This window comes from Arachis stenosperma, chromosome 4 (assembly GCF_014773155.1).
Source record: "Arachis stenosperma cultivar V10309 chromosome 4, arast.V10309.gnm1.PFL2, whole genome shotgun sequence".
Taxonomy (NCBI): domain Eukaryota; kingdom Viridiplantae; phylum Streptophyta; class Magnoliopsida; order Fabales; family Fabaceae; genus Arachis; species Arachis stenosperma.
Genome location: NC_080380.1, coordinates 149281089 through 149542095, shown reverse-complemented (window position 1 = coordinate 149542095; position 261007 = coordinate 149281089). Strand labels below are relative to the sequence as shown.

The 261007-nt window shown below is 31.6% G+C and overlaps 25 protein-coding genes, 2 non-coding genes and 1 pseudogene across 46 annotated transcripts; 16 read left to right on the top strand and 12 right to left on the bottom strand.

The window, feature by feature from the left end:
• The first annotated feature begins 25160 nt into the window (after window positions 1–25160).
• Window positions 25161–27998, top strand: LOC130973828 (heat shock cognate 70 kDa protein 2-like). The gene is made up of 2 exons (XM_057898502.1): window positions 25161–25472; window positions 26064–27998. Exons 1-2 carry the CDS (start codon window positions 25259–25261, stop codon window positions 27785–27787), a joined length of 1938 nt encoding a protein of 645 aa, XP_057754485.1. The 5' UTR covers window positions 25161–25258; the 3' UTR covers window positions 27788–27998.
• An 882-nt stretch (window positions 27999–28880) lies between these two features.
• Window positions 28881–31169, bottom strand: LOC130976256 (uncharacterized). Its single transcript, XM_057901071.1, has 9 exons — window positions 31030–31169; window positions 30883–30944; window positions 30703–30793; window positions 30482–30568; window positions 30291–30344; window positions 30000–30187; window positions 29623–29705; window positions 29437–29537; window positions 28881–29230 (listed from the first exon to the last, which is right to left on the bottom strand). The coding sequence occupies exons 1-9, from the start codon at window positions 31078–31080 to the stop codon at window positions 29015–29017; spliced, it is 933 nt and encodes a 310-aa protein (XP_057757054.1). The 5' UTR covers window positions 31081–31169; the 3' UTR covers window positions 28881–29014.
• Window positions 31170–31758: 589 nt separating this feature from the next.
• Window positions 31759–34396, top strand: LOC130973248 (geranylgeranyl transferase type-1 subunit beta). Of its 2 annotated transcripts, none has more exons than XM_057897693.1 (11): window positions 31759–31983; window positions 32156–32231; window positions 32315–32373; window positions 32462–32601; window positions 32688–32743; window positions 32839–32915; window positions 33023–33068; window positions 33238–33359; window positions 33438–33505; window positions 33576–33663; window positions 34031–34396. In XM_057897693.1, the coding sequence occupies exons 1-11, from the start codon at window positions 31792–31794 to the stop codon at window positions 34178–34180; spliced, it is 1074 nt and encodes a 357-aa protein (XP_057753676.1). In that variant the 5' UTR covers window positions 31759–31791; the 3' UTR covers window positions 34181–34396. The 2 variants fall into 2 exon arrangements, with proteins under 2 accessions (XP_057753676.1, XP_057753675.1); XM_057897692.1 differs by having other exon boundaries at window positions 31768–31983; window positions 32114–32231.
• A 2376-nt stretch (window positions 34397–36772) lies between these two features.
• On the bottom strand, window positions 36773–38653 carry LOC130973561 (uncharacterized). 2 transcript variants are annotated; one of them, XM_057898152.1, is made up of 2 exons: window positions 38291–38643; window positions 36773–37995 (listed from the first exon to the last, which is right to left on the bottom strand). In XM_057898152.1, exon 2 carries the CDS (start codon window positions 37883–37885, stop codon window positions 37175–37177), a length of 711 nt encoding a protein of 236 aa, XP_057754135.1. In that variant the 5' UTR covers window positions 37886–37995; window positions 38291–38643; the 3' UTR covers window positions 36773–37174. The 2 variants fall into 2 exon arrangements, with proteins under 2 accessions (XP_057754135.1, XP_057754134.1); XM_057898151.1 differs by having other exon boundaries at window positions 36773–38653.
• Window positions 38654–42181: 3528 nt separating this feature from the next.
• Window positions 42182–45107, bottom strand: LOC130973253 (heat shock 70 kDa protein 4). The gene is made up of 2 exons (XM_057897701.1): window positions 44735–45107; window positions 42182–44164 (listed from the first exon to the last, which is right to left on the bottom strand). Exons 1-2 carry the CDS (start codon window positions 44946–44948, stop codon window positions 42426–42428), a joined length of 1953 nt encoding a protein of 650 aa, XP_057753684.1. The 5' UTR covers window positions 44949–45107; the 3' UTR covers window positions 42182–42425.
• A 3249-nt stretch (window positions 45108–48356) lies between these two features.
• TRNAR-CCG (transfer RNA arginine (anticodon CCG)) lies at window positions 48357–48429 on the bottom strand. Its single transcript has one exon. It is a non-coding gene; the product is annotated as a tRNA-Arg (tRNA).
• A 15142-nt stretch (window positions 48430–63571) lies between these two features.
• LOC130973254 (ACT domain-containing protein ACR9) lies at window positions 63572–66895 on the top strand. The gene is made up of 6 exons (XM_057897702.1): window positions 63572–63921; window positions 64410–64631; window positions 64728–64833; window positions 65342–65690; window positions 65881–66165; window positions 66376–66895. Exons 1-6 carry the CDS (start codon window positions 63768–63770, stop codon window positions 66520–66522), a joined length of 1263 nt encoding a protein of 420 aa, XP_057753685.1. The 5' UTR covers window positions 63572–63767; the 3' UTR covers window positions 66523–66895.
• Window positions 66896–67554: 659 nt separating this feature from the next.
• Window positions 67555–68575, top strand: LOC130973257 (enoyl-CoA delta isomerase 1, peroxisomal). Its single transcript, XM_057897704.1, has one exon. The coding sequence runs from the start codon at window positions 67605–67607 to the stop codon at window positions 68349–68351; it is 747 nt and encodes a 248-aa protein (XP_057753687.1). The 5' UTR covers window positions 67555–67604; the 3' UTR covers window positions 68352–68575.
• A 1859-nt stretch (window positions 68576–70434) lies between these two features.
• On the top strand, window positions 70435–83096 carry LOC130973250 (uncharacterized). Of its 3 annotated transcripts, none has more exons than XM_057897698.1 (19): window positions 70435–70904; window positions 72121–72200; window positions 73034–73084; window positions 73820–74320; window positions 74457–74714; window positions 75392–75457; window positions 75798–75977; window positions 76919–76970; window positions 77070–77351; window positions 77818–77928; window positions 78578–78769; window positions 78885–79160; window positions 79326–79943; window positions 80350–80855; window positions 80956–81016; window positions 81100–81168; window positions 81498–81768; window positions 81848–82068; window positions 82294–83096. In XM_057897698.1, exons 1-17 carry the CDS (start codon window positions 70734–70736, stop codon window positions 81582–81584), a joined length of 3561 nt encoding a protein of 1186 aa, XP_057753681.1. In that variant the 5' UTR covers window positions 70435–70733; the 3' UTR covers window positions 81585–81768; window positions 81848–82068; window positions 82294–83096. The 3 variants fall into 3 exon arrangements, with proteins under 3 accessions (XP_057753681.1, XP_057753680.1, XP_057753678.1); XM_057897697.1 differs by having other exon boundaries at window positions 81498–81847; window positions 81949–82068; XM_057897695.1 differs by having other exon boundaries at window positions 81498–82068; window positions 82294–83095.
• Window positions 83097–83279: 183 nt separating this feature from the next.
• Window positions 83280–85839, bottom strand: LOC130973255 (THO complex subunit 4A-like). Its single transcript, XM_057897703.1, has 4 exons — window positions 85579–85839; window positions 85088–85234; window positions 84252–84508; window positions 83280–83954 (listed from the first exon to the last, which is right to left on the bottom strand). Exons 1-4 carry the CDS (start codon window positions 85738–85740, stop codon window positions 83615–83617), a joined length of 906 nt encoding a protein of 301 aa, XP_057753686.1. The 5' UTR covers window positions 85741–85839; the 3' UTR covers window positions 83280–83614.
• A 3105-nt stretch (window positions 85840–88944) lies between these two features.
• On the top strand, window positions 88945–98712 carry LOC130973249 (uncharacterized). The gene is made up of 10 exons (XM_057897694.1): window positions 88945–89195; window positions 89727–89991; window positions 90376–91272; window positions 91733–91854; window positions 92015–92936; window positions 93306–93833; window positions 94269–94585; window positions 95293–95391; window positions 95478–95603; window positions 96307–98712. Exons 1-10 carry the CDS (start codon window positions 89034–89036, stop codon window positions 98092–98094), a joined length of 5226 nt encoding a protein of 1741 aa, XP_057753677.1. The 5' UTR covers window positions 88945–89033; the 3' UTR covers window positions 98095–98712.
• Window positions 98713–99071: 359 nt separating this feature from the next.
• Window positions 99072–99143, bottom strand: TRNAC-GCA (transfer RNA cysteine (anticodon GCA)). The gene has a single exon. It is a non-coding gene; the product is annotated as a tRNA-Cys (tRNA).
• Window positions 99144–99483: 340 nt separating this feature from the next.
• On the bottom strand, window positions 99484–102489 carry LOC130973251 (pentatricopeptide repeat-containing protein At2g39620). The gene has a single exon (XM_057897699.1). It carries the CDS (start codon window positions 102224–102226, stop codon window positions 99581–99583), a length of 2646 nt encoding a protein of 881 aa, XP_057753682.1. The 5' UTR covers window positions 102227–102489; the 3' UTR covers window positions 99484–99580.
• Window positions 102490–107121: 4632 nt separating this feature from the next.
• Window positions 107122–111582, bottom strand: LOC130973252 (heat shock cognate 70 kDa protein-like). Its single transcript, XM_057897700.1, has 2 exons — window positions 111274–111582; window positions 107122–109120 (listed from the first exon to the last, which is right to left on the bottom strand). Exons 1-2 carry the CDS (start codon window positions 111491–111493, stop codon window positions 107340–107342), a joined length of 2001 nt encoding a protein of 666 aa, XP_057753683.1. The 5' UTR covers window positions 111494–111582; the 3' UTR covers window positions 107122–107339.
• Window positions 111583–115763: 4181 nt separating this feature from the next.
• LOC130973120 (heat shock 70 kDa protein 18-like) lies at window positions 115764–119303 on the bottom strand. The gene is made up of 2 exons (XM_057897531.1): window positions 119072–119303; window positions 115764–117698 (listed from the first exon to the last, which is right to left on the bottom strand). The coding sequence occupies exons 1-2, from the start codon at window positions 119286–119288 to the stop codon at window positions 115921–115923; spliced, it is 1995 nt and encodes a 664-aa protein (XP_057753514.1). The 5' UTR covers window positions 119289–119303; the 3' UTR covers window positions 115764–115920.
• A 10560-nt stretch (window positions 119304–129863) lies between these two features.
• Window positions 129864–133130, bottom strand: LOC130973119 (heat shock cognate 70 kDa protein-like). Its single transcript, XM_057897530.1, has 2 exons — window positions 132880–133130; window positions 129864–131840 (listed from the first exon to the last, which is right to left on the bottom strand). Exons 1-2 carry the CDS (start codon window positions 133097–133099, stop codon window positions 130051–130053), a joined length of 2010 nt encoding a protein of 669 aa, XP_057753513.1. The 5' UTR covers window positions 133100–133130; the 3' UTR covers window positions 129864–130050.
• A 13640-nt stretch (window positions 133131–146770) lies between these two features.
• On the top strand, window positions 146771–151851 carry LOC130973456 (pentatricopeptide repeat-containing protein At3g12770). 11 transcript variants are annotated; one of them, XM_057897992.1, is made up of 5 exons: window positions 146771–149398; window positions 150666–150750; window positions 151063–151162; window positions 151593–151675; window positions 151779–151851. In XM_057897992.1, exon 1 carries the CDS (start codon window positions 146983–146985, stop codon window positions 149173–149175), a length of 2193 nt encoding a protein of 730 aa, XP_057753975.1. In that variant the 5' UTR covers window positions 146771–146982; the 3' UTR covers window positions 149176–149398; window positions 150666–150750; window positions 151063–151162; window positions 151593–151675; window positions 151779–151851. The 11 variants fall into 11 exon arrangements, with proteins under 11 accessions (XP_057753975.1, XP_057753973.1, XP_057753974.1 ...); XM_057897990.1 differs by having other exon boundaries at window positions 146771–150750; window positions 151078–151162; XM_057897991.1 differs by having other exon boundaries at window positions 146771–150750.
• On the top strand, window positions 151090–153361 carry LOC130975949 (ras-related protein RABE1c-like; annotated as a pseudogene).
• Window positions 153362–154961: 1600 nt separating this feature from the next.
• LOC130973457 (uncharacterized) lies at window positions 154962–168047 on the top strand. 4 transcript variants are annotated; one of them, XM_057897993.1, is made up of 8 exons: window positions 154962–155019; window positions 156012–156051; window positions 156127–156321; window positions 156423–156507; window positions 156585–156801; window positions 156881–157049; window positions 157441–157542; window positions 162738–163042. In XM_057897993.1, the coding sequence occupies exons 2-8, from the start codon at window positions 156035–156037 to the stop codon at window positions 162973–162975; spliced, it is 1023 nt and encodes a 340-aa protein (XP_057753976.1). In that variant the 5' UTR covers window positions 154962–155019; window positions 156012–156034; the 3' UTR covers window positions 162976–163042. The 4 variants fall into 4 exon arrangements, with proteins under 4 accessions (XP_057753976.1, XP_057753979.1, XP_057753978.1 ...); XM_057897996.1 differs by lacking the exons at window positions 157441–157542; window positions 162738–163042 and adding an exon at window positions 166727–168047; XM_057897995.1 differs by lacking the exon at window positions 157441–157542.
• Window positions 166848–169921, top strand: LOC130975948 (ras-related protein RAB1BV-like; the record flags this gene model as incomplete). The annotated part of the gene is made up of 7 exons (XM_057900661.1): window positions 166848–166986; window positions 168054–168126; window positions 168354–168454; window positions 168624–168689; window positions 168934–169031; window positions 169128–169370; window positions 169610–169921. Coding segments are annotated over 6 exons (552 nt in total), but the record flags the coding sequence as incomplete, so codon positions are not given.
• Window positions 169922–171615: 1694 nt separating this feature from the next.
• Window positions 171616–177201, top strand: LOC130973455 (uncharacterized). The gene is made up of 9 exons (XM_057897980.1): window positions 171616–171869; window positions 172183–173869; window positions 173969–174195; window positions 174281–174613; window positions 175222–175468; window positions 175664–175792; window positions 175878–176093; window positions 176256–176379; window positions 176569–177201. The coding sequence occupies exons 2-9, from the start codon at window positions 172292–172294 to the stop codon at window positions 176805–176807; spliced, it is 3093 nt and encodes a 1030-aa protein (XP_057753963.1). The 5' UTR covers window positions 171616–171869; window positions 172183–172291; the 3' UTR covers window positions 176808–177201.
• Window positions 177202–179742: 2541 nt separating this feature from the next.
• On the top strand, window positions 179743–185393 carry LOC130976528 (uncharacterized). The gene is made up of 9 exons (XM_057901409.1): window positions 179743–179819; window positions 180056–181661; window positions 181756–181982; window positions 182149–182481; window positions 182683–182929; window positions 183046–183174; window positions 183819–184031; window positions 184234–184357; window positions 185046–185393. Exons 2-9 carry the CDS (start codon window positions 180111–180113, stop codon window positions 185282–185284), a joined length of 3063 nt encoding a protein of 1020 aa, XP_057757392.1. The 5' UTR covers window positions 179743–179819; window positions 180056–180110; the 3' UTR covers window positions 185285–185393.
• A 1076-nt stretch (window positions 185394–186469) lies between these two features.
• On the bottom strand, window positions 186470–189812 carry LOC130976239 (uncharacterized). Of its 2 annotated transcripts, none has more exons than XM_057901042.1 (6): window positions 189647–189812; window positions 189409–189501; window positions 187299–188597; window positions 187134–187202; window positions 186863–187061; window positions 186470–186723 (listed from the first exon to the last, which is right to left on the bottom strand). In XM_057901042.1, the coding sequence occupies exons 2-6, from the start codon at window positions 189409–189411 to the stop codon at window positions 186650–186652; spliced, it is 1644 nt and encodes a 547-aa protein (XP_057757025.1). In that variant the 5' UTR covers window positions 189412–189501; window positions 189647–189812; the 3' UTR covers window positions 186470–186649. The 2 variants fall into 2 exon arrangements, with proteins under 2 accessions (XP_057757025.1, XP_057757026.1); XM_057901043.1 differs by having other exon boundaries at window positions 189691–189812.
• Window positions 189813–198593: 8781 nt separating this feature from the next.
• Window positions 198594–199535, top strand: LOC130976154 (zinc finger protein ZAT12-like). The gene has a single exon (XM_057900926.1). It carries the CDS (start codon window positions 198765–198767, stop codon window positions 199383–199385), a length of 621 nt encoding a protein of 206 aa, XP_057756909.1. The 5' UTR covers window positions 198594–198764; the 3' UTR covers window positions 199386–199535.
• Window positions 199536–225485: 25950 nt separating this feature from the next.
• LOC130975947 (disease resistance protein RPP13-like) lies at window positions 225486–228014 on the top strand. Its single transcript, XM_057900660.1, has one exon. The coding sequence runs from the start codon at window positions 225486–225488 to the stop codon at window positions 228012–228014; it is 2529 nt and encodes an 842-aa protein (XP_057756643.1).
• Window positions 228015–228862: 848 nt separating this feature from the next.
• On the top strand, window positions 228863–231462 carry LOC130976397 (probable disease resistance RPP8-like protein 2). 2 transcript variants are annotated; one of them, XM_057901252.1, is made up of 2 exons: window positions 228863–229267; window positions 229843–231462. In XM_057901252.1, the coding sequence occupies exon 2, from the start codon at window positions 230133–230135 to the stop codon at window positions 231264–231266; it is 1134 nt and encodes a 377-aa protein (XP_057757235.1). In that variant the 5' UTR covers window positions 228863–229267; window positions 229843–230132; the 3' UTR covers window positions 231267–231462. The 2 variants fall into 2 exon arrangements, with proteins under 2 accessions (XP_057757235.1, XP_057757234.1); XM_057901251.1 differs by having other exon boundaries at window positions 229792–231462.
• Window positions 231463–238961: 7499 nt separating this feature from the next.
• LOC130976889 (disease resistance protein RPP13-like) lies at window positions 238962–244002 on the top strand. The gene is made up of 3 exons (XM_057901847.1): window positions 238962–239060; window positions 239140–239232; window positions 241299–244002. The coding sequence occupies exon 3, from the start codon at window positions 241315–241317 to the stop codon at window positions 243820–243822; it is 2508 nt and encodes an 835-aa protein (XP_057757830.1). The 5' UTR covers window positions 238962–239060; window positions 239140–239232; window positions 241299–241314; the 3' UTR covers window positions 243823–244002.
• Window positions 244003–249689: 5687 nt separating this feature from the next.
• On the bottom strand, window positions 249690–254840 carry LOC130975946 (F-box/LRR-repeat protein 4-like). The gene is made up of 4 exons (XM_057900659.1): window positions 254269–254840; window positions 252209–252289; window positions 250158–250329; window positions 249690–249923 (listed from the first exon to the last, which is right to left on the bottom strand). The coding sequence occupies exons 2-4, from the start codon at window positions 252211–252213 to the stop codon at window positions 249690–249692; spliced, it is 411 nt and encodes a 136-aa protein (XP_057756642.1). The 5' UTR covers window positions 252214–252289; window positions 254269–254840.
• Window positions 254841–261007: the final 6167 nt, after the last annotated feature.

Genomic DNA, 261007 nt, shown 5'->3' with positions numbered 1-261007 from the left:
AAAATCACAAAATCCTCAATCCATTCCAAATGTTTCGTTCCTCTGTTGTTCTTCAATCCATTCGATAATGACGCGCGTTTCTTTATTGAGCTTCGATCTCAATCTCTGCTCGCTAATGAGCTTCGATTTTTTCTTCTCGTGAATGTGATTCGATCCTCTGCTCCTCTCCTCGTTGAGTTTCGATTCTCTACTCGTTGAGATTTGATCATCTGCTTGTTGAGCTTCTGTCCTCTACTTCTCTTTTCGTCGAGCTTCGATCCTCTCTGCTCGCGTTCATCACCGCCAGTCACTGTTCGATTATCACTGCTCGTGTTTTGGTGAGATTCTCATTTTTGTCATTCTTCTGCAAGTATTGATGATTCTACCGTTTTTTTCTGCTCTATTTTAGCACCTGTTTACATATCCTTCCCATTGACAAGTTTAGGTCACGCAAATAGCATTCCTGTTGTTACTTTGAATTTGAATTGTTAGAGAATTATTTCACTTTATATTTGTTCCTTATGCCTTATGTTTGTTATATTTATCACTAAGCTTGTTATTCAGCTTTGCGCTCTTTCTGTTTGTTATATTGTCTCAGTCATTGGTTACTCTTTCTTCTATCTTTTATTTTTCTCTAAATACAAATAAGTAGTTTCTTATATTAAATAGTGAGAAATGTGACCTTGTTTTTCTTTTCCTTAATGTTTCAGGAATTTTATGTAACTTAATTAGATTACAGAAAGGCTATCTGCAGATAAATGTGAGGTATGTTCCTTTTGTCTTTAAATATGTCATTTAATTTTAATTTTAAGAAATTTGAAGAATAAACTCTCAGTTGCTGCTATTTTATAGGCAGAGTTGTTAAGCAAGAAATATGAAAAGAAGTACAAACATTGTAGCAGAAATAACATCCAAATTGATTGTTGAAGAAGCTAAATTTCGTGATATACAAGTAATTAGAAATTTGCATTATTATTTAGCAAATAGTAAAAGGATTTTAGGGAAGAATGAATTGTTATTAGCCTTGCTTAATGGATATAAAGGTAATTATAAATGTAAGAAGAATGAGATTTTGCAGCGAGAAGGGAGAGAAGAAAAGGTTTTTTCTGTGGTCTGAGGTTCTTCTTGTGAGGATTTTGTTCCTACTTAATTGGTCTACTTAAAGAGCTTTTATTTTTAGTAATTGACTGTGTGGGATTGGCTTAGTTTTTTCTAGTTTTGAAATTTTGCTGAAAATGAAGCTTTCTTCAGCTGATTTTTGTCCTCCACCTCTGGAAGGTATGTTATGTATACACTCTTGTTTGCATATTCTTCTTCATTGTTCATCTCCATTTCTATTATCTACTATTTTGGAGCTAGTTATTGTTGCATACCAGTGTTAAGGGGGGTGAGAATGCTATTCTCTTTTAGATCTTGATGGACTTTGGTTGCTGAGAATTTTATTTCTCTAATGTGATTTGGTTTGATTTGCTCAGCGCCAAGCCTTTTGTTGTTTATTAAGATCATGGTTTTGCTAATGAATATACCAAAATCAGTTAGTGCTCTTGACGAATTTAGGTGGCAGTTATGAACATTCTATTGGATATTCATGGCATTGTGATGGTTGTTATTAAGATCACTGGTTAATGTACTAACTGAAAATATATCACTTGAAGATTTAAAAACAGAAAATTAGATTCTGCTGAATATGAAAGTATGCTGGAAATCCAAGAATTTAAAATAGAAAATAATTGTGGAAAGATTAATGACAGAGAAAGAAGAATCTAGAAAGGAGAAGTTAAGGAGTGAAGGAAAAGAGAAAAATGTTAGAATAGGATAGAGCTATAATATACCTTCTGATTTACCCAAATAAAATAAAGTAAATAGCTCGTTATGAAATAATGCAAATGTCCTAAATTGGATTCCGTTACAAATATTAGGACATTTAAATATATGACATATGAGTAATTTTATATGAATAGGGTATATTATATTGATACATGAAGAAATAAAAAAAATGGGGATTATAGCCAGATTTTAACACCTTTTGGAATTGAAATTCTCTTTTTGTTGGGCAATGGAATGGATTATATACTGAGTTTACTGGCAATATTGTGTATGAATGGTCATAGCATGAATATGACAGTAAACTTCTTCTCCACAAAGTATATGAAACATTGTGCTGGTTGCCCAAGCTTGCCAGAGCACATGACGATTGAGATGGGCGAAATGGATGAACTCCCATGCTATACTGGGAGAATTGATGGTTTGGTATCAGATAATGATGACATTGATGAAGGTGAGTTTGGTAAAAACAATAGTAATGAATATACCAAAATAGTTAGTGCTTGTTTGGATTTGTTTGCATGTCCCTAATGGATATTTGGTATATGAGTTATATAGAAAATGAAATTGGTTAGAATAATCATGCTTCTCACTATATTGTGGAACTAATAATTAATTCAGACATAAAAGGTTTTTGAGATTTTTGAGCATATTTATCTGATGATCATCATTCATTTCTGTTTAATTTTCAACACAGTTCATCTCATCTTGTTGCTTTCTTCTTAATGGAAGGACCTTAAACTTCTCTCTCTCTGTGTTCTTCGCATTGTGTTGGTTACTTCTCTCTGCATTTTGGGTTCGTCGCTGCTCGCCTCACCTCGCCGTTGGGTTCGTCCCTACTTGCATTGCCATCTGTTCATCGTTGCTTGCATTTGAAGCTTCTGATTTTTGGTCTTCTCGCTTCCAATTTTCTCGTCGCCTTCTGCTCTCAGCAGCTTCTTGGCTTCTTGCTGGGTGCTGATCTGCTCTGCACTGCCGAGGTGCATCACAGGTAGGCTCCTTGCTCTGTTCTATTTTCTTATGGCTGAAGTTGATGAGAAATTTTGGTTCTGCAATTTTATGATTAGCTTTTATAATTTCTTAATATCATACTTGTTATTAGCTTTGTGATTAGTTATTATTGTACGTGATGCAGGCACATGTTATAAGAACAAAGACTGTTCAATTTATGCCATTCAATTTGTCATTTTTTCTCACATTAAGTGCGGTTATGTGGTTTGCATATGGTTTATTTCTCAGTGATATATGTATTGCCGTAAGTACACCAACTTTATCAGTTTGAATATAAAGTTAAAGAAGGGAAGGACAATCAAGAAAAGGTCGCCAAGGTGTGTGTCTACTATTTTATTTTATTTTTACATTCAATCAAGGTTTTTATGACTTTTCTCTTGTGATTTTCACGAATGCAATGCAACTTTTCTCTTCCTTCAGTGTATTTGGGTCGAGTCTTTCTTTGATTCCTTCTTGTTATTATGTGTTTAGGGAGACTCTAGTTTATTTAATTTGTATGCATATATATATATATATATATATATGTAGGTGGATATGATAAAGAAGATAAAGCAGCTAGGGCTTATGATTTGGATGCATTAAAGTATTGGGGACATCCACTGCTACCAATTTTCCTGTAATTTACTCTATGTATCTTGATGCTTCACTTCAATCAATTAATTCTATATATAATTCTGTATCTATCACTATTTTTACAGATCATCATGTATTTGAAATACTAATTGAACTTTTTAATATATATTTTAATTAGAATTTTATTATTAGTTATTTTGTCTCTTTTCTAATTTTTTTTATTGTGTATAAATTTATTTATTAATTAAAATAATTACACATGAATGAACAAAAAAATTTATTGTATATTTTATTTTTTTGTATTTTTATTACAAAAGTAATTTTTATTTTTATCAAAAAGGCAACCCTTCTATTAGTTGCATAGTTTATATATTAGACAACACTTGTATGGTTGCATATCCAAAAGAAAAGGCAACAATTGTATAGGTTGCATATTCAAAAGAAAAGGCAATACTTTAAAAGGTTGTATATTTAAAACTAATAGGCAATACTTTAAAGTATTGCAAATTCAAATTTATAAGCAACACATAAAAATGTTGCATTTTATTGCAAATAGGCAACATTTTTTAGTAGTGGTCAAAATATGAGAAAAGACAACATTGCAAAAGTGTTGTCTCAAACACACTTTTGAAGTGTTGTTATTTTTCAACTAAAGGCAACACTTACCAAGTGTTGCTCTGTTGCTCTCAAAAGCAACGCTTTTGAAACCAAAAAAGTGTTGCCTTGATCTAAGGCAACGGCTGCATATGCAACGCCACCTAAAAACGTTGCCTTAGGTCCAAAAGTGTTGCCATAGATCAAAAGCAACCTTTTGTCAGCCTTTAGGCAACACTTTTTAAATGTTGCCTCAGCCTGAAAATGTTGTAGTGAGAATAGCAAGAATTAATTTTGAGCATTCTTTAATCTTGATTAATTCTTGATTTATATGAGTCTATATTTTCTAATAACCTCCCTCAAACTTAAAGTCACTCTTAAAATGTTCCTTTAAGTTTATCTCGAAATTTTTCAAAAACTTTGATGGACAATGTTTTAGTGAATATATCAGCAACCATATCAATAGACCTTACATGAACTACACTCAATTTCTTTTGATTTACTCTCTCTCGAACAAAGTGAAGGTTCAATTCAAAATATTTGATGCAAGCTAAGAGTGAAAGATAGAATTGGTTGTATAACACTCTACCACATAGAACTTTACACTTAAGATGTAAATTAGAGGTGGTGAGGTGCTACGATCTCTAAAAATAAAAATACTAATATAATATAATTGAAGAAAGTTGTAACTAGGAGCCTTGAAAGAGAAGTTAATAAAAAACAAAACAGAAAACGCATCACTCACAAAATATTAAGCAGAAAGGTAGATAAGATATATAAAGGAAAGGATAATATATATATAAGATCAGAGCTCCAAAAATATAAATAACAAGCTTTAGATTCGGCCTGTAAAACAAAGGACGACCAGAGTATATATATATAATCCAAAAGTGACTCCAAGTCAACCTCTAAGAAGCATTCCTAGAACTCCGACACTCAGAATCAAAACTTAATGAAAGTAAACTAAACAAAAAATAGGTAACTATAAGGTTCTCAAGTCCGGAATCAATTTCTAACATAACCCTTCACTTTTTGCTTCCTCCAGCCCTCCGAAAATATAAGTGAAATAGCCATCATCACTCCTCCGCCAGACAAGGGACCTCACAGATGCAAGCACAAGCAAAATAGACAAGGAAAGTACAAGCATGGATAATAAGTACAGCAGATAAGACATGTAGCAATTAATTACAGTCAAACAAGCCAAACTAAAGCATTCTCAAATAAATCACACAAATGCATATGATGCATGCCTGCCCTACGACTGACGAGTCTCATCTATCAGTTATAAAGCCAACCCGACATGTCCGGTAGCTAACCCAGACATCGTTCTCTTGAAAACTAGTGAGTGGTACAGTACCACGATCCTCACCTGGAGAGCAGTAAACCACCTCGATCCCACCATCTGCGGGTGGTAAACCACCTCGATCCCCACAGACGTTTTCAATTGAAAAACAGCACACCCGTGTGTGGTAAATCACCAGGATCCCCACAAACATATCGACACTGGACAAGCGATAAACCGCCACGATCATTGCCAGGTCAAGCCCAAAAACAGTTTCATTTTTGAATTCATTATAAACCATTCATACATTCATTAACTCGTATATGCATCTCCAGCATATTTGCAACATTCCGCACTTTCTCAATTAATCGATCATAGCCACAATATATCATTACCACCCTCATACCCTCTCTCATACATTCATATTTCATCAATTCAAACTCAGTTTTTATCATTCTTCTTCCTCATTTCTTTTCTAGAGCAAGCAGACAATGCCAATGACTCTTACCCGGAATCACATATCTCATTCATTTACATATTCCCCGAGTTAACTTCAAAAGCATTTTTGAATTTAAACTCTTTTCAAAAGAAAAAAGGAAAACTATTTATTAGTTAAACCCCTCGACAAGGCCTCTAGATTTTAGGGGAGCGACAACCAATCTCATTTCAAAACTAAATCATTTAAACTCAAACATAGTTCATTCTTTTCTTAAATAAATCAAAATAAAATAATATAATTCTTTCAATCCAAATTAACCAAAATAAAACTTTTTAGAATTCTTTTAAAAATTTTGACAGCACTACACCTCCCCTAAAACTCAAACTTCTGCCACCCTTCAAGGGTCCCAACCATCAAACTGAATACTTCTCAGTCATTCAGATCATTCCTAGTATCAAATCATTTTAAAATCAAACCTATTCCAATATTAATTTTTTTTCAAGAACCAACCAATTCCAATAACAAACTGTTTATACTCATCATCAATTCTCAACCAATCCATTCAATTCAATGTCACAAACTCATCATCAATTCTCAACACATCAACAATCATGTTTATTTTATACTCATCAAAATCACAATCCAACATATACAAATTCATTTATCCTTTATACACACATCATATACTGTATACATAATCCATCAATAATTTATTCAGTTCATTCCTATCTTATGGTATTCTAACCTAAGTTTTCACGTTACATTATATTTTATCTACGAAAAACCAAAATCATATCTTGACCGATTCCTCCCTAAGCCTAGAACAACTCAAAAACCTCTTTTTTCACAAGATCCAAGCTTCCAAACGTCAATTCCTCAAGTTTAATCACCCAAATTTCGTTCTAAACTGCCCAATTAAACTCCAAATCAATAAGAACACAATCTAATTCACATAATATCAATATAATCAACATTGAGCTCACTAAATCACCAATTCACAAGGGTTCAACAATTCCTTACCTTATCCACGGATGAAATAGACAAAGCCCAACAATATCCATAAGCTAATTTGACCCTAGAACATCAAAATCACATAATCTTTCAAAATCAAAATCTTATCGAAATTAGGGAAGAATGGTTAAGTAAGAAATTCCTAAATTCTTACCAAATTGAGTTTTGAGTTTTTTAGAAAATTTCGAGGCAAATGCGTGGCCGCTGCTCATCAACCAGAGCTCCAGATTGAAAGTTACGAGCGATTGAATTTCGGTGGATTTTCGGCGTCGATTTTCTCCCTTTTCTGCGTGAATTCCCTTTTGCTTGAGGGAAAAGTGGCTGAAGCCACTTAGAAGAAAGTTAATGGGCTGGGCCTTCGGCCCGGTTCGATCCGTTGGTCTGTTTTTGGGCCAAAATTTTTAAAATTAGTGTTAAAATTTATATTTTAATTATTTCTACTTCATGAAGCTATAAATTTTGATTTTTTAATTTTTTCAAATAATTAATTTATTGGTTAATTATTTACTAATTACTCGAGATTTACAAGTTGCTAGCAATATTGCACTACTGTTATCACAATAGAAAATAGGTGGTGTAGTTTGTTGAATTCAAAGTTCTTGAAGAAGATTTTGAACCTAAATAATATCTGAATTAGCAACACCTGATCCTCTATATTCTGCTTTTGTAGAAGATCAACTCACTAAAGGCTACTTTCTACTGGACCATGATAGTAGATTAATCTAAAATAGATACAAAATCTATAAGCTGACTTCCTATCATCTACATTTGACCCACAATCAGAATTTGAAAAACCAAACAACCTTAGATCAACACTAGAATGAAATACGAGACATTTAATTATTGTGCCAGCCAAATAGCTCAATCCTTTTAATAGATTTCCAATGAGATGTTAAAGATTTAGCATATATTGATAATCTTTATTTACAAAATATATAGTTTCAGGTCTTATTAGTGTTGCATATTGTAAAGAACCACCCGTAGATTTATAGAGAGTTGGGTTTTTGAATATATCAACTCCTTCTTTTGACAGCTTAGTTGTAGTAACCTTAGGAGTAGAGACTCGCTTAGCTTCTGCTAGGGGTGTAATCGGCTCGGTTCGGTTCGGTTTTAGACCGAAAACCAACCGAACCGACCTGATCGGTTGTTCAAAGAGGCCAACCGTTCGGTTGGCTGCTGCTTGAGCAACCGAACCAACAGCGGTTTGATTCGGTCGGTTTTTTCGGTTTTTTTACACCTGGTTATCTGAATTTAAAATGCCATAAAATTAAATTTAAAATCTTTAATAAACTAGAATAACAAGAGTTTATCACATCCAAATCCAATACAAATTCAACTTAATTAAACATAAAATAAAGACAATTAAAAATGTCTAGCAAAACAACAACAATAAACACAGTTTAAACCGAAACATTCACTTTAAAACAAATAAAAGCCAAACAGCCACCATGTTTAATCAGAATCCACACCAGACTCATCCTCATCTTCTCCGGTTGGTGCAATTTCTACAAAAATAAAACAAGAAAATCAATATAGATTATAAACATAATATAGATTATAAATTATAAACATAAACCATAAAGGAAACTACAAATTTCTTTTTTGCATACCTAATTCAAGTTTCTCAAACTTTTCAATAAGCTCCTCAATTAGTTATATATTAACAAAGAAAATAAATTTGGTTGATATCAATACCTTCCACCAATAAAATAAATAACCTCTATATAAAATAAACCAATACCTTCCACCAATGAATCCACTTGACAAAAGTGCAGAGTTAAAGAAAATATGCATACAACATCAGCAACTAGTACTGCTAGATGAAGCAGAAAAGTGAACAAAAAGTAGACCTTTGGTAAGACAGAACAGAGATGCAAAGATATCCATCACAAATAAAAAGTGATAAATAAATGTCATAAGATTTTTAAAATAAATTCATTCTCTTTTAAGTGATATCTAAACTGCCAACATTTTATGTGTGATAACTGATATCTGATAACCATTCCAACAAGAAACTACCTTCTTTTTTTAATCTTTTTCTCTGTTTACGTTAACCACACTTCTCATATAATAAGTTGCTTGAGTTTTAGAATTTAATAAGCATAACTATGTAATACCAAGAAATGGTTAAAAAAGTATTATTAGATAATAGAAAGGCTTATGCACATCATATGCCTACAAGTACAAACCTAAAACAAGTTTTAAGCACTGCTGTTAACACAATCGAACTATTTTAGTTATTCATCATACATCACTGTCATATCACTTAATAGTACTGGCAAAGTCATAAATAGTTGACCAATATTTGCATTAGATATCATGGTCTCTTTTCAGCATCTTTAAGTAACATTTAACTAATATACTAAAACTCAATATTTACTTTATCATGTAAAAGGCAACATGAAAAGGCAATTCACCACATGGTTAGCAGCTTAATCAAACAAATGATAAATGAAGGAATCACCTGCAACTTATGGTTATCACCAAGAATAAGAGGTTGCTGATTCACCCCCCAAAAAGAAGACACATTCAACACAGCAACATTTTCTCAGATCTAACAACTCCATAACTTCATTTTTTATGTTCATTAACTCTGTATATTTTTAGATAAGTCTTCCAAATCACTAAACATACAATCAGAAACTCACATAACAATACAAATAAGCCAATGATCAGTAATTCAGTATCACAAGAACAAGAAAGAGCAATCAAAGAGACTCACTAGTAGTTAACAAAAACAACACAACAACATTAACTAAAAAACAAATCACTAAACATTTGTATATATTCAACACGGCAACATTTTCTCAGATCTAACAACTCCAGAATTTCATTTTTCTGTTCATTAACTATGTATATTTTTAAATAAGTCTTCCAAATCACTAAACATACAATCAGAAACTCACATAACAAATTAACAATACAAATAACCAAACACAAAATCTAACCTCTGACGAAGACATAGTTCTGTTTCGTTTTGGATTTTTGCAGGAGAGGGACTGGTTGTTCGGCGGCTCGGCCACTGGAGTCTTGCTCGGCAGCTGGACTGGTTGGACGTTGGAGTGCTGCTCGAGTGCTCGGCTTTGGCTATGTTGCTCGGCGACCCTGTGACGGCGACCCTTCGACGGCGATGATGAACAACCTCGAGGCTTCGAGCGACGATTGGCGAGTTCTCTGTCTCCCCCAGCCTCTCCTTCTCTCAAATATGGAGCTCGGAGGTGGAACCATGGAACCTTCGAAGAATGGGGGGGAGAGGTGTGGGTGACTGGCAGACTGGGTATGTGGGTATAGGGTAGGCAGGGTTAGCGGCTGAAGAAGTAAGGGGAAGAAGAAAGCTAGGTTTTTTTTCTGATTTTCCTTTTTATACCTAGGTTAAGGGACAACTTGGTAAAATCACACTCCACTGAACCCTCCTTCTTCGGTTCGGTCCGGTTCGGTTCGGTTTTAGCAAAGGCAACCGAAAACCGAACCGAACCGATCGGTTTAGTTCGAAAAAAAAAAAACCGGTTTTTTCGATTTTTCAATCGGTTGTTGTAAAATTCAGTTCGGTTCTGCGATAATTTTCGGTCCGGTTCGGTAATTTACACCCCTAGCTTCTGCCATTCCTACTTTGATTAAAAGATCCTAATATATTTTGTTTGAGATAAGTAACAAGGTTCTGAAGGTGATTTTTGTGCTTCAATCCCTAAAACATAGGTGAAATCACCTAAATCTTCAATACTATGCAGTTGATTAATTGTTTCCTGAATTACATGATGACACTACAAGAAAAAAGGTCTGTGGCCACGCTTTTTTCTTGCTACGCTTTAAAAGCGTGGCCAAAAGTGGTCAATGGCCACATTTTTATGAGGGTGGGGATTGATAAGAGATTTAGCCACGTTTTTTCTTGCTACGCTTCAAAAGCATGGTAAAAGAGGTCAATAGCCACGCTTTTATGAGAGTGGCAATTGATTAGAGATTTGGCCACACTTTTGTTACCACACTTAAAAAGCGTAGCTATAAATAGAAACAAGCATGCTTTTGAAGCGTGACAACATAGTTTTGTTATAGTGACGTTTTAAAAACATGGTCGTTTCCTATAACTCTTTTGGAACGCTTCAAAAGCATGGTCAAACGGTTCCTAAAAAAATTCAAAGAACTCCTATATATATAGGTTTTTGATGGATGTGTCCAAGGATTGGATGGATACACCACGTCATGAGAAAGAATATCAACTCGGTATAAAAAGATTTTTACACTTTGCTTTTTCATCAACAGGAGTTTCTCAGGAGAAAGAAATTCAATGTCCCTGTGCAAAGTGTTGTAATAGACTTTGGTTAAAGAGAGATGACGTGCATGACCATCTAATATGCCACAGATTTATAGAAGGTTATAGGCGGTAGTTTAATCATGGGGAATCACTTGTTGCTATGGATGTTGATAATGACACAGACGATAAATATAACTACAATGATAACATTAATGAGTTGTTTTGTGATAGATTCAAAGATACTACACAAGTTGATGGACAAAATATGGGGCCTAACGAATGTGCAAAAGAATTTTATAAATTGTTAGACGAGGCAAGCCAAGAAGTATACCCCAGGTGTAAAGGATTCACAAGATTATCTTTTACCATCCGTCTTTACTTGTTAAAAGGCTTGCATGGTTGCAGTAATGCGTCGCTCACTTCTCTCTTGGAATTATTGAAAGAAGAAATTCCATATTTAAATATTCCTACTTCTTTTGATAAAACCAATAATATAGTGAAGAATTTGGGTCTTGATTACCAAAAGATTGATGCATGTTGTAATGACTGCATGTTGTATTGAAATGGGTATGAGAATGACTCATCTTGCCATGTCTGTTGAACATCCCATTATATTGAGTATCATGTAGAAGAGGATGATTCTACCTCATCTAGAAAGTCTCGCAAAGTTGCTGCAAAAACTCTAAGGCATTTTTCTTTGATTCCCAGACTTCAAAAGCTTTTTATATGCACAAAAGCAGTTGAAGCTATGTCTTGGCAACATAATGAATGTGTCAAAGGAGCCTCGTAATGTGAGACTCGACTTAGCAAGCAATGGATTCAATCCATTTCAAAGTTTGAGTAGTACACACAGTACATGGCCTATTGTTCTGATGGTGTATAATCTACCCTCTTGGATGAGCATGAAGCCTGATTATTTTATGCTCTCTTTAGTCATTCCTAGACCACAATCACCAAAAAATGACACTGATGTCTTTTTCCAACAGTTGATTGAAGAATTAAAAAAATTATGGGAGTCAGGTGTTAAAACATATGATTCCAAAGAAAATAAAACATTCAACATGAGAGCATGTCTTTTATGGAAAATTAATGACTTTCCTGCATATGCTATGTTATTTAGGTGGAGGACATAGAAAAAAATTGGCTTTTCCATTGTAATGGTGTGACTTCTTCCATTTATCTGAAACATAGTCACAAGACTGTTTATAGATTATCGAAAGTTTCTACCCGTGAATCATCCATGGAGGCATAACAAAAGATCTTTCAATAACACTGAACTTAGGTCTCCATCATAATTGTTAGAGGGAACGATTTTATTTGATATATTACAAGAGGTAGATAATTCTTTTGGGAAGAAGCAAAAGAGATCAAAGAATGGCATATTGATTTGGAAAAAGTGGTCAATATTTTTTTATTTACCATATTGGAAGTACAACATGTTTAGACACAACCATGATGTCATGCACATAGAGAAGAATATAGTTGGTAGCATAATTAGAACTCTTTTGGATATTTTCAAAAAGACAAAAGATCATGCAACTGCTCGTTTTGACCTTAAAGACATGAGTATCAGGAAAAACCTTCAACCAAAAGATACGAAGGATGGTAAAAAAAAATAAGTTAGTAAAGGCATGCTTCTCAATGACTCCAGCAGAGAAAACAATCCTTTATGGTGTGTTGAAAGAGACAAAATTACCAGACAACAGTGTTTCTATTATCGTTCGATGTGTGCATCAAACAGAAAAGAAGATTTCTAGTTACAAGACCCATGATTCTCATTTCATGTTACATTACTTGTTGCAAGTACCAATCAAGAGCATACTTCCTGACCATATTGTCATCGCTCTAGTTCAATTATGTTCATTTTTTCCGGATATGTCAGAAGATAATTAGGCTAAATGTGGTGGTTAACTTAGAAGGGGAGATTGTTGAGACATTATGCCAATTGGAGAGAATTTTTTCTCCAAACTTTTTTGACATAATGGTGCACTTGCTTATTCATTTGGCAAATAAAGTGAGGTTAGGTGGTCCAGTTCAATATCGTTGGATGTACCCTGTTGAATGGTATATGTGCACACAAAAATCGTATGTTCATAATAGAAGTCATCCAGAAGGATTCATTGCCAAAGGATATTTTGCGAATGAGTGTTTAAACTTTTGCTCAAGATATTTTCATAAAGATGTTCAGACAAAATTCAATAGAATCCCTCGAAACAATGATGAGTGTGTTGCCGATGAGTTGTGAACTCCCAATTTGTTACCAAGCAAAGGATGTCCTTTGGGTGAAAAAATGGGATATTTGTTTATTTTAGATGAAAAATTAGAAATACAAAGTCATGCATACATCCTAAACGATTGTGATAATATCAAAGTCTACATGAGGTATTTTATTTGATTCATTATCATTTGTTAGATCTCAATCATAGTATTTTACCTTGCTAACAAATAAGAATATGAATATTTGATCTCTTCAGAGAGTATAAGGAGGTAGTTAATGATAATAATCCACGAAGAATAAGGTGGGAGAAAGCCAAAGACCATAGTCAACAGTTCTCATAATGGTTTAAAAGACGTACCATGAAAAAGGATGTGCCTGGTTGGACAAAATAGTTGGCTAGGGATCCAAATAGAGTTGCAAAAAAATTTTCAGGTTATATTATAATGGGTATAGGTTCCATATAAGGCACCGTGTTGCGAGACGTAAAACCCAAGATAGTGATGTCACATTAGAGGCATTGACTCCTAGTTTTGCTAGTGTGAAAGATAAGAACCCAATTGAAGCAAAAGTAACCTACTATGATAGAATAGTTGATATGTTTGAGTTAGATTATTATGGCCAATTTAAGGTAGTCTTGTTTAGTGTGAGTGGTATACAGTTGTAAAAGATAGCTTTGGTCTCTCATATGTGTATTTCAGTAGAAAATGCTATCATTGATCTTTTATATAATTAAACTTGGTGTTTCAAAAAAAGGTGATGTGATTTTAAAAGAGTGAGAAGACATGTTTGCTAAGAATAATATGTCTTCATGTTTCTATTTAGGCTATGTCTGCTAAGAATATTGAAAATATATCAAACCAAATATGTCTTCACCGAATGGGATCAAAAATTTTGGAAAGTGCACCAAGCAACTGGTAATATGATTTATTTGTTTGTGATTTCTCTTTTATATTCATGTTTTAGTTCTCTAGTTAGTACGTTTCATGTAAATTTTTCTCCATGTACTCTAGCGCGACTCTAAAAAGAACAGTGAAAAACTATCAAGGGCTAAAATTTGCATAGCAACTTGCACAAGTAAAGAAGAAAAAGAAATTGATGCTAAAACGCAAACTACAGTTGTGAGTTATTTGTATTTGTTTTTGGATTTGTACAATATAAATTTTAAAGTGATTTCTATTTGTATTGAGTTAATGTGACTTTATATTTTATTGGTTGTCACTTTTGATATACTGAACTTCAGAACCACATAGAGGCAGAGAAAATGATGAGGATGCATTTATAGGAGTCCTAGAAAAAGGACGAACTAGGTCGACTTCATTGTTATGAGGCTTCAATTATAAGAAACTCCCTAAAAACGATGAGGAGATTCGCCAAGTCAAAGTTGAATACAACGAGAAGATTTCATCATTAGAGAAGAAGATGGATGGTGTATGTAGTTTATTAAAGGTATTGGTGCACCAAATCAACCCTGGAATGAGTGACACCAAGAAATACTCCTCACTCTTCCGAATCAACTCATATTCCACCCAAAGATGCTATAAGTACCTATCTTTCCATATTATTGTTATAGAGAGATACTGATAAAAAGAAAAAAAAGAAGTGGTTACTTCCTTGTTACTCCAAACTATAGAAATTTATTTTCCATGTTGAATTTTTTGTTTGTAGTTCATGCTACTATTGCTGACTGAATATGCACTGTTTGTTGTTGAATTTTTTAGTTTTGTACTGTTGATTGTTCTTTATTTTGGAAAGATATTTCTGCTTTTGAAAAGAAGGTTAAGAGTGAATAAGACATGCATAAATTTCACTCTATTTGAAAACACATAAGAATACTACTTTAGAATAATATTTGATTGCCAGTTTAACAAAGTATAGTATTGACTATTGTTCTTTGTCATAGAGAGATATTAAAGAGAGATAGTTAGTATTTATTTATGGCAAAATGATGAATATTGTGAATACAGCATGGTTTTCAATATATGTCCTCTTATTTTTTGGTAAAATATAAGATGCACTAACATAACAATATTTAAAATTATGCAGGACAGCGGTGAAAACAATTTCGCTAACAATGGATTGTCAGTAATCATGAAGTTTCATATTTTGTAAGGAAGTATGTAAATGAAGTAGATAATGTAATGGTTGTTGGAATTGTATGACTTTAATTTTTTGTATTTTGTTAGAACATGTCATATGATCAAACATTATATTTGGTGATAAGTTTATGAAAGTTAGATTAGTTGATTTAAAATTACTATGCGTTGTCTAAATTTTACAATTATCTATAAATTTTGTAAGGTTTTATTACGAAGATTAAAAAAAAGAACAATAGAACCTAAACGAACTTATAGTTACGTTTTAAAAGCGTAGCCATATTGTACAACAGTCATCAACAACCACGCTTTAAAAGCGTAGTCATATCTCTCGATACTGGCATGCTTTAAAAGCGTAGCCATATCTCTCGATACTGGCATACTTTAAAAGCATAGCCATATCTCTTGCTACTGTCACACTTTAAAAGCGTAGTGATATCTCTCTCTGTTGGCACGCTTTAAAAGCATAGACGTATCTCTAGCTATTGACATGCTTTAAAAACATAGCCATATCTCTCGCTATTGGCACACTTTAAAAATGTAGTCATATCTCTCACATACAGTCACGCTTCAAAGCGTGGCAATAGATAAAAGCGTGGAGACAAAAAAAGTGTGGCGATAGAGCAACCGGCATGCTTATGTGACCCTTTCAAAAGCATACTGGTAGCTCAAAAAGCATGGTGAAAAGCTATCGCTACGCTTTTTTCAACTTTTCTCCATGGTTTGAGAGCGTCGAGAAATCCTAATTTTCTTGTAGTGTGAAGATCACTATCTGTGATTAATATATCATCTATATACACTAAAACATATAATTTCAAGTGGTTAGTATGCTTCATGAATAAATAGTGATCATATTTTTATTTTAAAAAACGAAATGTTTCAAGAATAGCTGCTAATTTTAAAAACCAGTTTCTAGAAACTTGTTTTAATCCATACAATGATTTATGTAATTTGTGAACCTGTGAATCTTGATCTGAATGGAAGGCTGGTGCTTGTCTCGTTAAAATAAGTTTACTTAAATAATCTCCATTGAAAAAGGCATTGTTAAAATCAAATTGGCGAATATGCCAATTAAAGAACATGGTTAAGGTGATAATGACTTTAATGGTTATAGATTTCCAGGCTTAATGATAGTAGGAAAGACTTGATCAAAGTCTACATCCTCTAGAACTGCATATGGATCGGATAATATCCGTGGTATTTATCTGTATTTGATTCGTATTTTGTGGATATTATCTGATCCGCACTCTGATAGGATCGGATAGCTAATATTGCATTGTTTTTCGCATATCCGATCCGAGATACGCAGATCCACACCAATAATATAAATATCACAGTTAAGAAAACGTAAACCCTAACCCAGAAATCCCCTCTATATGACGCTGTTCTCCCTCTTGGCCTCTCCTCTCTCACCCAAACCCAGTCCCAGTCATTATCCTAGACTCGCCTCACTTATGACCTCATCTATTACCGCCATTTACTTCAGTCACCGGCGTCTCGTTCATCGTCGCGTCTCCTCAGACCGCGTATCCTAAGGTCGTCTCCATTGTCGTGTTGTCGTCTCACCGCATCTCTTTCGTCCGTCCTTGCTGCTGCTTTGCCTTGCTGTCCTTTTGTTTGTTTGTTGCTTTGTTCGTTGGCTCAGATGGATCTGTTAATCATCATTGCAATTCTGCTTCAGTTGTCCATCGACTTTTGCAGTTCTATTATGCTTTTGGAATTTTTTTTTTCTGCTTCACTTCTGCAATTTTGCATATGCTTCCTTTGAGATATGATTAGGGTTTGGTTCTAGTTGATTTTTTAAAAATTTAGATAATATAAGTCTCTTCTAGTTGATGTTAAAATCTGTAATTCAGTGAATGTTTGAATCAGAGTTTGGTTTTGGTGAAAAGAATTTTAATTTTTATTTGAATTATGCTTCAATGATCGTTTGGTTTAGGGTTTGGTTTTGGTAAACTTTTTATTTTTTTCTGAATTTTAAGAATAATTTTTTTATCAGGTATATTTGATATCTGATCCGATTCTATCTGCAAATGTGCATATTGGATTGGATTGGATCGAATCGGATCAAATCCGAACTTAAAAAAATACAAATATTAAATCCGATCCGATAATTTTAATGCAGATTGGATCGAATTTTTGACCATATCAATTTATTGTTTTTAAGAACCTGAAGAGAAAACTATACAAGAACAACAATAATTATTCTTGAGCATTCTTTAATCTTGATTAGTTCTTGATCTATATGAGTCTATATATTCTAATATTATAAATAATAATTCATCAATTAATACAAAACACATAAATTTTTATCTTTCTTTTATTTAATAAAAATATTAAGATGCCATCATAATTTATTGTTTTACTCGTTACTTAGTCATTAACTCAATTCTTATATAATAGTCTAATAATCTAATAATATATTTTATTCTATACTTTTAAATATTAATAATTAATTAATAACTAAAAATAATAAATTCTATACTGGCTCTCTATAACATTTTTCTTTATTTAAAGTATATATCCATCAACATGAGAACAAAATATTATTTACTTTGTTACGAAAATTAATGAATGGAATATTCCCCACATACAAGCGTTTTTCCATACAAGTCATACAAGTAATTTATATTCACGCGCTTTTACATTTTTCTCCGTGCCTCTTCTTCTTCTTCTTCTTCTTCTTCTTCTTTCTCTGTGCCTCCTCTTCTTCTTCGTAATTTTTCTTTCTCGTTATCGTCGTCATCAACACCACCTCTTCCTCCTTTTTTTATTGAAATTTCTTCTCATCTTTTTTTTTTCTCTTTCTCCTTCATCATCAGTTATCTCGTTGTTAAAGATAATAAATAATTTAGGTTTAGATTGTCAATTGAACCATAACGAAATTGATTATTGTTTTGAATCCAATCAAGTGGCTAAGATGTGATTCAATTTAAAAGAAAAAATATAACATTAGAGAAAATATTTTTCTGCAGCAAATTTGGGTGTAGCATGAATATATTTGGGTGTAACGCGAAGATATTTGGGTGTATTTTAAGAATTTTTTGGTGTATTTTTATTTTGATAAGTTCTGCATAATTCAAAACTCTTCCTCTTCCTCCTTCTCATCTTCTACTATTTCTTCTTTTTTTTTTTTATAATCATCACCATCTTCTTCTTTTTTTCTTATTCATCTTTTTCTTTTTATTTTACCTTCTCAAGTTTTTTCTTGTTTTACTCTCTTAACAAGAATAAAAAAAATCAAATAAAGAAAAAAAAGAAACACATAATACTGCAGAATTACTTGGAAGAGGATGAACTTACATTCATTTAACTAAAAGAAATAAAGAAATAAGGAAAAAAAGAAGAAGAAAAAATGCAGCATTAGAGAAAATATTTTCCTGTATTTGCAGCAAATTTGGGTGTAACACGAAGATATTTGGATGTATTTTAAGAATTTTTGGGTGTATTTTTATTCTGATAAGTTCTGCATAATTCAAAACTTTTCATCTTCCTCCTCTTCATTTTCTACTGCTTCTTCTTCCTCGTCTTCTTATTTTGTTTTCTTATAATTCTTCTTAGGAGAAAAAATCAAAAAGAGAAGAAAAAAATACATAATGTTACAAAATCAATAAAAAAAAAAGAGGAGGAAAAAAATGCAGCAACAATAATAGTAATAAAAAAACAATGATGAATATGAAATACACAAAGAAAAAGAAGGAGAAACGCAAAAAGAAAAGAGAAAAAGAAGAAAGAGGAGGAGGAGAAAGAGGAATGTGAAGAAGAAGAAGTATCTTTCATAATGGTGAGTGAGAGCGCGCTTTGGAAATGGTCGAATGACGCGCGTGTTATCACGCTCCAGTGGGTGAATGTAGTTTTTGTTAGACTTGGCCCAATTTGTAAGACTTGTAAGCTAAAAAAAACTTGTATGTGTAGCATAATTCTTAATGAATAATTACGTGCTAACCACCAATTATTTACATTAGTCATGGTCTGCCACATTGTGTTGAAGTTGAAATGACAGTCTTAGAGAGGAAAGTGATGGAGGGTTTCGCTGATGTGCTAATGGATATAGACAAAAAATAAACGTGGAAATTAACACCTTGTCACAATCTTTGGGATTAAATTTCTTTTTCCCCTACTCGAATAATATATAAAAATTTTCTTAACCCAATATGTGTGACATATAATGTGATGAAGTAAACTCTTGACTTCTTATTCATTCAACTTATCTTCAAGACTAAACAACAGTAGTGGGATTCTTTTATCATATATTTTGATTTCATGCATACATATTTTTTTATTACTTTAATATGTATAAATATATATATCCTAAAATTTGCAAGGCTCCTTCTATTTAACAACAATATTACATAACTAACAAAATTCATTATTTTTAATAAATTTTAAATATTAAAAAGATTTAATTACTTTGTAAGTTTATATAATTTCGCAAAATTTTTAATTAGGTTCCTACATTTTTTTTCTTTTATTTGAATCCCTGCACTAATTTTTTTTAGTTGGATCCCAAAACAATTAAGCCAATTACTACAAAGAGAAACCTAATTGAAAAAAAAAATTTGATGCAGGCAGAGACCTAATTAAAAGGGAAAAAAATATAAAAATCTAATTGAAAATTTTGCGAAACTATAAGGACTAACAGAATAATTAAACCTATTAAAATTAAATTTTAAATCTTAATAATATAAAAAATAAATTATTGACCAAATACATTAACTAATATTAATAAAAATTGTTAATCTCCTAACTTTTTTCTTTTTTTAAATTTTTATGCGCATATATATATATATTATTGATATATAGATGGACAAGTAAATTATTTCTAATAATGAGAGAGATTGAGAGAGAGACTTCACTCTAAAATAATTAAAACTACTTAAACGTCACTCAATTATAGTAGTTAAGTCCCTTCACCAAGTTCCTCATCATATTTATTTAATTTGGACATTGTATCTATATAGTTGCCAGCAAACCCTAATCCAAGAGTGCTCCATGCACCACTGTAACCTTAACCATCAAGAATATAATGTGAACCTTAATGCAAGAGTCCCAATTAATGCCAGCTATGCTTGTCATCGCCTTCATGAATTTAATGCTCGGCAATGGAAGACAACATTATGCTGTTTGTGTATTGCTATGCTTAATATTTATCTATCTATATCTATATGTCATGTAATATTATTATAATAGTAATAAGTATAAAGAACTAAATTTTAATTAGTCAATAATATTAGTCAATTTTTTATTATAAAATTATTTTTTCATTTATTATTTTTTTAAGAGTTTAGCATCTAGAATTTAGTATTTAAGATTTTAAATTTAGTGTTAGAATTTAAAATTTATAAGTTTAGATATTAGAATAATTAAGGATGGTCGATGCTAGTGAAGAGTGATTGGTGTCGGCAACGAATAACCAGAAATAAGAAATGAAATTGTAGAATTAGGAAAAAGAAAAAAAAAACGAAATAAGAAAGAATAAAAAAATAATTATAAAAATATTAGCTAGTATTAGTTAAGAAATAGTTAATTCTTAACTAATAAAAATTATTGGATAGATGCATTATTGACAGATCACACGTTTTATTAGTGGCTGGCTGGGGGCCATATAATCCAAAAGAATTTATAATTTTATTAATTATAAATACGTAATTATATGTATAATATAATTAATTATGTTAAATATATATTAAAATTAATTATTAATATAAAATATATATTAAAAATAAATTAAATTACACATGTATTTATATATAAATATATAATAAATTAATTTTAGTTATTATTTTTAATATATAAATAATATTTTTGTTTTATATATATATTCTCATTGTTCACTAAATTTGATCTCATATATTAATGATAATCAAGTAAAAATATAGTTTAATCATCACTGAAATAATTTCCAATATCTTTTACAAAAAAAAAAAACTCTAATCACCTAATTTTTTAATTCGTCATAGCTTTCTTTATGAAATCTGTATCTGAAGCGTTCTGTTAAAGTTAGGTATCAATTATCACCATGATATTGATCTCCCTTTATGAATGTCCTGATGTCCATCACAATTTTTTTTTTCATTTTTCAAGATTTTCTTTTTATATGTTCCTGGGCCGGATATATAGTACGGATCCATTTCAGAATTGACTTCAATAATTTAACTTTTACGACAAATCCAAAGATTCATGGCAAATTATACTTTCTAACTAATTAATAAAATTCACCAAAAAAAAAAAAAACTAATTAATAAAAAAAAAACAATATTTAAAGAGTATTATTAGCAAATCTTTGCGTGACTATTTAATAAGTAATTCATTTCCTTCCGTAATATATTTAAAGTTCGATGATAATATATTTTTGTCGAACATTATTTTGTCATAAATATATTATCGCCAAATTTAAAAATAAAATTGATTATAATAAATTCAATAGCAAGGAGCAAATATATGCCGTGGAGAGTTCTCGACCATCGGAGAGAAATCAAGCGAGAAAACATAAGATGAGAAGACACTATTTCCAATTCAAAACTTTAAGGTGTCAAGTTAATGGGTCTCTTATCTTATAAATTCTTCACTCTTCTTTATTTTCTTTGATATGAGACTAATTTCATGTATTCCTCACACTTGCAACATTAACAGTAATTTTTTCAGCCTAATTGTTTGAGATATGATTCTAAATTTTGATGAGACCATATAAATTCACATTGAGATAAGAGACCCTCCATGTTCAAAGCAATGTGAAACTTTAACCAAACACACATGCATGAAGGAAAGTCTAAATGTTTTTTTATTTTTTTAAATATCTAATAATAATACTATATATCACCTAATTGGCCGACCCAACTCTAGAATAGTGATTGTTTGAGTAAAAGAAATGGTAAAATGTTTCATCATTGGAATATAATGCATCAAGAAAGGCTCCACCTGCTTTTGCCAAATTTCGCATTTTACTACTTATTAAAAAATTAATAATAAAAGGGAAAAAAAAGCAAAGGGACAAAGAATGGTGGTGGTGGGAGCATATAATATAAAGAGTCATCAGTTAATGTGGGGAGATAGATAGAAGAAATAATGGTGATCCCTCCATGCAGCTTGATCCACTCTCATCATGAAAACATGGAACCTACCATTTTCTTTTTACTTCAAATAAAATAATCAATATCTAACTCTTATTATTAAAATTTTGATTAGTTTAAGTATGGAGTTGTTTAGCAAAAATGTTACTCTATATATATAATTTTAAAATTTAATTTTGATATAATATTAGTATAGAACAATTTTATATATGCATTTTATTACGTAATATCACTTCAATAAAAATAATTATTTTTTATTAAAAAATATAATTAAACTATTATGCAAAATATCTAAACTCAAATATTTTAATAAATTAAAAAATATTTGTAAAGACAATAACTTAAAATAATTTTATTTAATTTAAAACTTATAATTATAAATTTATTATAATTAATATTACTCAATTATTTTGGTAATAATTAAAAAATATAAAATAAAATAATTTTAGATGGCTTTAGATTGATTTTTTAATTTTTATTGTCTTTGAAAAACAGTTTTTTTTTTCCGGTTTACTAATGGTGTACGTGTGGAAAGATTTGATAATGGATATGGATTTGTGAATTGGGATGAAGATTCCATCCATGCATGGATGGTGACATGAGAGTAAATGGGAAACATGCATTGTGCATCAAATCTATTTTTAAGATTAGATCGTGACCCTTGATTCCGTAGCTCTACCCCATCAATGTTTGCCATTTTCAGAGATAAAAGCATATATACATGCGTGTAGTTCATACCGCAACATTTTTCTTCGACTAGCTAATTAATGCACAATCGAATACTCTTTTTTATTCGATTGTAATCATATTTTGTATGGTAAAAGTTTCAATTACCATGTTAAATCCTGTCTTTATACCTTAACTTATACAAGTAGTAATATGTTATATATTATTTAGTATATCTAAGTAGTTATTTCTCATAGCGGACATGTAAAAATTATACGGTGGAAACTCAGGTGAAGTCGACTTTACGTGAAGTTGATATTTGAGAGCTGTTAGATAATTTAACTGATTAGACTAAATTTTCATCTAACGGCTCTCAAATATTAACTTCACGTGAAGTCGACTTCATCTGAATTTTCACTTAATTAATATATAAACGCACCTTTTAGCTAACTTTAATATATATATCTCTCTAATTTCAGTATTTCACTTTTCGCTAATTATTATTTAGTAGCTTTAGAATTAGAGAGAATTTCTGAAGTGCTCTAAAAATAAATGAGAATTTGTGTTTCGTTAATTCAAATTAAATTTTAAAATTAAAAAATAATTCTTTAAACTAGTCCCTTCTTTTTTTAGCTTATTGATGTGTCCCGGTATAAACGAAATTGAGCAAAAACTAAAAATTCTCGAATTTAGAATGTGTAAGATCCATAATAAAACGGGTCTCACAAGAATTTTATTCACCCAATCACCCTTGCTAGAATTAGTAGACATATATATCATTTAATGGCTCTCATATATCAAATTCACATAAAATCGACTTTACTTGAATTTTTACCTATTAATTAATCAAGGAAGAGCACTATCTTCCTGTTGAATTAATCTTTCTTGCTTCCTAATGGTCATGACTTTTTGTTTGGTCATTTTTTTTTCCGTCAATGATGTTTTTTTTTCATGTATAAAAAAATGATATTTTTCTTTTGAATACATGAGAGTAATACATTATCCCAAAACTAACGAATGGACAATTTTTTTATTCGTAATATTTTTTAATCCAGTCGGTTAAATATTAATTTATCGTAAATCTGAATTTTATTTAAAGATTTATCACAAGCCAATAAGTTGCTGCATATATAAGACGAGACTTAAACCTAACAACTCAATGAATAAAGTTGGGTAACAAATTTTTTTTTTATTGTGTACTTTGACAATTTTTTTTGATAGGGTATCAACACATCTGTTGTTTTCGGGAGGGAGAGATCTGGGGAATGGCCCACAGCCCACTAACTATTTGGGTCTGGGCCTGTAGCAGATGCGGATTTATAACAAAAAATAATGAAGGGCCATGCAAAATGAGTTATTTGTTTGGTTTCAACCAATTCTCTTATCGTCCAAAAATATCACCATTTCTTTAGGGCCTGAATTGTCTGACACTTGAAAACTTGCTGATGATGAAGCTGGACTAGGCTAGTAGTTGACCCACTTGAACCAAGTCAACAAACTAATGACCCATTTATTTTACTGAAATAACTATTGGTTTGGGCCCAAAGTTCTGTTGAAACATTAATTTACTATCACTTTTTGCTTTTACGGAAAGCTAAATAGACCATCGTGTTTGTGATTGGTGGAAAGCCTCTCTCTTTCTTCGGCCGTGGGCCCAACCTACTTTGACCCCCGATTTTCGGTAAATACTTTGACCTTAATTATTTAATTTAATTTAATTAATCTAATATCTAAATAAATATAAAATATCTAATAATAAACAGTGTAACAAAGTTGGTTTTCTCCCATAAACTATATTTATATATGTAATAAGTAATTTCTTTTTAAAAAATATCATTATATCATTTACAAACTAACTCTTCTCAAATTGGAAGAAGATGTATCTAGAATTTATTTACACAAGTGCCATTGCTAGTTGCATGAGGCATGAGGTGTCATTATAAGCGCGTAGCCGACGTCAGTCTATAGTCCAATAACTACGCTCAAACCAAACAACACTTTCCGACCTTTCGCATCAAATCTCAACCCTCCATTAACAACCCTAACAAATTAATCAACGGCTGAGGACCCCACTTATAGTCTCACAGAACATTCTAGAAACTCTCCCTCTTATACCTATATATTTACCCTTTCTCCCACCCCATTTCTTGGAACCACTCATTCTTTCGAACACTATTTTCTCTTTTACTCTTTCTTTTTTCACTCTCTCTTCTAAGGGTTCGTGTGTTTGAGATTTACGCCGGAAAATCATGGCCGGAAAAGGAGAGGGACCGGCGATCGGAATCGATCTTGGAACCACCTACTCCTGCGTCGGAGTGTGGCAGCATGATCGCGTTGAGATCATCGCCAACGATCAGGGTAACCGTACGACGCCGTCTTACGTTGCATTCACTGACACCGAGAGGCTCATCGGAGATGCCGCCAAGAACCAGGTCGCCATGAATCCCATCAACACCGTTTTTGGTAAGTCATTTCTCAAATCAACACGGACTGTTTTAGTTGCTCTAGATTTGCGTTAGGGTTAGCTGATTTTAGCTGAAAATTAGTTCATGTTTTATCTTGTTGAGTTTTGATGTTGTTTTCTGAATAATACTATCTGGAGGTACGCGATCTAAGTGTAGATCTTGACATTGATTGGTTCAAATTCTTGTAAATGTTTCTGCTTCTTGTTGTGTTGTGAAAATCTAAGGGTGCATTTGGTTTGTGTTTTCATTTCCAGTGTTTTCTGTTTTAGATTTTGTGAAAGAAAAAGTTAAAACGGTGATTTCATCTCCTTTCACCTCATGTTTTTCACTTTTCCTTTCGCAAAATCCAGAAAATAGAAAAAATGCAAACCAAACGCACCCCAACTTTGTCGAAAAAGTGATCTGTAAATTGATAAGTATGTGGATGGTGTTGTATGTTTTATTTGTTTGTAGTGGTAGAATAAATATATCTGAGAGGAATTGTGTTGTTTATAGATCTCATTTTTGCTTCAAAGTTTTTGTTACTGTCTGTTAGTTTAGGTTATTATCCATGAGCGAGAATTGTTAACTAGGGATTGTTCTGTTGCAGATGCAAAGAGGTTAATTGGAAGGAGAGTTAGCGATGCCTCAGTTCAGAGTGACATGAAATTGTGGCCATTCAAGGTGGTTGCCGGTGCTGGTGACAAGCCCATGATTTGTGTCAACTACAAGGGTGAGGAGAAGCAATTTGCGGCCGAAGAGATCTCATCTATGGTCCTAACCAAGATGAGGGAGATTGCTGAGGCTTACCTTGGATCAACTGTGAAGAATGCCGTTGTTACAGTCCCTGCATACTTCAATGACTCTCAGCGTCAGGCTACCAAGGATGCCGGAGTTATTGCCGGTCTCAATGTGATGCGTATCATCAATGAACCCACTGCTGCCGCAATTGCCTATGGTCTTGACAAGAAGGCTTCCAGCGTGGGGGAGAAGAACATCTTGATCTTTGATCTTGGTGGTGGTACCTTTGATGTCTCTCTTCTCACCATTGAGGAGGGTATCTTCGAAGTGAAGGCCACTGCCGGAGACACTCACCTTGGAGGAGAAGACTTTGATAACAGGATGGTGAACCATTTTGTACAAGAGTTTAAGAGGAAAAACAAGAAGGACATTAGTGGAAACCCCAGAGCACTTAGGAGGTTGAGGACAGCATGTGAGAGGGCGAAGAGAACCCTCTCATCCACTGCTCAGACCACCATTGAGATCGATTCTCTCTTTGAGGGTATTGATTTTTACTCAACAATCACCCGTGCTAGGTTCGAGGAGCTCAACATGGACCTCTTCAGAAAGTGTATGGAGCCAGTGGAGAAGTGTCTCAGGGATGCGAAGATGGACAAGAGCACTGTCCATGATGTTGTACTTGTCGGTGGCTCTACTAGGATTCCCAAGGTTCAGCAGCTATTACAGGACTTTTTCAATGGGAAGGACCTGTGCAAGAGCATAAACCCTGATGAAGCCGTTGCTTACGGTGCCGCTGTCCAGGCAGCCATTTTGAGTGGTGAAGGCAATGAGAAAGTTCAAGATTTGTTGCTTTTGGATGTCACCCCACTGTCTCTAGGTTTGGAAACTGCCGGAGGTGTCATGACTGTGTTGATTCCTAGGAACACTACCATTCCCACCAAGAAGGAGCAAGTGTTCTCTACATATTCGGATAACCAACCTGGTGTCTTGATTCAAGTTTATGAGGGTGAGAGAACAAGGACAAGGGACAACAACTTGCTTGGTAAGTTTGAGCTTTCAGGCATTCCTCCGGCACCTCGTGGTGTTCCCCAGATCACTGTTTGCTTTGATATTGATGCCAATGGTATTTTGAATGTCTCTGCCGAGGACAAAACCACTGGGCAGAAGAACAAGATCACCATCACCAATGACAAAGGAAGGTTGTCTAAAGAAGAAATCGAGAAGATGGTTCAAGAAGCAGAGAAATACAAGTCGGAAGATGAGGAGCACAAGAAGAAGGTTGAGGCAAAGAACACCTTGGAAAATTATGCATACAACATGAGGAACACAATAAAGGATGATAAGATCAGCTCAAAGCTTTCCCCGGCTGACAAGACAAAGATTGATGATGCAATTGAACAGGCCATTCAATGGCTTGATGCTAACCAGCTTGCAGAAGCTGATGAATTTGAAGACAAGATGAAGGAGCTTGAGAGCATATGCAATCCCATCATAGCCAAGATGTACCAAGGTGGTGCCGGTGGTGAGGTGGACGATGATGCTCCTCCTGCTGGTGGAAGCGGTGCTGGTCCCAAGATTGAGGAGGTCGACTAAGTGTTCTATTTGCCTTTGGGTTTTAATTGCTGGGGGTATTTTTAGTGTTAGGTTTATGCATTCGAATTATGTTACTGTCTTTTATTTTGTTGGGAAATTCAGAACTTACCGATTCATCACTCTTTTTGATTGAGTGATATATTTTTTGTAACGAAGAAATCCCCTGCATGATTACATTTTGCAGTATTCTAATATCAACTCTTTCTGGTTATTTCGTGCACTTGATCGCATAAATTCGATAATCGTTATGGGTGTTGAATAATATAATTTATCAAGGAAACGGTTAACATTACAAGTATCGACGTAATTGTTATTTGCCAGGAAAACTTGTTATTTGGCAATGAAATCCACGTAATTTTCACTTATCGATTTAAAAGAACCGTCACCTATAAGAGTACATTTTTGAAAGCAGTTGCTGCAATTTTGAACTACCAAAACTTGCCTATTTTGTTGATAATTATGATTAACCTTACATTTATAATCAACCAAAATGTGGCATAAAGAATAGAAAAGCTGAAGAGGTAGTTGATCCTAGGCACCCTTGGATGACGATGCGACAAAGAGGCCTAAAACTGGGACATGTGATCCACATGCTTGAGGCAGATGATCTGTTATCCATCATGTTATTGATGTACTTTTTCCTTTCTAAAACATAATATTGAGCATCACTCAATAAAATACAAGCCACATTTTTTTGGCTCATGTAGTGTGATGAAATTTCAATCTAGAATTCATGCATATTACCCGAACCTTTTACCACCAGACCAGTCCTGGTGGCTTACTTAAATCTAAAATGTTAATACGTAAAAATCACGAGCAGCATACGACAATTTGGTATTCACATTCATGTGTGTACTACTATGACTCATTATTGCAAGTGAAAAACAATCTTGTTCGTATGAAACAATTTTGGATAACCCTACAAAAACAGGAAGAGCTAAAACAGAATAAAGAATGAGACTACTTCGGGTAATTAAGATGGATAGCTTAACATTGTGCGAGTGTAACACTGTTAATTTGTGGAACCTCAATTAGTTATAGCTGCCCTCATTAAGCATTGAGCATTTAAGCACCATGCCTACCATCCAGCTAGTAGCACTTGTTAAAATTGTATTGAATGGCAAAAAACTTTATAAAGCGAAAACAATAGAATGTGCCAACTGATATTTTCTAGCCAACAAAATTTATACAAATAGGAGCTCCGACAAGTGCGAGTATCGCACGTTTTCATGCCAATCCACTGGAGACTGAAACCTTTTTGACAACCTCATCTTCCATTTCAACCAGTTGACAACAGAATGATTCAACATCTTGTGCCTCTTCCTTGAACATGAACCTGTATTCTTTCCACTGGTACTGACCTATGCCATCCTTCATGATCGGGCTGGAAACTTTTGCCAGTACATCAAAGCCCTTGCGATCAACCCATGTTATATATGCATCCTTCAAGAACATCGGCAGATCAGTTAGGATGTGTTCACAAGTTGCAATCTTTGAACAGAAATGAGGGAAGGAAATGATTTGAAAAGATAATCATACATCATGGAGTTTGGTAACTACAATGTTAATCAAAATTATAATCGACCAACAATAGAGTTCATGTTGAAAACTTGAAATGGGTAATAGAGTATTTCGGATCAGTAAGTTACCTTCGCATTGACATTCATGTGAACAAAACAAAAAAGTACGAGGGCTCTACGTCTAGCATTACTTTGATTAATCCCATCAATCAATTTTGCTGAGAATGGTGCTACACAAGAAAACATACAAGATCCATGAATATGTTTTTCTATATAAATAAGAGATACTCGTGCATCTAAAAACCAGGTCTTTACCTAATACATCAGCTTTAGATTTTTCCATATCTTCAACATCCACTTCAAAATCGCCTCCATTGCCATCGATAAATGTGCAAGATCTGAACATTAAATTATACTCTTAAGTTAGATGGAACACACACTCATGTTTTATTATATACACACCTTGAAAGCTTCTGCAAAAATTGCCACAAAACTTGTCAGCATTGAAAATTTGTAGAAGCATAAATTTCATAGAAGAAACAAAACATTAACTATGGTCACTTTGAAACATTGAAGACTAATTTAGTGTTTGGGATCACAGGATAAGCTATTTCTCTATTTATCTTTGCATCAATCTAATGAAATGGCACAATTCAAGCTACACTTTGGAACACCTATGAATATGATCCTACCTCATTTTAAATCTATATATGGAGTATCTTCCATCGTCTCCCTCTTCCAATAGTTCCTTAAGATTAACACTTCGAGATGTTCTATCAGTGCTAGAACTTAGTACACCCGAAACAGTGTAAGAGAACTCATTGATTGATTTCTGCTCAGATAGTATCACTTCCTGAAGTTTTTCTGCAAGAGACTTGGCCTACACAAAGCTTTTCGGTCAGAAAGGAGCAGCATTTTCGCGAATTATACTAGCAACCTTGAACAATATAGAGTAAGCATAAGGACAGTTTCTCAAAAATTACCTTATCTTCTTTAAGAGGAAGAACGTCCCCAGCTAAAGCAACTCGCGCCGGTAACTTCAGCATGCGAATAAATCAACCAATCAGTTCATAATTTCTTACAAGTATAAATTAAGCTAAGGCATTAACAGGTTCTCATATTACATTGTTCTAGTATGATTTTCAAATGAAAAATTATGGACTCCATGAATGACCTTTTTCAATGATTTGAACAAGCCCCCAAGTGGACCTGGAAATGGAGTGCTCACAGCAAAAGAACCACGCTCATCAATGATTGTGTTCTGCATAAACAAAAATAAAATAAAATAAAATAAAATAAAATAAAACAAAACAAAAATTGATAGTCTTCACACCATTCCAGCTAATAATCTCTTCTATAATATGATGAACTTGAATAGAGAGATTAATAACATACCACATTATGCAAATCATTTTGTGGAACCCAAAGGAATGGTTGCCCCTTTTTGATTATGTACTTAACCTTTGAAGTATGGATATCACTCTTGCTGTTAAAACCATGCAAAAGAGGCAGAACAATGATGAAAGGAAGTGATAAAGGTTTGTGATTTGAGTTTCTAACACAGAAAGTTGATACCTTCCTTTGGCGTCTGCTTTGATAGTGTTGAGGGAACCCTGCCAATTCGATGCCAAAATGTTCTGCTAACAGAACGTATCAATGAATCATATGTTATACGAGTTGAAAAGAAGAAGAAGAGGAAGAAGAAGAAGAAGAAAGAAGAACCTTGCATTTCTCAGCGTATGTTAAGAGCGTTGAGGACTTGTTGCGATTCATTGACTTGTTTTCTGCCTCTGCAGTGTGCACACCAACTGCTCGATCAAATTACCAACTATACTACCAGCTGCTGTCTACTTGTAAAATGTAAACTCATAGTTATCATTTATAGGATTTTATATATTTACAATAATTATATTATTAGCTATATAAAAAAGTTATATTATTAGCAAAGTTTGAAATAACACATTTAATTAATATTATACTATTATTTATAGGTAAATTAGTCATTGTTCTGAATTTTTAGATGTAAAAATGATATTTTATTCTTAAATTGAAATTAACAAATCAATGATATTTTTTTAAGAATAAAATGGGTATATAAAATTCAGTTAAATTTAAATTGTCAAAGTAAAGTTAGATAATTTTTCTAAGGTAAAAATTTAGAATTCAAACATAATACAAATATGTAAAGAATAATACAAATAAAACTCATTTAAATTTAAAATTGAATTCAAAAAGTAATGTGCAATTTTACTATTGTCTATTATTTTTGGTAAATAACTAGCATCAAGATAGGTTAGTTTAATTATATGTTCTCTATTATATGATGTAATGCACCTCTTTTTTTCATAATATACTTTTCTTTTAGGATAATTAATTGTACCTTTAATAATAACATGTTTCCACTCTTTTAAAGCATATATTCGTCAACATTAACTTTTGTTTTTCAGTTTTTTTTTTTTTTTGGACATTCCTCGTTGATTTACCATGGATTCAACAGAAGAATCATCACCAACGTCGGAGTTATCAAACACTACCATGGACATGGATCTTCATAACACTTTTGCAGAGTTGATGTTCCACTTGCTCCCATCTCCATATGAGTCTCAAGAGATCAACCATCTCACCCTGGCTTACTTTGTCATCTCTTCCCTCGACATCCTCAACTCTCTCAATAGGGTAACATAATATTTTCCATAATATTAACACATTAACATAGTTTTTGATATCTTGTTTTATGTTGTAACACTGTCACATCATTCATTCTTCCCTTTTTCTGAGCTCAAGTTCTGATTTTTAATTATGGAAGAAAAAAAAATACCTTTTTTTTTTCTCTTTGAGGCTATTTCAGGTCGAGAAAGATGCTATTGTTGATTGGGTTTTATCCTTCCAATTTCATCCTGGAACCAAAACTGACCCCAACAATGGTGGGGATGTAATTTTTAGCTGAATTTGACCTCCAAATTTTGAATTTTTTTTAAAATACCTATTTGAAGGGACTTTTTTGCAGGGCAATTCTATGGCTTTCATGGTTCCAGAACTTCACAATTTCGTCCAGATGAGAATGGGGTAATGAAAATTGTTGGAATTTGAGAAAAAGCTTATTGTTTTCAAACTTTTTTAGCTGTTGATGAAGAATCCTTTTGTTAACTTGAAGGTTTTGCTTCACAACCATAGTTACTTGGCAAGTACTTATTGTGCCCTAGCAATATTGAAGATTGTTGGCTATGATTTGTCCAATGTTGATTCTGAATTAATGTTGGCTTCAATGAGGAACCTTCAGCAACCTGATGGAAGGTATGGATTTGAAGCTCTTTATGCTTATGCAATGGTCATATCAGTAGTATGATTAATTCAGATGAGATTTTTATATCTGTTGACAGTTTTATGGCTATTCATATTGGGGGTGAAACAGATCTTAGGTTTGTATACTGCGCAGGTAAGAGAGAAAAGGCATGAAGTAGTGATTCTAGTTAGTTAATTAGTAAATAATGTGGGTATGTTATGGCGATCTTAATTAATGACTGTGTGCAGCTGCCATATGTTTCATGCTGGACAACTGGAGCGGCATGGATAAGGAGAAAGCCAAAGAATACATATTGAATTGCCAGGTTTGTGGAGATGCATCACCTAACAATGAAAATGAAATTTAGCATATATTTATGTCATGTGCACTATATTGTATGAAAATAAATTTGATGTCTTTCACTCTTTCTAGTCTTATGATGGAGGCTTTGGATTAGTACCTGGTGCGGAATCTCACGGTGAGTTGGATTATTTTCTCATAATTTATATGAGATTCGCTCATCATAAGGTCTACTGCAATATTGTTGTACTCATTAGTCATGACAAGAGTTTGGTATTCATCCATAGTTTATATGTTTATTATTTCTTAAACTATATTTATCAACATTACCTGTTTTAGTGACTCAGGCGGTGCAACTTATTGTGCAATTGCATCTCTCCGGTTAATGGGATTCATCGAAGATAATCTTCTTTCCAGTTGTGCTTCTTCTTTGATAGATGTTCCATTGCTTCTGGATTGGATCGTGCAGGTTTGTAGTCCTCATCTACAATCTTCATATTTGTATTCATTTGTAATCTAGATTCAGTAGTTCTGTGTTCCTTCTCAGCGGCAGGGAATGGACGGTGGATTTCAGGGTAGAACAAATAAAACTACCGATACATGTTATGCATTTTGGTAAGTAGGTCTGATCATTTGTAACTTGTAAATCACCAGAGCCTTGATAATTCAGCATGTGTTTGGTTAGGATTGGAGCTGTTTTAAAGATTCTGGGGGCAGAGGACTTTGTCGACATCAAAGCTCTACACAGATTTTTGCTTACCTGTCAATATAAGGTACTGCAATTACATCTCTCTTTGCTGTGTAGTGTGTTTAAGATATTAGGGAGAAATAGAATCTTCTAAGTATATTATGTATCATAAAAAACATAGGAAATGAAAGCAAAGAGGACTGTAGTGACAGTGATTCAAGTTAACCTTGAATTTTGTTCTTTAGTTTTATATGGAAAAAGAAAGGCCTAGTTCATATCGGATTTGGAATTCACCTTGAAAAGATCAGACATTTCTTTTCTATTACGAAATGAGGTGGAATATGTGATACCGATACATTGGTTTGCTTGGGTGACTCCTAAAGTTTTCTTAGGCTTATTTGGACTAATTCTGAAACTCATATTTTGATGCATATATATTTGTTTTTCAACAGTATGGTGGTTTCAGTAAATTCCCTGGAGAATTTCCAGACTTGTACCACTCCTACTATGGATTCGCTGCATTCAGCTTGTTGAAAGAATCTGGCTTGAAGTCACTTTGTTGTGAACTTGGAATCACTGAAACAGCTGCAAAGGGACTCTAACTTCACAGATGTTTAAATATTTTCTCTTGGGGTTAAGTGTGTTTGCATTGGTTTTGGTCACTGCCTTTTTTCCAATAGAAATTGATGCCTTTTGTATGAAGCTTTCATAGTTAGGTGAAGTTTAATTTTCCCATTTGGTGTGATGTGAAATTGTGCATGACTAATTGACTATATTTAAAATTAATTTATATAAACAACAAGAATTTAATTTTTCAAACAACCAATTATTTATTGTCAAATTAGTAAAAGTAACTAATTTTCAAATTTACTACTTCAAAAATCATCTAAATGCATGAATCTTATTGGATGATTATGTAAAATTCTTTATTCTGATCAATACATCAAAATTAAACTCAAATAACAAATATATTATGAGAGTAGTACAATTACAATTCAGTTCGAAAATAGCATAACTGTTTTGGAGTCTTTTGTGGTTCTCAAACAAGACCAAAATGAAGGGGTGTGTCATGTGAGATATTCTCATATTCTTTCTTCATGTCTTTTATGGTTGAACCGTAATATGAGTTATGACATGATAATATGACTTGGTTTGATGTATATAAGCATCTAATAGAACAAAGGGGGGTGGTAGTAGTTGTTTTTATTGATGTCTTATAGCATACATACATATAAACACAGAGAAGATGGGAACTTCCATCTCATTGCCACTCTGCACCACCATACCCTGGAACCTTTGGTCAGCTGTATACATGACAAAGCATCTCAATCATCTGATAAAGAAATGTATTTTTCGTATTTACTTTATTTGATACTAAGTCGACACACTTTTCTACCATCAGATAATACATATAAGTAACTGACAGATCCTTAAATAGATCTCAGATTTGCAACGAATTAGTCCTTATTGTATCAGCTTAAAGAGATACGTAATAAATAGGCTTAGTGTATGAGAGAAAATAAATAAACAAAATTTTCAAGAAATACAAAGGAGACACTGTTTTATAATGTTGTGAGTGCATTATTATTCTTGTTTCTTTCATTCAAGGTTGTCAAGTATTCTACAAAATTTGTTGCATTATGTTTTTATGACTTTTGTCACATCCTTCTAAATTTCAGCTGTCCATACTGCATAGGGCTACAGTACTTTGGATATTTTGTCCATCATTTTGCAGATATACATATTTTTTCAACTCCAAAGTTTCACCATAATATTAAACATCAACTAAAGCTGCTCTTGACAAGATAAAGAAACCTTTTAATTTGATTACTGAGGAATCTTGAGGGGAGAAAAGGTCAGAATATTCTCATAAGATATAGCCAAGGATTAACCTCTACTTTACTCCCTTTCTACTATTCAACATCCAAAAAATCACCCTTTCAGTCATTCACAAGAACCACAGTAACATACATTTATAAAGTTACAATAGAGGTTAATTAGGCCAATATTTTGTTATTTTAGCCATATACGAGATAGTCAAAGAAAATTTATGCATATATAATCTCATTGAAGACATGATATATAATAGGACTCAATAGTATCGTTTGATTTATGTAACCGATTCTATTTAATAGGATAAGACTTTGTTACTGTGTAAGAGTTTTGCTAAAATAATGTAGCAGTGAATAGTATATTTTACTTTGGAATGTGTGGGTAGTTTACTAGTCTTTTACTCCTTCAACTTGTCACACTTTAACAAATTCTAAGAAATAATAATGACTATCTAGCATTAATCTTTTACCTTTGGCAATTGGCATGCAACACAGAAAAAAGGGTCCATGAAAAGTTATGTCTCTAAAGCCATATTTTATTCTTTATTCTGACCTGTGATGATTCTTCAATGTGATGGTGGGGTTAGAGAGAGGGGTGCACCTTTCGGTTCATGACCCACGCGACATATTCACGGGGCAACTGCATCCCATTGTTGTTTAGCAAAAAGCCACAAAAAGCAGTGTCTCTCGTTTACCAAATTTGTCACTTAGTTCAAGTGGTTCTACCCTAAGTCCTGTGCATTGTGCACATTAACCATGTATGTAATAATGTAACTATTTTTCAATGTCTCAAACTACAATTTCATCCTTGATAATTCCTTGATTTTGATGGCACGATATATAAAACCACTTCTCCAAAAAACCTTAAGTTAATAAGAGGAGACACATTAATTACTATATTTCTAACACGTCTCTTTTGGATTTGTGTAAAACTTGCATAAGTTTTCTTCCTCTTTTCATTTGTCTCGTACCAAAATTTTCTTTTGGGGATTAACAAGAATTGAACTTTAGGCCTTTTGGTTATAGAATTTTTGATACTACGTCATGAAACCAAAAACTTAAGCTACTAAGAGTAGACACATGAATGACTATACCTTGTAACTTTGTTGTTTTAATCTTTTATCACTTGTGTCAAATTTAGTAGCTTAGTAGATATTACTTTTATTTTAGAAGTTTAGTGGCCAAAACTCAGGACAAGGAAGCAGAAAAACATGACAAGCATTGGACAATGTTGGCTTAAGATATGTCTCATTCACAAGCTTGTATTAAAGTGAAGGGGAAAAAATATCAAAGACTCTGCAACAATTCCATCAGTGTCCTTTAGACAGCTACATGAATGGAAGAGTTGGGCCATCTGATCACTAAAAAAATATTAATAATAATAACAATAACAATAATATTAGTAATTACAATGTCAGCTACATTAGAAAAATGGAAATTCAATAAAATAAAGCAACCCCATAATTTCCCAATTGCATTAGTCCCACCTTTAAACCTTTTTCTGGGCAGAAAATACTTTGTAACGTTCAGAGTACATTGAACAACTGGCTTAGCAGATTGAGTTTTAACTGCATCCCAAAACAACTCAACAGTGGAGGAAACAAATTCCAAAATCTAAAAACAAGGTGGAATTCATCACAATGTAATTAGAGAGATTAATGAGAAAAAGAAAATGAAAGAAAAAGAAAAAGAAAAACTCCCTCTAGTTTGATTGACAGAACTTTGGTGTTAGATGGTCTCTTCCTGTGGAAATGTGTCAAAGATTCAAGAAGCTAAGGGAAGTACCTGTGAAGAGCTTGAATGGTGCTGTGGTAGATTATGATGATGATGATGATTATGATGATGAGAATGGTTGTTAACCTCTCTTTCTGTTTTCTTATCAACAATGGTTGTCATCGTGGAACAATCATCAACCTCATCTACATTATTATTTCCCTTATTGTTTTCACCTTCTTGTAACTTTCTTCTAAGCTTCTCTTCTGCTTCTTGCAAGAACTTGAACTTTGGAGGAGGTGATGACTTAATCCTATTAAACTCGGATTCGGTTGTGGACTCAAAAAGAGGATTGAATCCATGCTGGTTGTAAGGACTACTTGGAGTGAAAGGAGGAGTGAAGAATGATGGAGATGCATTAGGAGTCAAATATGGTGTTTCCACAACAAGCAAATCACCTAAGCTTCTACCTCTTGAACCTTTTCCCTTAGATTTTCCATCATCAGATTCTAAATCTTCCTTTGATTCTTCAACTATTGTGAACAAGAATCTTGGAGGGCCTAATATCTCTTGTTGCCTCATGTACTCAACATCTTCACCAAAGGGTTTGAAGTGAAATTCTTTGTTGTTAGTTTGTGATTCAGGGTCATGAACAAGGGTGTCACTGGTACTCATTGAAGAACAAGTGAAACCTGTGTTGTGCCTCAAAGATGATGATGATAATGATAATGTTGATGGTGATGGCTTCTTCCAACAAAACATATATAAAAGCTCTTTGAAAGGGTTGCCATAGTTATGATTCTCAATCTCTCTATTATTGGTTGTTATCCTCTTCTTCCACCATAACAAGTAGTAAACTTCAGCTACCAAAGCTAACAAGAGGCAACAGAAAACAATGCTCAAACCAAGACCTACACTACTCAAAGATTTCATTATTGACCCTCAAAAAATCACATTGAAACACAACAACTCTTGCAACTTACCTCAAACCTCAATCCAGAGAAAACAAAACATCAAACAGAACATGTGCACTATAAATACAACCAAATCAAAACCTCAAATTCAACAGAGAGAATACAAGTACTAGAGTTTCAATGTAATATTATTATTTTATCCACATAACATTCTCCTCCCTACCAATAAAGCTTTGACATAATAACAACAAACCTTAGTTTCAAATTGCTAAAGCCTCCCCCAAAAGAACACCAATATGCTAAAAGGGCCAACCAAAAAGCACATTCTTTCTCTCTTTCTCTTTCTTTATTGAAAGCAACACTTGCAAATCATAAGCATGAGCTCCAATACTAGCCTTTAGCTTTAACTCCACTTAAGAAGATTAAGCACCCTCATATATCATATGGATTAGACCCATCATTACCCTCAAAGATTAATGAATAGATGGTGAGAAGTGAAAGAAAGATCCCCTTCACCCATAAAAAACCACTTTGTGGAGTGTAGAGAGGTTCACAAAAACCAGGAGCTACAAAAAAATATATAACAATCAAACCAAATTAGTCCAAATGATGGATATTTTGGTCTTTTTAAATTTTAACCAAAATTCTCTCATCCGAGTCCTAAAAATAGTAAAAAAGAAAAATCTTGTTAGATCAGGTCAAGTGAGTGCGATTCTTAATTAGACGACTAAATATTTTACATAAAGACTCAGGTGCAGTTAACTTCACATGAAGTTGATAGTTGAGAGTCGTTAAATGATTTGATAACTTTGACTAAATTGTCATCTAACGATTCTCAATTATCAACTTCAGATGAAATTAACTGCACCTGAAGTTTTACTATATTTTATTATTTATATTTCTATGTTGAGACAGTTACCAAATTCGCCTCACACTGTTTCAGGTAAGGGAGGGAGATGAGCATGTATCTGTGCTGGCTCACGGTTGGGGGGTCTCTTCCTTCAAGAGACACTCACATGGGGTCAGAAATAAGAGGAAAGTGACATGTCAATTTATGTCATTACATGTAACATGTTATAATATAAAGTTTTATAAGCTTATAAAATGTATGTAAGATCCTTCAAATAAGGGAGGGTTTTCACAATTTTCACCCCCCATGACTCTTGTTGGTTCACTCTACTGACAATTTTGGAGGGACAATGATTCCATATCTGAAAGTCTACCACATCTCTTTCGGTTTTTGGAAGTTTAATCATGACATTGGTTGAATTTTATTTTTTCTTCTTGCATGATTTTTGTTTTGACTTGGTTATTATTAGATTTCAGGGTGAAGCAATATTTTTTGTCATTGCTCTATTATTATTCTGATGATAATCAACAAATTAAATAGATGAAGATACTGTCATTTGGCAATCAATTAATTAATTCTTGGAGTCTGCATCTTCATTGCCTCATCACATTTGTAAACCCTAAATTAATATGAAGATGGGCCACAAAACCCTATGCTGTCAGAATGAGCCTGTTAAGAGGTTTTATATTATTTGGTTTATTTTATTTATGAATAGTATTTTTTTTTTTTGGTTTGGTTACCCATGGTATCCTTCCATTCGATAGACCAAAGACTAATCTGTTGCGAATCTGAATGACCAATGAGTTGCTACATACATAAGACGGAATTTGAACTCTCGACACTTGTTTAAACAAACGCTTAAGCTGATCACTCGGTCAATCCAAATTAGTTTGAATTTTAATTACTTGATCAAACTTCACAATGTACCACACCAAAATGCAGACTGAACAAAAAATATTTATTAGTAATTGTTTGTAAAAATATTTAACGTACCAAATACATCAAGAGCAACTACCATGTAGTGCAAGATATGATACCAAAAAAAAATTGAACCGGCTATCCATCTCATCCAAAAATCAAATTGGTTGTTTTTTAACTAAATTTCTCATCACTTTTTAAATTGCAATCTAAACTAGGATTTTATAATTGTCACAACCCTAGCTTGAGAGAGCATATTACTGAATAGTGAATGTTAGTTAAACCGGTTATTAGTGGCGGTTAGTGGTTAGTTAGCTGTAATTAGAAACTCAGCCTCACTCATTAGTTAGTTAGCAGTTTAGTTTCTAGTAAGAGCTAGTTAGTTATGACAGTTGGCCTAGCTTGCTGAGGTGTCAAGTTGTTAGTGCTTTAGTTACTTGACTTTACGACGGTTAATTTAAGAAGCATAGATGGTAAGTAGCATAAACCACCTTTTTAATCTAATCATTTGTTAATTATACATCCAAAACCATTTAATCATATAAGTAATTAGGAAAATCTGCCTTGAACTTTTGGAAAATGAAAGCAAATGATTACATCACAAAGCATTATTCAAAACTTAGATCCATGAACAACAATGTTGCATTTAATTAGAAAGATTACGTTTATTATAAACTACATAATCTACCAAAATTTAACTCACACTATCACTTGTGAAGTAACATACTTGTTAGAATATAATTGATCCTAACTGATTCTAATTGATCCTAATTATATTCATATTAGAAAAAGTAAAAGAAAATAATAGAAAAAAAAATTTGTATATTCTTGAGTATAATCAAGTTGTCTATTCAAATTGTCTAAAATGATACAATATAAAAAGATATTTATAAGTACTAAAAAAATCGTAATAATAGAGACGTAATCTCTTATAATAAATATACAGATATACTAAATAATACTAATTAATCCTAATTATACTCTAACAATACTAACATTCAATTTAACTCCTGTACATGACTCAATTAACTGCTTTTGATCACAAGTTCCATATATCAAAATCACATTTAGAAGAAAAAGAAAGATTATTCATATTATTTTTAACACAATGTTCTGTTGGAACTGTATCTAAATAATTTTGATAAAGTTTGATCCAAATACACCCCTCTTCATTCTTCAACAATCAGCTTTTTCAGGAAGCACTAGAAAATGCCACATCCACCATGAACCTTAATTATTTCTTCTTTTGTGGCACCGACAAATATTTAGTTCCAAGGAGAAAGAACACAAGGAGCCTGGAATGGAGTAATGGACGGTCTCACTGTATATGATTGTTTGTCATTGCACAAGTGGCCAAGGACAAAAAGGCAACAGTAACATGCTCTAAAAGGAATCACCAGCATAAAGCATATATCTTATTATTAATTAATGTTCTCTACAAAAACTAATTCCAATTTTGTATGATCAAGCTAGTTATGATTTCTTGCCTATAAAATCGGTGACTTTAGTTGGAAAGAAACAAATAACCTTGTATTATTCCGTGAGAATAATTCTATATCGCTCTACCATCTTCTCAGATATTGTATCCAACTAAATCAAGTAGATATCAACCTTTATAGTCAAAATTTCTTTTCATCTCACATAATTTTGTTTGGAGAATGTCAGGGTATTAATATTTTTATAAAAAAATAAAAAAATTAATATTAAGCTAATATAAAATAAATATAAAAAAATTAATCACCTAATATTTACTTTTTAATAATATATTTACTGTTAACAAAATTGTGATAATTAGCGTTGATGTTAGGGAGACATCTATATTAAGTATAAGAGATTCAGCCATTTATCAGTTGTGAGATGCTTCCTTAGCTTTTGTAATATAATCTGTAACATTATTAGTATTGAAAATATTTTAAATGTTTCAACATTTTAGATATTCCAATAGTTTTAATCAATCAGAAACTTTATATACGTGATTGGAATTAGCAATAATAATAAATACTTTCTATAGTATTATTTCTATAGTAATATCTAATCATCTTGACGGTAGACACCATTTACACAATACGTTGGTGCACAGAGACTCGGAGAGTACGCAAGTTACGCAGGAAATCTTGCATTACATAATTGCCTGAAAAATCAATATTGCTCTCCACAGGCACATGCCCAAATTTAGCAGATCCTACTTTACAAGGTTAAAGTTACTAAGATTTTTCAGGGTATGATGCCAAATAAATAATGAGAAAACGTCAACACTTAGATAATTAACCTGTAAAGTAATGGGCTATAAATAATAAAGATTAGAATGAAGGCTAATCATCTAAAATTTTGAAGGCAACTACCAAATAATAGAAAATATAAATATAAAACATAAGGTGCGGTGAATAATGGTCTAGATAAAAAAGATATATATAGTCACAAAAATACACTTCCTTAGTTCCTTCGCCAAAAAATTTTCAACAGTTCGTATCCACCCAAAACGTGGATAAACATTCAACACCGCGACATCCAGGTGGCAGGACATCAAAATGCTTTACGAGAAATTAAAAAAAAATTAAAAAGGGTTCAAAACATCCTGCAAAGAAAATCATAAAAAAACGTCTAGCAATGATCGGCAAATTTAATCAACTTCCTCAATCTTAGGACCAGCACCGCTTGAGGCGGATGGTGGAACATCATCATCCATAGCACCAGCACCCATGTCAGGACCAGCTCCACCTTGATACATCTTTGCAATGATTGGGTTACAGATGCTCTCCAATTCCTTCATCTTGTCTTCAAACTCATCCGCCTCAGCAAGCTGGTTACTATCCAACCATTGAATGGATCCGTCAATTGCATCTTCAATCTTCTTCTTATCATCTGCAGTGAGCTTAGAAGCAATCTTCTCATCCTTGATGGTGTTCCTCATGTTGTATGCATAATTCTCAAGAGCATTCTTAGCATCAACCTTCTTTTTGTGTTCCTCATCCTCTGCCTTGTACTTCTCTGCCTCCTGAACCATCTTCTCAATCTCTTCCTTAGAGAGTCTTCCCTTGTCGTTGGTGATTGTGATCTTGTTCTTCTGGCCGGTGGTTTTGTCCTCAGCAGAGACATTGAGGATACCATTAGCATCAATATCGAAGCAGACAGTGATCTGAGGAACACCCCTAGGTGCTGGAGGAATGCCAGAAAGTTCGAATTTTCCCAACAAGTTGTTATCCCTGGTTCTAGCTCTCTCACCCTCGTAAACTTGAATCAACACACCGGGTTGGTTGTCTGAGTAGGTTGAGAATACTTGCTCCTTCTTTGTTGGAATGGTCGTGTTCCTTGGAATGAGGACGGTCATAACACCACCGGCAGTTTCCAAACCAAGGGAAAGTGGAGTGACATCCAAAAGCAAGAGATCCTGAACCTTCTCGTTACCCTCACCACTCAAGATCGCAGCCTGAACAGCAGCACCATAAGCAACGGCCTCATCAGGGTTGATGCTCTTGCAGAGCTCCTTCCCATTGAAGAAGTCTTGCAAGAGTTGCTGAACCTTAGGGATCCTAGTAGAACCACCAACAAGGACAACGTCATGGACGCTGCTCTTGTCCATCTTTGCATCCCTCAAACACTTTTCAACAGGTTCCATACACTTCCTGAAGAGATCCATGTTGAGCTCCTCGAATCTAGCACGGGTAATGGTGGTGTAGAAGTCAACACCTTCATAGAGAGAATCAATCTCAATGGTTGTTTGCGCAGTTGATGAAAGGGTCCTCTTCGCCCTCTCACAAGCGGTTCTCAACCTCCTAAGTGCTCTGGGGTTACCAGAGATGTCCTTCTTGTGCTTTCTCTTGAACTCTTGAACAAAGTGGTTAACCATCCTGTTGTCAAAGTCTTCGCCTCCAAGGTGAGTGTCTCCAGCAGTGGCCTTAACTTCGAAGATACCCTCTTCAATGGTGAGAAGAGAGACATCAAAGGTACCACCACCAAGGTCAAAGATCAACACGTTCTTCTCACCGACGCTGGTGGCCTTCTTGTCAAGACCATAGGCAATGGCCGCAGCGGTAGGTTCATTGATAATACGCATAACATTGAGACCAGCAATGACTCCAGCATCCTTTGTGGCCTGACGTTGGGAGTCATTGAAGTATGCAGGGACTGTGACAACAGCGTTCTTCACTGTAGAACCAAGATAAGCCTCGGCAATTTCACGCATCTTCATGAGGACCATGGAGGAAATCTCCTCAGCAGCGAACTGCTTGTCCTCACCCTTGTAGTTGACCTGAATCATGGGCTTGTCAGCAGGTCCGGCAATAACCTTGAATGGCCATAGCTTGATGTCGCTCTGAACAGAGGCATCGGTGAATCTTCTACCAATCAAACGCTTAGCATCTGCAACGCATTGAAATAACAAATAAGCAACAGAGACATAATAAAATGAACAAAACAATTACGAAAATGGATATTATATTATATAACAATTACAGCAAAATTCAGCGAGGTGATATTAAAAATTATACAAACATCTAACAATCTCAGACTCTCAGTTTTATGTTAAATATTAATTCTACTTGAATATAGGTTGAATTTTGACGAATTATGTAGTTCAACTGGAAAGTCTAACACTAGAATAATTTCACGCTTAACATATAATAACTTACCAAAACATATTAATCAGCTCAACAACAAGAATAATCTGAAATATTAATCAAATAAACGTACATTGTACTAGGAAGCATATCTCATTGGAAAACAAGATATAAATAGTTAAGCATCTAACTTTTACAACTACAGATTAACTCATTAAATCACTTATGAACAGTTAATATAAGAGAGCATATAGATCTACGTAAGTTCATACACAAATTCAGATCTAACATTCAAGAAGAGAAAGAAACATAATTAATTAGACAATAAGCTAACAGATCCATATCAGCTGAGAAAACAGAACTTGGATCTTACCAAAAACAGTGTTGATTGGGTTCATGGCGACCTGGTTCTTAGCGGCATCACCAATCAAACGCTCGGAATCAGTGAAAGCAACGTAGGAGGGAGTTGTCCTGTTCCCTTGGTCATTGGCGATGATCTCAACACGGTCATGCTGCCACACTCCGACGCAGGAGTACGTAGTTCCGAGATCGATTCCGATCGCAGGACCGTCTCCCTTACCGGCCATCGTAGATAGACGAAGCTAGGAGAATGCGAGAGATCTGAGGATTAGGGTTTGTTATGTGGGGCGCGGCCACACAGAACAGAAATGAGAAAGAAAAGAGAATGTAGGTTCGTACAGAAATGAGAAGGAAGATTAGGGTTTTTACGTTCGTTATGAGGTTGGAGAGGAGAGTGCTTATATATGGGTTTGGGTTTTTGAATTTTCAATATATTTTTGGAATTCTAGAATGTTCTTTTAGCCGTTCCGTGTAGATGGGATTTTGCATATTTTGGGAGATGGCGTAGGAAGCTCTTTTCTTCTTCTCTGCTCTCTGGTTGGTTCCAGATGTTTCTTTTTCTGCTGACTCGGATTCACATTTCATTATTTTATTTTATTTTATTATACCATCAATTTATCAGTACAAGGCCGATAACTAACTAATTTGAAATAAAATTAGGTTAAGATTCTTTCCTTTCTTAGTAATTTTTATTTTTGTTACTGTATTTGCTTGATGTAATTTTGGCAGTCCTAATTTTATTTGGAAAACAAACTTTGATATTTATGATCCTATGTGTTTTGATTATTAATTAGCATAAATAAATCATAGAGTATAAATTATAGGGATGATAAAAATATACTAAACTAAATATACACCCAAAATTCCTAGAGATTTACATTTTACTTTCATTTGAGTATACCTATTTTAAATATTGAAAAAACAAATCATATCATATAACATATAAAATTTGATATTCTGAAATATGTCGGTAAGCATAATAATACTAGAATAAAGTATTATTTTTGTCTCCAACGTTTGGGGTAAATCTTATTTGCGTCCATAACGTTTAAATCGTCCTATTTGTATCCCTAACGTTTGGGAAAGTGATTCAATGTTATCCTGCAGTCAATTACACATCATGAGCGCTTTAGTTTGAGTTTTGAAAATCTCTTCTTGGAGTTATAATACAAATGTCTGTGATAGAATCGATAATTCACTCCGAAAAATAGCTCATCAAAAGTTGAAACTAATTCTTACAACATTTACATAATTCACTTTGTTAGAGATATAATTTAATCTAAACACAAATAGTGGGTATAATATTAAAATCGAACACATCCAAGTGGAACCTAATTGAGAATGAATACATCAAAGTAAGAATAATTGAAAAATATAATCTGATTTGTTAGTATAATTGATAGTAGGATAACATTGAATCATTTTTATAAACGTTAGGAATACAAATAGGACGATTTAAACGTTAGGGACACAAATAAGACTTACCCAAACGTTGGAGACAAAAATGACACTTTACTCATAATACTAAAATAAATATTATCATATTTTAGCATATATGGTGATGACCATAGGTAGTATTAGAGTTAATATTCAAAATGACTTCTGAAATTTGATTCGAATTTAATTTAATCATTGAATTTAACCTTGAAATTTTAATGTGTGTCTCAAATTGGTCATTCTGTCTATTTTCATCACAAAAAACTGACCTGACACTATTAAACGACATCATTTTGCTATTTGTTCCAACATGACGTCATTTGATTCTTCTTCCTCCTCCTCAAGCAGCCATGGCTTGGGTACTGCTTCAAGCTTCAGAAACCTCAGGTATGATCTCATTCTCAACTTTACACTCATCTCCTCTTCTTTGTTCATTCTTCCTTCGTATAGCCGTTAAATTCATTACTCGCACTCTCTCTTTTTTTCTATATCTTCTTCTTTGTTCATTCTTCCTTCGTATAGCCGTTAAATTCATTACTTGCACTCTCCCTTTTTTTCCATGGCCTCTCTTCAACCCAATTTCAGTGATCAAGTAATTATCATCACTTTCATCTATATATGTATGAGCAACTACTTCATTCACAATAACAACCACAACCACAACCTCTTCTACTTCCTCCATTTCTCTTCAAACCGATTCTTAATTATCAATATTATTACTATTATTATTATTATTGAAAAAATATAGAATGGGAGATAGAGTTCCAGTGCAATCCTACAACCTCAATTTATCCTCTTCCTTCATCGAGAGTCCCCTTATCCTCTTCCTTCATCGAGAGTCCCCTCCACATTCTCAAAGCCGTCGACGCTAAAACCAAAGCCTCCTTCCCCATTAATCCGAAAGCTTTTCATGTGATTGAAGTAGCTGATTCGGAGACTAATTATTCCAGCCAAGACAAAATGGATAAGAGAAAGAATAGGAAGATACAGTATGATGAGGAGGAGGAGAAGGAGGGGGCCACGAACGGTGCACATTGGTGCAATGGTCAAGGTTGCAAGACCAAGAAAAAGGTGGCAATAATTACAAATACGACGGTAGTGGAAGGATGTAGTGGCCAAGGTTGCAAGACTAAGGAAAAGGTGGCAACGATTACAAATACGACGGTGGTGGAAGGATGTAGCCAGAGCTTCTTGTTGGTTTGTTTGGATTTAGCACCATAGAAATAGGAACAGGAAATTAGGGTTTTGAAAAACGACATTTGTTTCTCTTGTGCCACTATCAGGTGTCAACTAAATTTGCGATCATTTTTCTATTCCAATTTCTCTAATTCAAGTAATTTCAATTCAGTATTGTTTAACGAAACAAGACAACAATTAAACTATTACAAAATATGAAGCCACTTATTATAATCAAAATCATAAAGTTTACAAAGATAATACATTTACAACTCAACTACAGTAGTATCAATCTCAATGGTAGAGTTTAGAAGGTTAATCTACTTAGCCCCTTTACAATGCAATCCTCAACCATGGATTGGTATATGCCTTCTGGTGTTGCTATGCTTCATCTTCAACTCCTGAACAAAAAGTCATACCATTCTATTGTCGAAGTCCCCAATTGAGATAATAAGTTCATTGATATAATTGGCAAGAGTTAAGATAAGCTAATTGATGCAGAATGGACAACCTTAATTGCATGAGCACTTTTGATTCTCTCAAGTGTTTCTCTATTTATGTAAGTCAACAATTACAGGCATGTAAAGAAGAATGTTAAATAACAAGCTAAGGTATTGATCAAGATGAATTGGACCCAACACAAATTACATTTCCTTTGTGATATAACCTTAAACTAATGATGAATTACAATGAGATGGTTCCCTATTTATAAATAGTAGATAACAGTGGCAGAGATATAATGTCCTTATCACTGCTTTTCAAAATTTACTTACTAAGACTATGGTTGCAACTACCAAAAATAAAATTTACATCATAATGTACCAAGCTTTGAAGATTGATTAGCTAAACAATGTTACAGGCCAAACAATTACCGCATATCTTAAAATCCACGTGATATTTCTTATTTTTTAAACTGTAGTTGCAAATAATGGCAACAACATGCAACACAGAGAACATGAATCACCATATATGGTTGAAAAAACAAAATTAACAAGCTGAAAACGCCATTGCCAAGAATGGAACGATCGCAGTGGGATTCGAACCCACGACCTTTAGATCCGGAGTCTAACGCGATATCCACTCCGCTATGCGATCAAACATATGAACAATGGTACTACAAGCTTTTAAATTCTGATTCAATCGAAGCTACATCTCTGAGTTTGGCAAAATACAAATCGACACGCATAATTTTATTTTCAAACCTAACATTAATTAAAAACAAAAAGTAAGTGGATTATTACGAGATCATAATTGTTGTTATCGATATAAGAAACATCAACAAATGAGAGTAAACTGGAAACCGAAACCAAAACCAAAAAAATGAAAAAAAAATCATATATATATATATATATATATATATATATATATATATAGAGAGAGAGAGAGAGAGAGAGAGAGAGAGAGAGAAGAGTGAGGAAGTGAGTATTTTTGTGATGGCGAACCTGATAGATTCAGATCAGAAAAATCCAAAGAATGCGATGTATGGTTCCTTGCTGCGGGTAACGGTGACAAACGCGAATTTGAGATCTGAATTTCTGAAAAGAACACACGTTCTCGCTGGAAACGAAAGGCAATTAATGCGGGTTTTTGCACTGATTTGTGAAAGTTGTTTTCATTGTGGGCCCGAAATAAATGTGGCCCAAGTTCGCTTTCTCAACATGCGTTTGGAGTTTGCACTTTGCACCACACCGGCTAATTTGACTAACCAATTTTGGTTGGTCAAGTGGTCAGTTTACTCGTTCGTTTAAGCAAATATCACAGATTTAAATCTCGTCTTGTGTATTCAGTAATCTATTGGCCAGTGGACAGTGACAAACTCTTAAATAGAAGTCAGATCCGTGACAAATTAGTCCTTAAGCTATTAGATTGGGAGATATCATGGACAAAAAAATAATTAATAAATTTGTTTAAACAAATAAAATATAAGAACAATTTATGAATAAATTATTTTATATTTAAAAATTATTATAGAAATATTTGTTTTAAAATTATGTAATAAATAGAAGTGATAAAATAATTTTAAAAAAATTAAATTTTTTTATATTTTTAAATAAATTTTTTAAAAGTTAAAAATATATCTAAAAAATTATATCAAATATAATTAATGTAACTTTTTACAAGTTAAACTTCTAAAACAGACCTTTAATAATGTTTAGTGTTTAATTGCCAAAACATAATGATCATATAGTCGAACTTTACGAGGTCTTCTTTTAAAAATAAAAAATACTAACAAAAGCTTTTTAAGTTTTTTGGATACCAAGGAAAAAAAATATTTATTTTGATTTTCCAATGCTTTATTTTCACATCATAGTGGATGCAAATGTTTATGTTTACAGTCTACCTTTTATGATCAATTGCCATTTCTCAAAACGAATATATAAAACCGCGAGACAAAGTTAATTTTATGAAAAAAAAGATTCAAAAATTAATAACAATAATAATAAATTTTATCTATATAATTTTGTTATACATGGAACTCAACATTTTACCATTAATTTTTATCTTATATACCAAATAATACCCTTAACTGAAAAAATAAAATAAAACAAGATAAAATTATAGAATTAATGTGAACGAAAAATAACTTTTTAGTTATAAAACATCTAGATAGATTATAGTATTATACTTTATCCAAATAAAAAATTAACGAGTTAAATAAAATTGCGTCTTATCTTAATTAATATTAAAATATCACTTTTTCTGTTTTCAATTAATAAATTACAATCTACCTAAGAGTTTTCCAATAAGATCTGCCTCTGGTGATTTGGCTAGCAAACAAATTATTTTTAGCTGGTTATGCTCCTCAAGAAAATCGTAACCAAATTGAGGAGGTTATTTTGTTTGATAGGATTTAAATAATGTTGTGACCATTAAAAAAATTGTTGTTTTCAATGTCTTGATGATTACACTTTGCTAGCAGACACTTGTCTTGATACATTTTATCTGGTCAACTATTTTTTGGGGTCATTTAATTTTAAATTACGGCAAATTGTTCAACTGATAACCAATTAGATCAGCCATTGGCATAATAATCAATTTAAATGGTTCAACTCATTTATTTACTTAAATACAGTTTAAATTTTATTTTGTATATATAATAATATATTAGTTAATAATTAATTTTTAGATAAAATTTAGATTTACAATAAATTAATTTTAACATATTAAATTAAGAGATATTGTGAAAAAATTTGTTAATCTCATCTATCTATCTATTTTTATTAAATAAAAATTAATACTAAATTAATGTGAAATTAGTCTATGTCATATAATTAACTTTTTTTGATATCGTGTTAACTATTTTGAATATGTGACAAATTGAAGCGTGTCAATTATTTTGAATAAGGCGAATTCTATGGTATAGATGCCAAAAGACATCTATACATATAGAAATAACGTGTTTTGGTTTGATGAGTAACACTTGGTGTTTGTTATTTGTGCTGTCTTTCATAATGTACAGTAAAAATACTGTAATTTTCAGAATTTATCTATTAAATGTAATATTAATTATGTTATTAAAATTTTAATGATATTTAGATTTTGGTATACATTGTTGGGCCAAATAAAATCATTCAGTTGGGTCTTTTAAGTTGCCCTTTGATTTCTTTTTTAAACTTTGGAATGTTTTATTCTGTCAATGCTAAAATTCTTAATCCTATTGCTATACAAATATATATTTATTAATTTGGTGAGTAATTAAGATATACGATTTATATACTTAGAACTTTTAAGTTTTACAAAGGTTTAATTACTCTGTTAGTCTTTATAATTTTACGAAATTTTTAATTGAGTTTTGGTAATTTTTTTTTCTTTCAATTGAGTCCTTGCATCAAAATTTTTTTTAATTGGGTTCCTACACTTTTTTTTTCTTTTATTTGGATCCCTACACTAATTTTTTTTTAGTTGGGTCCCTATAAAATTAAGTTAATTACTGCCAAGAGGGACCTAATCGAAAAAAAAAATTAGTGTAGGAACCAATTAAAAGAAAAAAAGTATAAAGACCTAATTGAAAATTTCGTAAAATTATAAGGACCAACAGAACAATTAAACCTTTTACAATATATATATATAATTTGTAAATATCCTTTTATTTTACTTTTACACAGGAAAAATTAATTTTATTTAAGGTTAAAATATATTTAGTAATTTAATCAATATTTATATATTAACTAATATTTATATTATTATTGTACAATTTTATTAGTATTCAATTCTAAAGAATTAAGAGTATATTACTTTAGAATAAGGCTCAAATTTAAAATGCAATAAAATATTTAATCGTTAAACATATATTCTGAAATAGGTCTATCGATAAAGAACAGAACTCAAAATAAACAAAAGACAAGAATAAAAATTGAATAAAAAATATATTAAAATTAAAATAGAAAACAAAGGATAGATTGAAATTGAATACAGAGAGAATCACTTGACTTTTAATTCAATTTCTTAATGCAACAAGAAAGAGACTTACTCAACCTTACTTGTCCATATTATATTTTGAGAATTGAATTGAAGGGACATGCTCAACCTTCTATCCAATTCTCCGATGCAACAACAGAGACTTATTCAACCTCACTTGTCTACACCATGGTTTTATCATGAAATTAAAAGAGACTTTTCACACCTCTAATCACTCAATATGACAATTACAATAGTTTAGAAGGTATTTATAATATTTTTTAGGTTAAAATAAAAAAAAACATAAACCTGTAAATATAAAGCCCAATCTAGTAACTAATTAAACAAAATCAAAATATATCAAATTAAATTGAATATTCTAAAAATATAAACTAATAACTTTTAAATAATATTTGAACTCTTTACATCACGAATATTTGAAACACGTATCACCTAGTTAATATCTTATTTTAATATAATTTTTTGTAAATATAATTAAAAAAAATTATCTTTAAAATTTAGCAACTTTATGACCATTTTATATTTCTTGAAAGGAGTCATGACATTATAAAATCTAATTTTATAATAAAAAAATAATTGTTAGATGAGTAAATTTGATAAAGGAACCAAATAATATGTTGCATGATTTTATTTTGCACTTTATACTATTACTACACATAGTTAGAAAATAGAAAAACAGAAAAAGCTATGCTTGGACAGATTTATAGCCCAACTGAATGCATTATTCAATTTTTTATTCGGCCTATTATGTGACAAAAAAATGGATGTCATTAAAATTTAACAATATAATTAACATTATATTTAAGGTAGATAAAAGCTGAAAGTTACAGTATTCTTACTGCACATCTGAAAAAAATACCAATAACAGAAATCAAATCTCACTAACTCCAAAAAAAGACGCCAAATGTCACTTAACAAACAAAACACGTTACTTCTACATGTGTAGATGTCTTTTGGCATCTATACCATAGACTTCACCTTTGAATAAATGACAATCATTAAAAAAATTTCATGTGTTATGCATTTTTATTTACAATAAAAAAACATATTCTCTTAATTAATTAGATTTACTATATATCATTATGCATTTTAAGTATATTAAAGTAACGGTTAATGTATTTAACATCTATAGTAAAATTGTTATAATAATAATAATTTTCAATTACAAATAATCTAATACAATCATACTAATTACTATAATTATTATCATAGAATTTATTTTGATGTAATTTTTATGTTTCAAGAGTTATATAAATTTTTTATAACTAAGTATAAAATAAAAATTCATATTTTATTTTTTATTATCTAAAAAATATTGTATAATTATAATATTAATCTTTTTTGTATTGTGCGACTCTAAATCTAATTATTATTAATATAAAATACATAAATTCTATTTGATATGGACAAAATCAACATTTTCAAAGATTTGTCGACTTGCAATCTAATTTTCTTTTGCGACTCATCAAGTTGGCCTCTATTATTTCTTAGTAAGGATGCCATCAACACTTAGTAATGACGTTATTCAAAATGCATCATAGAAAAATATACATATATTACATAAATTTTATATTCTCATCAATTATTTGCAATATTTTAATTGCTTAGATATGTATACAACAATGCCATAGAGATGTATGTAATTCACTATTTGCATAACTTATTATTATTATTTTGATGTGGGGAACACAGTTGTAATATTAGCCATGTCTACGTGGTTACACGTCCTTATGGCATTATTATACATATTATCATTTTTTGTGCATTATGGCATTATATTTTGTTTTGGATTGATATGATAATATATAATATTTTGCGATGATACAAATTACGATCTTTCTTTAGTGTTGTATATTATTTTGTAACAGTACAACTACGTACGTAGAGCCTTAATTAATATTAGTTAAAAAATATTAATCATCTAATATTTTTTTAATAATTTTATTTGTATGTGTTATTCGTATAATATTATCGCAATTTAATTGTATTATTAATTTATTATTATTACAAGTTTCACCGTCTCGTTGTCCTTTGCAAAGATATTTTTATCTCGTGGTTGATAATGTTATAAAATAAATAAATAACTAATGAAGATATAATATATAAAGTAAATAAGTATAAATAGAATACTCTAATTTTGATATTTACTAATATAATTATCATAATATAATAATAGAAGAAACTTATATATTTATTGCTATTATATATTAGTAACGCATGAAAGAGGGAGGAGAAATATAAGGAGATAGAAAATATTAGTAATATAAAGAAAGAAAGAGAAGTGATTTGTTTATTGCTGTTATATATATTGCATGAGGAAAAGCCTCTTATTTATAGGCATACAAAAGGTAATATTTTCAACCTTCATTAAATTCAATCTCTCTTGAAAATGGACATCCACCTATTCAATCTTATCACAACACTCCCCCTTGGATGTCCATTTAGGATTATGCCTCGTTAAAACCTTACTAAAGAAAACCCAATGGGAAAAAACTTTAGTGAAGGAAAAAGAGTACAATATCCTTTGTGACGGGGACTGCCTCATTAAAAACCTTGTCAAGAAAAATCCAATGGGAAAAAAACCTGACTAAGGAAAAAAGAGTACAGTCTCCCCCTCTTGCCGACATTACTTTATATCTCGAAATCGGCGCATCCCAATCTGATGTACCAATCTTTCAAAAGAAGATTTTGGGAGTGACTTTGTGAATAAATCTGCCAGATTATCACTTGAACGGATCTGTTGGACATCAATTGTCCCTTGATTTTGAAGGTCATGAGTGAAGAAGAATTTGGGAGAAATATGCTTTGTTCTATCACCTTTGATGTATCCACCCTTAAGTTGAGCAATGCACGCTGTATTATCTTCAAACAGGACAGTTGGAGCTATCTTATGATCAATCAGTCCACATGATGACAGAATATATTGAATCAGACTCCTCAGCCAAAAACACTCGCGACTAGCTTCATGAATTGCCAGTATTTCGGCATGATTAGAGGATGTTGCAGCAATCGTCTGTTTCGTGGACTTCCATGATATAGCTGTTCCACCATATGTAAATAGGTATCCTGTTTGAGATCTCCCTTTATGTGGATCAGATAAGTATCCGGCATCTGCATAGCCAACTAGTTGTGACTTGGATCCATAGGGATAAAACAATCCCATATCAACCGTCCCATGAAGATATCGAAAGATTTGTTTGATTCCACTCCAATGTCTTCTGGTTGGAGAGGAACTATATCTTGCTAGTAAATTCACAGTAAATGATATGTCAGGTCGCGTATTATTAGCAAGATACATTAGCGCTCCAATGGCACTAAGATATGGTACTTCAGGACCAAGGATATCTTCATTCTCTTCTTTAGGACGGAATTGATCCTTTTTCACATCTAAAGATCTTACAATCATTGGGGTACTTAATGGATGTGACTTATCCATATAAAATCTCTTCAAGATCTTTTCTGTGTATGTTGTTTGATGAATAAAGATCCCACTTTTTATATGCTCGATCTGCAGGCCGAGACAAAATTTAGTTCTTCCAAGATCTTTCATCTCAAACTCTTCTTTTAGAGTTTTTATAATTGTTGGAATCTCTTCAGGAGTCCCAATGATATTTAAATCATCAACGTACACAGCAATTATAATGAAGCTGTTTTCTTTATGAAAACACACGGGCATATATCATCATTCTTGAAACCGTTTTTGGCCAGATACTCAGTAAGACGATTATACCACATTCGTCCAGATTGCTTTAGACCATATAAAGATCTTTGCAATTTGACTGAGTATAACCCTTGCGAATATTCATTAGATGGTTTAGATATCTTTAGTCCTTCAGGGACTTTCATATAGATATCCCGATCTAATGAACCGTATAAATAGGCTGTTACCACATCCATTAAATGCATATGCAGTTTATGATATGCAGATAAACTGACCAAATAACGCAATGTTATCGCATCCACTACAGGGGAATACGTTTCTTCATAATCTATACCGGGCCTTTGTGAAAAACCTTGTGCCACAAGTCGGGCTTTATAGCGCACAACTTCATTTTTCTCATTTCGTTTTCTCACAAATACCCATTTGTATCCAACAGGTTTTACATCTGCAGGTGTACGGACTACAGGTCCAAAGACTTCACGTTTTGCGAGTGAGTCTAATTCAGCCTTCATGGCTGCTTCCCATTTTGGCCAATCATTTCTTTGTCGACATTCTTCGACTGATCTTGGCTCAAGATCCTTACTTTCATGCATGATATCTAATGCCACATTATATGCAAATATTTCATTGACAATTGTCTTATTTCGGTCCCATTTCTCTCCTGTAAAGACATAATTTATTGAGATCTCATCATTTTCACAATTTTCAGGTACCTGAACGTCTTCTGGCGTTATATCAGAATTTTGGACAACTGCTGGTGTCTTTACTATGTCTTTTTCAACAGGAATCGAATTTACCTCTTTTCTCTTTCGAGGATTTTTATCTTTGGAACCGACAGGCCTGCCACGCTTCTGGCGTGTATTTGCTTCCGTGGCTATTTGTCCTACTGGGACATCAATTCGAATTGGGGCATTTTCCGCCCTGCCACGCTTCTGGCGTGAATTTGCTTCAGTGGCTACTTGTCCTACTGGGACGTCAATTCGAATTGAGGCATTTTCCGCTGGTATGTAAGATTTGGTTATCCTCTTTGTATCGGAAAATGCATCAGGCAATTCATTTGCTATTCTTTGCAAATGTATAATCTTTTGAACTTCTAGTTCACATTGCCCTGATCGAGGATCTAAATGCATCAACGATGATGCATTCCAATTAAGTTCCTTTTCAGGAAGCTTATTCTCTCCCCCTAATGTTGGAAATTTTGATTCATCAAAATGACAATCCGCAAACCGGGCTTTAAACACATCACCAGTTTGTATCTCAAGATACCTCACTATAGAGGGAGAATCATATCCAACATATATCCCCAATTTTCTTTGGGGTTCCATTTTGGTGCGATTAGGTGGTGCAATGGGAACATATATTGCACACCCAAATATTCTTAAATGGGAAACATTTGGCTTCTGGCCAAAAGCTAATTGCATAGGAGAGAATTGATGATAACTTGTTGGCCTCAAACGAATAAGTGCTGCGGCATGTAAAATAGCATGCCCCCAAACCGAGGTTGGGAGATTTGTTCTCATAAGCAAGGGTCTAGCGATTAATTGGAGGCGCTTAATAAGTGATTCTGCTAACCCGTTTTGTGTGTGAACATAAGCTACTGGATGTTCAACACTTATTCCATTAGCCATACAATAAGCATCAAAAGCTTGGGAAGTAAATTCACCAGCATTATCAAGACGAATTGCTTTAATTGGATTTTCTAGAAATTGTGCTTTTAATCGAATAATTTGAGCCAGTAATCTCGCAAACGCCAGGTTGCGAGAAGATAATAAGCACACATGTGACCATCTCGAAGATGCGTCTATGAGGACCATAAAATATCTAAAAGATCTACATGGTGGATGAATAGGTCCACATATATCACTTTGAATCCTTTCTAGGAATTCAGGGGACTCAAATCCAATCTTTACTGGTGATGGCTTTAAAATTAGCTTTCCCTGAGAACATGCAGCACAACAAAATTCACTAGTTTTAAGAATCTTCTGGTTCTTTAGTGAATGTCCATGAGAATTTTCAATAATTCTCCTCATCATGGTTGTTCCCGGATGACCCAAACGGTCGTGCCAAGTTATGAATTCATTTGGGCTAGTAAACTTCTGGTTTACAGTGGCATGTGATTCAATTGCACTAATCTTGGTATAATACAACCCAGATGAAAGAGAGGGTAATTTTTCTAATATAACTTTCTTATTTGAATCATGAGTTGTGATACATAAATACTCATGATTTCCCTCATTCATCGTCTCAACATGATATCCATTTCGGCGAATATCTTTGAAACTCAACAAGTTCCTCAGAGACTTGGTAGATAATAGTGCATTATTTATTATAAATTTTGTTCCTCCAGGAAACAAAATTACAGCTCTTCCGGAGCCTTCTATCACATTGCCTGAGCCAATAATAGTATTAACATATTCCTCTTTTGGCACAAGATGGGTAAAATATATATCACTTTTGAGAATAGTGTGCGAACTTGCACTATCCGCAAGGCATACATCTTCATTACATATCCTTGCCATTCTTCAAAAACAAATAATAAAATGAGTAATATGCACAGTTAAATTGAATACTTGATCAGAATTATTTTTCTAAAAAACACTGTACATAAGATAATGTCATATACTGAAATTTTATTTTAAAATTTGACACATTTAATAATTTCAAAATTCATATTAATATTTCATTATTTATGTACATCACATAAAACTTAACAATATATACTTCACAATCCCACATATTAAACTATTCCATCATTGATCAAATGACCAATATTTCCTTTAGGGTCCTCAAAGAAATCAAATACATCATAATAAGTGGTGGAGTTCTCAGCATCATTTGAAACAAAATTTGTTTCCTTTCCTTTGTTGTTCTTTTTCAAAGATGCCTGGTAAAGATCGACTAGGTGCCTTGGGGTACGACAGGTACGTGACCAATGGCCCTTTCCACCACAGCGGAAACACTTCTCCTCGGTTGATTTATTCTGCCCGATATTCCTTTCTTTATCCCACTTCTGGTGAGATCTTTTCTTGTGAACATAATTCATTTTCCTTCCATAATTTTTCTTGTCATCAAAATCTTGCCATTTACCTCTTCTGGGGTTATAATTTGCCGCATTTACTTCAGGAAATGGGGCGGCGCCAACTAAACGCGCTTCATGATTTATCAAAAGTAACTCATTGTTGCATTCAGCAACAAGAAAGCAAGAAATTAATTCAGAATACTTTTTAATTTCTTTTTCTCAATACTGCTACTGCAAGAGCACATTTGAGACATGGAAGGTCGAGAAAATTTTCTCTAACATATCGGGCTTGAGGAAGTATCACATGATTGTACCTTTTTTCAAGGTCTTTCCACATATCTGCAAGATCTTTTAATGTGGGATATTCATTTTTTAATCATACTTCAAGATGACGACAAAAGAAAAATATGGCTTTATCTTTATCCTTCTGGGATATATTATTTTCAGCCTCAATGGTATCTTCAAGATCCATTAAATTAAGATGGATTTCAGCATCTAATATCCATGGTAAATAATTATTTCTAAATATATCAAAAGCATTATATTCAAGATGAAAGAGATTCGACATAATAAAAATTTGTTACCTGGAGTCTTCCTAAAATCTCGTTAGAGCTTCGTGCTGATAACGTGTTATAAAATAAATAAATAACTAATGAAGATATAATATATAAAGTAAATAAGTATAAATAGAAGACTCTAATTTTGATATTTACTAATATAATTATCATAATATAATAATAGAAGAAACTTATATATTTATTGCTATTATATATTAGTAACGCATGAAAGAGGGAGGAGAAATATAAGGAGATAGAAAATATTAGTAATATAAAGAAAGAAAGAGAAGTGATTTGTTTATTGCTGTTATATATATTGCATGAGGAAAAGCCTCTTATTTATAGGCATACAAAAGGTAACATTTTCAACCTTCATTAAATTCAATCTCTCTTGAAAATGGACATCCACCTATTCAATCTTATCACAACAAATAACTATTTATGCACTTTTTGATTTTTCTAATATTATCGTTACCGGTCCTTTTAGCACTTTTGGGCAAATATATCTATCTACGGTTAATTAGGTGTCATCTTCAATTAGTGACCTTATGAACTTTATTAATTTTACGATTTTACTAATTTTGTGGACTAATCATAGAAAGTATGTGAGCACTATTCCAATAATGGTGCCACAAGATACTTTTGTTTTTCTCTTTATTTTCTTTTGACAAAAAAGTTGATTACTTTTGAAGGAAAATGATTAATTAATAGCGGCGAGAAAAAAATAAAATTTTCGAAAGAATTCCGCTAAAAAGGCAATAAAAATTTTTGATAATATTGATAATATGTATAATGGATTTTGAATTTGTTTCAATATAAAAAAAATTCAAACAGTTATTTTATAAAATTAATCATTTTAATTTTAATTAATTTATCAAAGAAATTTATCCAAACACCTTATTCTCTCCCTCCTCTCAAATCATTTGTTACCCCACCTTCATCAATCATCCCACCTCTCCGGTGTTAGAAGTTTTATCACCGGTCATCAAACAATCATTCATATAGTTATTAAAATAATCATCCGACTATCTAATGAAATAACCACCCAACATTTGTTAAGTGTTGTTCCGGGGATTTATCTAAAATCGAATGATTGGACTCTGAAGTGAAAGCCCAAATGCGGAAGAATGGTGGTCTCCGACTTGTTCACGTTTGGGAGTCGCTGTCTGAGTTGTACATGTGTGTTTGAATAGATGGGTGGTGGTACCTGCAAGACAATCCGATACCTAAGTTAGCAAGGGGTTAAGCAGGTTTAGAGTATTGGGGTCCCTGTTTACCTGAGTGTGTTAGTGTATTTATAAAGGATGAATCAATAGACATCGTTGAAGTAGTTCCATTTCTGATGGTGGATAATCGTCCCTTTATCTTAGTGTTGTTAAGATATCTCTTCTAGAAGTGGATGAGAGATTTAAGAAGACAGTTACTCAGTTGGATAAGTGTTGGTTGCTTGCCTGCGTCGAGCCTGACCTCTTGGAGGAGGTCGGACGAGCATTAAAGACTAATCTTCTAGATTGGGCCTTTTAACTTGATCGGGCATAGCTTGTGTTTTAGGCCAGAGTATGAACAAGTGTATATATTTAAACTGAATCAAACAAAATAACCATCCAATTAAGAATTAAAATAATCATCTACATACCTAGTGAATTGAACATTCAGCATCTAAATTCATGAAACAAAGCACTCGCATTCTTGATATCTTCAACACTAGGCTGCGCGACAGGGCTTCCTATTCTCGGATTTCCTACCACGATGTGCCAACGGGGACTTCAACCGTGCCTGGTTGCGGCTGCGGCAGGATCCAAGGGGTGCAACATTGAACAATTGCCGGTTGCGCGGTAATCGGATGTGGCCGCGGCGACGAGGAAGAAAGGAAGGCCTGCGGAGGGATCCGATCCTCTTTGGTCAGCCTGAACTTCTCTTTGTTCGCGACGGAGAAGAAAGGAAGGCCTGTAGAGTGATCCGAGGTTGTTTGGTCGACTTGAACCACCTTTGTGTGCAACGGGGATACTCCGACTGCGATGAGCAGGGCGGCGTCAAGTTGTAGTCTGGGCGGCGAGGGCATTTGTTGTTGACCGGTGAGAATGGAAGATAATGACCGTGGAAGACATGAAATCATACGCAAAGAGCGGAGGAGTGGTGATTTCAATGTGACACAGAGACAAATTCTAATTTCTATTTGAATTTAAAAAGAGTAATTATTAAAAATTAGTTAAATTAATTATTATATGATCTAAATATTTTTTTTATTCTTATTATACACATTGTACACTAAAATTATTGTCTTCCTAAACTTTCTTTTTTTAAAATACACTAAAGTGAGTTATTTAGAGTTATAGTGTGTTTAGTTTGTATTTTTATTTTTATTTTTTATTTTTTAAATTTTATAAAAGAATAAAAATAATAAAATTTTGTTTTTATTTTTTATAAAATTAAAAAATATTAAAAAAATAAAAATACAAATCAAACACAGTTTTGTTACTTGTTCAATTAGTTGTGATCTCTCTATTTTCTTAATCTTGATTTGATAATAATTTCCAACAAAATTTAATTATTATTTAATTAAACACTTAATACAGGCATATATAAAGTCAATTATGTTTATTTAAATAAATATGACACAATGAACAAACTGAATTCATCGAACTATTTTAATTTTAATTAGTTGTTACTCACTAATTAAGACAATAACTAGATAGAAATTAAAATGAGTCACGTGGTGATTTCATTTGATTACACTTTCGTCTTTGACTCATATGATGCACCATCCACCGCACATGGTTCGATCAAAAGGTTTATAAAAATAAATTATAAATAAAAAATAAATATCAACATCGTATAGAAATGAAAACGTGGGCCCACATGTAAAGTAGGTCCATGAGATTTGATATATGACATGAAAGGTTTTTGGACCCATTGTATCAAGTATCAACCAGTGTCTGTCGTCCCCACCAAGTGCCAAATCTTCACTCCACCAATAAAATTCGCCAACAAAAGCAGAGGTATGTAAGTGGTTAAATTTATCCAATGAATACCAAAGATCATGATCAAATTACTCTTTTTATTTAACCAACTTTAGTTGATTGAACAGTCGTTTAAGAATAATAATACTATCCAAACTCATAGATACTCGCTCCATCTTTATTTGTTCAGGACGGATTTTTAGCTGTGCGAGATCTTAGACGAGTTAGATCGAAGTCGGGTCGGGTTTAGGTTATACTATATATATATATATATATTATATATATATATATATATATATATATATATATATATATAACATGTATAATTGAATAAAAGTCATGATATTTTTTATTGAAAAAGACAGGTTAATTCTTTTGATGAAATTACATACTTTTTATTTGTTTTTTTTGTATTATTTTTTTTGTCAATCTTTTTATGTTTTTCTTATCTTATTGATTAATTCATTTACTATTTATCTATTTTTATAAAAAAATTATATATTTTTTTGTCACATTTTGATAATTTATTATTTTTTATACTTTATCATTTTTTAATAATTTTTTGATATTTTACCATCTTTTCAGTAAATTTTTGATATTTTATCATCTTTTCAATAATTTTTTAACTGTTGGATACTCTTATGGCTACCAACTATCGAAAAACCACTAAAAAAGGTAAAATACTAAAAAATTGCTGAAAAGTAACAAAATACAAAAAGATAACAAACTATTCGAAAGTGACAAAAAACATATAATTTTTTTATGAGAATAAATAAGTAGTAAATTTATGAGCTAATCGGTGAGGTGAGAAAGTATCAAGCCAAAAAAAAGAAAAAATAGCACGAAAGAAAAATATAAAAAATACGATAATTTCAATAAAAAAAATTATTCTCCTCAAAAAAGATACTATAGTTCTGATATCACATTAGAAAAAATAAGAGAATAGTAAAAAAAAGATTTATGTATATTCAAATTGTTAAAATAATATAATATAAAAAAATATTTATAAATACTAAAAAAATTAAAATAATAAAAACTAATATTTTATAATAAATATTTAGATACGTTAAATAATACTAATTCATCTAATTAATTCTATATATATATATCCTCTCTTGTCAATCTCTCCATCTGATCCACTCCACAATCAAATGTTTTACAATCACTTTTTTTTCTCTTATATATCCATTCTTTATTTAAATATATACCACTAATCCATTTTAGTATTTTATTTATTTCTGCCACACTTAACATAAGATAAACTAAAATTGCATTTTACGTAATTGGTTTCCACACAAAATAAGTTTACAATTTTTTTTCTCATATCTCGTTGGGATGTAACAATCAATCTAAAATATATTATAAACACCCATTTTTTTCCAATATCCAAATTCATTCTCTCTCCCCTCTGGCTTTATTTTTAACAATGAGATAAATAAAAATATTTTTTATCTTATTTATAAACGTAGTATTTATTCATTTAACATTTTTTTTATAACAAACAATAATCTAAATATTTCAAAAAATACATACAAATATGATATTTATTTAAAAAAAAAAAACCTCAGAACAGTGTCGGCTAAAAATATTTAACAGAAGAGAGAGAAAACACCGATAAATTCGTTCATTAATGTGTGTTGCATTTCATAGTTGTCCTGTCCTATATTTTCTCTCTCTCTCTGACCAACCAACCAACACAAACATCATTCGTTGGAGCCACCATTGTCAGCTCCGGCGATGCTCTTGCATACGGTGGTGCAGCGCTGAACCTTCTCGAAACCCTCTCGTAAAGGAGAGGCTTCATATCTTCAGCCGCCATGGGAATACCTTGGGATGACGTCGTTGTAATCCAGCATGGAAAAGACAAAAATGACCCCACCGTCGTCACCGTCAATTGCCCCGACAAGGCTGGCCTCGGTTGTGATCTCTGTAGAATCACCCTTGAGTTTGGTCTCCGTATCAAAAAAGCTGGTAACTAAGAAATTTTTCCTATAAAAAAAATTCAGAATTTTATCCATTTTGGACTCAATTTTGTTTTTTTTTTCATCTTCAGATTTTTGTTCGTGCTTGCTAATGTTTGGTTAATTTAAATGATTTAGTTTTTTTTTTTTTCCGTTTCATCTTTTGAGTAAGGTTTTAGATTTAAGTCTCTTAGGAGGAAAAAAAAAAAAAAACTTAACTATGGATATGTTATATGCTCCAAAATAAACCAGCCATACTCGAACCCTATTGGTTTTTACATTTTTTCATGTTTTAATTGAAAATTTTGATCTTTGATGATGACCCATTTTTCCGAATGGCGGCTTTTGCTGGAACAAGCTTTTCTTTCTGTTTTGTTATGAAAATGGGAGACTCTGCAGCCGCATATTCCTGTGTTTGGAACGTTGGAATTGGTTAATTCTTTTGGGTTATTTGGAGCTTTTTTTCATCATGTGAATTGTATTTGGATGGTGATGTAGATATTTCAACGGATGGAAGGTGGTGCTACATAGTGTTTTGGGTTGTTCCAAATCCATCATCACTCACAGTAGATTGGGGAAGCTTGAAGACAAGGCTCCTTTCGGCTTGCCCTTCGTGCTTGTTGACCTATCACTTGAATCAACAGCTTACTACTAGTCCTTCGCCGCCGCCGATTTACTTGTTGAAGGTTTGGTTAATTGATCAGAAAGGATTACTACATGGTAACTATTAACTAGTGATGTTAGCACTGCTTTTGGTCTGTCTTTTTTGCTCCTCATGCAAAAACATATTTTGACACTGTTGTTTGCTACTTGCAGATATCAATGAAATCCTATGCAACCTTGAACTTCTTATTCAGAGAGTCAAAGTGATGCCAACCCCAGATGGCAGGGCTTTGGACATGTTCTTTATCAATGATGGAATGTGAGTATAAGATTCATGTTCATAAGATTTTATTTTGAATATCTTGCATATGATTGAAGATCTTGATTTAGTACTTTATTTGGAATTGACAAACAACATAAGATGATTCAGTCCTAGGCTAGCTTTAACATATTTTGGTTTTAGTGATTTTTTGCTCTCAAGTTCTTCGGATTAGTTCAAATCTGTTCAATAGCTTCTGCAATTTTTTCTGCCCTTCATGACTATGAAATATGCTTAGAAGTTTTCAACAGCAGCTGTTAATTGAGCTTCGACTTTTGTGATAAGAAAAATTACAATGATACAAATTACATACATGCATGTTGATCGTCACCGATTCATTGCTCTGCCGTCGTAGTTTTTGCATGTTCTATATATAAATTAATGTTTTAATTAAATTCTTGTAATGGTTGTTGTAAATGATAAAAGTTTTCATGCATCCTGTGTCCACTGCTGCATTTTTGTTTGGTAGGTAAAAGTTGTAATTTATGTATCTTATGTGAAAAATCAGGGAGTTGCTTCACACAAAAAAGAGACAAGATTACGTATGCGAGTTTCTGAAGGATGCTCTAGGAGACAGATGTATCTCCACTGAACTTCAGTTGGCCGGGCCTGAATACGGACAGCTTCAAGGGATCTCTTCTCTTCCTCCAGCATTTGCCGAAGAATTATTTAGTTCGGAGCTATTAGACAAGGGCTCTTTGCATCCTCTCAGCCAAGATATGGCACCATTGAAGAAGCCGACTGTTATGGTGGATAATTCACTGAGCCCGGCTCATACCTTGCTTCAGATAGAGTGTGTTGATCAGAAGGGATTGTGTTATGACATTATGAGGATTTCTAAGGACTCTGATATTAAGGTATCTTCTTTTGAATTACCATTAAATGATTCAAAACAAATATTCCATAATGCTAAGGAAATATAAATAACTCGAATGAATTTGGTTCAACACTTGCATTATCCGCATACCATTTACCACCAGATGTCTAGTTACATGAAGTCTTGTTTGAAATTTGATTATTTATACTTGTTCTTCCTTTTTGGATCAGGTTGCTCATGGTCGATTCTCTTCAAGCGCAAAAGGCTTCCGAAGCATTGACTTACTGGTCCAGCAAAAAGATGGCAAAAAGATCATGGATCCTGAAAGCCAGAAAACTCTATGTTCTTGCTTAAAAGAAGAGATGCTTCATCCATTGCGGGTAATCATAGTGAACCGTGGACCAGACACAGAACTACTGGTTGCAAATCCAGTAGAGCTGTCTGGAAAGGGAAGGCCGCGAGTATTCTATGATGTTACGCTCACTTTGAAAGCGTTGGGAGTAATGATTTTCTCGGTGAGATTTTCAATCTAAGGCTTGTCATGAAAATTTAGAAATCCTTTGATAAGTTTTGTTGCAATTCCTAAGTAAAACCATAACAACAAAGTCTTATCCTACCTAATGGGATTGATTACACGGATCACATGTCATAGTATCCTTTTGTAAATTATATCTATATTCAAACATTCTCTTAAGTATTTCTCTTTCGGGAAAATCTTATTGTAGGCTGAAATTGTGAGACATTCGACACAAGAACGCCAGTGGGAAGTCTACCGGTTTTTGTTAGACGAAAGCCGTGACTTTCCATTGACGAGCAGCAAAGCAAGAAGCCAGATTGTGGACAAAGTGAGAAGAACATTGATGGGATGGTAAATTTGGTTTTGGGTTTGTTCCTTTTTCATATGAGAGGAGCACTATGTGTGTGTATTTAAATGGCTTTCTTTAAACTTTATTTCTCCTCTAAATTTGGTTTAGGAAGCTTAACAACTATCATATGATTTTAGCATTTGTATATGTTTCATTTTTTATTTGGTTTTAGTAATATTTTTTTGTACATTGTGTGTGTTGGGGGTTTTTTTTTTCTTTTTTGTTGAGCTTCTAATATAGTAATATTTCATTGAGGCTTGATCATAGAATGTGGTCGAAAATATGGTTGGTCCGAGATTAAATGAGCTGGAAATTCGGCCTCTTCAAAGTAGAAAGACCAATTCTTGGGGTCTTACAAGTATAAGGGCTTTCCTGTGTATCATTATTTCTTACATTTTTAGTCCTTTTTTTTGGGGTTCTTAATAGAGGTGGAATTTTTTATAATTGTTCTTAAAACCCGGATTGCTATTTTATTTTGAGAGTCAATCAAATTACCAAATTACAAATGCTATCTATCTTGTAGTAAATATTCAAATTAATTTCAAAGAATTTTAAATCAGATATGTCGATTTCTAACAAATTTGTATTTTCTAGAAATACTCAGAAATTATTTCCATCTAACAAATTTATCTTTTTATCATTTTGAATGAGCTTAATTTGTTTTAAATTAGTATTTTTTTTATGAATTATCTAATACGTATATTAAAAATTTGATTTAAAATAAAAAATTAATTTATTTAATAAAAATAATTCTTAAAGATTTATAAAAAATAAAAATTTAATAAAATTAAAGTGTTCAGTCTAAATTCTTGGACTACTATACTAATTATCTAACCTAGGCTAAAGGAAGTGGTATCCAAATTCTAAAGTCAGCCGTATGAGTCACTGGCGGCTGATATTCAATTTATTTTAAGAGTATAATTATTATTATAACAAGACTCGTAAAAAAAAATTAAAATAAAATCATTTTGGCAATCAAAATAAAACTCTTCATAAATTTAAAATTAATTTACACAATGAAACATAACAATATATATTGACAGGATCAAAGTTTAAAGGGTAAGGTAGTTAGGTAGCTTCCAAAAACAATGTGCACCTTAGAAAAACGAGGCAACATTTTCATCCTAACACTCACCGGCGACGACCAGCACCGCCTCAACCCCACCCTCCTCTCCGCCATCCAATCCGCCCTCAGCCGAATCCGCCAAGAGGTCACCACTTCAGCCGGCTCCGCCACCTCCTCCGCCCTCATCACCACCGCCCACGGCAAATTCTTTTCCAATGGCTACGATCTAGATTGGGCTCGTATCCCAGCCCAAGCCCAGGCCCAAAGAGACCGAATGATACTCGTTGACACCATGCTCCGATCCGTTGTAAAAGACCTTCTCACACTCCCGATGCCGACGATCGCCGCTGTCACCGGCCACGCCTCCGCCGCGGGATTTACCTTAGCGCTCAGCCACGATTACGTTCTTATGCGAAGCGACAGAGGATTTCTCTACATGAGTGAGCTCGACATAAACCTCGTGATTCCACGGTGGTTCGTGGCGATCGTGAACGCTAAGGTAGGGTCGCCGGCGGCGAGGAGGGAGGTGGTTATGAAGGCGGCAAAACTGACGGCTAAGGATGCGGTGAGGTTGGGAGTTGTGGAATCAGCTCACGGCAGCGCCGCCGAGACGTTGGAGGCGGCGGTGGAGCTGGGGCAGGGGTTAGTGAAGAGAGGATGGGATGGACACGTGTACGCTGCTAATAGGAAGAACTTTCTAAGTGATTTGATACGGTGCGTTGAAGACACAAGTGAAAACAACGACATAAAAACTGGGTCGCGGCTCTAGAAGTTTGTTATTAGGCTTAGTTTTGGGCCAATAAATATTTTTGGGCTTGAATAGCCCATTGGTTGTTATAATTTTTTGGGCTTGAATAGCCCATTGGTTGTGTAATAGTTGGGCTTGTTTGTAAACTATAGCTATTTAGGTTTACTTGGAAGTCCATTATATTCGGTCTGTAAGCGTAAATGTTTGTGTAGAATTGTGAATGCAAGTGTTCACGTTATGTTAAATTTACAACAACAAGTCAACAACTACTACTAAATAAATAAATAAAAAAATTAGTTGTTCGATAATCAACTTGAACTAGTCTAGTGGTTAGTTTACTAATCTTCTTAAACAAGTGTTACGGATTTGAATCCTAAACAAGTGTCACGGATTTGAATCCTGCCTTATGCATGCAACAACCCATTGACCAACGAAAAACCTTTAAACGAAGTTCTGATCCGTGACGAATTAACCGTTAATTTGTCGAATAGAGAGATACCGTGAGCAACAAAAAAAAATTAATTGTTGGATTGTGAACTTTAAAGTGTTATTTTCACCTTGCACTCAATCATGAGAATCTGAATAAATTGAATAAATATTGATTTTCACATTATCACACTCAGAATTGTAATTTGTAAGTATTGGCTATGAAATTTCATGCCTTTTGAAATGAGTTTAATTTGTATTGAATGTGTTTATACAAACATCTGATTATATATATATATATATATATATATATATAATATTTTATTAAACATTAAATAGTTTATTGTTACATTACTAAAAATAATTAGTTTAACCGTTTGTTATTTTAAAATTATATGAAAATAAACATCTAATCAAACTAATATAATATGACTAGTGAAAGATATAATGGGCCTAAACGTGTTGTATTTGTAGTTTGCTAATATATTATTGGACATAAATTTGTGTTTCCTGCGCTGTAAAATGTTTTTGTGGTACAAACAACTTGTAAGATTTTGTGTCCAAGGATGTAAATGTTTTTGTTTTTCTGGGCTTCTAGCCCTTTTATATCCCTAAAAAAAAAAAATGTAAGATTTTGTTAATGTCTGGTCTCTACATCAATTAGTCAATGGTTAAGCACTTACACGTTTTCGTAGCAGAATTTGTTTGTCCTGTCCATAACCCATGTCTTCTTATTCTTCCTATTCCTTTCTTATTTTCTTATAGTATTGTCCCTACTATTACTAAACTCATTTCCATCAATGTGAACATGTTAATGAAAAGTCAACGAAAATTCATTTACCTTGAAATTCCTTCAATTGACTGACCTAAAAAGCAAAAGTCTTCAATCATGGAAAATAAAGAGAACTCTGTTCAGTCCTTGACTCCTTGGTATCTTCCTTGTTCCTTTAGTAATTGGAATCAAAGAAGAGATTAAAATAACAAGAAAACTAACTAACCTCTTTTTCTTTTGAACATCAAAACATGATTGTATGGCTAAATGTTTGGTAGCAGCATTAGTCATACATAGTTAATAACTTAATATTTGTTGACCTATTAATATGTATTAAACACTAACCATTTCTGTGTATAAAGAGGAGAAAAAAAAGAAACCATATATCCAAATAATTCGGACTCCCATTGACAAATTCCATTCAAGGAAACACCATTTTCCGAAGATTTATTCCTCATAAGTAAATAAATAAAATTTAATTCGATCATATATTTAATAAAATTAACACTAAAGGATAAACATATGCGGCAACTAGAAAAAAAATTAACAATTAATTATCTTACTTAATTTGTTTCATTATATTTTCTAGTTGGAAATGTTTATGATTTACTAGTATTCACCGATGATCCAATACTAAAAAAAGAACGAGAAATTAAGCATGCATGCATAAAAGCGAAACTGCGAAAGACACACCCATAAGGTAAGTTAACCCTAATTAATTAGCTTTGTTTTTATTATTATTAATGTTACTATTATTACGATTTATTATTTATTAATTAATAATAAGTTTTAGCGCATGCCAGCTCATAAGTGTTCATAAAACTACGGCTCTACGTACAGCTAATACAACACTCGCGAAAATTAAGAAAATTCATCATTTTTTTTTAAATTTTTTTTCTCTTATTTTTTCCCCTTTCTTTCTCACAAATCTCACACACCAAAATACACTCACTCTTCTCTTTAATCTCTCTCTCTCTCTCTCTCTCTCTCTGAAGCAAAATCACAAACACAAGGAAGACACACTCTTCTTCTCTCGTATCTCGGATTCTTCGATTGTTTCAAATGTGTACCGCTTCTTCAACTTCCTTCGTCCAATTCGAGATTCGCTGACACTGTTCTTCTTCCTTTTTATTTGAAAGTTTATTTATTTTTCTATTTATTTTGGGTGATTTGAAGGAAAAAAAATCGAAATTTCCCAAACGAAAATGGCTTCGAGCTTCAGCCCGCAGCTGAGTGGGGTTGGCTCCATTTCTCGGCTGAGATCTTCGTCCATCAGGAAGCTGCCGGAGCCTCTCCGCCGCGCCGTCGCCGACTGCCTATCCTCGTCGACAGCCACGACCTCCTCCGCCGCCAACGAACCATCTAGAACACTCCGTGTGAGTCCCTCAATATTGGATCTTTGTATCTGTTCACAATTGTTTATGTTTAATTGGTATTGGGTCCCTCGAGACTTTTGAATTTGGAAATTGTGGTGCTTTGATTTATGTTTTGTTTAGTGGGAATGATTGAAATTCTCATGGTTGAAGATAAATGAGGTCTTATCTTGTTTGTTTCTGAAAGCTGGGTGCGCAAGCTTTTTATTATGAGCTGAATTTTAATCCAAACATACACCTACTAGTTACTGTTACTTTTTGTTTTTAAAGTTTTATCCTTTGGCCTTCTTTTCTTAATGTAGATGTGACTATGCTTCTTGTTAAAATTAGAAAGTTATTGCACTCTTAGCAGTCCCTTCGACTTGGAATGAAAGTAGGATCAAGTGGCCTTTAGAGCTTATTGTGTGTGCTCACGGAAGTTAGAATTTTGAGGACAGAAATTTGGAAGGGGCAGTTTTGACATTGTACTTGTATGGCCGATTTGACAAGCTCTGATGGTTTAGTAGCTGCTACTTTGATTCTTTAGTTTTTACTTTTTATTTTTTTCTGGAGTTGAATCTGTGGGAGATTCTTGATATGGTATATGTTTGGTTGTAATAATTACTTCTTTGGTATACATTTGGTGCTGATATCAGAACAAGTTTAAATGGCTAGTGATTAATGATATGGATACAAGATTTAAAGGTACCTCTGAGTAAATGAGTGTTGTTGTCTTTGTTTTTAGCGCATGATGCGGGGATTGTATGAAGTCATTGTTGGAAAAGTTTATATTTATCTTGTAACTTTTAATGCGATTGTCTTCTTCCGTGTTTTGTCTCGTTTCAAACCCGAGGATAGTGTACCATATAACTGATATACCGTTTACTGTATCACGGCTATAAATACTCTTTGTATTAGAAGTAAATCTCTTTTAAGTATTTGCATACATGAGCTGAAAGCATCAGACTAGCTGCTTCTACTTGGATTCCTTTTGTCATCGTTGGAAAGCTAAATTCATTATTCTTTCTTTACTTGTGTCGCGTTGGCAGTTCTAACTATCTGCAACATAATTTCACATCTTATAATAAAGACAGCTTCTTGTGTCATGCATGCCTGTCTTTCTCCATGGTATACCATGAACGGAAACCCATTTGGCTTCAAATCACTATGTTGTTACATTTTATGCATGGTGGCCAAGGTCGTAAATTCACAAAATTTATGGCTTAAAATATGATTGCAGGACTATCTAAAATCCCTTGCAACCACAGACTTGGCCTACAGTGCAATTTTGGAGCACACTATTGCAGAGAGGGAACGCAGGTAATTGGCTCAACTATTTTGTAAAACCAATTGCTTTGAAGCTATTATGCAGCATACTTTAGACAATGTGCTGCAGTAAGTGAGCTAATTTAGTTGGATGAAGCATGTTGTCCAAGTCCTTATCATTTCCAATACATAGTATACTGGAAGCAGAGAGTTGTGTCCTTTTCTTGGGTAAGAAGCTAATGTATGTAAATTGTTCAGGTTGATGGTGTTGTACTTGTGAGAATTGTCTGATCTAACTTATCAGATGTAGATAGATGCTGGCCAGATAATGGCAAGGAAATGATACTTATGGTGTGAATTATCACTTTGGTTACTGATGCCATTTGATGTCATTGTTAGGAGGAATGGAGAAATACTGAAATATAGGGAAGCACTGAAAAGTGAAAATGAAACTAGATAATCCAATGTTTTCCTGAGGTGGGGTGTCACTCTAGTCTGGCCCTTAATCAGATTTTGCTTCATCCATCTTGTTCCTTCATACCGTAATAAAATCTGTTAATGTCTTCAATATCTAAAGAAGCTTCAGTTCCTCTGAGCTGAGCAGGTCTGTCCCTTTTATATAAAGTTTAGAACTATTGTAGTTAGTGTTGTTGGTCCAGCTGAGCTGTTTTGGCCACTACTTAGGCTTATCGCCTACCAGAGACCTCAGTAGAGTGTTCAGGAGCCAGTAAACAACTTTGGTTCATTTTGTATTTCTTATTCCATTTTAAGTTTACTTCCCTCATTGTTTTGTGTTCTTCGGTACTGTTTCTTTTTCAGTATTGCTATTATGAAAAACATTTCAAATTTCACTATGCTGCTTCTAACATTGACACTATTGTGGCCAGTCCAGCAGTAGTCTCAAGGTGTGTGGCGCTTTTGAAGCGGTATCTCCTAAGGTATGGTGCTTTTATAAGTTGATATTCCATGTTTCCACTGTTTTGCATCCATGGAACATTACAGATCTAGTTGCCTTTGAATATCCATATAGTTGCATATTAATATGGTGTTCACTTATTTCACTGAAAATGGTAATTCATTTCATATGCTTTCCTTCACAATCTTATGCATTACCAAATAGATCAGAGTGTTGGCAGGTATCTTCTCAACTATGCTGAAAACTATTGATATATCTTTTGTTTGCATGTGATTGATATTAACTAAACTTTCCGCTAACTTTGAGATGCTATTCTATGTATTAATGTGTTGGTACTTGGAATTTTTTGTTTTTGTTTTTGTTTTTTTTTGTTTTTTGTTTGTTTTGCTTTACCAATGTTACATGAGGATGCACTCGTAGGCTATCTAGTCAATTAAATAACGATAATTGTTGTAATAAGTTGGCCCTGTGTTCTTGAAATTTAGCACTGTAATATCTTTCAGATCAGTTCTGGTTCTCTCTTACATTTACAGCTATGTATTTTTTCTTTTTTCTTTTGTGTGTGTGTGTGTGTGTTCAAACCGTGGGGGGAGGCTGGGGGGCTAATTTGTTTATTGTGTTTTTCTAATTTACTTTCACATTATACTAGGCACAAGAAACTGCCACCTTTCCTTAATTGACTCCATACATGACAATAAACTGTATTTTGTTCGCTCTAATTAGCTATTAAGTGTTCCTCACTTGGTGATTAATGCAGATACAAACCAAGTGAGGAGACATTGCTTCAGATAGACCGTTTTTGTTCAACCATAATTGCTGAATGTGATATTCCACCAAATCAACTGGGGTCCCGATCTTTGAATCGACCATCTGGTGCACCAACATCTACAAATACATATCCTTTGCCTGTATGCACTATTGCTTCGGAGGCACTCATAAAGTCACTGAGTTATGTGCGATCCCTAGTGGCTCAACATATTCCAAAACGTCTTTTTCAACCGGCTTCTTTTGCTGGACCACCTTCTACATCTGGACAATCACTGCCGACATTGTCATCGTTGCTGAGCAAATCCTTCAAGTCTCAACTAAGTCCAGCAACAAGTGTTCCGGAAACATCAGAGAAAGATTCAAATACCCTATCTGTTTCGAAGTTATCAAAGATCGAAGATGAAAGAGATGAATTTGTGTTCATTGCCCATGATGTCCTGCAATGGCGTTGGCTTGATGAACCACCGTCGTCATCAACAGGGGCTGACAAGTAAATAATCTTTTATGCTTGTTGTTGGTTTAAGAATCCCGATGGTAGCCAGAGTATATGTTTCAGCTTTTTGCTGTTACTTTTCCCATCTAGTGCTGCAGAAATTGACTTTGTTATATGACATGTTTTGGTGTAGCGATCGTGCTGTGAATTCTCAAGACATGAGGGCACATAATTTCTTAGAAGTAGGTGCAGCATCTCTTCTAGTAGGAGATCTTGAATCCAAGATGAATGGGCAACCATGGAAATTTTTTGGAACTGATGATATGCCATACCTGGATCAACTATTGGAGTCTTCACCAGTAACACCAATTACTGATTCTGCTTCTGCTCGTCCCCACCTGAGAGTAATAACAGCTTCTAAACGCACAAAACAGGGCTCTCGTGAAATTTGGTGAGTTCAGATATATATATAATTTTTATTTTTATATTTTTCCTTTTCTACTTTTCTTTTTATCGTTAGTTTTTAATTTCATGCCATGTGAAGTCTTACAGAAATTTGAGCCTGTTATTGTTATGAGAAGCTTGACTTTCCATCACCTAAATAGTGATCCCTGAGTGAAGGTAGATTAAGTTTTAGATCCAGTAGTTATACTGTGCCTCACTTTTGTGCCCTGAGGCCTGAATACTAATGCACTGTTGAAAGAAGTCGGCCAAAATGAAATAATATAATAAGTATTAATTAGGTAGCAGGAAATAAAAGAAAAAAAAAAGATATGTAGTTGACTAAGTTGTACTAAACTTTAAATGGGGACAACAAACTTTGGTAATACCTAGAGTAAGTCCTGGATCAGCCTCAAGACTTTGTAAGACTATTTGTTTTCAGTCATACATAAAATCTTCATATAACCATTGGTTTGAGAGCTTTAATTATGTGATAAACAATTGCATTGCATCTCTGCAGATTAATATTCCTTCTTAGTCCTTCGGGATGAATGTTTTATTTTTCTTTTTACACACGAGAAAGAGGGGGGGGGGGGGGGTAGTCTGTTTATTTTTCGTTACTTTGGCATGCTGAATGCTTTTCATAATTTAATCTGTTAGTTATTCTGAGCTTTGCTGTTTCCACAGGGAGGATTCTCCCGTGATTTCCTTCCGTCCACGAGCTCGACAGCTTTTTCAGTATCGACATTACAGGTATGTATCATAGTGACAAGATAAATTCTTCTAAAGAATCTGTTATCAAATATGTGAATATGTATTTGCTGCATCTGAAAATGGGTGCCACAACCTAGGTTTTAATTTAAGTTGTATTTCCCAGAGGACAACTTCTGCTAATCTATCTCCTTGCAATTTAAATTCGGAATTTTGGTTGTCACTCAATTCGAGCAAACTGTTATATGATTTGTAATGAGTTTGTGTGAGGAGGTCCGATGACCCATGTGTGATGATGATCGTGGTACATAGGGTTTCTCATTGTTGCTTTATTCACCATCTTTTTTTCTAAATCTGATGAAATGTTCGTCATGCTGAACAGTGAGCAACAACCTTTACGGTTGAACCCTGCTGAGGTTCGTGATGTTATTGCTGCTGTGTGCTCCGAGTCATCTTCCCCAACTACCAATGTCATGACAGTGTCAAGTAGACTAACCAATCAAAGTGGGAAACCATCAATGGATGTGGCTGTTAGCGTCCTTATTAAACTAGTGATTGACATGTATGTTTTAGTCATTTATTGTCTTTCATGTTTCATTCATTCTTTTGTTACTGTCTATTTTCTCGAATCCTTCCTTCAATCCTAAGATTAAACTTAAGTCGTGTGTGTTTTGCTCATATCACAACTCTAATAATAGGACATGTTCAATTAATTCTCAAAGTTCTGGAAAGAGGAGGAACTGAAATTGAACCTCAAAGAAAAATGATATGCAATTAATGATTATCTTGGCAGAAATAGTGGAGTTAAAAATTCCAAACCAAGTTAAGACTATATTCTGTGAATTAGCTTGAACTTCTTGTTTTGCACCAATTTAAGGAATCCCTTGCTTGGATGATGTGTGATTAACAAGGTGCACAAACAACAACTAGTTTCATCAAAACTACATGCCTATTCTATGAGACAAGTACTATTCCAACTAACACAATAGAAAGAATTTGGGAGTTTGAGGGATGGAGAGTCTTGTGGAGGTGTGCTGTGTGCAACTGTTGCAAGTTGCAACAGTGTTGTGGGTACAAACTGAGACCATGCAAAATTCTTTTGATGAAATTTGCTGCCTCCTATGTTTCCTGGATATATGGATAATGTGGAAGTGACTCGATTGTAGTTTCTCTTTTTGATAAGAATATCCATATCTCTGATGAAATCTATAACTAGTTGATTGCTACACTTTTACATATAGGGTGCGCTTGATTTTAGTGGTAAAATCACCTCTCCCCCCCCCCCCCCCCCTCTTCTCTTTCCCCAAGTTGAAACAAAAACAGCAATATTTACACTATATTTCTAAACTGAAATTGAACATGGTCAGGATCCAGAGTAAGTCTATCATGTGCATTAATTTTCTGTTCATCTGCGTGATTTAATATTCAATTATTTTACATATGATTCTTGTGCTATTCTGAGAGTTGGTTATTTATGATGGCCACATAATTTATGTCTTGTAGGTATGTTTTAGATTCACGTACTGCTGCTCCTCTCACTCTTTCTATGCTTCAGGTGATGCATCAAAAACTACAGTTTTCCAGTTATGACATTATTTACAGTTATTTTGTTGTCTCTAACCTAGATTCCAAATATATTATATATGTTGTTCAGGAGATGCTTAGTTCATCTAAGCCAGCCTGCAGGGTTCGTGCTTTTGATTTAATTCTAAACCTTGGGGTTCATGCTCATCTTTTAGAACCAATGATTGCTGACGATGTTTCCACAATTGAAGAATATTCTCAAGAATCCTATTATGACAGTGACACTCAACTTACGACCGAAGGAAGCAGAAAAGCAAATTCCAAGAGCAAATCGGATGCAGAATCTGCAATTAATAATTTTGAATCATGGATTTTAAATATTCTGTATGAGATACTACTTCTTCTTGTTCAGGTATTATTGTGTCAGAAGAAACTTGTTGGACAAGATTATTGCTTTGTTTCTTGGCTTATTTTTTTGTTTGGAACATCTGATTGGTCTCAATAATTTTAACTTTAGGCATTTCTTAACATACTGATTTCTGTTTTAAATGATACGATGTTAATTGATGTTCCATGGAAGGACGAACAAGGAAGGGTGCTTTTATTGTTTTCAAAATCTAAATGCTTTGAAAATTAGGATACAGGACAAAACTGCAAAAAAGCGAAGTCTTTGACAACATTGAGATTAGGGAACTTGCTGCTTTATTTTGTTTTGAAATGGCAGATAGCTATTATAGGTGGATTTGTGGTGTGATAATAGAATTTGTTTGGTGTATGTAAACTAAATATGCTTTCTATCACTTCTTTATCTCTGACATTGTGATCTAATCACGCTGTTCTTATAACCAAATTTTATGCTGATTAATTGCTTTCTACAGACTGAAGAAAAGGAGGAATCAGTCTGGGCATCTGCACTTAGCTGTTTGCTCTATTTTGTCTGTGATAGAGGGAGGATTTGGAGAAAACGTTTGCAAGGACTTGATATAAGGGTGAGAATTGCCTTCCTTTCCCATTTATGTATTCCAATATTTCATGGAATTCCAATTTCAGTAATGTATTCTCCTGGGTAAGTTTTTTCCTTTGCTCTTATGGGAGTTTGACCTGGGGGGTCACGGGATGGGATACTTATGAAGACTTATTAAGAGAATAAAAGCATAGGGATGAGAGGTAATTAGGCAAACAAAAATAAGTACAAGGGTAATAACTAATACTGTTCCACAAACTAAACCAGATAAAACATAATGGAAGGACATGAAAATATCAAGAGCCTCATTTTTCCTTGATGCTGTTCTCTAGTTAGTTTCATGGATAGTTTTCCCATTAAAAGGTAAGGACAGATGTAAAACTGTGGTTTTAAGCATTAAGGCACAACATTATTCTTGACAGCGACATTTATGTATTTTGCTATATTCTTGTCTAAGCTCTATAGTTTGATCATTTAAGGCATGGATTATTCAATGGCATTTGGAATCCTGCTTGTCTTTTATATTTGGTATTTGAGTAGGTGTTCATCACCATTCCATTATCAATTATTAATATGCTTTGTATCTTTAAGCATGATGTGCCTGGTTAATTTAATTGCTCACTTTTTTCCTTCCATAAAAAAATAAAGTTTCTCACATCACAATATACATTTAGGTTATGAAGGAGCTTATAAGAACCAGCAGGGAGAACTCTTGGGCAGAATTAGTTCACTGTAAGCTTATTTCAATGTTAACCAACATGTTTTATGAAGTTCCGGATGAAGTTGTTGAGCCTGAACTCTGCACGCCAAAGTTCCTCGTGGATCAACTTGATCTGATTGGAGGAGTTCAGTTTATTTTTTTGGAGGTATTTGATTCTTCTGACGATAGTGTAGAGAGAAGTTCAATCTAATAAATGTCCTTGACTGATACATAGATTCGAACTTCTGATTTTCTCTTCTGCCTTCCTATGATTGATTCAGTATTCCCTTGCAAATTCAAGAGAAGAGAGGAAAAATCTGTATGCGGTGCTTTTTGATTACATTTTGCACCAAATAAATGAATCGTGCATAGCCTCAGGAGTCAGTGAATACAGTGATGAGGAGATCCAACCTCTGGCTGCTCTGCTTGCTCAAACAAATGCACCTGAGGCATTTTATATTTCTGTTAAACTTGGGGTAGAGGGCATTGGAGAGATTTTGAGAAGATCAATTGCATCTGCTCTTTCTAGATATCCCAACAGTGAAAGACTAAATACGGTACTTCCAGTTTTTCCTTATCTATATACTTTAATGTTTTAGGGCTATACATTTTTCCTTTGATCTTATCTGCATTTCTTCATGTATATGGCTTGCAATAGATCTTCTTTGAGCTGTATGATTACTGATCTTCTTTTTCTCTCTGTTCCTGTCTAATATTTGCAGCTATTGGAAATTGTAGCAGAGAAATTTGATGCAATAATAAGTTCATTCACTCATTTAGATAAGGAGTTCACTCATATGATTCAGATAACCAAATCTCACAAGTTTCTAGAAGATATGGAGAATGTGTCTCTAAGGAATGGAAGTGGTCTGAAGGCAAAGCACTCATGGTCCACTTTACATTCCCTCCTACATTCTGAAAGAATTTCTTATCGTCAAAATGGGTATATCTGGTTAGGTGATCTTCTTATTGCTGAGATTAGTGGAGAAAGAGACGGAGATATATGGTCAAGCATCCAATACTTCCAGAAGAAAATTGCTCAAGCTGGAATCCCAGATTCTTTAAATACGGCAGATGTTCCTTTGCCCATTTTACTGATGTGTGGTCTTTTAAAGTCGAAATACAACTATATTAGATGGGGTTTTTTGTATGTTCTTGAAAGGCTTCTTATGAGATGCAAATTTTTGTTAGATGAGCATGAAATGCAACAGTCAAACAGAAAAGGCCGTGGGAAAAAAGATTGGCATCTTGAGAAGGCCAATGCAATGATAGACACAATGAGCAGTGCCTTGAAGTTGGTGTTTCAGATAAATGAAACAGACCGAATGAATATTCTAAAAGTAATTGTTTCTTCACTCAATGCTTTGAACTTATTGTTCTTAATCTCTTGACAATATATACTAAAATCATGGAACTTGTGGTAACCATTGTAAGAAGAAACAATTATATCTGCATGTTCTTTAACTTCTCAAGGAAAAGAATTCCATACTTCAAATTGGATGTTGTTGGAAAGGTGCCTTTGTATGTTATGTAATAAAATTGTTTGTTCGTCAGATGAAGAAGCATTTTATAAGAAATTAAATGACTCCCCACACTGATTAAGTTTATTTTCTGATTGATGATGTATTCTGAATGCTGTCTATCTGGATGACCCCTTGGAATTTCTGTTGATGTTTATGGCTTCCGTTTGAGTATTTGGCATATCATATCTATTTTGCTCAACCCTCTATTTTATTTCCTTAACAGATGTGTGATATACTATTTTCTCAATTGTGCTTAAGAGTTCCTCCAGCTACAGCTCTGTCCTTTGGAGATGATGTGCAAAATGGTAGAAATCCAAGTCTCACAAGTGCAAGTAGAAGGTTTGACAGTGATTACAATGTCCTGAAACAAGATACATTGCTCTGGGATGATGCAAATAAGGAAGAAGCTAATAAAAAATCCAGTTACCCTAATAACTATCCCCTAGATCATGCGACTGCATCCATGGCAGCACTTCTCCAAGGACGGGCCATTGTCCCAATGCAGTTAATCGCACGTGTTCCTGCTGCCTTGCTCTATTGGCCACTAATTCAATTGGCCGGAGCAGCTACTGATGACATTGCATTGGGTGTTGCTGTTGGAAGTAAAGGAAGAGGAAACCTGCCTGGCGCAACATCCGATATCCGAGCCACACTTCTACTACTACTTATTGGTAAATGTACAGCAGATCCTGTTGCTTTTGAGGAAGTTGGTCTGGAACAATTCTTTAGGTGATCCTAAACTTTTATGCCTCTCGTTAATTGGTTTGCTTTCTAATTTATAACCTTTACGCATTGAAATACAAAGCTCAAATCTTCTTGTATCTGACAGGGAACTCCTGGATGACACAGATTCAAGAGTCGCATATTATTCTTCTGCTTTTCTTCTGAAGGCATGGATTTTAATTTATTTTTCTTGTTCAAAATTGTGTTTAGGTTCTTGAATATAATCTTGTTTGTTTCCCAATTGCTACAGCGAATGATGACCGAGAAGCCAGAGAAATATCAACACATGCTTCAGAATCTCGTTGTTAAAGCTCAACAGGTACCCATTTTAGTGATTTACTTCTGCTATCATTAGTGAAGCTGAGATTAGCATATTGGTCTTGTGGTTAAATGAGCTTCATAGGTTCATATTTAAATTCTGGCCCTCTATGTAAGTATGTAACCATCATGATTATCATTTATGATGCCAAAAGTGGTACCATGGTAGTTTCCATAGGTGTGTAACAAATATACCCAATTCATTTCATGGCATTCAAATTGAAGTAGTTCTCTTTATGCTAAATTGCTAAGTGTTCTCTTTGAAGTTTTCTTAAGAATTCAGTGTTATGGTGATTCAATATTAACGTTCTATATTTTTGCAATGTACAGAGCAACAATGAAAAACTGTTAGAGAATCCATACCTTCAAATGCGTGGCATACTACAATTGGCAAATGATCTTGGAGTTGACTTGTGATCTTAATGGCATGTCTTTCCTGGGGGAATTTATCTTTTGGAGCAGGAGATCCATGCTGGTTTAAGGAATCATCACGATTTATTCTCGGGAAAAATCTTCCTTCCAGAAACAAAATAGTGATTATTATGCAACTTGGTTGACGAAAGTATAATTGTGGCCAGAGAGAATAGTCGTGTTGAGTTTGGTGAGTTGATTGGTTATTCAGGGAATTGTCAGAACCAGGAAACTTGCTGTGTGCCATGAATGCCTGTTGATCTCTTCAGGTATCATGATTTTGGAGAGCCATGCTGTAATGCTGTATCTGTCATCACGCCTTTATCTTCTGCATGTATTTCTACTGAGAAACTTATGGAAGTTTGTTCAGCTGATGGAGTACGAGTCGCCAGATGGTAGATGAAATCTAGAGTTCTGTTCAGGATAATTTGAACATTCCTGATGGACTCATCTGCGAAATATTGCTGATCTTGACTCGACATGCTTAGAGGTATGTGTCCCTCCTCTTTACGGGCTTATGAACATGATCCAGAAGTAGTTAGAACATTGAACATCTACCCTTTGTACACCAAAAAGAGCAGTGTGGTGCTTAAGATCATTGACCCCTCCTCCCAAATCATTGATTGAACTCTTTTTTTTTTTTCACTTAATCATAAGAGGAAATGTATTAGCTTTTAGTGATGCGTTCTAATATGATTGTTTTGTGTGCATGCAGTTGCTGGCTGGTGTGCATTAATATACCTAGGGAAAATAAAAGTTTGCAGAGCTTCATGGAATTGCTCCTCATGTAATATGTACAGGAATTAGATCCCACCAAGCCTTCAGTTTTTTATTTTTTTCATTCATGAAGGCTACCCTGTGTGCTTGCTTTTTTTAACTTAGCATTACAGGAACTTTCATGGGAAAAGGAAAAAATTCCTCAGTTTTGTACTAAGTTTGTCAATATGATCACAGATATCCAATGGAAACCTCTGATGGGAGGCATCATGGGGTGTCTACTTTTAGAAGCCTCCCAAGTTGCTCTCCTTGTTTTCTGTAAATATGTGATTTTAAACTTTTTTTTTTCTTCCCATTATGATCCACCCCCTATTGCGAGAAGTGTAACATGTATTGAGAGTTTGCTATGTAGATTATACAGGGTTTTATGGTGGGAATGTAGGACAGTATGTGTTCTAACAGCTTTTTATCCTTTTATGGGATTTTGTTCTTTAATGGCCAAAATTTAGGGCCACATTGTAAACGCTTATGCATTTTTCATGGTAAACATACTAAACATAATTTATCATGGTAAACTATTATTTCTTGACATAGTATACCCTCCGCTATTGTTATATTTATCCTAATAAGAACTACGGAAGGCTCTTCCAAAGAAGAGACGACAGAAACAAATACCTGAATTCATTTGAGGGCACCTATATCATGGATCGACAGTGTACAAATAAGTAATACCACGGTATTTGTTAACTCCTAAATGTTTAAGTACAGTAGTTTTTTAAGACCAAATGGAAATTATTATTATAATTATTATTCTATTGAAAAATGCATTAAATTGAATTTTGGGTGTATACTTCATCTACAATTGGTTATAAAGACCCTTGTAAAGATTTTGCAATTGTGCAAAATCTAATTCCTTATCAAGCAACATACAAGGAAAAGAATGGAGGAACACATCATAGGACAAAACTTGCAATTAAATTGCATTTCTTTTACTGGCATTTGACCATCAATTGACATGCAAATGCCAATTTTGATCATAGATCTTTTCCCTCGTAAAATGCCAATGGGTAGCATTTCTCCTGTCTCTGTCCACTGAACTCAAAAATAATACTTAGTCATATTATATCTGCTATGGACGTATGTACCCTTTTATAGGGGTATTGAACCAGTGAGGTACTAATCTGTTAAATGTTTTGAAACGAAGTGTAGAAACAACAGTCTAATATATTTATTTACACTAGCAGAAGTAAGATTGCATATCTATTACTGGAAAATCAGAACCAGAGCTGTTTAGTCATTCTAGCTATTAAACACAGACATCAGTTTGGATTTTTCTTTTTTAGTTGCATAGCCTCCATGCGATACCGCTCCAAGTCGTCATCAAGATCTTTACGAGATAGCTTTCCATTATTTTGGTCCCTTGTTTCTCTTTCTCTGCGGCCTCTGCCTCTTGGACCACCTCTTGGACGTTGGTTATACCTCTCCAAATCATCATCAAGATCTCTAGAAGACACCCTCCTTCCAATAGGGATCTTCCCTCCAATCCTGTCACTAAGGCCCCTTCGATGGTAGTCGCCTAAAATGCCATTCTGGATTGTTCGATGGTAGTCACCTAAAATGCCATTCTGGAAACTTCTATCGTCGACCGTTCCTTGTCCACTGTGAAAAGGAATAACACCGAACTTGTAATGGATAATAAGAGACCATGGTTTCATATCAGAGCAAGGGATTCTATCCAAGCCACCAAACAATCAGATATTGATAAATCTCAACCAAAACCCATTTAAATTCTAGAATTCTACGGAAAAGCATACCTTGCCATTTCATATGAGAAGTATAAGTTTAGATTATTTATTTCAAAGCCATACCTTAGCTTTACAGCTCAAGCTAGATGGTGATGAAATTATACTTGGGAAAGAGAAAAAGATAACAATACCAGGAATCGGATTTTCATACCATACAAAGAAGTTACTTGGTTTTCCCAATATGCTATTTTGAACAACAGGTATAACATCAGGAGCTGGTACGACGGTAGTTCCAACAAGCTCAATTTGCAATGGTTTCCCATCAAGCTTCATGTTGTTGTATTTCTTCATGGCTGCTAGAGCATCAGACTTCCTCACAAAGACAACTTCTGCTGTCCCCTTTGATCTTCCACTCTTGTCATAATGTATGGAGTATCTCTTTAACTCGCCCTCTTCTGCAAACAGCAGCTGCAAAAGGCACACAACAGCTCTCATTTCTTGACATCATTTGACTGATAAAACTGATGGCCATAGAATCTTAAAAAGCCTACAGAGTTGTCAAAACCAAATGCCAATCCCTAAAGGTATCATTGTCTAGTTTCTTTTAAAGGTCCTCATCATATAACACAGTCTATGAATTTGTCCTTGTCATCATGGTACATTAGCACAGATCATTTTGCTTGCATAGTTCATCAATAAGTCATAGCACTGTCATAAGTCCAACACTCCAAGGTCATCATAATTTCAGAAGTGTGTCACCATGTCAACGTTTTATAGTTCATTGTATAGTCCTGAAAAACGTATGCAAAATCAATATGATACAACCGTATCATCATCATTCATTCATTCCCTCGTGCATTATCAAAACTAAACATTCCTCACTTAACACTGATTATTTTGATAGTATATACCCACAGCATTAAACAAAACAAATCAGGAAGGAAAGCAAGAATAAAAATCATAAACCATCCGAAGTGAACAAAAATAGAAGGGGGAAAAAAAATAAGAGATAAATTTCAAGAGAGAATAACAATAAGACATTAAGACCTTAATATCTTCGTTGGAAACACCATAATCCAAGTTAGAAATATAGAGTTTGGTTTCAGTGTCAGGTTCAGCTCCAACTCCAGCTCCGTGTCCCATAACCAGTCCAACACCAGGAACAACACTCCCTTGCAACATTTGCCTTCCAACCTGCAAATCATTCTTCACATTCTCACAATCAAAATCAAAACAACAGAACCCTAAACCCTAAAATATTATAACATGTTTAGTACAGAACTCACATTTTTCTATTTCTAATAAAAAAAATACCCTGACAGCAACTTTTTTTTTCTTTATAATTTTTTTCTGCGAAATCGCGATAATGGAGGGAAGCAAAATGAAAACAAGGTCGAAACTTCTGGGGTTAAGTATCGTTTTTATTTAGCCTTCTCCAACCAACCAAAACCCTGAATGTTGAAAAACGTGAAAAATGGAAACGGAACAGATTTTTTTTCTTTAAAACTCAAAAAAAAGTAAAGCTGCGAATGAATCACCTGCGGGACGGGGTAGGGCGTCATTGTGGCGGAGACACGATTAGGGATGCGGCGGTCGGGACCAAGGCCTGAGAGAGGATACCTTGGGCGGCGGCGAGCGGCGGACTCAGCCGCGGACTTCTTGATGACTTCGTCAAGGGACATATCCATACCAGCGGCCATTGCGAGAGAGAGAGAGAGAGAGAAAACTGCGTGGGGGTTAAGTTTCTGAGGAAATGAGTGAAGCAGAGTGTAGTGAAGTAGTGATTAGTGTACTGAATAGTGAATACTGAGCAGTATACAGTGACGGAGGCAGGGTATAATATAAATGTTGAGGCCACTCAATCTAGTCCCAAAATTTACAAATAATTTAATTTAATTTAAATTCTAAAATTTATAATAATAATTTCTTTTTTTATCATACATATTTAAATTTTGTTTGACAATTAAATTAAATTAAATTAATTTAAATTTAACAAAAATTACTTTTATTACACGCAGTGTATACATATACGTATTTTTCTAATACAAACGAAATTTTTAAAGTGTACAGTATTCTTTTTGCTGAATTGTATGTAATTTGGAGAGGTTTACTTCTTGTTTGGGAGAGTGAATTCCGTGAAGTTATTTGTGAAACAGACTGTTTAGAAGTTCTTTCTTTGATAAACCAAAGAATGCTTGGTAAGGATATTCCGAAATGCAAATAATGTTGCAGATTGAATGGCTAAAGCAGTTGCTTCTGATGCGGACATTTACTCGCCAACTATGGAGTGAACTTTAACATCTAATAGATTTAGATATGAATCTAACCAATTAATTTAGCTTTGTCTCTTTTTTTCTTTTTTTTTTTTCTGTTTAGTCACCAAAAAAAGGAAACTCTCAAATCAATGACGTTTTGTGTGTCTCCTTTTACTGCTGTTATGTTACGTTTTTTTTTTGTTTTTTCTTCTCCTCTTTTTTTTTATGTTATTGTAAGAAATTTTTTTATTTCTCTTAATATAATAAAATAAAAAAGAATTATGAGAAAATAAAATAAAGAATAACAAGATGAAGAAAAAGAATGAAAAATAAGAAGAAAATGAAGCAAAAAATGAAAAGAAAAAAGAAGAAGCAGTGTGCACATATACGTATTTCTCTAATACAAATGAAATTCTCGAGTCAATGACGTTTTGTGTGTCTCCTTCTTTTTTTCTATTGATACTGTTGTTATGTTGCGTTTTATTTTTATTTTTTCTTTTCCTCTTCTTTTTTATGTTATTGCAATAATTTTTTTATTTCTCTTAATATAATAAAATAAAAAATTATAAAAAAATAAAATAAAAAATGAGAAGATGAAAAAAAAATGAAAAATAAGAAGAAAATGAAGTAAAAGATGAAAAGAAAGAAGAAGAATTTTAAATGGTGCATAATTTATCAAAAAGAGAACACCAAAATTTCTTAACAATACCACATAAACGTCTTAATTTTTATGCCGAAAGTTTGATACAAAAGCACAACAATATCTTTTTTAATGCTGTATTTTTCTTTCTTTTATTCTTTCGTCTTTTTTCTGTTGCTCTTACTTTTTTTAATAGCATTACTTCTCATATTAGATTTGAATGAACATATTTGTACTGTATTATAATCTTATTTAGTTGAATAAATATAAGTTCACGCTTATTAGATTGAATTCTTAGCAAAAATTGACCGAAATTTATTCTTTATCTTTTTCTCTTTCTCTTTTTGTTGATTTTATTCCTCTCAAGCAAGTAAAAAAACAATTATGAGCAAATGAAATAAGAAAGAGAAAATGAAGAAAAAAAAAATAAAAAAAAAGAAAAAAATGAAGCAGAAGATGAAAAGGAGAAAGAAGAAGAGTTTTAAATTGTGTGCACTTTATTAAATGTACTGAAATTCCTTGACAACGACGATACACAATAAACTCAATTTAAAACAAGCTCAGATCAGAATGCATCAAAACTAAACTCCGAATGTACGAAATTAATTTCAGAATGTACCAAAATTACGATACACAAACAAACTTAGTTCAAATCAAGTACAGACCAAGTGCACATTATTTAAATTTATAATGCACTAAAATTACTTAATAATGATGACACACAATCAAACTCTTCCTTCTCCTCTTCTTTATCCTCCATCATTATTATCTTCTTCTTCTTCTTTTTTTATTTTCTTCTGCTTGTTTTACTTTCTCATTATTCTTATTGTTTCATTCTCTTAATAAAAATAAAAAAATCAAATAAAAAAAATAAGAAACACATAATGCTGCAAAATCATTATAAAGAAAAGGAAGAAAAGAAAAAATAGCAACAATAACAACAATAAAAGAACAACGATACACGCAATAACGATAATGATAATAACGATGACGATGATGATGACGATGGAGGAGGAGGAGAATGAAAAGGAAGGAGAAGAATGAATTCAAATGAGAAAAGAAGAAGAAATAGGAGGAGAAGGAAGAAGTGGTGATGATGGTGACATCGACTATAACGAAAGAGAAAGATGACGAAGAAGGAAGAGGAGAATGTGCACGACAAAGATATATATATATATATATATATATAGTAGGTTAAGTAAAAAAATTGTTAAAAATAGTTGTACGTAAACGTAAATTAAGTTATATCAATTCGGTTAGACTCTATTAATTAAATGACTTGAATGTAAAATTTTATTATTAAAGAATAAAAATTGTTAGTAGTATTTATTTATCGATAAAATAGTGTTGTTATCATTAAGAAAGATGGATATATATTATTTTTATTATATTAAATATAAGAAAATAAATATGGTCATTTTTTTAATAATATCATTATTTTTTTATTACTCATATAATATGCAATGTAAAAAAATTGTATAAAGTGATATTATAAAAATATAGTAAAATTATAATTTTGTCAGATGACATTATAGAAATGTCTTTATTGATAAATTTATTTTTATAAAATAAAATTTTTAAAATTAATTAATTAAAAAATACATAAAAATTAAACGTAACGTACCTCTGGTATTTTTTAAGTTTTTTACTTTAATGTATTTCATTGTCTATTTTTTTCTAAAGTTAAAAATGAAGAAGTAAATAAAAGAGATGAGCTTTTATATTTATTTTAAAAAGATGAAAATACTCATAAAATTATTCATACAAAGTTAAACTAAATTTTTATTCGTAAAATATAAGTTTTAATTTATAAATTTGCTTTAATTCCATAAGTACAAGTTGAGTTTACTTTGTTATTTTTTTTAAGAAAAACAATGTGATTATTTATATAAGGGAAAATTGTTAAAAAGGTAAAAATAATTAGCTGGCGATTGAAAAGGGTGGAGTGGCGCCCGCGACTCGGTTCATTTTTAATTCTTAGCGTGTCCCCTCGCTTTCTTTCCATTTCGTCCACGTTTTTGCTTCTCTCCCATGGTAACCGCTTTCAGACTGTTAGAGAGAGAAAACACCTTTCTAGAGAGAGAGAAAACAATTCACCATGGAACACACCACTCTTCAGCTCGCAGCCACCACCACCACCACCACCACCACCACAACCTCCGCGCCCTCCCAGCCTCCTCCCGAACCCCCTCCCAACGCCACCGTTTCTTCTCACAGAGTCAGAGAAGAAGGCGAGCTATTTTCTTCCGACGACGATGACGTAATTCTTTGCCAAAAACCCTAGCTATTGGTTTGTTTATTAATTTCCGGTTTCGTTCTCATCGTTACGCGATTTTTTGTTTGTTTTTGTCGTTTTCCTGTTCTGACTTGCATTCGTTGACTCGCGTTTTTCTCTTTCGATCTTCTGCTGCTGCATCGTTCTTTTGTTCAGTGTGGTTAGTTTAGGAGAATTTGTATGGTTATTCGGTTTTGGATGTGTTTTCTAGTTCTATTCCGGTAGTAGAATTCAACCGTTAATGCTAGCTAGCTTTGTTAGTTTAGCTTCGTGAGTTTATGTGGTTGCACTAGATCTGAGAGATTGAGGAGAGAAACTCTCGGTTTTGAATAGCTTCTCGATGTGAGTACTGCTGAATTATTTTGTGACTTTTGTTTTTGTCTTCTTTTGCTGCCAAAATAGCAGAAATTGGTCATGGAAGAGCGTATTAAATGTGTTGTTCATTTTTCCTTTTTCGTTTTGTTGATTTTGTTGTTGGTTATGTATTTTTTTTAATGGGAAATTTTTGTCTACCAGGAAAACCGTGATAGTGCTGCTGTTCTACCCATCCCCGATAGCTCTGTTGTTCAGTCCATTCATGAGAGCTCTGTTGTTCAGTCAACTCATGAGAGCTCTGTTGTTCAGGCCATCCCTGATGCTCAAACTATCCGTACTGCTCAAACTACCAGTACTGTTCAGTCCACCATTGCTGTACAAACCATCACTGCCATTAAAACTGCCTCTGCCAAAGAGTCTGGCGCAGCTCCATTGGTGCAAAAGAGTATCCAGGGCGTTCAGGGTGGTAAGTTATATTACTCTTTGCAAACTGCTAGTTTAAGAAGTACTGGAGTGATTACCTTTTGTTTCCTTTGGGTGGCAATATCTCCTATTGAGCATCCCTCTTCCAGCACCGTCTTTAAACTTTGCATTGCTGTGTGATTTATCCACAGATTATTTATAGTAAAAGTACTGACTTGATTATCTCTTTAATAATTTAGTCGGTACTAACTTCACCTTGGGCTTAATATTTCTTGAATATTAGACTTCTTTTTTATGTCTTGGTGCTTTAATACGAAGGATATTTGATTTTCATTTTGTCTGAACTTGATTATGTATCTATTAATAGGCATTTTATACTGGTATGTTTAATCTGACTGGTAAGCTTTTTGTGGCAATACTGTTACAGGATCCAACAATGTACTATTACAGACAAACAAACAATCAACTTCACAGAAGAGCTTGGTAAAGAATCAATTACCCCCCAAATCTCCTCCATGGACCGGTCCTGTAGGCAATGATAAAAATCTCGTGATAAGCTTTTCTGATGATGACAGTGGTAGTGACCTTGACACTAAAGGTAATGCTACCAAGTTGGATAGCCATGTAAAGCGTCCAAGCTCATCCTTGGTGAAATCAAACAAATTACAGTTACAGCAAAATGGTAGAGGTGTGCAGAAGGCAATGCCCAAGAGATTCTCTTCTAATCACACATTTATATTACCAATGACCAAAAACCGCGGTTCCATTTCAAAAGGTGTTGGATCCATGCCACTGGGACAGGGATCACGGACTAAATACTTCAAGCCTGTGAATAAAAATGTAATGATTCGAGAGCATGGACGTGATCAAGGAGTGGTATCAAATGACAGTAAACTCCAGGATTTACGGCATCAAATTGCACTCCGTGAAAGTGAACTCAGGTTGAAGGCAGCCCTACAAACTAAGGAAGCTGCTTCAATTTTAGGTAGGGATCATAATGTATCAAATCTGAAGAATGACATAGCTAGAAAATATACTCCACCTTCCTCAGAGGCTTTGGAGCCAAGGGAACCGGATAGGAAACGCTTGAAACTTGGCACATCGGCTGTTGGTAGTCAGCAAGAAGTTCCTGTTTCAAAATCCATATTACCATCCAAAGATTCTGCACGGCAAAATTGTTATCATCAGGAGAGAAACCATGTTGGTCATAATCAAAATGAAATTCCATTATGTAGAGGAAAGCCAACAATAGTGACATCAGAGAAGCAACCTGACAAACATACTGATAATTCCTTACATAATATGCCTTTTAGACCAAGAGAAGGTAAAATATTATGCTTTTATGTTAAGTGCAACTCATACATTTTTTTGTCTACAAGTTAGGTTAGAAACTTTCTGTATTATTTTGGAAAATAAAGTTTATACCTGTTACTTTCACCCAAACCAATTTGTAAAGCTCTTACATTGGAAAGTTCTTCCCAATTTTTCTTTTTTTATTTATGGACTAAACAAATCATTGCCTTCTGTCATAGGTTGTTTTCTTTTCCCATTTTTCCCCCTGATAATAAGTTCATGCAAGTCTGCTTGAAGGTGCAGCTGCATATGTATATTTCAATATCATAAGAATGTGGAAGGTGTAAAACAATTGTCTAATTTTACAGGACTTCAAGTTAATGAATGTCTAAGCATCATGAAGCTGGTGACTTGATAGTGACCAAGTCGAAGCATGAATCAGTAAAATGTCTTGATGTTAAAATCTCTCATGGTCTGGTTATATCTTGTAGGTGATGTTAGTTATGGTGTCAATCAGATTGAAAAGAGTATTAGGCCTATTGACCCTTGTATTGCTCCCAACCAGAGTGCAGTGCCAGAAAATATGAACTCCAATAGCATGCCAAAGAATTTAGTAAGTTAATTCCCCATGCAAAACATTTGCTTTTTACTTGCTGAACGGTGACTTAATTGGAAATCATTCCTGTGTTTTTCTCTGTTTATTTACTAGCCATGAGTTATAATTTGTTATACATGGTATTAATCTCATTACTCCCTCCTCATCCCTTATTTAGGTAGCCCCAAGCGGTGCATCTCTTTTGAGCCACAAGGATAATGCACATGTCTCTGAGCATAACAACATAGATTTAGATTCAATTTTTGGAATGGAAGAATTGATAGATAAAGAATTGGAGGAAGCACAGGAACATCGGCACAAATGTGAAATTGAAGAAAGAAATGCACTTAAAATTTATCTTAAAGCTCAAAGAGCTTTGCTTGAGGCTAATGCTCGATGCACCAATCTTTACCGTAAAAGGGAATTGTGTTCAGCTAATCTACGATCTTTAATTTTAAATAATCCCAGCTTCTCTTGGTCTTCAGGGCAACACCAGGATCTGGATTCAGGGCCAGATTACTTAACCAGGCATCGATATGAAATACCCACATCAAGCTGTCAGAGGCCTGCTGAATATAATGATAATAATAATCCAAGTTTTGACTCTAATATTCAAGGTATGAACCTTGTGACAGGAGCAAATTTAGGACCTGAACCTTGTGGTGAACCAGATGCTAGTACGTCAGAGCCTTTACCTCAAATGGGTAATAATGCCGAAAATGGAATTTATTCTCCTTCTGATGAATTGGACACATCTGGTAATGAAAATGGAGAGATTTCACCAGCTGGAAATGTGTCAAGTAATCTTGATGCTGAATATAATAAAGAACAGGACTCTAATGGCAAATTGATGGACATAGATACTACATCAAATGCAAACTTTTCTACTGATTGTCCTCAGGATTCTTTGCTTCTCGAAGCAACATTGAGGTCTCAATTATTTGCACGTTTAGGGACTAAAGGTATGAAGACTAGCATTCCATCTAACAACACAGTGGCAGCTGCTGAACATGGGCCTGAAAATGAGGTTGGAAGCCAGAGAAATCAAGAACATCATGGTGTTGTAGTACAATCTGGGGTGGATGATAATGATCTCCAAGGTACTTTTTTTTGTTTTGGATTCTGTATGCTACTGTGTTTGCTTTTCATTTTGATTATTAGTTTGGTAATGCTGATGTTGAATCTGGATAAAAAATAATGTAGTTTAGGTGACTGTATAGTCCATGTACTCAAACTTTTGCCTATGCCTTTCCCCTCTGCTTCTTGTGTTTCAATAGTGTAACTTAGGCAGACATCATTTGCAGTGTAGCGAGCTCTTGGCATGCATACATATTGACTAATTATTTAGAATTCAGTTTACTGCAACCATGAGAAATTGTGGCTTAATATTGATTCTGTTTTATCATGTATTGATGAAATCGTGGAAGTTTATCACTTCCATTCCTCATTATTTTGTTCAACATCATTAGGCATTGAGAGGCAAGAAAGGAGTATGCATCTGGATTCCACTGAGATTCAAAGTGAGCAAAACAGTGGTGGAAATTCTTTGGAGTCAAATGGTAGTGGTGGTTCAGGAGGTCAAGGACATATGCCTTGTCAAGGCCACCATTCAACAAATGATATGACCTTCCCACCTTTGATTTTTAGGAGTGCATTTCGTGAGCTGAGAGAAATATCTCCATTCTATCCTAATCAATTCCAGAACAAAAATGATTTTATTCACACTAATGATAGTGAAAATAGGCGTATTACATGCCTCGGTTATGATGAAATGAAGTGGAGCAATTTGTTAGAAGTCTCAGTGCCTGTCACTGTTGGGAATTTACTCTCAGAAGAAAGCTCTTATAGCTGCAGTTCTGCAGTTGATCCATTTTGGCCACTTTGCATGTATGAACTTCGTGGAAAATGCAACAATGACGAGTGTCCTTGGCAGCATGTTAAGGACTATGATGATGGAAACCTTCATCAGGAGCAACACATTAATTCCAATAATCCAGGTATGAAAATTGTTGACAATACAAGATGTAGTTTACTACGTAAGGGAGTTTTCTGGAAATATCAGTGGGAAGATTGATGTGTGTTATATACCCCTGCTGAAATTGATTTTGTAAAAATTGGTACTTATTAGTAAAATTGTAGTTTTACCTTTTATATAAGCACATCAAAACTTTCCTTGGGGTTAGTCTGGTTTGAGGATTCAATAAATCATTTTCAAAAAGTGGATGGGGTGTTGGGGACTTGGGGTAGACTATGTATATTTTTCTAGACGTATTCCCAGGATTAAGCATTGAAACCTAGAGCTGTTTTTCAAAATAAATAAATAAATTAAATAAAAATTCCATGGGAAATTAGGTTTTTTCAGTATATAATTAGATGTGTGCTAATATAGATACTTCATGAGACTAATATTTTGAAGTTGTACTGACCTGAAGGTAGATTACCATTGCATCAACAAAACTGTAATGGTGTGACAAAAGTTCCAAATGGTCATAAAGCTACAGTCCTGCCAACTTATCTTGTTGGCTTAGATGTTCTGAAAGCAGATCAATTTGCCTATAAAGCTGTTATGGCGCATAGAAGTTCCCAATACTGGCAGAAGCATTTCAGTTTTACTTTGGCTACTTCAAATATGCTACGGAATGGTATACCTGCTGATGCTCCATTATTGCATGGTGGTGATGAACGAATAGAGGTCCATGACCCTTGGAACAACTATTTATCATCTTTTCAGTGGAGAACTGGAGCCCGGGTTCGTTACCTTTTTGTCCCATTTCTTTTTAAAGAAAATAAATTTCTTGTCTTCGTAGAGACATAAATGTACATTTATTCCCAAATTTATTTGCATTCTCCAATAGTATATCTCCTTTACTAGTTTCCAAATCTGATGTCTTCATGTTTTCAGTCTAACCTTATCACTTCCATTCTGATATGAACAACGGATCAATTTTATAGTTACTATTCTTTTTTTTCTTCTAGAAACTACTTTAAAGAATTCATAACTCTAATTTTATAGTTGATTTCCTATTTTTATTTTATTTCTCAGAAATCTATAATCTACAATATTTAAAGAACTTATGTTAGTGTTGGGAAATTTCAATGGCAATTAGCGTGCAATGTGCATGCCAGAACAATTTCTTATCATCTTATTTCTCGAATTCTTTGTCTCACGTGTTACATGGAAATTCTTTTATGTGGTTATAATTTTGATTCTTCTAATGGTATCCACTGTTTCTATGTGTAAATAACTGTTTTTTTATATCATGTACTTGTTCATAGTTATATCACTACATACACATATATTATGATGCACGTGCTTGGTTTTGTAACTGAATGAACTTGTTGAAGAGTTTCCAGTGAATTAAACTTGCTTTTGATTCTCCATTTAACCTATATAATATGGTGCAATGTTTGAATTCCTTTATTCAAGCTAACTTCTTCCATTTGTTACAAAATTAGAATCAAATTAAGCAGGCCATGGCTGATAGTGAACAAGCTGTTGAGATGGCTGCTCTTATTCTAAACCAGGAAACTAATAAATTGCATGGTGTAAGAAAGGTATATATTAGATGTCATTCCTTGTCAGCAATTGAAATACACTCATTATTTTCCTTTCTATTTATCTCAAATTTTGGTCTTTTTAGGCTCTGTCTATACTATCAAAAGCGCTGGAAACTGATCCAAAATCTTTGGTTCTGTGGACTGTTTATCTGCTCATTTACTATGGAAATTTCAACCCAGATGAAAAGAATGACATGTTCTTCTATGCGGTATGTTTTCCTTTTCTCCTACTTCAATGTGGAGTATTTTCTGGGAATGATTCCTTCTGATATGCTGAATGGGGTGTATGTATATTACAGGATGTAGAGAGACCCTAGAAGTTACCATCAGTGGTCAACTAAAAAAATGTAGTGATAACCTTGTTTATTTATCGACCCGAGTCTTGGCTACTGAATCCTGATACCAGAAGCTGAGGCAATAGCATTGTTGTAACTTAAATTTACTTTGTGTTTGTAGGTTACTAATCTCCCCGACTTATTATTATTCGGAACAAGTTTCACTCAATACTAACGCTAGAATACTTATTAACTATCACCGAGACACAGCTTGCTAATCTCTTAACTTGTTAAATGTTTGAGGGAATATAGATTAAGTGAAATGCTATCCAGTTTGTTCGGATGCTAATTGTTCTAGTCTTGGTCAAATAAATCACCATTCTTAAGACAAACATACTCATCGGAAATTGGTCCTTGTGTTTTTCTTTGTGCCCTTGTCCATGCAGATAAGATAGAATTCAAAGCACCGCTTGTTCCTTTATTTTATATGTAAAGATGAAGCCTTTTTTGCTCTTTGTTAACCATTCTCTGAATTCTTTTTTTAAGTTTTAGACTTTTAGTTAGTGTGTTATTATAAACGTTCCTTTTGAGAACTGATATGTGCTTTCCGGGGAAACACTCCAAATGATTTTTTCAGGTCAAACACTGTGAAGGATGTTATGTACTATGGCTCATGTACATTAACAGTCAGAGGAAGCTTGATGATCGGCTTGCTGCCTATGATGCTGCTCTGTCAGAGCTCTGTCAGCATGCTTCTGCTGCTGTGGAGGATAGAGCACATGAAAGTGCATGCATCGTAGACCTGTTTTTGCAAATGTTGGATTGTTTATGCATGTCAGGAAATATTGAGAAAGCCATTCACAGAAGTTATGGAATACTCCCTACTACAACTAAATCTGATGAGCCTAATCATCTGTCACTCTCAGATATACTCAATTGTTTAACAATTTCTGACAAATGTGTATTCTGGGTTTGTTGTGTTTACTTAGTTATTTACAGGAAACTGCCTGATGCTGTAGTACTGAAGTTCGAATGTGAGAAGGATCTCCTTGATATTGAATGGCCCTTTATCCGTTTATCTGAAGATGATAAGGAGATGGCTATTAAACTTGTGGAAACTGCTGTTGAGTCCGTTGATTCCCATCTCTGTAGTGAATCAGTCAAAAGTGATGCTAATCTCAGGGCTGCTCAACTTTTTGCTCTTAATCATATTAGATGTATGGTTGCACTTGATAACCTTGAATCCTCAAGAGATTTGTTTGATAAATACATGAAGTTGTACCCTTCCTGCATAGAACTGGTTCTGCTATTGGCTCGTATACAGAAACAGGAGAGCAATGTTGCCAATTTCACAGGTTTTGAGGAAGCCATTAGCATATGGCCAAATGAAGTTCCTGGAATCAGTTGCATCTGGAATCAGTATGTTGAAAATGCTCTCCAAAACCAAAGAATTGATTTTGCAAAAGAAATTATATCCCGTTGGTTCCACTCTGTCTGGAAAGTTCAGGAACACTCAAATGGAGGAACGGATGCCAGCAGTCATGGCAATTCTTGTGGCTCTTTGGGATTGAATTCAAAACCTGCTTCAGATACATTGACTTCTGATCACAAAAGTATGGATATGATGTTTGGATTTCTTAATCTGTCACTCTATTATTTTTTTCAGAATAATGTGACAGAAGCATGCCTAGCAGTTGATAAAGCTAAGAATATTGCGGCTTTTGGAGGCCTAGAACACAGCATGGGAAAACATGTGATGTTTCTGCTTTGTGATGCATTGAGCTTAAAGGAGGATGGTCCTAATGATGCTATAAAGAAGATTTTAGAGGTTTATATGGATCCTTCGACTCAGGCACTTCTAGTCCCTAAAGTGTTAACAAGGAAATCTTTTGACAGCATCAAGAAGCCAAGAGTGCAGCATCTAATAAACAATATACTAACTCCAGTTTCATTTGATTGCGCTCTGCTAAATTTTATTGTTCAATCGTGGTTTGGTTCATCTCATTTACCCCGAATGGTCAGTGACCCAAAATACCTGGTTGATTTTGTTGAAGCCATTATGGAGATAGTTCCATCCAACTTTCAATTAGCAATTATTGTCTGCAAGCTATTAAGCAACAGTCACAATAATTCTGATGTAAGTTCAGCCAGTCTGTGGTTTTGGGCTTGTTCGAACCTTGTAAATGCAATTTTGAGTTCCGTCCCAATACCACCAGAATATGTTTGGGTCAAAGCTGGGGGTTTCTTACAGAATCCCGTGGGCATTGAGGCAGTCTCTCAAAGATTTTTTGGAAGGGCGCTCTCAGTCTATCCATATTCTATTGAGTTGTGGAAATGTTTCTATAAGCTAAACAAGACCATTGGAGTAGCAAATGATGTTGTGGAAGCAGCAAAAGAAAGGGGTATTGGTATTGAACTTGATTGACTTCTGGTTTAGTAACCGAATAACTGGATGTGGTGGATATGATCAAACATATTTGCTTGTGGAAACTTCAAGGGAGCAGTTTTGCATTTCTAAGAGGAAGACCTCAAAATGTAGATGATTTTTGGTTCATACGTTGAATTTTTCAGAGTTTTAAGCAGTTCTGGATTCTGACAACACAATGCACTAGGTTGAATATTGAGCGTGTGTTGATATTGTACAGAGAAGTGAATTGGAGTGGCGAGTTGGCAATATCCAGTGACTTGTTAGGATTTGGTGAGTAGATTATACGGATAGTCATGGTAAGGATTTAGGATTAGTTGAAAGTTGGCAATATCCAGTGACTTGTTAGGATTTTTACCATTTTACTCTATTTGCCCTGTGTGATTGAACTGATTTCAGAGTTCCATCCCCATCATGGTTCCTTTCCTTCCTTCATTGTCCCCTTCCCCCCCTCACACACACACACACACACATACACACACGACACAAATGAAAAAGGAAAAAGCTGTAACACTTAATAGCCTTTACACCAAATTATTATTGTGATGTCATCATGTCTTTGACATTGTAACTTCGTAGATTGTTATATTGATTGAATGAAAGATAATATTTTTCCTAGATGCTTCAAATTCATGTTACATTTGGCAGATGTTTCAAAATAAACTATCTTTTAGGCATCTATGTTTATATTGGTAAATAATTAATTGTGCGGAGTTACCACTGACCTATATTTTATGGACCACAATAATAATTCCAATACATAAGGCTACCATAATGTTCAAAACCGAAGTCTCCTGGGTCATGTGACTGGTTTCATCGTTATTTTGGTTTTGAAACAACTATGGAAGGTAATAACCGGGACGTGTCTATATCAAAGACAAGGAATCGATGCAATCTAACCTAACTATGGTAGCTGCTAGAAGTGTAAATGAATGTGTAAAAACAAGAAATGTACATGGAAGTCTCCAAGAATAAAAAGGGCCCAACCGGGTTTGAACCGGTGACCTCTTGATCTGCAGTCAAATGCTCTACCACTGAGCTATGGACCCGAATTGTTAGAATAAAATCACTTTATTAAATTTATATGATTCATTATACTCAGATCCCAATTGTTTGTTTCAGCCTTAAAGTAATAAATCTTCGCTTTTCTTTTTCATTTACTTAACTCGAGGGAAAAAAAAAAAAAGACTTTAGGTTGAACCATAATGATGATACACATCATGGTAATATTAAATTCACATCTAACTTCCCGTTCTTCCTCTTTCCATTTATTTTGGAGTATATTTTATAAACTACGATTTCAGGTTGGTAATCATTCAGTGCAACTCAATTACTTTCCACAATGTAAAATTAACCTTTCAGCTCTATAATACACTTTCAACCTTATTCCAACATGATAAATGCCATCTGGGAACTCACAATTTGACTTCTTTCTATGAACATTTCCTCTTTGATTAAAAAAAAAAAGAAGTTCCTTTTTCTGTAATCACTTCACAGAAATGCATGAACCTTGACTATGAACTCCAACCCAACTGTACCCTGGACTTTTCTTCAAGCCATGTTCAATCATATTTGACCTTGTTCTTCCAGCATCAATCCATCTATCATATTGAGCATATATATCAGACAATACCACATAATGAACGGCATTTCTCGGTTCAAGTTTAAGGAGGTGATGGAGAGCAACCTCTCCTAACTTCATATTGGAATGAATTTTGCATGCTCCCAAGAGCGCACCCCATACTTGAGCATCAGGTTCTTCCGGAATCTTATTGATTAAACTCAAAACTTCATCAAATAATCCAGCTCGGCCAAGAAGATCAACCATGCAGGCATAGTGTTCCATATTTGGTTCAAGATGGTGAGTTTTACTCATAGACTTGAAAATGTTCCTTCCTTCTTCAATTAAACCAGCATGTCTGCAGGCAGACAATACATTGAGGTAGGAAACAGAATCAACACTGACACCAGCCTCTTGCATAAGTGAAAAAAGAGAGAGGGCACGGTCGCCTTGGCCATGCATTCCATAGCCTGAGAGCATTGCATTCCATGTGACAGTGTCTTTGTTTTCCATCTCATGAAAGAATTTCTCAGAATAACTGAGTTGTCCACATTTAGCATACACATCTATTAGGCTGTTCCCAACAGAGGAACTATGCACAAATCCCATTCGGATTATGCAGGCGTGAAAAGCCATGGCCTCTTTCAATACTGAAAAATATGATACAGATGGAAGTATGGTCACAAATGTCACTAAATTAGGCCTCACATTTTCTAGCCTCATCTGATTGAAAGTGGAAATTGCTTTGTCAGTGCATCTGTTATGCAGGTACCCTGCAATCATAACATTCCAGTATACCTCATCCCTTGCAGGCTTTGTTAAGCAAAACAATTTCTCGGCTGAGAAAAGGCTCCCACATTTGGCATACATGTCTATTAGAGCAACCTTTACATGAGTGTCAGATCCAAACCCTCCCTTTTCAATAGTCCCATGCAAGCAGATTCCGAGATCAAGGCCATTCAGAAGGGTGCAAGCTAAAACTAAACCAACAACGGTTCCACTATCCGGTTGAGTTCCACTTAATTGTAATCTATGAAACATTTCCAATGCAATATATGGATCACCATATTTGGCAAACCCATTTATCAAGGTATTCCAAGCGACAACATCTTTATAGCGCATTTGGTTGAAAAGCTTCAGAGCATATGTAAATAATTCGCATCGAGTGTACATTGAGACAAGGGTTGTTACTGTTGAGATATCAGACTCCATATCTGATTTAATAGCATAGCAGTGTATACTCTTACCTAATCTGGCATGTGATATTTCTGCACATGCCGAAACAAGACTTATCAGAGTTGCTTTATCTGGTTTCAAACCCTCTTGCTGCATCGCTTGCAATATAGACAAAGCTTCCCCAGGATACCCTGCTTGAACAAGAGCTGATATAAAAGCAGACCATGCAACTGAATCTTTTCCTTCAAGACTCAGGAACAATTCTTTAGCTTTCTTCAACTCGCCGCATTTTGTATACATGCTGATAACTGTGGTAGCAACAGCAACATCTGACATTATCCCAAGCCTTAAAGCATAATCATGAACTTCCTTCCCTTTCTCTAAGTCTCTCATCTCAGTAGCTGCCAAAAGGGTATTTAGAACTGATCCCTTATTCATCCTAATATTTTTGTGTTTCATTTGGTCAAGTAATTCAAGAGCCTCAGGGAAACTACCATGATATACATACCCAGCAATCATTGTGGCCCATGAGACATCATCTTTAGCCTGCATCCGGTCAAATATCCGATAAGCCGCATCAACTTCACTGCATTTAGAGTACATATCGATCAATGAGTTTGAAACCGCACCATTAATACATCTCCTAACCACATAACCATGAATAGACCTGCAAGAATCAATATCCTGTAATTTGGAAACAGCTGGGGCCAAGTTCAAGATGCTTACAGAGTCCGGCTCCACACCCTCCATCTGCATGGTCCGGAATATTCCCATTGCTTCAGAAGGAACTGAGCTCTGAGATAACCCTGAAATCATTGCATTCCAGGAAGCAACATCCTTCCTAGACATTCTATCAAATACCTTCCGAGCACTATCGAAGTGTCCCATTTTACAGTACATATCAACAAGACCAGTCCCAATAAATAAATCACATTCTAGCTTCCTAGAAGCTATGTATTGGTGAACTGCAACACCCTGATCAAAATCCAAAGCACCAGTACAAGCCTTAAGAACAAAGGTAAATGTATATTTGTCTGGTTCAACCCCTACCCTTAACATTCTATGATACAAGTTTATTGCTTTATGGAACTGATGAATCCTAGAATATTCTCTAATAATGGAGTTCCATAGAAGCAGAGAAGGGTATGTCACAGAATTGAATGTTGATTGTAACAATGTAGATTGGTGAAGGAAAGAATAGGAATTGATGAGTTGGGCAGTTAAGGAATGATGTTTTGTGATAAGGCCCGAGACAAGCAAATGAGCATGAATTTGGAGTAGTGGATTCAGGTATTTGCAAGAACGAATAAGGTGAAGGTAGTAACGTGGAATGTTTACTACTACTGGTGAATGATGAAGAACAAGGTGCTTGAGAAATTGCAATGGCAATGGCATGGTTATGGTTATGCCTTTGATTGTGAAATAGGTAGTGTCTTCTTATCATTGTTCTTATTCTTAACTAACACATAACATTGCTGAAGCTGCACTCTCTAAATTGCTCTGATAGGCTGCATCTAGATTCAGTTTTATTCACTCTCTTGGAGGGGCTCTTCAGGTAACTCTCCTTGCTCCTCTGCTTCTGCTAGAAACCCGACCCTACTCGCTATTTCACGCTGTTCAATGACTAAGAAATTGCGGTTTTCTGGAATTTTTGGGTTATGGCTTATGGACACATCTTGTCATAAAAATTCATGTAAGCTCAATTTGAACAGAAACTTGGGATGTGAGAATAAGATCATTTGTCCAATACAGTTACTAATTTTTCACTGTCTTGTAGGAATTTCGATGGATGGGATAGTTATCTTGAAATTTTAAAACTTCATCTTGAATCATCTTCAGAATAATAAGACTAAGGCCCGTTTGAAAACTTTCAAAATAATTTTTTTGAACTTTTTATTTATGAAAAATAGTAGTATCAAGCTTTTTAAGAAGTTCTTTTTTTTTTTTATCAAAGATAGGAGATTCGAACTCGCAACTTCTTAAGTGAGTATGGAGAGATTATGCCATTTGAGCTATTACTCATTGGCAAAATAAATTCTTTCATAATACTACTATAGTACTATTTTTTATTATATTTCTATAAAATAAGCACTTTTAGAACTAAAAATTCAAATACAAAATAATTTATTTATAAGCTACTTTTAATATAATTATTTATTGTTTAAGCTATTTTTTCAAAAGTAGCTTAATTAAGCTGTCTATCCAAAGTGGGTCTAAAGACGCTTGAATGATGTGTTCCTACTTCAATAAAATCTTAAAGAAAACTAGTGAGACCGATCCGTTCAAGGTAAATTAATTATATAACATGTTGTATTCTAATGAATGTTTATTATTTAGAGATTGATTAGATAATATATAAATTAATATTAAATTTAAATTATTTATATTAAAAATATTTTACAGAATATTTATTGAATAATTTGTATATATTTTTATATAATTATTTAACTAAAATGTAATATAAATTAAAATATAATTTTTTTTAAATTAAATTTATTTATTTTTAAAAAGGTATAGATTTTTTATATTAGAGTTATATAAAATTATGTTTTTATTTGTTGTTTTTATTTTTATATTTGTTTTAGTGGTTATATTTTATTTTTTTATATGATATTTTTTAGATTGTAAATAATTAAAGAAAAATTAAAAAAAAATGAATGAGAATGAGAAACACTAAAAATATATAAATTAGTTTTAAAATCATGATATATTTGAATATATCTTATCAGGAAATGTGCCAAATTTAAAAATAATTAAAGAAAAAATTAGAAAAAATAATTTGAATGAAAACACTAAAACTATAATATAAAATTATGAATTAACTTTATAATTATGATATAATTAAATGTACTTAGTAAAATCAAGTTGAGTTGTTCTAGTGGTTATCTCATTAATCCGTTTAAGTAAATATTAAGAGTTCAAATCAGTACTGCAAATTTAAATTTACCTGGAGCAGTTTTTAATAATTCGTATGATTGATTAAGAAGATAAATAATAGTAATAAGAATTGATTGTATACAACATTATTTATAAATAGATCAAATAGTATAGTAATAAGACTCTTATAATATTTATAAGTCAAATAATTTGACATTTGAATATTTGTAACTGAAACTTTTTATAATTATGATTATTATGACACTTCAATTGTATATATTTATTGTAGAGTAAAGAACTAACTCAATCCTTGTAAAAAAAAAAAAAAAGAAAAACTTCTATCCTTAACCCTTTTTTATTTTAGGACCCTATATTAAAAAATCTATTAAATGGTAATAAAAATTAGTTTGTGAGAATTTTATTTGTAATTTACAGTGGTTTTAAACTCTCACAAATTTTTTTTAACAATATAATCAACTATGACCACTATTATCACCACATTCTTCATTTTTATTATTATCTCGTTTATCTCTATTATTTATATCGTGAACTATATTTTATCACCATCGTTATCTCATCTACCATTATTATCACTGTTTTCAGGGTTATCTGAAACGTTGATTTTGGTCTGAACGTGAGATTCAGATCCCTTTGTGTGGCAACGTTCGACTTGCTTGATGTCGAGGTGCCGCCTGTCCGAGTTCCTCGTGAGGAGGTGGGGTGTCGTACCTGCAAGAGACTCCAATACTTAAGTTAGCAAGGATTTTAGGCAGGTTTTTAGTAGATTATAATGTAAATTATACTTGGAGAGTGTCAGTGTATCTATAGTAGAATCGTTAACCACCTTTGTTGGAGTAATTTCACCTTGATTAATGGATAATTGTTTCTTTTATCTTGAGAGTTTGTTAGAACTTATCTTTTATTAAAGACAGAGATAGTATGGGAGATTTGAAAAGACAATTACTTATTTGAATAAGTAGAGCTGGGCTCCCTTGGCAGTGTCCGACCTCTTTAAAGAAGTCGGGTAGGTGGAGGCCAACTTTTTGAGTTGGGTCTTCTATTCTTATTGGCCATGACTTTTAATTTTGGGTCAGGATATGAACAATCACCAATATAAATATCATTACCATTAATGCTATCATATTTTATTTTTTGTTCTATATTAATTTTTTCTTTAAAAGATCTTCGTACTGTAATTACTTTTTTTCTGCGATATTATTTTTAATAATGGTCTTTCTCTACTTAACCACCACCAATGAAAAAATTAATTTGTGGGCGTTTAAAATTTTTACAAATTACAAATGAAATCTCAACAAAACTAATTTTTGTTATTATTTAATGAATTTTTAATAAAAAATTATATTGTCTTAAAATAAAAAGATTAAAAATCAAAATGTCTCTTTATTTATTTTGTATAACAAAAATATCTTATTTTTCTTGAAAATAGATAAAAATTGAATTGTGTCTTTATTTTTTATTGTATTTAATTAATAATTTATGTTTCAGTAAAATAATAATATGTAAATTTAATTTTTTTTAAATGATTGATTGATTCTTATATATTATTATGTATTCAAAAGTATTGATGTGATATTATTAAAAAAATAAGGGTAAAGTATATTTTTTGTCCTAAAGTTTGGCAAAAGTTTTAAAAATACCCTTAAGTTTTATTTTGTTTCAATTTTGTTCCAGAAGTTTTCGATTTGCATCAAATATACCATCGACTGCTAAATTTTCAAAAATTTAAGACCAATTTAACAATAATGCATGAAAATTATGCTTGATTTGCTTGTGTTGAGGGTTGTTCTTATGACATTATTGTTGAATTGGTCTTAAATTTTTTGAAAAATTAACAGTCAGGGGTATATTTGATGCAAATCAAAAACTTTTGGGATAAAATTGAAACAAAATAAAACTTAAGAATATTTTGAAACTTTTATCAAACTTTAAGAATAAAAAGTATACTTTACCCAAAAAATAAAATAGCTAAAATTAATTATATAAAAATTAATATTAACTTTTATAAATTATAAATAAATAGATTGAAATTTTGTCAATTCAAGAATATAGTATTGATGTCCTAAAATCTCACGTTATCAAGAAGTAAAAATAATAGTTCCATAACTTTTGCAAGCCCGAGAGAAAGGTACGATTCCCATGAAGGTATATTCTTCTAAAGATAATAACTAAGTAGTTCACATGTTGTATGTTAAGAAGTTTAATTAAACGCATCAAACTATCTAGTGTGCGTTTGGATTACAGTTTGCAAATGAGGGTTTGTATAAAATTAATTTTGTAAAATTTAGCAATCTTTGACTCTTTGTATCAAAATTGATTGTAGTAAAACAAATGTTGTTTAGATTATACTACTCAAAATTACTTTTAGATGAAAAATTACTAAAAGAGACATCAATTTAAATAATTTTTTATATATATGCAAAATCAGAACATTAATAAAAATAACATAAAAAATATTTATCATATAAATAAAATAAATACAATAAAAAATAAACGTAGTATATGATCATAATTTATATTATACAAAATTTTGATAATAAACGTAGTATATAATAATTACAATTATAAATTTTACAAAGTTAGAATAAAAAAAATTAATACAAAACAAAAATAGAATACATCAAAGAATAAAAAAAAAATTATACAGATAAAAAATAATAAAAATTTCATAAAATCAACAACATGATATATGAACAAAAAAATACAATAAAAAGTAAATAAAATTCGTATGAATAAAATCAAATAAAAAAATAAAAAATTTTCATACACAACATAAATATAATGCATAAAAAATAAATAAAATTCGTATGAATAAAATCAAATAAAAAAATAAAAAAATTTGATACACAACATAAATATAATACAGCAAAGGATAGAAAAAAAAAAGAATTCATATAAAAAGAAATAATAAAAATATCATAAAAAAAAGTCAACAACATTTGTCATATGAATAAAAGGAATACAATAAAATAAATAAAAAATCATATAAATAAAGCCAAACAAAAATTAAAAAAAACGATTTCATAAAAAATATACATATAAAAATAGTATAATAAATGATAAAAAAAACTTATAAAAACATAACATGGGAAATAAAAATACTACACAAATAATATAAAAATATTTATCATATAAATAAAAAAATATAATAAAAAATATAAGTAAAAAATACAATAAAAAATATAAAAACTAAAATATAAAAATGAGTATTAAAAATAATGAAAAAATTAAAATATTCAATTTGCTAGTGATTAAAATAAATCTAAACTATTTTAATAAAAAAAAATTGTAACAAAAAACTACGAAAAAGTAGGAAGAACTACAAAGAATTATTGTGAAGGTAATAATTATTGGTATCCTTTTTATAGAAGAAAATAAAGAGTACTATTGGTAAAAAAGAAATAAATTTTTCACCTAATTTTTTAAAGACAATAAGCAACCATGAACGTAAAATGCAGAAGCTACAAATTTTAGCTTCTCTTAAACGTGCGTTCAGAAGCAAAATCAATTCTGCGTTCAGGAAGATAAAAATGGCCAAACATAAGAGTGAAGCTTTCAAGAAGCTCAAAGGTGCTTCTCTCCTCCCCATGGTGTTTGACAAACACACCCCTAATCATTGCCCTATGAATAGTTGGATTAAAGCAACCGTTGCAGAAAACACGCCAGCAATGGTGTTTACAACCTCAAATTTATTTTTCTTCGAGCTAGATGACAAGCGTTGACTTCCATTTTCACTGTCACCACCCCCGTGATCTTGAATAATCATTTTCAAGTTAGTAGAATGAAAGACACTTGAAAGATTTTTTCCTACCTCGTTAATCTCATCAAGCGTTGCAAAATCACTCTCATCAACCCATTTCAATGCATAATCAACAGCTTTGTGAATCCTTTCCTTGTCTTGTGCAGAGAGCTGAGAAGCAATGGCTTTATGTTCTATTCCATTCCTCATACTGTAAGCAAGCTTTTCCACATTATTCCTTGCTTCAACCTTCTTCCAGTGCTCTTCATCCTCAGCCTTGTACTTCTCAGCATCTTTCACCATCCTCTCAACTTCTTCTCTCGACAATCTTCCTTTGTTGCTCACTACAGTGATCTTCTTCATCACCCCCGTTGCTTTTTCCTCTGCCGATACATGCAAGATACCATCAGCATCTATTTCATAGCACACTTTAATCACCGGCACGCGACGAGGTTCCGGAGGAATTTCCAGATCGAAACGTCCGAGCAAGTTGTTGGTGCTTGCAATTTTTCTCTCGCCCTCGTAGATATGAATCTGGACTTCATGTTGGTTGTGGAATTCTGTTGTAAACAGATTTTGCATCTTTGTAGGAATCCTAGTGTTCCTTGGAATTATAACTTTCATTAAATCTCCTCTCTCTTTCAAGCCAAGTGACAGAGGAGCAACTTCCAATAGCCTCAAATCTTGAATCCTCTCATTATCCGGACCACTCTGTTTTGAAGCATGGATTGCCGCACCATATGCAATCGCCTCGTCTGCATTGATGCATTTCTTGCAAAGATCCCTCCCGTCGAAGAAGTCCTTCAACTGCTGCTCCAATTTCGGAATCCTAGTGGATCCACCTACCAGCACAACCTCATCAACGCTGCTTTTTGCCATGTTACTATCCTCGAAACACTTGTGCACAAGCTCCATGCATCTCTCGAAGAGCTTCTTGTTGATTTCCTCGAACTTAGCGCGAGTAATTGAGGTATAGAAATCGATTCCCTGATGCAGAGAATCTAGCTCAATGGAGGCTTCCATTGTTGAAGAGAGATTCCTCTTTGCTTTCTCGCAAGCATCCTTCAACTTGCATATGGCTCTTTTGTTTCCTCTAAGATCGATCCTTTTCTTTCTCTGAAACTCACTCGCAAAGAATTCAACCATTGCAGCATCAAAATCCTGTCCACCGAGATGCGTGTCTCCGCCATGGATCTTGACGGTTATGTTTCCTTTGTCAATTGTGAGAAGAGTAAGATCTAAAGTACCACCGCCGAAATCAAAGACGAAGACAGTTCTGATTCCTTCATGATCATCTTTAGTGTCGAGGCCGTAGGCGATTGCTGCGGCACTTGGCTCGTTGAGTATGCTCATTACATTGAGGTTGGCGATGTGGCCGGCATCTTTGGTAGCTTGCCGTTGAGAGTCATTGAAATAAGCCGGAACTGTAATAACCGCATTCTTTACTTGTGTTCCAAGAAATTGCTCTGCGATTTCGCGCATCTTTGTTAAGATCATTGATGAGATTTCCTCAGCAGTGAAAGACTTTTTCTCACTTTTGTACTCAACAACAATCATTGGAATGTCATCGACATTAGTAACTTGAAATGGCCACAGTTTCATGTCATTCTGAACATGAGGGTCACTGAACTTTCTACCAATTAACCTCTTTGAGTCTGAAAGACAAAAAGTGAAAATAAACTCAAAATATTGAATTCAAAACTTTTATTTACAAAACCGAAAAGCATAGGGAGGTAATAAAAATATTAAATAATGTGAACAATGAATATGTCATATGTTCAATTCAAGGTGGAAACTCACCTGCAGTCGCTGTAGGTGAAGTTGCTTCTGGATGGTTGACACGTGTTACTATATGGTTTAAAAAAAATCGATTTATTTTATATAAATGGTTTATTTAAAAAAATCGGTTTAAGTAGATCAAATAAATACCTTTAAAATAATTTTAATTCTTTCTGCGTGTTATTCCTAAATTTCTAACAGATGAATTTGGTATGTTCTTCTTCTTCATTTTTATTGACCAATTCTTCTTTAAATTTATCTAAAACTTTTATTTATTTAATTTTCGTCAAATATATGTATACAAATTGTTTGGAAAAGTAACATTTAGTATTTTGAAAAAGAAACAAAATTCACGTTTTTTTTTATAGGAATGACATAAATGGTATCATCTGTCCTTTTTTTGTGTCTCTGTTTCTATCTTCTTGATGAGCTTTGTTTTGTTTTCCATAACTTACATTTTCAATTGCTTTTAAATTAAGCTGTAAACGAAGAAGAAGGGAATAAAAGTAACCGTTTGGTCCAACTCAAACTGATTTTCTTAAATAAACCATTTGTATAAAATAAACCGATTTTTTTTAAATCATATAGTAACACATATCAACCATCCAAAAGCAACTTCACCTACAGTTGACTGCAGGTGAGTTTCTGCCTCAATTCAATATGTTCAATTCAATAGGTATGCATATGATTATATTAATTTTTAGTTGGATGGTTATTCATTGTTATTCAATTTATTCATGCACAGTTAATAATAACTGGATTTAAAAAGTAATTTGAAAGTAGAGTATTTTTTTACTTTATTGAATCAATTCTAAAATTCATTATTTATATTGTTCACAAAAATCATTGTCTATCTAACAAAATCGTTACAAAATAGATTGCAAGAGTTTATTAATTAATATATATTATTACAAATCCTAAATTTTGCATTTAACTATATATAATCAAGCATACTACATGTATATTAAAAATTGACAACAAAAAATTAACGATTTATGTAAAATAAAATTAAAATATACACTAAAAATGAATTAAATACTATATATATTTATATATAAACATAATAACTAATTTAGTGACTAATATTTTGTATGCACATAATATTTTTTATATATAATATATATAAATTTATACATGATATCAGAAGATCATGTCTTCTTGCCGGTTCTAAACTTGCTATTAATTAGTTGGATTGCTTTATGTGTTTCACAATAAACTTTTTAAAACAAAAAGTACAAAGGGCATAATTACCAAAGAAAACAAAAACAATTGAATTCTTTTAAAATAAAACGCTATGTGAATAAACAAAATTACTTCTATAAAAAAAAATAAAATTCGATTAATATAAATAACCCTGTAATTTTTATTTTTCTTAAACCTATATCATTATTGGAGATAATTTAAAAAAATGAAATTAATATTTTTTAAAAATATAATAAATAGGACAAATATTTTAAAATTAAAAGAAATGAAAATAGGATCTTTATCATTAGAAAATGATGAAAGTATTGAAAGGATATGAAATCCATCCTAACATGTTTTCTGTGTCACATCTACCAAGAAAAATCGATCTTCTCAATTTTTTTTAACAATTGAGGAATAAAGTGTGATTTTTTATTATTAATTTTATAAGTAAGACTAAAAATAAATATGAAAAAAAAAATAATAAAAAATTAGAGATTACACTTTACACTTTTAATTTTTTTTAATAATCGAGAAGATCTATTCTCTCAACCAAGAAGTACCAACAAGGAAACTGGCAAGCTGCATGACTGGCTTATAAAAATATTTGGTAAATAAAATAAATTAATTAAAAATAATAAAATTTATTTTATTTAATATTTATTAATTATTAAGTTTTCCCTGCTCGCTTTTATCTTTTTAGTATTATCGCGTAGCTTAATTAGCTTGAAAATACTAACAAATAATTATGGCAATGAATAGCAATTAATATTTTGACATGAAGGAAGCTAGGCAAAGAGGAACATAAGTAAATGTTAATAATAAGTAGGTAGGTTGAGATAGTTACCAAAGACGGTGTTGGTAGGGTTGGAAGTAATTTTATTCTTAGCAGCCTCTCCAATCATTCTTTGAGTATCAGTGAATGCAACACATGAAGGTGTTGTTCTGTTCCCTTGGTCGTTGGCTATGATCTCAACTCGATCATGGCGCCATACTGCAACACACGAGTACGTTGTTCCCAGGTCTATTCCTATGGCTACTGATGATGCTGGTTTTCCTTCTCCCATTCTCTCTTCTTTCACTGAAATATCACTTGAATCAGAATTAGCCAAGTTATAGCTAAGATAAGATAGAAGCTTATGTATAGAAGACTTTATAGGTTGACTTCCCAAAAAAAAAAAAAAAAGAAAGACTACTCTTAAAGAAATAAATATTTAGGTGTTTGGAATGATATACTTATATGAAAAAAATATTACACTTAGACCACTTGGACTAATTGCAATAAAAAGAAATGAGATTCTCAAAAATGAAATTTAAAGCTTATTTTATTTAATATGTAGTTTAAGAGGTTAATTTCCAATATATTCATTTGGAGAGAAATTGTATTATTTATCATTCAAAGTTAGAAAAAAATTACTAATAATGTTTCTTACACTATTTTTTAACATACCCAAAATAATAATAATAAAAAAATAATAAAATGTTGACAATTCAACAAAGTCAGTTGCGGTGCAAAGGAGGAAGGACAAGGAATGTTTGGAGCGTACTGTTTTATTTCCACAAAATAAGAGGTAGGTAGGGTTCATAGAGATGATGTGCATGCTTCATTGCAATTTCCATAATTGCATTCTCTCTCTTTCCCACTTGCTTCTCTTACAACGACTTATAATAAGGTTTGTTAGGATATGTAATAAATAATAATACATTTAATACTCAATTTAATCGCTGTAATAATCATACAGCTAATTTTAAAAAAAAATTAAATGAATCATTTTGATCTCAAACTCAATTATTATAAATCCAATTCACATTTTTAATATTTTCTAGTTGGTTAGTGGTCAGTTAAGAATGCTATATATATAATTGTTTGTATATATTCCTTAGCTTCATCTAATAAGTTTTTGAAAGAGAAGAAAAAGACTTTAAGACACTTTCAATTTTGGCTGCTGCTAGCTATAGGACGAGGAGGAAGATAGAGTATGTGTGTGGAGTTCATTATTGCTTGTTTTTTCTACTATTATTGAGTTTACCAAGATTATTGTTTGCATGTGACCTTAGTAAAAGATTTGAAGGAGATACTCAAATAAAGACACTAAAAACGTCTTTTTATAAAGATGTTTTTTAATAATTAAAATTTAATATATATAATCGATTAAATTGTGTTATTTTTGTTAAAATTAGATTAGATAAATTGATTTTTTTTTTGTTTCCACGGTATCTCCCAACCCGGCAGGTCAAGGACTAATCCGTCGCGGTACTGACCTCTATTTAAGGGTTTGCCGCTGGCCAATGGGTTGCTGCATGCACAAGGCGGGATTCGAACCCCCGACACTTACTTAAGCGGATTAGTGAGCTAACCACTAGACCAACCCAACTTGGTTAACTAGACAAATTGATTTGACCAAAAAATGGTGAATCAAATCTTAAACTGGTCTAAATTAATATTATTTTTTATAGAAAATGACTACAATATCCTATTATAAAAAATGATTAAAATATTTCTATTATATATAATAATTTTGAGAATCCTAAATTTTAGTCTTTTATTTTTCTATTGTAGGGTTAGAATTTAGAATTTTTTAAATTAATATATATATATAATAAGAGTATTTTAATTATTTTCTATAATAAAGGTACTGTAGTTATTTTTTATAAAAAAAATTAATTTAGACCAATTCAAGATTTGATTCACCATTTTTTCGGTTAAATCAATTTGTCTAGCCTAATTTTGACAAAAATAACATGATTTAATCGATTATATATGTTAAATTTTAATTACTGAAAAATATCTTTAAAAAAAGACGTTTTAGGCGTCTTTATCTGAGTGGCTCCCAAGATTTGAACCTCTATATATTGGCATATTTGCCATCAAAGTTAACTATTGCCAATGTACTATATATGTTAGTTGTAATTAAAATATTACTAATAATAATTAAGAATAAAATATTGTGCATATATAGAAAAGTACGACTAGCTGATTAATATGTATCAATTATATTAAGTGTATATAAATAAAAACGTATATTGAAGTAAAAATATATAAAAAAAAAATCATAAAATTAAACAAAATATATATATACACACACAAATATGATATATACATAATATTTTTAAATATATATGGGAGAAAATCTTTTTAAGACAGGAGGAATCTATTGGTTCATGCATATGCATATTCATCATGTGCAACTTGACGTATAGCTCTGTATGGCTAAAAATAATACTATAGCTATTAGTTATTAATTACTAGTTAGGGACCAATTGGTATATTCAATTATTCATGTGTTGGTGGGGTTTGAAAATTGACAAAGAACAAAAATTAGATTTTTACTTTTCAAAGTATAGTTATGGTGTCATTCGTTTTTGGAAGTTGATTTAAGCTTAGATGAATGGATTCCTGGGTTTATCAATTGAAAATCAAGAACTTAAGCTGTCAAAAAAGGTGGAAAGAAGTTGTGATACTTTCTGAAAAGCATGTAAAGAAAATTCGGAATCAGAAAAAAAAAATGTATGCTGACTCAATTTCATTCTAAAATGAAGCTTGTGCAATAGAAAATGATATTTGAGGGGTAATTTTGTTCTCCATTATTTTGAATTCAATGAATTTTCAAATTTGCTAAATTGAGCTACTCTCTATTAACAACTTTTCCCCCCTTGAAATGATTAGTCATCTGCCAATTTTGATGGAAGAAATGGAGTAACTGAAAACTTAGCTTTGAGGAAGAAAGAATGATGAGATTTTTAACTTTCATTTTAATTTGTTAGCATATATATTGTAACTTGTTGAGATTTATAATATATTAGAGTGAGACCGCGCAATGCGCGGAGAGATAGATTATTTATACTATATAATATATTTTAATAAATATTATATTAAAAATATTTTAGAAAACATATTATAAATAGATTTTAAATTTATTTATTTTTAAAAAAGATATAGGTTATTTATATTAGAGTTATACAAAACTGCATTTTCATTTTTTTTCATTTTTCGATTTGTATTAATGGCTACACTTTGTCTTTTCTTGCGATTTTTTTTTTTGTTTGTAAATAATTAAAAAAATAAATGAATGAGAATGAATAACATATAAAAATATTATATTAAATTTAAGAAATTTTTGACAATTAGTATGAGAGATTAAGAAATGAAGAATAGTAAGTGTCTTAATATGTATAAGTTGTAGAATTTGAATATTTGTAACTGAAATTTTTTATAATTATTATTATTATGATACTTTTAATGTATGTTTATTACATTTAATTAGTATTTGATGTTTCAATTGAATAATAATAAATAAGAGTTTTTTGTTTTAATTTTTTTAAAACATTTTACTAAATAATGATTGGTTGATTTTCATCTTTTGCCAAGTCATTAAAATTGCTGATGTGGCATCATTAATAAAAAAAAATGACTTAAACTTATTGCGGAGAGAGTTGGTATCAGCTTTTATATATTATAAATAGATTCCTCTGCAACTATACAAAAAGAAAAAAATCAGCATGAGTTTTAATGTTGCTTAATTGGTGTTTCTGATGAGGAAAACATATCATTAAATGGAATAGGTGCTGCTGATTGTGTTTTTATTTTATGGTTTATGACTTATGTTTTGTCATATTTATTTATTAAGATCTCCCTGGGTGATAGTACGTTAAGAGTGTTTATGTTTTAATCGTTGGCTTTGTTCTTTGAACTTTGATCCCTTTTTTAAATTATTTATAGAATGAAGTTACTACTCCTTGCGTGAAGTCATGGGAACATGTACTAGAAATTTTTGCTATGGACATCAAATAGAAGAGGGAGCAAAGGAAAGAGAGGAAGAACTTAGAAAAATTGAGAAATGTACAAAGAGTCAAAGACTGGAATTAGTATTATTCAATATCTGCTGATAGGTTGGAGACATTCTTAAGCTCATGTTGATGTCAGTGCAACCATCGTTTCAGATGTCATTTGTGTTTGCAACTCTCTACCAAAATCTGGGTGGTTATATATTCAAAGGGATTTATGTTGATTTGATTATAAGAAAATTAAATGATTATACTTTATACTAGTTCCTCGCTGGAATAAATGATGAACAAATCCAGCTTATGACAAGGTGGAAACTCAAGTCCAGTCGATTTCATGTGAAGTTGATAGTTGAGAGCCATTAGATGAAAATTTAGTCAAATCAGTCAAATTATCTAATGACTCTCAGTTATCAACTTCACTTGAAGTTGACTGCACCTGAGTTTTAACCTTATGACAAATAGTTGTATGAAAAATAAAAGCAAAAAATATTGAAGTTACAAGTATCATTCTATGTAAATCATAAAATAAAAATTTGAGTCCATGCTAAATACTTCTAGCAGCAAGAAAATAGATCTTTATTCCTCGAAGATATTAAGTAAGTAGTGACCAATTTAAAGGTTAATTACTAAATTACTACATTACATCATTCTAAATAAAATAATTTTAAATTATCTTTTCATCGGTCCTAAAATTTTAGGATAAACCGATTTACATATTCTGTATTACTTGGATAACAGAACACACAGAAGAAATCAACCCATTGACAAAGCTGGCTCCTACCTTAAATCTGTCTTTCTTCAAGGTTTTTCTTTCACTTTCATTACCACGAGCATCAAGATCTTGATTGATCTTCGAAATAATTGTATAAAAGACAGTTAGATCTTTCTCTACCTTGACAAGCTCATCCACCGTTATAAAATCAGTCTCATCAACCAATTTCAGTGCATAATCAACAGCTTTGTTGATCCTTTCCTTGTCTTCTGCAGATAGCTCTGAAGCAATGCGTTCATCTTCAATCATATTCCTAATATTGTAAGCAAGATCCTCCAACTTATTCTTTCCTGAAACCATCTGCCTGTATTCTTCATCTTCAGCTTTGTACTTCTCAGCATCTTTCACCATCCTCTCAACTTCTTCCCTCGACAATCTTCCTTTGTTGCTCACTACAGACACCTTCTTCGTCCACCCCGTTGCTATTTCCTCCGCCGATACATGTAGGATACCGTTGGAATCTATTTCAAAGCACACATTAATGTTCGACGCGCCGCGAGGTGCCGGAGGAATTTCCAGATCGAAACTTCCCAGCAAGTTGTTGTTGCTTGCAATTTTCCTCTCGCCCTCGTAGATATGAAACGTGACTATTGTTTGGTTGTCGACGGTTGTTGTAAACCAATCTTGCATCTTTGTAGGAATCACGGTGTTCCTTGGAATTATAACACGCATTATTGAACCTCTGATATCCACGCCAAGGGACAGAGGAGTAACTTCCCAGAGCTTCAGATCTTGAATCTTTTCATTTTTGTCACCACTCAGTTTTGAAGCATGGATTGCAGCACCATATGCAACCGCCTCGTCCGCATTGATGCACTTCTTGCAAAGATCCTTCCCGTCGAAGAAGTCCTTCAACCGCTGCTCCAATTTCGGAATCCTAGTCGATCCACCTACCAGCACAACCTCATCAACGCTCTGCTTCGCCGTGTTACTATCCGCGAAACACTTATGAACAAGCTCCATGCATCTCTCAAAGAGCTTCTTGTTGATTTCCTCAAACTTAGCGCGAGTGATTGAGGTATGGAAATCGATTCCCTGATGAAGAGATTCCAGCTCAATGGAAGCTTGAGTTGTTGAAGAGAGATTCCTCTTGGCTCTCTCGCAAGCAACCTTCAACCTGCATATGGCTCTTTTGTTTCCTCTAAGATCGAGCCTTTTCTTTCTCTGAAACTCACTCGCAACGAATTCAACCATTGCAGCATCAAAATCCTGTCCACCGAGATGCGTGTCTCCGCCATGGATCTTGACGGTTATGTTTCCTTTGTTGTCAATTGTGAGAAGAGTAAGATCCAACGTACCACCGCCAAAATCAAAGACGAAGACAGTTCTGATTCCATGAAAATGATTAGAATAATCTCTAGTGTCGAGGCCGTAAGCAATGGCTGCGGCACTTGGCTCGTTGAGTATGCTCAGTACATTAAGGCCGGCGATCTGGCCGGCATCTTTGGTAGCTTGGCGCTGAGAGTCATTGAAATAAGCCGGAACTGTAATAACCGCATTCGTTACTTGTGTTCCAAGAAATTGCTCTGCGATTTCGCGCATCTTTGCTAAGATCATTGATGAGATTTCCTCAGCAGTCAAAGATTTTTTCTCAGATTTGTGCTCAACTATAATCATTGGAATTTCATCAACATTGGTAACTTGAAATGGCCACAGTTTCATATCATTCTGGACATGGGGTTCACTAAACTTCCTACCAATTAACCTTTTTGAGTCTGTAAGAAAAAAATGAGAACAAAATTAAAACAAGCTCAAAACATTTAATACAAAACTTATATTTAATTAAATCCAACCATGTTTGTGTACACTAATAATATTTAATGCTATAGCTATCAATTAGCCATCATCAATATTTTTAATGGTGTGAGATGACATTTAATGGTGTAGGATTAATGGTTAAATGCTGGCTAAATTTCAATAAAAGTGCTGACTCTTAGACTTTTTCATAAAAAAAAAAAAAGACAAATAAGATTTTTATTAAAAAATGAAGAGAGTAAAACTTATTGAAATGATACGAAAAAATAAACGCTAATAATAATTATAATTATAACACGTTTTCTATGCCTCAACGACCAAGAAGTAAATCCTGATAGCCTTAACATCTCTCTAATAACAAATTGGTAAGCTGCATGCTTAGCTTAATTAGCATGAAAATACTAACAAATTATGTCAATGAAGATCACACTTAATATTTTGACATGGAGGAAAAGATGACAAACGACATACATAAGTAAAAGTTAGAGTAAATATATTTTTTGTGTTCAGCATTTGTGATTTATAAAAAAAATATTAAAGTAGTATTTGAAAGTTTACATCGTTAACAAAAAAATTTAAAAATGTAACAACAAGAACTAGATATTAAATATATATTCTAAAAAATGACTTTAGAAATCATAGTTTGATATAACTTTTTGTGAGTATCATTAGAAAAATAAAATATTTTCATTCTCAAAATTTTATAATTTTATGTCAAGTAAAAATTTTTATTTTTTAATTGTGGATTACTGATTTTTTTAAAATAAAAAAATTAGAGATCAAATTTTGTTTTAAAATTTTTTGTGCACCTTTTAAATATTTATTTAAATATTGGCAGAAAAATTCAGATTAAATAGATAATATGTTTGCTAAATACGAAGAAAAAAATTATACTTAAAAAAATATAATATTTATTAGTTGCTTTTGTCGCATTTTCAAATCATTTATCGGTTGTTTTGTCAATACTACTTTCTCAGAACTTTTTTGTCATCGTGAATTTTTCGAGTATTAAAGTAGTAGCTAATTCTTTTTTAAAATATATTTTTAATGTGTAATTTTATTCAATTTTGTTTTTAATATTTTCAATTTGTGTCAAAATGACCGTTACACGTTAATTCTATCTAAAACGTTTAGAATAAATTTTAAAATGTTTTAGGATAATTTTACACAAATCGAAAATATCACGGATAAAATTGAGTGAATAAAGATATTAAAAATAAAATAGAATAAATTAACGTTAGATAGGTGTATTTTTTTTTTTAAATTACATACGGGATAAAAACAATGCTTTAACTTAAATGTTAATAATAAGTAGGTAGGTTGAGATAGTTACCAAAGACAGTGTTGGTAGGGTTGGCAGCAATTTGATTCTTAGCAGCATCTCCAATCATTCTTTGGGTATCAGTGAATGCAACACAAGAAGGTGTTATTCTGTTCCCTTGGTCGTTGGTTATGATCTCCACTCGATCATGGCGCCACACTGCAACACAGGAATACGTTGTTCCCAGGTCTATTCCTATGGCTATTGATGATGCAATTTTTTCTCCCATTCGCTCTTCTTTCGGTGAAATATGAATTGAATCAGAATTAGAAAAGTTACAAGATAGGATAGATGCTTATGTATGTTTATATAGAAAATGCAGAAAACTTTTAGGTTGACTTCCCACAAAAGAAAAAGAAAAAAAAAAAAAAGACTACCCCTCATTATTAACGAAATAAATATTTGGATCACTTACCTTAATAAAATAAATAATAGAGTTCAATATTTAAAAAATATATTGGTTATAAAAATAATTTTAAAAAATATGAACAATAAATAAATTTTTAAAAAATTAAAAATATGACAAAAAAATTAAATATTAAATATATATATATATATCAAAAAAGATTTAAAGATTATATTTTGATATAATTTTCTTAAGCATAATTAAAAAAAAAGATATTTTATTTTTAAAATTTTAAAAATTTATGACATGTGAGTTTTTTTATTTTTTATTATGAATGATCAAATTTAAAAAATAAATAAATAAAAAATTTAGAGATTAAATTTTATTTTAAATTTTTTTACATCTTTTAAATATTTATTTAAATATTGTCATAAAAATTATTAATAAATTTACATGAATTATTTTAATCTCAAATTCAATTGTAAACTAAATTCAGATTTTTATATTTATTTGATGCGCATGTTTTTATATCTAATAGTATCTTAATAAAAAATAAAAAATATTTTTTCAGACACATTTGACACATTTAAATATTATTACGTATCTAATTTTATTATTCTTAACATACATTCTTGATACGAATTTAAAAATAATATATTATTATTTATTAAATTTTTAAATATTTTATATAATTAAAAAATATTAAAAAATTAATTTATATTTTAATATCATTAACATATTAAAATATTATTATAATTTATTTAAAAGATATTCCATATTTTATATATGTATCATGTTTAAATTCTTTAGTGACCGTATATAAGCGTAGAAGGATCATGTTTGGCTGCGTTTGTTTACAGAGACAGGACACTGAAATAGGAATACAGAGACACAAAATTATATTTGACAGAAGAGACATGGATAGAGATAATGTGTCCAAAGTCACTGAATTAGTGTATTTTGTGTCCATCCTAACAGGAAGGACACTAAGACACTAACAAGGGACGACACAATTTATTTTTTATTTTTTTTCATTATTCTTGTTAATTTTTTATAATTATATTTTTTATTATTATATTTTTCATCTCAAATTTTTTGAATGAAAAAAAATGAGAATAAATTAAATTTTCATAATTTGTTCTAGTTTATTAGAAAAAAAAATACAAAAATACAAAATTTTATATCTCTATTTATAAATATTTTGTCTTGTCCTATCTTATTCTCAAAACCAAACGCACATATTCATACTCGTGTAGGATCACTCCTTCTTGGCATCTTCTTTTATTTGTTATATTATTATCTTCTTAGTGTTGTTTTTGGTTAAACTAATTTCATTTCGTGAATACTAATAGATTAATGGATATTAATTTTTTATTAATTTACATAATTTTTTTAATTTAGTATATTTACAATGATAAAAATATTATGTACGTATACATTAAAATTCAATTATCATATCATTATTATATATATTTATATATAAATATATGTAATATTTAATTTAATTCTAATATATATTTTATATTTTAAAATTTAGAATTGGTGTTTATATTTTTCTCCTCTTTCACTTTTTAGTTTCCTTTTCTATTTCCAAAAAATAGAAATAGGATCTGTGTAATCTCAGTATTCTTCCATTCTCACTTCAAACTCCCAAATATTTCTGAATTTACTTTTTTAGTCTTCTTCACTTCGAACTGCATTATTATATGATGACGACGACGACGATTCATTTTAATATAATTTGGAATTAGTTGATAAATGGATAATATGCAATAATATATGTGCCTGTATATATCATATACTAATATAAGATTTATTGTGAATTGCTATTCGAAAATTAAATGATATCTTAGGATAATATATTTTTGAATTGATTGCAAACTTATTATATCCTAATTCCTAAATTGTAATATTTTTTTAAGTATTTATGAAATCCTATATGGGGACTTTTCAAAAGCTTTAAAATGGAATTTTGATAGAGATCAGTTTTAAGATAGATAAACATAAGCTTTATATTAAGTTTTTATTAATTAAAACATATTACTTTATATTAAGTGAAAATAATTTTTTATAAGAGAATTTTGGCAACTAAAGATTTATGACCAGATGCAACTTTTATAGAAATTGTATTATTTATCATTTAAAGTTCAAAAAATGATTAAACTATTAAAATAGTACTTAAAAATTGATATCACTAATAAAAATAATTTAAAAATGTGAATGATAAATAAGTTTTTTAAAAAATTTAAAATATAACAAAAAAATAAATATTAAATATATATTTTAAAAAAAAATTAAAATTAGATTTTGACATAATTTTTGCAAGCATAATTTTAAGAAAAAGAATATATTTTCATCTTTAAAATTTAAAATTTTTATGTCAAGTAAATTTTTTATTTTTCATTATGAATTAAAAAAAAATTCAAAAAATAAAAATAAAAATTCTAATCTGATTTTTTGAATCTTATAAATATTTGTTTGAATATGATCACTAAATTTATATTAAATTAATAAACCGTTTGCTGAATATCTTCGTTAAAAAATATAATATTTATTAATTATTTTATTTTATTTTTATTTTTATTTTTAAAATAATTTTTGTTAATAATATAAATTATTAAATAATATTTTAATAGCTGTCCTCGCAAAATTAATGTTTTCTTACACTAATTTTTCACGCACCCCCAAAAAATGCTGACTATTCAACACGTTCACTGTGATTAAGACAAGTTCTCCTGTTTAGATGGCTTGCTAAATTTTAGAGGTATAGATTCAAAATTTGAATTTTTTAAATTTTAAATTTTTATTTTAAAGAATAAAATAAAATTTTTTATTATTGAATATTTTTTATATTTTTTATTTATAAAATAAATAATAATAAAATTTTTTTTAAAAATTTAAATTTAAGAAATCTAAATCTATAAATTTAAGATTGTGGCTGGTAACTCCTTGTTAAAACAAGTGTTCTAGAAGGAGACATCATCGTCTGCATCTTTTGAAGTTTTAGTACAAGAGAGACAAACTATTTTAGTGAATAGTTAATATGGGTCTTAACTCTTATCAATTAGATTATATAATTTTTAGAATAAATTATTAAAATAGTATCTGTTCGTAATGCGGACAAAACAAATTCTAAAAATATTAACAACAAATAAGATTTTAAAATATTTAAAAATATAATAAAAAAATAAATATTATATATATTCTAAAAAATAATTTTAGAAATTAAATTTTGATAAAAAAATTTATAATCATCATTAAAAAATAATATATTTTTATTCTTAAAATTTGAATTTTTCGTCAAGTGGATTTTTTCTATAAAAATTTTATTGTGAATGATACATTTTTTTGAAAAATAAAAAGAAAGATTTATAGATCATATTTTGTTTCTAAATATTTATTTAAATGTTATCGTAAAAATTTAGATCTAATGAATAAATCGTTTATTAAATATGAAAATTTGTTTGTTAGCTACTCACAAAAAATATAATGTTTATTGGTTCTTTTTATCGTATTTTCAAATTATTTAGGAGTTATTTTGTCGATAACATTTTTTAGAGACTTTTTTATTAACAGCTGAATCTTTTGGATACTGAATTAATAATTAATTCTAATAATTTTTATCCTTCTTTTTTATAAGAAAAAAAACGGCCTCAGTTTACAAAAAGGAATGGATGAAATAACTAAAAACTTTTGCAGACTCTTAAATAGAACTTACACGCAAAATTTTGATCTAGTAGTTATTATGTATATTTTGCAAAAAAATGAACTCAAATAATAGATAAAATTTTTAAGTATTGAATGTATGAGTGTGTTGTAAAAAAGTTTGTAATACTTAAAATTAGAAATTATCCAATCTATTTAATAAAAAAATTAAATTTAACTCTAATAAATTAATCATTGACATATTGATGGAGTTAAAAAGTACTGTAAATAAAAAAAAAAAGTTTGTGGTGTTGTTTTCCTTTTCACTCTTGTTTCAGACATGTTCTTAGAGTTTAGTCTCAAGTTAGTCATTTTTTCATAAATAAATTAAAAATAAATATTATTTTTAAATACAAAATATAGCAATTTTATTTTTCAAAATTCACTTTTCTTTGGATGAAAAAATCGAGCGGAGCTCACCTCATTATGATTTTTTTTTACATTATATATATATTCATCCATTTTTGTTGCTAAATATATTCTTTTAATTGAGATATGCTTGAAAGGATTTTTTCTTCTTCTTTCTCCAAACTTCTCCATCTAAATATATTCTATAACGACATTTAAGGGCGCAAACGTATATGCTGCAATTATCAATTTATCATTAAAATTTTTTCAAAAATAAAGTTGTTGAAACATAAGAGTGAAAGTGAACAACTCTCTTCTTTAAAGTTTGCTTGATAGAGACTTAAGAGATAAAAATAAGATAAACAAATTTTATAAGAAAAAGTTTGATGCATAAAAAAAAATTATACATAACCCAACTAAATAAACATACCATCAAAAGTAAATTATATTGTAGTATCTATACACTGTAATATTATTCATAGAGATAAATGGTTCTTCTGTCTAATATTCCATTATATATATATATATATATATATATATATATTATAATAAAGAACTATAATTAACTATAAATTATTTTATATAATACATACAGATTCAATTAAATATTTAAATATTCTTTAAAACTATTTCTAATTATTATGATTATTAGAATTATATAATTATTTATTTTAATATCAAGTGTTTGCGTATAAATGATGATGAGTATATAAACAAGAAAATGGTACGACGTAGTAGTAGTAGCAATGATGTTTTTTTTTTTGGATAACAATAGTAACAATGATAATGTTTTTTTTTTTGTAATAAATTTAGGAGTGTCTAGAATCGAATCATATCTGCAGATCTGCTGTAAATATCCGCATCCGATCCAATCCGCAAATTGATCGGATCGGATAGGATCCGATCTGTATCATTTGCGGATCGAATTGCGGATATCTGCTCTACATCCGCGTATCTGATCCGCGGATCCGCAGATCCACACAATAATAATTAAAAATAAATAAATATATATGTTTTGTATTATATTTACTTATTTGTATGTTTTAGTTAGTAATTATTATTCATATATTGTATTATTTTATTTTTGTTACTTAAAAAGAGTCTGATTAAAAATATTTTAGGAATAAATAAGTTTAAAAATATAAAAAAATATTTTTATTGAATTTTTTACATAAAAATATGATTAAAAAGAGAAGGTTTAATTATGCGAATATATCCGATATTCGATCCGCACATTTGATATCGGATCGGATCTGGCACTAAAATGCGCGAATATCATATTCAATCCGATCCGATCCGATCTGCGAACACCCCTAAATAAATCAATGATATTAATTTATGATATTCTTCTTATACATTTTTTGGCCTTAAATGTAAAATGATCTTTTTGTCCAAAAGGATAGAAAGTCCAAAATACAGGCTCGTAATTAACTTAATCAATCATAATAAAATATAATTATCAAGCTAAAAGATCAACTTCCTCATGTGAATACCACTAAATCTCCTCAGGTACTTACCAAAATTTTCAGATCCTGTCTCCTCTTGGGACAGATGTCTTTATTTTAATTTGCCACCACAAATCTATAGCTATAGAAGTCTAAGGAAAACTTGCCAAATTAATTGAGCCTAGTAATGTTTGGATTTTGGAGCGTTAATGGTTTTTTCCACGAAATAAGAGGTACGTAGGGACAGAGTTTATCGATGCCTATGCATGCATCTCAAATTTAATATTCAATTTAATCGTTGTAATATATAAGGCTAAATTCAGTCCCCAAAATATATATATAGCTAAATTATTGATAAATTTTAATCTCAAATTTAATTATAAATGAAATTCGCATTTTTAATATTGCTTCTTTTTTATATTTATCCCATACTTTACAAGTTTTTGAAAAACAAAAAAGACTTGGACACTTTCAATTTTGCCTGCTAGCTGGACGATTAAAAAAATAAGAAGTGTATGTACAATTGTACATATGTGGGGTTCATTATTTACTCTATTATTGTTGAGTTTATCAAGATTATTGTTTACATGTGACTTTAAAAAATATAAAAATATAATATATATATATATACTAAAATTAAAAATTAGATTAATTATTATATATTATATATAAATATATATTTTATTTAATTAGTTTGAATGTATTTTTAATATATTTTTAATTAATTTTAATGTACAGAGTATAGACACGCCTAATATGATGGTAGTTATTTATATTCTGACAAAAAAAAAATATAAAGTCAAGTGCAACAAGGATAAAGACCCACCTAAAAAAGGTGGCATCTTTTACTTGGCCGATCTCACGAGGTTCAGTCTTATTTATTCAAATAAATAATGACCTCTTTAAAATATTTCGTATTATCTCTACTTTCTCTAAAAGGTAAATCTCAATAAAACGAACTCATAAGATAAAGAGAATCATTATTCACCAACAAAGGTATAATTATTTCAGAAGGTAGTTATACTTCTCGTATATATTCAAATCTCAATCTACTAAAAATTTGTTTAAAATACTTGTTAATTCAAGTATCAGAATTTGTTGCAGGTACCACCTCCGCCTCCTTACAAAAAACTCGAACAATAGTGCCTCGATACACAAACAAATTGGATGTTATCTCAAAATCAGAACCTCACATCTAAATCCAAATAAAATCTAATTTTATGTAACTCTCGAAACAGTAATAAATATTTGACCCTAACTATTGGCATATTCATCATCAAATTGATTATTGCATATGTACTATTTTAGTTGTAATTATTAAAACAACACTAATAATAATTAAGAACAAAATATTGTATATATTAAAAAAATATTAAAAATTATATATTAATATAGAATATATATTAAAATTGTGTAAAAATAATATATCTCGACTAATTTAAATCTATTGACTCATGGATGCATATCGGTATGCAAGTTGCTGACGTAGCTATGTACATTGTATTGGTTGGTATTTCATGTTTCCAAGTTTCCAACATGTTGACTGGATGTAACTAGGATACTATCTTGGACTCCAATAATTATTGGTAGACGTTTAAACGGCGCTATTAATTTACTAATTTACAAACCAGTGTTAATTAATAATTATATTAGATTTATACTAAATTCAGTTATTAAAATTATTTATTAATATAAAATTAATATTAAAATATAAAATATATATTAATTTATATTTATTTATAAATAAATATATAATAATTGATTTTAATATATAAATAATATTTTTAAAAAGAGAATTTTAAATAAATAAATAAATTTAGATGTAAAATAAAAATAATTAATTTATTAATTATAAAATAAAACCTTTATGATTAAACAGACTAAAAACTTGCAGGTTGTGATTTTTTTTTTAAATTATACTTTTTCAATTTAAGGTCTTTGGTCAAAAGCGACATTTGATTGTCCAAAAATATATATTTCTGTAGTCTTAAATTATACTTTTTTATTAAATAAAAAAATAAGACAACCCGTATAATCTGTCGAAATGGTCCGAATTTAAAAATTGAAATTCATGGACAAATAAAAACAAATATGTCAGCCCGTATAATCTGCAAGTTTTGTCAGCCGGGCCTAAACGAGTAGACTTGACCCATTGACCCGTTTGACCGTCCTGTCTATAACTACTCTCCATCCTCTTTTATATCTATTGGATTTGACCAAATCATCTAGTGGAATTGGTCATTTTTTTTATTATTTATTTTATTTAATATTAATGTACATACATTTATGCTTGAGGCTTTGGTAATGCATTATTATTTATTTTATTTAATATTGATGTACATACATTTATGTTTGAGACTTTGGTAATGTATTATTATGAATTGTAGATATTTCGTTGAGTCGTACTTTTTATATATTAGATATATTTGAAACATAATATTTATTCGATATTTATTTAACATATTTATTTTTATGTTTAACTGTATTTTAATAAAAAATATTTTTTAAATATATTTAGATACACTTAATTAAATACGATCATACATCATTATATCTAATTTTATTTTTAACATATATTTTTTTTAATTTAGAAATAATATATACATATTTTATTTATTTTAAAAATTATTTTAAATATTTTGTATAATAAAAAAATATATTAAAAAGTTAAAAAATTATTTTATATTCTAATATTATTAAAATATTATTACAATTTATCAAAAAAATATTTTATACTTTATATTGTGAATCGGTATTTGAAAATTAAATGATATCTTATGATAAGATATGTGAATTGAGTGCAAACGTATATCCTAATTCGTAAATTGCTTTTCGGAAAATAATATATTATCTGAGTAAAATATTTTCTTAAGCAGTTATAAAATACTATATAGGGACTTTTGAAAAGCTTTAAAATAGAAATTTGACCGAGACCGTTTTTAAGATAGATAAAATATAAGTTTATATCAAGTTTTTATTAGTTAAAACATATTACTTTTCCAATATCTTTTGTATATTTTTATATGTATAATTGTATATTAAGTAAAATTAATATTTTATAAAAGATTTTTGGCAACTATAGATTTGTGACCAAAAATGAAGATGTAACTTTCACAACTAGAAGATATATATACACGAGAGGTAGGGACTTTAAATAAAATGTATTATAGTTTATGGTTTTTTTTTCTTTTTTCTTTAAGTACATATACAAGGATATTTGAAAGTGGTATGAAGTTTAATTGATTGGTAAGTATACATATATTTAATTCTAACTAATGTATATGGATTAATATTAATGAGTTAGCTATTATTACGTTTAGTTGTACTATATTTTAAACAATTTTTATTCATGTTACTAGTAATAGGGAAGCATGGAATAAAAAAAAAATTTGTCAATAATTTTTTTATGATTTATCGTCGATAAAATAAAAAAATTAAAAATTAAAAGTAAAATATTAAAATTGATGGCAGAATCGTCTATTATTTTAGAAACTTAAAAACATTTTAAAGTTAGCATAATATTGTCGAATGGAGGGTGTGTTGAGATATTTTTTTCTTTTAAAATTAATAAAAATATCATCGATTTTAATATTTATTATATCGACGGTCTTTGGTCGTTGATAAATTTAAACGATAAAGATTTTTTTTAAAATAAATAAATAATATAAATTTATTATATAAAATAGACCGTTAAAATGTTGAATTTTTATCAAATAAAATTGACGGTATTACTGTCAATTTCTATCATCAAAAATTTTTTCCGCACATTTACTCCCTGCATTCCTATTTCGCCCCAATTCACCTCAATTTACCTCCCTTTTATCAAATTCGCACCTTCTCCATTTTACCTATGCCATTTTACCAACCCTCCCTCTCCCATACCATGTCCATGCCCATATTTAAACAAGTGAATTAATTATATATCAAATATATATGAAGCTCCAAAATAAAAGCCCATGCCCATCCAATTTAAGAAAGTATGACTGAAAAATAATTATAACAAAAATATATTTTTAAGCTGAATAAATAATTTAAAATTAGCTTATAAAGTATATATACAGGCAATTATTTCAAAGGTTATTATAACTTTTAATAAATAAAGCGTTAAGTAAAAAAAATATTGCATACAATTCTTTTTTTTTTATCATATCAAAATTCAAACGAACAAATTATTTAAAAAAAAATTAAAATCAGTTAGAACTTATTTTATTTATTTTGTTCTGGCTGCTTTTATAATTTATGTAATACCATTTTACGCAAATCATAAAAAATTTTGAGTACATGCTAAATAGTAAATACTTCCGGTTGCAAGAGAATAGATCTTTATTCCTTGGAGATATTATCTTAAGTAGTGATGAATTTAAAATTTATAGATATTCTCTTTTAGATCTAGATGGTTAATTACAAATTACACCATTTAAATAATTTTCATTTTTATCTAAAAAACTAATAATTACTAATTTAAAATAATAAAATAATTTCAACGGTTAATTTTAAACATGTCAACGATGAAGAGGTTAAATTATATTAAAAAATCTTTTAATTCAAATTTTAATAATATTCAGAGATAATAAAAAAAAAAAGAAAAGTCTAAAGACCAGCAGTTTTATTGAATTTTGACCAGCATGTAACTAGCAGAAAAAGGTGAGCCATTGGATGAAATCTCACACTAATCTCACATCATCAAATCATTATTGATGGCTAGTTGATAGCTAACAATTACAAAAATTACTGCCCCTAACATTGCTCTATAAACAAATCTAAAATAATCTTATTTTATATTCTTTAAATGCCTTTTAGTGGAGGAGCTTAACTTTGGCAATGGGAATCCCTGGGCGGCTGGGCCCCAAATTTTTTTATAAACAAATTAATACCATTTTATTCAAGGAGTGAAATTAGTTTAGTTGGATCACTACAAACTTAGTTATGTCAGGTTCAAAACTCACATTTTTTACTTGCTTGTATTACTTGTATCAACCTCTGTAACTTTTACAGGCTCAAAAGTCAGGTATGATTTCCATGAAGTTATATTCCTACAAAGATAATAGCTAAAATACCGACATGCATTATATTAAGAAGTTTAATTAGCTATATAAATTAGTCATCTAAAATTTCTTAACTATCATATTGTGCTTCCAGAAGAACCCTCAATTATTGGGTAAGAATAGTTGGATAACAGAACACGTTGCAGAAATCACGCCAGTGATTGCGTTTACAGCATCAAATTTGTTTTTCTTCGAGCTAGAAGACAAGCCTTGACTTCCACTTTCACTGTCACCACCCCCGTGATCTTGAATCATCTTCAACTTATTAGTAAGATGAAAGGCTATACTTGAAAGATTTTTCCCTACCTCGTTGATCTCATCCAGCGTTGCAAAATTACTCTTATCAACCCATTTCAATGTATAATCAATAGCTTTGTTGATCCTTTCCTTGTCTTCTGCAGAGAGCTGTGAAGCACTGGCTTCATGTTCTATCATATTCCTCATATTATAAGCAAGATTCTCCACATTATTCCTTGCTTCAACCTTCTTCCTGTGTTCTTCATCTTCAGCCTTGTACTTCTCAGCATGTTTCACCATCCTCTCAACTTCTTCCGTCGACAATCTTCCTTTGTTGCTCACAACGGTGATCTTCTTCATCACCCTCATTGCTTTTTCCTCTGCCGATACATGCAAGATACCATCAGCATCTATTTCATAGCACACATTAATCTTCGGCTCGCCACGAGGTGCCGGAGGAATTTCCAGATCGAAACTTCCGAGCAAGTTGTTGTTGCTTGCAAATTTTCTCTCGCCCTCGTAGATATGAATCTGGACTCTAACTTGGTTGTGGAATTGTGTTGTAAACGTTTCTTGCTTCTTTGTAGGAATCCTAGTGTTCCTTGGAATTATAACTTTCATTAAATCTCCTCCCTCTTGCAAGCCAAGTGACAGAGGAGCAACTTCCCAGAGCGTCAAATCTTGAATCTTCTCATTAACCGCACCACTCTGTTTTGAAGCATGGATTGCCGCACCATATGCAACCGCCTCGTCTGCATTGATGCACTTCTTGCAAATATCTTTCCCGCCGAAGAAGTCCTTCAACCGCTGCTCCAATTTCGGAATCCTAGTCGATCCACCTACCAGCACAACCTCATCAACGCTGCTTTTCGCCATGTTACTATCCTCGAAACACTTGTGCACAAGCTCCATGCATCTCTCGAAGAGCTTCTTGTTGATTTCCTCGAACTTAGCGCGAGTAATTGATGTGTAGAAATCGATTCCCTCATGCAGAGATTCCAGCTCGATGGAGGCTTGAGTTGTTGAAGAGAGATTCCTCTTTGCTCTCTCGCAAGCAACCTTCAACCTGCATATGGCTCTTTTGTTTCCTCTAAGATCGATCTTTTTCTTTCTCTGAAACTCACTCGCAAAGAATTCAACCATTGCAGCGTCAAAATCCTGTCCACCGAGATGCGTGTCTCCGCCATGGATCATGACGGTTATGTTTCCACTGTTGTCAATTGTGAGAAGAGTAAGATCCAAAGTACCACCGCCAAAATCAAAGACGAAGACAGTTCTGGTTCCATGAAAATGATCTTTAGTGTCGAGGCCGTAAGCAATTGCTGCGGCACTTGGCTCGTTGAGTATGCTCATTACGTTCAGGCCGGCGATACGGCCGGCATCTTTGGTGGCTTGCCGTTGAGAGTCGTTGAAATAAGCAGGCACTGTAATAACTGCATTCGTTACTTGTGTTCCAAGAAATTGCTCTGCAAACTCGCGCATCTTTGCTAAGATCATCGATGAGATTTGCTCAGCAGCGAGAGATTCTTTCTCACCTTTGTGCTCAACAACAATCTTTGGAACGTCATCAACATTAGTAACTTGAAATGACCACAGTTTCATGTCATTCTGGACGTGAGGGTCACTGAACTTTCTACCAATTAACCTCTTTGAGTCTGTAAGACAAAAATGAAATTGAATACAAAACTTATATTTTTTAATTTTTAAATAAATTTTTTTTTTGGTGACTAATTTTTAAATAGATTGTAAGCACTTATTAATTAACATATATTGCAAATATTAAATGTTGCTTCTAATTAAATATAACTTTTATTATTTAACTGTATATAATCTCACATATACACTAAAAACTAGGAATTAAATTAGTTATTTGTATAAAATAAAATTAAAATATAAAATATATATTTAAAAATAAAATAAATTAAACACTACATATATTAATATATAAATACACATTAACAGATTTAGTAGTTTATCATTTATGTGTACATAAATAATATTTTTTATATATAATATATATAAATTTATCGAAAATATTGTTTATACACTAAAATTAATTACTAAAATCAAATATAATATATTTTGTATCTAAATACATATATTTTTTAACTCATTTTTAATATATATTTTATATTTTTATAAATATTTTATACTAAAAATTAATAATTTAAATAACTAATTTTAATATACTCCTACCATAGTTAAAAATTTATACATGTTATCTGAATCATGTCTTCTTCCAGTTGTAAACTTGCTATTGTTTGGATCTGCTTTGTATGTTTCACAATAAATTAAACTTCTAAAAGAAATTACAAAGGACAACCACCAAAGAAACAAAAAACTATCTTGAATGCTTGATACTATAAAACGCTCTGTGAATAAACAAAATTAATTTTATAGAAAAATAAACTTCGATTAATATAGTTAACCCCCTAACTTTTTTATTTTTCTTAAACCTGTATCATTATTGGAGATTTTTTTTCAAAACGAGAGATTAATATTTTTAAAATACAATAAATGGAACAAATAATTCAAAATTAAAAGAAATGCAAATAGGAAACTTTTTTTAAATAGAAAATAAAGTTATTAAAAAGATATGAAATAAAATCCATCCTAACATATTTGGTGTCTTCTATGTTGCTTAAATTTTATTCATAAAATGTTAATAATAAGTAGGTAGGTTGAGATAGTTACCAAAGACAGTGTTGGTAGGGTTGGCAGCAATTTGATTCTTAGCAGCATCTCCAATCATTCTTTGGGTATCAGTGAATGCAACACAAGAAGGTGTTATTCTGTTCCCTTGGTCGTTGGTTATGATCTCCACTCGATCATGGCGCCACACTGCAACACACGAGTACGTTGTTCCCAGGTCTATTCCTATGGCTACTGATGACGATGCTCTTCCATCTCCCATTCTCTCTTCTTTCACTGAAATATGACTTGAATCAGAATCAACCAAGTTACAAGATAAGATAGATGTTTATGTATGTATATATAGAAAATAGTCAAATACAGAAGACTTCGTTAATTATTTTTTATATGATAGATGAAATGGTGTAATACGTTGATATGAGTTAAAATGGGTGTATTTCACAAGTGTGATGTATAATATATGAGCAATGTTAGGGGGCCAGCAATTTTTGTGATTGTTAGCCATCAACTAGCCATCAATGATAATTTGATGGTGTGACATTGGTGTGAAATTTTATCCAATGGCTCACCTTTTTCTGCTGGTTACATATTGGCCAAAATTCAATAGAATTGCTGGCCCCCTAAACTTTCCCATAATATAAATCGTTACTTGCGATTTGCATAATAAAAAAAATCGTTATTCACGATTTCATAAATCATATTTTTTTTAATTAAAAATTTAAAATCATCACTCACGATTTCTTTTTTTTGTCTTATTTGAAATCGTAACTCACGATTTCTTTTAATTTTTTAAAATTTTTGTCTTATTTAAAATCGTTACTCACGATTTCTTTTATCTCATATCACTGCATTACACCAAAATATCATAATATTAATAAAAAACACCAATAATAACACAATATAAAAACAATTAGCCCAGAAGACTTATAGGTTGATTAAAAGAAAAAAGTAAAAAAAAAAAGACTACCCTCACTGTTATTGTGTTTGGATTTTGGAATATACTTAACAAGTAAGTATATTTGTTTTTTAAAGATATTTTTTATTGAAATGAAAAATATTATACTAAAATCACTTGGACTAATTGCAGCCAAAGAAATAAATACAGAAGACTTTATAGGTTGACTTCCAAGAAAATAGATGAACAAATTATTTTTATAATAAAATTTAGACAAATTTTGTTGTGTTCATGAATTTGGTGTTTCCCATGGATCTTTTATTCAATACTCAAAAAAAATTTGACTTTTGATCCAATTTTAAAAATTTATGTTTTATAATGTTAAAATTTAATTTATCAATTAAGAATTAATTCTTCTTAAATACAAATTACGATAATTTAGATTATTTCTTGAATTTTTCGTTGAAAAGAATTTGTTTTTTATGTTAAATTTTAAATATTTTAAAAAATATATTTTTTTATTTTTAAATTAAATATTAATTTTTATTTTTTTTAATAAATTAGACAACTATATATATAAGCACTGTAATATACATCTAAAATTTAATCAAATCTTATTTTTTTTTCTTTAATTAAATTTAGATATCAAACTAACTTCATCGTCTACCATCACGGTTTTGAAAGAGATAGAAAAAGACTGACACTTTCAATTTTAGCGGGTGCTAGGTGGACGATGAGGAAGATGTATAGATGTGAATGTGGGGTTCATTGTTTTCTCTACGCTACGTACCGTTGAGTTTACCAAGATGGCAACATTATTGTTTGCCTTCATTGCATGTGACCTTAGTAAACTAAAATATCATCAAGTTAATTAATAATGCAACTGTACTGTGTTAGTTGTGATTAAAATAACACTAATAATAACTAAAAACAAAATAGTCTACATGTATGAAAAAATATATAATTGAGGAAACAGTATTATTTGTTCCTTCTCTAAGAGCTTGCAATTATAGAGAGAGTTGAACTAGAAATAATGTCTGCATTTCGTGCAAGTGGTGTTGTAAAAGAATTATTATATATTAACAAAGATAAACGCACAAAACAAAATAATAAACAATAATAATACCACAAAATCAATAGTATTCAGCAATTTCGTCCTTCTCTTTTGCAACTTTCATACATTTTATGGTTGGCGGCAGTGAAACGTATCGTATACTGGGTAAAATAATTTTGTCGCTAACCATTTAATATTGCACAATATCACCACTCTCAACTACTCACAAAAATGAACAACGGTAATGACAAATGAGTTTTATTTGAAGACATAAAGTAAACAAAAAAAACGACGTCATCTTTTTATCGAAAGACACATTTGTCCCTAATCTCAATTCACTTTTTTACCTACACCGTTTTGGTGGTCTAGGTCCAATACACGCCAACTAAGCGACACATCACCGTCTCCGTTACATCTAGAAGAGCATTTTGTATGGAAAGATCAATCCGTCAAACGTTTTGAATAGCAAAAAGCGTTTTTGTATTTTTAAATTTTTAGGAACGAATTTGTCCACAAAATAAAAGCTCAAGGATTAATTTATTTTTTTCCTAAATTTTTTCTCATTACAACAATTTCCTCTATCATTCTCCAGCATTGGACACCAATCAATACTACGGTCATCACCTCCAGACGACCAATTTTAATTTTAAATCGTAAATCTTAAATTTTAACTATTAAATTATAAAGTCTAAGTTAATTTTACCTTATGTCACTTTTAGATGTTTTTTAGCTTGAATTTTGAATATTTTTATTATTTTTAATTTTGAATATTTTATTTTAATGTTAAATCTTAAATGAAGAATGTTGACTAAACTCTTAATTAGTTACGGTATTGTAAAAGAATGATTAATTAACAAGAATAAACGTACAAAACAAAATAATAAATAGAACCATACAAATATATATATATAGGCCTCGTTACCTCTCCTCTTGATGAACAACAAATATATATATGTGTGTGTTTTAATTGGTAAACATACATTTTTTTTATTAGACCCAATGTTATTTTATTGATATAAATTATAACATTTAAAATATGGACAATTCCTTTAATTTATTTTAAGAAGAAGAAGATAAGAAGATTCAAATTATGATTTACCATATTGGGATAATCTAAGAGTAATATAAGACTATGTTTACTCAAAAAAGTTGTTTGGGGAAATTAATACTAAAACCCTGTTTGAAAAAATATCTCAAAATAAATTATAACTAAAATATTTTGTAAGCCGAACAAATTAAATAATTTGAAATTACCTTATAAAGTATATATACAAGCAATTATTTCAAAGGTTATTATGATTTTAATAAAAAAAAATTAATCCCAAGCATTAAGTAATAAAAACTTTATTTCATAAAATATTGAATTTAATTTTAATGTACTAATAGTATAAAATAATTTTATACATATATCTAATTACGTAATATTACATCAATAAAAATAATTTTTGATCGCATGAATCTAAAATTTGTTATATATATATATATATATATATATATGCAATAAAGTCAGTAGTAACATTTGCTTCTAGTCTTACCAAACTGAACCGCACTTCCCATTTCAACAGGAGCAATTCGGATATATATTCTCTTCAAAAGGTCCTCATTCTCACAAATACTTCTAGTAGCAGGAAAATAGATCTCTAATTAAGTTTTTTATTTATTTATTTATTTTGTGATAAACGGGGTTCAAAGAACCCAAAAGCAGCAAGAGTTAAAGACAGAACAAAAGAAAAAGGCAAACTAGGAACCTCTCATCCTAAGAGTTCCAAAACTACCTAAAGAAATACATAAAATTTTAGGACAACCGACTTCATGATGATATGATTTGTATTAGTTGGATAATAGAACACACAGTAGAAACCAACTGAGCCACCCCAACGACCCCATTGACAATGCTGCCTATTACCTCAAAATTGTATTTCTTCAAGATTAGTCAAAATATAAATGTTTTGTATTAGTTGGATAATATAAGTATTATTTTAATTTCTAATATTTAAGTCAAATAATAGAAAATTTAGAACATCATTTATATTTTGACTGTATTATTTATGAATAATAACATAACATAATATTTTATAGCATTACTTTTTTTATTAGCAAATATATTTTACATTTACGTTATTATAGTCTTCCTTTGTCTTATTCGCGCATTGTGCGAATATCTTGTTAGTACATTTAACACTCAATTAAATCGCTATAATCATACAGCAAAATTATTCATAATTTTAAATGAATCATTTTCTTTTCAAACTTTGTAAATTGAATTTACATTTTTAATATTGTTTCTCCTTAATATTTTTAGTTGGTTGAGATAGCGAGTTATATATTTAGACATATAATTATCCGTATGTCTTTCTTTAATTTATCTAATAATGACGTATAAGTTTTTGAAAGAGAAGAAAAAGATTTTAGACACTTTCAATTTTGGCTGCTGATAAGCGAGGACGATGAAGAAGATAGAGTGTGTGTGGATTGGAGTTCATTGGTTATTAATTTTCTCCACTAGTATTGAGTTTACCAAGATTATTGTTTGCATGTAACATTGTGACCTGAGTAAAAGATTTGAACCTATATATTGGCATATTCGTCACCAAAAGTTAATTACTGCAAGTGTACTATGTTAATTAAAATAATACTAATAATAATTAAGAACAAAATATTGTACATGTATAAAAAAGTACGACTAGTTAATTTATATAAACTGATAAATAAGTAGGAAATTAATGTTTTGTTAGTTAATATTACTCAATTTTAAAATTTATATTTATAATTTAGGATTTAGAGTTAAATATTTATAATTTGGTAAATATTATCCAACTCTCTCTAAAATAACATGTTATCCTATCTGATATGTCATATTTTAATGGGTGTTTATTTATTTTAAATTTTTAGTAGAATATGTTGGATAACTAATTTATCTAATAAAATAAAAAATAAGAAATTAATTTCGAATCATTAAAATTTATTGGAAATTTAACAAAATATTTGAAAAATAATATTATATATTACTTTTTTATTTTTCACACAAAATTTTTGATTTCTAACAAAAATTAAATAAAAATCCAAACCTTCATAGAAAATAATTGCAAACTAGCTACATGCCTACATTAATTTTTAAAAAACATGATATAAATTATTTTAATTTCTTTCTTTTTTTCATATAATTTGAAACCAAATTTTATAGAATAAATTTTTAAATTTAAAGATCAATTTGACACGATAAACTTTTTAAATTGAACATTTTTACGGTGACACTAATTTGTATTTTTATTTTTAATTTGTCACATCAATAATATTTTAGTTTAGAATTTAGTTATTATAAAAAAATTTTTAAATTAATATTTTAATAAATATATTAAAATAAACATCAAATTAGAATATAATACGTCAGAGAAAATAATTTACATGTTACTTTAAAGATGATAGAATAGCATTCACTAGAATCTAAGTTATAAATAAATAAAATAATTTTTAGTGTCGAGGCCGTAAGCAATTGCTGCGCACTTGGCTCGTTGAGTATGCTCATTACCTTGAGGCCGGCGATACGACCGGCATCTTTGGTGGCTTGCCGCTGAGAGTCGTTAAAATAAGCAAGCATTGTAATTACCGCATTCGTTACTTGTGTTCTAAGAAATTGATGAGATTTCTTCAGCAGTGCAAGACCTTTTCTCACTTTTGTGTTCAACAACAATCTTTGGAACGTCATCAACATTAGTGACTTGAAAAAAAAATGGCCAGAGTTTCATGTTATTTTGGACATGAGGGTCACTGAACTTTCTAGCAATTAACCTCTTTGAATATGTTAAGACAAAAATAAAAATAAAATTAAAACAAACTCAAAATATTAAATACAAAGTTTATATTTAAGAATACATTGTAAGAATTTATTATTTAATATGTTACAAATATTAAATGTTGCTTCTAATTAAATGTAACTTTTATGATTTAACTATATATAATCAATTATGCTATATGTACAAAAAAAAACCTAGCAATTAAATCAGCTACTTATTAGATATAATATATATGAATTTATCGAAAATATTATTAGGATACAAAATTAGTCACCATGTATTTTGTATATATTAATATAAATTTATGTGTATAAAATACATGTATTTTTTAAAAATGATTTTTAATATTTATTTTATATTTTTAACATATATTTATATTAAAACAACTAATTAATCTTAATAGTTTATTTTAGATAAGATATCGATGCTTATTAAAGAAATAAATATTTGTGTTTGGATTTTAGAATATACTTAACTGGTAGATTTGAGATGAAATATAATTATAATATATTATTAATTTAACAACTAAAACATGTCACATGACACTCTTTTATTAAAATTGAGATGAAATATTTTTTTTTTAAAATTAATAAACCTTTTTTCTCCATTCTCTTATATATCTCTCTTCCCTTCTCTATTTCTCCCTATCATTCCCGTTCTATATATAATTTATAATTCAACAATGCTAGGGAACCAACTCTATATAAGCCAAGAATCTAAGTGGTAAACCAGAGGCACCGGTGACTTTAACCGGATGTTGTTACTGATAGGCACACGGATGTTTCTTTTTCTTGTAACTTGGATGGTTTTGGATATGATTTCTATGTTTCATGTGTTACGCATTAATAAAACATAATTAATTATATGGACCCAACTAATTAATGATCAAAGCATCTGTTCCGTGATTCTCTCCTATCACTAACGTATCTTCCATCATGTTTTGAACGTGGTCAACAATAATTTAAAAAATAAATTAAATTATAAATTAATAAAACTAATTATAATTAATTATGTTGTTCCATTCTTGGCTGATTATTAGTTGGTTTTATATACTTTTCCTTTATAATTTATATTTTATAGGGTTAAATACGATTTTGGTTCCTAAAATAGGGGTCGAAAATTTATTTCGTCCCCGGCCGTTTTTTCGCTATAAAATAGTCCCAAAAATTTAACTAAGTTTTAAAATTGTCCTTCGAACGAAAATACTCTTCCCCCTTCTTCCCCAAAATCAACCAAAATCAATAGAAGCCCAAGCCAAACCATAACCCACCACCACCACCATTATCATCATGGTCATCATCATTATCATCAGAACTTCCCCCAAAATCAATCAGAAGCTAAGTTAAACCAAAACCAACTACCACCACCACCACATTTATCATCATGGTCATCATCATCATCATAAGAAAAATAACAAAATCAACCAAAAATCAACCAGAAGCCCAAGCTAATACCAGAACCCACCACCACCACCACCATCATTATCATCATGGTCATCATCATCGTCATCAGAAGAATAACAAAACTCAAAATCCACCACCACCACCACTTCAGAAAATTAGAACTCGAAAAATTAGAACAATCAAAACTCAGAACCATCAACAAAATTTAAAACTAAAATTTTTCCTCTTTTATTAACAAAACTCAGTTACAATTACAATAATAAAAAATTTTCAAATTCATCTTCAATTACAAGAACAAAAAATCCATAAATATAATTACCAAAACAAACGACGAGGGCGACAAGGCGAGGCGATGACGTCGACGAGGGCAGGAGGAGGAGTAGAAACGGCTCGCGGCGCGCGACGTCCACCCTCACGGTGAGATCTAGCGGTGAGGACTGAACGACGAGGAGCAAGAGCGGCGGTGGCCTTTCCCCTTCCCCTTCACTTCCCTTCCCCCTCTTCTCCCTGAACCAAAACCCAACCTCCTCCAGCTGATACCCTCCCACATTTCTCTTAACCCGTGGTTTTTTTCTTTTTTTTTTTTTTAAATTTGTTTGTTAAGGATATTTTCGGAATAAAAATAAAAAATTTGATAAAAAGAACGATTTTAAAACAAACTGAAAATTTTGGGACTATTTTATAGCGAAAAAATCGGGGACAAAAAAAATTTTCATCCCTTATCATAGGGACCAAAATTTTACTTAACCCTTTTTTATATTACTAATTTGACAAACTAATTTTTTTCTCCAAATTTAACAAACTCTCTATCTCTCTCCTTCTTCTTCTTTATTTTTCTCTCTCTTTTTTCTCTCATTTTCTGTCCCTCTTTACATTTATGTTCTACCAAAAATAAAATTAATAAAATAATAAAATTCAAATAAATTAATAAAATTATAAAAAATACAGTAAATTTATAATTAAATATAATTATAAAATATTTCATAATATATTCACATAAAAAAATATATTATTATTATATACATATTTTAGATTTTTTTTATTTAATTTCATAATTTTATTAATTATATTTTTAATTTATATTTTACTTCTCTTTTTTTATATATTTATTACATATAATTAAAAAAAATATTAATGTAATAATCAGATCAAGGTTCAATTGTTTCAAAAAATAATAATTTTAAATTAATTTTATAACTATCAATATAAATTTTTTACACTAATATCTAATTATATTTTTATATATAAAGAGAGAGAAAATAAATTTTTTAAAATAATAAATATAAAAATTAATTATTTTTATTTATACAACAGACTTAACATCTAATCAAATGTTAAAGTATAAACATTAAATTCTTTCAAGTTTTAGATAATAAATATTAAAATTAATTTTTAGTAAAAAATTAAATTCTTTCACATGAAAATAATAACTAAAAAATTTATTTATTTGATTTTTTTATTTATGGAGACTCTGATCTTCTTAATTCACATGAACTTTTGTCTCTTATAACTTTTTTTTAATAAAAATAGTTTGATTCAATAAATATTTTCTGCCATAATATATAATATGGGACAAAGCTTACATCATTTTTAAAAATTTATATTTCCGTAATGTTATTACAGATAATAAAAACAGTAGTTTATCTTAAATTTTTAAATATATTATACTAATTTATATTTTATTATATTAGAATAATTTGACATTTTAAAGTTAGGTTTGAGTAGATAATAGTAATCAAATGGAAAATTAATTATATTTCTTTCTATATACTATTTTTTTTTCTTAAATAATAGAAAATACCGAAGTAAATTTCAAATATATATCATTATTAATTTATTATGCAATTCTCCCTCCATTCCCCAGCCGGCAAAGAAAGCAGTGCCACACAGTTAACATCTTCTTGAAGTTCGTGTAGTCATCTCAAAGCTTATTTTTGGGTATGCCTCTACTCCATCTCCATGAGTTATGAATTTGTTTTGTTATTATTTGGTTCTTAGATTATTTTGGAGTTTTCCTTTGGAGTCAGAATCTAATTTAAATTGTTGTTGAATTCATAATTGTTTCTTATTTTGATTATTGGAATCAGCTTTAAGTTAGTATAATTCGAACTTTTTGATGATTTGCATGAATTGCATTATTTCTATGACTTATTTCATGAGTTACATTCTTTCCATTAGTTTCGTTCGAATTTTCTGTTGTGTTGCCAGTCTCTACACAATTTTCATTGAAAATTTTTAGAAAAATTTTCAGAAATTTCATAAAATTTTTCAAATAAAAAAAATTGTTAAGTTGTTGAGTTAATAATTGTTTTTTATTTTTTTATTATTTTAACCTTTTTAAGTTTTTTGTTGAAGACGTATTTTTTCAGATTTATATTAGAATATGATTTTTTTGTTTATTTATAATTTTATATATTAATTTATTTTAATTTGTTTATTTGTGTAGTTTTTGTTAGTAAATTTATTACTTAAATTATTTTTTTATTAATAGTAGATGTAGGTTTATTTGTTATAATTTTTTAGTAGAAGTACATAAAGAGTACATAGTATATAAAGTATAATAATTCAACAAATATTTTTTAGTTCTTCTCATTTTGAAGAGAATAAAAAATTTCTTAAAAATATTTATTGAGTTATTATACTTTATATATTATATAATCCCCTAAAAAATTACAACAAATAAACCTACCTCCATTGTTGATAAAAAAAATAATTTTAAGTGATTTAATACTATTAATTATTATATTTGAATCAAACTTTAAGTATAATTTTATAGTTTTATACTACTATGAATTTCTTTCATTACCCATCTACAATATATTGAAAACTTATGTTGCATGCATTAAGTGATTATGAGAAGAAATCAAATTCTTAATGAATTTTCTATATGTAAGTATAAATTCTATAGTTCCATAGCACTATGAATTTTCATAATTGTTTCTTATTTTGTTTAAGAGAATCAGTGTTAAAGTTAGTATAATTCGAGCTTTCTGATGATTTGCATGAGTTGCATTATTTTCATGACTTATTCCATGAGTTGCATTCTTTCTATTATTCTAATTGGAACTTTTTGTTGTGTTGCCAATCTCTACACAATTTCCATTAAAAAATTTTAGAAAAGTTTTCAAATAGAAATTTCATAAAAATTTTCAAATAAAAAAATTGTTAAGTTGTTGAGTTAGTAATTGTTTCTTATTTTTTATTATTTGAACTTTTTCAAGTTTTTTGTTGATGTGGTATTTTTTCAGATTTATATTAGAATATAAATATAAATTTTTTTTGTTTATTTATAATTTTATATATTATTTTATTTTCATTTGTTTATTTGTGTAGTTTTTGTTAATAGATTTGTTACTTAGCTTATTTCTTTTTATCAATAGTAGATGTAGGTTTATTTGTTAATTTTTTTAGTGGGAGTACATAAAGAGTACATGGTATATAAAGTGTAATAATTTAACAAATATTTTTTAATTCTTCACATTTTGAAGAAAATAAAAAATTTTTTAAAAAATATTTATTGAATTATTACACTTTATATATTATGTACTCCCACTAAAAAAATTACAATAATTAAACCTACATTTATTGTTGATAAAAAATAATCTAAATAATTTGATACAGTAATTATTATATTTGAATCAACTTTAAGTATAATTTTGTAGTTTCATAACACTATGAATTTTTTTAATTATCCATCTAAGATGTAATGGGAACTTATAGTGCATGAAGTGATTACGAGAAGAAATCAAATTCTTAATGAATTTTCTGTAAGTATAAATTCTTTGTTTTAGAAAGGTGAATTTTTTGGAAAAAATATTATTTATGTTATAGTTATATTATTAAATATTTTTTCTTAAGTATCGTGTATGCAACATGCATTGATAGGTGTTGTGAAAGCTTGAATCAATATTTAGAAATTACAACAATCTCCACTGTCAAAATGCACTATCGGTTACAAATAAAAAATATTATTTATGTTATAATTATATTGTTTAATTTTTTTCCTAAGTATCATGTATGCAACATTTATTGATAGGTGTTGTGAAAGCTAGAATTAACATTTAGAAATTACAACAACAATTTCTACGACCAAAATGCACTCTCGGTTACAAATCTCATTTATAGTTGTGGCAGACTATTAATCATTTAAATTATTCTTTCAATTAGTCTCTTATTACATTAATTAAAAAAAATGAAACAAACACATACCATGTTTTTATTTTATTTTCAACCTCAACTAAAATTGGATTTTCAGAAATGTTATTATATGATGAAGGGATAATCAATAAGATAGAGCAATTGTTAAGAGAGACTTTCTAATACATATACGAATATGGACCAGTCTATGGCTTACTCAAAATCTATGTTGACTATGACACTTATGACCATTATTTGGGTGGAGCTGAACCTAATAAGAGACTCCAAAGTACCATGCGGTCTTGATTACAGGTTACAACACAGATGAAGAAACCTTCAACTACTTTAATAGTTTAGAGTTCAGACACTGACTTCAATAAAAATGGGTTTGAGACTGTAAAACTTGATTCGACAAATTTTTTTGTTGATGTGGTATTTTTTTTAGATTTATATTAGAATATTATTTTTTTGTTTATTTATAATTTTGTATATTATTTTATTTTAATTTGTTTATTTGTGTAGTTTTTGTTAATAGATTTGTTACATAGATTATTTCTTTTTATCAATAGTAGATGTAAGTTTATTTGTTAATTTTTTAGTGGGAGTACATAAAGAATACATAGTATATAAAGCATAATAATTTAACAAATATTTTTTAGTTCTTCTCATTTTGAAGAGAATAAAAAATTTCTTAAAAAATATTTATTGAATTATTATATTTTATATACTATGTACTTCTACTAAAAAATTATAATAATTAAACTTACATTTATTGTTGATAAAAAAATAATCTAAATAATTTGATACTGTAATTATTATATTTGAATTAACTTTAAGTATAATTTTGTAGTTTCATAACACTATGAATTTCTTTCGTTATCCATCTACGATGTACTGGGGACTTATGCTGCATGAAGTGATTACGAGAAGAAATCAAATTCTTAATGAATTTTCTGTATGCAAGTATAAATTCTTTATTTTAGAAAGGTGACTTTTTTGGAAAAAAATATTATTTATGTTATAATTATATTATTTAATATTTTTTCTAAGTATCATGTATGCAACATGCATTGATAGGTGTTGTGAAAGCTAGAATCAATATTTAGAAATTACAACAATAATTTCTACTGTCAAAATGCAATCTCGGTTACAAATAAAAAATAGGGTAAAGTACTAAATTGGTCTCCTAGGTTTGGGCGTAATTCTGTTTTGGTCCTTAAGGTTTAAAGTGTTCTATTTGAATCCTAAAAAGTTTCATTTAGCATCAATTTAGTCCCACAGTGAGGTCAAAATTAAATAATTAACAAAATGTCCTACATAACAACAGTTTAAGAACAAAATCGATAATCTAGAGAACAAGTACAAACTCCAGAAGCACAAAATCAATCATTAATGCATCAATACATTTATTTATCATTTTCTTTAGTTTAACATATTATTATTTATGTTATAATTATATTGTTTAATTTTTTTTTCCTAAGTATCATGTATGCAACCTTCATTGATAGGTGTTGTGAAAGGTAGAATCAATATTTAGAGATTACAACAACAATTTCCACGACCAAAATGCACTCTTAGTTACAAATCTCATTTATAGTCGTGGGAGACTTTTAATCATTTAAATTATTCTTTCAATTAGTCTCTTATTACATTAGTTAAAAAAATTGAAACAAACACATACCATGTTTTTATTTTATTTTCAACCTCAACTTAAAATTGGGTTTTCAGAAATGTTATTATTATACGATGAAGGGATAATCAATAAGATAGAGCAATTGTTAAGGGAGATTTTCTAATACATATATGTGGGCCAGTCTATAGCTTACTCAGAATCTATGTTGATTATGACACTTATGACTAGCTGAACATAATGAGAGACTCCAAAATACCATGCGGTCTTAATTACAGGTTACAACACAGATGAAGAAACCTTCAACTACTTTAATAGTTTAGAGTTCATCGGTAAAAATGGATTTGGGACTGTAAAACTTGGTTAGATTGTTCACATTTTTGGTACTTTATTTGGGCCGGAGGTGAACAACTATTCGACCAATAGGGTACTACTCCCAAATCCCAATTTGGGACCACCCAAAAGTCCACCAAAAAGTCCAAAGTAAAAAAGAAAAGCCTTGTGTTAGAGGCTTGGTGGCATATTATGTGTTTCCTTAACAATTATACCTGGGTTCAAGTCCATGGGAGGGACAATGAATCCAAAATTTAACCCATATAAAGTTCACCTTGGCCGAGGCATGTGGTTCAATGGCAAAAGTATTTGCCTCAATCCAAAGCCACACAAGTTCGAACCCTAGCAGTGGCTAGGTTAGTGTGTGTGAGTGGGTGGGTGTGTAACCTAGGATTGGGAGTTGTCCAATTCATCGACAAAAAAAAAAAAAAAAAGTTCACCTTATACGGAGACAAAAATAATAAATTAAAATTAAAAAGTAGGTTCTGAGAAAATAATAATTTTTTTTATTTTATTTTAAAAAAATCCTATAACTCAACAAATTCTTCTGTTTATTAAATAAAATTGCCCTAGAAATTAAATATTTTATTTTCTTCTATTTTCTTTTTTTAAATAGCTATCTAAAATTATATAATATCAATAAACAATCTTACTTTTTAAGTAATTATTGTTGAACTAGTGATTTGGTTACCCAGTTATATGACTTGGTCAATTACCGGTTTGGTTCTGAAACATATCAGACGCGGTGGAGATGGTAGCGCGAAGAGAGGTCATACAGTGGATAGCGGGAAGACTTGTGCTGTTACTCTTGCGGCGGCGTCTGTGTGGTCACGGTGGCTATTTATGGTGTGGGTAACGGGTTGGCAGTGTGGTAACCAAGAACGAATAACTTGTTGGCTATGGTGTCTCTGTTTCAGCAATCATCGTGTGTTATTGCTACAAATTACCAAAAGTTTAAATCTTTTGAAATACCCAAATGCTTGTTCTTCCTCAATTTTCTCAAACATTTTTGTTCTTCACCAGCACTTGCCTTCGAAGAACCTTGTGTTAAAATTGATCCTAGCTTCAATTCGGATTCTTTCTATGCTTCTCTTATTGATAATTCAACACACAGGAACCAATTGAATCAGATACATAGCCAGTTATATGTCTCGGGGTTGCAGCATAAGGGGTTTCTCATGACAAAACTTGTTAATGGAAGTTCAAATATTGGAGAAGTTTGTTATGCACGCAAGGTGTTCGATGAATTTCGCCATCCAGATGTGTTTATGTGGAATGCTATTATCAGGAGTTATTCGAGAAGCAACATGTTTAGGGAGAGTGTTGAAATGTATAGCCGGATGAGATCGGCAGGGGTGCATCCAGATTGCTACACTTTTCCTTATGTGCTCAAAGCTTGTACTGAGTTGTCGGATTTCGGTTTGAGCCGGTTAGTTCATGGTCAGGTGTTCAGATATGGGTTTGTTTTGGATGTGTTTGTGCAGAATGGCCTTTTGGCGTTGTATGCTAAATGTGGTCAGATTGGTAATGCAAGAGTGGTGTTTAATAGGTTGTGTGATAGAACTATTGTTTCATGGACTTCGATCATTTCTGGATATGCGCAGAATGGGGAAGCTATGGAAGCTTTGAGATTGTTTGATCAAATGAGAAAAACCGATGTGAAACCTGATTGGATTGCTCTGGTAAGTATTATGAGGGCTTATACTGATGTGGATGACCTGGAGCAAGGAAGATCTCTTCATGGTTGTGTCATCAAAATGGGTCTTGAAGATGAGTCCGATTTGCATATTTCGCTTATAGCATTGTATGCAAAATGTGGTCAGGTGACAGTTGCAAGATCTTTCTTTGATCAAATGGAGACGAATAATGTGATTATGTGGAATGCAATGATATCTGGTTATGCAAAAAATGGTCATGCCGAGGAAGCAGTACAACTATTTCACGACATGATCAGAAGAAATATACAACCAGATTCTGTCACTGTTAGATCTGCAGTCTTAGCTTGTGCACAAGTTGGTTCCGTTGAATTAGCACAATGGATGGATGACTATGTTACTGCGAGTAAATATAGAACTGACATCTTTGTTAACACCACCCTCATAGACATGTATGCAAAATGTGGAAGTGTAGAATTTGCTCGCAGGGTATTCGATCGTACATCTGAAAAGGATGTTGTTGTCTGGAGTGCAATGATTATGGGATATGGATTACACGGTCAAGGCTGGGAAGCAATTTGTCTTTTCCAAGCAATGAAACAAGCAGGGGTTTGTCCAAATGATGTCACCTTTATTGGGCTTCTCACAGCATGCAATCATTCTGGCCTTGTAAAACAGGGTTGGGAGCTGTTCCATTGCATGAGAGACTTCGGAATTGAGCCTCGCAATGAGCATTATTCATGTGTGGTTGACCTCTTGGGGCGCGCAGGTTATCTAGACAGAGCTTTTGCTTTTGTCATGACAATGCCAATTGAACCTGGTGTGAGTGTTTGGGGAGCACTTCTGAGTGCATGCAAGATCCATCGCCATGTAACAATGGGAGAATATGCAGCAAACAAGCTATTCTCGTTGGATCTTTATAACACAGGACACTATGTACAACTCTCTAATCTCTATGCTTCCTCGCGTATGTGGGATTGCGTTGCACGTGTTCGTGTTCTTATGAAGGAAAAAGGGTTAAATAAAGACCTTGGATTCAGTTTAATTGAGATCAATGGGAAACTGCAGGCATTTCATGTAGGCGATAAGTCGCATCCAAGGACCGAGGAAATCTTCAATGAGCTTCAGAGATTGGAGAAAAGGTTGAAGGAGATTGGGTTTGTCCCTCATACAGATTCTGTTCTGCATGATCTGAATTATGAAGAGAAGGAGGAGAATCTTTGTGTTCATAGTGAGAGGATTGCAATTGCTTATGGGCTAATTAGTACTGCTCCTGGAACGACGCTTAGAATCATAAAGAATCTTAGAGCATGTGTAAACTGTCATGCAGCAATAAAGCTTATATCAAAGCTTGTTCAAAGAGAGATCATTGTAAGGGATTCAAATAGGTTTCATCATTTTAAGGATGGTTTGTGTTCATGTGGAGACTATTGGTGAGAGAGATGAAGTATGATTTATGAATGGCTCACAGGCTCAACCTCAAAACCAGCTATTGTGGCTTGCCATCATTTCTCAAGATGAATTAACTGTTAGAATTTGAAATCCAATACTTACACTGAGATTGTTTGAAACAATGCATATTGACTAAGGAATACTCAGCATACTCCTAAAGCTAATTCAACCAGTTATTATTGGGAATTGGGATAAGAAAATAGAGAAGGTGATGACAAGAATCAAAATATACTTAGAGCAGTCAAAGATAAAAGTTCAAAATAATCTTGTCTCTGAAGGTTTTTAAAGAAATTGACGGTTAACAATTTGTCAGATTTTGTTGAATACTATTATATTTGATATTACGTGTATATATTTTCTTCTAATTAATCAAGTTAAATTCATTTCAAGTCTAAAAGTGTATAGAAACTATTTTGTATTATTTGCAATTATTTTTTTAATTAGAAAAATGTAAATGGGAAAGATGGGAAATAGAAGAGAAAGGTGGTGGCAACATAGAGAAGATAAAGAGAAAGAGAACGTAACATCACGAACCATTTGGATCTTCTCTTCTTTGATCTCTGAAAGACACCATTTTTGGGATTTTTTAACCCATTTCTCTTCATTCACCATTTTTTATCTGTGTATTTTAATTGTTCTGTATATTTTAATATTGTTATCTGTATATTCTAGTTTTTTTTCTTGTGTTACTTCAATTCTAGGGTTTGATTCATGATATTTGTGGTGTGTTGCTAAGATGTGGTTGTCAAATACTCAAATTGTGTAGTCTATTTATTGGCAAAATCTGTCCATGAATGAAACAAATATGAGAGGAAAAAGAATTTATCGATATATATAAAATGAATTGATCCATATGACTCTGAATGTTATTTTCCTGCTAAATTGATCAAGATAATGGGGAGTGGGTTTGGGGATAGTCACCTAATCCTATGGGATGGAATAAAATTTGGAAGATGGTCATAAGAAGAGTTGTGGTATTTTATCTGTAAGGGGTATTTGCTATTTAGAAGTTCTATGATAATTCAGTATGTAACACAGAGAAGGGGATTCTGTTGGCACTCTAGAACAGCAGAAGTATGTCTTTACACTGGAACATATGATGCACTTTTTTATGTTTATGATTTGTTCCCTTTATGTTGACCTAGACATTTTGCTTTTCAAAAACAATAATAAAATATATTGATTCTGTGCATCTTTGTTTACCATGGAATTAAAGGTTTGGTGTTAATTTTTATGAAAACATCACATCACTTATATTTTCTTACTTTCTTTTGTTCCGGTACTGGACAAAAAATCTGTGTTGTATTACAAATATTTGGATGAACATTTAAAGAAATATAGTTTTAGTTTCTGACCTTATAACCATGTATTTCTGAATTATTTGTTTACATGAGATTCATTGCAATGTTTGAAGCTTCTATTGATATCAGTTCTCAAGTTTTAATTTGTTAATATGAATGTATCTTTTATTGCAGGTTTGTTGTATGTTTTCAGAATTCTAAAGCAGTAATTGTTTTCAGGCTTCAAGGCATAAAATTCTGACATGGATCCAGAACCCAAGTGAGCCCTTTTTTCTTTTTTGGCTTTTTCTTCTATGTTTGAAACAATGCATATTGACTAAGGAATACTCAGCATGCTCCTAAAGCTAATTCAACCAGTTATTCTTGGGATAAGAAAATAGAGAAGGTGATGACAACAACCAAAATATACTTGAGTTGTCAAAGATAAAAGTTTAAAATAATCTTGTCTTTGAAGGTTTTTAAAGTAATTGACAGTTAACAATTTGTCATAGATTTTGTTGAATACTATTATATTTGATGTTATAATGTGTATATGTTTTCATCTAATTAATTAAGTTAAATTCATTACAAGTCTAAAAATGTATAGAAACAGAGAGAGATGGCAGCTCCACCTGCTGGGGAACGTGCCGATTACGATTACCTCATCAAGCTCCTTCTTATTGGCGATAGCGGTTTGTTCCTTCTTTCCCTTTTCCCTAATTATTCTTGTTATAATTATAGTTAATTATTATTATCTCAACATGTTGTGTTTACATAACTTGATTTTTGTTTAGGTGGATTATTTGGGTTCTCGTTTACTTTCCAGATCTTGTTCTCTATATCAAATTATATAGAGAGAAGTTATAACTTGGGATTTTACAATGGTTGATGTGGCAATGAGGTTGAAGAAGATGTTGGAGAAGTACTTTGATTCTCTACTTAGCTAGGCCTAGAAGTAAAGTATATAGCTGAGTAGCAGGCATTTGAAGTTGTGCAAGTTACATTAAGTTTATAAGGCACACTGTGGAATGGTGTTAAAGAATGTTTAAGACAAAATTAAGACGAGAAACTTGCATAGGGAACTGATTTTGATTTATGCTGTTGGGATCCTATTACCTGTAGATAGCAGGGTTTTTTATGGAAAGCAGTTCATTAGTGTCTTCTCGGGCTGATCTAAAATTTCCAGTATCATGGTGTTTCCAAAGGTAAAAATATATATCAACTTTCTTGTCCAAATATACAAGTTCGTATACATTTATCTGTTTCAAGTAGTACAATTTCACCTTCATTTAATGGCTTTCATTTCAGGTGTGGGAAAGAGTTGTTTTCTTTTGCGATTTTCTGATGGTTCCTTCACCACCAGTTTCATCACCACTATTGGGTTAGTATCGATTGATTCTTCATTCCTTGTGAAAATGCTATAGGAGTTAGAACAACATGTTGATGTGGCATATTGTACTTTCAAAATACATCAATTTAATACAGCCATTGTAAGTTGTCACCAACATCTAAACATATATTCTCTGTCTATGCGTCGATAACACAGGTAAAAATTGATAATTTTGTTATGGAAAATCTTTTTATCTTACAATTTATTACTCAATTTTGCAGCATTGATTTTAAGATAAGAACCATTGAACTTGACGGTAAACGCATCAAGTTACAAATCTGGGACACAGCCAGACAGGAGCAATTTCGAACTATTACCACAGGTATGGGCATTTGTTTTATGCAACCGGGCTAATCTAACATGTTGTGCTCGTTTTAGATTCACTGTTATTTGATGTTTATATGCGGATAAATGTCCCAAACTTTGATTTTATCTCCCCCATTAATTGGATAGAGGGAAAATGTTTCTTACAATCTGACATGCTTTTGCAGCTTATTACCGTGGAGCCATGGCCATTTTGCTTGTTTACGATGTTACTGATGAAGCATCTTTCAACAGTATTACTCTCCTTACCCTGATTGCATTAGCGTTTAAAAATGTTTTCAGTTTCAGTCTTCTGGTGTTTAATTTCTTTCTCTGATTTCTATTAAATTATGTCAACAAAGAGGTTATGTGCTTTATAGTTAAGCCTCTTTGTCCATGTTGACCAGCTTTCAATTTTTAATGTACCTGCTTCTTTCTATGAAGATATTAGGAATTGGATTCGCAACATTGAACAACATGCTTCTGACAATGTAAACAAGATCCTTGTTGGTAACAAGGCTGATATGGATGAAAGTAAAAGGGTATGTACCTAAGAGGGTTATCTTTATGTTCATATCCGTCTTTATCTTACTGTTATCGCTCGATACCAACGCAAGGTCCCTTTTCTCCTCTATAGGCTGTTCCTACCGCCAAAGGTCAAGCTCTCGCCGATGAGTATGGTGTCAAGTTTTTTTTCGAAACTGTGAGTAGAACATGGTTGACAACCACATTTTCATTGAGTTTCATGTGACTTCATTATGTTTTATATTGGAAGAACATTTGCAGAGTACAAAGACAAACATGAATGTAGAGGAGGTTTTCTTTTCAATAGCTAGAGATATCAAGCAAAGGCTTGCTGACACAGTTCTAAGGCTGAAGTATGTACTTGACCTTTTATTTTCCTCCATTTCATTATTTCTTTTCTAAAAGATTAGGACTTGTTTGGTTCATATTTCATTTTCTTCATGCATAAGATCTCGAAAGCAGAAAACATTAAAAATGAAAACATCAACCGAATAAGGCTTAAACTATATATGGGGGTTAAGGCAGTACATAAAAATGTTGCTTCTTTGGTGCTTGATGATGAAACTGATATTATCTATCTGTGGTGGTTCAGCCTCAGGCGATCAAGATCAACCAACCGGACCAGGCTGCCGGTGGTGGCCAAGCCGCTCAAAAGTCCGCCTGCTGTGGTTGATGAAAATAACAATTGTGCAGTAAGGAGGGTGAAGATTCAACAACACTTGCCCCTTCAAATGGGTATTATACTTAATTTGATGACATTACAAGTGGGAATGAATGTGTTTTTTTTGTCCCTTTGTATTTCCCACTTCAAAAGTTTATGGTTTTGACTTTTAAGATAGTATTTCAAATATTAGTTGTTGGACTTTGTCTCGAGTTTATTTCAATTTTCTTCTTCTTTTCTTGTACCCTGTCTACTAAGAAAAATATCTAACTTGTCTAGATTCAGATATAGATTATTAGAAACATTTTCATATCTTGTTTCCAAATGTTCTGTTTTATTTTTTTTCCCTTTTTGTTGGTTGGCTTTAGAATCTTGAGATGCATAACTCTAAGAAGGAAAAAATGCCATGCCATTTCAAACTCAAAGGCACATGGCATGCACATGCTAATGCTACTTCAGTTTGGAATTTGGATGCCTATTTGAAATGACACGTGGCTTCATAGTTTGGTGGTGAAGGATTATTATTATTATACTTTTGCTAAGATGTTCAGATTCCCAATATAGATTGTGATTGACTCATTGGTAGTTCTTTCATAATAATCTTGGAACAATGCTTTTTTTACATTATTTTAATTTCTGCATAAACATTTCCTACTTCTCAGATGAATCAAACATTTTCAGGATTTTTGATGTAATTAATTAGCATAATTTGTGATCAAAATGGAAAGTTAAAATAGTTTGATACTTATTATTGTTAAATGTTGTACACAAATTACATTAAAAAAAATTACTGGTTAAGTAGCCTGGTTTATTCAAATAGAGCAAGGCATATTCTTATGTCTAATGAGTTTTTTTGTTTTACTTTCTTTTTGTACTTATGATACGTGTTTACATGATTATATTTTACAATCAAATGAAAATTTAAAATAACCAAATATTTAGCCACGTCAATTTAAAAAGTCACCTCATATTTAAGGATGGTTTGTGTTCATGTGGAGATTATTGGTGAGAGAGACGAAGTATGATTTATGAATGGCTCAACCTCAAAACCAGCATACTCCTAAAGCTAATTCAACCAGTTATTATTGGGATAAGAAAATAGAGAAGGGGATGACAACAATCAAAATATATTTAGAGCAGCCAAAGATAAAAGTTCAAAATAATCTTGTCTTTGAAGGTTTTTAAAGTAATTTACAGTTAAGAATTTGTCAAATTTTTTTGAATACTATTATATTTGATATTATGTGTATATATTTTTCTCTAATTAATTAAGTTAAATTCATTACGAGTCTAAAAATCTATAGAAACTATTACGTATTATTTGTAATTATTTTTTGAGAAAAACTCAAAACAACTCCTGACAATTATCTCAAAAGACAACGAGACTCTTGACAATTAAAAATATCCAATTCAGCTCCTGGGCTTTACTTTTATGGGACTGTTTAATTTTTGTGCCAAAAAAAGTCAATGTTTTTTTTTGACATAAAGACTAATCTATCCCAAAAAAAAGATTAGGGGCCGGGTTGAATGTTTTTTTTTGGAGCACTCGTTATCTTTTCGAAATAATTGTCTGAAAATAGAACTATAGAAGTATATATAAGAGAGAAAGGTGGTGGCTTTTACCTCCGCCTACGGTAGAGCTACATAGAGAAGATAAAGAGAAAGAGAACGTAACATTACGACCCATTTGATCTTCTTTTCTTTTATCTCTGAAAGACACCATTTTTGGGATTTTTTAACCCATTTCTCTTTTTCACCATTTTTTATCTGTGTATTTTAATTGTTCTGTATATTTTAATATTGTTATCTGTATATTCTAGTTTTTTTCTTGTGTTACTTACTTCATTTCTAGGGTTTTCATTTCTAGGGTTTGATTCATGATATTTGTGGTGTGTTGCTAAGATGTGGTTGTCAAATAATCGAATTGTGTAGACTATTTATTGGCAAAATCTGTCCATGAATGAAACAAATATGAGAGGAAAAAGAATTTATCGATATATATCAAATGAATTGATCCATATGACTCTGAATATTATTTTCTTGCTAAATTGATCAAGATAATGGGGAGTGGGTTTGGGGATAGTCACCTAATCCTATGGGATGGAATAAAATTTGGAAGTTGTGGTATTTTATCTGTAAGGGGTATTTGCTATTTAGAAATTCTATGATAATTAAGTATGTAACATAGAGAAGGGGATTCTGTTGGCACTCTAGAACAGTAGAACACTGGAACATATGATGCACTTTTTTAAGTTTATGATTTGTTCCCTTTATGTTGACCTAGACATTTTCCTTTTCAAAAACAATAATAAAATATATTGATTCTGTGCATCTGTGTTTACCATGGAATTAAAGGTTTGGTGTTAATTTTTATGAAAACATCACATTACTTATATTTTCTTACTTTCTTTTGCTCTGGTACTGGACAAAAAATCTGTGTTGTATTACAAATCTTTCGATGAATATTTACAGAAATATAGTTTTAGTTTCTTTTGACCTAATTACCATGCATTCCTGAATTATTTGTTTACATTAGATTCATTGCAATGTTTGAAGCTTTTATTGATATCAGTTCTCAAGTTTTAATTTGTTAATATGAATGTATCTTTTATTGCAGGTTTGTTGTATGTTTTCAGAATTCTAAAGTAGTAATTGTTTTCAGGTTTCAAGGCATAAAATTCTGACATGGATCCAAAACCCAAGTGAGCTCGTTTTCTTTTTTGGCTTTTGCTCGTATGTTTAGTTGGGACCATCTCATACTCTTTTGTTTGAAGCAGAGACCCTGATTATTATGTGCCTGGACTTATCATCAATGGACTATATGACAAAGATATCCAAATCCCTGACCCTTCTTATTATGTGCCTGAACTTATGAAGGGCGCCACCAGTGGACTATATGACAAAGATATCCAAATCCCTGATCGGTACCATTTAAAATCTCCTCCTAGTTCACATACTCGTGAGCCAACTGAGTGAGTGCATCATAAGAATCTATTTTGTTTAAATATATTAATATTAATTAATCAGTTTGTTCTTTTATACATCTTTTTTCTGTAATTGTTTTGTGCTACAGAGCCGAGAATCAATTTGAATTGAAACTGACGCATCCTTACCATGTATTGGCAATGGATCATTATAACAAAAGCATAGATAATAAGGTTTTTAATCTATTGATTTTTTCAAAGTTTATTACTTTTATTCGAAATTTTGTTGTTGTTGATATTTGCTTGTTCAGGAAGAGGAGTATGAGATTTTAAGTTTGGTCAGTATGGGCAAAACCAGGATAGTGTGCTTCGGTTACCTTGGTTTTCTTCATCACCTCTTTTGGAAGGCTGTGCCAAAAAATTCCCCTTCGACAGCTGAGCCTAGAATTTTCTATGCTCGAGTTCATGAGTTTGAGGAGATTCATATACCATTTTGTGGTTTTTATAGCGATTCTATTGATGACTCAGGTATTCTCATGTGAATGTATATATATAGAATTTTTTTTGTTTAAATTATTTAAATAACCTTTCACTTGATGTTTGTTAGAGAGCTGTGAGATTTGCGGTCTCAAGAATTATGATGAATTCCGAAAGAAAGCAAAAGAATTGCAAGATAAAGAAGAAGAGAAAGCAATGGCAATTAATAACGGTGGATATTTGTTCTGTCCAATTAATTTTAGCGCCATGTATCAGTCTTCCCATGGAGACAAACAAATGTAAGCAACAACTACTATTTATTATTTGTCTTGTTTTTTCTGTTTTTTTGAAGTTTATATTTATTTATTTATTTTATGTTTAATTATTCTGTTGGTCTCTATAATTTGACCGAATTTTTAATTAGGTCCCTATAATTTTTTTCATTTCAATTAAGTTCCTATACCAATTTTTTTTATTTTAATTGGGTCCCTATTCGCTTTGGACGTTAAATAAAACGTTTACATGTGTTAAATTTACCAAAATACCCATGTCTATAACCCTACATAATCGTTGTCCTCATCCTAAACCTCCAGAACCCTATTATGTTCATCGTTCTCCTCTTCTCCTTTTTTTCTTATTTATTATTGAAATTTTCTCATCTTGCATGGATTCCACCCAACGTTCTTCGAGAATTTCGAGTTCAAGAAGTCTCAACAAGAGAAGACATTTGTGTTATTGTGGGGAGGCAGTTGTTATTCTGTCTTCTTCTGAAGTGCCAAGCCATGGAAGGAGGTATGTAGCTTGTGGACGAGTGCCAATGTGCAATTTTTTTGAGTGGATTGATAATGAAGATGATATGAAAGGTGAGTGGTTGAAGCAAAAGGAGAGGAGCATTCGTTGCCCAAAAATCCAAATAGAAGGTTCATGTCTTGCCCAAGTAGGAGATGCAAATTTTTTGAGTGGGTTGATGAAGAAAAGAAGGTTGGCGATGTTTGCTTGTTGGCTTCACAGTATCACTCTAGTCGGGTAGAGGGTGAAATTAGGGATACTTGAAATACACGAATGGAGTGAGACAAGGATTGTGTTTTGGATGAATTCCTTGCGAGAATCATCTCTCAGCGTCAATATATATATACATAGGTACAGAAAATAAATCCCTTAATACTAGGAGATACAATCGAATCGGATATCTAAAAACAGAAATTATATCAAAACAGAATAACTTATATAAAGCCTATATCTCTCAGAATAACTTATATACAGCCTATATCTCTAATCTAATATTCAACACTCCGCCTCAAGCTGGAGCATATAAATCATATGCACCAAGCTTGTTACATATGTATTGTATCCGAAGACCCTAGAGAGCTTTGGTGAAAATATCTGCAAGTTGATCGTTGGAGTTGACAAAGGCTATTACTATTTCCCCATTTTGCAACTTCTCCCTTATGAAATGGCAATCAATCTCTATGTGATTGGTCCATTCATGAAATACAGGGTTGGAAGCAATATGTAAGGCAGCTTGATTATCGCACACCAGTTCCATCTTACTCGACTCACAAAACTTAAGTTCCTTAACTAATTGCTTCAACCATATAAGTTCACATGTGGCAAATGCCATAGCTTTATATTCAGCTTCCGCACTAGATCTTGCTACAACATTTTGCTTCTTACTCTTCCAAGATATCAAGTTTCTACCAATAAAAACACAATAACCAGATGTAGAACGTCTATCAGATGGAGATCCTACCCAATCTGCATCAGTATACCCAACAATCTGATTATGTCCTTTATCTTCATACAACAAACCTTTTCCTGGAGCACCTTTAATATATCTAAGGACTCTAACAGCTGCGTCCCAATGACAATCGCATGGGGAGTCAAGAAACTGACTTAGGATACTTGTGGCAAATGAAATATCTGGCCGAGTGACTGTCAAATAATTTAATCGGCCAATTATTTTGCGATATCTACCAGGATCTGCAAGAGGTTCTCCTTGATCTGGAATAAGTTTTGTGTTGGGATCCATTGGTGTATCTACAGGTCTAGAATCCAACATTCCAGTTTCTTCAAGAATATCCAGAGCATATTTTCTCTGTGAGATACAGATCCCAGCATTAGATTGTGCCACTTTAATTCCTAGGAAATATTTTAACTTCCCCATATCCTTAGTCTGAAAGTGATCAAACAAGTGCTGTTTTAACTGAGTGATTCCCTCATGATCATCTCCAGTAATGACAATATCATCCACATAAACAACCAGATATATGGAGGTCGTGGAGGAAGAATGACGGGAGAAAACTGAATGATCTGCTTCACTCTGAATCATGCCAAATTTAGAAATAACAGCACTAAAGCGACTAAACTAAGCTCGAGGGGATTGTTTCAAGCCATATAAAGATCGGCGTAAATGACATACTAAGCCGAAAGACTCCCCTGAGCAACAAACTCGGGAGGTTGCTCCATGTATACTTCCTCCTCGAGATCACCATGTAAGAAAGCATTTTTAATATCAAGTTGATGAAGAGGCCAATGGCGAATGACAGGCATAGAAAGAAAAAGACGAACAGAGGCCATTTTCGCTACAGGAGAGAAGGTATCACTATAGTCCAAACCAAAGATTTGAGTGTAGCCCTTAGCCACAAGGCGGGCTTTTAATCGATCAATGGTTCCGTCTGAGCCGACCTTAATAGTATAGATCCAACGACAATCCACAGTAGATTTTCCCGGTGGCAATGGAACAAGATCCCAAGTACCAGCAGAATGTAAGGCAGACATCTCCTCAATCATAGCCTGGCGCCACCCTGGATGTGAAAGAGCTTCTGCTGTGGTTTTGGGTATAGAAACAGAAGACAAAGAGGAGGTAAAAGCATAGTGCGAAGATGATAAACGATGGTAACTAAGAAAATTATAAATAGGATTAGGATTACGGGTGGAACGAGTACCTTGTCTGAGAGCAATAGGAGGACTACTGCTAACTCCCGAAGAAGGATCCAAGGACGGTTCAACCACGGGTTCAGGAGATGAGTTATCTTAGACTGCAGGCCGTGGGCGACGATGATAAACCTGGAGAGGCTTTGTGGGAATAGGAGGCCCATCTAAGTAAGGAACAGGAAGCACCTCTGTAATGGAAGGTGAAGTGATGTCGGGTGCAGAGAAAAAATGGGTATTCTAAAAAAAAGTGACATCTGCAGACACGAAGAAACGATTAAGAGCTGGAGAGTAACAATGATAACCCTTTTGAAATCGAGTGTACCCTAAGAAAACACATTTGATAGAGCAAGCAGTTAACTTGTCTTTGGCTGGGGTAAGATCATGGATGAAACAAGTACAACCAAAGACTCGGAGTGGAAGAGAAAAAATGTGCTCATGAGGAAATAAAATGGAATGAGGAACTTGATTTTGCAAAATAGAAGAAGGCATACGGTTAATTAAATAACATGCAGTCAGAACATCCTCACCCCAAAACTTAAGGGGAACATGAGTATGGAGAAGAAGAGTGCGAGCAGTTTCAATCAAGTGACGATGTTTACGCTCAGCCACACCATTCTGTTGAGGGGTATGAGGACAAGACGATTGATGTAGAATGCCTTGGGAGGACAAGTAAGACGAAAAGGGTGCTAAAAATACTCACGAGCATTATCACTTCGTAAAATTTTAATTGAAGTTTTGAATTGGTTTTGAATTTCAGAACAGAAAGACTTGAAATGTGCAAATAATTCAGATCTGTCCTTCATTAAATATAACCAAGTGCAACGAGAAAAGTCATCAATAAAGGTGACAAAATAACGAAAACCAGAATGAGAAGTAACACGACTAGGTCCCCATACATCAGAATGAATAAGAAAAGGGAGATGCAGCTTGTGTATTGACACGACTTGAAAAAGAACTACGAACATGTTTACCTTAATGACAAGTTTGACACTCTAAGGTAGCAAGACGAGATAAACTCGGGACCATAGCTTGTAACTTCGAAAGGCTGGGATGTCCCATGCGACAATGGACCACGTCCGAAGACTCAACAGCAGCAACAGAAAACACAGTAGTAGTGGGTAAGGCAAGCCGATACAGTCCTTGAGACTCACATCCTGTACCAATTGTCTGTCCCGTCCCTCGATCCTGTACAATGACGGAGTCAGCAAAAAAGGTAACAGAACAATTAAGAGAACGAGTAAGTTGGCTAATAGAAATCAAATTAAAAGGACAATTGGGCATGTAAAGAACACATTTCAAAGGTAATGTAGGAAGACGAGTAGCTTGACCTATTCCCTTAGCACCAATTTTAGAACCATCAGCCAAAGTGATAGAAGGAAGAAATGTAGGGTGTTCAAGTTTAGAGAGGACAGAAGAAGTACAAGAAATGTGATCAGAAGCACCTGAGTCAAGGACCCATGGTCCAAGAGAAGAGGAATGAGAGATACAAGCAACAGAATTACCAGAGTGGACCACCGAAGCAACGGGAGTAGATGCCTGCTTTGAAGCTTGGTACTTGAGAAACTCATCATAATCATTGCCAGAGACAAACATCCCTTGTGGTTGTGCGGCGGAGTGAACGTCAGATGGCTCATTAGTTTGGACAACATTAACTACCTTGGTAGGACGACCATGGAGAGCATAACATTTATCCTGAGTATGACCAATCCTATGGCAATAGGTACAACTAAGGCGAGTACGATTACCACAGCCATTACCACGACCCCCACGGCCGCCGCGAGTGGGCACTTGAAAGGACACTTGAGAAGAAGATTGGGATGCCAATGCAGTTTGGTCGAAAGTATGGGTCGCAAGAAAGGGGCCGAATTGCAAGAGTCGTGCAAATACGTCCTCAAGGGAAGGAACGGGTGAGGTGCCCAATATTTGTTGCCGAAGAGATTCAAGTTCAGCTGGCAACCTAAGTAACGTAAGTACCAAAAACAGCTTTCCCTGTTGAGCATGATGGTCATTAGCATTAGACACATAGGGAAGGAGAGTCGAAAACTCTTCCTTGACAGCTTCCACAGCTCCAACATAAGATTCTATATCAGTTCCTTGAAGCTGTAAACTGCACATCTTCTTAGCAACATGGTAAAGTCTTGCAATGTCATTAGTGTATAAAGCTTTAGCACGGTCCTACACCTTTTTACAAGTTTTGTAAGCCCGAAACATAGTCAGCTTTGGTGGATCAATGGTCTGCCACATAAGGTTACATAGCTGGGCATCAATATTCTTCCAAGTGGTTTTGTCAGCGGCGTGAACATCATCAACAGATTTAGTAAGGTGGTCTTCATAGCCTTGGCCCATGAACCAAAGTTCCATAGAATCAGCCCAAGAAAGGTAATTTTTGGCACCCATCAATTTTTCAGAGGTCATTGTAGCGGATCCAGAAACAACAGATGTTAGAACAACCGGTTTGCCACCATTGGAGTTGGTGTCGGGGGTTACCTCAGAAGACATGATGGCAGACACTCAGAAACGGCCGGAAAACACCTGCAGAAGGAAAACGAGGGCCGAAAAAAGCCTGGGCAGCGGAGTGTGACGTTCACGCGCGTCTGGAGCGGAGGCGCTTGAGGACCACACGCAGGAAAAGGGGCGGCGTGTGTCGGCGCGTGCGGCGGTTGACGGCGGTGAAATTTTGGGGACATGCTGAACTTGGCTTTCTGGTTCTGATTCTGGGGTTGCTTCGGAGTGGGTCTGATGTTTGACAAGGTTTTGGCCGGAAAAATAGTTTCTGAAGAAGAGACACAGCTGATAGTGTCAGCTGGTGGGAAAAGGGAACACGGCTGAGAGACTGCAGCCGGAAAAGAAGAAAAAAAATAGAAACCAGAGCCGGTTAGAGAATCATCTCTCAGCGTCTATATATATATATATATATCCCTTAATACTATGAGATACAATCGAATTAGATATCTAAAAACAGAAACTATATCAAAACTGAATAACTTATATAAAGCCTATATCTCTCAAAATAACTTATATACAGCCTATATCTCTAATCTGATATTCAACAGGGATGAAAATGCACAAGAAAGGAGGATTGATAGACTGAGTGTTGACACAGAGACGTTAAAGGTGGAGATTGGAGAAGTTGATGATTGTGTAGGAAGAATCTGTGTAGAGTTGAATTCGGTCCAGGAGCAACTTCGAAAATTGGAAGAAAACATGAAGAAGCAGACCAAGATGCAGATGATGTTTTTTCTTTGTTGTGTAATCCTAATAGTTGCAGTGCTATGTGGTAAAGTTTATTGATGAAGTGGTCACTGTTGGCTTTAAACAGAGCAATTATAAAAACTGTATGTTATGTTATTTAGATTGAATGGATGAAGTTTGTTTTTTGTTTTCTACTATAAATATAATGTTGTGATATTGAATGAAAATGTATACAACTAAAAACAACTACTATGATAGATTCATCATTAGAATAATATAATTCATAAAAGTGGTCTTTAACATGTTCCATACATTACATAAGTTAAGTGGATCCAACTTGCACTAGTCAGAAAATAAATGCTCCACCTAAAATGTACCATCAAAAGTAGTCCACCACAAAGCAAAATAAACTAAAAAAGTGATGTTTTCAATACCGAAATACTTCCACAGTAGACTATAATACACAAAAAAATCTTACATAAATTCACAGTAGGAGGAGCTACATAACCCTAAAAGCTTCAATCATCTGTGAGATCTATGTGTTCAGCAGGTTTGGTTGCTCCCTTTCTTATCCCATCTTTAATCTTTCACTTCTTCTCATTCCAAAAGTCTTAGCCTTAGGCAAAGGCTGTGTAACTGGTGCTATTTGTGGAGTTGGCTGACTAAGTGGTTCAATGAAGGGAGTTGGTTGAGTTGCTGGTGTATGAGGAGGATTTGCAGCAGCTCCAGTAGCTGGTGCAATCAACAATTATGAAACAACAAAAAAAATAAGATGTACCTGAGACAATAGGATTTGGGCACTGCCTCCTGTTGTGTCCATACTGGCCACAGTTGCTGCAAGTCACAGAGGTACCCGTCCTTCTGTACTTCGATTGAAATCTATTTTCATCATGTTCTCTAATCTGCACCATTCTTGGTCGACCAGGTTTAACCCTGAATACTGGGGGTATGATGGTATCACAGTTCACTTTCGGCCACATGTTCTCTCCATTAATTAGAGCAATTGATTTTCCATATGTTGCGAGGTATGCTGCTGGACTATAGTAGTTGCTGCAATACTCTTCAGGATTATCTCCCTTTTCAAATATGGCACTGCACGCATGTGGGCATGGCATACCACTCAAACCCCAAAATCGACAGCTGCAAGTACCAGCTAACAGATCCATCACAAACCTTTCCATGATCATTCTATTTTTGTGATGCACCTCAAACTTCATCTCACCTGCCCATCTAACTTGTCATTACATACTTCTTGTTGCAATAACATCCAACCTTTTCTTTGGTTTGGCCAGAATGGATCCTTCATACTTCTCAGCCTTCTTCTTCTTTTCTGCAAATCTTGACATCCAGTAGCATCCAATCCACTCAAACATTGTCAGAATGGGCTTGTCTCTTGCCTCAAGAATCCTGCCATTAAAAACCTCTGATATGTCATTCATTAACATATCACTCTTTGCCATAAACGTGAAATGGCTCTTTGTCCACAACTTTGGGTCCACTCCCATCAGTTTATCATAACAGAATCTATTTTTCTCCTTGAGCAGATTCATTCTTCTTTCCCACTCTTCCACATGGGTAGCTATAGCAATGGATAGGATTAGATCCCTCAAAACTGTCCCTCCATCATATGCCTTCTTACAGTTGACATACATATGCCTTAAACATAATTTATGCTCAACAGAAGGTTCCATCTCAGCAAAAACTTGCATCAAACCCTATAACAACAAAACAACAGTATCCAGTATCATTATTCAATCAATAAAAACAATGCAAGTAGAATGAAATAGTTAGAATTATAAGTCATATTATCCTTACTTTTTTGTTGATCTGACATGAAAACCCATCTTTTTTATTCACCGATATCATCCAGCAACAAATCAAGGAACCATCCCCAACTGTCCTTTGTTTCTGCCTTCACTGCTGCAACCGCAATTGGAAAATAATTGTCATTAGAATCCCTCCCTACTGCAACTAGAAGCTGTTGACCATGGTCCCCTTTCAAGTGACAACCGTTCACTCCTATAATCGGCCTACAACCAGCCACGAAGCCGTGCTTCATCGAATTGAGGCACATGTACATTCTCATAAATCTCGGTTGGTGTGTTAAAAGATGGCCTATCCACAATAATACTAAGCTTAGACCCCATATTTGCCGTTAAAATCTCAGCACAATAATCCCTCAATTTGGCATATTATAGTATGGCCCTTCCATGCATTTTCCTTGCTTTTCTCCTTGCCTAGTAAGCCTTTCCTACACTAACATTTGCCATGTACTTATCCTGAATTGTTTGAATAACAGTGGCCAGCTGCATCTCTTCTCCACGACTAATGTTGTTGACAAACCTTTTTGATATCCACTCACTAGAAACAAGCCTACCACTATAACTCCTCCCACAGGTATGCTTGCCCTTCAAGGTTTTTATCCTAAAACAATCAGATCCTCCTACCTTACTTGCAAAGCATATCCACTTGCACTTTTCTTTTTGTCCCTTACACACTACTCTGCACCTCAACTTGTCGTTCTTCTTGTGCCTAACGTCTCTTCCATTCAATAAGGCATGCTCCTTAATTGCATCTTTAAACTGGGACAGTGTTTGAACTCCAAACCCACCTTAAACTCATACTCTCTACACATTTCTGTCTCATCATACTTAGGAAATCTTTTTTTCTTAATTATGTCATCAGAATCTCCCTCATAACTATCTATGTCTTTAGTTTCATAACCATCCAAAATGTCTCCAACTTATTCATCCATCTCTCCAGCAGCTTGATTATCCTCAGCACCCTTATCTGTTGTCCCTTCTTGATTAAGCGGGCCATTGAACCCACCAAATGCATTTGATTGTCCACCATCAACACCATCTTCTACATCAAACCCAAAGTAATCCTCATGTTCACCATCATCAGCACTATCATCAAACCTATCCACCTCAGTAGAGGATTCTGACTCAACATCGACTTCTACTTCTATCAGTCCACTATCTTCGCCTTCATCTGGGACATAATCTGGATCCATTGATGTGATTTCAACCCCATTACCTTCTCTGTAACCATCAACAACATACACTATACCATGCTTCACAGAATCAGTAACTAAAGCCATAGCCATTCTAACGACATCCCCATCTGACTTCAACTTTTTGAGACCTAACTTCAAGTCCACTCCAAGTTCGTTCCACCATAGCTTCGCATAACCCTTGTAGCCTAGATCCTTCAGCAAACTCACTATCTCTTGCAGAGACCATTCATCTAGTTCATAATGCAAGTCTTCCACAACAAACTCACTTAAATATTTTAGTCCATGTCCAGTGTCAATAAATTTTTCTCCGTGATGGAGCTCTATTTTGAACTCTGATTCTCCCATTGCTACACAACAAAAAATGAAAAATGCAAATTAGTCATCCCTTAATCAAACATCACCAACAACGCCAATCACTTTAACGCCATAACGTTTGGCAACTTTTGAAAGAGTGAAGAGTGGAAAAAAGTGTAACTCATACCTTGCAACAACAACGACAGTAGCTCTTTCGATAAAGGAGGCCATGATAGACAATAACAACTCTCGATCACACAATGTCGGATGTAAAGGCGTCATCGAACAATCGAAAACGGAGATGGGGTGAACAAAATATACTTGAGTTGTCAAAGATAAAAGTTTAAAATAATCTTGTCTTTGAAGGTTTTTAAAGTAATTGACAATTAACCATTTATCATAGATTTTGTTGAATACTATTATATTTGACGTTATAATGTGTATATGTTTTCATCTAATTAATTAAGTTAAATTCATTACAACTCTAAAAATGTATAGAAATTATTTTGCATTATTTGCAATTATTTTTTTAATTAGAAAAATAAAAGTGGGAAAGATGGGAAATAGAACGAGAAGTATAAAGAGAAGGGAATGGCGTCCAGCTCCCCCTACGCTAGAACAACATAGAGAAGACAAAGAGAAAGAGAACGTAACATAACGACCCATCTGGATCTTCTCTTCTTTGATCTCTGAAAGACACCATTTTTGGGATTTTTTTAACCCATTGGCAGCTCCACCTGCTAGGGCACGTGCCGATTACGATTACCTCATCAAGCTCCTTCTTATTGGCGATGGCGGTTTGTTTCTTCTTTCCCTTTTCCCTAATTATTCTTGTTATAATTATAGTTAGCAACAATGCTAGGAAGCAAGAGGGTACCAGCCAAAAATCAGCTAAATGTCTTTGGGTGAATCTAAAATCTCTATTAAGTATCAGAACGTTTCTTTTTCATATTAAATGGACGTTCTTTTATATATTTTATAAATTTTTTTATATACTAAGAATCGAGATTGTTGGAAGCAGAGTTCTGTGATACTCGTCCCTAATTCTCCAACGTATCATTCAAAATTTTAATTTGGGGTGAAAAGCAATTAATATCAAATATTATAAGTTAAAAACAAATAAAATTAATTAAATATAATTATAAATTAATTAAGTTGTTTACTTTTTGGCTGATCACCTCTTGGTTACATATACTTTTCCTATAGCTAATTATTATTATCTCAACATGTTGTGTTTACATAACTTGATTTTTGTTTAGGTGGATTATTTCGTTTATTTGGTCTTGAATCATGGGATCTCTGAAGTTATGCTTTTTACTTAGCTTACATTCCATTGCCATTACCGGAAGGGATTTTTTTTTTGGTAGATTAATTGTTAATGGTGGTGTGGTATTGAGCTGAAACATCAAACATTATGTAAAGGAAAGTTATAATTTTGGGATTTTAGGACAGTTGATGAGGCATTGAGGTTGAAGAAGATGTTGGAGGAGTACTTCGATTCTCTACTTAGCTAGGCCTAGAAGTAAAGTATATAGCTGAGTAGCAGGCATTTGAAGTTGTGCAAGTTTCATGAAGCTTGCGAGGCACACTGTGGAATGGTGGTAAAGAGTGTTTAAGACAAGATTAAGAAGAGAAACTCGCATAGGGACATTTTGATTTATGCCGTTGGGATTATATTACGGGTAGATGGCAGGGTTTTTGTTGGAGAGCAGTTTATTAGTCTTCTTCGGCTCATCTAAAATTACCAGTATCATGGTGTTTCCAAATGTAAAAAATATATATATCAACTTGCTTGTCCAAATATACAAGTTCATATATCTGTTTCAAGTAGTACAATTTCGCCATTTAATGGCTGTCATTGCAGGTGTGGGAAAGAGTTGTCTTCTTTTGCGAATTTCTGATGGTTCCTTCACCACCAGTTTCATCACCACTATTGGGTTTGTATCTATTGATTCTTCATTCCTTGTGAAAATGCTATAGGAGTTACAACATGTTGATGTGGCATATTGTACTTTCAAAATACATCAATTTAATACAGCCATTGTAAGTTGTCACCAACATCTAAACATATATCTCTGTCTATGCCTTGATAATACAAGTAAAAAAATGATAATTTTGTTATGGAAAATCTTTTTATCTTACATTTTACTACTCAATTTGGCAGCATTGATTTTAAGATAAGAACCATTGAACTTGACAGTAAACGCATTAAGTTACAAATCTGGGACACAGCCGGTCAGGAGCGATTTCGAACTATTACCACAGGTATGGGCATTTGTTTTCTGCAACCTGGCTAATCTAACATGTTGTGCTTGTTTTAGTTTCACTGTTATTTGATGTTTATATGCGGATAAATGTCTCAAACTTTGATTCTATCTCCCCCATTAATTGGATAGAGGGAAAATGTTTCTTACAATCTGACATGCTTTTGCAGCTTATTACCGTGGAGCCATGGGCATCTTGCTTGTTTATGATGTTACTGATGAAGCATCTTTCAACAGTACTACTCTCCTTACCCTGATTGCATTAGCGTTTAAAAATGTTTTCGGTTTCAGTCTTCTGGTGTTTAATTTACCTATGCAAAAGCTTTTGCAAGTATTTCTTATATATTTCATTTCAGTTGTATCTCTTTCTCTGATTTCGATTAAATTATGTCAACAAAGAGGTTATGTGCTTTGGTTAAGCCTCTTTTGTCCATGTTGACCAGCTTTCAATTTTTAATGTACCTGCTTCTTTCTATGAAGATATTAGGAATTGGATTCGCAACATTGAACAACATGCTTCTGACAATGTAAACAAGATCCTTGTTGGTAACAAGGCTGATATGGATGAAGGTAAAAGGGTATGTACCTAAGAAAGTTCTCTTTTATGTTCATATCCATCTTTATCTTACTGTTATCGCTCGATACCAACGCAAGGTCCCTTTTCTCCACTATAGGCTGTTCCTACTGCCAAAGGTCAAGCTCTCGCCGATGAGTATGGTATCAAGTTTTTTTTTCGAAACTGTGAGTAGAACATGGTTGACAACCACATTTTCATTGAGTTTCATGTGACTTCATTATGTTTTATATTGGAAGAACATTTGCAGAGTGCAAAGACAAACATGAATGTAGAGGATTTTTTCTTTTCAATAGCTAGAGATATCAAGCAAAGGCTTGCTGACACAGATTCTGAGGCTGAAGTATGTACTTGACCTTTTATTTTCCTCCATTTCATTATTTCTTTTCTAAAAGATTAGGGCTTGTTTGGTTCATATTTCATTTTCTTCATGCATAAGATCTCGAAAGCAGAAAACATTAAAAATGAAAACATCAACCGAATAAGGCTTAAACTATATATGGGGGTTAAGGCATTACATAAAAATGTTGCTTCTTTGGTGCTTGATGATGATACTGATATTATCTATCTGTGGTGGTTCAGCCTCAGGCGATCAAGATCAACCAACCGGACCAGGCTGCCGGTGGTGGCCAAGCCGCTGAAAAGTCGGCCTGCTGTGGTTGATGAAAATAACAATTGTGCAGTAAGGAGGGTGAAGATTCAACAACACTTGCCCCTTCAAATGGGTATTATACTTAATTTGATGACATTACAAGTGGGAATGAATGTGTATTTTTTGTCCCTTTGTATTTCCCACTTCAAAAGTTTATGGTTTTAACTTTTAAGATAGTATTTCAAATATTAGTTGTTGGACTTTGTCTTGAGTTTATTTCAATTTTCTTCTTCTTTTCTTGTACCCTGTCTACTAAGAAAAAAATCTAACTTGTCTAGATTCAGATATAGATTATTAGAAACATTTTCATATCTTGTTTCCAAATGTTCTGTTTTTTTTTTTTTTTCTTTTTGTTGGTTGGCTTTAGAATCTTGAGATGCATAAATCTAAGAAGGAAAAAATGCCATGCCATCTCAAACTCAAAGGCACATGACATGCACATGCTAATGCTACTTCAGTTTGGATGCCTATTTGAAATGACACGTGGCTTCATAGTTTAGTGGTGAAGGATTATTATTATACTTTTGCTAAGATGTTCAGATTCCCAATGTTACACTTGTAGTACATAGTCGGTTCCAAATCCGGATAAAGGAGGAGGGTTGTGTTATATCTTCGACAACCAATATAAAAATATAGTCGAATTCCCTTGACACAAATCAAAGACATTATTGGAGCTCAATGACATCGTTTGATTCATATAGCCGACTCCACCTAATAGGACAAGGCTTTGTTGTTGTTTAGATTCCTAATATAGATTGTAATTACTGATTGACTCATTGGTAGTTTTTTCATAATAATCTATAGACAATATTCTTTTTTACATCATTTTAATTTCTGCATAAACATTTCCTACTTCTCAGATGAATCAATCATTTTCAGGATTTTTTATGTGTAATTAATTAGCATATTTTGTGATCAAAATTGAAAGTTAAAATAGTTTGATACTTATTATTGTCAAATTTTATACACAAATTACATTAAAAAAAAATTACTGTTTAAGTAGCCTGGTTTATTCAAATAGAGTAAGGCATATTCTTATGTCTAATGAGTTTTTTTGTTTTACTTTTTTTTTGTACTTATGATACGTGTTTTACATTATTATATTTTACAATCAAATCAAAATTTAAAATAACCAAATATTTAGCCACGTCAATTTAAAAAGTCACCTCATATTTGGATGTAGACAAAGAGGGTTTGAAAATCTAAGTATTATTATTTTTCTTTTTATTATTGGTCAACATTCCCTTTCACGTTCTGATTAATATAATAATGGTGCCATCTGCCAAGCTTTTTGGGATAAAAACACCAATATTGACTCAGTAACACATCAATCATCTCATTGTCATTGACTTTAAGAATCTTCCATGGTGAAATCATTTCTTAGTTTCTTACCCAATCATATATTAATAATAACAAGCTTTTAAATATTCATTTTGGATGGAGCAATAAAAAATTTTCATATTATTTTTCTATGAAAAGAAAAAACTTTGCTATGTACATTTTGAATGGACTATAACAATTTGACCATTGAATTTGTGGCAAAATTATCTTTCATGAATATAGTAAAAGAAATTATTTGATGAATTTATTTTTTGCACCGTAAAAAAATTTTACATAGATAATTAATTGTATATTATCGCATTAACGAAATAATTAATATTTAAATTTACTAGTAAAAATTTATTTAAATACATAAGTTTAACTATATAATTTTTTAAATTATTAATATATCAAAATTAAACTAGTATTTAATATTTGCAGATGAAAAAATAAATTTATTTACTTAGCAGTAGCAGTTAGCAAAATCTTTTTTCTTCCCTTATTTATTTAATTTTTTTGAATTCTTATTAGATCTTGTGTTTTTTTTTTCCTACACAAAAAATAGTAAAAAATGAAAAAAAAGAAAAGAAAAGTAGTAACTTGATTATAGGTTTGGTCGAAGCTTGGGACCCGAGAAAAATGGAAAGAAAAAAGAGAGGGTAAGAAGAAAGTGCATATATTCTTTGTTTCTCGATCGACGATAGTGGGAAATGGGAATACGCAATCAACGTTAGAGATTTAGGAATTAGGGAAAAGCTTTCATTTTCACTCTTTTCAGTTTTCCCATTTCAGCACTTAACTCGCTTCGCTTCACCGCTACTAGGGTTCGCTTCGCCCCTCTTTCCATTTTCTGTACAATTCTCTCTTCAGGTTCTTCTTCTTCTTCTTCTTCTTCTTCTTCTTCACCTACTATTTCCCCCCTTCAAGTTATCACATTTTTTTTAATAAATTTTTTCTCGTTTCGATTCATACACTTGTGTTTTGTTAGACTTGAATCTATGGATCTTTCATAATCCTGCCCTTTTTTTTCTTTCTATTTTTGTAATTAAAAGTTGAATCTTTTATATCTATTGATTATACATAAATGTTGCATCTATTGTTTTCTGGCGTTGGAGATGATAGTTTTTTTTTTAATTTATTTGTTTTAGCTGACCCTGATTGATTTTTTGTATGTGTGCGTTAGATGTGTGCCTATGATAAAGGAAGAACTTGAGTAGTGAAGATCTTAGGAAGGAACTGAAGAGATAAAATTTTGGTGATATTGTTGATTAGTTGTTTTGTATTGAGATCCAATGGCATGGTTTAGAGCTGGAGCCAGCATTGCAAAGCATGCAATTAGGAGGACCCTTTCTCAGAGTAGATCCTCGTATCTGGTGTCAAGGGCTAGGGTCTTCCCATCATCACAACCACCACCATCATCACAGGGTAGAGGATTCCACACCACTCTTTTCAAGTCTAAGGAGCAAGCTGCACCTGTACCCCGTGCTGTGCCCCTTTCAAGGTTGACCGATAGCTTCCTGGATGGGACAAGCAGCGTGTACTTGGAGGAGCTTCAGAGAGCTTGGGAGGCTGATCCCAACAGTGTTGATGAGTCATGGGACAATTTCTTTAGGAACTTTGTGGGTCAAGCTGCCACATCGCCTGGGATTTCTGGCCAAACAATTCAGGAGAGTATGAGATTGTTGTTGCTGGTGAGGGCATACCAGGTGAATGGCCACATGAAGGCCAAATTGGACCCTTTGGCTTTGGAGGAGAGAGAAATCCCTGATGATTTGGACCCTGCCCTTTACGGTTTTACTGAGGCTGATCTCGATAGGGAATTCTTCTTGGGGGTGTGGAGGATGTCTGGCTTTTTGTCCGAGAATCGTCCTGTGCAAACCCTTAGGTCCATTCTGACACGGCTAGAGCAGGCTTATTGTGGAAGCATTGGATACGAGTATATGCACATTGCAGACCGCCACAAGTGTAATTGGCTAAGGGAGAAGATTGAAACCCCTACCCCTACACAGTATAACCGGGAGCGCCGTGAGGTTATTTTCGATAGGCTTGCTTGGAGTACACTGTTTGAGAACTTCTTAGCCACCAAGTGGACTTCAGCAAAGAGGTTTGGACTTGAAGGAGGTGAGACACTTATTCCAGGCATGAAAGAGATGTTCGATCGTGCTTCTGATCTTGGGGTTGAGAGCATAGTTATAGGAATGGCACATCGTGGAAGACTGAATGTTTTGGGTAATGTTGTTCGCAAGCCACTCCGTCAAATCTTTTGTGAGTTTAGTGGTGGTCATCAGCCTGAGGATGAAGTTGGGCTTTACACAGGAACTGGTGATGTTAAGTATCACTTAGGAACGTCTTATGATCGCCCTACACGTGGTGGCGGGAGGATACATTTGTCTTTAGTGGCAAATCCTAGTCACTTGGAAGCTGTCAATCCTGTTGTTGTTGGGAAAACTCGAGCAAAGCAGTACTACTCAAATGATGTGGACCGAACAAAAAACATGGGTATATTGATTCATGGAGATGGTAGTTTTGCTGGACAGGGTGTCGTCTATGAAACCCTGCATCTTAGTGCTCTTCCAAATTATACTACGGGTGGGACTATACATATTGTCTTCAATAATCAAGTTGCATTTACAACTGATCCAAGGTCTGGCAGGTCTTCACAGTATTGCACTGACGTTGCCAAGGCTTTAGATGCTCCCATCTTTCATGTGAATGGTGATGATGTGGAAGCAGTTGTGCATGCCTGTGAACTTGCAGCTGAGTGGCGCCAGACTTTCCATTCAGATGTGGTTGTCGACTTAGTGTGCTACCGTCGATTTGGTCACAATGAGATTGATGAACCATCTTTCACGCAGCCTAAGATGTATAAGGTTAGCCCATTTGGTTATTATGCCTTTTGTACTTTCTTCTTTTTATATGCGTGGCTTTGGGACTAATTAATTGGACTTGCAACTTTCTCCCCTGTATAGGTCATCCGCAGCCATCCTTCAGCCCTTGAGATCTATCAGAAGAAGCTACTGGAAACTGGGGAGGTGACAAAAGAGGACATTGATAGAATAAACAAAAAAGTCACTTCAATTCTAAATGAAGAATTTTCAGCTAGTAAAGATTACATTCCAAAACGAAGGGATTGGCTTTCAGCGTATTGGCTTGGTTTCAAGTCACCTGAGCAGATTTCACGTATCCGAAATACTGGGTATGGTACATTTCATGTTCGTTTTCCATTGGTATTTTCTGTTATCTGTACAACACTGCTGAAATATGTGATCTTTTTCCTGCAGTGTGAAACCAGAAATTTTGAAGAATGTCGGGAAAGCAATCACAACCATCCCGGAGAATTTCACACCTCATAAAGCAGTGAAGAGGATTTATGAGCAGCGTGCCCAAATGATTGAAACAGGGGAAGATATTGACTGGGGTTTTGCAGAAGCACTTGCTTTTGCTACATTAGTAGTTGAAGGCAATCATGTTCGATTAAGTGGTCAGGATGTTGAAAGAGGAACTTTCAGTCACCGCCATGCTGTAGTCCATGATCAGACAACAGGGGAGAAATATTGCCCCCTTGACCATATTGTCATGAACCAAAATGAAGAGATGTTCACTGTCAGCAACAGGTAACCCTTCCTTTTACAGAGATGTAGTCATCTTGTTTGCCTTTGCCTGTCTTTTGGGAGTTCCAACTTCCAATTTGAAAATACATATGCCGAATTTCTTTTAACTGATATATAGTCATATTATTTTATTAAATTGTTATTTTGGATTCCTCGTGCTACTGTTATTTTTATTATAAAATGAAAAAGTCAATTATAGTAAACTACAATAAAAGATTATGTATGTATATATATATATATATATATATATATATATATATATATATATATATTAGTTTGATTTTGCTCTGAAGGCTCAGGCTTCTGAGATGTGGATTAATTTCTTGCTGATAAGTTAATCATGAATATTTTGTTTTCTCTTGTAGTTTGTTTTATATTTTAATTCTAATCTTTGTTTTGACCGACTTATATGTTATATGTAAGTAAAGTTGTTTTCACATTAACCCAGATGATTTGAATATTTTAAGTCTATCTCTGTTATGACTTCATATGATTGTTGCTCATTCTGTTTTCTCATTTCCCCTATATTCCCACTTGATATTTATATTTAACTAATGATGGATTGTTTTGGTATTACCTTCTGGCTAAGAAAACTTCGAATCATTGTATAGTTCACTTTCCGAGTTTGGTGTTCTTGGATTTGAATTGGGTTACTCCATGGAAAATCCAAATTCACTGGTGATCTGGGAGGCGCAGTTTGGTGATTTTGCTAATGGGGCTCATGTGATATTTGACAATTTCTTGTCTTCTGGTGAGGCTAAGTGGCTCCGTCAGACTGGGCTTGTCGTGTTACTTCCTCATGGTTATGATGGCCAAGGCCCTGAGCATTCAAGTGCCAGATTGGAACGCTTCCTTCAGGTTTCCTCGTCAATCTATATTCTAATTTCTTTGAACTACTACACTTGGCTGTTGGAACTTTTTGTTTTAAAATCCTTTTAATGCAAACAAGCAATTAACCTAAATAATGCTATGCTACTGATTACTTGTATGACTTTGCCTTTTCTTGTTTCATTTGCTCTGTTAATTCTCAATTTTATCTGTTTTTAATGGCAGATGGCTGATGACAATCCTTATGTTATTCCTGAGATGGATCCAACTCTTCGGAAACAGATTCAGGAGTGCAATTTGCAGATTGTGAATGTCACAACTCCTGCTAACTTCTTCCATGTTTTGCGGAGACAGGTTGGTAAAATTGTTTAAATAGTTAGCTTTGTCACTTGAAGTTATGTTCCTTACTTTTGTCATACTCTGCTGCTTGCCTTCTCAGATACATAGAGAATTCCGCAAACCTCTCATTGTAATGTCCCCTAAGAACCTGCTTCGTAGTAAGGCTTGCCGATCAAATTTGTCTGAGTTTGATGATGTCCAAGGACACCCAGGTTTTGACAAGCAGGGAACCAGATTTAAGCGCCTCATAAAGGACCAAAATGACCACTCAGACCTTGAGGAGGGTATTAGACGTCTAGTACTTTGTTCTGGAAAGGTTTGTGCTACTCATATTCACAACCTTTTTGTCATATTACCGTTTTTCTTTTAAAAAAAAAAACTTATTTTTTCTGATGGATTTTATTAAATAGAGAAGAAGAAAGGAAACATTGAATTTATGCAATGCTTCAATGACACACGTTTCATATATCCCTTGCAGGTTTACTATGAACTTGATGAGCACAGAACAAAGGTTGAGGCAAAGGATGTTGCAATATGTAGGGTGGAACAGCTTTGTCCTTTCCCTTATGACCTTGTCCAAAGAGAGCTTAAACGATATCCTAGTACGTATTTATGTCCTTTCCCTTCTAAATTGGTTCTGATTCCTTTATGAACTAATTAGTAAAAGTTTATATTTATATATTACTTGTTTATTTTTAATTGGGAAATTGCATTTAACATGAGGATGGTAGGGTTTAAATAACAAGTTATGGTTATTTGTCTTACACTTTAATTGTGTTTGTTTCTACCAGATGCTGAGGTTGTCTGGTGTCAAGAAGAACCAATGAACATGGGTGGATACACTTATGTTCTTCCCCGGCTTATTTCTTCCATGAAAGCCGTCGGCAGGGGAAGCTACGACGATGTCAAGTATGTCGGCCGTGCTCCATCGGCAGCCACTGCCACCGGTTTCCTCAAGGTTCACCAGAAGGAGCAGGCTGAGATCGCCGAGAAAGCCCTTCAACGCGAACCGCTCAATTTCCCATACTAAAATGATGACTTGCAATGTTATCCACGTAAAGAGCAATAGTTGGAAGATTGCTTTATATCTCTTAATGATTTGCTTTTTGAATTTTGACCTTTTATAATATCCTCCTTTCCCTAAAAAAATGTCAGGTATTCTGACTCGGTTGTATACTTATGCAGAGTTTTTTTCTTCTTTTTCCCCCTTCCCCTTAGTTGATAAGAGGTCATTGCCATATAGAACCCACAAAGGCTTCTTGCCTTAAAGTGTTGATATTTTTCAAACTTTTTGTTTCCTATAATTTGTAATTTGAAAATGCATCTTCAATAATTTGTGATTCCGGTGGCATTATTGCTTGGTAGAATAGCCCCGGGAACTTGGCCAGCATTCTCTCCTATACATTTTTCATCTTCAGCTTTCATTATTACCATTACTGCTACTAATACTAGTACATACACTCGGGTATAGTGCATGTAAGCTTGATATATATGACTTCTGTGAAAATAAGAAGTAAAATTCTTCATTTGGTTTGAAGTTAATGAAAATGGTTAGAGGTTACAAGTGATACAAGTAGAGTATCATGAAATTTTAAGAAAAACTAAAGAATATTATAGAATTTAAGTTTGGTTTAGAATCAAGTTTGATGCAAATCTTATTTAGGTGTGTCTAGACGTGTCCAGAGATAATTTTTTTATTTTTTATTAAGACACAGTTGGACACAGCAGACACGTGTGTCGGACGAGTGTCGTGTCCGAAATGTGTCTGACACGCGAACACGACAACTCAGCAAAGTGTCCATACTTCATAGATACAGATAGTTTTTATCAAGTTGGAAGACTCATGAAACTACTTGACAAGTTGTTTAACTTGCAAAGTCAAAATTTCTAGTCAAAGATTGCAACTTGATAAAGATAAATGTAAAAGAAGATTCTAGTACACACACTTGTACAATTTATGTAAGTGGTTTATAATGTGTAATTTGTAAATAAAATTAGTGAGTGAAACTTAAAGAGAAAAATAGTAATGTTTTTCGTATGTGTAATTTCTTTACATTAATTTTTATGATATGTAAGAGTATTACATACTTCTCTATATATTGAGAGATTGTGATTTTACTACTTTATCATATTATTTTCAATATTGTTTATATTCTTGTTTAGTTTTATTTATTTCTCGTATGCAAATTTTAGTTGCATCATTTTGTCCCTATTAACTCTGCTACCTAACAACTTTTTTATTGTTTTGTGGTAGAAAATTGGATAACATAGCTCCCAAGCTCAATGAACATGGATCTTAATTGAGTTAAAACAAACGTGACATCAATAAGTGAGGGAGAAACTGCTCTTTCATATTTATTTAATTTTATATTTCTTAAAATATCTTTATAATCAACACTATTACATAATAAAATTAAGAATACAAGTCACTACCATGTGTCATACTACAAATTATAAAAGTAATTTTATTTTCATATTGTAGCCTTCTTTTTCAACGAGATAATCCAAATCCTTATCTGTTAATGGATTTCTTAGTGAGATAAAAATGCAGGGAAGTTGGAAGAAGAAATAAAATAAGGGGGAAAAAAGAGAGTGGTCTCAATAATCAACAAAGATTATCTCACAAAAGGAGATAAGTGATTACAAATTTTAAAACTATTGTCATACACCTTTTGAATGAGTGATTAATATTATTATTAGCTTATTGTGTTATAACTATAGTATAAAAAATACAAAAAAATATATGTAAACTAAAAATCAAATACTAAATCAGTTACTATATATTATATTAATTCACATCATTTTTTAACTAAATAATCACACTTATCATAGTAAAATAATCAAACTAATAATAAATGAATAATTAAATTTGTTTATAATAATATAATAAAAACGTTTATACTTGGAATATTAGTGGCGTAAGATTTTGAGAAACCATGCAACACACATCAAATAATATGGATTGAAACTAATTTTCCTTACTTGGAAATAAATATTTTATATAAAGTTGCTATTGTTATTCTTATTCATTACTCATATTATTATTATTATTATTCCGACTATGCTACATATACACTAAAATCGACTATCAAAATCAGCTATCAGTATAAAATACATATTAAAAATAAATTAAGCTATACATATATTTATACACAAATAATAAATTAAACTATACATATATTTATATACAAATATATTTGTGGTTGATTTTGGCATACCAAAAATATTTTTGTTATTAATCATGCAGGCACCAAAGAAAGTACACCTTTTGGACTATGGTGGTATTTCAAACTTTTAGTTAATTGTTGATAGATACACTACACTTATCGCCAACTGTATTAATAACAATTCCAATAGACAATAAAGACAGAGAAAGAAGAAACATTTGTCATAGATTCTTTATTTTCCTTTCCTTTTTTTAGGAGTACCTGGCATAGATTCTCTTTCCTAATTTGGCTTCTAGTCTTTTCCATATACTGTGCATTTGAAGACGTGGACATTAGAGTAGTCAGCAATGGACCATTTTTGGTAGCAAATCCTCACACAAATTCATATTAATTATTAATAAATGAAAAAGGTTTATGGTTATCAGTAGCTTTATGTAGAAGAAGTAGCTATTTAGAATTTGAATTTGACTAATTTGACTCACAAAATTATTATCTTTTTTCTAATGGTGAATTATATGGTAAAGATATAAGTTTACAGATTTTTTCTTTTAATAAAATAGAAGAGAGATTAATAAAGATAGGTCCCATATTTTGAATAATAATAAAATAATAAAAAATAACTATAAAAAAAATTATACTTTCTTTTTATACCATTCCAATCTGTACAGTAGAGTGCCCCTTTTCTAATATACAATGACATTAAAAGCTGTCAACATCAAAAAGCAGGTTATCTTATTTGTAAAAGAGCATGCAAGTTCTGTCTATCATTGTCTAGAATAAACTCAAAAAAGTTACAACTCTTTTTTGTCACAAATTCTACTTCTTTTATACATTTGCACTTGAACTAAGGGCAGTAATACTTACAAGTTGCAAAGGTAAGAGGTTTCTCATGAACATATCTACTCTCTCAATGTTGTAGAAATCACTTGAGATAATCTCTTGTGAAATATCTTTGACTTGGCAATATATTGCATTCTAACTCAATGGATCTTGATATAAATTTTACCAAGATATGCTTACTTGTTGATATACCAAATTTATTAATTTATACTATGACAGATATTTTGGTTTATCTTTGATTCTGATAAACTAATGTGCTTTTTTTTTTCAGTATTTGGTGAACATAGGTTCCTTGTGAAGTGAATTTGTAGTGAAAACTCAAAACTATGGCATGGTTTAGAGCTGCTACTGTTATAACTAAAAGGAAACTTCTTCAAAGAAGTGCATGGAATTTTGCACCAAGAATTCAAGTACTTTCTTCACAACAGAAAACCTTTCATGCCACAAATTTCACACCAAAATCACAAGCTGTTGCTCCTAATAAGCCAAGCCCTGTGCCTCTTTCAAGGCTCACAGATAGCTTCTTGTATGGAAGCAGCAGCACATACTTGGAGGAGCTTCAAAAGGCATGGGAAGCCGATCCGAGCAGCGTGGACGAGTCGTGGGACATCTTCTTTAGAAACTACATAGGCCATGACACCTCAAGAATCTCTCAGGTTTCAACCAAACAGATTCAAGAGAGCATGAGTTTGATGTTGTTGGTAAGAGCTTATCAAATGTATGGTCACATGATAGCAAAATTAGACCCTTTAGAATTGGGACAAAGGCAGATTCCTCAAGAACTTGATCCTGCAAACTATGGCTTCACTGAATCTGATCTTGACAGAGAATTCTTCTTAGGGGCATGGAAGATTTCAGGGATCTTATCCGAGAATCAACCGGTTCGGACCCTTAGGTCCATCCTAACAAGGCTTGAAAAGGCCTATTGTGGCACCATTGGGTATGAATACATGCACATTGCAGACACTGAGAAATGCAATTGGCTAAGAGACAGAATTGAAAGTGAAGAAACTGCGAAATTCGACAGAGAACATTGCTTGGTGATCCTAGAAAGGCTTGCTTGGAGTTTGAAGTATGAGATGTTCCTTGGCACCAAGTGGAGTTCAGCTAAGAGATTCGGCCTAGAAGGCGCCGAAACATTGATTCCAGGCTTGCAGGAAGTGATAGATAGAGCTGCAGATTTCGGAGCTGAAAATGTAGTTTTAGGCACAACACATAGAGGCAGAGTTAATGCTTTAGGCACAGTAGTTAAGATGCCGTTGCGCAGAATCTTCTGCGAATTCAACGGCACCTTAAACTCGCCGGACGAAAGAGGATACACTGGAACTGGTGATGTTAAGCACCATTTAGGTGCCTCTTATGATCATAAAACTCGAAATTCGAAGAATGTGCATATTTCATTAGTACCAAATCCTAGTCACTTAGAAGCAGTGGATCCTGTGGTAGAAGGAAAAACTAGAGCTAAACAATATTTTTCAAATGATTCTGAAAGAATCAAGAACATTAGTATTTTGATTCATGGAGATGGTAGTTTACCAGGACAAGGTGTAGCATATGAAAGTTTGCATCTAAGTGCTCTTCCAAATTATTCTACTGGTGGAACTGTTCATCTAGTCCTCAACAATCAAGTTGCTTTTACAACTGATCCAGATTCTGGAAGATCTTCTCAGTATTGTACTGATATTGCAAAAGCCTTCGATTCGCCGGTTTTCCATGTAAATGGGGATGACATGGAAGCTGTCGCGCGCGCCTGCCAGCTGGCAGCCGAGTGGCGACAGACTTTCCATTCAGATGCTATGGTTGATGTGGTTTGTTATCGCAGATTCGGCCACAATGAAGTTGATGAGCCATTTCTTACACAACCTATGATGTATAAGGTAAGATTGAACTCTTTTTTTTTCTCTTGAAATTTTTCTTAGCTGCTAAAAAGTGTTACTTGTGGCACAAGTAATAGTAATTTCTTGAATGCAGGTTATTAGGAACCGTCCTACAGCTCTAGATTTCTATGAAAAGAAACTTGTAGAATCAGGAATAGTGACACAAGAAGAGGTTGATGGAATACACAACAAGATTAATAAAATCCTCAATGATGAGTTCTTGGCCAGCAAAGATCATGTTCCGGATCGAAAGGACTGGCTTTCTGCGAATTGGACCGGATTCAAGTCACCTGATCAACTTTCACCAATTAGAAACACAGGGTATGTGATCCTTTTCAGCTTATATGGAAAACAAAACAATCAATTCTCACCTTTTTTATTAATTATATAGAATATTTTTGTTGTAGATGCATTGTATTAGTCCTTATGAACTATGATATTTTCCACAAAGAACTCAACTTATATATACATGTATGCTCTTATGCAGGGTGAAGATAGAGACATTGAAGAAAATTGGCAAGTCAATTACAACTCTACCAGATAATATTACACCTCATAGAGCAGTGAAAAAGTTCTATGAACAAAGGGTTCAGATGCTAGAGAGTGGAGAAGGCATAGATTGGGGTTTTGCAGAAGCACTTGCTTTTGCTACATTGATAGCAGAAGGTAACCATGTTAGGCTGAGTGGTCAAGATGTTGAAAGAGGTACATTCAGTCATCGCCACGCAATAATTCATGATCAACAAACTGGTGTGAAGTATTGTCCTCTTGATCATGTTAATCCAAACCAAAGAAAAGAAATGTTCACAGTATGCAATAGGTAATAAAAGTTTCATAATTCCTATCTCAAGTTTTCCTTCAATCATGGCTAGAATACTATACTTTTACTCAATTTTCGATTAGATTTTCATAGTTTAATTGGAAATTGAGTGAGACTATAAGAACTTTTAGAATAATTATTTACTTATATGTGTTCTTGGTCTTAAATTTGAACAAAATCTTCTGCTGTTACTATCAACAGCACTCTTTCAGAGTTTGGTGTAATGGGATTTGAATTTGGTTACTCAATGGAAAATCCACATTCCTTGGTGATGTGGGAAGCTCAGTTTGGTGATTTTGCCAATGGAGGTCAAGTGATCATAGACAATTTCCTGAGCTCCTGCGAGGCGAAGTGGCTTCGCCAAAACGGCCTTGTTCTGTTGCTTCCTCATGGTTATGATGGCCAAGGACCTGAACACTCAAGTGCAAGATTGGAACGTTTTCTTCAGGCAAAAGATTCATAACTGACACCATTTTCAATCATATACTTTCTGTTAACTTACTAAATTTATAACAAGGCTGAGTCCAAAAACTAAGATTGATTATTCAATGCTTTATATTGCAGATGAGTAATGAAAATCCTTTTGTTATACCTGAGATGGATCCAAAGGTTACCAAGCAAATCCAGGAATGTAATTGGCAAGTTGTTAATATCACAACTCCTGCTAATTACTTCCATGTTTTGCGACGCCAGGTATATATATTTCCTCTCTTCTGTTTTATCTGTTAGGGTGAGCACGGATCGGTTTGGTTCGGTTCAAGGTGAAATTAGAATCGAATCGATTAAAATGTAATTGGTTCAGTTTGATTCGAATTTGTATTTTTTTATGCATGAACCGGAATTAAACCAAACCAATTAAGAATATATTGGTTCGATTCGGGTAACTGGGTACCCGATAACTTTGAAATTCATGAAAAAAAAAAATCAAATTTTTATCTTAAAAATTCAACAATAACATCAATAGAAATAATGCAAATATATTAAATATTAAATACATTAAAAACTAAATTTATTAAAATCTAAGCATATTAATAGTGAATAATTTTTATCTAATGGAAATACAATTTGTTTAATTAAACACCAATTTTTTTATTTAATATATAATCGAGTTCACGGGTTGGTTTGGATTCCGCACCCTTAAAACCGATACCCGAATCAAGAACATCGGTTTGGTTCGAGTTGAACTCAATTACCCGTTAGTTTCAGAAACAATTTAATTGGTTCGGTTCGGATTCGGAGGTACCTGCTATCTGTGCTCACCCCTATTATCTGTCACAGTCATTTTCTAGTATATTCTTAGATCAGTGTATCTAAATACGACGAAATATACTTTTCAGATACATAGGGAATTCAGAAAGCCTCTAATTGTGATGTCCCCTAAGAACCTTTTACGTCACAAGGAATGCAAATCAAAGATATCTGAATTTGTAGATGTTGAAGGAAATTATGAACATCAAGAGAGTACCAAATTTATGCGCCTTATAAAGGACAAGAACAACCATTCTCAATTGGAAGAGGGTGTTAGAAGAGTTATTCTCTGCTCTGGAAAGGTTCTTTATGATCATGATTGAAGTTATATTTCTTTATTTCAATAACAAGATTGGTAGTTTTCTAAGTTTTCATTGTTTCTTTTGGTTTGTTTCTCTCTTCAGATCATAATATTGATAACTTTAAAGGAACGTTCTTAGTTCAATATATCTGTTACTCTTACATTTCATTGTAATATTTAATAAGCATTGAATGTATTTACAGGTATATTATGATCTTGATGAAGAACGTGGAAAGATCAATGCAAAAGATATTGCAATTTGTAGGGTTGAACAACTTTGTCCCTTTCCATATGATCTCATTCAACAAGAGTTGAAAAGATATCCAAGTAAGCAGCCTCAATTTCTTGCAAGAAAGTTCAACATTGATTGAAGTTATATCTCCATAAATGTTTCATTATGTTCTAACTTATAAAAATTTGATACTAAATAACATTACTTATATACTATGATATGATGCACGGACACTACGTCTCAGACACTGCATATATACAAAATATAGAATATTTTTTAGATAAATTGTAATGATATTTTGATATTTTATTGATATTAAAATATAAATTAATTTTTTAATTATTTTAAATATTTTTTAATTATATATAATATTTTTTAATAATTAATAATATATATTATTTCTAAACTCATTTCAAAAATATATATTAAGAATAAGGTTGGACACGTTGATATGTAATGGTATTTAAGTGTGACCAAACGTATTTGGAGAAAAAATTTTTATTTTTTATTAAGGTACGGTTGGACACAGAAAGACATACGTGTCAGACGAGTAGATGAATATTGTGTCCGAAATGTGTTTGATACGACAAATCAAAGAAGTGTCCGTGCTTCAATTCATAGCATATATATATGTCGTTAAGTACTTTCTCTGTGTTTATGCACTCTTAAATCATATATTTGAATATACATACAATATAAAAGGAGTATCATTGCATTGTTCAAGTTACTTGTGATACAAGGCATTGACTAATTGACACATTCCTTTGTTTTTTCAACTATTAGATGCAGAGGTAGTTTGGTGCCAAGAAGAACCAATGAACATGGGAGCATATTATTACATGTTACCACGTCTTTGGACAAGCATGAAAACATTGGGAAGAGGATCCATGGAAGACATCAAATATGTTGGTCGTGACCCATCTGCAGCCACAGCAACAGGGTTCTATAAGATTCATCAGAAGGAGCAGAGTGAGCTTGTTCACAAAGCCATGCAAAACCAACCAATTCACTATCCATTCTAAAAATGCATTTTTCCTTTTATTATTATTATTATTATTGTTAGTATTTGTATAGTGCAAAGCCACAATCTTTTTTTCTCATTTGGTGTTGCTTTTATTTAAGACAAACTCTTGGTGGTTAACAATAATTATAAAATCGCATTATACTATTATTATTTAAAGTGGTTCTTTCTTTGATTTTGAAAATAAAATAAAATCGAGTATACAACTTAAATGTTTTATATAATTAAAAGAAATTAGAAAACTTTGTTGAATTTGTTCAGAAACTTTACAAATATGTAAAAACATGATATGTCTTTATTGCAAACAAAAATAAAATAAATAATATCTATTCAAGGTTAATGCACATTCCTTTTGTGTTTTTTGGGCCTTATGCACACTCCTAATATGTGCTACAATAAGACTATGCACTAATAAAGTAAATCCACTTAATAATTTTCTATCCTGTCATTGATTATCATGAGCAAATTAGGCAACTTAGGTTATCATTTTTTTTTTTTGGAAAGGAAACTTAGGTTATCATTACTCAAACGAAAAAAAATCCCATTTTGTTTACCTTTTTTTTTGTGTTAACCATAAAATAAATTTTTATCGTTAGGGTAAAGTATATTTTATTCTTGAAATTTGTTAAAATTTTTAAAAACATTTTTAAATTTTATTTTGTTTTTTTGTCTTTGAATTTTTAATTTGCATCAAATATACAGCTAAATTTTTAAAAAATTTAGAATAAATCCTGTAATAATGCATAACAACTATATCTTGTTTGTTTTGTTTACGTTGAAAGTTGTTCTTATGAAATTGTTGCTGAATTGATCATAAATTTATTGAAAAATTAGCCACTAAGAATATATTTGATGCAAATCGAAAACTTCTAACACAATTGAAACAAAATAAAATTTAGAAGTATTTTTAAAATTTTTAACAAATTTCAAAAAAGCAGAAACAGTGATAACAGTAAGAAGTGCACTTAGACAACAAAGCAGAAACCCCATGTATTAAGATATTAGCATTGAATTGAAGCTCATTAGTTTAACATTGATTGTCTTCTTTAAACTTAACGTGAGTTTTTCTATTTTGATACTGTGATCGAAATAAAAAAAGAAACTTAATAAGAGACTCGTTAATTGTTTGCAAAGAAGGCATGAGCAAATCTTGATGGAAAGATTATACTGAAGTCTGAACCTCAAAATAGACCTTCATTAATCATTACCATGAAATGGAAAATCAAATTCCTACAAGGAGCATCAGCTCAACCTTTAATTTTTTTCTTAAAGAAACAAAAAAACTATATGAAGCTGCTATTCATTCACTATGAACAGATTGCAAATCTACCATTTCTTCTGAACTTGTCCATTAAGAAAACTGGACTCAGGATTGTGTGATGATCACTTCATCTGCTCCATATATACGCTGAAGCTCTTTTGTAGCAGCTTGATATGATGCTACTCAGAGGGGTGAAAACAGAACAAAGGTAGAAAAGACACAAGAATTAGTGTTATATCTAAGCATGGACAATTGAATCAAAAGATATAGCTATCCAAGCGATCTTAACCACAACCAAGAAACTAAAATCTCTGTTACCTTTCCAACTACTAAAGTTCTTCTCGTTGATGGTGGTGCCAGTGACATTCTGAATTGCATCAAAGAGCATCTCCTGGGGAGTGTTTTTCAACTCTTGAACCACACCATAGACGGTTTTTCCGTTCTCAAAGTATATGTGGTTGTTAGGGTGTTTGGTCTTGGCACCAGCATGCCGCTCAAACTCATATGCATTTAGACACTGCATGACAGAATGTTATAAGCACACTCAGATATGCAGATTATCAGAATTCAAGCCATTTGAGAAGCTAACCTTTGATTCCTTGCAGTCATCGCATGAACACACATACCCAGTTCCTTTTATGACTCCCCCCAGGCTCTTCTGTCAAGTAGAATATCTGACATGTAAGAAACCTTACCATATAAAAGTACAAGAGCTCACAAATAACTCAAGATAAAAAACTAATACACACTTTACCTCCCGCGACCATGAAACATATTTCACAGGAACACCATCAAAAATACCAGTTGACAACAAACTTTTGACATTTGAAGGGAAGTTGTTAGATGGAGCCTTCTTGGTTTTCTTCTCTTTGTTCTTCTGTGTAGTATCAATTTGAGTATTAGCTGTTTGAGTATTATTTACAGGTTGTTCGGCATTTGGATTCATCTGATCGCCCATCAATAGATTATAGCCGTTTGTGATTCCAGCAGAGGGATTGGGCTCAGGATTACTAGTAAAAGCAATGAAGGGCATGGTACCACTCACACCCTTATTATAGTTGTGACCTGCTAGGAAAGAGCTAGAATTTCCAGTCTCAAATGGGGGCAATGTTGGTGGGATGTTTGAATCGGTACCAATATATGTTGGACCCATGGATATCAAATTCTCAAGGCCCTTGCCATAGAAAGGACTGATGTTTATGAAATTTTCTCCTGGTTTACTGTAAGTTGGACCTGTTGGTATGAAGTTCTCATGCCCCTTTGAATATGACTGATCCATGGGTACAAAATCTGCCCTGTTAAAGGGCTGACTCATTGACAAGCCATACTTCTGGTTCATCAGCATAAAACTCCCATCGGCTTTATTGAAGGGACGATCCATTGAAATAGGATTGTTATTGGTGTTGCTTATTCCACTGACCATTGCAATGGTGTTGTCATTCCCATTGTTATAAGCTGATCCCAACGATATGTTCGCATCATTCCTATTGTGGCCTGTACCTATTGAAATTGTACTACTATCTGCCCTACTATATGGGTGCCCTATGGAAGCAGGCAAGAGATTGTAAGAATCCCTGACTTGATTGACTTTAACCCTTCTGATGCCACCAAAATTGGGATCTGATGAAGTGTCTGCAATGGCATGAGATCTTGACAAGCCGGAAGATTGTTCATTACGAGATTGATTCTCAACATCCCTTCTAGCCACATTCAAACTTCCACTTCCAGTTGATAGCAGATTTTTATCAACCAAATTGATTGCCCGTCGAGGATCAGATCCAAAGAGCCGGTCAGAAAATTGACCTGTGACAGAGTGAAACCCTGAATTGGTGTCCCATGGAGAAACATTCACATGGGAAACTCCTGAAAAGGGATTACCACCAATTGCTTCAACTGCTTGTTTCTTGTTGCTGAATGTTTCTGGTTCACCTGTATTCATAAACCACTGATGGTCACGCTTTTGTTCAACTCTGGAAGAATTCTCATACCCCAAATTTTCTCCAGCAAAGCAGCCAGAATCCCGTGGCAGCCATAAGCTTTTATGCTGAAAAGACTGGCAACAAAAAAAAAAAAAGCTTAGAGTGGTTTTCTTATTGAACGAACTTGCAATATTAAAAACACAGACCAGCTGAAGAAAACAGGAAAAAACAAAGACCAGAACATATGTATCTGGTTCAACAAAGTATTTATCCTTACAACTTCAGAATCAAGCTCATATACAAGTTGATATTATTCCATGCATACAGTTTAACATCATACAGTTAACCTCATTATCATCAACAAAAGAATCTACCAGAAAAAGTAAGATATTCCATGTGTTTATAAAGAGATCCTCACAAATTTATATAAGAGTCTAATTTTATACATCTTAAACCAAACTTCCCAAACAAATTTCTTCACCAACAAGCCTCAGTTATTAAAACACTATCGAAATAAATGAGTGAAGAATTTTAATTGAAGTTACATTATGGACTTCATTTCATTTCAGGCATACATACTAACATATATATCTCGCATCAGTCACATTATTCATTACCACGTGGTGACACTTTCATATAAGAAAAAAAAAAATCAGGAATTAGTATGATGAACCGAGCAACATGATAAATTTAATTTATTTAACCCAAAAGAAACTACCTTCCTAGAAACATATATACAATATCATCATATATCAAGGGGCCCCCAAATTAAAATGAAATCAAATTAAAATCTGAAGCGCACTTTGATATAAATTATAAAATGGTGCCAATCAAAGAACAAAAACATTACTATATTCAGTGAAAAAAAGTGCACACTTCAACAAACACAGCATTTGCATGCAAATACGAATCAGAATAATTGATTGGTAAGAATCTTCTACTCACCATTCTCTCGTTGGATACTTCGAAATCACGCTGCCACCACAATGATCAGAGTGAAAAATTCACGCTGCCACCACCTTCAGCGAAAACACCGCACTGCAAAATCGAGAGAAAGATTTTTTTTGAAAAAAAAAAATCAATCAACTACACCACAAATTTTTTGTAAAAAAATAAAATTCAAAGTAGCAATTTACCACAGTTGACAAAAAAAATGTGAATTTCAAAAATAGTAGCAATTTACCAACAAAAAAAAGTAGAGTGAGGAAATGGAACGAGAAAACGGACAATCGATCACCGCGGAGAACGGCGGAGACTAAGAGTCGCCGAGCCGGAGATAGTCGCCGGAGAATTTTCCGGTGGGTGGAACTCCGTCGGAGAAAGCGACAGTTACGAAAACGAAGTGGTGTTGTAGGATTAAGAAATGAGGTTTACGAGTAAAGTGGGAGTGTGGGATCAAAGATATAGTGCGGCACCCTATAAACTTACCATATATGAAACACTCGAATCCACCGTACACGTGGAATTTCTGGGATCCCTCAATCCTCATTATTGTCGAAGAGACGATCTCACTGTAAGTCTTATGTAGGCAATCACTGAATAATTTGCACGGAAAAAGGTCGTAACTCCTCTAGAAAACCACGTGGAGTATGGTGATTGGTTCGTTTGTACTCTTACATATTCTCTTACATTATTAATGGTGTAATTTTTATTTAGAATAAATTATCATTTCTACCCATAAAAAATACATGTAATAAATATATTCATATAAGAATAAAACGATAATTGTAATCATATAAGATGGTCTTCGTGTATCAAGAGTATCCATACGTTAGTTACATAATTGGTCCGTTAGAGTACTCTTGACACACGAAAATCATCTTCCATAGTTATAATTGTCATTTTATTCTTATATGAATATATTTGTCAGTGTTTATATTTTTTATGGGTACAAATAGTAATTTGTTCTTTTATTTGTATATAAAAAAATCCTCTCACATTATTAATTGTGTAATTTATATATATACATATATAAAAAATTGTATTAATTTATTACCACAATATTAAAAGAAAAATAATATAATAAAAAAAGGTAAATAATATTACTAAATAATGTAGAATAAAAATTTTACATTTTATAAAAATGAATATTATTTCTCTACAATTAAAGATAATTATTTAAATGATACACAAAAAAAATATAACAAAATTTTATCTCTAATTTTTTATTTTATTTTTTAAAGTATTTCGGTCTATTAAAAATAGATTTGAGGTAAAACTATAAAATTTTATCAATAAAATTTTTTTAATTTTTTTAACAATATTTAAAAAATTATATCAAAATCTAATCTTTAAATTTTTTTACAAATATATAATTAATATTTTATTATTTTTATCATATTTTTATATATTTCAAAAGATGGTTTATTATTTCATATCTTTTGGAGTGATTTTATCAGTGATATTAACTTTGAAAACTATTTTAATAGTTTACTCTTTTTATAAATGATCAAGATTCTTTAAATTAAAATGAAAAAATTTATAAAGTAAGAAGTAAATTACTAAACAATAATGCTAGAAAAACAAAAAAAAAAATTAGAACTTATTTTATTTAATATTTATTAATTATTATAAATATTTAATAAATATTAAATAAGATAAATTTTATTTAATTTTGGTTAATATTTTTTATTATTAAATATTTTTAATTACTAAATCACTTTTAAATTAAGATAGTGGGATACACGTTTTATGAAATTAACTTAATAGTGATTGATTGATCCATCACTTTATCGCTTTATATACTAATTTACTTTATTGCTTTAGAACATCTAAATTCTTTTAGAAAACATAATTACATTTCCTATTAAAATTTTCTATTTTGGTAACATTATAACTAATTAACAAGTATTTTTAGGATACTTATGTTAACAATATTATTTTCAAAGAAAAAGAAAAAAAAATCAAATTTCAAACTTGAATACACTCTAATTAATGTACGTGAGTTGAATTGGTAACTTTTTATTGATAAGAATTATGCATAAAAATTCTTTAAAAAAACTAAGTCTTAAAATAAGTTAAATCAATCAAATATAGATAAATTATTATATTTTTTCTTAAAATAAAAAAGGATTTAGCTTAAGAGAATATAATAATTGAAACTCTTTTAATTTTTTTACGTACTCATCAATATATCGAAAAATTAAAAATTTATGTTCTTAATAATTTTAATAAAATATTTTTTAATGATGCTATAGTATCTTTAAGATACATATTAGTAAGATTCTAAAAGATGATTTTAAAATATTTTCAGTTTGATCATAAATGTTGTTGTTGACTTTTTTTTTAATTTTTGCAAACAACATCTGAAGCATTAAATTGCAAAATTAAAAATAAAAAGAGAAAAATATTAAAATGATATATACGAAAAATTTATATTGCTGATAAAAATAATCTTAAAAAATAAGAATAACAAATGAAACTACAAAATTTAAAAATGTGATAAAAATAATCACATATTAAATGTATTTTTTAAAAGGTTTTAAAGATTCAATTTTAATACAATTTTTATAAATATAATAAAAAATAAAATCATTTTACTTTCAAAATTTGCTAATTTTATGCTAATTAATTTTTTTTTTGTTAATGACTGAAAATATTTCAAAAAAAATAAAAATTGTCTAGAGATCGATTTTTACAATTTTCTGTGTTTATTTTATAAATAATTATTTAAATATTTGCACAGAAATTTGGATAAAATGTACAAGTCATTTACCAAATGCAAATTAAAATGCATGCACTTGTCATTTATTAAAAAAATACCTTTTTTGTTATTATTGTTAAGATTTAAATATTTTTATAGGCTTATTTGTCTTTTATATATTTTGAGATTTTTTTTAAAATATAATTTTTTATATACTATTCTAACAATTTACTCATTTTCAAAACAACGTACAAAGCATTAAATTTCAAAATAAAATAAAAATAAAAAGATCAAAGAATATGCTTTACTTTGAAAACTCTTCCTTAGTTTTTTCTAATTACTCCATAATAGAAGTCAACAATTATTTTTGTAATAATTATCCCTGCATTAATGCTGTGTATCTCACTCTTGTATATTTGGAAAGTAATATCTGAAATATTTAATTATAAATGAAATTATAAACACTCTTTAATTTGGAAAACATTAAAAAATATATTCACTAATTAGGGGATTTAATTGAGTTTGAAAAATGGCATGGAACATGTGCAGCCAGAATCATTTTAGCTGTTTTTTTAAGCTGATGGGTTATGTGACTTGTGAAAGGTAAAGTAATACACATCAAATTATGGATCAATTCATTGAACCGTTTGTCAGGTTCATAATTATAATGGATTATCGGATATGTATGTTAACCCTAATTTAAGACGTCATTTTTTTTAATAGATAAAAGTAACATATTAATATATGTAATTTACAAATAATATAATAAAGGTTAAATTATTATATTTATCTTTATAGTTTTGTTAAATTTATAATTAAATTCTTATATTTTAAAAATTTTTAATTAAATTTTTATACTAATTTTAAATTTATAATTATTTTAATGTCGTTATAAAACTGTTTAACTTAACAAAATATACTCAGATATATTTAATAGTAGTGTACGATAAATAAAAATGTATTTTTAATATTTACTGTTAATAATAGCAATGAAATTATAAATTTAAAATTAGTGTAAAAATTTAATAAAAAAATTTTAAAATAAAGACATCTGATTATAAATTGAAAAATATTATTTATATATCAAATATTATTTTGGACACTCATATAAAAATGTAGTTGTTACTAATTAATTGTGTGTTTAATTTTTTAGTTAACAAAATAAAAAAAGCACGTGTTTGATAAGGTGGAAGAAAAACTTAGTTTGTGGAAAGCAAAGGTTCTCAGTAAAGTAGGGAAGTTGGTCCTCATCAAGTCAGTAATCAATGGTCTACTAATTTATTATCTCAGCTTGTATAAAATGTCAGCTGCGGTGGCGAAAAAACTAATTTCACTACAGCGGGAGATTCTTTTGGAAAAAGGAGGATGGACGATCTGGATTGGCTCTTGTAAAGTGGAAAATAATACAAACGCCGAAGAAACTAGGAAGACTAGGTGTCGGAGATACGACAATTCGGAACACCGCCTTAGTATTCAAGTGGTGGTGGAGATTTTCTAAGAAAGACTGTCCACTGTGGAAGAAAATTGTGTACTCGTGCAATAATCTGAATCCTAGCCTGTGCTTGTCTACCCAAGCTCTACCAGTAAAAGGGGGTCTATAGAAAGTAATATGTAACCTGCAAATAAAAGAACAAATTGTCAGACAGAAGATGATTGATGGACTGGCTATGGAAGTAGGTGATGGTAGATTAATCAGATTCTGGGAGGATACATAGCTATAGTCAGAGAAGTTGAAAGACTCCTTTTCGAGGCTTTTCTTGGTTTCAAATAACAAAGGATTCGTAATTGGGAATTGTGAGTTTTGGGATGTGATAGAATGGGTGTGAAACTTCCAATGGAGGAGGGAACTTCGCCAATGGAAAATTCTGAATCAAATGATTGATATCTTGCACGCTGTGAGATTGATAGCAGACGTACCAAATAGAGTGGTGTGAAAGTTTGGCAAGGAAGGTGTTTATACTACTAACTCATTTGTGTAGGTTTTGCAGGAACAGACTGTGACGGATGATATCCTTAGCTACAAGTCCACAAATAGTATTTAGAAAGCACTGGTACCCCCTAGAGTTGAGTTGTTTAATTGGTTTATGCTAGTAGGACGAGTTAATACAAATGATTGCTTGAGTAACTTTTGCATAATTGCTCATAATGATAATGGTTGTGTGATGTGCAACAAAAAAGTTGAATCTGTTCAACACTTGTTTATTACGTGTGAGTTTGCTTGGCAGGTTTGATGTGCGTGGATCGCTCATGTGGGTCGGACATGGTGCATCTTAGGGTCCATAAGAGAACATTTTGAGAACTGGAGGATGTTGCCTATAAGAAAAGGCGAGCGTAAAATATGGTTAGTGGGATTCTTCTCAGTTATATGAAATATCTGTCTGTGTAGAAATGAATTCATTTTCTAGAATAAGACAATGGTCGTGGTGGAATGTATTGCTAGATCGTTTTGTAGTTCGAAGAAATGGTGTGAAAATAATTCATGTTGTTGATATCTATACCGGAGATGACATAGAAGTACAGTTGTTATTTCGTATCTTTTATTACTGTTTGCTCCACTGAGTGTGTTGAGCTTATTTATCTTTCAAAAAAAATATTGATATAAAAAAATATTTATTATCAAAGATATATGCATAGCAAAATTATTATAAATTTGAAGAAATTATAACGATTAAAAAAAATATATAATTTAACCAATAATACAAAACAAAAATTAACCTTTTTTTTCTCTCTTTGGACCAAAAGTTCCTGTTAAATTTCACAGAAGTAATGTAGCAAGTTAGCTACCAAATTTCCTATTAGATAACAACAACTAACAAGTGGTCAACATAACAATAATTTAGCTTAGGAACTTAAAAGTTAAAAACGAACAATATCAATATGTGATATCATATTATGATCTATCCAAGATTTCAAAAGAGTATGTCCAAATCATCTAATGGGATTAAGATGCTTCTAAAGCTAATTGACTTTTATATATATATATATGTGCGTGTGTGTGATTTTTAGGATAAATAATGTTATGAATTTGCAATTTCAATTTGTATATGGATTCTAACATTTACAACTCACAAGTAGTACTCTAACTTTTCTTTAAAAGAAATAAAATATTCAAGCCATATACAAATACTTTTGGTCTCCATGGTCTATTTTCCTGGCATATATGTGTGTGATGAGGAAGTATAGGAAGTTAATAGAATATCTATACAATGTGTATAATAGGGGTATAGAGATGTTTAATTTAGTAAGATATTAGATGTTTATTATCCCTGATATCTGGATGGTTATTTTAGATAATATGAGTGTATTGTGTTTGAGAAATTAGTAATATTTTATCCTAAATGTTTATTTTTTAACTCATATTGAGCTAAATAAATAGTTCATTATACACATTATACAGAAATTCCATTGATTCCCTAGCGGGATTCAATAAAATCCAATAAATAATATAGAAAGTAAAATGATATAACGGGCACAATGACAAAAAAATTTCTTTTAAAATAGGTTAAATTATACATTTGGTCCTTATTCTTTTAGTGAAATTATAAATTGGTTTTTACATTTTAAAAGTTTGTAATTGAATCTCTAAAGATAATTAAAATTTACAATTTAGTCCCGTCTTTAAAAAAGTGTTTGATTTAACAGAATATTCTCAACATATTTTCTATTTTAACAGAATATTCTCAACATATTTTCTAATTTAATAGAATATTCTGTTAAATCAATACTTTTTGACCGGCGAAGACTAAATTGTAAATTTTAATTCTCTTTAAGGATCCAATTACAAACTTTTAAAATATAGAGATCAATTTGCAATTTCACTGAAAATGTAAGAATTAACTGTGTAGTTTAACCTTTAAAATAAATATTTCTTTTATTTTTAAAATTTATTGAAAATTAATATAAACTTTAATAAATCTAAATTAAAATACTTAATTATTATTTATGTTAAATCTTAACAAAAATATTTAATAAAGAGAGAACTACTTGGATATCGGATTTGGTATCTCAGTTTCCCACTTGCTATCCATGCATGACATATGCACTTAGCGTATGCATGAATTTTCAATTTTCTTACAAATACGATGAATATTCTAACAAATGAAGATGTATACGTGGTTCAATTTGGTCTAAAAAGTAGTCTGGTTTTCTAATTATCACAGAAAAAAGAGTTTCTAGATTATTATATTATTTAATGAATTTTAAAAGAAATTTAGTATATATATATAATGTTAATTTTAATTAGATATTTTTTATATATTTTACGTGGAAAATATTTTCCTTTTCTTTTTTAGTTTTGTTAAATGTGAAAAGATACATTAGATAGTCTTAATAAGTGTAATAGAAAGTAGACAGAAACAAAAAAAAAAAAAAGTCAAGAGTCAACACAACAACACAGCATAACTTTTTAACATTCTCTGAACTTTTTGTTAAAACAATAAAACAGCTACTTTTTGTTTTATGTACATACATCTTTCTTTCTTTCTTTTTTTTTTTACTACAGAATATTTTATTTTATTTTATTAATCTCGATTATGTTAGTATTTAATTGTTTATTCTGTTCAAAGTTAATTAACTTTAAGCACGATTATCTCTAGATTTATGGAAAGTCAGCTTCACATGTTGGTCACATTATTCTAAAACTAATATCGAAGACCATTTCGATAAAAATATTAAAAATATTTTTTTTAAGATGTTTATATGTATTATGATATTATTGAACATTTTTATTAAATTGGTTGGTAATTTATTTTTTAATAAATCAGAACAAAATCGATTTATTATAACAACAATCATAAACTAATTGTCTAATTTGATTCGACCGATTTATACAATCTAAATCGAATCATGTTTAAATTTTTTGATAATAAAATAAATATATTCTTAATTTTTTTTTAAAAATCCCATGATTCGAGTGGGTTATGTAAATTGATTGGTTCGACTGAATCTGATAACAATTAGATTTATTATTATTGTTATAAAAAAAATTAATTTTATTCTAATTTGTTAAGAAATAAAAAAATAACCAATTCATTAATACGTTCAATCAAAATACGACAAATAAGTGTCTTTACAAAAAGACGTTTTATGCGTCTTTACGAAAATATCCTCCTTATATATTTTGCTATCCCAAGTCTGAGTCCTCTTCTGCTTCTTTTTTTCAAACTAGCTAACCTTTAATTTCTTTAATCTTTACACAATTCAATTTTCAATCAAATTTGAACAACGACCAATGTATTATGTATGTTTTTCAATTTAACTATCTATAACTAACATGGAATAAAATACCATGATCCATTTTATATATCAGTCAAAGATTAATATTTTAATAATTAAATACATTTAAAGCTTACCAATATATATGAAGAGACTGGGAGTAATAATTTGGTTTAAATTTCTGTTTTTCATAATAAAAATAATTCTAAATAATTAGGTAGAAGAATCAAATTCGATATTTTCAAATTATACTTCATACAAATTATTTAACCATTGAATTATAACTTTTTTTTGTGCTTATTGTACAATCAATATAAATATATTTTATGACTAATAAATTTACTTTTCATCTCTAATATTTATAATTTTTTTTAAATATTATAAAAATTTAACTTAATTTTTAATATTTTTTATCTGTGTCGTCATAAGTACCCATAAATATTAATTTCATATAAAATTTAAAAACAAAATTAAATAAGTCGAAAATATTAAAAAAAATATAACAACCGACCATCTTTAATTTCACCTTAAAGAAAAAAATTAATGACATCACAATATTTTGACAATGAAAATACATAATAGCTGTCTAAGTTATTTATTTAACAATATCTAGCAGATCAAAGAGTTTAATTAAGCAAATATTAGTAGCTAGTGCCGCCCCCAATCCTTACTAATTAAGCCTCTAATAGAGTCAGATAGAGACTAATTCCGCCTTGTTTAATTTGGCTCATCAATTTTGTCATGCTTACGTTCAAAGCAGCATCTCCTTTCACACCAAACAACTCCTTATAAGTAAGTAAGTGATATCCCTTCCACTACTCATATATATAATATCAAAAAATATCGTTCGTACACCAAAATCAGTTACTAAAATTAGTCATTAATATATTTATGTGTAAATACATACATATGTATAATTTAATTTATTTTTAATGTGTATTTATATTTTAGTATGTATTTTATACTATTAGCTGATGATTTTAGTGTACACATCGCGTAATCGATATAATATATATATTTAATAAGTTCAACCCATCATGAAATTATTGCTTTAATTGCTCCAGCAGTTTACAAATTATAAACTCATATGTGTATGTATTTGCCTTATTTTACAAGAAATCAAAGTCACACATTCACTCACAAAAAGTCAACCCTAAGAAAGTGTCTCACACACACTACTTAATTAACCTAATCAAAAAAAATCAAATCAACAACCCTTTTATTATAAATACCACCCTTTTCTATCTCCCCCAAATTCCAATTCCAATTCCATTTCCTTAGTTTTCTTCTTTTCTCTAAACTTTCTCAATCATCATCACCCACATACTAAATTTTCCAAAATTTTATTCTTTTACAACCCACACACCAATTTTTCCAAAGTTTTTGTTTTTAATTGATACATACAAATTAAAGATTTTATCATATTATTATTATTATTATTATCATGATGAAGAGAGAAAGAGAAGTGATTGAAAGCATGACCATGGCAAATTGCTTGATGCTACTATCTAGAGGAAGTGATCAATTTAAGGCAACATATTCTTCAAGTTTTTCTTCGAATTATAACAACAACAACGACAACAACAACAACCGAGTTTTCGAGTGCAAAACATGTAACAGACAATTCCCTTCATTTCAAGCACTTGGAGGGCATAGAGCTAGTCACAAGAAGCCAAGGTTGATGGATGATGATCATGGTGGCAATAACAAAATGGAAGAACAACATCAATTGGAAGCTCAAAAGCCTAAGACTCATGAATGTTCCATTTGTGGGTTGGAATTTGCAATTGGTCAAGCATTAGGTGGACATATGAGGAGGCATAGAGCTACTTCTTCAAATTTGAATCATCATAATGGAAGATTATTATTGCATAATAATAACAATAATAATAATAATTCTTCTACTATGAGTAGTAGTAGTGGTGGTAGCACTAGCCTTGAGTCTTCATCACCAAATGGGATATCAAAGAACAATAATAGTAAGAGAGTTTTGGTTTTGGATTTGAATTTGACACCCTTTGAGAATGATTTGGAGATTTTGAAGATTGGAAATTGTTTGTGTTGATGAGTTAATTATACATGTAAGACTTGTAAGGTAGTATAGTTAATTAGTGTATTATAGGAAGATGAGTGTTTTTAATTCTTTTTTTTTTTTGAACTCTTTACATTTTGTAATTTTTCATTATCACACTGTAAATTTGTTCATTTTTAATTTCTTGGCCTCAATTATAGAATTTCATGTTATTGATTAAAATCTATAATTTAATTAATAATTATATAAAAAATTGATTAAATGAATGAAAGAAAAATATTTATCCTTAGCTTGATCAGTTTATTTTGATTAAAATTTTCAAAAACTCTAAAACTATATTTTTAAAATATGCAATATTTAATTATTTATCAGAAAATAAAAAAACAAACGCAGCCATACAATTATTATATATTGTCGATGACATTTTACTGTTCATTTTATATATAGACGTTTAATTTCTTTTACAATAATATATTATAGTGATGAGTTCAATTACTTGCAAATTATATATAATTAATAAAATTTTAAACAACCTGCCTAAAGCGTGAAAAATAAACAAATGATATAAAACCCTTTTTATATTTGATGGGATATTGCTTTCAAAGAAAAAAAATAATAATAATAACGAAGGTTTATATCTCTGACTTCTCATAGAGTCATAGTAACGCGCATTGTCCATGATATTCATTATTCAATGATCTTGTAATCAGCCATAACTAATTAACTCACATCTCATATAAGTACTTATTATTGATTTGATGTGAACATTTAATTAATATACACACATCCTTATAATAGGGATTTTTTCAATAATAAAATAAAATAAGTTCATATTTCTTCGAACATGATTTTCGGACTTTAATTTTTAAAATATGATTTCTTTTTTGTTAGTATTTAAACAAATTCGTTAGACCCGCCAAACTTTATAAAAATTGGCAAATTCGCTTAACTCCCGACGAATTCTGTAAATTTTATAGAGTTCGCCTAACTCCCGTCAACTCCATTCAAATTTTTTTAAAAAACACAATTTTAATCCATATCATTGTCCTAGAAAATAGTATATAGATTTACAAATAGTATATAAGATTACATAAAAATATACAAACAATAAATATGACTTTTTCAAAAATTTTTTAATTATAAATTAAAAAAATAAGTTATATTTAACCATAACAACTATTATTATTGTCTCTAAAAATACATAGATACATCAAAATAAGCCATATTTAAACAAGGAAAAGGAATAAGCTATATTTAAGCAGGATTTATTAATTATTATAATAATTAAAAAAGGTTAAATAAGATAAATTATTATCGGTTAATATATTATAGTTTCCTTGCTAATAAATTGGGTAAGGAAATTTTCGCAACTGCCAACGCCGTGCACTTGAATATATATAAGACATACATTATTATTCATCTTAATTAACGGCTGCTATCTAGAAGCTCTCTTAATATTAATTAATAATCAAATTATTGTTGTATTCACAGTTTCACACGCTAAAATAAAATATGTGTATTATGGATTTTTTTTTAAAGAAATATATTAAGATGCAACACTACTACTTACGGAATTGTTGGTAGCTACTAGCTAGAGTTTGTTAAAGATAAAAGCGATAAGAAAGTTTGTACTTTTTCAATCGTTTATTCAGTCTATAGACGTTTTATAAATTAACCTAAACTTTTCTGTAAAAAGGAAAAGATATATTAAAAATGGACCATGCATATTGCATAAGTTTAGACCAAAAAGTATGGTAAACCATGTGTTTCACAAGTGTTTCTTGGTTTCTATTTCTTCAATTCCCACCTTTTCATCACGATATACATAGAGAGAGAGAATTATTTTTTATAATAAAATCACTACTTTACAAAAAAAAATTGTTTTCACGTATCGATCACCCGACAGGATAAAGATTAATTCGCTGCGATACTGAATTCTATTTAAGAGTTTGTCATTGGAAAATAAATTATTACATGCATAAGGCAAAATTCGAACTCCCAACACTTATTTAAACGAACTAGTAAATTAACTATTAGACTAACCCAACTTGATTTACTCTATAAAATTTAAACTGATGGAAAATACAAGGATAGTTATAAGGGTGTACATGGGTCGGGCCATACCGGATTTGACTTAACCCAGACCCAACCCGAAATATAGACCGGGCCTAATATTTGGACCCTAACCCGATCCTAAACCCGATAAAACCTACGCACATTCGGGCCGGGTGAAAACTAGGTAAAAACCGGGTCTTTAGCATGTAAAAATCACCTAATCTCCAACCTTTATTTCACAATTCATATAGTAAAATTCACTTTAAAAAATATAACAAAAACCAACCCTTCTCTAAAATTAAAGTATAACCATAATCAATACTAATATTGTCTAACACCAAATATTTAAATCAATACAAATAACACAATATTATGCATTAGTATAAAGTCTTATACATTTTAAACATAAAACATTAACTTATAATCTTATAAATGACTAATAACACAAAATATTAAGGTTTGTAATATTTAAATTCCACGTAAGAATAGCCATCATCCAACATAAAATATTAATTGTGTATGATGATCGGGCCATCGGGTCGAGTTCGGGTGACCCGAGTTATGGCCCGGACCCGACCCGAAATAATGATCGGGTCTATCTTTGAGACCCTTACCCGACCCTAGACCCGAAAAAATCACACTAAATTAATCCCTAAAGTGTTTGAGACCGGACCGAATCTTCGAACCAGGTCGGACCATGTACACCCTAGATAGTTATATCTAACTTTCAATTGACAATTTATCATTACCCACCAATAACTTATTAATTAAATAACTGACTCCATCAGTTAATCATCCTAGTTAGCTATAATCATAGAGTTAGCCTATATAGCTAACAATATTTGAAAAATGATCGATTGTTTAATAAAAATATAATTATTCATATAATTTATTTTATTAATTTAAATTTTTAGAAGAAATAATTTATAACATAATAATAAAAATTTTATAATTTAAAAGTTTAATGTTTGATTTTTATTAATTTTAAAAGAAAGAATTTTAGTAAAAAAAAGAATAAAATAATAAAATATATAAAAAATTACATAAATTCAAAATAAACTTTAAGTAAAATTAATTTAAACATATAATTATTCGTATATTTTTTTTATCAATTTAAATTTTTTAAGAGAGTAATTTTATCATATCACACGATCTACTTTTTCCATTTTGGGTGTTTCAAAGGAGTGCCAACTTATTTAAACTATTGCCTAACAAGTGATGGTATTAATTAAGTAATTTTTAGATGGTACGACAAGTTAATTAAATTAAAAGAGTTATTATTACACGATAATATATACTATTGTCCGAGGAGTTAGAATTTGTGTGGATAATATATACTTTCCGATAGGCGATGGTGACAACTACTTGACGTAGATACTACAAGGAAGAGACACGAATTAAAGTTATCTAGAAATTCTTTTAAATTTTATTTAATAAATTAAAACCATAGGATAATAATGATGTGAATGGCAATTGTTATGATGAGTAAATAATCAAATTTATTTTTAAAAAATCATTTATTCTTTTAAATTATCATTTAATTGTTAAAAGATTTATAATTAAATTTATTTAATTTTTTAAATTTTAAGTTGATCATATCAATTAATTTTTTATTATTTTTATTGTTTATGATGTTAAAATTAAATAATATGATACATTAAATGACATTATTATTACAGTATATATTTGATAGTCATAATTAACAATTAATATGATAAATTTATAGAATTAAATCAAATTAATTCAAATTGAAAAATTTTAATATTTTAATTTTTTTAATTTAAAATTAATTTAATCTAATTACATAAACTTATCATATTAATAGTCAATTAAAATTATAAAATATATATTTAGTCAGTATAATATTATTTAACAAGTCATATCAATAAATTTTAATATTATTAATAACAGAAATAATAAAAGAATTAATATGAATAACTTAAAATATTTTAAAGATAAATTTAACTAAAAATTTAAAAAAATTAATTTAAAAAATAAATAATTTTTTAGAAACGAATTTCATCATTCACGTCTCAATTCATTGTATATATCAGTTTACCTTTTATCTTCTTCAATGGACGATGGGAGCAAATTCTGAAGTGATAACGTTTACTTGGTTAAGAAGAAAACAATGTGATTATATGTAATAGGGTAACTAATTAATTAATCAAGTAGACTTATTATTTTTTGTATTCACTACAGTCATCATCATCATTAATTATCACCATCTTTATCATCATCTATCATATCACCTCAATAATACAGTTAATGTCAAAGTTTCTCACTTTGCAATTTCCTTGGTTTTACTTAATAATTATTACTTTATTAGTCAGCTGGTCGCATATAATTTTTTTTAACAAAAATCATAATATATATATATATATATATATATATATATATTATATAAATTTTAAGTATACAAAAAATACCGGTTAACTATTGATTTTAATTAATATATATTATATATATTTTTTATAATTCAGATCAACAATTAAAATAATTAGAACACCGATATTTTTAATATATTTAAAATTTTTCCCCTATATATGTATTGAAAAGTTATCAAATATACTGAAAATACTTGTGTTTTAGTTATTTTAACCGTTAATTTTAATTAATATATAATATATATTTTTTATAATTCAAATCAACGATTAAAACAACTGAAATACTAATATTTTCTATATACCTAAAACTCTTCTATATGTATATATTATTCTCTCAACAAAATTCTGATAATATTATTGCTTTTAAATAATGAATTAAGAAATTTAATGGGCCCCAGCAAAATGCATGAGAGATTGAAGAAAAAGGTTTTTCTTGGATGCTTCCGTTAAAAAAATAAATAAATAAATAAATAAATAAATGATAAGATGCGGAAACTATTATACTAATTTCATGGCTGCTTGAACATGTTAGTCAAAGAGTGGAATCCATTTATTATTATTTTTTTAAAATAGATAACAAAAATTAAACTATGTCGGTTTGTTAACACATCTAGAACCTCAAATTAGAAAACAAATTCTCAACCTTTCTTCATTATATATGATGAACCACAAGTTACGTACATTTATAAAACGTTTACTGTTGACATTTTTTATAAATTGATTTAATTTTTGTGGGCATATTAAAATATTACCCTTCATTAGAATTATAATTAAATTAAAATTATAGTTTCTTTTTGTTAAAATTTTAAACCGAAAATAATGAAGGTATTCCACTATATTCCATGGTTTTATTTTACAAGTATAAACGTTTATATTATTCAAGTTTCTAGAAATAGTGTAGTGTGTATGTAGTGTAATAATTAAATACTAGTTAGGACAATTTGATTATTTTGGTACAACCTTGTTAGGTAGGTTGCAAAAGATGTGTTGGTCCAGCAAGGGATATTTCAGTAAAAGTTTGGTCTAATAAAGCTTCTTAGTTCTTAGTACTATATAGTAGCAATGAAAATTATATTATGCTGCTTTTTTTGGTCCCCATAGCTGACCTTGTTATATTCCTACATTTAGATTTCACACAAGCCTCTTCAAATTTTATGTTAAGATTAAGATTGATGTGTCTTCGAGTTGAAATATGACCAGATTTGTTAATGAAACTTCCGTTTGTAACTCTTAGGAAAAGTCATAAATATCTTTTTCAGGAAGATAATTTTGTATTATTATTATTATTATTATTATTATTATTATTATTATTATTATTATTATTATTATTATTATTATTATCGAGTAAATAATCAAATTTGTTTTTAAAACATCATTAATTTTTAAATTGGTATCTGAAAAATTTTTTTAGTTAAATTTGTCCTCAAAAAACTTTAAATTTTCTGCCACTTTCTTTGTTAACGGCATCAAAATTTATTAATATGATACGTTAAATGATACCACAACACATTTAGAAGTCCTGATTAATTATTAACATAATAAGTTCATTAAATTAAATCATATGCATTAAAGCCTAATTAAGAAAAATCTCGAGGCATTAGAATTCCTCAATTTAAAATTGATTTAATCTAATTTTATAAACTTATCATGTTATTCGCAAATTAAAATTATTAGGTATGTGTTGTGGTGTACATGTCACATCCACAAATTCTAACGCCACTAGCAACGAAAATGACAGAAAGACTAACATGACTAACTTAAAATATTTGAATGATAAATTTAATTAATTTTTTTTTAAAAACCAATTTAAAAAATATATGATGTTTTAAAGACTAATTAATTTGATCATTTACTCTATTATTATTATTATTATTTAGTAGACTTAAGTTTCTTGAAAATAGTAGCATGAAAATATTCATAAACTGATAAACAAAACAAAAGTATAAAATAATATAGTAAATTAGTAATAAGCATGAGTGCATGATCAAGCACGCAAGCATAAAATATTAACAAGAAATTAAGAGAAAAGAAAAATTAAGAAAAAGTCAAATGGTTATTAATTAATATTTGGTGTAGGGAGAGTAATGAGTCGGTACCCACAGTTAGTTAGCAACTTAACTAACACTTAAGCGACGGCGTGATCAATGCCGTTTATAAATTACAAAAGCCATCATCGTAATCAAAACGACAGCACATGCTACCAACCCAACTAATTAAGTTTTAATTTCATTAATATATAAACTTTAATTTTTTAAATAATAAATATTCTAATATTATATTATAAAATTAGTTATTTAAAAAAATTAAATTAATAAAAAGAGATATATAAATAGCGATATTTTTAACAAAACAATTTTTTGTCTTTAATATTCTAATTATTTTTTTGAAAAATATAAAAATTTGTAAAAACCAATTTTCTAAAATAGCAAGTGTTATGAAAGGAAGTAGCACGTCAAGAAGAACAATAAAGTCAATACTATGGTAAGTCAATGTTATTACTAATCTCCCACCATTAGAGCAGCAAAACTGCCAACATCATATTAATTTGTTGCATGTCATCAATGTTGACTTTCACAACTCTATTCTTTGACTTGTTTGTTCATATGATGTATGTGGATGCATCATGCATGCATCCATGCATATCACAATTTCTTCTATTGTATATTTCTTACTCTATCTTTTTTTTCCATTTTAATGGTACATTATTCTTGTTGGTTAATTATGTATTTTAGTAGTTATGATGATCTTGTGTATTGAACTTTGGTCCATAAATTAAAGAACACTAAGTATAATAATATAATCAATTACTATAAGAAAGCTAATTAAGGTGGTTAAATATGTGATTTAGATTTAAATAATTCCTTTCTTGTATGTATGTGTTAACATTAGACATTTTTTGGCTACCCCCATTTTAGGAAATAACTTCAATTCTTGCTTACATATATAGTGGCACAAATGTTCACACGGCAAGAATAGATGTTTATATATGTATCTTTAATTTTGGTCCTTTATTTATTTGTTTATTTTTATATTAACTTTAATTTATCTTGTGACAAACACATGCATTTGCTCAAAAGCCAGAGGTTCTTTAATTTGGATTATATATGACATAAGGCACCTTATTATGGCAATTATTTATATAGCTCATATGGCCGATGTAACTTTCCATTTCACAGTTGCTAATTTGGCATTTATATATACATATATATATGTTCTTGTTAATTATTTAGTTTCGTATATATACTTGCTTTTTATTATATAATTTCATCACTTTTAGTGTGGCTGGTGCTGCTCAATCTAGCTACTACTCACTCGGATCCTATTTCAACTTTTCCACAAAAGGAAGCAAAGGAATTTATCAAAGGAAAAGTATAGGTACCAATATATTATCTGCCAACTTCTGCCAACTCTTATTTATATTTGTGTTTCATGGAAGTGTATTCGTAGATGTGTCTAATAATTAATATATTTTAAATACATATATAAAGAGACACATTTAGAAAATATATCTATAAAGATACTTTTCTTAAACACAGTTATAAAAAAGACATTTTTATTAGACACATCCACGAACACACTTCCATAAAACACAATTATAAATAAGAGTTGGCAGAAGTTGGTAGATATGCTGTTGGTAACGTAGCGAAACCGTTTATCAAATTGTTATATTGTTTGGATAATATTATTTAAGGTACATTATCTCAACTTTTGGGTGCTATGAATACTTAAGATCATCTAGTGATTTTTTTTTTCCTTTTTAGGGTATTCTATAGAGAAAATATTTGTTCATCACCATAAGAAAAACCTCAAATAGCGTAGGTTTTTTAGAATTTTGTGGTAATTTTTAAACGTTGCAAAATAGATTATTAATGGTTTGAGAATTATCATCCTTTAAGTCACATAGATTAAGATTTATAGTGATTTCTAATAATTATTGTTATAATTGTCGATAAATAGATAAAATTATCTGTGACGATGGCTAACAATCATCGCTATTTAAAAAACAACTGCCGTAAAAAATTAATATGTAATTTTTTAAAAAATATAGCAAAGGTTTATAACCACTGCAATCTTTGCGGTTATATTAAAAGAATTCGTTTTTTATAAAATTGTTTAATTTCTTTTACAACTAAAAAAAAACTAAACTAAGTTAGCTTGTACTAAATTTTTTTATTGGAATAAAATCTAAAATTTAATTTATAAAAAAAAGAATTTTTTATTAACAAAATCTAAGTGTCATTAACCAACGATTATTAATACTATAAATTTGATCATTATCTCATTAGAATTATAAATAAAAGTGCCTCATGATAATAATAGAAGAAAAACCAAACACAATAAAAAATATCAAAAAAATTATAACTTTTATGAATATTCAACCAACAATTCATTCTTTCAAAAAGCAAATAAAACATAATCAAATACAAAGATTTAATAAAAATAAATAATAAATAAATAAAATAGAACAAAAAAAAAAGCCACATTCACTGTAGCTAAAGTCTTTTCTTCAAAATAAACTCATGAACCAAATGTAGTAACAGAAATATCAGATACTCTAAAGCTTGGCTCCCTCGGAATTGATTTTTCATGTTAAAATTGCTTTTAGCAATATATTGAATCTAATGAAAGAACATAATGCATATAAATATTTAGCCAAGAAATTAAAATCAAAATTAAAATATCTATAAAATGTATATAAAAGCATTTCATTAACCTAACAATTTTCAAGTTTTTCTAGGTCAGTAACTTTAGTTGCTCTATCAGTTAAAATTAGACTTACTTTTCTAATTACTTCTCCCTTGCCATGATTTTTTCTGACTTTGTTGCACACTTATAATTGTAAGGTTTATCTTTCAAGAATTCTCCATCATCAAGACGTTGGTGGACACATCATCATGGCATTGTTGTTTTAGTGGGATGGAGCTCTTAAAAAGGAACATCTTTTCAGGTCAATGTAAGTTTATGTTATTGAATAAAACTACATATATACACACCAATTTAATTATATTTATTCTAGCATAGCGTAACTTTCTTCATAATATGATGAAATCTAGGGCTCCTTTAGTTTTAGTATATAGTTCCACCCCCTAATGCACGAATCTTTGTTTAATTATGCTAAAATAATTCCATTCTTCTATTTTCTAATTATATTAAATTACATCTAGTTCATCCAAATATTTTTTTTGGTGACTAGTTCATCCAAATATATTCATGAGTAATATTATATAATCAGTAAATATTATTATTTTTAACTAATACTTGACTAATAATAATTTATACTTATATTTATAAGTATTTTATACATAAAAAATATATAATTTATATTTATATTTATCAAAATTTTGTACACATAAATTAATATAGTTTATATTCATATTTTTTAGAGTTTATATACAAAAATTAATAAAATTTATTTGTTAAAAACAATTCAATATTTATACCGATCAAATAATAACGAATAAAAATACTAAAATTACTAGTCTTAAAATATTTCTTTAAATTCATTATTAAAAATATAATAAATGGTTACAATTAATTTATGAGAAATCCTAGAGAATTATTTTTTTTCTCCAATGTTAGCCAATTAATTTATGATTCTTTATACTTTTTCTTAATTATTATCTTTTTTAATTAGCTGATGTTCTGCATATGTTTGGCAGATAATTATATCTACTAGCTATTTGAGATTGGTTTCAAGTTATCAAGCCACACTTGCCACTGAAGAGAAAGATCATTATTCAAGTTATTTATGCACGAACCTTGTTATCAATAATTCAGGTAATCATTATCATTTTAGCTGACTTTTCATATAAAAGTTATCAGAATAGTCTTTATATAAAGTTTATAACTAAATTTTGAACATATATATGTCAAATTATTTAGTATGTATTTATTTCAAAAAACAATGTTAATGGGTGAAGATGGTGAGTTGCTAGAGCAACTCCAATGACATATTTTTTGGATATTAGTTTTGACTTTTATAATAATTAAACTGATTTAAAATTAAAATTTGTATTAGATATAATTTTTGATGATACTAATATAAGAAGATACCATATCATTTAAAAAAAAAACTAATAAAATGTTTTTTTTTTGTGACTGAAATAAATTAAACAAAAAAAAATAAAACAAATAAAACAAGGAACTGCTTAAATAGAGGGACAGTCCCGTTTAAGACTACTCTTAAACTCTTTCCAAGGTGAAAGAAGTTCCACATACGATTAAATAAACTTGTTAAATTAAAATAAAATCAAATATTGAAATGACGAATTTTATATTAAATTTTAAATTAATATTTACAATATATGATTCTACAAATATTTATGTGATACTATGTAGAACCTAAAATAAAATAAAACTAAAACCAAGCATTCGAAATGTTCTTAGTTACTAATTAACATATATATCCTATTTTTCACGGAGGATACTGAAATGGCAGATAGTATGGTGAGTAGCATTGTTTCCTTTGCGATGGATAACTTGTCACGGCTACTTGTTGGTGAAGTGAAGTTACTTTCTAGTATGGAAGATAATATTACTTCTCTGGGTAATGATCTCAAGTTCATGGTAGCGTTCTTGAAGAATTATGAGGGAAATCGCAACAACGAATTGGTGAAAGAGATAGATGGTGAACCAGATTAGACAAGTGGCTTTCCAGTCTGAGGATGCCATTGACACATATGTTACTAATGTTGCCAGGCACAAAAGCTTAAACAAGTTGAGGATGTGTTTCTACTGCACAGGCTCAGGTTAAAGCAATCAAGTCCACTCTTGAAGGTATCTATAGAAACAAAGTCATTTATGGCATTGATGAGCACAGTGGTACTACAGAAGGAGCAGAAAGAGCAGGTGGTGTGGAGTATCTCTAGAGGAGAAGGAGAGATGTGGAAGAAAGAGAAGTGGCTGGGTTGGTGAATGAGTCCAATGTGGTTATTGAGAAGTTCATGGAACCAGATCCTAATCTTAATGTGGTTTTCATAATAGACATGGGTGGTTTGGAAAAGACCACTCTTACTAGGAAGATCTACAACAAAGATGAGGTGAAAAGCATGTTTGATTGTTGTGCATGGAGTTATGTGTCCAATGATTATAGAATTAGAGATCTACTTTTGAGCCTTTTGAAAGGATTAGAACCATCCATAGATGAATGTAATGATTTGAGTTTGGATGAACTGAAGAAGAGGCTAAGTGAATGCTTGAAGGGGAAAAAAAAAGTATCTGATAGTGCTTGATGATATTTAAAAAACTCAGGGTGTGGGATGAATTGAAAGGGGCGTTTCCAAACGAAAAAAAATGGTAGTAGAATAATCATAACAAGTCATCTAAGAGAAGTAGCATTATATAGCAATGCAACCCTTGTGTATGACCTTCCTTTTCTTGATGAACAAGTAAGTTGGAAACTCTTCTCCAAGAAAATCTTTGGAGATAAAGAGTGTCCATTTGAGCTAGAGCCTCTAGGTAGAACAATAGCTATCAGAGTAACGGGTGGAAATGGATAAAGAATGGGTTCAAGTTGGCTCGTGTATTGGACATGAAGCAAGTGGTGCTACTATTATCACCTAGTGGATTGAAGGCATTCATCCATCTAAGGTATTTGAAAGTCCAAACATTTTCTACAAGAACTACTGCAAATGCTGTAGATTTTCTATGCTATCTTTGGAATCTAGAAACGTTGTATTTATGGCATGATGAAGTTGTTACTCTATCAAGCAAAACATGGAAGCACAAATCACTCAGAAATATTTTTATAAACTCTCATCGGTTCATCTCAACCATGTCTAAGAGTGAGGTTATATTGGTAAAAACTCACGCGTAGTTATTTTTAGGTGAAGTTGATAGTTAAGAATCGTTATATGATAATTTAATCAAATCTGTTAAATCATCAAATGGTTTTGGACTATCATCTTCACGTGAAGACAACTGCATGCTAGTATTCACCGGTTATATTCATCATCAACAGCCAAGCAACGCAATTCAAGTTTAATTTTTCTATGCTTTTCCATATTTCTTGATTGTCGTTTAGTATGTTTCACTTAGATATGTGGTTTCATTACTATGTAAACTAACTATGCCAACATTGAGGACATGCTTTAATGTTCTTGTGTGTAGTGTGTACTGATTTCAAGAGGACAGTCTTGACTACTGTAAAAGTGGAGTGAAATGAATTGTATATTATTCAATTCACCGGTGTTGATTGTTTGGATTCAGATGCGTTTCATACTGAATTTGAAGATCTATTTTCCAAGGAATGAAATCCAATAGTTGCAAAGACAACAATATCCTTAGTAAAATGAAATTGAAGCTTTATAAGGTGTTTGAATGGAAGGAAAGAAAGATTGCTATGTTGATAAAGAGCATCCACATTCACAAAGTAAAGGGTTTCCTTGTTAATCTCTAATAATCTGACATTTTAGAACAGAGAGACTGGATTAGCAAATTAAAGCGATTTAATTCACAATGATGAACTAATGCTATTGGTTGCATTTAACAATTAAACTTATGTCCGTAAAGAAGACTCTATAAACATGATCCAATAACTCACAAAAACACATCCTTCATCTTCAAGTCTTCAAATATATATATGAGCAAATTAATAAAGATGGTTAATCAATTTTTGAGAATTAAATATGTGATTTAGATTAGATAATTTCTTTCTTATAACATAATAAAAGATAATGCTATGTGATGCTCTGATTCTGAAGTTCTGGAGATTCTTTTTTCTGATTTTTTCGGTTCTTCTTTTTTGTAGGTTTATGATTAGATAGGGTTGGAAGAATTTAAGATCTTTTTTAGGTTTAATAATGTTCTGAAGTTTTTTGGATGCTATTTACTTATTTAGCTTGTTTGAAGAGAATTTGTATGTTCAAAGAAATATTTGGTAATAAAAAAAATTAGTCAAAAATAGTCATAACTTATTTTATTTAATATTTATTAATTATTACAACAATTAATGAATGATAAATAAGACAAGTTTTAACTGTTTGTTTTTTGTCTCCATAGTATTACCGACATTTTTAATGAGTAAGATTGTGATTGAAGAAATTTTTGGATGTGATTTAGAAGAACTGAAACTGAAATTGGAAGGAAATTAATTATCCCAAATGGTTAGAGAGAGGAGTGTAATATAGGGCTGGCAATATTCGCGAGTTAAAAATTTCATTAAAATTCTACTCTATTTTATCTGTGAATTGAGAATTCTACCCGTACTCTAAAATTCTAAATCCTATCTTACCCTATTTGCAGAAATATTAATTTTTTTAAAATAAATATAAAATTCAATCATTTCGAATTTCATACATATTAATAAAATAAAATAAACTAATGTTCTAAATTATTAAATTAAATAATTAGTTTAGTGATTGCTTTATTTATTGTAAGTTATTACATGAGAGAGGTTATAAATTTATCTCTCACCTTCTTCATTATATATCTAATTTTTATGAAATGGATTTAACTAATATGTATTTTTAGGACACATGATAAAATTATTAATTAAAAAGTTTTATAAAAAATAATGTAAAGTTTAAATTATTAATATATTTACTGTATATTTATTAAAGTAAATTATTTAAATTTTTCTATTATTAACAAACTTAACTTGTATTTTAAAGACACAGGTTAGTTAAACCCTAATTTAAATCATGACACAAAAAAGTTGACTTTTGACGTAATATCAAAGAAAGTATTTCCTTGCTACGGGTGTGTATGGCCCGATCCGATCCGAAAATTCGGCCCAGTCCCGAATATTTTAGAGGCTAATTTAGTGTGATTTTATGGGGTTTAGGGTCGGATAAGGATCTCAAAAATAGACCTAGTCATTATTTCGGGTCGGGTCCGGACCATAACTCGGGTCACCCGAAATCGGTCCGGTGGTCCGGTCATCCTACACAATCAATATTTTGTGTTATATATTAGTGATGGATGATGGTTATTATTATGTAGAATTTAAGTATTGTAAACCTTAATATTTTATGTTATTAGTCATTATATATAAGACTATAAGTTAATGTTTTATGTTTAAAATGCATAAGACTTTAGACTAATGCATAATCTTGTGTTATTTGTATTGATTTAAATATTTAGTGTTATTAGGCAATATTAGTATTGATTATGGTTATACTTTAATTTTAGAGAAGAGTTGGTTCTTATTATACTTTTCTAAGTGAATTTTATCATGTCAAATAATGGTTAGAGTCTTGAAAATTTAGATATTTCTACATACTAACTTACAAGAAGGTATCAATGTAATATAATGTTAATGGCCCGGTTTTTACCCGATTTTTACCCGGTATAATCGTGACCCAAAAGTGTATAGGTTTCATCGGGTTTAGGGCCGGGTTCGAGTCTAACAAATAGACCCGGTATATATTTCAGGCCGGATCTAAGTCACATCAAATCCGATTTCACCCGACCCATGCACACCCCTACTCCTTGCAACGTTGCTACCTTTGATGATATAAATGACAACTAACTGCTTTATATGTTTTCGCCATTGTGATTTCAATCCATCCACTTGATTTGTGAAATCAACAAACTTTATCAGTAACTTGAAGAATCAATGTGCATGCAAATAAGTAAAAGAAAAAAGGTACACGAAAGAATGTCTAGCTAAAAGCCTAAACTCAAAAACATATCATAAAATTCAATAATTAGTCCTAAAACATACAGTTAAAATAAGCATGTATATATGTTGTACTCATCTTCATAGCTAACAATCCATTATGGATTAATTAACACTTGCACATGCATCTACTTGGGTCTGCTCAATCATGTCATAATTAATTAACGGGATGCGTTGATCTTAACACCAATTAATGTATATTTGTTTAGGCGTAAAAATGCAAATTTTTAACTCTGCATGCGAGTAACGACAACACTCTACTCCTGTACTCCACTAACTAGTGTCTTGTGCATAGATAATTTATTAATTTAATTGGATTAACCCTTTAATTTCTTTTATACCAATGAATTTTTTAAGTGACTTGACTTGACTTTCTTGAAATTGTCTTATATATTTTACCCTCTCTATTCATACTGTGTCTTGCTCTTCTTCCACATCTTTTATATGTAATGTGAGTATGTAACACAATCACTAGTACTACTTTACTTCTTATGTGGTTAATTATATGTGTACCTTCTCTCTTAATTATTACTGGTACGTTCTGATAATTTATTTTCTCTCATATGTTTGATTGATTTGATTCACTTCATATTTTCTTTCTTTATTTTTTCAGCGAAATTTGGAAATATATTCCATTTGAATAATAAGGATACAGATACAATGGACAGGCTCAATTTTGTAGTTATGGAACTCATTAGTGTGTTTTCTCTGGATATGGAAATAGAGAGAGATAAACAAGAAGGTGGGACAGCTTTTTGTCATTTTTAGGTGAAAGAACTCGGAGGGTCCGAATTCTTTGTTAAGCAAAAATAAACAAACAAGTCGGAGGGTACGACTTGTTGATGGCTGGAATTCGGATTTTAACGAAACAAAACGGACCGTGCGTTTTGTATATATATATATTTTTTATCAAGTTAAACATGAAATCGTAGGGTCCGAGTTCCCTTTTTTAAATATTAATTTGAATCTGCCAATGGTAAACGGTGAGTCCGATTTAGGTTTATTGAAAATATCAGATTTCGTGTTCTTCTTCAAGTTTGCTCGCTTCTTTCTCTATTTTTCTGCATCTGTATTTTTTTCCTTCATGGTATGTAACCCAAAAATTTGTTAGTATGATTTCTGTTATTATTTAGTAGAATAAGAAAAATAAATGATATAGTACTTTTGAAAATGTATTATTTTAAATGATAGAGTACAAAAGTAATATACATTTTTATTCATCTTCTAACAATAACAACAACACTAATAAACTTCCTAACAATAATAATTTTAATTATAAAATATTAAAAAAATTCAAAAAAACCTATATCTGGTAAAAATGATATAATAATTAGCCACTTAACAATAATAATTATAATTAGGAAACATAAAAAAATTTAAACGGAGAAAGGAAGAAGAAGAAGATGGGAGAAGTTATTGTGCGATGCGTGTCCAGACTACATCAAATCAGACCGTGCGTTTAGTAAAATGCAACTCGGACGGTTCGTGTAGTGAATGGGAACTCGCATGGTCCGAGTTATGGTTTCACTGACACCACAAAATTGTAAAGCACCTCTCTCTCCCATACGAGAGTCCAACACCACTCATGCATCCATATGCAAATTAAAAAGCGCAATGGACACATGTTGTGCTTCAAGGTTTTTCACCTATTGATGAATCATACATAGTTCGGTGAGTATAATTGGATACTACTTGATTCTTCTTTTTTTTTTTTTTGCTATTTTTTTTTTCTAAAACAAAGATGTGTTGGTGGTTAATTTCTCTAACAAATAATTAATAAAATTTGACAGAGAATGTATTTTAAACAAACAAAGAAGAAGATTTAATTTAGCATATGATTATTCAAAAGATTCATCTATTTGACATGAAGAAGAATAATCTAGATAAGACGAAGTAATTCATTCATCTATTCAGATTTATCATATTATTTTTTTATTTCTTTTTTATATTTTCTTTCAAGAGAAAGAGTTTTTTATTTTATTATTTTAAAAAAGAAGCCAACAATTAGTTATTCAAAATGTTTATGTAGCTTGTATAGTATACAAAGATTAAAGAAGAACCATTATTGCAAATATATTATATTATTACTTCAAAAGTAATATTAACATCATAAACTTAGATATGCTTATGACGACAGAGATGCACGAACATAGAAGATTTGAAATAATTGATAGAGAGAAAAAGAGAAGGGTGTGAGTGAGAGATTCATATAGCAACAGAAGAACAAGTACTTCAAGAAATTGCTTCTAATTATAACTGCAGTAAGTATCTCATTATTTATTTTTTCTTCGTTCATTTTTTTTTTATTTTATTTTTACTACACTGTATAACATTCCAATTTTTTTATTCAGGTTCATTATTCAATAATTAATTTATATAATAATTTAAGATTTAAATTTAAAATAAAGAATTATAAAATAATAAATTTGAAAAAAAATAACATATCTAATTTAAAATTTAAATATATAAAAGCACTAGTAGTAGTAAATCTCTAACTGATAATAAACAACCTTTTAAGATATAGTTATAGTTAATTCTATATTTATTAGATTTGAATGATCTTTAGTTACAGGAAAAGATAAATGATGGTAATTAGTGGCTAAGAGAGGGGGGTTGAATCTTAGTCCCTTTTCTGCTGAATATTATTTTCTGACTTCTAAAGGAATTTCAGGAGATATTTTTGCTTTTTCTCTCATAACAAGTTAAGAGACATTTTTTTTGTCTCATAACCTGTTAGGAGATATTTTTCAATTTTGTCTCCAGCGCAACAGAAACAAAATAGGAGTAGAAGAGAAAGAGAGAATCACACCTAGAAGTATTCTGGTTTAGCTGTTAAGTGCAATGCAGCTTACATCCAGTCTCCATCGCAACAGTGACGGAATTTCACTATAATAATCATATTACATATACCAATTATTCCATAGGATCTACCCAATTCTATCCGGGACAAATCCAAATTCTGTCCCCAAATCTGAACTTGACTTGGACTCTCACCAAGCTTTCAACCGCAAAGTACTAACCCAACTTGTAAGAGAATCCCCACAGGATCATGAAACACAACATACAGATGTACAAACAAATTCTGAGACATCTATGGATTTTTCTTTAATTTTGTTCTCTGCCTTTTTCCTCTCACTGGCTTTTTCTTACAAATCTCATCATGTTTGCCTTTTACCATGAGACTTAGACAGACAAAACTAAAGAAAAGAAAACAAAATGAACATCATTGAAGGAGAAGAACTCTATTAGCTTAGGGTAGTTATGAGAACTATATGTTTTCTCTCTTTATCTCAACCCTTGGCCGTTCACCTTTATTATAGAAGGAAAAGCTTCTAAGGTTGAAACCAGTTCAACCAAGCCACCTACATCTTCTCCAACAAACAGTAGCGGTCCGGATAGAAAGAAGAGAGAGGGAAAACCGAAACAAAACCAACATGCATATACATCTCTCAACCCTTTTCATCAAGCTCCTTCACTCCGAGCCCTTGATCTTGACTTTGGCTCCAAGAAAGAACTCTGACCTTTGATGAACCTCTGATCCTTGATAGTTCCTTCCTTTCCATATTTGCTTCTTCCTCTTCGTAGCTCCAGTAGCTACCTTCTGTCTTGGAATAACAAAAATGGAAATGAGCTTTACCACTGAGATCTTTCCCTTTTTGTTGGTTGCCCACGGTATCCCCCAGTCCGACAGGTCAAGGACTAATCCGTCGCGGATCGGAGCTCCATTTAAGGGTCTGCCACTGGCTAATGGGTTGCTGTATGCACAAGGCGGGATTCGAACTCCCGACACTTGCTTAAGCGGACGAGTGAGCTTACCACTTTCCTATTCTTTGCATGGAAGATCTTGAAGCTTCTTCTTGAAATCTTGCCTTCAATGGCAAAAATCTAGCCACACCATACTTCGAATCTTCCTTCTTCAAAACATAGCCTTTTTCTTCTTCATAACTTCATTGTATTTGTACTTCTCTTCTGATAACTTGTTCACTCTTCTTTCCTGAGTGAAGTGGCTGAAAGCAATGGAGGGAGGAGAGAGAATGTAATGTCCCAAGCTTCTTTTTCTATTATTACTATCCTACCCTATAATTTTATCAATATTCCTGCATTACCCTTATTCCTCCTATCCAACCTTAACCCTAAATTAGTAAACAACTTTCACTCTTCCTCATCAACCACAGCCCCTCCCCCCTTCTTTTCAAAACTCACACCATACACAAATACACCCACGCAGAAAAAAAAAAGAGAGAACGGCAAAAGGGGCTGCTGCCTCCACGCCTCGCCGCCTAAGTTCTGCCGCTGTCAAGTTGCCATCGATGTCAACTCGAGAGAAAGAGAGTCTGCGAGTTGAAGAAAGCTGGAGGAGTGTCGCTGCCGTTAGCGTTTCGCCGTGCCGCCATCATGGTCGCCGAGAGGGAGGAGGACCCGCGAGGAAGAGAGGGAGGCGGTCAGTCTCATCATCGTCAGATCCGTCACTGCCATGCTTTTCCCACCGCCGATCCGTCTTTGCTGATGGAAACCCCGTCGCCGAGCTGCTGCGCCGCCGCTGCCACCGTTGGGTTTCTAGGGAGAGGAGCTCGAACGGGAGAGGGAGAGAAAAAGAGAGAGAGAGAGAGAGAGAGAGAGAGAGAGAGAAAGAGAGAGAGAGAGAGAGAGAGAGAGAGAGAGAAAGAGTTCGCAGAAAGAGAAACATGACCATACACGAACAGAGGGGGAGGAGGAACTTGCCGGAGGAGAGGGAGACTCGTCGCCGCACCTCTAGTCGCCAGGAACGGTGCTACCATAGCCGGAAAACATGTTGAAGCTTCCAAACTCACCGGCAACACTACCTTGCCACTGTTCTGGTCCAGCTTCTTCCCTTAGTCTGTTCTATTTTCACCTTATCTCTGCCACCATTTTATTTTTCTACTTTGTTCTTGTTTTGATTTATTTTTGTCTATGTTCTGTTTTGGATTTTCCAGAATTTTATCTGCCTTTATCTCTGTATTCAATTTGAAATTACTGCATTTGCCTGGTGTTGTGGTCATTGTCGCTGTTGTGAGAATTAAAGTTGTTGTCATTGCCATGGTCAAAATTCTGTGCTCTTCTGTTCCATTCTACTTCAAATCTCCTCACCTTTTAATTTCGCACTCCGGGTTCGGCCTCTTCGATCCCTTAGGACCATATTGTGGGTAGGCTTTACATTTATAATTGGTTGGCTTTGTATCTATAATTATTTTGATATACATTGCTTTGAACTTATAATTATGCTTACAAATATTATTACCAAAGGATTTTAAATTAGATAGAATATCGATTTATTATAACTAAATATTTATCTTTGTTAAGTTCATTTTAATATGCACATGAGACTATATGTATGTTTGAAGAAGTTTTATATTATTTTAAAACATTTGATTTTACTTGAATATGTATTTTTGAAACATTAGAGTATTTGTTGGTACTCACTTATTTTTAAATTGTGAAATATATTTGAAATGCCTTAAGATTGAGAAAATACGACTGAATATGATTTGGATGAGAAAGTATTATTTGATTTAAATTGATACCTGATGTTTGAAAGACCAAAGAATTTGTTATATTTGAAATTATATGTTTGAATTGGTTTGGGAGGCTCGTATTAGAAAACCGTAGTTAACGGCGGTTATGACGTTAACCTAGATGCATCTGGCTCAGACCTCAATTAGCAGGGGCGTTGTTAGCCTAACGTGTAGGCCACACATTGGATCTGTTATTCAGTTAGCAGTTGCTCTAATTCTAAAGTTCTTTTCAATTCTTTATTTTATTTTATTTTATTTTTTTTGAACCATAAGAGCTCAACACAATGAAGTGGAGCAAATAGAAAGAAAGAACATATAAACACGAGACACTAGACACAATAAAAGGTATACTACGTTGTCATCTCCGACATTACTATCAACAACCAAACGGATCAACACCGCCCCAAACTCTGTAGCTCAAAAACGATCTAGTCTTGATCTCTTCAACACCTGTCTCAGTATTATGAAAAATTCTACTGTTCCGTTCCAACTAGATATTCCAAACAACTGCAAAGAAGTCTATCAGCCACTTCTTTTGCTAAGACTTACAACCTGGTACTTCAATCCAGCTCTCAAAAAACTCTTTAACAGTTTCCGGCATAGTCCAGTCTCTACCAGCACACGTTAGCCAAGCGCACCACACCTGCCATGTAAACTCACAGCCAAAAAATAACTGATGCACAAATTCTATATCCTTTTTACACAACACACAGATATTATCATTATGATTAATAATCCTTCGTGTTGACTTTGCCAACTAAAACGAACCATGCAAACAGTTCAACTCTTGGAGGAACCACGCCTCTCCAAATGGTACTAGTGAAACTATAACTTGTGATGTCTTCTGAGAGAGTTTCTTTCTGCAGTACCTGCACAAATGAGTTAGTAGAAAAAATACCTTTTTTTGTCAAATTTCTATATGACAGAATCCTCTCTATCAACCGACAATTTCACAACCCGTAAACGGTCATGAAGTTGATTGAGCAACTCTAACTCCCATTAGAACAGTTCTCTCCTCCATTTGAAGTTCCAAACCCACTCTAACCCATCCCAGAACCCACAGTCCCCTATTACAGATCCTTGTTGGTTTAAAACAGAGAAGAGTCTTGGAAAATTATTTTTTAAAGAGCCACTTTGTAGCCAACTGTCCTCCCAAAAACGAATATGTTTGCCATTTTTCACCTCCATAGACAAACCACTAATCATCATATCTCTCACTGTTGCTCCTTCATATTAAGCTGGCAAATATCTTACCATGGTCCCCCTCTAGATGGTAAAGGTTGTTGTGACAGCATTAAAGATGGGTTCAATTGATTACAAGAAGAAACAACTTTCTTCCACAACGGGCAGTTCTCCTTAGAGAAGCGCCAGCACCACTTGAAGAGAAGCAACGCATTCCTGAGTAATGCATCCCCGACCCCCAACCCACCTAGCTTCTTAGAAGCTTGAACCACCTCCCATTTCATAAGCGGTATACCATTATTTCTATCTTTTTTACTCCACAGAAATCTTCTTTATAATCCAATTATCTTTTCTGCAACCGCTTTTGACATCTTATACAAGCTTAAGTAGTAAACCGGAAGACTATTTAGAACAGATTTGATGAGAACCAACTTACCAACCTTGTTAAGAGATTTAGCTTTCCATATGCTCAGCTTATCTTCCACCTTATCTATGATTGATTTCCATGTCTTCACCAACTAAGGATTTGCGCCTAAAAAGATTTCTAAGTACCTGACAATGGGTACAGCTCAACAAACCACACATATTAGTCACTCATGCCTTCTCATAGTTGACTGAAACCATGCTTGACTTGTCGTAATTAATACTCAGGCCAGATATTAACCCAAAACAATGCAGGAGTCTCTTATAATTCAAAAGAAAAATTTGGAAGAACTAAAACTAAATTCGAAAAGAAATTAATGATCCTAAATGGTTAGAGAGAGGAGAGTATCAGCTAGTGTAATATGTGTTATTCATGCTCTTATCAAAATACTATGACTTAGTACTGATTAATGAATGTTTGACTTTTTTTTTTGTTTTTCTGACATTATCATATTTTTTTATTATAAATACCTTTTTAATTTTCTAGCATAACTGAAAACTAAATATAAAAACTCAAATCACTAAGACATATAAACTTAAAATAGTTTAGTTAACATGTATTTTTTGGACACATAATAAAATTATTAATTAATTTTTTTATACAAACGATATAAAATTTAAAATTTCAATATATTTATTGTGTATTTATTAAAGAAAACTATTTAAAATTTTCTATTACTAGCAATTTTAACTTATGCATTAAGAAGACAGGTTAGTTAAATCCTAATTTAAATGATGACACAAAAAAAATTAACTTCATTTTTAAATCAACAATGTTAGAGAACTAAGATGGTTTCAGCAAAAAATCAGCCAAGTGCCTCTCATTGTGTATCTAAAATTTCTATGTAAATGGTGCTTATATTAGGCATTAGGATGTTTTTTTTCTTTGTAAATTGGATGGTTTTAAATCTGTTTTCTGATTTATCATGTTTTAGGCATTTAGAGAAGGAAGGAGGGTGAAGAGACGGAAGTTAATTGAATCAATTTCTGTGATTTGCGGTTGCAATGATACTGAACGTATCTTCTCCTAATTTGAATGTGATAAAACATTTAATAATCAATATTTTAAATTATAAATAAATAAAACTAATTACTATATTTATAATTAACTAAGTTATTCCATGATTTCGAGTTGGTTCATATATTTTTCCTTTTTAAATTAATCAACATACTCATTTTCCCTACTTAGTTTACCAAAATTGTTTTCTAAGAGAATACTTTTGACGGTAATATCAAAGAAAGTTTCTCCTTGCAACGTTGCTACCTTTTGATGATAAAAATGACAACCAACTGCTTTATATGTTTTCGCCATTGTGATTTCAATTCATCCACTTGATTTGTGAAATCAACAAACTTTATCAGTAACTTGAAGAATCAATGTGCATGCCAATAAGTACTCATCTTCATAGCTAACAATCCATTATAAATTAATAAGGTTTAATTATTTGGTTGATTTTTATAATTTTATCTAAAATTTAATTAAATTTTTATATTTTTAATTATATTTTTATATTATTTTTAATTTTATAATTAAATTTTTTTAGTATAAAAATATTATAATTAATTAAGTATTTTTTTACAAATTAAATTTATTTATAATTAAAAATTTAACTAAATTTTTAAATGCATGTATTTTAGAAAAAAATATTCTGTTAATTTTAATATAAAAAATTAATTATAAAATTAAAAATGATATAAAAATAATTAAAAAAATATACAAAATTTAATTAAAAATTTAGTAAAATTATAAATATAAAAAAATAATTAAACAAATTAATTAACATCTACTTGCACATGCATCCAGTTGAGTAGGATTGACAATAGATATGGTAGGGTAGGGTTTGGACTATACCCTAATCCTACCCGCGGGTTAAAAATTTTATTAAAACTCTATCCTACCTTACTCGCGGGTTGAAAATATCTCAATCCTAACTCTACCTCGCACTCTAAAATTCTAAACTCTACTCTACCCTACCTGCAGAAATATCAAATTTTTTCAAAGTAAATATAAAATTTAATCATTTCAAATTTTATATATTAATAACATAAAAAATAAAAAACTAATGTTCTAAATTACTAAATTAATTAACTAGTTTAGTAATTATTCATTTATTATAAGTCATTATAGAAAGGAGGTTGTGGGTTCAACTCTTACTTCCTTCACTATATACCTAATTTTTATAAAATGTGTTATATATGAGATGCATATTTCTACGCTTTTTATTTTTAGTATGGAGGAAGGGTTGGGGTGTAACAGCATTATAGAGAATAGGGGTGTTTTTCCTGCATGTGGTGTCATGAGGCTGAAATCGGACCGAACGATTTAGAGTAAGGAACTCGGACGGTCCGATTAGAGGAGATCCACAGAAAAATAATTTTTTTATAAAACTCGGACGGTCCGTTTTGATTTTTTAAAAAAAAAAAAAAACCTGAAAACGGAGAGTCCGTTTTGTTTTAAAGGAAAAATTAAAAAAAACACAAATGGAAAACGGAGGGTCCGTTTTCAGTTTTTTAAAAAAAAAAAAACTGTAAACGGAGGGTCCGATTTCATGTTAAATAAATAAATAAAAAAACAAAAACTAATCGGACGGTCCGATTTGTGATTAACGAATTTTTTAACAAAGAATTCGGACGGTCCGATTTCTCCTTGTCCCACACTTGTGTCTAACACCTGTATACACCATAACCAAGCATAACTCACACACTCTTCCAATATAAAAAAAAATTAGCCCATATTTCTATTATAATACCACAATTACCTTTAATTTCTTTTATACCAATGAATTTTTTAAGCGACTTGACATTACTTTTTTGAAATCGTCTTATATATCTTACCCTCTCTATTCATACTGTGTCTTGCTCTTTTTCCACAGCTTTTATATGTAATGTAACACAATCACTACTACTTTACTTGTTATGTGGTTAATTATATGTGTGCCTTCTCTCTTAATTACTGGTACGTTCTGATAATTTATTTTCTCTCATATATATTTGATTGATTTGATTCACTTTATATTTTCTTTCTTTATTGTTTTAGGGAAATTGGAAATATATTCCATTTGAATAATAAGGATAAAGATCTTCAAGATTTTTCACTTATTGGTGAATCATACATAGTTTGGTGAGTATTTAGATATGTATTAATAACTATGCTACTACTTGATTTTTTCTTTTCTGGTAGATTTTTTTCTAAAACAAGGATGTGTTTGGTGGTTATTTTATCTAACAAATAATTAATAAAATTTGACAAAAAAAATTGTATTTTAAACAAGCAAAGAACAAGATTTAAGTAGTTAGCATATGGCTACTCAACAAGGGTTAAACAAATCCACTATTTGACACGAAGAATCAAGATAACTGAAGTAACTCAATCATTTATTCAAATTTATCATTTATTTTTATTTCTTTTTTTATATTTTCTTTTAAGAGGAAGAGATTTTTTAAAGAAAAATGAAGCCCAACAAATAGCTATTCAAAATGTTTATGAAGCTTACTGTATAGATTAAAGAAGAAGAACCATTGCTATATTATATTATTACTGTAAAAGTAATATTAACATCATAAACTTACTCATATATAGAAGATTTGAAATAATTGATAAAGAGAAATAGCGAAGAGTGTGAGGGAGAGATATAGCAACAAAACAAGGAAAATAAGAACAAGCAAGTTTTCTAAGAAATTGCTCCTAGTTATAACTGTAGTAAGCATCGATATCTACTTATTTATTTTTCTTTGTTCATTTTTTTAATTTTATTTCTAGTAGACTGAATTACCATGAGTTATGTAGACGTGAATAAGATGTTTAACTTATCCAAAATATTTATTTCTTAAAAAAAAGGATTGTTTTCAAATTCTTTTAATTTGATATAATATGGTATAAATTTCACTTGCTTTCTTGCTTAACGTGCATGCACTTAAGAATATGAGTAAAATGGTGGACAGTGTGGTTACTTTTGCTCTGGAGAACTTGTCACGACTGCTTGTTAGTGAAGTGACATTGCTTGCGAGCGTGGAGGATCAAATCAAGTCCCTACGTGATGAATTGAGTTTCATGGACATTTTCATTAAGAGTTCTAAGGGAAAGCGTGAGGATCCGTTGGTGAGAGAAGTGGTGAACCAAATCATAGATGTGGCATACCAAGCTGAAGATGTAGTAGACACCTATGTCGTCAATGTCAACAAGCAAAGAAGCAGAAACATGTTTGGAAAGTGCTTCCATAGTAAACACCATGTGATGATGCTCCATGAGGTGAATGATCAGATTAACACCATCAAGAAAAGGATCAATGAGATCTATCAAAACAAGTCCAAATATGACATCCAACAGGGTGATTTTGAAAGTACTATCGAAAACAAAGAATTTGCAAAAGATTCTTCATTGCTTGCAAGAAGGAGGGATGTAGAAGAAGATGAGGTAGTGGGCTTGGTACATGACTCTGATGAGGTGATTAGCCACCTTGATGAAAGAGGAGATTCGAGTCGTAGAGTTGTTTGCATAATCGGCATGGGTGGGTTGGGAAAGACCACTCTTGCTAGAAAGATCTACAACAGCAACAAGGTTAAATGCATGTTCCCGTGTCGTGTGTGGGGTTTTGTGTCCAACTATTATAGAGCTCAAAAATTATTAATGAGCCTTTTGAAACTTTTGGGGTTATCGGCAGAGGAGTGTAAAGATTTAACTGATCAAGAAAAAATGAAAGAAAAGGTCAAAGAATGTATGAGTGGAAAGAAATATCTGGTAGTCCTAGATGATATCTGGAAAACTCAAGTGTGGGACGAGTTGCAAAAAGCCTTTCCTGATGACAACAATGGTAGTAGAATATTGATAACCACACGTGTGGAAGATATTTCTCATTATACAAGAGCATCTTTCACCTACAGACTTCCATTTCTTGAAGAAAGTCAAAGTTGGGAACTATTCTGTAACAAAGTGTTTTGCAAAGAAAAATGTCCTCATGAACTTGAATCTCTTGGCATGGAGATGACTAAAGCCTGTAAAGGTTTGCCACTTGCTATTGTTGTGTTAGCAGGTATGGTTGCAAAAAAAGAGAAATCACAAAGAGAATGGCATAAAATTAAGGATCATGTTTCTTGGTATCTTGCTCAGGAGGACTATAGAATTGTGACCGATATTCTGAAGCTTAGCTATGATGACCTTCCACAAATATTAAAGCCATGCTTTCTTTATTTGGGGGTATATCCTGAAGATTATGAAATTTCTGTGAGAATATTGTGCCGACTGTGGATAGCTGAAGGGTTCATTCAGGCAAAAGAAGTTGGAACATCAAATTCACCAGAAGCAGAAGATATTGCTGACACGTATTTAGATAGACTGGTAGAACGGAGCTTGGTGCAAGTAGCAAGCAGGAGGAGTGATGGAGGTGTGAAGACATGTAGAGTCCATGATCTTCTCCGCGACCTCTGCATTTTAGAGAGCAGAGAAAATAAGTTTATGGAAGTATGCACAGAATTGGATATTAATAAGCACAATTCCCGTAGGGTCTCTCTCCAGTACAGAGGAAAATTCTGGCCAATCAAAGACAACCAATCACATGCACATGCACGCTCTCTACTCCGTTTTGGTGAAAGGGCTTATTGGAATGACAAATCACAAGGGTGGAAGCGGATAAGGAATAGTTTCAAGCTGGCTCGTGTATTGGACATGAATGACGTGTTGCTATATTTATCACCAAGTAGTGAATTGAAGACCCTGATCCATCTCAGGTACTTGAAAATGACAATACGTGATTCAGAAATTATGAATAATACTTTAGATTTTATATGCAACTTTTGGAATCTAGAAACGTTGCATTTAATGTTTGAAGAGTATTGTTCTATTACTCTACCTAGCAAAATATGGAAGCTCAAGTCACTCAGGCATATTCATTTAAAGTATTACGTAAAAAAATGGACTTGGGGAGCATCAATGTCGAAAATGAAGATTGGAGAAGCGAAGGTGGAGAACCTCCAAACTTTAGGTGACATCTCTCTTGATGTACGAACAACAAGCTTCTTAAATAAGGGCATGTTTCCCAACTTGACAAAACTAACTTTATGTAGAATGGAGGGACGACAAGAAGAAGAAGAAGAGTTACTAGGGAAGGTTCTACAATGTCTAAACAAACTCCGTACCCTAAAGCTAATTGGCATATCAGAGATTCTATTAGATCCAAATGTGTTTCCTTCAAGTCTTACCAAGATTACCATAAAACATTTTTCTAAACTGGATCCAAGAATCATCAAGACTCTAGGGCAGCTTCCGTACCTGCAAATCTTGAAACTTTGTGAGGGAAAGATACATGGCTATGTTAATTGCGGAGCTGGAGACTTCCTGAAGCTTCAAGTGCTACATGTGACTGACGTTTCAATGGTCGACGCTGACAGCTGGAAAATAGAGGAAGGAACAATGCCTCACATTCGCCATCGCCTGATTCGCATTATCCCTGATGAGACATGCTAAGTCATGACCAAGAGTCCAAGAGTGAGGTTATATTCATCATCAACAGCCATGCAAATCAAGCAAGCCACCTCAATAAGTTTAATTTTTCTGTGACTTTCTTCCTTAATAATTCTCATTTAGCTATTAAACTTTTGTCCATATAGAAGAGGCTCGTTTGTTGTTGAGATCTAAATGCATTTCGTACTGAACTTCAAGATCATTTGGCAAACTCTTGAACACATCATCATCATCATCAAATTAAAAATTGTTCTGTTTCACGGAATCTGTTGTTTTCAGGGAGGCTTAAAGGAACACTATGTATTGTTATGAAAATTACAAGCTCAAATTTTAAGAATTTTAACTCTCCTTGTATTGAGTTTGAAAAACTTTAACTATGATGATCAAATATTATTAAAATATTAATTAAAAATTGTTAAATTAATATTTACTTTCAATTGTTTATTTGATGGATCTGGTTTAGTGTGTAGGAAATAAAAATTATTGTCCTCGTAACTCATTTTAAATTAAGCCCACTTTGATCATATTTAACCATCAAACAAAACTTGCATTACAACAATATGGTTTTAAATCAAGTGACTGAACATATTGGGGCAAGAAACATTTGCACAGCCCAAGACAATACCTCCCTTGGTCCAACAAAATTATGGGTCTGAATTAGAAGAAGAAAGAAGGAATTGGAGCATGCACTCTTCGCTTACCTACTCCATTTAATTAATGAAATTTAAATTTTATTTCAATTGATTACTTTTTTTAGTAACCGAAACTTACAATTTAATGGGATTTAATTTTGCATTGAAAGTTTTGTTTCTTTTCTTTCGTCTCTCTTCTATGCTATTCGGTCACTTCAATCAGAAGAAGAAAATAGAATCAAGTTATCAAAGAAAAGTTACAATAAAGCTATGAAAGAAGAAAAGACTAGGATAAAAAAAGCCTATGAAAAAGGAAGATACGAAGCAAGGCGCTACAAAATTGTTGTCATTGAAGACAAAATTTGAAGAAAAGCTTTAAGATTTTCCACACCAAAAAAAAAAAAAGATTCGCCTCTATCAGAGAGAAAGATCTCAGTTGCAAAAGTTCACTTCTATTTTTGTTCATGAAGATAACTACTGGAGCTACGAATAGGAAGAAGCAAAAATGGAAAAGAAGAAGCTGTCAAGAATCAGAGATTCATCAAGGATGAGAGTTCTTTCTTGAAGTCAAAGTCAAGATCAAGGGCCTAGAGTGAAAGAATTTGATGAGAATGGTTAAGAGAGGTACATGCATGTTGATTATGTTTCGGTTTTCCTCTCTCTTCTCTCTATTTGAACTTTTTAGTTGGAGAAGAAGTAGCTTGGTTGAACTGGTTTCAATCTTGGAAACTTCGCCTTCTATAAGAAGGGTGAACGGCCAAGAGTTGAGATCAAGGAGAGAAAGTGTGAGTTCTCATAGCTACCCGAGCTTCCTCTTCTCCTTCAATGAGTTTCATTTAGTTTCTTTTTCTTAGTATTGTATGTCTGAGCCTCATGGTGAAAAAGACAAATATGATGAGATTTGTAAGAAAATGCCGGTGAGAGAAAAAAGACATTGATCAATATTAGAGAAAAAGTCATAGATATTTCAGAGTTTCTTTGTACATCTTATTGTTGTGTTGCATAATCTTGTGGGGATTCTCTTAGAAGTTGGGTTAGCACTTTGCGGTTGAAATCTAGTTTTGGTCGAATATATTTGATTGATTTGATTCACTTAATATTTGATTAATGTTAATTCTCTCATATATTTGATTGATTTGGAAGCAAAGAAATGGCTAGTGCCTGTAAAGGTTTGCCACTTGCCATTGTTGTGTTAGCAGGTATGGTTGCCAAAAAAGAGAGGTCACCAAGAGAATGGCATAAAATCAAGAATCATGTTTCTTGGTATCTTGCTTAAGAGGAGGAATATCGAATTGTGACCAATATTCTGAAGCTTAGCTATGATGACCTTCCTCAAACATTAAAGCCATGCTTTCTTTATTTGGGAGTGTATCCTGAAGATTATGAAATCCATGTGAGAACATTGTGTCAACTGTGGATAGCTGAAGGGTTCATTCAGAAAAAAGAAGTTGGACCATCGAATTCACCAGAAGTAGAAGATATTGCCGACATGTATTTAGATAAGCTGGTGGAACGGAGTTTGGTGCAAGTTGCAAGTAGGAGAACTGATGGGGGTGTGAAGACATGTAGAGTCCATGATCTTCTCCGAGACCTCTGCATTTCAGAGAGCAGAGAAAATAAGTTTATGGAAGTGTGTACGACATTAGATGCTAACAAGTGTAATCCCCGTAGAATGTCTCTCCAGTATAGAGGAAACCTGAGGCTAACCAAAGATAACCAATCATCTGCACGCTCTCTGCTTGTATTTGGTGAAAGCACTATCTGGAAGAGTAAATCAGAAGGGTGGAAACAGATAGAGAATGGTTTCAAGTTGGCTCGTGTATTGCATATGAACCTAGTGGAGCTACATTCACAACCTAGTGGATTGAAGTCATTGATCCATCTAAGGTATTTGAAACTGATAGTAGGTTCTCTAAGAATTGCAGGTGATGTTTTAACTTGTATATGCAACCTTTGCAATCTAGAAATGTTGCATCTAGAGTTTCATCGTGACTCTGATCATTTAGCTCTACCAAGCAAAATATGGAAGCTGGAGTCATTGAGGCGTATTTATTTTCGCCAACTGTATGCAAAGTGGGATTGTACTGGAGTATCAATGTCGAGTGTAGAAAATGGGGAAACAAGTATGGAGAATCTCCAGACTCTGGGTTTCATTCATCTTGATTCACAACTAGCAAGTGTCCTTAACAAGGGCATGTTTCCCAACTTGACAAAACTAAGTTTATGGCAACATCTAAATAAGTCAAATGATGAAATATTAGAGAAGATTTTGCAGTGCCTAAACAAACTCCGTACGCTAAAGGTACATAACATCAGTAGGCTTCCATTAGATCCGAATGTGTATCCCAAGAGTCTCTCCAAGATTACCATAAGACGCCACTGCGAAATGGACTCAAGATTGATCAAGACTCTGGGACAGCTTGTCAACCTGCAAATCTTGAATCTAGAGTTAGCAAGCATGCATTACGATGTTAATTGCGCGGCTGGGGACTTCCCACAGCTTCAAGTGCTACGTGTGAAACTGTACAAGAGGCTCCCTGGCAGGTGGAAAATAGAAGAAGGAGGAATGCCTCATATTCGATATTGTGACCCTGAAAACCTGCTCAACCGTGACCAAGACTGAAGTTATTAATGTTTCTATGCTTCTGTGTGTTTCCATATTATAGTTCATTATTTTTCATTACTAATAGTGTGACTTTCCTGGTTTTCTCTTCCCATAGTAGTTCTCTTTCTTGTTTAAGTAGACTATTATTACCTATTTGTTTGATCGTATACATAATTGGTGTTTATTAAGACCAAGGAATCCATAATTACATGTAGATTGTTGGGATCAATGCATTCATCATATACTTTGATGAGAACAATTATCACTATGCCTTTATATTTCTGAGTCTTTCTCTTCACTACTAGCTAGCTACTTTAGAGTTTAGATGTTTTGCCACTGATGTCCATAAGAAAAGAGATAGAGATATAGAGAATAAATGGTTAAAATAGTCCCTGAATTTTAAATCCCTATACAATTTAGTTCTCAACTTTAAAAAATGACTAATTAAATTCTTGAAATTTAAAAAATGCATCTCTGTTAGACTGAATTATTATGTGTTATATCAGTGTGAATAATAATAATAATAATAATTACTGAATTACCATGTATATTGTTCCCGACCAAAAAAAAAAGATATATTGTTGAGTTGGCTTTTATTTTTTTTTAAGTCTTGCACAATTCTCTATGATCATGAGTTTAATTCTTATTACAACCATTTTTTTTTCTTTCAATGTCATCAAATCTTTAATTTTTTTATTTATATATTTATTTCATATTATAATTATAGACAATATTTCTTAAGTTCATAATTAGAAAGACAAGCTAATTATTTTAAATTATAATGATTTTACTAAATAAAATTCAACTATAAAATAATAAATAATATAAATAAATGATTTCATATTATTTTAGTAATTTTAATATTTTATAATATAAAATTATTTTTCAACTAAACTATAAAATAGATAAACTAATTTTGTATTATTTATTAGATAAACACAATATATAAGTTTTATTAAAATAAGTTTAATTTTTTAATATTTTATTTCACTGCTAAAATATGTTACACAATAAAATAAGTGATATTATAGAATCAAATAAAAAGATATTGTTAGATTTTAAATAATCCGGTAATTATAAATTTATAATGATTATAAAATAAAATAATTGACACATTTAGCTTAAATATAAACACTTTTACATAATTTATATATTTAATTATATATTTTGACACTCCTAAAATCTTTTTTTTTTAAATCTGATAATAGGCGCATGATCGATTTAAGGGTAATTTACTTGAATAAATTGATTGAAGATTTTTTTTATTAATGTTTCTAAGTTATGATGGTTAGATTTATACAATTCTAATTTATGAGAAGGCGTTATCTAAATTATTATTTTATCCATAGTAGATGTAGACTTATTTATTATAATTTTTTGAGTAAAGTATCGTTTTTGTCCCCAACGTTTGGGGTAAGTCTTATTTGTGTCCCTAACGTTTAAATCGTCTTATTTGTATCCTTAACGTTTATAAAAGTGATTCAATGTTATCCTACTATCAATTATACTAACAAATCAGATTATATTTTTCAATTATTCTCACTTGAATGTATTCATTCTCAATTAGGTCTCACTTGGATGTGTTCGATTTTAATATTATACCCATTATTTGTGTTTAGATTCAATTATGTCCCTAGAAAAGTGAATTATGTAAATATTATAGGAATTAGTTTCAACATTTGATGAGTTATTTTTCGGAGTAGATCATCAATTCTATCCGATACATTTGTATTCTAATTTCAAAAGAGATTTTTAAAACTCAAACTAAAGCAATCATGATGTGTAATTGACGGCAGATAACATTGAATCACTTTTACAAATGTTAGGGATACAAATAGAACGATTTAAACGTTAGGGACACAAATAGGATTTATTCCAAACGTTGGGACAAAAACGATAGTTTACTCTAATTTTTTTTAATAAAAGTACATAAAGAGTACATAATATATAAGATATAATAACTCAACAAATATATTTTAAGATTATTTTTTATTCTTTCCAAAATGAGAAGCACTTATTTTTTCTCCCTCTTTTAATTCGATTCATTAAACCATCAACATTACAGTTTGAACTTCTTAGCGCATAAAATTTTTTTTGCTGATCATTCATCTCATGGAGCATCATCACATAGTCTTTGCTGTGGAACTACTTCACCAACATGGGTGTCTACCACGTCTTCCGCGTATGCTACATCTCTAATTTGGTTCACCACTTATCTCACAAATGGATCCTCGCGCTTTCCCTCCGAACGCTTGATAAAGATGTTCATGAACTTCAATTCATCACTTAGGGACCTGATTTGATTTTCTATGCTGGAAAGTAAAGTCATTTCACTAACAAGCAGCCGGGATAAGTTGTACAGAGTAAAGGTAACAATACTGTCAACCATTTTCCGATCCTATGAGAAAATTAAAGAGATATTGTTAAGTGTGTGCTAAGAAAGCAAGCAAGATTACCCATAAGAAAGGAAATGAAAACAAACATACATATATGGTGGGTGTTAATTATAATCCATAATCAATGTCATTCAATTTCGTTTTCTTACTTGACATGAAAATAAATTAACCAGATGATGTGAGAATATTTAATAATAAGGACGATATTTTGAAATTTATAACATTTTATATATATCAAATTAAAAGAATTTGGAAACAATTTTTTTTAAGGAATAAATATTTTGTATGAATTAAACATCTTACTTATTATTAACTGTTATTTTGATTTTTTTATTAATAATAGATGTAGGCTTATTTTTTATAATTCTTTTAGTGAGAGTACATAAGGAGTACACACTATATAAGATATAATAACTCAATAAATATTTTTTGAAGGATATTTTTTATTCTTTTTAGAATGAGAAGAACATGTTTTTTTGAGTCAAAGATAAAGACATGTAAAACGTCTTTTTCTAAAGATATTTTTTAATAATTAAAATTTAACATATATAATCGATAAAACTGTGTTATTTTTGTCAAAATTAGGTTGTACAAATTAATTTGACCAAAAAAATAGTGAATCAAATCTTGAACTAGTCTAAATTAATATTTTTTATAGAAAATAATTACAACACCCTTATTATAGAAAATAATTAAAATACTTCTTATATATATATTAAAACTCTAAACTCTAATCCTATGATGGCAGCGAAGTAAAGAGCTAGAATTTAGGATTCTCAAAATTAATATATATAAATATATAATAGGAGTATTTTAGTCATTTCCTATAATAAGAGTATTGTAGTCATTTTTTATAAAAAAATAATATTAATTTAGACCCGTTTAAGATTTAATTTACTATTTTTTCGATCAAATTAATTTGTTTGACCTAATTTTAATAAAAATAACATAATTTAATCTATGCTTCTATGTGTTTCCAGATTGGTGAAAACTCAGTGCAGTCACGTGAAGTTGATAGTTGAGAGCCGCTACATAAAAATTTAGTCAAATCAGTCAAATCATCTAACGACTATCAGTTATCAACTTTACGTGAAGTCGCCTACACCTGAGTTTCCACCTTCCAAATTATAGTTCATTATTTTTCATTACTAATAGTGTGTGACTTTCCTGGTTTTCAATTCCCATAATAGTTCTCTTTCTTGTTTAAAAGTGGAGTGAAATGAATCGTATATTATTCAATTTACTGGTGTTGATTGTTTGGATTCAGATGCATTTCATACTGAATTTGAAGATCTTTTTTCCAAGGAATGAAATCCAATAGTTGCAAAGACAACAATATCCTTAGTAAAATGAAATTGAAGCTTTTTAAGGTGTTTGAATGGAAGGAAAGAAAGATTGCTATGTTGATAAAGAGCATCCACATTCACAAAGTAAAGGGTTTCCTTGTTAATCTCTAATAATCTGACATTTTAGAACAGAGAGACCGGATTAGCAAATTAAAGCGATTTAATTCACAATGATGAACTAATGCTATTGGTTGCATTTAACAATTAAACTTATGTCCGTAAAGAAGACTCTGTAAACATGATCCAATAATAACTCACAAACACATCCTTCATCTTCAAGTCTTCAAATATATATATGAGCAAACTAATAAATATGGTTAATCAATTTTTGAGAATTAAATATGTGATTTAGATTAGATAATTCCTTTCTTATGACATAATAAAAGATAATGCTATGTGATGCTCTGATTCTGAAGTTCTGGAGATTCTTTTCTCTGATTTTTTCGGTTCTTCTTTTTTGTAGGTTTATGATTAGATAGGGTTGGAAGAATTTAAGATTTTTTTTAGGTTTAATAATGTTCTGAAGTTTTTTGGATGCTATTTACTTATTTAGCTTGTTTGAAGAGAATTTGTATGTTTACAGAAATATTTGGTAACTAAAAAAAATTAGTAAAAAATAGTCTTAATTTATCTTATTTAATATTTATTAATTATTACAATAATTAATGAATGTTAAATAAGATAAGTTTTGGTTGCTTTTTTTTTGTCTCTCTAGTATTATCGACATGTTTAATGAGTAAGATTGTGATTGAAGAATTTTTTGGATGTGATTTGGAAGAACTGAAACTGAAATTGGAAGGAAATTAATGATCCCAAATGGTTAGAGAGAGGAGTGTAAACTGTGTAATATAGGGCTGGCAATGAGTAGGATAGAGAGTAGGGTTAACCCTACTTGCGGATTGAAAATTTTATTAAAACTCTACCATATTTTATCTGTGGGTTGAGAACCCTATCCGTATTCTAAAATTCTAAACCCTATCTTATCTTATCTACAGAAATATCAATTTTTTTTAAAATAAATATAAAATTCAATCATTTCGAATTTCATACATATTAATAAAATAAAAAATAAAAAACTAATGCTCTAAATTATTAAATTAACTAATTAGTTTAGTAGTTGCTTCATTTATTATAAGTCATTATACGAAGAAAATTATGAGTTTAACTCTCATCTCCTTCACTATATATCTAAGTTTTATGAAACGAGTTTAGCTAATATATATTTTTAGGACACATGATAAATGTAATAACCAGAAAAAAAAGAAGATAAGACGTGGGACCCACTCCTAAGTATATTTCTTCCTTCTCTAACACTAGCCCCGCACTCACTCACCTCTCACCTCCGCACACACCCTCACTCACCTCATACCCTCTTTCTCACAGCACACACACCCAGATTCAACAGAAAAAGAAAGAAAAGGGAAAGAGAGAAGAGGGGAGACCGCGAGAAGAGAAGGGAGGAGGAAGGAGGGAGCTGTCCATGCAGAGCCACCACGCGAGGAGAGAGAGAGCCACGCTCGTCACCGCCGGCCTGGAGCTCGCCATTCGTGTCCTGTCGCGTCGCTGCCAGCCGCGTCCAGCTCGCTGCCATCGCGTTGTCATCAAAGGCCAAAACCGAGAGATGCGTCCGAGAGAGGGGACGAGCGCGAGAGAGGAGACGAGGAAGGATAGCCGCCGCGCCTTGTCTACGTTGCCGCTGAGCTTCAACCGCCGCCATGCCAAGTCGCCGTCGCCATCGTTGAGACAGAAGAGAGAGCTCGAAGAGAAAGAAACAGAATGTGCGAGAGGAGCCGTCGTGAATAGAGGGTTGTTCCGTCACCGGTCGCCGTTCGGGTGAACCTTGGTTGCTAATGGAACTGTTAGTGCTGCTGGAGCTGAACCGTTCCTGTCAATAACCCAAACTATCGCAGCTCCACCTTGTCGCTGCCCTAATCCAAATCCTACGCTCATTCGTTCCATTTTACTTCAATCCTCCTCACCTTGGATTTTGGCACTCCGGATTCGGTATCTTCGGTCTCTTGGGACCAAGTTGTGAGTAGATTTTATATTTATAATTGTTTGATTATGCATCTATAATTATTTTGATCTATAACTAGTATGATCTTTGAATTATACTCACTATATTTGTCTTGAATGATTTTAAATTGATTAGTATAATTGATTTATTTAAATAATTCGTTTTTATGAAGTTTATGCTTTCGGAACTATACATGAGACTATATATATTTTTGATGAAGTTTTGCACTTCTAAAATGTTTGATTTTACTTGAATATCTGTTTTTTTTAAACTATATATATTTTTGATGAAATTTTGTATTATTCTAAAATGTTTGATTTTACTTGAAAATCTATTTTTGAAGCATTGAAGTAATTGTTAGTACTCACTTACTTTAAAGATTGTGAAATATGTTTGAAATTTCTTATGATTGAGAAGTATGATTGGAAAGATTTCTAATGAGAAAGTAAAATATGATTTGATTTGATTCTATACCTTATATATTTGAAAGATCAAGGATTTGTTGTATTAAAAATTATATGTTTTGAATTGGTTTGGGAGGCTCGTATTAGAAAACCGTAATTAATGGTGGTTATGACGTTAATTTAGATGCATCTAACTCAGACTTCAGCTAGCAGGGGTGTTGCTAGCCTAACGTGTAGACCACACGCTAGATCTGTTATTCTGTTAGGAAACACAAGAGGAAAGGGCTACCCATAGAGGTGAAGCCGCCCAAGTATGGACTTTTGATTTGATTTCTGTATGAGAACTCTCTTATTGATTCACTTATTATTATCAACTATTATTTTCTAATTAAAATCATTTTGATATAATGTTTATATGGTCTCATGCCGATTATAGATGTATTATCTAGTCATTGAGTTGCAAAACTCACACCATTTTTCTAAAAATATTTTTCAGGAACAATTACTTATCTATGTGAGGCTTTCGATTCAAGATGTACGATCTGCAATGAATACTTATTTGTTGACGAATTTTTAGATGTATATATGGCTCCATATGACAGAGACATGATCCAACTATTTTTAATTATCTTAAATTTGTTATAAGTGTATAATTATTTATTTTAGAACTTGTATAATATTTATAACTTTCTTATTCAACTTATATTTGAGTCGGTTAGGCTTGCTAGGGGACTATTTCCCTGAGCGTCGGTCATGGCTCATTTTGGGCTGTAATAATAAAATTACTAATTAAAAAAGTTTTTATAAAAAAATAATGTAAAGTTTAAATTATCCATATATTTATTGTGTATTTATTAAAGTAAATTATTTAAAATTTTCTATTATTAACATTCTTAACTTGTATTTTAAAGAGAGAGGTTAGTTAAACCCTAATTTAAATCATGACACAAAAAATTTGACTTTTGACGTAATATCAAAGAAAGTTTCTCCTTGCAACGTTGCTACCTTTGATGATAAAAATGACAACTAATTGCTTTATATGTTTTCGCCATTGTGATTTCAATCCATCCACTTGATTTGTGAAATCAACAAACTTTATCAGTAACTTGAAGAATCAATGTGCATGCCAATAAGTAAAAGAAAAAGGTACACGAAAGAATGTCTAGCTAAAAGCCTAAACTCAAAAACATATCATAAAATTCAAGAATTAGTCCTAAAACATACAGTTACAATAAGCATTTATTTTGTATCATCTTCATAGCAAACAATCCACTATGAATTAATTAACACTTGCACATGCATCTACTTGGGTCTGCTCAATCATGTCATAATTAATTAATGGGATGCGTTGACCTTAACAATAATGTATATTTGTTTAGGTGTAATAATGCACATTTTTATACTTTTCATTTCTATTATAATCATCCACTTGTGCATAGATAATTTAATTGAATTAGTACTTTTTATTTCTATTATAATATCACAATTACCTTCAATTTCTTTTATACCAATGAATTTTTTTAAGTGAGTTGACTTTACTTTCTTAGCTTGAAATCGTGTTATGCCTCTCTATATTCATAGTTTCATACTGTGTCTTGCTTGCTCTTCTTCCACAGATTTTTTATGTCTGCCTTCTCTCTTAATTACTGGTACGTGCTGATCATTTATTTTCTCTCATATGTTTGATTGATTTGATTCATTTCATATTTTCTTTCTTTATTGTTTTAGGGAAATTCGGAAATATATTCCATTTGAATAATAAGGATACAGATACAATCGACACACTTTGTGCTTCAAGATTTTTCACCTATACATAGTTCGGTGAGTATAATTGGATATGTAATAACTATGCTACTACTTGATTTCTTTTTTTTTTTTTTTTGCATTGCTTGAATTTTTTCTAAAACAAAGATGTGTTGGTGGTTAATTAATAAAATTTGACAAAAAATGTATTTTAAACAAACAAAGTACAAGATTTAAGTTAGCATATGGCTATTCAAAAGATCCATATATTTGACATGAAGAAGAATCTAGATAAGACGAAGTAACTCATTCATCTATTCAGATTTATCATTATTTTTTTTATTTCTTTTTTATATTTTCTTTTAAGAGAAAGAGATTTTTTTTTTAAATGAATCCTAACAATTAGTTACTCAAAATGTTTATGTAGATTGCTATACAAAGATTAAAGAAGAACCATTATTGCAAATATATTATATTATTACTGTAAAAGTAATATTAAGATCATAAACTTAGATATGCATATGACATATATAGATGTCCGAACATAGAGGATCTGAAATATTGATAAAGAGGAAAAAAAGAGAAGGGTGTGAGTGAGAGATTCATATAGCAACAGAAGAACAAGTACTTCAAGAAATTGCTCCTACGTACTTATAACTATTATTTATTTTTCTTCGTTCATTTTCTTTTTATTTTATTTTTACTAGACTGAATTACCACGAATTATATAAATTCAGGTGTACTCAACTTTACGTAAAGTTGATAGTTGAGAGCTCTTAAATAATTTAATTGATTTGACTAAATTCTCATCTAACGACTCTCAATTATTAATTTCATATGAATGACTCTTTCAAGACTAAAACCTTATGTCTGGGTATCTCTTATGACCTCTTTCAAGACTCTTTTAGTTATTTTCTTATGACCTCTTCTTAGAGTTATCGGTTGCTTATTATTATTATTATTATTATTGAAGTTGATAATTTTCAATAATAACTATTAAATTAACAAAATTCAAACCCGTTCAATTTCTATATATTACTAAATTATTCAACAATCTTTATTTTTCTGCAAATTTATTCGTAGATAAGCTATTGAAATTAAAAGAAAGATAGATGAAAGAGAAAGAGAGGCATGCCATTTTTCTTGAACAAATTTTGATAGCTCTTTTCTTCCTTTTTTTTTTTGTTACTTAAAAAAATGCTTGTAAACGAGTCAAAATAACTTTCAAGATTATAAGGAAGAAATTATATTGTTAAATAATTTATTAATTAAATTAGTTTTTAAAAGATGATTTTAAATAAACTTTTAGTATTTTTTTTTTGATAAATTAAACTAAAAATAATTATATTTAATGAACATAACTAATGGTTTCGAATTAAATCACCATACTAAATCGAAACTATTGACTTTGATTTACCATGGACATCTGTTCACGTGTATAAATCGAATGTAATGGATTCGATTTCCTAACAAATATAAATCAAATCTCTTTGTTTCGATTTACATGTATGTACAAATCGAAGTTATTTGTTTCGATTTATAGATATACGTCAATTTATATGCAATTCAAATATAATAAATTCGATTTAGTATTGATTTGTAAATCGAATTTAATAGATTTGATTTATATAGAAATAAATCTTGGGACATTCATGTTTGATTTGGAAGATCTGGATAATTTTGGGTTTCAATTGGTTTATTATGGTAATTTACCCTTTGTTTTTATCATAAAGTGCACATTATTTTCTTTAAAACAGTTTTTGTGTCGTTTTTTTTGTTGAAGGTTTTATCCTACTGTTAATTAAAAGTAAATAATAAATAAGATATTTAATTTATATAAAATATTTATTTTTTAAAAAAATTGTTTCTAAATTCTTTTAATTTGATATATATAAAATACTATAAATTTCACAATATTGTATGTTCTTGTTATTAAGTATTATCTCATTATCTGATTAATTTATTTTCATGTCAAGTAAAAAAATGAGATTGAATGACATTGATTATCAATTATGATTAACCCATCATATATGTTTGTTTGTTTCTATTTAATATTTATATTTTATTCATTTTTTTTCTTATGGATGATCTTACTTTCTTTCTTAATACACTTAATTAACAATATTCCTTTACTTTTCTCATAGGATCCGAAAATAAACAATGATTGATAGTGTTGTTAACTATGCACTGGACAATTTGTCACGGCTGCTTGTTAGTGAAGTGACTTTGCTTTCTAGCGTAAAAGATCAAATCAGGTCCCTAAATGATGAACTGAAGTTCATGAACATCTTTATCAAGAGTTCTGAAGGAAAGCGTGAGGATCCATTTGTGAAAGAAGTGGTGAACCAAATCAGAAATGTAGCATACCAAGCTGAAGATGTAGTAGACACCTATGTCGTCAATGTCAACAATCAAAGAAGAAGAAACATGTTGGGGAAGTTCTTCCACAGCAAAGACCATGTGATGATGTTCCATGAGGTGAGTGATCAGATTAACAGCATCAAAAGAAGGATCGATGAGATTTATCAAAACAAGTCTAAATATGGCATCCAACAAGGTGATTTTGAAAGTCATACAGGAAACAAAGAATTTGCAAAAGACTCGTTGATTGCGAGAAGGAGGGATGTGGAAGAAGAGGAGGTAGTAGGCTTGGTGCATGACTCTGATGAGGTGATTAACCACCTCGCCAGAAGAGGAGATTCGAGTCGTAGAGTTGTTTGCATATTAGGCATGGGTGGCTTGGGAAAGACCACTCTTGCTCGAAAGATCTACAACAGCAACAAGATCAAGAGCATGTTCCAGCGTCATGTGTGGGGTTTTGTGTCCAACGATTACAGAGCACAAAAATTACTACTGAGCCTTTTGAAGTTTTTGGGGTTATCCACAGAGGAGTATAAAGATTTAACTGATAAAGAGAAAATGAAAAGGAAAGTCAGAGAATGCATGAGTGGAAAGAAATACCTGGTAGTCCTAGACGACATCTGGAATATTCAAGTGTGGGACGAGTTGCAAGAAGCCTTTCCTGATGAAAACAATGGTAGCAGAATATTGATAACCACACGTATTGAAGATATCTCTCATTATTCAAGAGCAACCTTCACCTATAGACTTCCATTTCTTGACGAAAGTCAAAGTTGGGAATTATTCTGTAAAAAGGTGTTTGGTAAAGAAAAATGTCCTCATGAACTTGAAGTTCCTGGAAAAGAAATGGCTAATGCTTGTAAAGGTTTGCCACTTGCCATCATTGTGTTAGCAGGTATGGTTGCCAAAAAAGAGAGGTCACCAAGAGAATGGCTTAAAATTAAGAATCATGTTTCTTGGTATCTTGTTCAGGAGGAAGAATATCGAATTGTGACCAATATTCTGAAGCTTAGCTATGATGACCTTCCTCAAACATTAAAGCCATGCTTTCTTTATTTGGGAGTGTATCCTGAAGATTATGAAATCCATGTGAGAAGATTGTGTCAACTGTGGATAGCTGAAGGGTTCATTCAGAAAAAAGAAGTTGGACCATCAAATTCACTAGAAGTAGAAGATATTGCTGACATGTATTTAGATAAGCTGGTGGAACGGAGCTTGGTGCAAGTGGCAAGTAGGAGGAGTGATGGGGGTGTGAAGACATGTCGAGTCCATGATCTTCTTCGTGACCTATGCATTTCAGAGAGTAGGGAAAATAAATTTATGGAAGTGTGCACAAATTTGGATGCTATTAAGTGTAATTCTCGTAGGATGTCTCTCCAGTATAGAGGAGAACTGAGGCTAACCGAAGATACCCAATCATCTGCACGCTCTCTGCTTCTGTTTGGTGAAAGCACTTTCTGGGAGAATGAATCACAAGGGTGGAAACAGATAAGGAATGACTTCAAGTTGGCTCGTGTATTGGACATGAACCAAGTGTTGCTATGTTTATCACCTCGTGGATTGAAGACATTGATCCATCTAAGGTTTTTGAAAGTCACAGCATCTTCTACAAGAATTGGAAATGATGTTTTAGCTTCTCTATGCAACCTTTGGAATCTAGAAACGCTATACTTATGGATTGAAGAGCCTATTACTCTACCAAACAAAATATGGAAGCTCAAGTCACTCAGGCATGTGTATTTAGACATTGATGTTTACAGTTTAAAAAAAATGTGGCATATAGGAGCATCAATATCGAAGATGAAAATTGGAGAAACAAAGGTGGAGAATCTTCAAACACTGAATAACATCTATCTTAATGCAAGAACAGCAAGCGTCCTAAAAAAGGGCATGTTCCCCAACTTGACAAAATTAACTTTGCGTAAAGGGCCGCCAGAAAAAGAATTCTTAGAGAACAGTTTGCGGTGCCTAAACAAACTCCGAACGCTAAAGCTACTTTGCATCGAGAAGCTTCCATTAGATCCGAATGCGTATCCTACAAATCTTACCAAGATTACCATAGGATACTTTCCTCAACTGGATGCAAGAATGATAAAGACCCTGGGACGGCTATCCAAACTGCAAATCTTGAAACTCGTTGACGGAGGCATATATGGCGATGTTAATTGCGTAGCTGGTGACTTCCCACAGCTTCAAGTACTACATCTGAGTGAGGTTCAACTGGATGGTAGATGGAAGGTAGAGGAAGGAGCAATGCCTCAGATTCGATATTGCAACGACCCTCTCATCCTTGACTTAGAGCGATAAGGTTATATTCATCATCAACATTTGACCTTTGTTTTTCTTGTGTCTTGATTACCGTTTAATATCTTTCCTTGGATATGTAGTTTCATTACGATGTTGTGTGTTTAATTTGTTGGTTCATTGTAAAATAATTATGCGGATATTGAGGAGTTGCTTTAATGTATTTGTGTGTTTATTGCTTGATCTTTAGATTCCATCAACAGCCAGGTAAGGCAGCCCAAGTTTAATTTTTGTGTGCTTTTCTTCTGTGTTTATTTTATTTGATTGTCGGACTACAGGGTATAAGTTTCATTTGCATTTTGTCACAATGACGAATATTGTGTACAAATATAAATATAAATTGGAATGAAAGAAAGATTGCTAAGTTGATAAAGCACATCCACATTCACAAAGTAAAAAGTTTTCTTGTTAATCTCCTATTACATCAAAATAGTACCTAAAACTACAATTTTATTCACTACTCGTTATGTAAATTACTAAATACAAATACTAACATAAAGAAAAGAATTGTTTCCCCTAGTAGTCACTGCTTGAAACTTTTGGAAGGGGTTCCTGACCATCATGAGTGGAAAGGACTAAAACTATGCTACTACTTGATTTCTTTTTTTTTTTTGCTTGAATTTTTTCAAAAACAAAGATGTGTTGGTGGTTAATTTATCTAACAAATAATTAATAAAATTTGAAAAAAAATGTATTTTAAACAAACAAAGAACAAGATAAAGTTAGCATATATATATATGGCTATTCAACAGATCAATCTATTTGACATGAAGAAAAATAATTAAGATAACATGAAGTAACTCAATCATCTATTTAAATTTATCATTTATTTTTTATTTCTTTTTCGTATTTTCTTTTAAGAGAAAGAGATTTTTTTTTTATAAAATGAAGCCCAACAAATAGTTATTCAAAATGTTTATGAAGTTTACTATACAGATTAAAGAAGAAGATCCATCGCTATATTATATTACTACTGTGAAAGTGATGAGTTTGGAAACTCTTATTTAATTTTGATGATGAACAAACATTATTAAAATATTTAATTACAAAATTATTAATTTGATCTTAATTTATATTTGCCTAATTAATAATTTTGTTGTGCAGATTTTATATTGGGCCAAAAAATGAATTTCTGGCTTAAGCCCAATAACCAGCCTTGTTGCATGCTTTATACTAAGTGGCAGGAATTTTTTATATTGATGGGCCAAGTTCAATGTTGATTACAACCAAGCCCATGGTTAATTTTCTATGAAAGCTTCCTATGCTTGATCCAAATCCATCAGGAAAGCAAATGTTATTAATTGGGCCAGATTTAATATTTGATGCAACTAAGCCCAATTATATGCAATGCTAATTCCTCAAGCATTACCCGAAAACAATAAAGAGGGAACCCAAATTGTTTTCAACAGATCCAAAAATTCAAACATGTGTTTGATTTCAAATTACACTCAACTATCATTTATTACATGGGAACTATGAGAGAGAAATTGACAAAGTGATGTGATTGCAAGCACCAAGGCTACACGTTTGTCAGTAAAAAGAGAAAGGGAAATTAATTCACTTTTATCTTTTGTTTCAATAACTACTATTTCTCTTTCCTCTCTCTCATCTCTTTCTTGCTTCTTCTTTGGTCTTTGTCCAGTAAACCATGGACGCCGTGCTCATTAACCAACAGAAGAAAGAAGCTGCATGCATCAAGACCATCAAGCTAATGATGGCAAGAAAACATACTAAAATAAAAATGAGCTGTGGCTAAGATACTTACCAAATGTGGTCAGATTTGGTGAGGTTATCTTGAGCTTTGCATGCTCAAAAAGGAAGAAGAAGATCTCGGCCAGCAAGGGAGATTCTTGAAGCATGGCTTGTCTTTGATTCTGCTCAACCACCACAGGGAGTAGCTAGAGTGGCGAAGTGATGGTTGAAGGCAGAGATTGAAGCAGATGAAGTCATCATCATCATGAAGCATCAAGGGCCAGAATTCCATCTTGGAGAGCAAGCCAAGGATGGAGAGCTCGGATTGATGAAGGGTGATGATCAAGAAAGGACTAGAGGTAATTGCATGTTGGTTAATGCATGGTTATCTCTTCTCTCTCTTTGTGGCCGAACCGGTTTTGTTGAAGGAGGAAGAAGTTGGTTCGGTTTTGGCTTCAATAAGTGGAGGCTCCCCTCTTCTATAATAAGGGTGGACAGCCACTGTTTGAAGCAAGGAGAAAATTTGAGAGTGCAAGGCACAGAGTTCTCAGAGCTACCTGAGCTAACAGTTTTCTCTTCTCCTTCAATGTATTCTGTTTTGTATTTTTCTGTTTAATTTTGTCATGTCTTGAGTCTCATGGTAAAAGGCAAACAGTGAGGTTTGTAATGAAAAAGCCATAGAGCGGAAAAAGGCAGAGAGTGCAAAATTAAAAGAAAAAGCCATAGATGTCTTAGAGTTCCTTTGTTCATCTATGTTGTGTTTCATGATTCTGTGGGAATCCCCTTGTAAGTTGGGTTAGCACTTTACAGTTTGTAATCAGGTTGATTATAGTGAAATTCCATCATTGTTGTGATGGAGACTGGATGTAGGCTGCACTGCACTTAGCAGCCGAACCAGGATATATCTGGGTGTAACTTTCCTCTCTTCTACTTCATTTCTGTTTTCTACTGCACAGGAGCAAAAACTAAAATATCTCGTACCAAGTGACGAGACAAAACAAAAAGGTCCCGTGGCAAGTGACGAGTAAAAACAAAAAGTCTCGTGTCCAGAGACGAGATAAAACAGAAAGGCCTCTTCTGGGTTCAGCAAGTGTTAAGCAACAAAAAGGGGGCTAAGATTCAACCCCCCTTCTCTTAGCCACTGAAATCATCAGAAAGTAATATTAACATCATAAATTTAGTCAAATTAACTTGAGTTAGTAGAGAGATTAATTCACTCGTTCACTTAAATAATTGTAAAGAATTTGAATATCGTCTTATGTATGTAATAACTCACCGTAGACATAAAAAAAAAATCATAAACTTATTCAAAAGATCACACAGAATGCAGGAACGTAGAAGATTTGAAATAATTGATAAAGAAAAAGCGAGAATAGTGCGAGGGAGAGATATAGCAACAGAACAAGGAAAATAAGAACAAGCAAGTTTTTTAAGAAATTGCTCCTAGTTATAACTGCAGTAAGTATCGATATCTACCTATTTATTTTTCTTCGTTCATTTTTTTAATTTTATTTCTTGTAGACTGAATTACCTTGAGTTATGTAGATGTGAATAAGATGTTTAATTTATACAAAATATTTATTTCTTAAAAAATGATTGTTTCAAAATTCTTTTAATTTGATATAACTAGTGCATCGACCCGTGCGTTGCACGGGGTCGGGGATGGCACAAAAATAATAATAAAATATTAGATATATTATATATATTAATTAAAACACAAAGGTAACTTAAATAATAAAAAATTATTAACTAATATATATAATAATTAATTTTTATAATACATAAATTATTTTTTATAATAATTTAATTTACATAATTTTATAATGATAGACTATTAAAAATAAAAAAAAATACTAAGATTTTATGTTTTTTTTAAACGTATCTTATATTATTCTCAGTTAATTTGTTCTTGCTTTAAACTCTAAGCATTTAGTTTTAAAATTTATATTACCTGAACTCTATTATTAAATACAAAAAAATAAATTTTATAGTGATATAAATTATCTATTCATTTTTTAAATTTTTAATAATAGAATGATCAATTTGTATATCAAAAATATATTAGAAAAATAAGTCTTTCAACTATTATTTAGGGTGTAGTATTCAAATCAACTAAGCAAAGAAAAATCCAACATCCCTCGTTAACATTAAGTATCTTATCATTTTCTTATTAAATCATGTTCTTGTAGCATCCAACTCATGTCATTTTTCTTATTAAATCATATTTTCGTAGCATCCACAACAAATAGATCCTGAAATATATGCGTAAGGCTAGCTAATTATTTTATTTTTCAAAAATTCGCATCTCCCAATTTATATGTTCCTTGGTTTTTATGAGTTTATCCATTCAGTTATATTCTTGTTATTTAACACTAACTTCAAATAATCAATTTTGGCATGTACAACATTTACTAATAAATTTGTAGTATATTTTCATTAACTTTTTCTTGTACTATATTTTCCATCATGCACACCACTTTACTTTTTATTTTAGACTACTTATCTTCATTGACATTATCCTTTTAGCACCTAATAATGCAAAATATTCAAATCAAAATATGAAGCAAGATACTATTTTATTGAAACCATCCATAATAATTATTGTAGGGAGCCAAAACTGAAAAGTGCAGAGAAAAAAAAAAAGTAAAATAAAAAAATATTTTATATGCCATCAAAAAATACTAAATAATGGAAAGGAAAAGAAATTAAAATTGAGTAACAATAGTTAATAATAATAAAGAAATTGAATTTTTAAACTTATATCAGTCGTAAAATTTCAATGACCATATTATCTTCTAAAACTCTTTTATTGATAGGAAATTAAGAGTCACTGCATATTTCAAATTCACCAATGGTCCCTTAGTTGAGCAAAGCATAAAACTAATTATTGCACTAACATGAAAAATTAAAATAAAACAAAATTATTATTATAAGATAAAGATATATTATTCGAAATTAATCTTATTTTTTATTTTCTAAGTACAATTTAAAATATACCTAATCCCAAATTATCAAAACTAAACTCAAACTCAATTACATCCATAGTTTAAATTTATTTGAAAATTCGGGTGCTAAGCAATCTTAAATGTTTTAATCAATGAATCAAATAATAATAAGAAAATTTGAAAATAGAAAAAAATAAATAAAGATAAGAGTGATGGCTTAAAAGATTCTACTCTTGAAAGGAGAAAAAGAAAAAGGTTAGAACCAATAATGATATAAAATACCATTCAAATTGCAATAAATCTAAAAAAAGCAAAAGAAATCAAAATATCAAATTTAAAAAATGGATACATGAATGCCTGAATCATATGTATTTAGCTAATGGTTGTAGCAACCGAAAACATATAATAAACATATAAGCCAAATTGAGAACAAATTGAAAAAAACTATATGCTATAGCAAAGCATATTCAGAACAGATAAAAAGTAACAAAGCGGATTCAAGAGAGATTAACGAAGAATACACTATTAACAACAAAGAATTAATCTTTTGGGAAGAAAAAGATACTTTCATAAGGTAAAATACTTGGTCGAAATATAACATGAGAAAGTACTAACATATAACAAATGATACCTGATGCAATAAAACTATATAAATCAGCCATCAAAATCAAGCAGTAATAAGCTCAACTTGTGGCAAAATCATCTGCACCTTTCAAAAATTGGAAAAAAAACTGAATTAAAAGATGAGAGAAAAGGCTAAAAGCCTAAGACTAATACTAAAATTGTATTTGGATGAAACACTTTTAATCTTCAAACTCAACAAAAATGAGTAACATACTAAAAAATATGTTTTAATTTCAACAACGTTTTTAAATTTTTGCCAAAATTGCATAGAGAGCATAGCATATACCAATTAATTTTCTATTTAATATATAGAAAACGTAACACTTTTATGCGTGTGCAGAATGGGAATGCAGTATTGGACGATGAAACAGATCAAAAGGGAATGGTAGATTATGCATAGGATTGAATAAATCTCTGTAACCAAGTTAAATATTGCATTTTGACATTCATTTTTATGTAGCTCACCGGTCTCAAAATCTCATGGTTTTCGGATTTTATTGACTAACATTAGTTTTGAATGTGGAATCACCAAAAGAAGCCATTTAGATAAAGAAAAAAATTGGTAAAATTGTGTGTTGAGACAAAATCAGTTACAGTCATTCTCCTATATTACATTACACAGAGAGTATTTTGAAAGCAAGCCATCCCAAAAATATTCGTTTTTAAATGAAGTTTAACATGGTAAACCAAATAGCCATGCAAATGAAGTACCTCATAACAGCAATGGATATGAAGTTTCTTTAAATTCCTACAGCCAATAGGTATACCACATATAGCATCATCCCCAAGGTTTGAGTAATCTACCTGTTGAAGAGTTTGTAGGAACTTGCATCCTTCTCCATCCTGAAGAAGGCCAACATCAATAATTCTTTGATAGTAAAGTAATGCCAACTAAATAAGACGTCTGCCAATAGAAAGTCGAGCTTAGCACCACAAATGAAAAATAAACAGAGAAACACACATAGCAAGCAATGAAAAACTTGACCAAATGTAAATATAAAGAGGCCAAAGATGTGCCCCATGCTTCCTTATGTTGCCCATTTATTGAATGGTTAATTCATTCCTTATTTTACATACATATTGGCAATATCTTCCAATGGATTCTAGCCCCAAAGCTCGAATGTTGTGACGTCCATTGACTTCAAGATGTGTAAGTTCCTTGCATCCGGTAGCGATTGCTTCCAAACCCTTGTGCCTTAGTATTAGATTCCTTAACTTCTTGCATCCATTACCAATAGCAAACAAACCCCTAAAATTAACCATTATTCAAAGAAAGGAGATTACTAACTAAAGCAGGAAAAAATGATAGAATTCTTGGCAGAATCCAAAATTTAACAATCGGAGAGTGAGCAAAGATTGTGCAATTGCATGCAACACTGAAGAAAAGAGGTTTTAGAAAACATATGGTGTTTATTGATTTGGAAAAAGCGTATGATAGGGTACCAAGGGAGGTCTTATGGAAGGTTTTAGAAAAGAGGAGAGTAAGGATCGCATATATTCGGGCAATTAAAGACATGTATGATGGGGCCACAACTAGTGTGAAGACTCAAGGTGGTGTGACAGAGGAATTCCCTATTGGTATAGGATTACACCAGGGATCATCCTTAAGTCCATACCTTTTCACATTAGTCTTGAAAGTACTCACAGAGCACATCCAATAGCCTGTGCCATGGTGCATGCTTTTTGCCAATGATATCGTCCTTATGGGAGAGTCAAGGGAAGACCTAAATAAGAAGTTGGAGTTATGGAGAGAAGCTCTAGAAGTGTATGGTCTGCGCATAAGCCGTAGCAAGACGGAATATATAGAATGTAAGTTCAGTCTGAGAAGGGAAAATCCCAATATAGAGGTGAAGATTGGAAAAAACATCCTACGAAAAATTAAAAGTTTTAAGTATCTTGGGTGTATCATACAGGATAATGGAGAGATTGAACATGATGTAAATCATAGGATCCAAGCAGGTTGGTCAAAATGGCGGAGTGCATCTGGTTTTATATGCGACAAAAAAGTGCCTTTAAAACTTAAAGGTAAATTCTATCGCACCGCTATAAGACCGGCTATGCTGTATGATACGGAGTGTTGGGCGGCTAAAGCGGAGCACGAACATAAGCTGAGTGTGGCAGAGATGAAGATGTTGAGATAGATGAGTGGTCATACGCGATTGGATAAAATAAGGAATGAAGATATAAGGGAGAGAGTTGGAGTAGCACCCATTGTGGAAAAGATGGTTGAATCGCATCTCAGGTGGTTTGGATATGTGAGAAGAAGACCGATAGAACATCCAGTCAGGAGGGTGGATGAGATGGAAGATGGACAAAAGGCGAAAGGCAGAGGAAGACCTAAGAAGACCATCCATGAGGTGGTCAAACGAGATCTACATGTAAACGGTCTCTCTGTAGACATGATACATGACAGAGCACAATGGCATCGTTTGATTCATGTAGCCGACCCCACTTAGTGGGACAAGGCTTTGTTGTTGTTGTTGTTGTTGTTGTTGTTGTTGTTGCATGCAACACTGAAGGGTCATACAAATGGAGCTAAATAAACAATATAACTAAGCTTATCTCACTAAATATGCTTCAAGAGTATCAAAGCAGTATCAACATTATAAATAACATGTTAAATCATATAATGATTGGTTGCATGATAATAGTTGAAAGACACAAAGCATCATATGGTACATGCAACATGATTAATAATCTAATAAAAAATAGCAGCATTCATTTACATATATGGTGCATTCTTTCTAATTTACAATCTTCGGGATCTAATCATTCTTATTTATAGTTTCATTCTTGACTATCTGGTTAAAAACAAAACCAGAAAACTTGTTGTATTAGCAATACAAAATTTATGTCAAAGAGCATACATCTCGTAATGATGATAGAAGTAACTGCATATTGGTTTTTTGTTTTCCTGCAGCTCATCTCTTTATCTGAACATCCATACAATCACTTAGGTTCTCTGCCAAATCAAAATCATGTCTCACCAAAAAAATTATCATCAACTACAAACCCAATCAATTAGTGAGACTTTAAGTAATAAGCCAAACTGAAAGTGTGACCCATAAACCTTACAATGACAAAAATAAAATACCTATAAAATAGATAATAAATCATCAATACTTTACCTCATTAGCAAGCTTCAAATACGGTATACCCTTGTAAAAATTTCAGATTCATCTAATGCATTTGGTCTTCAATCCATGCCCCTGGAATATTAAACACATTATATAAAACTAAAAGACATGAATCATAAGATAGTACTTACAATAACAATAATAATAATAATAATATAATATTAATTTCATTTTATTTACCCCCAAAAAAGAAAGATTAAATAAAACTAAGTGCTAGTATCCATGTAAAAAGCAGCTTCAGGTGAGTAACTTTGTATCAACAATTGATGATTATCTTTGGCTCTTTTGGAGCTTATAAGAACAAAAGGAACAACCGTTTTGAAGCAGAAGTGAGGTGGGCGCTGTGCATACAAGAGCAGTTATACACAAAAATGCATTACGAACCATAAAGCTATCACAAACACTAATTGATGAGTGAGAAAGCGAGAAAATCATCTTCCCATCTAGCCCACATCTTATTGGTACAACTATGATAGAGTAACATATATACTGAAACTTTTTTAGGAAAGATTTGTATTTCTCTATCAAGTAAATACAAATAAAATAATAGTATGGTCTGATAAATTATACAGAATTGATATGCAATTCTAAATTACATTTCTATCCAGAAAATTCTAAATCCTAAGCCTTTGCAACAAAGCATTAAGAGAATCAATAATTCCATCAAAACTACCAAACTTGGAACCCACCAGATATAAAATTACTAAACTAATCTCTTCTTTTAAAGGAATCATGGACAATTCCAATCAGAAAAGATTGCTTTCAATCTGTTGTTTCTTAATTCAAACACATAAAAACACAAAGAATTAGTCTTTATCTCAAGGCATTGTTCTTACGAAAGCAGTTCACACAAAAATCATCTATACTTACTGGAAAATTAACGTAAACTCAACCGAGCGATCATAATTAATACAATGCTACCTACCTAACACATATATATGAGACCAAGAAGTAAGTCAACGATGTCTTAAAACTCAAAAAATTAAATTGCCGCTGAAAATAACAGATTGGCAAAAGTTTCCCATTAATACAGAACAGGCTCCCATGAATACACCTCCAATGTTATTAAGTGAAACTGGAAGGGTATGCGCGATCTGTAGGAGAACAAAATTTGACCAAATGAAGAACAAATTTAAAAGAGGAAAAACTGATCAGCTACACACTAATTTTAAATTAGTTGTACAACACAAACACAACCTTGAGAAATTTTTCTCTAACAGATTTTTTTTTTTTGCATTACTTGATGATCTTCGTTACAGATTGACATGAGTACCACATTAGAAGGAAGGTGATAATAAAATTTGAGTTTGTGATTTATATAAGAACATATAAATCACGTTTACCAACAATCGTTCTTCATAAAGAAAACAGGCTACATCACTTAAAAGAAACATGCTAATAGATTGCCCAATGCCCACATCAAATAATCGTTTCATTTGAAATCTACAACAACAAGAAAACTCTAACAGTAAACTGAAAATTAACCTAAATTAATTAGCAACTAAAAGAATTAGCAACTCAAATTAGTCCGTTAAGAGATACTATGAAAACCTAAAAGAAATATGGTTGAATAAAATACATGCCCAATGATTTCCCCAACAATAGCACAGGCCGGTCAAAAAGTCTAGAGGCTGATAATGAACATCACAGAAATTGTCAAGTTGTATTCTGTAAATAGTTTCCTCCCTGTTTTATATTATATTGTAACAATATTAATTCAAAATATGATGGACCCAAAAGTAAGCACAGAAAGAAGAACATAATCATGTACAAATTGCCCTAAAGCTAATTAGTTCCTTCACCTAAGAGGAAGGAGAACCTGGCACCAACTCAAAGTTATATTAAACATGAAATCAACTACAGCAAAATTGATCTTATACTTGATAGAGGTTAGTAGTGACATGTACTAATTCAGTATTGACGGGTTAACATAAACATTGAATTAACAAAGTTTCATTTGAAAGCAACAAAGCTGAAATGGGTCGCGGAAAAAAGAATTTTGACCCAATTTTAGAAGAGGAAAGACCAAAAAATCGAGAATTGAAACTCACTAACGTTGGGCAGCTTGTTGCAAAATGCCCACAGATGCCTATGGTTGTAGCATCTGCTGCCGGCACAAACGCCGCCAAACCTGTCTCTGCGTCCGCCTCCTCCCTGGTTGCATACCTTGACCCATTCCACAATGTGCTTTAGCATGCACGACTGTCATCACATCCTCCCCCTTATTCACCCCCGCGATAAACTCCACGGCGACCAGTCAGAGCCATGCTGCCTTAGACTCCTCTACCACCATAGCCGTCGTCGCCACCGCTTCTACCTTCGTAACCTTTACCACCACGGCTGCCGTCCTTTCCACCGCGATGACTTCTCTGAAGGTTAGAGCCATCGGGTACAGTGAGATCAACTGCCTTCACACTCTATAATCTCCATCTTCAGGGGAGATTAGGAACAAAAAGAACTGAAGAAGAAAAAGAAATTGGAAAATAGTATCAGTGAACCGAGAAACGAACTGAAGAGAAAGAGGAATCAAATATGCTGATGAAAAAGAAGAGAAAAGAAAAATATGTTATTAATGTGACTTTCGTTAATTTATGAACATCATCCCACACAAACACTATTATGATATTAGTAATTCGTCCGATGTTATTTTTATCTACATTTGGCTAATAATGATATTTTATCTAAATTCTAATCTTAAATTTTATAATATAATAAATAAAGTATCATCTAGATCTAGTGGATTGAAGGCATTCATTCATCTAAGATATTTGAAAGACCATACATTTTTTAAAAGAACTGCAAATGCCGTAGATTCTCTATGCTATCTTTGAAATCTAGAAACATTGTATTTATGGCATCCTAAAGTTATTAATCTACCAAGCAAAATATGGAAGCTCAAATCACTCAGAAATATTTATGTATTGTTCCTGTGTGGATACCTGGAATGGAGTTCGGCTTTTGGGAGTCGACGCCGAGTTGTTATTTTTGGTGTCGATCTATGATCCTGGAAAAAGTCCGAGCTTCACACCTGGAGAGATGTTCAATCGTGCAGAGTGTGAACGAGAAACAAGGGGGAGTGTACCTGCAAAGGCACTCCAAAGTTTAAGTTAGTATTCAGAATTTAATGTGTCCGTTTAAGGAGAAGATGACATACCTTTATAAGTGGAGTGAAACAGGTCGGTTATGTTTCTGCTTTGTCGTCAGAATTGAAGAGCAATAATAAGATTTGATAAGTGATGATGTCTGGTCGGGCATTTTTATTCTAGCATGTAGGCCGCTGAGCTCGGTTGTAACGCGTAACGCCAAACTATGCTGTATTTAGCCTGAGTGATGACTCATGATGCTGAATTATGACTTGATATTTGTAGTGGTCGGATAATGTACACTCTCAGTTCATAACAGAGAGGAAAGGAGCATCAATGTCCAGAATGCAAATTAGGGAAACAAGGATGGAGAATATTCGAACTTTGGGTGTCATCTATCTCGATGCAGGAACAGCAAGCGTCCTCAACAAAGACATATTCCCCAACTTGACAAAATTAACTTTACATGGAACCAAGGAACAGCAAGAGGAAGGACTCACATTCAACATTGCAACATCCCTCGTTACATGCTCATCCATGACCAAAACTGAGGCTATATTCATCATCAACTACATATTGCTTGATTATTGGGATCAATGTTGCATTCTTGATATGGTTTGCTGGCAAAAATGAGTACATAAAACACTGCATTATTTAAGTAACTACTATCCCATCCCATGCCATTATATATTTTAGACTTTTCCTTCCCCATTAGGCTATAAGCTGCTTTAAATGTTTTCCCAATGCGATTTGTGAAACCAATAAATTTCATCAGTCTCAAATGCTTTACCTTTGCGCATTTTGTTATTCCCATCAACCATGATCATCTAAAACCTTTGCTCCAGCTTTATGCATTTCGTTACTCGCATCACAATAAGAAATCCGTGTTGTAACACAAAGTAAAAGGTTTCTATTGTCAATCTCTATTATATCAAAATAGAACCTTAGCCGATCACTAAAAAAAATAAGAATTTTATTTACCATGCATATCACATATTCTTCTATTATATATAAATATTTCTCAGTATTTTTTTTTTCATTTTAATGGTACATTATTCTTGTTGGTTATGTTACGTATTCTCTCGCAACTTTTTGGGTTATATTTTTTATGATGATATGTGTCATTTTCGATTCAATTCCACGTAGTGAACAATAAAAAATACGAACAATGTGAATATACAAAAAGAGAACAACTAAGGAACCAAAAGCATATTCTGTGAGAATATTTGTGGAAGCAAGAAATCAACGTATCTTTGTGAATTAAGTTGCTTTAATTTGCAAACAAACCATTGTAATTGAAAAGAGAAAGTATAGGGAAATAACGTTTTTTTTTTTAATAATGTAAACAATAGGTAAAAAAAAAGTTAATTTTAATTTTAATTTTAAAATTAAATTTTAAATTAATTAAATATAATTTTTATTAAGAGATTTGAAATGTGGTTCGTTTTTCACGTTATTCGCATTTTTTATTGTTCATCCAATGGAATTGATATATAGTTTGTGTATTGAACTTTAGTCCATAAATTATTAAAGAACACTCTATATATTTATGATCTATAATCATAACTCAAGCACATACACCCTTCGTTAAGTATAATAATATAATCAAATACTATAAGCAAGCTAATTAATATGGTTAATTAACCTCTGAGAAAGCTGTGATTTAGATTTAAATAATTCCTTTCTTTTATGTATGCGTTAACATTAGATATTTTTGCTACCCATTTTAGGGAATAACTTCAATTATATTGATACTTAGCAGCTTGCTTTTATATATATATATATATATATATATAGATGCTTATGTATCGATCTTTTGGCCCTTTGTTTATTTATTACTTTATCTTGTGACAAACACATGCATTTGCTCAAAGCCCAGAGATTTTTTGGACTATATATGACTTAAGTGGTGTCAATATGTTTGGCTCTATAGGATTTTGGCCCTATTTTATAGAGTCAGAAGAATAAAAAATTCTTTAACTAATAGGGTCAAACTTTTAAAAAACTCTGAGGGCCAAAAGCTCAAATAGATAAGGAATGGCTTTAAGTTAACTCGTGTATTGAACATGAACCAAGTGGTGCTATGGTCATCTCTTAGGCAGCGTTTGATTTAAGAGACATAGACACACTGGTATACGGTAACACATGTCTGCTGTTTAGTTTGGTGAGACACAGATTTTCGAAGGACACGGGAGGACACGGATGGACACGGAGACATTAAATTTGTGTACCTCCAATTTGGTGAGACACTAAGACAACTTGTGAGACATTAATTTTTTACTCTTTTACCCTTATTGAAATTTTAAAATTTATCCTCTTATCTCCCCAAACATTTCTTTTTTCTCTTCCTCTTTTAGATTTTATAACTAAATTTATCTTTCTATTTTCTTCAAAAAAAAAATTGTACATTTAATTTTTTATTTATTTAAATTTTGATTAATCTTTGATAAATTTTGAACTTTAGTTTTTTTATTTTTTCAAAAAAAATATATATTTAATATTTGAATGATAATTTAAGATGATATTAGAAGAAATAAAAAATATTAAAAGAAATAAAAATTCAATGGTAATGACATGTAGTGTTTGGGATAATAGATGTACAGTAATAATAGTAAAATTTGTGGTAGAATGAAGGATAATTCAGTCTTTTTAAAATATGTGTGTCTTGTTCTTTATTTTACCAAACACAATACATAGACACAAATATTTTATGTCCATGTCTTTAATGTCTATATCTTTGTGTCTATGTCTCATCATATACATCAACCAAACAGAGCCTTAGTGAATTGAAGACATTCATCCATCTAAGGTATTTGAAGATGACATCTATTCTATTATATAAAAATCGGATGTCTGCACTTAATGATGGAGCTGACGTGGCATGCTCTAGAGAGTGTTTCCCGATTTAATTATTTTAACTCATTCAATACAATTTATTATCATGACTTAATTATATCAGCTAATTGATTTGATTAGATATTTAAATATTAATATAATTTATTATAATATATATTACTTAAATAATTTTACTACATTAATTATAATTTGTTATATTAGTTAATTAATTTATTCATTTATAAAGTCTGAAATAAAATAAATAATTTATTGTTTATTCTAATTGAATTCATTAAATTTAATTATACATTATATACGAATTAATAATAATTTATAAATCATTTTATATTATATATGTATTAACAAAATATTATATATGTCTTAATGTGTTAATTAAATATTATATACGCACAGAAAAATAAATACAAAAATGATTTATATAATATTGATAATATTATATTAGTACGGTGATTTTTTTTTGTTTTGATATCATATAGTATTGATAATGATAATATTATTATATAGTATTATATAAACTTTCTAATATTAGTATAGAAAATTATAAAATTATTCTTTATGACAATCATTCTTAGTGGAATAGTGTGTCCCTTATATATTGATAATTGTTGCTTAATTTAAAGTAATTATATGTTGGTATCTTAAATTTATTTTTTAATAATGACCTAAATAGATAAATCTAATTGAATTGAATGATTATATAAAATATTTTATATTATTAATATACTAAAATTAAATTCTTTTTTCGGTACAAAATTTTATAGGTAAATTTTATACAAGATTAAGTTATTTTTTATTTTTAATTTGTTTTATCTGTGTTACTTTATTTAATTTTAAATAGCGTCATATTTACAATTACCGCCAGTATGATATTTTATAAAATATGAAAATCAAATTTTTTTATAATTTAAATAACAATGTTTGAGTTAATTTTAATTTAACTTTTTTAGATTAATGTTATCTTTCATTTAGATCTTAATTAATTTAAAATACAAAAATACTAATATATTTACTGTCTCTTTAAATAATAATAACTTTAATTTATTTACTGTCTTTTTTTTCTTTTATATTTTGTTTAGCAAAAATAATATATGGATTAGGATGGAGTTAAAATATACTCTATGTGATGCATGTTTGGCACTGATAAATTCATATGAAATAGAAGAGAAGAAAACAGAAAGCTAAAAAATACTGAGTTGAATGGTATAAACAGATTCATTGAAGTCAAGTATCTGTGGGTTCTCATGTCTCATCTCATTTTTCGAAGTTCAAACACATTTTAAATGTATGAATTTTAATTATATTTATTTTTTTCTTTCCAATAAATACTACAATCTCTTCCTATTTTACTATAGGCTTGTCTTTTATTTAAAAAAACACACAAAAAAATGTAAAAAAGAAAAATCAAAGAAATTAAAACTGTTATTATATTTTAAAAAATTAAATGCTCTTTTAATTAAATATCTATGTAATTCTTATCTAGATATATAAATTGTATTTTAATATATTGAGTTGTAAATATAAAAAAATATATAATAAATAAGTTAAAATAACGAATAATTAGATATCTATCTATTCTATTTATTCTATTATATAAAAATCGAATTTTTGCACTTAATGATAAAGTTGACGTGGCATGTTTCTTAGAATATTTCCTGATTTATTTCTTTTAACTCATTAAATACAATTCATTACGGTAGATTAATTATATCAACTAATTGAGATATTTAAGTATCACACAGAAGACTCAACCAAAAAATTTAAAAAAATTGATTAATCACAAAATAAAAAATTATGAATGGTGCTTTAATTATGTTGTAAAATACAAATTGGGACTATTTAAAATTAGTTTTTTACCATTAATGTTAACTTCAATCATAATAAGGTAAAAAGTAAAATTGTATATAATAATTTAATTTTATTATTTATACTACCAAAATTATTCTTTAATGTATTATTCTATTTATTTTTATTCATTGATAATCTTTAGTTTTCTATTTTCAATAAAAATTTGAATTGATTAAATAGATTATTTTTCAATTAGTAATATAATTATTGTGATATTTACTTTGTTCAGTAATATTTTTTAATTTATTTAATCTGATTAATCATCTCTTTCTTATTTTATGCTAATTTAATTAATTAAAGTTAATAAATTTCAGTTAGTTTAATTCTTGCAACTTTTTATTATAATAATGTATTTCTATTAATGTATTAATATAATTTTAATATTTATATGTCACTAATAATAATAATATATAATATGTCTAATTGTAAAAAATTTACTATTTTTTATACGATTAGATTAGACATATTTATATTTAATTTATTTGATTATTTAATTAAAATTAATTATATTAAAAGATTATATTAATATTATGGTAGACTAATTATATTATTATTCATTAATTATATTAAAAGATTAAAATTGTGATAGATTATTATTATTTTATTATTTTTTATTTTTTGATATTAATTCAGATGTTTAGCTTCTTTTTATTCATTTTTCATTCTCTTATTCTATGTATTTATTCCCATAAATTTTGCTAAATTAAATAAAGTACTGTATATCTTCTTTTTATTCTTCTTTTATATACACATAAATTTATTAAATTATTTCTCTTCCATCAAATAATTTTGTTTCTCTTCTATTTATATTTCTTTCCTTCAATATTTTATTAGTTCTTATTTTTCTAAATTTTATTTTAATTTATGTATTTGTTCTTACTATACCCAATTTTTTTATTATATATGTGTAATATACATTCTTATATATGTTATAGAAATATGATTTGATTCCATTAACTTACCAAATTTTTTAAAAAATCTAAAGCTAAAGCACAAAAATATTTTA

Bases quoted from the DNA above. Each gene is read 5' to 3' on its own strand.
- LOC130973257 (XM_057897704.1), top strand. From the start codon at position 67,605: ATGTGCACCTTAGAAAAACGAGGCAACATTTTCATCCTAACACTCACC.
- LOC130975947 (XM_057900660.1), top strand. From the start codon at position 225,486: ATGGTGGACAGTGTGGTTACTTTTGCTCTGGAGAACTTGTCACGACTG.
- LOC130976889 (XM_057901847.1), top strand. From the start codon at position 241,315: ATGATTGATAGTGTTGTTAACTATGCACTGGACAATTTGTCACGGCTG.
- LOC130973250 (XM_057897698.1), top strand. From the start codon at position 70,734: ATGGCTTCGAGCTTCAGCCCGCAGCTGAGTGGGGTTGGCTCCATTTCT. The intron at 78,770-78,884 runs GTATTTGATTCT...TGATTGATTCAG, and splicing joins TTCAGTTTATTTTTTTGGAG to TATTCCCTTGCAAATTCAAG. The intron at 80,856-80,955 runs GTGATCCTAAAC...TGTATCTGACAG, and splicing joins GGTCTGGAACAATTCTTTAG to GGAACTCCTGGATGACACAG.
- LOC130973457 (XM_057897993.1), top strand. The intron at 156,508-156,584 runs GTTTTTAATCTA...TTGCTTGTTCAG, and splicing joins ACAAAAGCATAGATAATAAG to GAAGAGGAGTATGAGATTTT. The intron at 156,802-156,880 runs GTATTCTCATGT...GATGTTTGTTAG, and splicing joins CGATTCTATTGATGACTCAG to AGAGCTGTGAGATTTGCGGT.
- LOC130976397 (XM_057901252.1), top strand. From the start codon at position 230,133: ATGTATTTAGATAAGCTGGTGGAACGGAGTTTGGTGCAAGTTGCAAGT.
- LOC130973561 (XM_057898151.1), bottom strand. From the start codon at position 38,056: ATGAAATCTTTGAGTAGTGTAGGTCTTGGTTTGAGCATTGTTTTCTGT.
- LOC130973120 (XM_057897531.1), bottom strand. From the start codon at position 119,288: ATGGGAGAAAAAATTGCATCATCAATAGCCATAGGAATAGACCTGGGA. The intron at 117,699-119,071 runs GTAACTATCTCA...TTTTTCTTACAG, and splicing joins CCCTACCAACACTGTCTTTG to ACTCAAAAAGGTTAATTGGT.
- LOC130973251 (XM_057897699.1), bottom strand. From the start codon at position 102,226: ATGCCATTGCCATTGCAATTTCTCAAGCACCTTGTTCTTCATCATTCA.
- LOC130973254 (XM_057897702.1), top strand. From the start codon at position 63,768: ATGGGAATACCTTGGGATGACGTCGTTGTAATCCAGCATGGAAAAGAC. The intron at 64,632-64,727 runs GTAACTATTAAC...TGCTACTTGCAG, and splicing joins TCAGAAAGGATTACTACATG to ATATCAATGAAATCCTATGC. The intron at 65,691-65,880 runs GTATCTTCTTTT...TTTTTGGATCAG, and splicing joins CTAAGGACTCTGATATTAAG to GTTGCTCATGGTCGATTCTC.
- LOC130973119 (XM_057897530.1), bottom strand. From the start codon at position 133,099: ATGGGAGATGGAAGAGCATCGTCATCAGTAGCCATAGGAATAGACCTG. The intron at 131,841-132,879 runs GTAACTATCTCA...TTTGTCTTACAG, and splicing joins CCCTACCAACACTGTCTTTG to ACTCAAAGAGGTTAATTGGT.
- LOC130973253 (XM_057897701.1), bottom strand. From the start codon at position 44,948: ATGGCCGGTAAGGGAGACGGTCCTGCGATCGGAATCGATCTCGGAACT. The intron at 44,165-44,734 runs GTAAGATCCAAG...AATGCGTTGCAG, and splicing joins CCCAATCAACACTGTTTTTG to ATGCTAAGCGTTTGATTGGT.
- LOC130976239 (XM_057901042.1), bottom strand. The intron at 187,062-187,133 runs GTTAGCTTCTCA...TCTGTCATGCAG, and splicing joins ATGACTGCAAGGAATCAAAG to TGTCTAAATGCATATGAGTT. The intron at 186,724-186,862 runs GTAACAGAGATT...CCCTCTGAGTAG, and splicing joins GAACTTTAGTAGTTGGAAAG to CATCATATCAAGCTGCTACA.
- LOC130973252 (XM_057897700.1), bottom strand. From the start codon at position 111,493: ATGGGAGAAGGAAAACCAGCATCATCAGTAGCCATAGGAATAGACCTG. The intron at 109,121-111,273 runs GTAACTATCTCA...TTTGTCTTTCAG, and splicing joins CCCTACCAACACCGTCTTTG to ACTCAAAGAGGTTAATTGGT.
- LOC130973455 (XM_057897980.1), top strand. From the start codon at position 172,292: ATGGCATGGTTTAGAGCTGGAGCCAGCATTGCAAAGCATGCAATTAGG. The intron at 174,196-174,280 runs GTATGGTACATT...TTTTTCCTGCAG, and splicing joins TCACGTATCCGAAATACTGG to TGTGAAACCAGAAATTTTGA. The intron at 174,614-175,221 runs GTAACCCTTCCT...ATCATTGTATAG, and splicing joins ATGTTCACTGTCAGCAACAG to TTCACTTTCCGAGTTTGGTG.
- LOC130973255 (XM_057897703.1), bottom strand. From the start codon at position 85,740: ATGGCCGCTGGTATGGATATGTCCCTTGACGAAGTCATCAAGAAGTCC. The intron at 85,235-85,578 runs GTGATTCATTCG...AATGATTTGCAG, and splicing joins CGCCCTACCCCGTCCCGCAG to GTTGGAAGGCAAATGTTGCA. The intron at 84,509-85,087 runs GTCTTAATGTCT...TGCCTTTTGCAG, and splicing joins TTTCCAACGAAGATATTAAG to CTGCTGTTTGCAGAAGAGGG.
- LOC130973828 (XM_057898502.1), top strand. From the start codon at position 25,259: ATGGCCGGAAAAGGAGAGGGACCGGCGATCGGAATCGATCTTGGAACC. The intron at 25,473-26,063 runs GTAAGTCATTTC...GTTCTGTTGCAG, and splicing joins TCCCATCAACACCGTTTTTG to ATGCAAAGAGGTTAATTGGA.
- LOC130975946 (XM_057900659.1), bottom strand. The intron at 249,924-250,157 runs GTATGTAAAATA...GGCCTTCTTCAG, and splicing joins TTGGAAGATATTGCCAATAT to GATGGAGAAGGATGCAAGTT.
- LOC130976256 (XM_057901071.1), bottom strand. From the start codon at position 31,080: ATGAATCGCAACAAGTCCTCAACGCTCTTAACATACGCTGAGAAATGC. The intron at 30,945-31,029 runs GTTCTTCTTTCT...TTCTGTTAGCAG, and splicing joins CATACGCTGAGAAATGCAAG to AACATTTTGGCATCGAATTG. The intron at 30,188-30,290 runs GTAATTTTTGAG...AGCTTTGTGTAG, and splicing joins TTCCTCTTAAAGAAGATAAG to GCCAAGTCTCTTGCAGAAAA.
- LOC130973249 (XM_057897694.1), top strand. From the start codon at position 89,034: ATGGAACACACCACTCTTCAGCTCGCAGCCACCACCACCACCACCACC. The intron at 91,855-92,014 runs GTAAGTTAATTC...TCCCTTATTTAG, and splicing joins ATAGCATGCCAAAGAATTTA to GTAGCCCCAAGCGGTGCATC. The intron at 94,586-95,292 runs GTTCGTTACCTT...TTACAAAATTAG, and splicing joins AGTGGAGAACTGGAGCCCGG to AATCAAATTAAGCAGGCCAT.
- LOC130973248 (XM_057897692.1), top strand. From the start codon at position 31,792: ATGGATTCAACAGAAGAATCATCACCAACGTCGGAGTTATCAAACACT. The intron at 32,602-32,687 runs GTATGGATTTGA...ATCTGTTGACAG, and splicing joins CTTCAGCAACCTGATGGAAG to TTTTATGGCTATTCATATTG. The intron at 33,360-33,437 runs GTTTGTAGTCCT...GTTCCTTCTCAG, and splicing joins TTCTGGATTGGATCGTGCAG to CGGCAGGGAATGGACGGTGG.
- LOC130976528 (XM_057901409.1), top strand. From the start codon at position 180,111: ATGGCATGGTTTAGAGCTGCTACTGTTATAACTAAAAGGAAACTTCTT. The intron at 182,930-183,045 runs GCAAAAGATTCA...TTTATATTGCAG, and splicing joins GATTGGAACGTTTTCTTCAG to ATGAGTAATGAAAATCCTTT. The intron at 184,032-184,233 runs GTTCTTTATGAT...ATGTATTTACAG, and splicing joins TTATTCTCTGCTCTGGAAAG to GTATATTATGATCTTGATGA.
- LOC130976154 (XM_057900926.1), top strand. From the start codon at position 198,765: ATGATGAAGAGAGAAAGAGAAGTGATTGAAAGCATGACCATGGCAAAT.
- LOC130973456 (XM_057897992.1), top strand. From the start codon at position 146,983: ATGGTGTCTCTGTTTCAGCAATCATCGTGTGTTATTGCTACAAATTAC.